The sequence below is a fragment of the Myotis nattereri genome (genome assembly GCF_964212035.1).
Source record: "Myotis nattereri genome assembly, chromosome: 3".
In the NCBI taxonomy this organism is placed as follows: domain Eukaryota; kingdom Metazoa; phylum Chordata; class Mammalia; order Chiroptera; family Vespertilionidae; genus Myotis; species Myotis nattereri.
Genome location: NC_138077.1, coordinates 69,975,107 through 70,263,464, shown reverse-complemented (window position 1 = coordinate 70,263,464; position 288,358 = coordinate 69,975,107). Strand labels below are relative to the sequence as shown.

At 40.6% G+C, this 288,358-nt stretch overlaps 4 protein-coding genes and 1 pseudogene across 5 annotated transcripts; 1 reads left to right on the top strand and 4 right to left on the bottom strand.

Moving 5' to 3' along the window:
* Window positions 1–26,211: 26,211 nt before the first annotated feature.
* Window positions 26,212–64,543, bottom strand: GUCA1C (guanylate cyclase activator 1C; the record flags this gene model as incomplete). The annotated part of the gene is given in 6 exon segments (XM_081085998.1): window positions 26,212–26,273; window positions 26,276–26,419; window positions 37,436–37,469; window positions 37,471–37,524; window positions 44,480–44,629; window positions 64,340–64,543. Coding segments are annotated over 6 exon segments (648 nt in total).
* Window positions 64,544–70,611: 6,068 nt separating this feature from the next.
* MORC1 (MORC family CW-type zinc finger 1) lies at window positions 70,612–220,356 on the bottom strand (the record flags this gene model as incomplete). The annotated part of the gene is made up of 27 exons (XM_081085997.1): window positions 70,612–70,764; window positions 75,212–75,406; window positions 84,367–84,420; window positions 85,912–85,999; window positions 90,487–90,633; window positions 94,359–94,425; window positions 96,469–96,538; window positions 111,385–111,489; window positions 116,100–116,339; window positions 125,073–125,138; window positions 143,144–143,282; window positions 147,135–147,240; window positions 150,477–150,605; window positions 164,312–164,466; window positions 167,030–167,173; window positions 169,363–169,427; window positions 173,264–173,337; window positions 174,014–174,093; window positions 183,880–184,005; window positions 195,025–195,130; window positions 197,726–197,885; window positions 202,974–203,082; window positions 203,721–203,811; window positions 210,680–210,748; window positions 214,382–214,416; window positions 217,821–217,874; window positions 220,292–220,356. 27 exons carry the CDS (start codon window positions 220,354–220,356, stop codon window positions 70,612–70,614), a joined length of 2,892 nt encoding a protein of 963 aa, XP_080942123.1.
* On the bottom strand, window positions 155,915–156,249 carry LOC308516387 (large ribosomal subunit protein eL30-like; annotated as a pseudogene). Its single transcript has one exon. The product of its transcript is annotated as a large ribosomal subunit protein eL30-like (transcript).
* Window positions 220,357–246,373: 26,017 nt separating the features above from the next.
* LOC308515379 (uncharacterized protein C3orf85) lies at window positions 246,374–262,656 on the top strand (the record flags this gene model as incomplete). Its single annotated transcript, XM_081085996.1, has 3 exons — window positions 246,374–246,422; window positions 260,771–260,904; window positions 262,570–262,656. 3 exons carry the CDS (start codon window positions 246,374–246,376, stop codon window positions 262,654–262,656), a joined length of 270 nt encoding a protein of 89 aa, XP_080942122.1.
* Window positions 262,657–274,155: 11,499 nt separating this feature from the next.
* Window positions 274,156–274,830, bottom strand: LOC308517419 (coiled-coil domain-containing protein 43-like; the record flags this gene model as incomplete). Its single annotated transcript, XM_081088568.1, has 1 exon — window positions 274,156–274,830. The coding sequence occupies one exon, from the start codon at window positions 274,828–274,830 to the stop codon at window positions 274,156–274,158; it is 675 nt and encodes a 224-aa protein (XP_080944694.1).
* Window positions 274,831–288,358: the final 13,528 nt, after the last annotated feature.

Sequence of the window (288,358 nt, the reverse complement as noted above, 5' to 3'; positions counted from 1 at the left end):
TTTGTGCAGGAAGTCTGAATCTGCTTGCAATAAATTCTACATGCTTTTGCTTAAATCTTCTGGTCCTCGGAGCTCATACTTTGGGGTCATGAGACACTACCTCAGAAAAAACCTCAGCTCACAATGTTGGTTATCAATACCTCGATGTGAGGATGGGGGCACGAGAAGAGATAAACCAGAGAACATATTTAGTTATATGCATAGCCCATGGACATGGGCATTAGGGTGGTGAAGACCTGGTGGTGGTGGTGGGGAAGTTGAGGCTGGGAGGAGGGAGGTAAAGAGGGGGGCTGTGGGAACCATCCGAAATATTATCAACAATAATATATATATATATATATATATATATATATATATATATATATATATAATTTTTTTCAGTTTAGTCCATTCCTGGACATCTCTGTGTTTGAGACTCAGAAACCTGCAGGAGTGAAGCCCAATTCTCCTGTCCTGCATTAAGTGAAGTGCCTGCAGGGCAAGGATGGGCTGAAGTGCTAGCATCACCCTCCTGGCTCTGCCCATGAGGCTCTGGGATCAGATCACAGTGGTCTGTTTTGAGGAATTTGAGGTGTTTTGTTTTGGGTGGTTGGGATATTTCAAGTAATAAGGGGTATAGGGAATTGATGAAGACCTATTGCATCAGATCTTCTTCTCGTGCCCCCATCCCCACAAAAATATATAACCCATGAAGATTTAGCTCTTTTCTTTCCCCACTTGCCATCAAAACAGCCCCAGGGTCTCTACTTACAAAGAACAAGTTTACACAAGGGAAACCAGAAAATGTATTTGTTATTTCAGATATTTCACTGTAGATTTGCTTTTGCATATGGTGCATAAAATACTGTTTCCCTGGTTGGGCCACTTTCTGTTCTAGAAATAGTTTTTCACAGAATTTTATGTGTGTCAACATTCATGGTAATAGAGTCTTCCTGTATTCTCATTACTGCTAAAGTGAAATGGACAGTATATAGAAAACAGGATGCTAATTTACACCCAATGTTGCAATGCAATTTATAATGTGTGACTTTGGAAATGCATACTAAATAACATGCTAAACATGGTTGAACTTATCATTATCATTGGGATATTTAAATGTGATTGTGACAAAAATAAGCCATCTCAAATTATTTGTGGAATTAAGTGGGGGGAGGTATATTAATTTATAGGTAAATTAATTCCTGAAAAAAATTACACTTACCTGGGATTACATTATCTAAGTCATTGATGTGTCTTCTATATAATACTCATCCTCCTTATAATAAGGAAAAATAATTAATTTTATTAGAATCCACTTTACACATAGTTCTTGACTAATTTCTCAGTTAAATTCTCTATTGGCCAACCAAGATGTGGGGAAGCATGATACTTGGTTGGAAAGATTGTAAGGAGGACATTCTGAGAAAAAGGAAGTGTGTGGAAGGCTGCCTGCTATGTTTATCAGAATTCTGACTTGGGGGAGACTTAGGGGAGTGTTGAAGGCAGCAAGTCTGTACCAAACAAGTCTGTGCACATGCAGACCCCCGGGTGTTTTCTCATGTAATCCTTATACTTAATCTTTTGGGTGTCTTTGCTTTAAGGGCATTACAAACACATGTGTCCTCCCAATATTACTTACTCTGCTGATTGTATCTAAAAGATACAATTGTATCAAACTGCTGCTATAATAAAAGGCTAATGAGGCAGGCATTCAAGGCTGTCTGGCTACTTTAACCAGGCAGTCCCTTAGCCTTCTCTTTCACTGCAAACGTGTCAGAGTAATCCATTCATCCATCGCTCAGAGTCTGCTGGTCAGCCCCAGCACCAAGATAGATATGGTTATGTGAGAGTGAGTGAATGCAAGTGTGCAAGCATGTCTGCCTCTATGTGTGTATAGATTTGAAAAGTTATATTTGGACCTTCTTTCAGGGAATAATGATAGCAAGTATTTATTTAGCACTTACTGTTTGTCAGATTCTACTTGAAGCACATTTTATATATTCATTTATTTATTCCTGACAGCAATTGGACAAAATGGACACTATAGCATCCCTATTTTAGAGGTAAGAAATCTAAGGCACAGAGAGGTCATATATTTGCTGAAGGTCATAAGAAGAATAAGTGGCAGAGCTGAGATTAGAACCTAGCTTATCTGTGTTTTTAACTGTCCATTGTACTACCTGTTTACCTGCCCAGACTTTCACTCTGAAAAATCCCCTAAAACTGTGTTTACTAAGTAAATATTCATTGACAGGGATGCGTAAAAAATAAAAGGCCAAAGAAATATTTGCAGGTGCAATAAAATGATTGATTGCCTATTACATCCAGAAGCTGTTCTATGTGTCACATACATTGTATCAAAGACCCTGGGAAATTCTGCCAAACTACTCTTATCATTCCCCACTTTACAGAGGAGAAGCCTGAGATTCAGAAATACTAATGTATTTTCCCTAACTTTATGTGTAATGTCAGCAATAACTACCAATTATGAAAGCTTTTCTTTATGCCAGTGCTCACTGAACCCTCAGATGCATTTTATTTTGATGCCCACTGTGCATATAAGGAATTTGCAGCTCATAGAGGTAAATTGTCCAAAGATACACAGACAGTAGCTGGCAGTGCTGGCATTGTAATGCAAGTCTGGTCCTAAAGCCCTGAATCCTATTTGCTCTTGATGTTTGATTAAGTTTCCTTACAGCCTCATCTGAGTAATCCTATTAGGAATACAGCAGACATCCACCATTGTCACCAGACAGTAAAGATGGCCCTGGTGACCAGCTTTCACAATAGCAGTCTGGGAACAGAGAACTACCAGGCAGTGAGAGTGACATTTCATAAAATAGTAGCAACTGCTTTAACTTTGAGATTACATATCACGGAGAGCTGGAGGGAGTTGCATTGAAAGAAAAAAGAATTCTTATCTCAAGGCTTAACACCTATATTGCTCACCATGCTTCTGAAAGAAGACAGAATATATGTAAATAGCAGGTAGATGTCCTTAAAAAATTACAGATCAAATGATACCTGGATAAAATGGTTTGAAAAGTCCAGATGCTGGCATGTATTTTGCTTATCTTATAAAAGGAACTCATTCGTAACCTTTCTTTCCATCAGTAATTCAATACAGCATAATATTGGGATATGGAGAAGACACTGCTCATTGATTTTTTTTCTCTGGCTATGCAGAGAATTTAATAGCAAAAGGTGAAGAATTTTTAATAAGACAATCCATCTATTTTCCTAGCCCACACAGATAGCAGATAGAATCTGCAAATGATAAATCATGTCCAGAAAATGAACATCATTTCATTTATTATGAATAAAAATAAGATGTGATTTATAATGCAGTGCCTTGTGTCTATAGGCAGATCTCAAATAATTAATCATCTCAAACAAAATACTATTCAGAAGCAGTTGCTTAACAAATTAAATATATATATAGATAAATAGATAGATAGATAGATAGATAGATATGTATTTTACTTATCAATTCCAAATAGCTTCAGCCTATTGCAAATATCTAATAAATTTCAAGCACAAATGTGTGGCAGTGTTTTATGTGGAAGATTAATTACTATTAAAAATATATTAATAGCCTGACCAGTGTGGCTCAGTGGTTGAGCATCGACCCCATGACCTAAGAGGTCACCAGTTCGATTCCTGGCCAGGGCACATGCCCCAGGTTATAGGCTCAATCCCCAGTAGGGTGTGTGCAGGAGGCAGCCAATGGATGATGTTTCTCTCTCATTGATGTTTCTATCTCTCTATCCTACTCCCTTTCTCTCTCTCTTAAAATGAATAAAAACATATTTTAAAAGTCAATTTAAAATTAATAAATAAGCTTATATCCCAGAGGCCCATGCACCTCTGAGTTTTGGGTCAGATCAGATCCTCCATTGCTCATTTAGTCTTCTAACCAATAAGCACATTTAATGACACTCCAAAATTTAGAATAATATTGTCTTTTACTAGGTTCCAATTTTTTTATTTTCACTAGTTAAATTTTAAATTTGTTATTTATATTTTACTGTCGTGTTATTGTTAAAACCTTTTCAGAAAAATGTCTCAATACTTTATTATCTAAGTAGATTAAATTATTAAATTCAATTTTTAAAAATGCCATTATTTCTGCCTGGGTGACCTTGGGCATAAATTCTGTGAGTTACAATTTCTTTATTTATAAATCAAGGATATTAAACTATTTCCTACTGTTCTTTTCAGTTCCCAAATTCTATTATATAAATGTAAGGTTCTAATATCTGAGTAAAAATGGAAGCTATTTCTACAACACTAAATAAAGCTATTTTAAGGGACTGGAAAGTTATCAGATTGAGGAAGGAGCAAACTTAGGGGTCTATCAGAAGTTGCTTTGGGTAAATGTTAACTTGATTTGCTTAATGGATATTTGAATAGGCAAATATATGTTTGATATGAGTGTATAAATGTTAGTTAAAGCCATGGGTAATTTTGGCTCCCAAAGTGCATGATTAGAAATAAGGTAAGTTGTGAAGTATATTCATAAATGTATGAATTAACATACCAACCAATTTTTATACATAAAATCTGCATTATATAATCAAATTTTGCCTTAATGGAGATTCATTACAATAGATTGATTATTAAGTCCTTGAGGGATTCTGCATCTTTTCATCTTTGTAGGCCTATTGTCTAGTAAAGCTTTTATTTGTTGAATGAATGTTATTAAATGAATGAATGTTATAAATGAACCAGCCTCTTTTCTGCATGTACCCTACAGCGAAGAGCCTGCTTGCTTTGAGATGGGTATTTTAACAATTTTCCCTTCTGATTCTTACCATTTTGATCTCCAAACTCCCAACCCAGTCTTTAGCAAAATGATCTAATTACAAGACTTTCTATCACATTCCATCTTAATTGCCCTTCAAAGGGCAAATATCAAATCAATCATCAGATTAATTTATACATAGTTACGTAGGATTGTCTTTGATACATTGTTGTAAACAAGTCAGCAAGTTACTCTTGATTTGAGCTAATGAGTTGAAAATTATCTCAGGTTATAAAATCCAAGGTTAAGAGTACTACTCATAACAATGAGTGCGTGTGTGTGTGTGTGTGTGTGTGTGTGTGTGTGTGTGAATTTGCCTGCAGCATAAATATTGAATCTGCCAGAGACTTTCCACATGGAGAAGGGGGGAGGGGGGGGAAAGACCTTTAGAGGCCAACAAAAAATTTATAATCTTATCCAACCTACAGAGAAAGCTCTGTGTTTCAGCCTTTTAGTCTACCATATTAGAAAGATCTTGAAGAGTCCTCAAGGAAATTCTCTATATTTAGATTTTTTAATTCCAAAAAATAAATCTCCAATCTAATAACACATTTGGTTCAGGATATACTGTCTAAGAAAATGAAACTTTTTTACTATAACTCAACCAAAACCTTTTATAAAAAAAAAGTATCATACTATGCAACTAGCTCAATAAGTATTAAAAAGAATGTTATAATTGCATATTATTTTAGAGTTGATTGATCACATTTCTCTAGTGATTGGCATTAGCCTTAAAAACAGCATACCTTGAAACATTCTAGTCAATATCTATGTATAAGCATACCTTAAATATTATTAGTATTGCCAGATTTATTTTCACCCTGAATTCTAATTTTATACATAATTAGACTGTATTCTTACAATCTGATCTGAATAATAACTTAGGATATTTCCTATTGAAATTGTTGAAATTCTGTAGATAACAGGTTAGAGTCCCATTCCATTCTTCACCCAGCTCTCTTGTTGACCTGGGATGTGTAAGTAACTAGGGCAGATAATAATGCTATAGTTTTTAATTTTCAGATGAGAGTAAAAGTAATTAAAATTCACTTTTAATTTTATTTTTAACCCAATTACAATATCTCTGAGCCAAACCTATAAGCAATATAGCATTTGTTACTTTCCCTTATTCACTGGGAATCACGATACATAACTCATTTTCTACATACTTGAGAATGTAGTCATCAGAGTACCTGTATATTTTACCTGAAAGATATTCAAAATAGACAAATTAAATACATTTTTGACATGTTAAATCTTCTAGAGAGGGTTATGAGGGGAGCTTAGCCTCAGTGTCAGTTTATACATTTAATCAAACCACTTGGCCACCACTGTTTGACATAGAGATAAAGATTGTCTCTGATTTGGACCACTCATAGTCCATATTCTCTTTTAGTAATTTGGAATAGAAACATGGTGCAACATAAAAATAGAAATAATAAAAATTAGAGCAGAATTGAATGAATAGAGAACAAAAAGACTATATAAAAAATTAATACACGAAGAGCTGGTTCTTTAAAAGATGAATAAAATTGACAAACCCCTGTCTAGACTCACTAAGGAAAAAAAAAGAGAAAATCCTCATATAAACAAAATCAGAAGTGAAAAAGGAGACGTTACCTTAGACATCATAGATACACGAAGAATCATACTAGAGTACTATCAAGGACTCTATGCCACTAAATTCAATAACCTAGAAGAAGTGGGTAAGTTCCTAGAAATATATAATCTTCCTAGACTGAATCATGAAGAATTGGAAAATCTAAATAGAATAATCAATAGTGAGGAAATTGAAACAACCATCAAAAACCTCCCCAAAAATAAAAGTCCAGGACCAGATGACTTCACTAGTGAATTCTACCAAACATTCAAAAAAAATTGCTAACTATCATTCTAACATTTTGAAGAAGAGGAAATATATCCTAACACATTTTATGAGGCCAACATAACCCTGATACAAAAACCTGGCAAGGATAACACTAAAAAAGAAAACTACACAGCAATATCTCTGATGAGTACAGATGCAAAACTCCTAAACAAAAAACTAGCAAATAGAATACAACAGTACATCCAAAAAATAATATATCACAATTAAGTGGGGTTCATTCCAGTTCAACATACACAAGTCAATCAATGTAATACACCACATTAACAAAAGAAAAATCATATGATCTTAACAATAGATGTAGAAAAAGTATTTGATATGATACAACATCCATTTATGATTGAAACACTCAATAAAATGGGTATAGAAGGAAAGTATCTCAATATAATTAGGCCATATATGACAAACCCTCAGCTAAAATCATACTCAATGGTGAAAAACTGAAAGCTTTCCCTCTAAAATCAGAACAAGACAAGGGTGTCACATTCAACATAGTTCTGGAAGTACTAGCCAGAGCAATCAGGGGAAATAAATAAATAATCAACATCCAAATAGGTAAGGAGGAAGTAAAAGTGTCATTTTTTTTTTTCAGATGACACGATTCTGTACATAAAAAATCCTAAAGACTCAATGGAAAAAGTATTAGAAACGATAAACAAGCAAAGTGAAGTTGCAGGGCACAAAGTCAATGTATATAAAAACCTACTACTTTCCTGTATACTAAAAATAAAACTTCAGAAAAAAATATAAAAAAATTAATTTTTGCAATTATAGCAAAAAGAATTAAATAACTAGGAATAAATTTAACAAAGGATGGGAAGGACCTATATGTAGAAAACTATAAAGCATTATTAAAAGAAATTGAGAAATTCACAATGAAGTAGAAAGGAACTCTGTGTTCATGGATTGGAATGGTCAACATACTTACAATGGCCAGCACAATTCACAATAGCTAAGATCTAGAAACAGCCTAAGTGCCCATCAGTAGATGAATGGATTAGAAAACTGTGGTACATCTACACAATGGAATACTATGCTACTGTAAAAAAGAAGGAACTCTTACCATTTGCAACGGCATGGATGAAACTGGAGAGCATTATGCTAAGTGAAATAAGCCAGTCAATGAAGGAAAAATACCACATGATCTCACTCATTCAGGGATAATAAAGACCATTATAAACTTATGAACAATAATATATACAGAGGCAGAGCTGCCTCAAACTGATTGTCAAACTGCAGCGGGAAGGCCAGGGAGGGTTGGGGGGAAGAAGGGAGGGGGGTAAGAGATCAACGGAAGGACTTGTATGCATGCATATAAGCATAACCAATGGACATAAGACACTGGGGGGTAGGGGAGGCCAGGGGATTGTCAAAGGCGGGGGGAAAAAAAGGACACATATGTAATATCCTTTGTAATACCTTAAGCAATAAAACAATAAAAAAAAAAAAGGCGAAAGCAAACCGTGGAACCTTGTTTCTATAACTTAATTCAATCCAGAAGGTAGTTTGAGTAGCAGTTTGTTCGAAAACTACAACATTTTTTCCCATTAGAAATAATGTAAAGAGGAGAACCAAGATGGCGGCATAGGTTAACGCCGGAGTTTGCTGCCTCGAACAACCACTTAAAAAACAACAACTAAAAGACAGAACGGACATCACCCAGAACCACAGGAACGCTGGCTGAGTGGAAGTCCTACAATTAGGAGGAAAGAGAAACACATACCGAGACTCAGAGGAGGTGCAGTGCTGAAGTCAAATACTGAGGTGTGGAGTGCATGCAGAGCAGGCTGGTGGCTGAGGGCGCGGTTGGCATTTTCAGTCGGGAGGGAGTCACAGACTCTGAGCTCCAGGTCCAGGCAAATCTTTAGGGACCCAGACTCAAATGGGAGAAGCGGGACTGTCTGGCTTCGGTCAGAACTCGAAGACAGCTTTCTCTCCAAGGTTTGCAGCAGTTTCTGGGACTCAGAGAGGCAGAGCCCCTGGGGATGGGACTGAGAGCAGCCATAACTGCTCGCTCCAGCCCACCCTGTTGATCCCGTGAGACCCGCCCCGCCCAAGCCCTGCACAGAGGCATTTGACGGATAGCCTCAGGCAAAGGCTAGATTAGCACCTCCCTAGAGGACAGAAGTTCTCTCACTGTAGACACAGCTGATTCTCACAGCCAGTTGGCCTGGAGGTCAAATCCCCACCAGTATTACCTACAACAATCTAGGCTTAACTACAACAAGACTGCGCATAAAGACCACTAGGGGTTGCACCAAGAAAGCATAAAAAATGCAGAGACAAAGAAACAGGACGCAGATGTCAGAAATGGAAGATATAGAGCTCAAAACCACACTTTTAAGGTCTTTCAATAATTTTCTAAAAACTGCCCATAAATGTAGTGAGATCCTCAAGAAATCTAATGAGACCCTCGATGTTGTGATAAAGAACCAACTAGAAATTAAGCATACACTGACTGAAATAAAGAATATTATACAGACTCCCAACAGCAGACCAGAGGAGTGCAAGAATCAAGTCAAAGAATTGAAATGTGAAGAAGCAAAAAACACCCAAACGGAAAAGCAAAATGAAAAAAGAATCCGAAAATACGAAGATAGTGTAAGGAGCCTCTGGGACAGCTTCAAGCGTACCAACATCAGAATTATAAGGGTGCCAGAAGATGAGAGAGAGCAAGATATTGAAAACCTATCTGAAGAAATAATGACAGAAAACTTCCCCCACCTGGTGAAAGAAATAGACTTATAGGTCCAAGAAGCGCAGAGAACCCCAAACAAAAGGAATCCAAAGAGGACCACACCAAGACACATCATAATTAAAATGCCAAGACCAAAAGACAAAGAGAGAATCTTAAAAGCAGCAAGAGAAAGAAACTCAGTTACCTACAAGGGAATACCCATACGACTGTCAGCTGATTTCTCAACAGAAACTTTGCAGGCCAGAAGGGAGTGGCAAGAAATATTCAAAGTGATGAATGCCAAGAACCTACAACCAAGATTACTTTATCCAGCAAAGCTATCATTCAGAATTGAAGGTCAGATAAAGAGCTTCACAGATAAGGAAAAGCTAAAGGAGTTCATCACCACCAAACCAGGATTATATGAAATGCTGAAAGGTATCCTTTAAGAAGAGGAAGAGGAAGAAAAAGGTAAAGATACAAATTATGAACAACAAATATGCATCTATCAACAAGTGAATCTAGGAATCAAGTGAATAAATAATCTCATGAACAGAATGAACTGGTGATTATAATAGAATCAGGGACATAGAAAGGGAATGGACTGACTATTGGGAGGGAAAGGGGTGTGGGAGATGCGGGAAGAGACTGGACAAAAATCGTGCACCTATGGATGAGGACAGTGGGTGGGGAGTGAGGACAGAGGGTGGGGCGGGAACTGGGAGGAGGGGAGTTATGGGGGGAAAAAGAGGAACAAATGTAATAATCTGAACAATAAAGGTTTAATTAAAAAAAAAAAGAAATAATGTAAATTGAATTAATCCGTTCCAGACTGCCAAAAGTAAAAACAGCACAAAAATATTCACAGCAAAATTTCCTGAGATGTTAATAATGCGAGGTTTAGCAGTAAACTGACTCATACTTGTGCATTCTCTCCTTTGTTTGTTGCCTGAGAAATGCATGATTGATCATACAGGTATCAGCATAAAAGAGTTGTCAGGTCAAGAACTGAAGTTTTGTCAACCAAGACATTTTTGCGTGAACAACTTGGCAGGGAACCAAATTGTGAGACATTTCAGAACTGAAGTTTGACTGTATTCAAATTAAATTCAATTCTCATCAAATCCCAATGTCTTTTTTAAAGAAATAGAATGAAAAATCATCAGGTTTGTATGGAACCACAAAAGGCTTCAAATAGCCAAAGCAATCCTGAGAAACAAGAAGCATAAGGTATCACACTCCCTGATTTCAAATTATACTACAGAGCTGTGGTGATAAAAACAACAAGGGATTGGCAGAAAAACAGACACACAGACCAATGGAACAGAATTGAGAGCTCAGAAATAAAAGACATGTATATGGGCAAATAATTTTTTACAAAGGAGCCAAAAATACACAAGGAAGAAAAGAAAGCCTCTTCGATAAATGGTGCTGGGAAAATTGGAAAGCCACATGCAAATGAATGAAACTAGATTACAGTTTGTCCCCATGTACAATAATTAATTCAGATGGAGCAAAGAACTAAATATAAGCTCTGAAACAATAAATTACATAAAAGAAAACATAGGCACTAAACTTATGGACCTTGGCTGCAGAAAACATTTTATGAATTTGACCCCAAAGTCAAGGGAAGTAAAGGCAAAAATAAATGAATGGGACTATATCAAACTAAAAAGCTTCTGCACAGCAAAAGAAACTGACAACAAAACAGAAAGACTTCCAACTAAATAGGAGAGAATATTCGCAAACAATAGCTCTGATATGGGGTTAATATCCAGAATATATATAGAACTCAACACTAAACAATCCAATTAAAAAATGAGCAGAGGACCTGAACAGATACCTCTACCAAGAAGACATGCAAATGGTCAACAGATATATGAAAAGATTTTCAACTTTACTAGCTATTAAGGAAATGCAAATCAAAACTATAATGAAATATCATCTTATACCTGTTAGAATTGCTACTATAACAAGATAGGCAATAACAAGTGTTGAAGAGGTTGTAGAGAAAAAGTAACCCTCATTCACTGTTGGTGGGAATGTAAACTGGTACAGCCACTGTGGAAAATAGTATTGCAGTTCCTCAAAAAGATTAACAGTAAAGTCACCATGTGATCCAGCAATCCCTCTTCTGGGTATCTAACCTAAAAACTTGAAAACATTTATTTACAAAGACATATGCACCCCTATGTTCATTGCAGCATTATTCATGGTTGCCAAGATATGGAGACAAACAAAGTGTCCTCTATAGAGGATTGGATAAAGAGATGTGGTGCATATATACTATGGAATCTATTCAGCAATAAGAAAATATGACATACTGCCATTTGTGACAACATGGGTGGACCTTGAGAATATTATGCTAAGCAAAATAAGTCAGTCAGAAAAAGCTAAGAACATATGATTTTATTCATATGTGGGACACAATACTGAAATTCATAGACACAGACAACAGCATGGTGGGTACAAGAGGAAAGGTGTGTGTGTGTGGGGGGGGGGTAGTAAAGGATAAAGGGGACCAAATATATGGTGATGGAAGATTATTTGACTTTGGGTGGTGGTCATACAATGCAATATATGGATCATGTATCATAGAAACCTACACTTGAAACATATATATTAACCAATGTCATCGCAATAAATTTAATAAATAACAATAGTAACATGGTTTTTAGAAGAAATAGTACACTGGTATACAGTAACACGACTGACTAAAGATCTGATGTAGGATTGTAAAACCATGAAAAAATTATGTGCCAATTCTCAGAAAGTAGCCCTGTTAAGCCTTGAAGATGCTAGCTCAAAGGCAAATAAAAGGGAGTATTTTTACTTAAAAGTAAATATATGTATTTAAAATTATTTTTAGTGAAAGGCATTTATAATGAATTATTGAGAGACATTAAGGCAAATTAAGAATACAGTTTCAATAATTAAGAACAATACAGTGGTATAATGGCCTTGGCTGAATGGTTCACTGGTTGAAGCATCATCCATACACTAAAAGGCTGTGGGTTCAATTCCTGGTCAGGGCATATACCTAGGTTGCAGACTCCATCCCTGGTCGGGCATATACAGAAGGCAACCAATCAATGTTCTCTCTCACATTGATGTCTCTCTCTCTCTCTCTCTCTCCCCCTCTATCTAAAATCAATAAGCATATCCTAAGGTTAGGATTTAAAAAATCAAATTTATGGAGAAGTGTGAATTATCTGTTCATCAATAAATTTTCTTTGATTTTGAAGTAGGTGAAAGTATGTAATATGATATTTATTATATTTTGATTATATATTATTTAACCTGGCACTAAATAAAAGCCAAAATCTTGCAGAAGTTATTTCTATAAAAATGAAGCCCAGTATTATCTAAGTATCTGACAATGACTCAGATAGAATAGTAACCAAATAGTGATCTTTCAGCTTTGACATATAAAAACACTGTGTTGGTAAGGAACTAGCACAAACATTTCTAAATAATTGAATGAAGCACCAAATAACTACAATTATTTTAAGGTAGATTTATGTGTGACAAAGTTAAGTTATTCTCCAGAGAGGTCAATTAACTGTGGACAATGTTGAGCCTTATAGAGCTTCCTGTTAATGACCTGGGGAAAGTTTTTGTTTGTTTGTTTTTATTGTTGACACTATTACAGGTGTCTCCCACCTTCCCCCACTTTCCCCACCTCTACCCATCCCCAGTCCTCCCTCCCTCTGGCCCTCATCACACTATTGTCTGTGTTGGGGATGGTTTTGAATTCCAGTGATCAATGCATAAGATCCTCAAGTATTCTAGCTCTATTACCCATCACAACTTTTCAACATGCCTCTCAAACTGTTATTGTCTATTGGGGAGTAGAGTGTGTTGTGGTTGAGAGGATGTGATTTAGGGTAAAAACAAACAAACAAACAAAAATATATTTAAGTCCTGATTTGGGGGTTTAATTACGTAAGGTCACTTGAAATTAATCTGAGCTTTAATTTCTTGATTGATAAAGAAGGAATTGTTTAATAAAGTCTTCCTCACATAGCTTCAATGAGGATCAAATAGATAACCAGTGTGAAAGTTCTTTGCAAATTGGGACGTCTTGTACAAATGCTATTATTTGTTGTTACTGAATTAAATTTAGTTGAATCAATTCCCTTTCAAGGTTTATTGTTGTTTTTCGCCTTGGTGAAAAAACACTGAGATCCATGTGTGCCTCTTTTTATGGCCCTTGACAATCATGGAAAGTTCTTTCTTTATTTTTTAATTGATTTTTAGAGAGAAAGGAAGGGAAAGGAGGGGAGAGAGAAACACTGATATGAAAGCAAAAAATCAATTAGCTGCCTCCTCCCCGCCCCCTACCAGGAACCAAGCCTGTAATCCAGGCATGTGCCCTGACCCAGAATTGAACAGGCAACCTTTCAGTGCATAAAACAACACCCAACCAACTGAACCACATCAGCCAGGGTGGGAAGTTCTTTATAAATATGTGATTATATCTACATCTACATCTACAAGTATATACACATCAATATCTCTCTTATCTCTATGGACCTAGCATCTCTACTACCTATTCTGACTCAGTTACTGAAGAGAGATTTCTGTCCAGGAGAAAAGATCAGGATAATGAACATGCCTTGCTACTGTGAGGACTTTATCCCAAAGAGGAACCCAATTCTAATGAGTTTTGCATATTATATAGAGAATTCCTTTTGCCAGGTTACAGGGAAGCTTAGCACCTAGAAGTGGCTATAAACTCAAATGCCCAATGCTAGGTAGATCATTTTAGTGATTCTGACTGGGCATATTAATAGATGGTGGTGGAAGCTGTGACAAACTGGGAAGCACATTTTTTGTCTAGAGGGAGCAGCTGCTACTCAATAGCTGCCCAATATTTTCCCCAATCTTCCAACTTTTTAAAAGAAGGAAAAAACCTAGATTTAAATATATATAAAGAACACAGCATGAATTTCTGTGTCATCCTTGTGCGGGGTCTTGGTGTATCATTCCGATTTTAGTATATGTGCTGCTGAAGTGAGCACAATTTTTTTCAAGTTTTGAAACATACCATGGATACCATAAATGACTGTATTTGGCCCACGAACTTCTTGGAATTCATGGCCTACAACCAACACAGGCAGAGTTCCTTCCTTGTCCACTCTCTATAGGGTCTTAATTAAACTTTAGTCCTTTGTGGTTTAACAACACAATGGTGAAGCAAGGTCTGCATAGGATGAGTCAGCAAGCAAACTGCCCATCAGCTGGATCAGTGGTAGCAATCTTGGCTGCACATTGAAATCACTGCACATTGAAACCACTAAAATGCTGATATCTGGGTTCTAATCTGAGAGATTTTGATTCCCCTCATCTGGGTTACCACCTGAGCATAGGGATTTTTAAAAGCTTCCAAGGAAGTGCGGAGGGGAAATTGAGTTTGCCCAATGCCTGGAGCAGTGGTTATTAGTACATTCAGTCAGCAGTGGGAAAGTTCTGAAGTCTGGGGGTTTGCATCAGCAATGGAAACATTTCATCTGAGCACTTACAGATTAAACGCCTAAATAGGCAAAGATTTATACAATATTTTTAGGCCATGTTTAATTCTTTCTTATTTTTAAGATGATTAAAATTTGCATAGACTGCAAGTTTTTGTTTTTACAATTTAGTGATATATGCTATTCTGGTCTATTGAGCTTTCCTTCCCTTCTTCTGGAAACACAACTCCTCTATGCTGTGGGAAACTCATTTTTAAGATTCAGGTGGGGTGCCACAGTCTTGTCACAGCAAGGGTTCAGGAATCTGGAGAAGGGACTGTGACATAAATGAAGAGACTAGACAAGAAATACAAATTTGGAAGGCATTTGGGGGAGCCAGGAAGAGACCTCACCCTCTAGTGAAGCGGGCTCACCAAATCTCCAGACCCAGCTTTTTATTTACACACTAGAGGCCTGATGTACAAAATTCGTGCACGGGGGTGGGGGGTGACCCTCAGCCCAGCCTGCACCCTCTCCAATCTGGGACCCCTCGAGGGATGTCCGACTGCCCGTTTAGGCCCAGTGGGATCGGGCCTAAACAGGCAGTCGGACATCCCTTTCACAATCCAGGACTGCTGGCTCCCAACCACTCGCCTGCCTGCCTGCCTGATTGTCCCTAACTGCTTCTGCCTGCCAGACTGATCACCCCATAACCACTCCCCTGCCAGCCTGATCGATGCTTAACTGCTCCCCTGCCGACCCAATTGCCCCTAACTGCCCTCCCCTGCAGGCCTGGTCCCCCCCAACTGCCCTCCCCTGCAGGCCTGGACTCCCTAACTTCCCTCCCCTAAAGGCCTTGTCCTTCCCAACTGCCCTCCCCTGCAGGACTGATCGCCCCCAATTGCCCTCCTTTTCAGGCCTGGACCCTCCCAATTGCCCTTTCCTGCTGACCTGATTGCCCACAACTTCCCTCACCTGCGGGCCATCTTGTGGTGGCCATCTTTGACCACATGGGGGTGGCCATCTTGTGTGTTGGAGTGATGGTCAATTTGCATATTACCTCTTTATTATACAGGATTTTGCACTTTAGCAAAGCAAACATACATATCAAAGGTAAGGTCTGGTAAACTGTAAAAGGATTATCAGGTTAGGGATTGCTTTTGGCCATTCAGCCAGCAGCAGGTAATAATATGCAGCTTTTCAGCCCTGCTAAATATCAAAGCCCATCAGCCTTCTGGCGAACTCCTTGCATTTATTATGATCTGCTGGTCTTAGCCTCCAGCAGTGAGGCTAACCGACAATAGTTCTTTCCACCACCTGCCCCTCAATATACACCAAGTCAAAGAGGGTGTGTGTGTGTGTGTGTGTGTGTGTGTGTGTGTGTGTTTGTGTGTATGTAAGTTTGTGAAAGCGTGCGCACTCGTGTGTGTGCATGTGCATGCACCAAGCCTGCATTCCCCTGGCCAAAGTGATCAATGCAGGCAATGTCTAAAGAGAGTCTTCCATTTGCTATATGGGTGCTTGAGGTCAAAGGGGGGGGGGCACTCTTTGACATAGAAAATTGTAAAAATAATTTAGGTTGGATTCATTTGTGTTCATCTATCCCAGCCTCAGAAAGGACAAAGAAGAGAATAAAGCCATCTTATAGAGAGAAGCAGACATGAGAGATCCAGAGATCTGATAACATCCTTTGAGCCCTGTATCCATCTGTCCTAATGTTTGTTATGTGAGTAGAACTCACTTTTATACTTAAGCTATTTTGAGCTAGGTTTCTGCTGTTGACTATTATGTTAGAATAGCATCCTCCTGGCATAAGAAGAGTCATCAATGTATTCTAAACCACAACACAGACACCTGCTAAAATGGAACTTAGTTTAGGAGACAGGAAGGCAAGTTTTATTTTCCACACCCAATTAAAATTGTATCAGAAATACTCCAAGTGGAAAAATAGGCTGTACACCCAAAAGACCAAATAACACATCAGGGGAGATAAGCTCTGATCAGGCCCAGCTTTATCCAGTATACAGGGCATGGGAGACGAGCTCAAGGAGCATGAACAGAGGAAAGTACACACAGCATGTTGTTGTTACAGTTCTTACCTCTCACTGTTAATCCTTCCCAAACCAACCTATACATTCAATGTAATCCTAATGGAAAATGCCAGCAGAGATTTTGTGGAAATTGACATGTTGATTTTACATTTTTTTCTATTGAAAGTCAAGGGTCAAGAATAGCTGAAATAATTAATTGAAAAAAAAAAAGCAGATGCCAGATATCAAAATTTATTATAACACTACAGGGATTAAGAGTTCGGAATTGATGCAGGAATAGACAAATAGGTCAATGAACTAATTTTAGAATTACAGAAAAGCTGCGAAAATGGTACAAAGAATTCCCTTATTATCTGTTACTCAATTACCCCTAATGTTACCATCTTATGATTGATTTTTAAAAGAAAATACCGACAAGCCACTGGGCTGTGATTCACGATGCCCATCAGAGTTAGAGCCTGTAATGACCTCTGTTGCTGCCTCCCTGAGTGGGGTGTGAGCTGGGAAACTGAGACCCTCACCTGCACATTTTTAGTACTCTGGAACTCTGCTATAATGAATGCACTTGCAGGCTTTATTCTGCAAAAGTGACAGCAGTGCTTTTAGGAAGGATGTTTAAAAGTATATTCACAAGAATGTTAAGCCAGGCATGTAAGTAAATGTGAATTAAGTCATCATATTCTGGCTAATCTTTAAAGAGAATGTGCCTGCCTTTTGAGCAGCTAAGAAAAATAAAAGAAAGGATTAAGTTAAAAAATAAATAAATAAAAATAAAAGAAACTTTTAACATTACATATGAAATTGTTTCTATTTTGTTTTAATTTGTAATGTGCTTTTTTTTTCTATTAACTATGACCTTGAAAAGTTTCCTTTGTGTCTGCTAATCAATTATCACTTGTTTTTTCTCCTTTGCAAATTTTTTATCCTGATAATTTCCCGATCTTTGGAATCTCAGTGTTTTTCTTATAAATTTTTTGAACTTTTATATTTTGATGTGTTTGTTTGTTGTCACACTTGTACAAATGAAATCAACTTTTTATTTGTCTTTTAATTTTGATCCAATAGTTCATATTTTTACAATTTTTATAGTATTAATTTTTTAAGTATTTAAAAATCATATTTTGAGAACAATTTTGCTCTCAACAGTGGCGTATCATTCTATTCTTTAAGAATATATTTTGGAGGAGAAACTAAGATGGCGGCATAGATAAACACCAGGAAATAGTCGCCTCACACAACAATTGAAAAATATCCCAAAGGACGGAGCAAACATCGTCCAGAACAACAGGAACGCTGGCTGAGTGTAATTTCTACAACTAGAAGAAAAGAAAAGCACGCTGAGAGCCAGAGGAGCTGCGGAGGTGAAGTGCAGAGGTACGGCGGAGGCTCGCGCGCGCGCGCGTGGAAAGGGGGTGGCACCTGAGGACGCGGCTGTCTTTTTGAATCACAAGCTCCCGACTGCTCTGAACTCCGGTTCTGGGAAGTCTCTGGGGACCCAGGACTCATACGGGGAAAGGCTGGTCTGTCAGGCGGCAGCGGGCGAACTTGAGGGTGGCTTTCCCTCAGAGGTGCTTGCAGCCGTTACCGGGACACTGAGACTCGCGACTCCGGGCACGGAGAATCAGCCATAGCTGCTTTCTCCGCCCTTTGACTCCCTGAGACCCCGCCCCACCCAGGCTGCGGCAGAGGCTTTTGCATGTGAATGTACCTAACTACAGCCCAGCCAGGCAGACCCGGAACTTCCAAGAGAAGGCCCAAGGCCCCGCAGCGGCTTGCATTGCTTCACAGCTGAGCCTCTTCCTGGCTCCTGCTGTGTGGCCTCAGGCAGGGGCTGAATTAGCACCTCCTTAGATCCAGGAGCCACTGTACCCAGTGGTCAGAGGGGGACCATTCTCCCACTTCAGACACAGCTGATTCCTACAGCCAATTGGCCTGGAGGTCAATTCCTCCCAGTGATCCTACAACAACCAAGGCACCAAGAGTGCACCAAGAGTGTCCACCCCAGGTAACTGGGGAGACTGAGCCACTGGGCCCTACAGGACACCTGGCGCGCAGGGCCACTCTATCAACACAGGGAAGCAGCCAAAATGCGGAGACAAAGAAACAGGTCACAAATGGCAGAAACGGAGGAAAGCAAACGACCGGATATAGAGTTCAAGGCCACGTTTATAAGGTTTTTCAAGAATTTTATGGAAACTGCCGATAAATTTAATGAATCCCTCAATAAGTATAGTGAGACCATGGAGGACATGAAAAAGGACCAACTAGATATTAAGCATACACTGACTGAAATAAAGAATAATTTACAGAGATTCAACAGCAGACAAGAGGATCCCAAGAATCAAGTCAAAGATTTGAAATACAAAGAAACAAAAATTACCCAACCGAAAAAGAAAAAAGAAAAGAGATTCCAAAAATATGAAGATAGTGTAAGGAACCTCTGGGACAACTTCAAGCGTACCAACATCAGAATTATAGGGGTACCAGAAGGAGAGAGAGGGCAAGATATTGAAAACCTTTTTGAAGAAATAATGACAGAAAACTTCCCCCACCTGGTGAAAGAAATGGACCTACAAGTCCAGGAAGCATGGAGAACCCCAAACAAAAGGAATCCAAAGAGGACCACACCAAGACACATCATAATTAAAATGCCAAGAGCAAAAGATAAAGAGAGAATCTTAAAAGCAGCAAGAGAAAGACAGTCAGTTACCTACAAGGGAGTACCCATTCGACTGTCAGCTGATTTCTCAACAGAAACCATGCAGGCCAGAAGAGAGTGGCAAGAAATATTCAAAGAGATGAATAGCAAGAACCTGCAACCAAGATTACTTTATCCAGCAAAGCTATCATTCAGAATGGAAGGTCAGATAAAGAGCTTCACGGATAAGAAAAAGCTAAAGGAGTTCATCACCACCAAACCAGGATTATATGAAATGCTGAAAGTTATTCTTTAAGAAGAGGAAGAAGAAAAAGGAACTCTTACCATTTGCCACAGCATGGATGGAACTGGAGAGCGGATAAATACCACAGGATCTCACTCATTTGTGGAATATAATGAACAACATAAACTGATGAACAAGGACTGATCCAGAGACGGAGAGGCATTGATTGGACTGTCGGGCCTTGGAGGGAAGGTAGGGGAGGGTGGGGGCAAGGGGGAAAGATCAACCAAAGGACTTATATGCAAGCATATAGGCCTAACCAAATGACACGGACAACGGGGGGGAGAGGGGATGAGCGGGGGGGGGGGGGGGGGGTAGAGGGTACACATATGTAATATCTTAATCAATAAAAAATAAAAAAATAAAAATAAAATTAAAAAAAAGAATATATTTTGAATTATGAAAGAGCCAGAAGTCATTTGTAGTCAAGTCAGGTAACCAGAATACAGATACATATCATTTTGGTAAGAAAGTAAACAAAACAAAAAACAGAACCATGAGCCAGCTGTGATGATAGTATATGATTTTCTTGTGTGATCAAGAAACTGTTTAAAAGCCAGTTTCAAATGCATTTTTGAAATGGCAGCATCAGTTGGAATTTATGAACTCCCATGGAAACTAACTTGAAGGATAATAAAAAAATTATTTCCCCATCGTTACTTTTGTGACAAAAGAAAGGGTATATAAAATAAAAGAAGCAGGAAGATTAGTTAGGAGTTTGCTATAATCCAGGTGACAGATAATGGCAACCAAAAGCAGGCTAGTAATGTGGGAGGTTGTAACTTGGTAAAGAAAGGGGTTGAGTTCTGGATATATTTTTAATTAATAATCTTACATATGTTGATCTAAATAATATATATTAAATTATGATAATAATATTTATATTATCTTAATGGATTGCTATTAGTGTTGACATTACATTTTTTAATGTCCTCATTAAAAGTGTAAAATATTACCAAAACATAAAATTTATAATCAAAAAGAGTGAACATATATGCTGGAGCAGAGACCAAGGGCGCTGAAAATCAGTGAGGACTCATTGCCATTTTAAAAGCATAAAAAAATCTTAAAGGTCTGTATAACTGACAATTTGAGGGCCTGTTTCCTGTTGGCATTTTAAAAGTTTTTCCCATTCAAAGATAATAATTTATAGATGATTGTATTCGCAGACCTCATTAGAAGGGCCAATTAAATGTGGCTTGAGAACCAAGAAATTAGTGTCTGGGACAAGTATGTAGCCTTTGTCTAGGGCAGAATGGGAACTATTGCCTAAGAAGTAACTTTAGCTTCATATATCTGAGGTCTTAAAAATTCTAAAAGTTAGAAGAACGAACATATACTAAGTAAATAATGTGCCGGGCACTACTTTATTCAATCGTATATTGATGGGCACATAGGTTACTTCCATATCTTGGTTATTGTAAACCATGGTGCAATTTACACAGAAATGCATATATCTTTTCGAATTAATGTTTTTTATTTTTTCAGATAATTACCCGGAGTGGAATTGTTGGGTCATATGGTAGTTCTATTTTTAATTTTTTGAGGAATCTCCACACTGTTCTTACTCTATGAAGTAACTGAAATATCATTTCATGGGTGTGGAAATTCAGACTAATTGAGGTAAAATGACTTATCAAGGATAATAGTAAATTTTGAAGGCAGGATTTAAATCAGTATGCATGTATGCAAATCCATGACCTTTTGAAATATCTTACAGATGAAGTATGCAGGACTACATGGCTCTACGGAATTTAAAAGGTCAATGCTATAAGATAGAGTGTGGATGGATTCTGGCCTTCTTCAGGGCAACAATAGGGAAGGATCCATTTGAACAGCTGTGGTTTCTGTGCCTGGCCATAGACCACTTATCACTACCTACCATTCTGTACATGATGAAGAGCAACTCACAATGAGAGGTGGGTATGAAAATAACAATGGAAGACATAGAGCCCATAAATAGCAACCTGAAACCTACTGACCATAAAAGTCTTAAAAAATATGGCCTTCCTGCAATTTTCATCACATACAATTTTTCTTAAATTTTGTTTCTAAGCAAATAACTTTTTTGAGGTACTGAGTTGTCATTCCCTGCATTTGAAGGAACGGGAGTGATTTTTCCTCTCCCTTGAGAGCTGAGGAGACCAAGACTCAGAGGGTAAAGTGGCTTGTCCAAGATCACAAGAATCCAGATGTGGTCATCATTCACCACCAAGCAGTTCTGTATCCCTAAATAATTACCTCAATATTGTCATGCATCTGATATTCTCTGGGTTTAATTTGAATGTCCAATTTTGCATACCTACAGCTGTCTTTAGAAACAAACTTGGAGTACTGAAAAAAAGAAAAAAGCTATTCTTTGTCCACACAATTTTAATGTTAGATTTCTTCAGCAAAACCTTAGCTTAGTTTCAAATGTCAAGATTTTTCTGTATTTCATTTTTATTTTTAAACGTATTTCTAATATAAGCAGGGGGCAGGGTAGTGGGAGCGGAGCAAGCAGGCTGTCTTGAGCACTCATCTTGTTTTTTTAATGGACTAAGTCTTCCTGTAGGCCTCATCATTGCTTCTCAACCATATAGTTAATTTCAAACAAGTCATATTTCTGATTTATTTTCTCATCGTATTATGCCAACACATTTTGGAAAGAAAAATGAGAGAAATATTTTCCCCTCCTAAACCATTTCTCTGCTCCCACAGTCTAGTGTTCCGCTTTAAATAGCAGTTCTATGTCAGTAGACAGAAAGAACCGAGGCTTAACTGAAGGAGCAGCTGAACACCTGCCACTGACTGGAGGAAAAAGATGAAAAATATGGATTAGAACTTGTTCTCACCCTGGACCAGCTGCCATTAGTATCTTTCCTCTTTTTTTTCTTTCTTTATTTTGGACCAAAGAATCAGGCCATCTTCCTAGTATATCTTTAACTCTTACAGAGAGAATCAAGTAATATGATTTTAGTTGTTTTCACTTTTATAAGGTAAAAATTATTAGGCCCTTTAATATTTTCCCTTTCATCTTTCTTTTTTAAAATAGTGTTTTTCCTTCAAAGCATCAAGAATTTGTAGCAGGGGGAGGAGAATATGTAACAGCATCTAGGTTCTCCCTGGATGGTTATAATTCTGGTCAGGCCACTGCCCTTTGGTAAATGAGAATGACAGTCTCAGAAATTAATTTTTTTGGTTGATTTTTCTTTGTTAAATGGCATTTAAATATATAAAATAAATAACAAAAATATACATCTTTGTTTTACTATGGTTGCAAATATCAAAAAATTTCTATATGTGACACGGCACCAGAGTTAAGTTAGGGTTTTTCAAAATGCTGATATGCCGAGCTCAAAAGGTTCGCCATCACTGCACTAGACTCTACTTGTCCTGGAATTCCTTACTTGAAATGTTGCTCTAAAATCATTAAGGCAAAACACATGAAATTCTGATTGAATATAAAAAATGCATTTTTAAAAAATCATTGGGCAGTAGGCTTTACTTAAAGCTTATCATCTAAAGGAAAAATAAATTTCCTTAAATAAATACCATGTTCATTACGAGCATCACTTCATATGCAGACTGTTTCCTCGGACTGGGCTCATGATGCCAAGTTGCAGAGGAAAGCTTGGAGAAGAAACTTGACTTCAGGGCGATATGAACTTAAGAGCTGGAGACTTGAGGGGAACAGTGTGGTTCTGTTTTCCAGCCTCTTTTCTTAACCATTAATTAATCCAAGTTATTTTGAACCTAAATTTCAGGCTCATCTTTTTATCACCACCCTCAGCAAAACTATGGAGTAGATATTTTATTATCAGTTTTCTTATAAAAAACAACTATAGTATCTTTACACTCTTTGCACCCAGCAACCAATTTTCCTAAGAAGTTTACAAGAGTGTGCTTTGTGGGCCCGCCTGCCTTTCTTACAGGTAAGACAAGGCTATCCTTTGGAAAGGGAAGGCCCCATGAACCCTAGGGTCGACATGGAGTGGGTGGGGTACAGTACATGGAACAGAGCTTAGAAATCTAAGAGGCAGCATCCAGAGAAAAACTAAAACCAAACCTAGGTAAACTAAACAAAGCAGTCATGATCCCAAAGCAGGTAATGGGTGGAGGAGGATCCAGGCAAGAGGCAACAGGGCGGCCGGAGCCTGGGGAAGCCAGTTGAGAACTGCAGGGTTCAAAGCATAAGGTAGAAGGTGGGGTCTGGGGTAAAGCAGATCTTCGATGCTGGTACTGTGGGACCTGGGGGTGGTGAGGTGTCCTTAAGGTGTCTATTTCACTCACCTGACCTATCCTAACTGTACTAATAATTAGGCTATAAACTTCCAGCTCTAAACCCATCTCTCCATACTCTGCTTTGTGAAGCTAGGCTTGGGTCATATTGACCCAATGGCTTCTTTGCCAGGTTCAGCCCAAAGAGCATGCTAGAAGGGTATTACCAGGCATTAATTTTGGGAAAACAAAGTTACTGAGTCTCAGCTACCAGACATAAAGTGAGCCAGGTCACTGGGCTATTAGGATTCAGCAAGCCCACTTGGCACAGTTCTAGAGTAAGTACTCAATGCATGTAAGGAAAGGAGGAGGTAAATAGGGTTGACCCTTCAGTCAGTCAGGGTCCAATATTAGCCATGCTCCACTCAGGGAAACAAAACCACACTAGTTATTTTAAAGGAAAAAATAATGGTGCAAGGAATTACTTAAAAGGACAGGGATATGGCAGGAAGCAGTTCCCACCCTAGGCGGGGGGAACAACGGGAAGAGGTTGGAGTTATTAGAACATAGAAGCTTGAAGGGGGAGCTGGGACCCTGTTTTCTATGGAAAGGACACTAGGTGCCTGGAGGAATGGGGCAGGGGAGGAGGGGCCCAAAAAACAAACTATCACTGCCAGAATGGGGTTGTTGCTAGGGCAAGACTGTAATGATGCTTTTCTTTTCACTTTTGGCAAATGAGTAGAACTTTGTGTTATTAGAGTGGCAATGATTTTTCTCACATTACTTTATTTGTGGTCATTTTACTATTTTTTTTTAAATCTTCACCAAGGATATGTTTTTATTGATTTTAGAGGGAGAAGAAGGGAAAGGGAGAGAGAGAGACACACACACATCAATGTGAGAGAGAAACATTCATGGGTTGCCTCCCACATGATCCTCAACCAGGGATGGAACCCACAACCTGGGTATGTGCCCTGACCAGGAATCGAACCTGCGACCCTCGAGTGCATGGGACAATGTTCCAACCAACTGAGCCACACCAGCCAGGGCTGTGATCATTTTATTTGAATATATTTTATATTATATTGTGTACTTCTTTGTGAATCTTCTCAAAATCTCTTGGAAACCCCTAGAATATTTCTACCTCCATCTATACTACTGTCATCTTTATCTTCATCTACACCTCTGTATATGCAGTTCTTTTATCCACATCTGTAACGATGAGGGAGACAGGGACGGTAAACACTGTCTTTATAGTTTCAATTGTGTGTTTTCACCTAAATTTGAATATAAAAGCACAATTAGGAAGCTTTTTACATAAAGACAGCTCAGGACTGCTCTTCAACCTCCACTATGTTTCCAAAAGAAAGCCTTGCATTGAAAGATGTACTAATGGACCTGTGATTTAGAACCCCCAAACTTAAAAAGTTCTAAACCATCAAGAAATCCCATTCATCATTTCTTTTTTTTTTTTTAGAAAGGATATAAAAAAATAAAATGTCAGAACTGTAATGTCAGGACCATTTAAAATGTCAAGTTCTTGTTACATAGCTTGGCTGTCTGCTGTTCTGATCAAACCTGCAACTGGCACAATAATTACAGATGATGCATTGCATTTTCATGCATAACTGGACCCAGATTTATAGCAAATCAGACAGAAACGTTCTCAGTGCCCAGCCTGAAATTTTCTCCTTTTCCTACATAGCTTAAGACTTTGCCATTGGAACAGAACATTATTACTGATTCAGGACAGCATTTGGGGTCAGGAATGAGAAAGAAGGGCAGAAAGAAACTTTCTCAATACATCAGAACATAGCCATTTGTAATATACAGATGCAACAAGAACCAAGAGACAGTAAACACATTTGCCAAATGCATGTTTAATCTAAGAAGAATGCTAAATTGTGGAGACATTGCCCGGATCATCTAGTTCTACTTCAGATGCAGGTTATTTTAGTTGTGCAAGGAAACATACATGTAAGCTCTATTTTAAACTGATAGATATGGATACAGTTTTTCAGTTTAATTGTCATATTCTGATCTGCTCAGAGAATACTAATGTATAAGCAGAAAAGTAGCAATGCTTCTGTCTAGGGTCTTTATGGAAATCTCCATGGGACTTAAGATGAGTGATGTATTCATAACTGACGCCAATTATAATAAAATCCTGAAATCAATAACATGCACATGGAGGGAATTTCATTTCTTCTTAACTGAGATCTAGGGACGGCACTCCATCATGGGTTTTCCATTGACAAGCCTTGTTAGATGGTTTGAAGGAAGCGTCCTCCCGTGTCTGCCTGCTTCCCATTACAGGTAACTTTCAGTACATTGGAGAAGTTGAAGCTCTCAGAAACGACCTCCAGAAGACCCTGATCTTTTTCTGTACCACTGATAAATTCTTCTAAAGCATTGGTTCTCAACCTTCCTAATGCTGCGACCCTTTAATACAGTTCCTCATGTTGTGGTGACCCCCAACCATAAAATTATTTTTGTTGCTACTTCGTAACTGTAATTTTGCTACTGTTATGAATTGTAATGTAAATATCTTATATGCAGGATGTATTTTCATTGTTCTCGAAAGTCAATTCTCCTAGAAAATAATAAATAAACAATAAAAGGCTTTGTCCATACTACTCACTGGCATATACAATATAGTCACTGGTATTATTATTGACATACTCCTTTTGATATATTTTTACCTCAACCAGACTCTAAATTCTTTGAATATGCTCTTTTATTGATTTTTTACAGAAAGGAAGAGCGAGGGATAGAGAGTTAGAAACATCGATCAACTGCCTCCTGGACACCCCCTACTGAGGATGTACCTGCAACCAAGGTATATGCCCTTGACCGGAATCGAACCTGGAACCCTTCAGTCCACAAGCCAGTGATCTATCCACTGAGCCAAACCAGTTAGGGCAGAATATTCTTATATAGAAAAGCATTTGATGGAAGGATTGGTAGTGAAAATAAAGATGATGAAAGCACTCCATTTTTATTTTGGGTTGAGAATAAAAGATAAAGTGCCCATGAACACATATACATTCACATCTTCACACAATATTGATTACTTAGCCATTAATCTTGAAGATATACAAAGTAATAAAAGCATAAAGATTGAAGATTTCTAAGATCTGGAGGAAATAGTTGTTTGCAAGGCTGTTTTCAGTGTTCTTCTCTCTGAGAAAAAATTCTAGATTGTCCAAAGCTGAGAGGAAGGTTAAACATTTATTCATTCCACATATAATTATAGGCCATTAGTTCTCCTCTTCTGTCCTGATTTTTTATTCCTAATTTTATTACCTTGACTTAAGCCTTAGCCTATGCTGGCCAGTCTGATGCTATAAAAACACCATAGACCCTTAAGTACTTGCTGCCATACTTTTCCACTAACCTCATCCCACAAGATAACTTTTCAACCTTTTTGGTGGAGATGGGGTGGGGCCCTCTGTTGCCTTAAATTATTTGTATTATAACTATGAGCAGATTCAAGTGAAGGAGTACAGATGCAATTTATTATTTCAAAGAGATTCTACCCAGTAGAGTTTTGGCTGACTGGAAGGCCAGCCAAAGACAAGTACATTCAGTAACTAGAGGATGTGCACTTGGTGCAGAAAGTCAGCAGAAACTGAAATCAGGTGTTACACTGTACCTGTACTTTTTTAATGATAAGGACAAATATCTAAAATACAACCACAGTGCCCAGTCAGTGTGGCTCAGTTGGTTGAGCATTGTCCCATGCACTAAGAGGTCACTGGTTTGATTCCTGATCAGAGCACATGCCCTCGTTGCAGGCTTGATCCCCATACGGAGCGTGCAGGAGGCAGCCATCCTGATCATTCCCTCTCATCAATGTTTCTATCTCTCTCTCCCTCCCCCTTCGTCTCTTTATAAAATCAATACAAACATTTTAAAAATAAAAATATCATAGTGATTCAAATATAAATAAGCATGAATCATCACATTCTCATAATATACATTTTTCTTTCACTGGTAGAATACTAAAATACATTTTCTAGAGGAAAAGCTAATCTTTGCTCCTTATGTTTTCCTTATGCCAAAGAAGCCTGTGCAAAAACCCATCTAACGGTGGGTAGGAACAGAATTCCCTATGTCTCACAGGGAATGTACAAGTGTGGAATAAACCAACATGAAGTAGAGAAACCTGAAAATAAAAATGTGTAGGGAGTGTGTGGGTGGGGAGTGTCACACGGGTGAAGAGATGATGGGGGAACCACAAGCAACAAAAGAATAACTGTCCTTTGAAAGGGAAATTCACAGCTGCTAAATTCCCAGCCCAAGAGATTTTTCAAATGAGTAAAAGGGAAGTGAGAGTGGAGATAGGAGAGCTGAAGTAGATTTTTTCTCTGTCCCACCGCTGGCCGTGGAAGAGGCTGTGTCTGCAGGGCTGGTGTATAGTCACCATGTTGGTTAAAAAGCAGTGCAGGTTACTGATGTAAAAAAGAGAAAAAGGAATTATTTTTCTTTATATTTTTAGTGTGATATAATTATATTCTTTTTCATCTTTTTAATTTTATTTTTCAATCACAGTTTATATTCAATATTATTTTGTATTAGTTTCAGGTGTACAGCTTAGTGGTTAGACAATAATATACTTTACACAGTGGTCCCCCTGATATTTCCAATGCCCACCTGACACCATACATAGTTGTTGCAATATTATTGACTGGATTCCCTGTGCTGTACTTTACATCCCCGGGACTGTTTTGTAATAGCCAGTTTGTACTTCTTGATCCCTTCAGATCTCTCTCCCCAGCTGGTCCATGTTGCGGGTGCTCTTCCATCACTCAGTGCCAAGTTCAGCACTGGTGATAGGACAGCTACCCATGACTTTTTCTTTAGTCCTATCTTTGCAATCTGGTCATCCTCTTCATCTTCCTGGTTTATGTATTTCTTCCTATTAACATCTTAAATATCTTTTATAACAAATCAAAAAAATCACTGCTCCCCTCCCCACCCTTCCTCCTCCCCCAAAAAGCCAAATGTTATTGTACATGCCCACATTAGCAGATTTGCTCTAAAGAAATCAGTCTGGTTTTAAAAGAAGGTTTTTTAAGCCAGCCTGTGTAAAAAAAGGGTTTTGTCCCCAGTTAATTCTAATTCTTTTACATTAGAATTTCTGTTAGATTTGATCTAGCAATTGAATTGATACCCCTCCCCCGGGAACTGGCTTTTCAGGCCTTTCTACTATGGACATTGCCTTTGCTGAGACTACATTTCACTTGCTGTAGCCACATTCCATGATCTCCCCTCTGGGTATGCATAAAGAAGTCTCCGCCCAGAAAAAGCCCACCAAAAGTCCCTTAAAAGCCGCTGACTCCCATCACTGGGGGCTGGAGCCATCCAGGCTCAGCCACCTGGTGTGTGGATGATCGAATAAATTCATAATCCCTCACCATTCTGGCCTCCTGTGTTCCTCCTTCGGCGACCTAACAATTTCAAGAAAAGAAATGGTGTTGGGACTGGGAAATTAGCAAAGATGAGCATGGGAAGTCTCAGGCAATGAGAATGACCAGATATTCAAGGAAGGATGCTGGAGAAGATTTCCAATGAAACCGGCTTTGGGTTTGTTAGAAAGGTGGCACTAGAGGTAGTTAGCAGCACTTTATAGCAGAGAAGTTTTATTTTGTATTTCAATTGCAGTTCATTAAGTGTTAGTGTCAGGTGTAAAGCATAGTAGAAGGAGGGTGATTACTGAGCAGACATTTAGGGTAAAACAAAACAAAACAAAAAGGGGACAGAGCATAAAGGAAAACATCATTGAGTGACTAACCAGAGTTTTTAAATACAGTCGTAGCAGAGATGTTTTTATAACTTTATTTTTTTAAAATTAAATCTTTATTGTTCAGATTATTACATTTGTTCCTCTTTTCCCCCCCATAACTCCCCTCCTCCCAGTTCCTGCCCCACCCTCCGCCCTCACTCCCCACCCACTGTCCTCATCCATAGGTGCACGATTTTTGTCCAGTCTCTTCCCGCATCTCCCACACCCCTTTCCCCCCCAAGAATAGTCAGTCCATTCCCTTTCTATGTCCCTGATTCTATTATAATCACCAGTTCATTCTGTTCATGAGATTATTTATTCACTTGATTCTTAGATTCACTTGTTGATAGATGCATATTTGTTGTTCATAATTTGTATCTTTACCTTTTTCTTCCTCTTCCTCTTCTTAAAGGATACCTTTCAGCATTTCATATAATCCTGGTTTGGTGGTGATGAACTCCTTTAGCTTTTCCTTATCTGTGAAGCTCTTTATCTGACCTTCAATTCTGAATGATAGCTTTGCTGGATAAAGTAATCTTGGTTGTAGGTTCTTGGTATTCATCACTTTGAATATTTCTTGCCACTCCCTTCTGGCCTGCAAAGTTTCTGTTGAGAAATCAGCTGACAGTCGTATGGGTATTCCCTTGTAGGTAACTGAGTTTCTTTCTCTTGCTGCTTTTAAGATTCTCTCTTTGTCTTTTGGTCTTGGCATTTTAATTATGATGTGTCTTGGTGTGGTCCTCTTTGGATTCCTTTTGTTTGGGGTTCTCTGCACTTCTTGGACCTGTAAGTCCATTTCTTTCACCAGGTGGGGGAAGTTTTCTGTCATTATTTCTTCAAATAGGTTTTCAATATCTTGCTCTCTCTCATCTTCTGGCACCCCTATAATTCTGATGTTGGTACGCTTGAAGCTGTCCCAGAGGCTCCTTACACTATCCTCGCATTTTTGGATTCTTTTTTCATTTTGCTTTTCCGGTTGGGTGTTTTTTGCTTCCTCGCATTTCAAATCATTGACTTGATTCTTGCGCTCCTATAGTCTGCTGTAGGGAGTCTGTATAATATTCGTTATATCAGTCCGTGTATGCTTAATTTCTAGTTGGTTCCCCAATATAAGATCGAGGGTCTCATTAGTTTTCTTGTAGATCTCATTAAGTTTATCGGCGGCTTCTAAACAGTTCTTGAGAGACCTTAAAATTGTGGTTCTGAACTCCATATCTTCCATTGACAATTTTGTCGTTTCTTTGTCTCCGCATTTTGTTATGCTTCCTTGGTGCACCCCCTAGTGGTCTGAACTTCTGTCCTCTAGGGAGGTGCTAATCTAGCCTTTGCCTGAGGCTATCCTGCAAATGCCTCTGTGCAGGGCTTGGGCGGGGCGGGTCGCACAGGATCAACAGGGTGGGCCAGAGAGAGCAGTTATGGCGGCTCTCAGTCCTGTCCCCAGGGGCTCTGCCTCTCTGAGTCCCAGCACCCGCTGCAAACCTCGGAGAGAAAGCTGCACTCGCTCTGACCGAAGCCAGACAGTCCCGCTTCTCCCGTTTGAGTCTAGGTCCCTAAAGACTCGCCTGTATCTGGAGCTCAGAGTCTGTGACTCCCTCCCGATTGAAAACGCCAACCGCGCCCTCCACCGCCAGCCCGCTCTGCGCACTCCGCACCTCAGAATTTGACTTCAGCACTGCGCCTCCTCTGAGTGTCCGTATGCGTTTCTCTTTCCTCCTAGTTGTAGGACTTCCACTCAGCCAGCGTTCCTGTGGTTCTGGGTGATGTCCCTTCCGTCTTTTGGTTTCACTTTTGAAGTAGTTGTTCAAAGCAGCAAACTCCGGCGTTAACCTATGCCGCCATCTTGGTTCTCCGATATATAACTTTATTTTTATTGTTGACACTATTACAGATGTCCTCATCCCCTGCCCCTTTGCCCACCTCCACCCAGTCTCCACACCCTTCCTCTGGACATCACCACACTGTTGTCTGTGTCCATGGGTCACGCATATACATATGTTCTTTGGCTGCACTTAAAACTCAAAATACAATCATAGCAGACTTTTAAGTACAGCAGTTTCTTCCCTTATATGAGGAAACTCAGTTTCCTCTGATCTGGTGGTTCTCAGTTTCCCTCACTGTGACCTTCATAGCTTTCCAGAATATTCCAGTCTAAAACACATCTTTTTAAAAAATATATATTTTTATTGATTTCAGACAGGAAGGGAGAGAGAGATAGAAATATCAATGAAGAGAGAGAATCATTGATTGGCTGCCTCCTGCATGCCCCCTACTGGGGATCAAACCCGCAACCTGGGCATGTGCCCTTGACTGGAATCAAATCAGGGACCCTTCAGTCTGCAAGCTAATTCTCTATCTACTGAGCCAAACCAGCTAGAGCATATCTTTTGTGGCTCCATGTCTTCCTTCATGTCCTGTCCCTGTTTTCTTTTATCCTAAATGTCTGCTCCATAATCACCCTCTTTCATTTCCCCTCTGGCTTCCTTTTGTCTCTTTTGACTTTCACTATTTATTTTTATGAGCCGCTTAAGTCTCCCTTGTCCCTGTGCTATTAGGCACTGTGTTAAACTTTCAGCACTTAATGTTGTGTGAACAGCATCTATAAATCTTCCTCAATCATGTCAGGAATGACTTCTAAGCCGCTCATGGTGGAATGGGGATTGCTCTTCTTCCTGTAGCAAAGGTTATGGAATTCCACGCTTATTTATCCTGACTTGTCTCGCTGTCCTCTCTCCATTCTTCAATAATATTGAATGTTGAACTTCCAATTTTCAGTCTTTGAGGAGAATTCTCATCAAGTTCTCCTTCCTGGATGCTATTGTACATATTATAAAAATAAAACTAACTTACTGAATTATAATACATGCTCATGGTAAAAAAAATTCAAACACTGCTGAAAGGTGTAATGAAATGAAAGAATCTCCCTTTAACCTCTCTCTGGCCCCCTATTTGCACTTTCCATTGATAATTGATTCCTGCTAACCAATCTGTGTTTATATTTTATGAAGTTTGCAATGCATATGCATATATATGTTAATTTCCAAAGTAATTTTCTATTAAAGGGGCTTTTCTTCCCACAGATAGCATTGAATCTTATGCTTGTTTCTTCTTTATTTCTTCCTTTACTTTTCATATGACATCTTATCAGACAGTCATTCTTTTTGCAACTATTTCTAGAGTATCTACTATGTGCCATGAAGTGTGAGAGCACAGAAAATATCAAAGAATATAAAATGAAAATAGTTCTTGCCCTGGCAAGTGTGGCTCAGTTGGTTGGCCTTCATCTGATGATTGTTGGTTGATTCCTTGTCAGGGCACACCCTTGAGGTTGTGGGTTCCATTCTTAGTAGGGGGAGTGCAGGAGGCAGTATATCAATGTTGTGCTCTCACATCACATCAATGTTTCTCTCTTTCCAAAGATTAATAAACTATTCTTAAAAAAAAAAAGAAAGAAAGTAGTTCTTGCCCTCATGAAGCTTATAGCTCTTCATTTTTTATTTTCTTAGCATTATTCCTATACTAGAGGCCCGGTGCATGAAAATTAATGCACTGGAACGGTGGGGGGGTGGGGGGAGAGGGGACGGGGGTCCCTCAGCCCGACCTGCCCCCTCTCAGAGTCCAGGAGCCCTCAGAGGCAGGAGATGACCCAGCGATCAGGGGAAGGCAATGTCCCCATCACACCTCTGCTGCTGCCACTGCTGGAGGCTCAAGCCTGGGCCGGCCCTGGTTACCTGAGCCTCGAGTGGCCCTGGGCGGCTGGGCAGCCACCACCTGAGGCTGGCCTGAACCTTGGGCCGGACCTGGGCAGCTGGAGGACTGAGGGGTCTGGGGGACTCTGAAGGCAGGTGCACTGGTGGGGCTGAGGGGACTGGGCACCATCTCGTGGCTGTGGGCCCCACCATCTTTGAGGGCATGGCAGTCAATTAGCATATTCCCTCCTTATTGGCAGTGAGCACCTCCATCTTTGCTACGGCATGAGGATCAATTAGCATATTCCTTCTTTATTAGATAGAATTTCTCTTTTGATTAATCTTCTAACTTTGATTTGTTAACTACAATGATAATTATGTGTAGAATACTTTGTAGTTATTATGTATTTTTTATATGAACAGATTTGATGTTAATAATTCTTTTGCAAATAATTTGTGGTCTAATTGGGATTTTCATCTACAGTGGGGCCTTGACTTACGAATGTCCCGACTAACGAGTTTTTCGAGATACGAGCCGTCTCTCGGCCGATTTTTTGCTTTGATTTGCTAGCTAAAATTAGGGTTATGAGCCAGCTTCAGATACCCCATCACTAGTTGGCGCAGCGAATGTCACAGTGAATGCCACAACATCAGCCCAGCATCACGTGTCCCACTCATTCACTGTTTGATTTGACATATGAGCAATTTGAGTTACGAGCTCCGTCATGGAATGAATTAAACTCGTAAGTCAAGGCCCCACTGTATAGTATGTTCCTGAAGTTTTTCTGTTTGTATCTTGGTCAGTTGTGATCTTTATCTTTTGTGTCAATATTCATTGGATCATCAGGTACTAATGATGTGCTTATTTTTATACACATACTAGAGGCCCGGTGCACAAATTTGTGCACACGTGGGGTCCTGAATGGGGTGCAGGTGGGGGGGGGGGGCTGGGACATGATCGGCCCTCTGGTCAGGTGGTGGGATGCCTTTGCCGGCCCAGGATCCAGATCTGTCCTGCTAACATACATGCTAATTGTCAGGAGCCACCTGGCAGCCACTTTTGTATTGTTTCTTCCTTGTGAAACATCTAGGGAGCGGAAGTGGCCATGGTGCCCAAGGCTGACTTCCAAGAGGCCAACTGCACTGTTGGGATCGTGCGAGTGGCACTGGTCCATTGGTGCCTGGCCCGTTCTCTGGAGATTAGACCTGCAGGACTACTGAGGGAGGGAGTGGCTGCTGCTGGGCTGGTGGGCTGCCAGGAGGGGTCGATCAGCTTAGCCACACTCCCACTGTGGGAGTGCACTGACCACCACGAGGCAGTTACTGTGTTGATCATCTGCCCTTTGGAGGTCAGTGCACATCATAGTGACCAGTCGTTCTGGTCATTCGGTCATTCAACCGCTTAGGCTTTTCTATGTATGGATACATGGTTATCTTCATATATATATAATGTTGGCATACAGTCAACACTATTCTTATATACTTAATTGAACATTTTTATTTCTACCAACACTGATGTTTTTATAACAATGAAAATAAAAATTAAAAAATCATATTTTATTAGGCTTGTATAAATGTTGAGACATTCTCCTCTGTGGTAGTAACTTCTCTTTTATGTGTGAATGAAGCTCTTCTTTCTCCTCTGTCAAATACTGGCAAAATGCTTTTACACTTCTGCAAATATCAACCTTGTGCATCTTTATTACTTTCTTTTCCTTGTCCTCTGGTGCACTGAGCTGTCTTTATCTAACAGTACAATTTTATCATCTTTTCTTTGGTCCTTCTGGGAAGAGCCTAGTTGTCTCTTAATGAGATGATATAACAACCTCTAATAATTTCCACATAAAAAGCAAATTCTATCAGTTTTAGCTCTCCATATGCATTTGTCAAGACACAGCAGTTCATTGTTATTCCAAAGTACAACTAGTTTATTTGATATCTTCATTTTGTAAAAGCCAGTGATATATTTTTTTCTTAAATACACATTTCTATCAGAGGAAACGATTTATGTGATTAGTTCTATAAGCTATTCCATAAGCCAAAAAGCATTCTCTCTTTTGACATATTCTTCCAGGGCAAAAAGCTCACCTTTCTAACTGCAGCTAACCTCAATTATTTCCTGAGCACAATACCTTTACTCCCCGATTCACAACCTTTTCAACTCAGATTTTTCTTTCTAGACCTCTTCCAGCCCATATTCCCCATTTTAATGGTTCCTTATACTTTGTTCTTGAGAAACTTGCATAGATAGTAAACAAAGAGTCTTCCATCATTGTCTTATTTTCTGGAACATATTTTCTGTTCCTTCAAACTAATAGAATCTGAGCCTCTTCTTAAGGATACTATAATCCTCATATTTCTCCAAGGAAGGTCACCTTTTTTCTATCCCACTTCTCCCCACACTAGAAATAGGATCTATATATATTTTCAAACATTCTTGACCTGACTTTTGAATTCACTGTAAGTCTTAAGTATTTGCGATGTCCTATCTACTTCAATCAATGATTTCAACCCCCAGGGAGAAAAATGGTTTATCCTCTCTAATCTAATCTCTGTCATCCTGAAGGACCTCTAAGATTAAACATTGAAACAAAGCAGAAAAAAAATCTGCAGCATTTCTCCTATTTGGTGATACCATTTTGGGTTGCATATTCCAAACAAGGTTTCATTGACTTCATAAGGTTTCATTGACTTCCAATCTCCATTTCTCTGGTCCTTTTCTAGCTTCACTAAACTTCTTTATCATCTCTCTATAACCTGCATGTGTTCCTTGCAAGCTTTCATATGAACAGACTTATTTTATTTTCAATCTGTAGAGATCCAAGTACAAGTGATTACACCAAATGCTTTGATCTTGGTAAACTAGTAAGTGAGCAATCTGACTTCAGATTAAGCTGAGGCTGATCTAGACGTAGATCCTCCTTAAGAGGGGTATAGACGCTATTGATTATTTCCAAATATTTTTCTGAAAATTGTACTCTTGTCCAGTTGTTTGGCTCATTCCTAATGGCGATTTCATTTGAACTTTCTTTCAGCCTCCTCACCATCCTGTCCTTCCAGAATGAGCTACCACATTTGGCTAATGCAAACTGCCATACTCAACATGGGTCTCTACTGCCCTCTAATGTCCACTATAAGAAGTGACCCAGGTGGACAGGTTGAACCTGTGGAAAAAGTTACTGTGAATCGATGACAACCATGGCTGGAGTCCCAATGCCTCACATCCATACTTCTTAAAAATCTCTTACTAACATTATATTTGATAAAATTTTTACAAACTTTGTTATTTTTTGAGTACCATTCCTAGATATGCTGCCTCAATCTCAAGTTAATATACTCACCTAGCCAATTGTGTAAACACTCTCTCTTGGAATATCTGTCTTCCCTTTTCACTCTGCCTCTGAAGAAGTGAACCTTCTTTGATCCAAAGAGAAATCCATATTTTAGGGTAGAAAGAGCAAATGGAGAAATAAGCAGAAAGAGCAGAAATGGAGGCAAGTTTGGAGAACTCTTTCCAGAAATGTGTAGCCAACGGGAAGAAACAGAAATTAATATTAGAAGAAGATAACATAATTGAAAGAAGGGTTTCTTCAGTAAGGAACATTAAAGTTTCTTTGTAAGTTTATAAGAAACCTCTGGTAGAGTGGAAATAATCACTGGAACATGTCCCAGAGCAAACAGCAGAGGGCCCTTCATCTCATATTATCCTACTTTTCTTTCCTTGTATTCCCCCTTTACTCTCCATACTAAAATATCAAGCACAATGTATTGAATATAAATATGGTTAATAAATATTCCCTCAATTAAACTGTACCAACTGGAAAACATTATACTGGTCAAATTCTGTAGCTCGAATGATATCACAACTAGGGATCTCTTAAAACATTCATGCTTTTGTCTGAATGGCACGTCCCACCACCACCATCTCCTACTTTGGAAGAAAACAGCCTGAGGAGAGTAGCTGCCTTACCATCATGGTTTATATCAATCTTATGAAACACCAAAGTTGGTGAATTCTTCAGGACTCAGAGTTTGCTGACCATTGAGGGCTTGTACAGTCTGCAAAGAGAAATTAAATCAGGGAGTTCAACTTCGTTGGAAATAAATACATTTTATGACATTTCTACCCCAATGTGACAAAGTTTGGGGATGCGTGCATATCAGTTTTGCTATCTGACCTGTTCCTATTGTTAAAAATAAAAGATTGTATTCCAGTTATTAGTTAATGAGGCTTGGAAGTTAAATGAACAGCATAGTCTGAAGTTCAATTTCATACAGCACAGAGGGATCTGTTCAACATGTTAGGTCACAACAGATGCCAAGAGCCCACCAGAGAAAAAACTTGTAGCGGTCACTCTCATAACAATTACAGACCCAGAAAACAGACCATGTTTTCCATTTCAGACCTAATGTCTTTGACCTTATGAGTGAACATGAAAGGATGATCTGTAAGTCTCTAAGGCTTCCTTTCTGGCTTCTGACAGTGGAACCTCTGGTCCTTTCTGCCCTTTTATAGGATGTTGGACTGGGAAGACAGATAGGTATGCCTTGGAAGGACACTGACTTTCTCTCACACGCTGCCAGCTCTTCTTCTTCATAAAAAGTTTCAGGGGACTCAGGGAAAGTGACACTTCCAGCTCCCCCGCCCCCACTCCCTACTCCAAGTGATTAAATGAAATGACCTGTATTTGACATAGAAATTCATAATAAAATGAAAGAGAGAGACACACAGAGAGAATAAATTAGTCATCTGGAATTTGAACATAACTATCTTGACTGAACATCAAGGAATCTCTGGAAGCACTGGTGGCAACACATTTCAGTCAGAGAGCATGGACTTAAACATGACTATCTCTTTTACTGCTTCCCAAGCACTACTAGTATTAAAGCCACGATTAATCATAATTAATAAAGTTATTAATCATAATAAATTAATCATAATGGCAAAGCACCGCTTGTGGCTTTAGCAAGTTGAGGTCTTACCGTCAAATATAGGGTAATACTTAGAGTGATGGTTACATCTATGGAGCATCTTATTAGATGAAGTTTTTAGGGTTTTTCAGTGTCTTAGCCGAGACCCCAACACCTAGAAACTGTGGGTAGGCCTCCATATTCCCACATCCTGAATTGATACTAGACCACATGTAAGATTCATAATAAAAGATTATAAAATTTCTAGGAGTTGTCCACCACTCATCCCCTGGCAATGTCCGTGAGAGTGAAGGCTTAATGGGAAGGTGACAAAGCTTGAGGGGGTAATATTTTTGGAAGGAATTGTCAGTATGCCTGTGTCTTCCCTCTTCTTATAGGAGAAGCGTGTGGGGAGTGAGCAAGGAGGCATGGTTTGTTTCCTTGTTTCCTTATTTAGCACATGCTCTTTCTCCTGCATCTGGCTGAGCTTTTCTCTGGTCTCTCTCTGAGTGGGAGCAGAGGAGGTGTGAGAGAATTGGAAGCAGCAGAGCTCTGACTTGGTACTGTCGTGGTTATCTAGTTTCAGAGCTCTCCGGATGGAAGATGTCTAAAGTTGACCCTTTTTCTGAGGACCCCCGACCTCCTTTTTATTACTGAGACACTCTCTTGTAGTTCTCTAAACATAAAGCATGCGTTTTGATTTCAGCTGATTCTTCCAGGCTCCTCTACAGCCTCCAGGTGTTTCTCAACACCTATACACAATTGGCATTTTGGACTAGACAATTCGCTCTTGTTCAGGGTCATCTCCTGCATTGTACAATGTTTAACAGCAGCCCTGGTCTCTACACAATAAGTGGTGGTAGCACCACACCCTCCCCAGCTTCCCGACAACTGAAATATCCGTGATATTGCCAAACATCTCCTGGAGAGGAGTGGACAATCGCTCCTGGTTGAGAGCCATTCTGTAGATCTATCTCCAGTTTCCTTCTTTTGAGGTTGCCTCATTTTCCAAAGGGCTCAGCTGGACAAGATCCAAGACAACTCTAACACAGCTTCCTCTCCCAATTACCAATATCTGACCCATAGAAAAACCCAGGCATCCTTCATCCCAACAAACTCTAGAAATGCAGGAATTTCCTAAACATCATCCCTCTAACTGCTGCCCTGTGTGCCTCTTCAGATATTTCAGGTATGACTAAAACACTCAACACTGTGCTCCCACATCACAATGGTCTCCTCAAACCTTCATGCTATTGACTTGAGGACTTTTACCCAAGAAATCCGTTCCTATAATCTTTCTCACAAATGCTCCTCTTGTCCATTTAAGATCTAACTACTTCTATAAATTCTGCCTATAATCTAGTTCTTCCTTCATATCTATTAATGCCTGGGCTGAATTCCATTTCCACATCTTGATATCATGTGTCAAGAGAACTCATACTGTACAGTATGCATTATTTTTTACCCTGCTGGGGTTTTTTGCCATAATATAGAAAATATGTTCGTAGACCACTAATCCTATCTAATAATAGACAAACATGGTAATTAACCGTACCTCCGACATGCTTCCCATTGGCTAATCAGGGCGATATGCAAATTAACTGTCAAACAAGATGGCGGCCGGCAGCCAGGCAGCTGAAGCGAACAGGAGGCTTGCTTGCTCCAGTGATGGAGGAAGCCAAGGTTCCCCACCTGCCACTGCCGGCCTCTGAGCTTCACTCTAAGAAACAATGATGCAATTATAGAAGCTAAACAAACCCCAGAAACCTGCTTTCAACCAGCCAGGCCTCAGAGCTGGAGCTGCAACAGTGTTTCAATTATAGAAGCCAAACAAACCCAGATACCTGCTTTCAGCAGCTAAGGTCTCAGAGCTGGAGCCGAGCCTCAGAGCTAAAGCCAGCTCTCAGTTCCAGTGACAGCCATAGAAGGTAAATAAATCCCAGAATAAAAAAAAAAGGAAAAAAGGAGAGGTTGGGAGCTTCAGTCACCCACCAGCCTGAAAATGGCCCTCAGCCTCTCACCCAGACTGGCCAGTCACCCCAGTGGGGACCCCCACCCTGAAGGGGGTGTGACCAGCTGCAAATAGCCATCAGCCCCTTATCCAGGCTGGCCAGGAACCCAAGCGGGACCCCCACCCTGATCCGGGACACCCTTCAGGGCAAACCAGCCGGCCCCCACCCGTGCACCAGACCTCTATCCTATATAGTAAAGGGGTAATATGCAAACTGACCCTAACAGCAGAAAGACTAGGAATGACTAGTCACTATGACACACACTGACCACCAGGGGGAAGACGCTCAATGCAGGAGCTGCCCTCTGGTGGTCAGTGAGCTCTCACATGGGAGGAGCTCTGCTCAGCCACAAGCCAGGCTGATGGCTGCCAGTACAGTGGTGGTAGTAGGAGCCTCTCCTGCCTCCTCAGCAGCACTAAGGTTGTCCAACTGCAGTTTAGGCCTGCTCCCCTCTGGCAAGTGGATATCCCCTGAGGGATGCCGGGCTGCCAGAGGGATTTCTCATTGCCTCTTAGGCCCAATCCCCCAGGGAGCAGGCCTAAGCCAGCAGTTGGTCATCCCCTGAGGGGTCCCAGACTGCCAGAGGGCGCAGGCCAGGCTGAGGGGTCCTCCCCTCCCCCCGAGTGCACAAATTTTTGTGCACCGGGCCTCTAGTTTTTTTATAAGTACATATTCCATTGAATTAATTTATTTAAAAATTTTCCTCTTTCAGGTTGTTTTGCATTTTTACTTATTTAAGTGATTCTATGATGAAGTTATAGAACTTCTATCTTTATGACATTGATGATTATTATTCCTGACCTAAAGTAACTAATGTTGACTTTAAAATAAAAATTTAGCATATTAATGCAAATTACCAAATTTCCAAGAATGTTATAGCCATTTATACTTCCTCCACAATGGCTAAGGGTACTCTTTTTTTTTTTTTAATATATTTTATTGATTTTTCACAGAGAGGAGAGGAGAGGGATAGTTAGAAACATCGATAAGAGAGAAACATCAATCAGCTGCCTCCTGCATACCTCCTATTAGAGATGTGCCCACAACCAAGGTACATGCCCTTGGCTGGAATCGAACCTGGGACCCTTCAGTCTGCAGGCCAATGCTCTATCCACTGAGCCAAACCGGCCAGGACTAAGGGTACTCTTTTTATAGTGTCCTTGCCAGAAATGCATCTTATTGTTTTTATCTTTATTAATTTAACTAGTGGCCCGGTGCATGAAATTCGTGCATGGTGGAGGGGGTGTTCCTCAGCCCAGCCTGCACCCTCTCCAATCTAGGACCCCCCTCGAAGGATGTCCTACTGCTGGTTTACAGGGATCAGGCCTAAACCAGCAATCGGACATCCCTCTCGCAATCTGGGACTTCTGGCTCCTAACCACTCACCTGCCTGCCTGCTTGCCTGATTGCCACTAACCACTCTGCCTGCTGGCCTGCTTGCCCCCAACTGCCCTCCACCACCGGCCTGCTTGCCCCCAAATGCCCCCCCACTGTCCTGTTTACCTCCAACTGACCCCCACTGATGGCCTGCTTGCCCCCAACTGGCCCTACTGCTGGTCTGCTTACCCTCAATGACCCCGTCCCCCACCAGCCTGATCACCCACAACTGCCCTCCCCTCTTGGCCTCTAGCCGCCTCTACCTCGGCCCTGCCACCATGGCTTTGTCCAGAAGAATGTCCGGAAGTTCTCCTGGAAGGTCTCCCAGTCTAATTAGCATATTACCTTTTTATTAGTAAAGATAGAGGCCTGGTGCACAGGTGGGGCCAGCTGGTTTGCCCTGAAGGGTGTCCTGAATCAGGGTGGGGGTTCCCTTGGGGCATAGGGTGGCCCTGGCGAGGGGCCTGTGGTGGTTTTCAGGCTGGCCACGCCACCATGGGGTGAGGGTCCCCACTGAGGTGGTCTAGCCAAGCTTGGGTGAGGGGCTGAGGGCTGTTTTCAAGCTGGCCACACCCCCTTCAGGGTGGGGGTCCCTGCTGGGGTGCCTGGTCAGCCTGAGTGAGGGGCGGCTGAGGGCCATGTTCAGGCTAGCCACACCGCCTTCAGAATGGTGGTTCCGCTGGGGTGCCTGGCCAGCCTGGGTGAGGGGCCAATGGCTGCTTGCAGGCTGGCCAAGTCCCCCAGCGGGGACCTTCACCCCATGGGGGTGTGGCCAGCCTGGGTGAAGGGCTGAGGGTCATTTTCAGGCTGGCCACACCCACTTCAGGGTGGGGGTACCTGCTGGGGGGCGTGGCCAACCTGGGTGAGGGGCTGAGGGCTGTTTGTCTGCTGGTCATGGCCTTGTACAACCCAGGCTCCCAGACCCTCCTTGAGCAGAGGCCACAGCAGCTGGAAGCTGGTATCTGGGATTTATTTATCTTCTATAATTGAAACTTTGTAGCCTTGAGCGGAGCCCACAGCCAGCCAGGACAGGCAGGAAGCTTGGCTTCCTCCATCGCCAGGGGCAACCCAAGCCTCCTGTTTGCTCCAGCTCTGTGGCCACCTCCCTCTTGGTTGAGTTTATTTGCATACTCACTCCTGATTGGCTGGTAGGTGTGGCTTGTGGGTGTAGCAGAGATATGATCAATTTGCATGTTTCTCTTTTATTAAATAAGATTAGAGAAAATAGTATCCGATTACTAAATAAATGTCTGCTCTGAGCTTTTATTATTTTAGTTTTTCTACTTTCTTTTTGTTCTCTTTCTAAATATTTTCAGGAAAAACTGAATTAGCTGCCTAATATTTATCTTTCTTTGACCCACTAAGTTATACATTATAATTAATGAAATCTATGTAATTTTCCCATAAGACTTAGAAAAGATCACTTTTATCCTTTAGTTCCTCCTAATTCTTTTGAGACTCTGATGACCCTTTCTCTCCCCACAAAATTGATAACACACAGGGAAAATTTTTCCCTCAGTGTCAAAGGCCTCGCGATCTCTTATGCACAGATCCTAGGAAAAGAAGCTCTGCTCTGGCTACTGCTTTAGAGGTTTTCCCTAACATTCATATGTTGTATTAGATATTCAGTGTTTTTAAAGTGAGTTTGAGTATATTTATTTAAGAAGATATTTTCAAATTTATATGGGGTTATGCACACTCTACAGAACATTTTAGATTCTTAATTTTGTGTTGCAACATGTAGTGTATATGCAGAATTCTGAATTTAGTGCTTACGAAGTTTGATTACCCAGTGCCCCTTAATACATTTTTGTGAATGATCTATGTGAGATTAAAGTGAAACAATAATAGTATTATCATACTTTTGAATTCTTTCCATATGTTGATTAGCTCTACATTTGCTAAAGTTTTAAATTTTAACAAATTTGTCCACTTGAAGTATTTAATTAAAATTGTAATTCCAGCCTTCTTTTACATTTTTACTAATATTTCTGCTATAAATTATGTTTGTAACTCAACTCCTTCATCTATAAATGAAAGAATTTAGACCAGATTATTTCTAAGACATCTGATTCTAACTCTGATTCTGTTAGAAAGTCAGTGTATTACAGTCATAATGTTTGTTTTACTTTATATCTTCATTTAGGTATAGTCTCCCACTTAATCACCTTTTACTTTGAAAATCATATTTCATACAATGATAATAACTATCCCCACCCCATTGGTAAAAGGGAGCTAGATTTGTAAAAGGACTTACTAGTAATGAATGTTAGAGATGGAAAGGAGTGGGTATTCCTGAGCTATCTGTCAGAAATACTTTAGTCAGCTCCTAGAAAGATTAGTCCTCAAGTATCTTTATTCTTAGTCCATGTCTCTTGTTATCTAAGCCATCTTCCATTTTAGCTGCTATTTGCAAGGCTTTCTGCACCAAGGCAGAGAAAAAAAGATAAGCTGTTTTAGAACATCATGTTTATTTCATTTTTCATCTCAATACTCTGCTAAATTTGTGAACTTCAGAGTGGACTACACACAGAAGGAAATGGTTTGCAGCTGTACACTCAGTAACCAATAAGATAGTGAAACTTACATTGTTTCAGCAGCTCCAAATGCATATCCCAAAATAGCCTATCACATAGCTGTCACCAACTCCATAGGGAGGAAAATTGAATTAACTATATAACATTCTCCAAAGGATATTTTACTATTTCACTTACCATGAAGACGTTCAGCAGTTCCTTTTTGTCAATAGAACCATTTCCATCAGCATCATACAGCTTAAAATACCGCTTTAACTTTTGCCCCATTTTTCCTCGTACAACTAGATTTACAGCAGCAATAAACTCTAAAAAGTCAATAAATCCATCTTATGGAGAGCAAGGTGGAAAGAGAAATAAATATTTTAAAATAACAATTGTTTTTTATTTGAGAAGTTATTGTTTATGAGCAGACCTTTTATTTGAGAAGTTAACCCAAAAAATTTTAGCATAGAACTTTTTCTTGGTGTTTCATTTTAAAAATAACATATAGGGCCCTGGATGATGTGGCTCAGTTGATTGAACATCATCCCATGCACCGAGAAGTCACCAGTTCGATTCCTGATCAGGGCACATGCCTGGGTTCAGGCTCAATCCCCAGTAGTGGGTGGGCAAGAGACAGCCGTTCATGTTTCTTTCTCGTATCAATATTTCATTCTCTCTCCCTTTTTCTCTCTAAAAAGTAAATTAATTCAAAATAATGATAATACATAGGTATGTGTATAGGAAAAATGGGTATAGAAAAAGAAACAAGTAACTTTAAATATGTAGTTAAATACTTTTTTGGAGAAAATCCCTACTTCTTATATCTAAAAAGAAATGGTTCTCAAATGCCATGACAGAAGGTTGAACCCTCACCACTGAGCACCTACAGTGGTTGCCTTCTCCTTGGCATCTTCAGGTGTTGTCGTCCACTCAGGGAGAAGACCAGGTACTCATTTTTAGTGGAAAGGAAGCATCTCAAGTAGCAGATTCTGCTCTCCTTTTAAAGACTCTGGTTGATCATTTTGGACTGTTAAATTCCAGGATTCCTTTTAAGGGACTCATTTTCGGTGTCAGCCAAAATTTCTCAGCCTCTTTATTCTATTGAGATTTTGTAATATTAGTCCATCTTAGAAAAGATTGTTTAAGGCAGCGGTTCTCAACCTGTGGGTCGTGATCCCTTTGGGGGTCGAACAACCCTTTCACAGGGGTTGCCTAAGACCGTCGGAAAACACATATATAATTACATATTGTTTTTGTGATTAATCACTATGCTTTAATTATGTTCAATTTGTAACAATGAAATTGGGGGTCACCACAACATGAGGAACTGTATTAAAGGGTCGAGGCATTAGGAAGGTTGAGAACCACTGGTTTAAGGGTTGCAAATTTAGGTAGTTCTTCTATCCTTTTTAAACTGGTGAAATGTTCTGAGTTGAAAAAGACAAAGTGTGTAATTCATAAGAACCATACACTTCAAACTTTGTTCAGCCAAACATTCAACCATCTTAAGAAAGGTGGTCATCTCTGGGTGTATGACTCACTCTGCTATTTTTCCATGAGTTCAGATGACGGTGATAGCATATCCAGCCCAAAACATGCAGTCAGCTGCATTTTCCTTGGAATATTTGGAATGTCCAGTCTTTTTTATTTTTAATCTTTATTTTTGAAAGTATTACATATGTCCTCTTTTGCCCCCATTGATTTCTTTCAACCTGCACCCATCCCCCAGCCCTGGCCTTCACCACCCTATTGTCTGTGTCCATGGGTTATGCGTTTATGCATACAAGTTCATTGGTTACCATTTGCAGCAACATGGATAGGATGTCATCTTTCTTACAAAACTGGATGTGACATAAAGTACCTATTTCCCTTGGAAATAAAGAGTGTTAGTGTAAAGTGACATGTGCTTGTCTTGAGTCTAATTCCACCAGATCTCTAAGAAAAGCAACTGAGAAATCAGTAGTAGGTCTGGATGTGAAGCAGAGCCTATTTGGTTGGGTAATTGTTTTTTGAAAAAAGGTAACTACAACATCTCTAATATTGGAAGCCAATGTGCTAATCACTATAGTGTTATCTTCACAATGTATTACATTTTTAAATATTCTTCATGCTGTGAATATTTTACCTCTATGTAACAAATATGTAAAAAAGCATAAAATATTTAAAAATCATATCACTACATTTGGGTATTAGAGTTTTACATTTTACAATTTAGTCATCTTTACTCCACTGATAATTTTAATACTTCTGATGAGATAAGACGTGGGCTAACAGATTGGTGTCTGGTTGAATGAATCTCCTAAAGGAAGTTTGCTCAAGTATATAAAACGTAAAGTGATTTTACCTTTTCTCCATCTACCTTTCCTATTGCCTGTTCCCACCACCTTATTAATCCCTAGCAGAGCTGTGGCTGAGACAAGGAAAACATGTTTTATAGAGCTGAAATTTAAGATGACATCAAGATATTGTATCTCCAGATTTGGCAGGATATGACCATAATTTTTCAGAAACAGAACTGACAGGTGCAGTGGATGTAACCTGGGTGGACAGTATCCAACCAGGGGCACATCTGCTCCCAGGTCTCCCTACTGTGTCTTTAGAGCTGACCAAACAACACAGCTGTTTCCTGGGGGGTTATTGTGCATGTTTACCCAAAGGTCACAGAAGCACCCTCCCTGCGAAGACTGAGCTGGCTATTATAAAGTTGATCCTCCAGTGTTCCCATAACAACCTGATATGTTGTGATGGTTTGTTTCATTTTTCAAATCCTGCATCAGTGATCACAGTTTTCAGTGTCACCTGCATGATGAATGGCAACAGGCTAGATTGAGCAATGTTGCCTGTAGAACAGTTGCTATTTTTTATGAGACACAGCAGGTGGATGGCCCTAGCACCTTCCAATTCAGGCTTTGAAAGCTCTGGGCAAACCCGGAGATGAGCATCAATATTTTTATTGTATGGTTTTAAAATGGACAACCTGCTTAATCTACAGCCAAAGTTGATTATGGGAACAAAACCTTTCTACTTAGACAAGTGCAGCCTCTTCAAAAGCTCCTGGAAGAAAAATATTTCCTGTTTGCATTTCAACATTTTGTTATGTAGTCATACAAATTACTCCTTACAGTCTGCAGCCAACCTTCTTTCCAATTACCTTTCTGTTAAGATTTTGTAGAAATTTGCATTAGAGAGATGATCCCAGTGAATGTGATTTAATAGCTTGTGTTAGTGTTGGAAAGGAGTTTAGGTAAATGCTGTTCTATAAAGCAAAAGAAAAAAGTTATTGTCTTCAGTTAATCTACAGATTTCAAGGATGGAAATGGGGGCTGAGTTACAGAGAAGGTGAGGGGTGAGGTGTCCCTGCAAATGTGAATGCAATAGAGAATGCCCCAAAACTTTTCTTTGGGGCAATCCAAAGAAACACTGTTATGGTTATAGTTCTGTATTTGGGCTACAGGAGTCCTCAGGACACACAAAATTGTCTGGAGATGTCAGAGTGGGGTTCTTAAACTCCCTGTATTAGAATTATGTCAGAACAATGAAATATGCAGATTCCTAGACCCCAACTCCAAACAACAGCACCAAAACTCCTTGGGATGGGGTATAAGAGTCTGTATTAAACACTCCCAGGTGAGTCTTAGATATCCCAAGACTAGGAAGCCATGGACCTCAGCTGTTTTTCTTATCCACATCTTTCTTTGTGGGCAATGTAATCATCTAGCTATCTCTCCAAGTGGCTATTGTAAGTGTGACTTATTTTTACATGAATTTACTTAACCTTATAAGACTAACTAGAAAAATTAATACTGACATAGTCACACAAATACAGTCCAGAAATCAAAAATTAATTTCAAAATAACAGCCAGTCTTTACTTTCATTTCTGGAACAAACACGAGTTGCACAAAATGTATGCATTTCTTCACAGCACCCCTTCCTCTCCCATCTGCTCTTTCACGTGCTCCCTGCTGCTCAGTCTCCAACAATCTCCATAGCCCAGTGTCTTCGCTGCCAGCCTAGGGTGAGAACATTTCACTCTCTTACTCCACCAATTTTTCTCATTATTCTGCATCACAAAATCCTAGAAAATCAGTTTGGCAATGGCAGGATCCTCTTTAGAGGATAAGGGAGGTTGCAAATTGGGAACACACAAAGCCATTCCATGAGCCTTAGGAATGAAGAGTTTGGGTGGATGTATACAAAAATAATTTTAATCCAACACGTTTATAGATTTATACATCTGAGGATGGAGTGGTTTACAAAAGAGTCAAAATAGGGGTCAAGATATGGAAGCATGATAGTTTCTCAGGCTCCTGGGGGAGTTTGGCTCCATTAATATAAGTCATTTTATAGAAAGTGTTTAAAACAAGAAAAAGAGGGAGAAAAAAAAATATATATATATATATGGAGACTTTAAATTTAAACTTTCTCATGGTCTCTCCAATGTATGAAAACTATAAGTATGCTTTTTACAACTTTAAAAATGTATTTGTGTGTGTGTGTGTGTGTATGTGTGTGTGTGTTTTCTGTAGCATTTCTATCCAACAGAAAACCCATAAGTAAAATATGTGGCCTCCAGGCAATGTTCATGACCTGCCAAAAATCACAGTTATTTTCAGGATATAATAAATTTGAAATGCAGGTAGAAAGTTGAATTATAAAGCTTATATGCATATGAAAATAATTATTTTATTTATTACTAAGAGTTATGATTTATATTTTAAAAAGGGAATAAAGTCCATGTTCCAAGCACTGTACTAGTCACTTTCCATGCATTATCTTTCATTCTAACAGCAACCTTACAAATAGCCTTATTATTATTATTATTGTTATTATCATTATTATTTTATAGAGGAGAAAAGTGATTGCCAGAAAACTCAAACTAGTTAAAGTAACAGGACTAGGATGTGGGAGAGTCCAAGGTTTAAACCCAGTCAGTCTTACTTTACTCTAAGACTTTGTTCTTTGTACCACCCTATTGTGTCCCCGAAACTCATTACAACTGAGTTCTCTTTCTGGAAGAGGTGTCCATAGGCTTGAAGAGATGGGGCATGCTCCATGCAGCGTGCTGCTCTGGAATCCTATGCGTGAACTCTTCCGTCGCACAGTTGCATAAAGTAAGGGAACTCTGAGTTTCTGAGATGCAGCCCCTTGGGGCTTGTGCTGCTTCATACCTGCTGCTGCCCAAGTAAAGCTGGTCTGTCTGCTCTAAGCTGCTTAGAATCAGGGAGACTTGTGAGCCCAGAGGGTTCTTGGGGCTACCACTTCCAGCCCCTCCCTCATCCTGCCCCTTAGCCATCTGGCCCAGCAGGACAAAAGTTGTTCATTCTCCTCTTGCCCTCTCCTGCTGCCTGGTGTCTTCGATGAAGATTTCCTCTTTCCATTTTTTATCCTTAACCCCTGTCTCCCACCCCATAGACAACAGCCTCTCCCAGGAAATTTACCCAGCTGCCCCTCCAGAACCTGAAGTGTACCTACTGGTCCTGCTTTCGTCGATCCAATTCTTAGTCTTCATCCATACTCTTGGCTAGGAATCTATAGCCTTTCTTTGCTGTGTAGCTGGTTCTTGCTTTGGCTCAGCATTTCTCCCTCTTCAGGGCCTCACACCTGCATCACAGCCCTGAGTAATCCTCCCATTCTCCCCACCCTGTAAAGTCCCTGGGTAAGATCTCACTGTGGATGTCATCCAATATATCTAATATGGTATGGTCCTGCCATCTCTCTCTCTCTCTCTCTCTCTCTCTCTCTCTCTCTCTCTCTCTCTCTCTCTCTCTCTTTGCTTGATTAACCCCAAGAAGCAGAGACATTAGGGTAACTTGTCTTTGTTTACTTGACTCAAATTATAGAATTAAAGTTCTGGAAAAAGTCTTTCGTTTTGCAGATGAGAAATGGACTGGACTATTAATAATAATAATAGTCATGATGACAATGGTAACTATTGGTGTTCACATCATACTTGCTATACGTATCGTGCCAGGTATTGTACTTTACACACATGAGCTCATTTAGCTCTAACAAGACTCTACACAGCACTGACCAAGAAACACATCATCCTGGGTCTAGTGACACTAAGACCATAGAATAGAGATAACTGTTATAATAACAACTAGAGATAAAACCTCATTTGTTCTAGTGGATCCTCTTATTCAGGAAAACAAATAATTCAAATCTAACAGAAATCCACCAAACTATAGACCCAGATTAACCCCATGTCCTCCCACAACATTAACTTTCTGCCACTTTTCACAGAATCACTATCTATGAAAAATGCATGAATTGTCACAGCCCTTAACCTAAAGACATGTAGATGTTTTCTTTTTTCACATGTGACACTTTTCACTGACATTTTACCAGCTGTGGTGGGTCAGTAGCAACATAAGAAGTGAAATGTTTGAAAATGGTTATTAGATGGTCAGAAGGAAGGAAACCCAGAGAGCTGGTGTAAGCACATTACAGGATTGAGCCAACACTTATTAGGGATATTTAATTTGCATTTTAGGAACTGCAAGGAAAGCAGGCAATATAAAGGCCACCTCTATGATGACAAATACCTGTGAATATTTTTTAAATACTTTTGTATATTTTTACAATTTATAAGGGAAATGTTATGTTCAACATATACGACCTTATCCATTTTCACCTCCAGGCAATTATATTAATAAGAAACACAGACTCCCTCTCAGCCATGGAATTGCTGGAACGCCCTGAGGAGCGACTCCCCTCTGTAAGATGAGAAACATACACTGGCTTGGTAAATTGGTTTTCTAATGTGATCTTTATGCAGATCAGACACGGTTGTTCCTGACTCAGCCATGACTATACAAAATCAAGGATCCTAGGACACAGGCTTCTTATAATATTTACTCACCAGGCATTTGATTATGAATAGGTTTCCTGGCTGTATCAGCAAGCCTTGACCATCTGCCCCCAGGAGGCAGCCAGCTCAGCAGCTGTCCGACCCACTGTGAATTAGAAGCCCGTCTCACGTGCGATTGGGGAAGCAAGACAATTGTCCGAGCTTGATCATTTCTGAATGAGCTAATTACAGCAGTGGCAGCCTTTTGCAAGGCATTTCCTCAGGTGGCCAAGGTGGGTTTCCTCTTATAAATAGTCTCCCTAAACTGACATTGCAACAGATACAATAAAATCCAGCCTCACCCTGATTCAGTCAGCCTGTCTCCTAATGGTGTTGCATTTCCTAGGAAAGATCCTGGATCCTTGTTCTTTAATGAATAGGAGAGTAGAAGATGTAGAAATGGTGAAATAGATAGTGGAACATATCTACAAGTAACATATCACGTAATACTTGCTTCAAGGCCATGTTCCTTTACCAAGACTGCAAAAAAAAAAAAAAAAGTTGAGGAACTGCTTCTGGATTAGTAGTTTTGGACCTAGAATCCCCTTTTTGTATGTATCCATGGTACACAGCTCTTTGGTGGCAGGAATGGCCCTAGAACCCAGTTTTTTTCCACTTTGTGGTCTTTCTAGTCTAACAGTGGTGCTCATGTCTGGCTGCACATCCCAACCACATTGCAACTTGAAACGAGCAAAACAAAACGAAACCTTGCTTCTCCATTCAATTGGACTAGAATGGAGATCCAGCCACTGGTATCCTATCTAATAATAGAGAAACATGGTAATTAACCGTAACTTCGCTACCCTTCCCATTGGCTAATCAGCAGGATATGCAAATTAACTGCCAACAAAGATGGCGGCCAGCAGCCACGCAGCTGAAGAGAGCAGGAGGCTTGCTTGCTCCAGTGATGAAGGAAGCCAAGATTCCCCACTTGCCTCAGCCCACCTCTGAGCTCCAGATGCAACAATGTTGCAATTATAGAAGCTAAACAAACTCAGATACCTGCTTTCAACCAGGTGGGCCTCAGAGCTGGAGCCGGCTCTCAGCTCCAGTGACAGCTACAGAAGCTAAATAAATCCCAGAAAGAAAAAAAAAGAGGCTGGGAGCTTCAGTCACCTGCCAGCCTGAAAACAGCCCTCAGCCCCTCACCCAGGCTGGCCAGGCACCCCAGTGGGGAACCCCACCCTGAAGGGGGTGTGACCAGCTGCAAACAGCCATCAGCCCCTCTTCCAGGCTGGCCAGGCACCCAAGCAGGACCCCCACCCTGACCTGGGACACCCTTCAGAGCAAACCAGCCAGCCCCCACCCTTGCACCAGGCCTCTATCCTATATAGTAAAAGGGTAATATGCAAATTGACCCTAACAGCAGAAAGACTGGGAATGACTGGTCACTATGACACACACTGACCACCAGGGGGCAGACACTCAATGCAGGAGCTGCCTTCTGGTGGTCAGTGTGCTCCCACATGGGGGAGCTCTGCTTAGCCACAAGCCAGGCTGATGGCTTCCAGTACAGTGGTGGTGGTGGGAGCCTCTCCTGCCTCCTCAGCAGCATTAAGGATGACCAACTGCAGCTTAGGTCTGCTCCCTGCTGGCAAGTGGGCATCCCCCCAGGGCTGCCGGGCTGCCAGAGGGATGTCTGATTGCCAACTTAGGCCCAATCCCCCAGGGAGCAAGCCTAAGCCAGCAAGTGGTCACCCCCAAGGGGTCCCAGACTGCGAGAGGGCACAGGCCGGGCTGAGGGACCCCCTCCCTCCCGAGTGCACAAATTTTTGTGCACGGGCCTCTAGTCTTATATAATAAAAGCCTAATATGCAAATCGACTGAACAGCAGACTGACTGTTTGCTATGATGCACAATGGCCACCAGGGGCAGACGCTCAACACAGGAGCTGCCCCCAACCAGCAGGCCCCAGGCCAGCCAAGATGGGTGCCAGCAGGGGCCCCTGATCACCCCACCAGTTGCCCCACAGATCAGCCCTGATTGCCAGCCAGGCCTAGAGACCCAACCCATGCATGAATTTCGTGCACCGGGCCTCTAGTTTTTCATAATAACCCCACGTGCTTCTACTATGTAGCCAGAATTGAGAAACACAATTCCAACAGATTTTGTTAAAATATATGAGTTATAACAGCCAAAGTTTAAATGTATATCAGCAGGCACAATTGATATCTTTAATGGATAAAATTTTGTGAAAGGCTCAGCCAAATGTTAATAATGGATGATATATGTGAAAATGTTCTGTAAATTATAATGTGCTAAACAAATATGAGGTGTTTTATTATCACCAGCAAATGTCTCCTGAGATCATCTATGTTGGTGGTTGTGAAGTTAATAGCCTTGGTCTTTACCCTTAAGAGACTGCAGTCTAAGCGATGGTCATTTCTTTCCAGTAAATGTGCCCGAAGGATAGCAGTGGTAATTGTGGTCACCTTGTAGGTCAGACAGTCAGACACTGCCTTACAGACTGCAGGGCAGCCAGGGGGTTAATGAATGGCAGCGATTATGACTCAAGTTAAAAGCCAGGTGGCCTGCTCCAATTTTTTTCCCCAAGAAACTTCTTTTAATTAAACCTTAAGAAATATCAAAGGATGAAAAACAGAATCAGTGTTAGAGCTCTCAAAGGATAACAAGTTTGTTCATCTGAAGGCAACAAAAGAAGTAAAAAAAAAAAGCACATGAAATTCAATGTCATGAATTCCTTTGTAATGAAAAACAAAAGTAAAAAAAAAGAGAACAAACTGGAAATAGTATTCATGACAGACACTGCAGAGGGTTATTACATATATAACATAAAAACTTCACATTAGTTAAGAAAAAAAATTCCAATCCATAAACCAGCAAAAGGCAAACATAAATGGGTTTCTTTTCAAATCACATAAATCTTTCACTTGCTCCAGTTTTTAAGGGCTCTCACACAAAGAGAAGCGAAGGAAGCAGATAACCAAAGGTCACTTCTGAATTTCAAGTAGAGCTGGAACTCCCATGAAGGAGTTGTCCTAGTTAGGTTAAGAAGACAGTCAAAACTCTAAAAATGATTCCCATTTAATTAATTTCATTCTCGGATGGGCAACCATTGCAAGGGACCAATATTGCCTCAAACAGCACAAATGAATGTCTATGGCTCTGGGATCAATAGAAATGAGAAATGGTGGGAAAGCAACTCCTGCCCCTGCAGGCACTCTTTCATTTAGAAATAGAATTTGAAATTGATAAAAAGTATCGTTAATCTTCACTGTTATGAAAACTGCGGGGGTTGAGGTCAGAGTTATCTGCATTTTACAGATAAACATATCATCTCTTTGTGGGCTGTATTTCACGTTTTTGCCAAGTTTCCGCCTATGTTATTTCACAGGAGCTCAGTGAAATGCAGGCAGGATAGGTCTTGCCTGATTTTAGAAGTGATAACTTTAACATAAAGAGATTATGGGCCTCGTCCAAGATTACACACAGCAGTAGGGTCAGAGCTGAGGGGCTGGGCCACCATCCCCATGATGACAAAGAGATTCACCACAGGACTTATCTAAAAATAACAAGGACTTCTGATACATTAAAGCTAGGATTTGATTTGTGAGGATATTTATAGGAAAACTAACATGTACTAAATCCCACAGGTGAGTGCTTATCCTCACTTTTCTTTCACTCACCATTCCCTCACTCTTGCTTCCCAGGAGTTGTCTGAGGCTATTCATTTAAGTAACCTGAAAATTTGCTTTAGCCGTTTTATCCTAGTGTTTAGATGTATTCTAGTTCTGACAACTGTTTTTCCACCTTAAACCATCATTCTATTCCTGGTTTGATTTCCAAACCCACAGATTCAGAGAAACCATTTTACCTCCCTTGTTTATCTCGGAGTCTTAAGAGGCAAATCTTCGAACAAGCGTTCTGGGTCCATTTCCCCTCCAATCCAGCAGCATCTCTACTCCTGCTCCAACAACCAGGCTTTTCTTACCCCACTTCTGCTCATTAGAAAAGGTCTCCTGCATGCACACATCTGGCAAATGGTGATTCCTAGAGCACCTTGGGTCCTATCTAAGGGCTGCCACTGGCACTGTTTGGATAAAATCCAGATGTCTCGGTGTGTCCCTGAGGGACATGCATTTACCTTCTTACCTAATACAGGCGCAAGAACACAAACCAGGAGCCAGAGGGACCATGAACTGACTTTCTAAAGCTCTAGAATAGATTTTCCAAGCAAGTCACCCACTACCAGCATCTCGTACTCTGAGTGTCTTATGCAGCCCCAACTACAGGCTGGTCACCTGTATGGAGCAAAGGATACAGATGAGGTGCCTGGAGTGTGCTCCCTTGGCCTTAGTTAAGTTCCCCATACCCTTCTTTCTTCTATCTCATACTTTAATTTGAGCTTTTCTCTTCATTGAAATTCTCAACTCCTTTGTTAAAGTTGAAATACCATAAGTTAGAGTATAGCCCTTTGGGTCAGACTGCCAGCATTCCAATCCTGCTGTGTAGTTTCAGACAAGTTAGATAACCTGTCTGTACCTCAGTTTCTTCATCTGTAAAATGGAAATGATAAAAATGGTACCTACTCTTATTGTTGTGAGAATTCTGAGATAATAAACATAATGTCCTTAAAACAGTGACTGATACAGAAATAATTGATAATTCGAGTTCTTCACTTCGTTCGCGATCCCCAAATGCCTCAACTTCTCCAGAAAGCCTTTCCTAACTAACTCTACAACTTAGTCTTCATGCATCTCCTGGGCCCAATAAATGTACCTTGAATAGAGTAGTCATGCTAGTATGTCATATTATACAGCCTTGTTTTATTCTTTGAGCATTTAATCTTGGTATAATGTTTATTCTCAAGTAATTTTTCAACTCTTTGGGGGCACAGAAAATCATGTCTTCTACCTACCTACTCACCCTCATCCTCCCACACCTCCACAATTTGAGTGTGATTTTTCTAACTACCCTGATGGGATAAAATTAGAGACTTCCCTGGCCCTTCCATACAGTCTGCTGGTCTAGGAAGAGGCTGGACCACAGGTCACATTACTGGATAGGGTTTAAAGCCCAGGCAGTGTTGCTCAGTGATTGAGCATTGACCCAGGAACAAAGAGGTCTCCAGTTCAATTCCCGGTCAGGGCACATGCCTGGTTGTGGGCTCAATCACCAGTAGGAGGTGTGCCAGAGGCAGCTGATGAACGTCTCTCTCTTATCGATGTTTTTCTCTATCCTTCCCCTTCCTCTCTCTCCAAAAATCAATAAAAACATATTTTAAAAAATAAATAAATAAAAGCATCCCTATAACACCCGAGACCCATCTGGAACCTTGCAACTAGAGCTGGGCTGTGCCCTCTCCATCTTTGATTATTTACCACCTTTTATTTGTGAAGAATGCATTCGTCACCCCTCTGTATTGTAAACTCCTTTGAGGAAAGGAACCAATTTCTATTCATCTTTGTACCTACTTTCCTTCTGCAAGCCTCCAGGTCTTCAATAACTATTTGCAAGTGAAGTGGGATAATAATATGATGTAATCAGGATGTGACTTTGCCCCCTGGAAATCCTCTCTACCATCCAGACCTCCCACGTTCAGTAAAGACATTTATTGCTTGAGCGATAAGTCTTTATAGCAAAAAAAGCAGAAATCAAATGTTCATTCTTAGATCTCGAGTTTCAGGAATTTAAGCCTTCCAGGATTCTGAGAATAAAATTGGTGCCATTAACAAAAAATTTCGAAGAATACATAAATTAGAGCCAGTTTCTCTAGTTTCTCCTGGCTACTCCCAAAGTAGATAAAGATTCCATAGACTGGGGAAGTATGGAATAGGGAAGGAAGAGTTACAAGACACTGGGCTGTGGGGAGGAGGAGGGAGAGGGTACCACTTTGAAAGGCCAAGAATGGTTGGAGGGCTGAGTGACAGATATGCCAGGTGGGGTTGGCAGATGTAAAAGCAGAAGCACCTATGATTCACTGACTGGGTGGAAACTCGCCATGTTTCCCTGAACCTGACATAGTTTTGGAGGAAAGGCTGTAAGGAGTACTGGTCGGACAATTCTGAGCCAATCTACAAGGCTTCTGTGCCTAGGAGTATAAAGTAACCAAGAGAAAACTGGACCCAGCAGGCCCAGCTGAGCAAGATAGCAGTCTTCTTAGTGAAGTAGGAGGTGAGACATGATGCTATCTCAACAAATGCCTATTAATATCTTGAGGTTTAGAAGTGCCCATGAGGTTTATATGTAACCCTGGAAAGTGGAGGGAGACCTCTCCTTGGTAAAATGGGGACTAAAAGTATAAAGTAACTGCATTATAAAAAACGAAAGTTACATTTCTTCAATGCCTGAGTATATGAGCTGAAATTCTTATCTCTACACAAGTTAAAAATATTTAATATTGGTGCAGCTACTGTGGAAAACAGTATGGAGTTTCCTCAAAAAATTAAAAATGGATCTACTATATGACCCAGTGATTCCACTTCTGGGAATATATCTGAAGAAACCTGGAACATTAGTTAGAAGAATATATGCAGCACTATTAAGCCAAGACTTGGAAGCAGCTAAAGTTCCATCAGTGGGTAAATGTTTAAAAAAGCTGTGGTACATTTATACAATGGAATACTACTCAGCTGTAAAAAAAAAAAAAAAGAAGAAGGAAATCTTAGCTTGTACCACAGCATGGATGGACCTGGAGAGTATTATGTTAAGTGAAATAAGTCAGTCAGAGAAAGACAAGTACCATATGATTTTACTTATATGTGGAATCTAATGAAGAAAACAAACAAACAAAATAGAAACAAACTCAGAGAACTGTCTGACAGGTGTTAGAGGGGAGAGGGTTTGGGGAACTGGGTGTAAAAATGTAAAGGGATTAAGTAAAACAAAAACCTCATAGACACAAACAATAGTATGGTGATTACCAGAGGGAAAGAAGGATTGGGGTAGATAGAAGAGGGTAAAGGGGAGATAAATGATGACAAAAAGAGACTAGACTTTGGGTGGTGAATGCACAATACAATATACAAATGATGTATTATAGAATTGTACACATAAAACCTTTATAATTTTATTAACCATCTAGAGGCCCGGTGCACAAAATTCATGCACGGGTTGTGGGGGCCAGGTGTCCCTTAGCCCAGCCTGCACTCTCTCCAATCTGGGACCCCTTGAGGGATGTCTGACTGCCTTCTCACAATACAGGACTGCTGGCTCCCAACCACTCGCCTGCCTGCCAGCCTGATCACCCCCTAACCACTCCCTTGCCAGCCTGATCAATGTCTAACTGCTCCCCTGCCAGCCCGATTTCCCTTAACTACCCTCCCCTGCAGGCCTGGTTCCCCCCAACTGCCCTCCCCTGCAGGGCTGGTCCCCCACAACTGCCCTTCCCTACAGGCCCGGTCACCCCCAACTGCCCTCCCCTGCAGGCCTGGTTCCTCCCAACTACTCTCCCCTGCTGGCCTGATAACCCACAACTGCCCTCCCCTGCTGCTCATCTTGTGGCAGCCAACGTGTGTCCACATGGGGGAGGCCATCTTTGACCACATGGGGTTGGCCATCTTGTGTGTTGGAGTGATGGTCAATTTGCATATTACCTCTTTATTATATAGGACAGTGATGGCAAACCTATGACATGCGTGTCAGAGGTGACACACAAACTCATTTTTTTGGTTGATTTTTCTTTGTTAAATGGCATTTAAATATATAAAATAAATATCAAAAATATAAGTCTTTGTTTTACTATGGTTGCAAATATCAAAAAATTTCTATATGTGACACGCACCAGGGTTAAGTTAGGGTTTTTCAAAATGCTGACACGCCGAGCTCAAAAGATTCACCATCACTGATATAGGATGTCACCCCAATAAATTCAATACAATTTTTTAATGTATATATTTTTTTTCCAGAGAGTATTTAAATTTATTTATCTTTTATTTTTTGTTAATCCTCTCTGGAGGATATTTTTCCATTGATTTTTAGAGAGAGTGGAAGGGAGAGAGAGGTACAGAGAGAAAGAAACATCCATATGAAAGAGACACATCAATTGGTTGCCTCTCACACACGTCCTGACCCAGGCCAGGGGATCAAGCCTGCAACCAAGATATGTGCCCTTGACCAGAATCAAACCTGGGACCCTTCAGTCTACAGGCCAATGTTCTATCCACTGAGCCAAACCAGCAAGGGCAATTAAAAAAAAATTAATGAATAAATTTTAAAAACCTTCCTTGAGATAATCACTCCAATTGGGCTCTAAGTAAGAATTTGAAAAATACAGTGGCCATCCTTGGTATAAATATGAGACAAAAATGGAGAGAAGGAGAGAAAAACAGAAAGGAAGTGTGTGTATAAAAAAGTGAGGATACTAAAATTGTCACTTCCCCTATTATTTTATTTAATTATTTTGAAAATATCTGTTCAACATCTACTTTATGCCATAGGTGCCTGGTCTGGGAAAGCCATGTAACCAACCCATATATCTCTCTCACATCGATGGTTCTCTCCCTCTCCCTTCTGCTCCCTTCCTCTCCCTCCCACTCTCTCTAAAAATCAATGGAAAAAATTTCCTCGAATGAGCATTAACAAAAATAAAAAAATAGAGTCTTTATTGTTATATTGAATAATGAAGTCCTTGTAGGTGAAATCATATAATGTTTGAGTGTTTTTTTAATTATAAAAAATTTTCAGAAAAAAATAAGACTTCGAAGCAAAATTTTGATGTGTTGAAATGGATTATGGGTCAATGGGAGTTAATTATTCTACTTTTGTATGTGTGTAAAATTTTTGTAATAAATTTTTAAGTCGCTTCAGTTTAAATTTTGTGGGTGGGGTTTTTTTTGCAGTTAGTCTTGTGTTTTTTTTCCAAATGCACTATTAAATTGGCTAAATAGCAATTAATAATATTGTCTTGAAATTCTCAAACATAGTAGATAATGCATCAGTGTCATCTTTTCAGGTCTTCCTCCCTGAGTCCCCTTCCTTCTTTTCCATCTGGATTAGCAGCACGTTAGGCTTTCTACATAATATTTGATCTGGACTTTCCTTCTCCATGATCCTGGATGGAACATATTTATTTTCCTATGTTGGATTCACTCTCTCCGTCTTTGTCAATAGATGCCTTCATTTTACTGAAGCATGTGCTCCAGTAGCTTCCTACGGGGCGGGGGGTCGGGGGGGAATAAGTGTGAAATAAAATTTTCAGTCATTGAATGCCTTTATTTTCTCTCACATTTGATTTGGCTTGATGCTTTCCCCCTCAGAATTTTAGAAGCATTTATCCATTTACCTGTACTTCTAGACTCTAATATAGGTCTTAAGAAGCTCAAGGTTATTTTTCTTTTTTGAGAGAGAGAAGAAGAAAGATGAGAGAAAAGAGAAGAGGGAGGGAGGGAGGGAGGGAGAGAGAGAGAGAGAGAGAGAGAGAGAGAGAGAGAGAGAGAGAGAGAGAGAGAGAAACCTGCAACCTAGGTATGTGCCCTAACCAGGAATCAAACCTGCTACCTTCTGGTGTAGAAGATGATGCTCCAACCAACTGAGTCACACTGGCCAAGGAAGGCTATTTTGATTTCCATTTATTTCCCTTTTGGAAGATTTTAGGATCTTCTTTTAACCATGTTTACAAAACTTTTCAGCATATGCTGTAGGTTGATCTTTTTCTGTTTATTGTGCTGGGCCCTTGTGTCTGATAGGTCTAGGAAATTGTTCTAGTTCGTTTTGTTATAATCTTACATTTTCTCTGGGCTCTTTTTCTGTGACTCTTATTCACTGGATATTAGACCTCTTAATTCTATTTAAGACATTTACTTGGAGAAATGCTATATGGAAGGAAATAGGAAGAAAGTCAGGGAAGCTTGGGGGAGATGTCAGATCAAAATGTTAACCTGACCCAGGTGAAGGGATCAAGAAAAGTGTCCTAAATGCTCCTTAAACCTATGGTTGTGGACAAAGCCTCCAGGGAATCCTTGAGTCAAAGGCAGGTGACAATGGAATCCCCTGTCTTTTAGGAATGAATAGGCCTTATTATTTCTGCTGCACTCATTCACTGGTGGTTATCTAAATCCAGGCATGGACTCAACACAAATGCAGTGATGGGTCTCAAAGTGACTCACTGGGGCCAATGGTCAATTAACTAATTGCCTTTCCTTGTGGTCTGAGTTGCCAACATCAGTACGTTTTACAATCATATGACTTTGAATGCGTTTGTCTATGTCCTGTGCCTGGAACTGTGACAGGCACATTATAATAAGCACTCAGAGAGCATTAACTATTGTTACTGAGTGCCAAAGAGAAGCCTGCAAGGGTGTGGGGTTGGGCAAAGGACTTGTTATAAACGCGATACTCTAACCTTCAGACTCTATTTACTTTTATGTCATGCACTATTCAAATAAGTTTGGTTAACTTGAGTACAAGCCAAACCCAGGTTTAAAAAAGGCAGAGTAAAGCCCTAGCTGGTTTGGCTTGGTGGATAGAGCATCGGCCTGTGGACTGAAAGGTCTCAGGTTCGATTTCGGTCAAGGACACGTGCCTGGGTTTCGAGCTAGATCCCCAGTAAGGGGAGTGCAGGAGGCAGCTGAACAGTGATTCTCTCTCATCATTGATGTTTCTATCTCTCTCTCCCTTCCTCTCTGAAATCAATTTAAAAAAATGTAAAAAATGGCAGAGTAAAAAGAGATTGGAATGTTAAAGCTTTAACAAAGACAGGTATTTTCAGGAATTTTAACATTAGGAAGCTTAGCCCCAGCAACTTCAATAGGCATGGGTGCTTCATGGTATTTTATAAATGTAACAACCAATGTTCATAATAATGAGTGATAAGAAGAAAATGTTTTGCCAGCACTTTGAGGAGGAGGAAAGTATGAAATGCATTTTAGAATGACTTCTCCCCAGAACAGGTAAAGCAGCAGAGGAGCTCCACAGAAAGAATAAATCCTCCAGATTATGGACAGCTGATAGTTTTATTGATCTAATTACATCCATGGCTCTTTTGTTTTCCTTTGCATAATTGCATATCATTTTTACTATCACTTGATAATGAACAATCATTAGCCTTCTCATTTTATGACCTGATTTTATGTAGAGATCCCCACACCTTTCATGGCATTTGTCATCACTGCCTGGTGCTCTTGCTTTCTAAGCAAACATAAAATCTCCACAATAAATTACGAATCCTAGCAGAGCTTCCAAGTCATTTACATTCCTGAGATGGGCTTGGCCACCACGTGGCTGTCACTGAGAGGATTCTCACTCCTATGGCACATGCCCTAGGCCATCTGTCTGGACATGGTCTGGCCCTGCTTCCCCGACAGCCGGCTTCCTTTTGTTTCTATTCAGCACTACCTGTCACGTGTTCCTGCTCGTGCCTGGGAACCACAGACATGCACAGTGCTTTCACAAACAGTGGGCTAACAGCAGCGTCGCTGTCCTGGGATATGACATCGACACCTTTGGAGAATAACTACAGAACTTGATGGGAAGTCTTCTTCTAACCTCTTAGGAGTACTGTCTGAGCCAAGAAGCTGCTGTCTAGAACAGGCTTCCACTGTGAAACCGAGAATGACAGTGTGAGAGAGCAAGTGAGCATGCCCTGAGATAGAGGTAGAGACAAAGAGAAACAACACGCAACATGCACATGGTATCCTGCCTTAATCCCCCTGCTATAACAAAATACCATGGACTGGGTAGTTTAAAGCAGTTCTTTAGGCTGGGAAACCCAAGATCAAGGCACAGGCAGATGCCCTGTCTAGTAAGGGCCAGCTTCCTGGTTCGTGGATAACTGTCATCCCATGTGTCTTCACATGGAGGAAAGGGTGAAAAAACTCTCTCTGGGGGTCACTCTATAAGGGCACTAATCCCACTGAGGAAGTCTCTGCCCTCATGACCTGATCACCACCCAGAGACCCCACCTCCAAATCCATCACATTGGGGTTTAGATTTGAACATGAATTTGGGGTGGCTCATTCACTCTATAGCACATCCAGAACATATTTCAGAGTGAAAACACAAGCAGAATCTTTCTCTTTTTCCCACTGACCTGTAAGCTCCATAGGGGCTGAGCCCCATTTGCACTCAACTATGCTAAGTACAATTTATGAGGAAAACACAGTCATGCTACACAGGAGGCGCTTCATTCATGTTTGATAACATTGAACAAAAGACAACTATGTCCTCAAAGAAATTTGTTCCTGACGTTACTATAGGGATTAAAATAGCCCTTAATTTCACACAGTTCTTGGTTATTAACTCCAGTTCTTTGTTATTAACTCCTTTGGTTATCTGCTTTTTGGCTTTGGAAAAGGATTGTGCTGGATTTCACACATCCTAACAGTCAGCCAATCATTTCAATTGTCGTAAATTCATCAGCCATTCTTTCTCTTCTATTGTCTTGTCCGGCCTTCCGATGTCAGCTGTTTATCTATGAGTAGTATTCCCTCTTCCCTTTTATTCTAGATGGCATCAGTACATTTTGAACTTTACTGATCTACAAGTAAAATAACTGAAAAGCACAAGGAAAAACAGGCAGGAACATCTTTAGCCTGGTATTTCAGATTACTTTTTTGGTCTTATTTTTACTATTCCATATCTTCTTTTCTCTTCTTGATATTTTTCCAACCCATGAAATTAAATGTGCGGAGACTCCTCAGGAATGAGTAAATTTAGGACAATAGCTGAGTAACTATCTTTAGAAACTAAAATTTATCTGAATTTAAAACTATAAATAAATTGTTTTGTTTTTCCCCAAAAACTAAATTAGTCAGATACGAGGGAAAGAAAAGTATTATGAAGCATTCCCACTTTTGATTTGGGCATGAACAACACATTGGCTAATTTGTATTGATTTTATCTGCCAATCTAGATTCAATCGCACCTTAGGAAGCAGATTTCTGTAATTTGCTTTTCTATAAAATGTCACCATTGCATTAAACACTTTGAAAATAGTCTTTGTAAATCAATCTGCACTTATTAGATTTGTTTAAACGATAGCATTAGCATTCCATGCAGAGATTTAATTTTGGTTTTAAAATAACTCCCTACATGCAGAACATTTCCAAGGGTGGAGTGGCTAGTTCCCAATTATTTTCATGCCGTCAGTGCTAAACGCATTTAATAACTCACTTACCCACAAGCTGTGGGGTCTCTGAAGACCTCCCTAATTCAGAGGGATGCACATGTTTTACCTCAGGCTACTTTATATTTTAAAAAAGGCAAAATGCAGAACCATAGCCAAATGCAAAGTATAAGTTCTTACCTTGTTCTTGTCAAAGGTATTAGAGACTTGATCAACATGTTGATTGGCCTTTTGATTCAGACCTTGCAAACCCAAGAGTGTCTTAAATTCATGCAGAGTTTGCAGGCCAGAGGGATATTCCATCATACATTTTCTGTACCACACATAGGTCTCTTTGGCAGGAATTGCTGTCAGGCCTTCAGCTATAGATATGCTATGTCCCATTGTGACCCAGTCTGCAGCTTTTCCTTAGGTTGTTTCCAGGTAGGATCTGTCTGTATTAAGTCCCTTACTCTTCATTAAAACTGGAGGCTAACATATGCCCTTAGAAAGCTACTCTAAACCTCTTACAGCTACAAGCTAAAGAAGACTAGAAAGCCAGTGAGATGAACTTATCTGTAGTTTTAAGGTCTTTTACCACTGATGGGGTTGTGCTAACTTGCTGTTCAGAGATACAGCTCTCTGTGTAGGGCAGAAGCAATAAGTTAGAAAGGGTAACTCTTGCCATATTGTTAGCCATTAATTCTGCCTACGTTATAGTGACACAGTGGGGCTAATGAAAGAACTTTGAGTTGCCGTCAGGAAGTCTGGGTTCGAAGCTTTGTTTGTCACTTAATAACTACATCAGAACATTACTTATTTTCTCCAGTCCCAGTTTCCCTATCTGTAAAAAAGTAACAAGACTATTTGCCTTTTCACATCTAAATTTAGATGAAAAACATTTTTTAAAACCATGAGGGAAACTATATATTATGAGTATTGCTAAATTAAAAGAATGTCTATGTATAGGAGAGGGAAATGGGTAAGAGGTAACAATATTAGTAGTAAAAATAAAGTTGTAGATGTAGTAGGCAGAAAAGTGTGGTTTGCAGACAAAGGAACATATTGCATCTCCTGACATTGTTTTTGTCTTTTTCTTTCTTAGCTGTTCTGTCTTTCTGTCTCTCCAGTCTGCATCCACCCGTGCTCTCTGCCTGCTAGAGTGTTCCCAAGCTGAGTGAATTGGTTCCCAAGCTGAGTGAATTGGCCTATGAACTGCATCTATGCTCCAGTAATAGAAATTAATTGCCATGTGGTCCTCAAGTCATCTAGCGCCAGCCATAATGAGGAGTAAGAGAATCACCTTATTTCCACGTAGGGAGTCCTCTGATCCCAAGCATGCTTCTCCTCTCCTAACCTTACTCCATTCCCCTCACCCCCAATTCCTATTATTGACTCAGTTCATAAGTCTGGTCTCTACCTTAGTCCCTACTCCTTCATCCTGATTACATGTTTTAAACCCCAGATTCCTCAAGAACTGGAGCCATTGGGGCCTTAAATGAACTGTCTTGATAGGAAGTGGTAATGGTTAAGGTGAATATGATTAATTTTGTTTCAAAATATCATTATAGATTTTCATTAGAAAATTTTATGTAACAAGTGCTCAATAAGATCATAGAAATTTGAAACTCATTCATTTCATAGTATTATTTAAAACTATTAGAGCTGATGAGATAATAAGGACTCAGCCCTGGGGATTATTCATTTATGAAACATGAAGAATATCCTGTTAGAATCTTCAAAATCTATTCTCTGGAAAGTCCCTCTTCAGATTCTTTCTAAATGTCTGCCAGGAGGATGTTCAGAGGCACTGACTTCTTATCACCATTAGCATTTATTAATCACCAATTTTTAAGTTAAAGGAAGAATGGATACTGATGATGGCAGAGAAAAGCAATGAAAGTTTTCAAGGGACCAAGAAAATCCCTCAAGGAAGAAAAAGTCTGGGTAGGTCAAGAATACAAGGACATGAGATCCAGAAATCACACTTTAAAAATTTACATAATTATTACTTGTTGATAAAGGAAAAAAAACTATTACAAGTTATATGAGAATTCTTATATTGGATGCAATACTGATATCTAAGTACACACCAGGAGTCTTGCTATATACAACATTAATCAGTTAAAATGAGGGAGAAAAATAATGGGAAAAGGCTTCATTTATAATAGGTCAAAGCATAAATCTAATTAATTACAATGAATATTAACTAGAATGTTCTAAATGTATTTGAAGAAATATTTTAAATGCTAATACATGACACCAATGAAGACTTGAACATATAGAAAGACATATTTTGTTTGGTCTTGGGTAGAAAGATGTGATATTTAAAAAAGGCAGTTCTCTCTATCTTAATCCATAATATCACCACAAACCCAACAAAATACAGAAAATTTGAGGGTTGGTGGTGACTAAAAAGCTAAATCTAAGTTTAATGAGAAACATGCAATGACACACAGAAAAATCCTGAAATATAAAGTTACTGCCTAATCCTACCCAAACCACATGGGCCTGACATAAGAAAAGAGGAGACAATCAATGAAAAATGATAGAAATTGTTTTTTAGAACTTTGCCCAAATATAAATAGGAATTTAACATGCAATAAAGGTGGTTTGCAGATCAGTGGGAAAGAAGATTATTTAATTAATTCTGGACAATACTGTGACTATCCAAAAACACACACAAAATTGGATTTTTAACTTACTCCTTACACCAAAATAAATTCTAGATTAATCAAAGATTTAACAATATAATTATTTAAATCATAAGAAAACAAAGTAAATTTTCTTTATACTTTTTTCCATTGGAAAGTCCTCTCTAAATATGGCTGCAAACTCCAGAAGCCATAAACAAAAAAAATTTAAAACATTTAAAAATCCTATATAGCTAAAACCACTATAAAAAATTTTAAGCAAAAAATTATAAAAGTATTTGTAATACATATAAAAAAGATAATTTCCCTAATATGAAAATCGTTCCTATAAATAAGAAAATATCACCCAATAGGAAATGAAAAAAGGCTAAATTTAAAATTCAAATGAACTTTAAACATTAAAAGATTCTCAACCTTATGCTTAAGAAATATACATTAAGCTAGAAAGATATACCATATTTTATCCACTTGATCAGCAAGATTAGAAAGATTGATAATTCACTAGGTAGGTAAAGGTGTGAAGAAACAGGCATTGCCCCAGCTAGTTTGGCTCAGTGGATAGAGCGTCAGCCTTTGGACTGAAGGGTCCTGGGTTCGATTCTGGTCAAAGGTGTTACAGAAAAACCAGAGAAGAACCAAGCAACGCTTAGAGAGATGAAGTTACATTTATTACACGCGTGCCCAGAGGAAAATGTCTCTCAAATTCTGGGTGAAATCACACAGGAATTTTCCTGTATTTATACTATCTTATCCTCTTTGTCTTCCCAAAATGGGGGTTTTCCGGTTCCCTTTGCAAGTTCTTAAAGGGCCCTATGTGCTGGCACTTTGAGACGTCGACCAAAGGCTTGGCCTGATGCCAGCACTGATAACTTTGTCTAGGGAAGGTTTAATGGCCTCTCTGAAATGGGAGTAGTCTTATTTTCCTTATTATTTAAGCCAGCAAGCATTTACAGAAGCCAGAAATAGCAGGGTTAAAATTTCAAACAGCAGTTTTTATATAGATGGATGCTTCAAAGGCACATGCCCAGGTTGCAGGCTCCATCCCCAGTAGGAGGCATACAGGAGGCAGCCAATCCATGATTCTCTCTCATCATGGATGCTTCTCTCTCTCTCTCCCCCTCTCCCTTCCCCTCTGAAATCAATAATAAAAATATATTTAAAAAAACAGGCACTCATATATTGACGTGGGAGTGCATATTAATACATTTGTATGAAGTGCTTTTAGGCAGTATCTATTAATAAGCAAATGTACATACCCTTTTACCTAGCAATTTATCTTTTAGATTTGATATAATTGCACCTATGTGAAATGAACATATTTAAAAGAATATTCAGCCCTAGCCAGTTTGGCTCAGTGGATAGAGCATCGGCCTGCAGACGGAAGGCTCCCAGGTTAAATTCCGGTCTAGGGCACACGCCCAGGTTGCGGGCTCAATCCTCAGTGTGGGGGGTGCAGGAGGCAGCTGATCCATGCATTCTCTCTCTTCATTGGTGTGTCTCTCTCTCTCTCTCCCTCTCTCTCTCTCTCTCTCTCTCTCTCTCTCTCTCTCCCTCTCCCTCCCTCTCTGAAACCAATAAAAATATATATATATATATTTTTAAAAAAGAATAATCACTGTTGTGTGCATGTAAATCCAAAATAATAGATAAAATGTAACTATCCATTGAATAAGAGAATAATCAAGTACATTTTGGTATGTCCATGAATGGAGTAACAAGGAGCAGTTAAAGATGAGAGAGCTCTACATGTATGGATCCTGATATAGAATGATCTTGAAGGTATATAAAGTAGAAAAGCATCAGCATCTTTTGGCTGCTACTCCACATTTATATCTATACTAGAGGCCCAGTGCACAAAAATTTGTGCACTCGGGGGGGAAGGGGGACCCCTCAGCCCAGCCTGTGCCCTCTTGCAGTCTGGGACCCACAGGGGATGACCACCTGCTGGCTTAGGCCCGCTCCCCGGGGGATTGGGCTAAGATGGCAATCAGACATCCCTCTGGCAGCCCTGTAGCCCTCAGGGGGTGTCCACTTGCCAGCGGGGAGCAGGCTTAAACTGCAGTTGGACATCCTTAGCGCTGCTGAAGAGGCAGGAGAGGCTCCCACCACCACCGCTGTACTGGCAGTCATCAGCCTGGCTTGTGGCTGAGCAGAGCTCCTCCCATGTGAGAGCGCCCTGACCACCAGAGGGCAGCTCCTGCATTGAGTGTCTGCCCCCTGGTGGTCAGTGTGTGTCATAGTGACCAGTCATTCTCAGTCCTTCTGCTGGTAGGGTCAGTTTTCATATTACCCTTTTACTGTATAGGATAGAGGCCTGGTGCACGGGTGTGGGCCGGCTAGTTTGCCCTGATGGGTGTCCCGGATCAGGGTCGGGGTCCCACTTGGGTGCCTGGCCAGCCTGGATGAAGGGATGATGGATGTTTGCATCTGGTCACACCCCCTTCAGGTTGGGGGTCCCCACTGGGGTGCCTGGCCAGTCTGGGTGAGGGGCTGAGGGCCATTTTCAGGCTGGCGGGTGACTGAAGCTCCCAACCTCTCCGTTTTTTTGTTGTTTTTTTTTTTTATTCTGGGATTTATTTACCTTCTATGGCTGTCACTGGAACTGAGAGCCGGCTTTAGCTCTGAGGTTTGGCTCCAGCTCTGAGACCTTGGCTGCTGAAAGCACGTATCTGGGCTTTATTTAGCTTCTGTAATTGAAACACTATTGCAACTCCAGCTCTGAGGCCTGGCTGGCTGAAAGCAGATTTCTGGGGATTGTTTAGCTTCTATAGTGGCAACATAGTTGCTTAGAGTGCAGCTCAGAGGCTGGCAGTGGCAGGTGGGAAACCTTTGCTTCCTCCACCACTGGAGTAAGCAAGCCTCCTGTTCACTTCAGCTGCCTGGCTGCCGGCTGCCATCTTGGTTGGCAGTTAGTTTGCATATCGCCCTGATTAGCCAATGGGAAGCATGTTGGAGGTACGGTTAATTACCATGTTTGTCTATTATTAGATAGGATAATGATTTGTATGGTTTCATATGCACTGATTTTACTTGAATGGACTCACAATAACTGGTAAAAACATGCCTCTTGAGAAAACTATTAGACAAGCAGGGGGTGAAGAATTTGCACCATATTCCTACTTCACAAGTTCTGAATTTTACACCTTGCATGCACATAAAATTAAAATATACAACTCCACAAATAAATATTAAATATTTATTGTTTTTGCACAACACAACAGACATTTCTAAACAAACACATAAAAAAGTCAGTTATCAAAGAAAATGTAAAAACACAATGCTTATATATGTTTAATGTGTGTTCAAGTTATACTTAGAAGAGTGTTTCTTTTACAATAACACAATAAGAAAATTATGATCTATACTATAGCTCAAAGTTTTTTGAAGATTTGTATTTTCTGCTGAGTATGGGCTGTAGTGGAGAAAGGGCACAATCCCTGTCTTTTTCAACACAAGTTTCAGAAGGAGGTGATTCTATAGTTCTGTGTATATTGATTTTGAAAACCACTGTTTTCCAGTTTTTACAGTTTTTTAAGTAAAATCAAAATTTAAGCCTAAGTGGCATTTTCATCTTTCTTAGTTGCTCACCTGGGAATTACAGAACTAGAGAAATAGTTCCTGAAAGACCAGAAAGGGTTAGGGAGTAGGATGGGGAAGTATGTAAAATGTTAATCACCCTCCATTTCCAAAGTATAACTAGTACAATTTCTTTAGTGTCAAAAAGAACAAACTTCACAATAACAAGAGGAAATATTTTTTTGAAAATAAGTTTCCTTTTTCTTATTAGCATTTTAAAGAAAGGAATGACTTTTCTGACTTTTAGTTTTGAGAAGTGCTTTCATTGTTCTCGAAAGGGAGACTATGTCCTGCATCTGTACTTCCTTTATTGAAAGCGTTCCCAAAAAGATGATCTTCTTTAAGCAAAGCTTCTAAATAACTGTCAATCTGCTCCACGTCTCCTACTGGACCTCCCTGGAAAAGAAAAGCAACAGTCATAGCAGGGAAACAAGCTAGAACTATAATCTGGGTGGCCTCTGAACAGTCTTCTCTATGATTCATGTAACAACACAACCCACCTTGCATCTGAAAAATGCTTTTAACCTTTCAAAATGTTTTCACATTTAACCCCATTTTATGCCTGTAAGGAGTTAGAAAGTTTGATCATTTTTTCTTCTTTATCGGAGGTTAATTTCACTGTTGTTTTTTCCTTCTATTTAATTACTTGTTTTATTCCTAAAGCCCCATCTCATCTTTCTCTGTCACAGGCTTTTACCTCCCATTTAAAAAATTCATGAATCTTACCGAAACTGGTTTGGCTCAGTGGATAGAGCATCGGCCTGTGGACTGAAGGGTCCCAGGTTCGATTCCGGTCAAGGGCATGTACCTGGGTTGCAGGCACATCCCCAGTAGGAGATGTGCAGGAGGCAGCTGACCAATGTTTCTCTCATCGATGTTTCTAACTATCTCTCTCTTTTCCTCTCTGTAAAAAAATCATAAAATATGTTTAAAAAATTCATGAATCTTTAGCCTTATAAGCAAAACAGATGACTAGGAAAATTTTGACTTCTCTGTTTCTCCTCTTTCCTCTGCAGCATCTTTCCCTGCAACGCTTGGCTTGCTGCCCGCATCTGCTCCCTTTTCTCGCTTTCCCCCCAGATCTCTGAGTTAATGTCATGCTCTCCTGCCCTGGGCTTCTTAATCCATGAACAGCTGAACAAATGCTCCTTCTTTACAGACCTAAATCTCACGCCCCTCAGGCCCAACCATGGGGTCTGCTGGGGTCCAACCCCAGAAGGTTCAGGGGTCCCCAAAGGTGTGGACCGAGTCGGCGAAGAAGGAATGACACGGAGCCAGCGTTCAGTTGATCAGCAGTCTAGCCAGGATCTCTAGCCAGGATCTCCAGCCAAGTTCTGGTCAGGATCTCAAGCCAGGTTCTGTGTCCATGTTCTCTTGCTAGGTTCTCCAGCCAGGTTCTATAGCCATATCCCCTCGCTAGGTTCTCCATCCAGGTTCTCTAGCCATGTTCTAGTCAGGTTCTCTTGCCATGTTCTATCCAGGTTCTGTAGCCAGGTTCTGTCTCTAGGTTCTTCAGCCAGGTTCTCTCGCTAGGTTCTGTCTCTAGGTTCTGTGTCTAGGTTCTGTGTCCTGTTGTCTTGTTACATCTGTATTTATACCAGTTGATTCCAATCCTATCTATCTCTATTCCAAAGGTTAGGGCGTTTCTTATCTCCATTCCAGGGAGTAAAGATTATGTAGCTTAAGCATGATTGTTCGTAGTTAAAGTGATTAATTACCCGCCTGGCACTTAGTTAAGGGGTTTTATTCCCTCCCTAACTTCAGGGGAAAATCCCTACCTGGGGAAACAACCTTTCTCAGAGAGGTGACCTTGGTTAAAACACCTAGTGCCAAGAAGGTGAGCAAACATATTAAGAACAGTATGCCATATATGCCAGGTCCCTTGAAACAGCAAGGATGGACCGGCTCCCGGCAGGGATCAACCTGCTCTTCAACTGAGCTGATGGAAAAGAGAATTTTTAGGAAGGACCTTTCAGAAACAATCCCACTCTTATTATTGTTCCCAACAAGTGTGTAACACCACCATCCTACTTTCTCCATCCCTTATCTGATTCCATGCTTTGCTCCCTCTGCCCTAGATCTGCTCAGTCCTCTAACAAGACTAAATTGTGTTAAGTCCCAGCTTTGTGATGCAACCCTGTTCCTGAAGACAGGTGTCCACAATATTATCACCGACCCTGGGGAATACCCTGTGTGACCCTTTCTGACACTGACCACGCTCGGCCTAGTTGGTCTAGTCTAATCCTCTGAATACTGCTCTCTACCTGGCGGACTAGACCTTCCCAGCTTCTTCATGTGCCTGCCGTGTCTGCTGGTGGGTCTACCTCACCTTGAGTCCCTGCTCTATTCCACTGCAATTGCTCTGGCAATCAGAGAAAGTAAAAATGGAAACTTCAAGTGGGGGGTGAGAGTAAATATATTTGGGCAGAAAACGTTTGAGTCCCTCTCCAATGATAGTAGATAAAGAGTTTCATACTCTGTGGGCTAAAGCATTTTGCCTCCTTATTAAACTTTGAGAAGAAAGCAAATTTAATTAGTATAATTACCCTATTTTGGGGAGACCCCAGGGATTTGGCATAAAGAGCAAATTGGCCCAAGCCGGTTTGGCTCAGTGATTGGAGCATGGTCCTGCAGACTGAAGGGTCCTGGGCTTGATTCTGGTCAAGGGCATGTACCTGAGCTGCAGGCTAGATCCAGGCCCCATTTGGGGCACTTGCAGGAAGCAACCAATTGATGTGTCTCTCTCTTTTTTTAAAAAAACATATATTGTATTAAATTTTTACAGAGAGGAAGGGATAGGGATAGAGAGTTAGAAATATCGATGAGAGAGAAACATTGATCAGCTGCCTCCTGCACACTCCCCACTGGGGATGTGCCCGCAACCAAGGTATGTGCCCTTGACCAGAATCGAACCCGGGACCCTTCAGTCCACAGGCCGATGCTCCATTCACTGAGCCAAACCGGTCAGGGCTTGATGTGTCTCTTTACTATCAATGTTTCTCTCTATGTTTCTCCCTTTCCCTTTCATTCTCTCTAAAAATCAATGGAGAAAATGTCCTTGGATGAGGACTAGCGAGAGAGAGAGAGAGAGAGAGAGAGAGAGAGAGGAGGAGAGAGAGAGAGAGAAATTCTTTTTTTTTTTCTTAGCCAAATACATATTTGCTATTCTGAGAACCAACAATTCTTATGAACTTTTCTGATGAAGAATGATATTCCATTTCTATGATATAGAATTTCTTTGGTCTCTCTCGTTTTCCTTCTTAGTTAAACAATTATTATGACTGAAACTTTACCACATGCCAGGCTTTGTATTAGACCTTTTGCCCATAAAAATATTTCCCACCCTTTACAGCCACACGAACCAAAAGGAGCTCCACTCACATCCCACTCTTACAGAAATAAACCAGCTTCAATAATAGGCTCATTTAGCACAGATGTAATTACCATTATGTGAAGACAGTTAGCATTAATTGTCCTTTATATTTCAATAATGAAACATTTTAACTGTTGCCTAGACCACACAAGGGGGGGAGGAGTCTTCCCTTTTGGCTCTATACTTCAGTTAAGCAAAAATATTTTCTGCGTTTTATTTTGCATTCAATATAAGACAAAAATCCCAGAGAAAACAAAATCCGTTTGTTTTTAAGAAGAAATGGACTATTCGTTTGAAATGTTCACAGCCAGGACCGAAACCCAGGCAGTCTGCCTTCAAAGTCCATGTCCCTCCCCAAACCTCTTCCTGGCAAGACCAGCCTCAGGCCTCCCTGCCAGGGCGCGCTGGGGAGACTCAGCCCCTGCCCTCGTACCCTGCACAGCCCAGGAAGGCCCTGTCCCTGTCCCAGGTTAGGGATCTTTCTGAGGAAAATGCCATGTGCTCACTGTTGATTTCTCAGTTCATGTCTAGCATTTATAGAAAGACTTTTCAACCTTGGCTATATATATTTTACCTAACATTTCTGTGTAATAGAGAAGGTAAAATTTTTAATGTTACCTAATATTTAAAATATTCTAATATGTACTTTCAATCTCGTAGGAGCCCAATTCTTTTTTAAATTTTTTTTTATAGTTTTAATGTTTTTCTACAAAAATCAATGATCTTCACGTAGTTACATTTGCAACAAAGGCCCATGGTGAATTTCAGTTGTTGCCATTACCAGGAAATAAACATGAATGTAAAAAATGTAGACCTTATACTCTTTTATTTACAACTTTAACAATTCACATGGAAGACTGACAAGGTGAAATAGTTTACAGAAGACTTTATGTATGTAACAAAATAAGCATTTAAGTCCGGTGGGTCCTAAGCTGTAGCCTTTCTAGTAACTGAAAGAGTTTTTCCTGTGAGGATGCTAATCATTTGTCCAGCTTCCAGCTGCTTCACTGAGCACCTTTCTTTATGCATTGAAATATACACACAAACAAGATAGACAATAGTCCATATATACATGGTGTTTCCTGACCTCTCCAATCTATCCTCTAAGACTAGAAGAATCTACTTTTATTTATGTATCAGGATAAAAATAAATGAACACAGTTTGCTTTCTGAAAAAATTTCCTACTAGAAACATACTATTGAGGAGACCTGAGGGCAATCAAACTGTACCAACAGCACGAGGCAAGATTCTGATTTTGTTGAGAGAGAGAATAATAGGCCTTCAAAAATGCCCTGGTATGTACTTTCAAAGTTCACTTATCTGTTGTTTCACTATCCTTATAGGTAGAGTAAGGGTGAGGTTAGTGACTTGTCCAAGGTCAATAGATAGAAGACGCTGTTAGGAGAGGAATCTAGCTGAGTGCTCTTTCCACAAAGGATATTCCCACTATTCAAAGTCCCATCACTCACCAGCTGAAGTTTCTGCAGCAATGCTGCCAGTTTTACACGAAGATTGTTCAGTCTATCTTCAGTAACTTTTCTTTTTTGTTCACATTGCACCAGAGATATTTCATTCATCACTCCTCTTCTGTTAGCATCATAGATAATAGACTGTGTTGTTCTCTTCAGTTTTTTTGCATATTGAGCCATGTACACATCCTGGATCTGGGAATGTTTGTTTTTAAGTTTTAGTATATTTTTAAATTTTACTTTTCCCCCTAATATCAGAAAACAATTTTCTGTTTAATTACATGCATATACACTATTTCAATTAAAACTCCATAGATACTAAATGTCAACTCCATAAACTTAAGGAATGTACAATCTGATTAAAAAAAAAAAAGGAAGGAAGATATATAATAGTGCAGTAACTATAATATAGCCCTGGAACTATAATGCTTTGTAATGAAGGAACCCAGTACTGGTTGAATTTGTTCAAGGTACCAACAGGGACAGGTCCCTGTAACTCTCTCCACTGATCCAATATCTCATAGACAATGACAGAAGGGCCAGACACTCAGGGCTTTCATGGCAGATAATAATGTGTTATTTATAACTCAAGTCTGTAGCATCTAAAAAGCACAGCAGCTACAGTAAGAGAATTCCTGTTCTGTCCCTTTCTCTGGGCCCCTTTCCCTGATGTAAAGAGTACATACACTAACATATACGACCCTTGCTCATTCAAGTGTCTTGGTTGTTTTCTAAGAGCTTGAGGCACTCAGAGTAGAGATAGGTAATGCAGAGTCCAAATGCTTCCCATTTCAAAATGACATTAATTTCTGTGTCAACATTTTGAGAGGGCCAGGGGATATTCTGAGAAAAGAGAGCATCACAAGGCAAATCCTGTTTTGATCATCATTTGCAAGTTTTTCTAATGAGATTTCTGTGCACCAACATGACTGGATTGCCGCAAGGTAGCTTTATTTGTCTCCTGGGTCTCCCCTTTCCCTTTCACCCCTGCTCCACGACACTCAGTAATATGTGCAGACCCTTCCCAAACATTGTCCACATGGGCTCCTTGCACTCATTGACCTCATCATGAATTTCTTCTCTTTCTAAAAAATCCTTTAAACAAACAAACAAAAACTCCTAAGTGTATTAAGTTCCGTTAAATAGACACACACCAACCAGTTCCTAAATTTGAGGCATAGAATTTAATTATAGGTAACACAAAGACACATAAGGTTCAGTCTTTGCCCTCAAGCAGCTTCTAGTCCACAGGGTGAGTAATGCAAATATTAAATCTTATGGGAGAAAGTGCAATTGTGCCCCCAAGTAAGGCACAGATATTAGAGATGAGAAAAGGGTGTAGATTCTCCAATAAAATCCTTACTTAAAATACTTGCCTTAAGTTTATGTTGGTAACTAATCCCCCCAATTATTTGTGCTAGTAACTGAGAAGAGTATTTGGGAGCAAGACCCCAAATACCACTCCATAGTGGCAAACATTGGCCCTGTACACACACACACACACACACACACACACACACACACAGACACACATGCACGCACACGCACACGCACAGTAGGTGTTAAAGTGAGACTTGCTTGTGAGGCTTGTAGATTGGCATATTAATAAATTCTAGATTGTTAGTCTGAAACTTCCTGGAAACCTGTGTGAGGCACCAGGAATTAGACTCTGAAAGCCTTGACCTAATTCTGCCTATTTTTAACTTATTTCCTGAGTCCTAGGCGTTATTCCAGGAATACACCAAGATCATTCTTGCCTCAGACCCTTCACCTCTGCTATTTTTCCCCGTTTGAAAGTTTGACTCCAGATTTAGACAAGGCTGCCTCTTTGCCTCGGGTCTGTATTGAAACGCGGCTCAGGTATTCTGTGCTCACTGGGAACAACTTCCCTTTCCCAACATACACCATCACTGTCTATCCCAGGCCCTGCACAGTTATTTTATGGCATACCCATTATATGTTTATTTATTTATGTGTTTAGTATTTATCATTATGTGACCCTGCACTATGTTTTATTTATGTGTTTATCCCATTCTCTAGAATGTTACCTCAATGTAAAAAAAAAAAAAAAAAGGGTTTTGTTCATCTCTGCATTTCCAATGCCTGCCACTCAGTGAGGCCTAAATACTGGGGAGTAAGGAGAGCAGATATGTAGTCTTCACAATAAGGGGATTTCAGACACGTGGGCCAATCTTCCTTTGGAATCCAGGCCACATTCTGAGATCGTGGAGGGGAATCTACTTTCGAACATCCTCAACTCAACCTACACGAAGTTGATGACTTACAACTAAGGCAACAACACCTCCTCCAGAAGTTTCACAGATGCTTCCTACGGAGGCTTCAGTCAAACCAGGGAGTGACATCCCCAGGGTTTGAAGGTGGAGTAAGGTAAATAATTCAATTCGGCTGGAATAGGGACAAGGTCTGATAGGTCAGATGTCACCAGCCATTTATGCTTCTTAGTTTTCAGAGCTCCTTTATCTTACAACTTGTGCCAGGCTGAACAATAGCCACAAAACACTCTTTTATACAACAAAACAAATTAAAACAAATAAAATTGAAAAAATAGATAAAATATTCAAAACAACATTATTTAGAAAAACAGCAGCAACAAAAAGGAACACACTACTGATACACTTAAATGGCTGAGTGATTAAAACCAATCATAATGTAACATATACTGTATGATTCTATTTCTATAAAATGCATGGTAAATCCTGTTTTGGAGATGGAGAACAGATTGGTGGTTGCCAGGAGTCAGGCATATTTGTGCATGGGAGGCAAGACTATAAAGGAGATCTTTGTGGCAATGGGAGTTCTGTATACTGGTTTTAGTGGTTACACAAATCTGCATATATGATAAAATGAGACACATATTTTACCAATTTCATTGTCCTGGTTTTGACATTGTAATATAATTATACTAGGGGCCCGGTGCACGAAATTCGTGCACTGGGTGTGGGGGTGGGGGGTGGGGGGAGAGTGTCCCTCAGCCCAGCCTGCCCCCTCGCACATACTGGGAGCCCTCAGGCGTTGACCCCCATCACCCTCCGATCGCCTGATCGGCCCCTGGCCCAGGCCTGACGCCTCCGCCAGAGGTGTCAGGCTTGGACAGGGGACCTCCATCTCCCCCTGATCACTGGCTCTGGCCCTCTCCCAGGCCTGAGGCCTCTGGCCCAGGAATCATGCCTGGGCAGGGGACCCCCATCTCCCTCTGATCGCTTGCTCCACCCCCCGCCCAAGCCTGACGCCTCTGACCCAGGCTTCAGGCCTGGGCAAGGGGACCATCATATCCCCCCAATCCCCGGCTCCGCCCCCCACCCAGGCCTGATGCCTCAGCCAGAGGAGTTGACCCTCATCACCCTCCGATCGCCAATCACCGGATCGGCCCCTTGACCAGGCCTGAGGCCTCCGGCAGAGGTGTCAGGCCTGGGCAGGGGACCCCCAGCTCCCCGCGGTTGCAGGCTCCGCCCCTGCCCAGGCCTAACGCCTCTGGCCTAGGCATCCGGCCTGGGCAGCGGGGACCTGCAGTGGCAGCGGGGGGCGCCGCGATCGTGGGCTTCGCTTTAGGCCCAGGCAAGGGACCCCTAGCTCCTGGGACTGCCAGCTTCGACCGTGTCCAGCTCCCATCACTGGCTCCACCCCTACTTCCTGCTATCACTGGCCAGGGCGGCAAAGGCGCCTGATTCTCCGATCATGGCTGGGGGGCAGGGCAAAGGCGGCCCCAGGGCCGCCTTTGCCCTGCCCCCCAGCTCTTAGCTCCCCCCTGGGTTTCCGATCACTGTCAGTGGCAGGGGGCTTCTTCCTGCTTTCCCTTTCGCCTCCCTGCATTGTGCCTACATATGCAAATTAGCCGCCATCTTGTTGGCAGTTAACTGCCAATCTTAGTTGGCAGTTAACTGCCAATCTTAGTTGGCAGTTAATTTGCATATAGCCCTGATTAGCCAATGAAAACGGTATCGCCGTACGCCAATTACCATTTTTCTCTTTTATTAGTGTAGATATTTATGTAGGAGGACGTAAGCACTGGGTGAAGGGTACATGGGACCTCTACTATTTTGTAAATTTCTGTGTATCTGTAATTACTTAAATAAAAAGTTCAAAAGACAACATTGTTAATATGGTATGACATTAAGAATGTTTACATTCAAAGTCATATGTAATCTCTCAAAGTTCACTGTCTTATCACCAGCAAACTATGTCTCCTTCAAATACCACCAGCCTGTTGTTTCCTGATTTATTCTCCTGCCTTTCTTAGGCTAACATTTCCAGGAGGTTTCCATAAAAGGTAGCAATTTTGACAACTTTTATAGTTTCATATAACAGGAATTCCAGTTGTATTAATATTTTAAGGCGAGTAGAGAATTGTAACAAGATGAGAGGCTTAGTTCTGCTGGATAAACTTCCTCTTGCAGAGGAACTGTGGCAGATCAAAACTGGAATGCTTCCCAAACTACATTAATTCAGAAGAGAATTAGGATTTGAAAGAAAGGATATTTAACTGAGATTTTAATTCTCTGACTCAAATTTAAAAAGTCAGAGCTCTGAAGTTCTAGAAACCTAATGAGTTTGCATAAAGTAAGACAGGCCTATAAGATCTATAGATTTTGTACCTTACAGGGATATGCATGTGAGTGTTTATGTAGGCAGGCTCTATAGTAGAAGCAATAAACTTAGATTCAATGCACAAATAGTAAGACCCAGATGCATTCAAAGTTACTGATTGAATGCCATCAGTAGACAGGATTTGGTGAGAGAGGATTGCTAATTTTAAAGATTCTATAATCTAGTTCATGAAAAAAATAAAATGCCAGAAACTACTACAATATAAGGCAGAAAATTTAATGCTAAAATCAAAGTTTAAGGCTCTTTCTCAGAGCACAGAAAGTCAAGATTAATTTCCCTTGGAGAGAATGAGCAAGGCTTAATATAGAAGGCAACACTGACCAGGTCCTACATGGGGTGGGCAGGATTTCAAGAGGCTAACTGTGGACTGGCAGAGTACTTAAGAGTATTCTGGGGTACCGCATAGGGAAAGGCTCAGAGGCAGCCTACTCTGGTAGGTTGGAGCAATTTCAATCTGGATGGACCAGATGGCTTGTGAGAGGAAAAAATAAAGGATGGTGGCTCTGTTACAGGGCAGTGAGAAGCTAGGAAAATTTCAGGGCTCAAGGAATAGGGAAACTGAGATAAAGTTAAAACAAGACCAAGTAGTGTGGCAATTTGCAGCCAGCTTGTAAATAACAGGCCCGTATCTTCCCAGAGCCAAGGAGGCTTCAGAGCAAATACTTATATGATTACCTAACTAAAGAATGAAGAAAAGCAGAGAGAAGAGAGGAATCATTCTCAACCACCAAACAAAGAAGTCAGCCCTTTGGAGGAAGGGGAAAGGAAAGAAAGGACAGTTTCATTTTTGTTTTGATTTTTAACTCCCAAAGTAGAGGAGCCAGCAGTCTCGAGGCTTGGCAAGATATAACTGCCATGTGCTTCTCATGAATTCTGAGAAGGCCACAGCAAAATAAAGAGGGACCTTGAAAATGAACCTGGAACAAGGTATTCAACAGAGGAAGTTTGAAACCTATAGACAGGAGGTTATTTAATGCCTCAAACCCCCACCCAACTGGCTCCTCAGATTAGCTGAGTGATGCCCATCCATGATCTGAGCCGAATGAAGGAGACTTGCTTGCCTTTGCTTCTTTAATGAATTTGCTTGCTTTAATAAATTGGCTTTATCACAATGCAATCAGGGTCACTCATTCTTTCGAAACTGACAAGAATCCAAGGTGGGGACAGCCCCTCCCTCCGACTCAGGAGGCTGTCCCATAACATCATTTTGGGATCCCTGGGCTGCCTGTGACAGTTCAGCTCAGGTTGGGGAGGACCGCCAATGCTGTCATGACTCACTGACTGCTCCCACAGTAGTTATGAAGACCACTGATGTCAGGGCGAGGCGACCAAAGAAGTCTGTGGATGACCAAGGGTCCTCCTGGGGTTGGATGTGGCTCTCTTCATTAAAAGTACACACCTTAAAGCAACTTGGATTTGTCTTCTATATGGACTTCAAGAAATAAATGCAGCAGATTTTTATAACTACCACCTAAAGCTAACAATCAGAAACAAAGTCCTTAGGACCAAGCAGTCACATTGGGGAAATCGGGATTCTAACTGTTCTCTGTTTTGCTTGAAACATCTCCGTTTCAAGGGGAACGCATGGTCTCCTGACTACTTATTTTGCTTTGGGTCTTCGAATTCCACCTGCCCTGAACCTTAAGGGGATTCTATTCATCACCTCTGCTAGCACAGTTCACCTTGAATAAACACTTCTCTTACTCAGTCTGGTCTCCAAGATCCAACCACTTGGATCCATTACTAAAAATTTATTTAAAAACAGACATGAATGACATATATAAGCTTGGATAACCTGAGATATATGACAATCTAATTCTTAGCAAATATCTAAATTTTACAGTATAACTATTTAAATAAGAGTTTCCTAACCAGCAGATGAAGATCTGCGGGAAGATCCAGGAGACTTACTGGGTTTTCTTCAAGTGGCTGCCACAGACTTTCATTGGGACATTTCTTGATGGAACACTAGATCTGCCTACACATGCACATACACTCCGCCTCCAACACTTCACTGTCATCTCCCCCATATACATCTCATCATGTGATGTCAAGGAGTCTAGTAAGTAAACGTTTTTTTTTATACCATCAGGCTGAGAAGATGTAGTATATCTATTGTTAGTAATACTGCAAACTCTATCACAAGGCTGAAGTACTACCATCTGGATAAGAATGAGATGGGAGAAAGCATTATAGTAAAGAGAGGTTTGAAGTGGGACAAATCTGGGTTCCAGCCCTAAATCACTTGCATTGTGACATTGGAATTTTATCTTTCTGACTCTCCACTTAACATGGAGATAGTGGCACCCACCTCCCAAAGTTGTTGTGAGAGTTAGATGAAGTAATAATGTATGTACTAGTAAAAGGCCAGGTTCAGTATCTGGCTCTAGTACCTCTTGATCAATCACAGTTTTATATTCACTAGTGATAATAATATAGTGTTAACACAGGGTAAAATATATTAAAAGAAAACAATCTTTTACCCTATTCTAGTTTGGAAATGTTGATAATTAAGTCTTCAAGCAGAAAATGTTCAATTACTGCTTTTTCAACAAGACATTATTTAGAAAATAAACTAATTTTCAGTTGACCGATGATGAGAAACTAAGACCTACAACACACCTTCATTTGTGCCTAGCACAGTCCAGTAGACATTCAATCAGAAACATCAAAGGCAAATATATCAACCAGGATGTGAAATTTAGGCACACCCTAAAATTCAAATACAGCCTTTCTAAAAAGAAATCTGGTTTAGGTTCTAATTTTCATTTCAAGGTTGCCTAGTTATATGTCTTTGGGAACTTACTTCACAATTCCATTTCTTGTATAAAACCAGATTATTCAAATGTACTCTATTTCTTACTAAAGGAATGAGGCAATGCCTTTGCTTATAGTTGTGCTTTGCATAACTTCAGGGAATACCATTCACCTCCTAGTCTTGATAGATTTGCATGTTGTTATGATAGTTTCTCAGAAGATGGCTGTAAGCATTGTTAAAAAAAAACAAAACAAAATTTAACAGTAAATTTGAAGATTTAATTGGCTTTATTAAGCAATTCATTATTTGAGCAGCATCCTCTCTAGTAACAAGAAGGGCTCTCCAAGGGGTTGGACAAAATAGAAGGCTTTTATAGAAAGAAGGGTGGGGCAAGGGAGCTACTAACAAAAGAAAAGATTATTTTTAGACTAAGGTACCTTTTGTGGGGGAAGGGAGCAAGGTTTTTATTATGCAGATTGCCTTTTTTTCCTATGGGGGATGAGGAGAGCCCATAAGACAAATTGCTTCATTGGTATTGACTAGAACATTCCAGGTTGGTTGATTTAGAATACATTTCCAGTGAGACGTTAAAACAGCAATTAGGTCAGATATTAAATCTAGGTTTGGTATCATGGGCTTTAATACACGTGATGCTATTTTGAGCCTGTGATTTCCTCTTTAACAGCATTAGCAGATGGAAGAAGATGCTAGTATATTTGCGGATGTACCTGTTTGAGCAAACCTAATTGTCAGTGAAGAGTAACATCTCAACATTGATCTTGGTGTCATGAAAAGTTCTAGACTGTTGTGGCCTCTGAGGAATCTGTGAACCTCTGGTTGTCTTGGCTCCAACACTCACTCCCTTTTTCCACTTGGGGATTAGGGTTGGAGTTTACATCTTGGAGTCTCTGTTCCCTTGAGTGTTAATTAAGGGAGTTGAGGCATATCATTTTTTTTTAGATATTTCTCTAATAGAACTGAATGACTCTATGGTCTCTTTCCATCCCCCTCCCCTAGGAAATCTGTAAGACCTAGATACACAGTATTATTGGAAACATATACCGAAAGAGAGAGAGAGAGAGAGAGAGAGAGAGAGAGAGAGAGAGAGAGAGAAGTTGTAACGAAATACACCAAAATAGTAATAGATAGTAATAGCAGTGATCTTGGAATGGTGTGGGATTATGAATGATTTTTTTATTTCTTTTACTTCCTTTTAGTAGCACTAATTATTTTTCTATTTTTATAATGAAAAAAATCATAAACTTTAAAAACTGTTGATAAGATACTAAACAAACAAACAAAGCCAGAGAAATATGAACTTGTCCAGAGTACAGCAGGCCCTCAAATATGGTAGTTTCGTTCAACATTGTTTCATTATAACATAGATGAGATCCCACAGGAACTTCACTCTTGTTTATATCAACAGCCTACAGCATTTCACTTAAAGTCAAGAACCTATCTACAAAGTTAAGAGAGGACTTAACTGTAATTAAAACTTTAACCTATGATCAATTTCTGGCTTAATCAGTGACTATCTTTCTTAAAGGCTCAGAATGTCTTGTTTCTAGTACAAATGACAATCCTACTCCAAGCATTTCATAAGCTTTATGCTGTGGAAACATTTGCATTTTAAAATTCAAAATTCTAAGTCTTGATAAGTGAAGGCAAATTTGATTTCCTTCCAAACAGAGCATTTGGAAATGTATATTATTTCTCCTTTGGAATACAGGATCATGTAGAATATAAATGACTACACTGAAAGGAAGCTTACCTGCTGGAAACACATTTTCAGCTTTCTGTTTGTCTGCTCTGTGCACTGCTCCAGCTGTTTTCATAAATTATAATAAAACAGGATATTAACTTTTAGAGAATCAGCTGTCTACAGCAGTTACAACATGCAATATCTAGTATACAAGAAACATCAAAGCCTGGAACTGGCCAACACCAATACAGTGGGTCTTTTAAGCCTGCGTCTAATTAAATTAATTCACTAAGATATACTTTACCTCATTCCAAAAAATGATTAAGGCAGTGCACATAATTAATACAGCATGGTTAAAAAAATTGCAAAGAACATAATCAAGGTAAAGGAAAAGTAAATGATAAACAATAAATATTCAAAGAGCTATCAGTAAGATAAGTGGAGCCTGGATTTCTTAGATGGGAACACCCAGAAATAGACGGGGGGTGGGGGAATCACTGGCATATGGGGTGAGATTTAAAGCCAGAGACTAGTTGAGGTCACCTAGAAACGCATTCCATTGACAGAAGGAAGTGTTCCAGGAATGAGTCCTCAGACAGGCCAACATTTAGAGACCCAATAGAGAAGGAGCTGCCAGCAAACAGAGGGGGAAAGCAAGAAAATGAGAGGAGTGCTGTTACGAAAGCTGCAAAAAGAAAATGCTTCAAGCAGGAGAAAGTGGTCCACTGTATGGAAGACCTGAGCAGTCGGTAAGTAAGTGACCACGACACGTCAGCACAGTGGTCACGGGTGGCCCCGCAGGACAGCCGCAGTGAAGTGTGGAGTCAGAAGCAGGACGGGAGACCATGAGGTGAGAGCACAGGGTGAAGAAGCAAAGACAGTGATTATAGATTAGAGGACTAAGGACTTCACCCAGGATCAAATTAAAGCACCCGGCACTTTGGCCAAATGAATAAACTGGCGCTCTTTTCACTGACAGTCTTTCCACATGTACCCATCCTTCCCAGAAATCACACTGGGCATGAGGGTGGGCAGACACCCCCACCCTCTGCACCACGCTGGCCCTTCTCCACACGGAGCAGCTCTGAGCTGTGGGCCTGCACTCCTCACTGAGCTTCACCATGGCCTGCGGCGACTGGGCAGCGTGAGGACACCCACTGTGAGACAGTGCGAGCCTCTGCCTGTCCACCCAGGTAGCTGAGGAAAGTTTTCCTTTCCTTCACATATGGTCCGTCTCTGAGAATAGATTTGATAAATGCAACTGTCTTCATCTTTCCGGGTGAAGTCTCAGTGATTCTAATACGACACTAAGGTGGCTGACAAAGTGTATCTGAGAGACAGAAATTCTATTCTTGATGCAAGGGGAGGGAAGTCGGACTATGTCTCATTTCCATTTATCTCTGCAACCAACTGTTCTCAGTCAGCATGATCTTACTGAAGCTTATTTAACCCTTGGCCACATTGGTTTTAATTCTGAGCCACCCATTTGGTATAAAGATCCTCATCTTCCTTCACTTAGTTCCTCTTACTGGGAACACTTCACGTTTTTCTTCATTGAAAACCAAATTCAGGCTCTTCTGTCATTTCCTCGGAGTTCCACAAAAGCCGGCTTACCTCCGAGCTTGCCACAAATTCCTCCACAGATGAGTAGCCAATTTCTGATGGTAGCTGGTACTCAGGAAAGAAATGCAGAATAATCTCCCTGGGGAAAAAAGCACAGCAGAGATGGGAATGTGCCAGGAAAAGAGACAGAGCACTCATCTGTCAGACTGGCCCTGACTCCCGGGTGTTAAACATCGTAGCAAAGATGAACATTCATGCCCACCAAACTGCTTTACTACTGGCATTAAAGTGTTCTTCAAAAGCATAAGCTGGGAGAGGAAGGAGTCTGGTTATTAAAAGTCAACAGGAGGAATCCTGTGGTAACAGAATTGTTCTGTTTCTTGAATGTTAATGCCAATGTCCCTATTGTGATTCTGTTCTACTGTTTTCCAAGACGTTACCATGGGGAGAAGCCAGGTAAAGGGTAGAGGGGATCTCTGTGTTATTTCTTACTACTGCATATGAACCTACACTTGTCTTAAAATAAAAAGTTTATGGAAGGAAGGGAAGGAGGGAGGGAGGGATGGAGAAAGGGAAGGAGGGAAGAAAGGAAGGCTGAGAATTCCTGCCTCTAGCCAAGCAGCTTAGGAAAGCCCAGCACCCCCCTGAGTGCTCTGGGAAGAGAACTCAGCATTGCAAAATTCCTGGAGGGAAACAGGCTATGGGCTTACTGACTTTTTTCCTAAGAAAATAAAACTTAACTCTCCAGAGGAAGTCCTTTCATTGGGCCCTCCAGGACACAGAGAAGAGCTGTGTCTGGAGTCCCTGGTTGGTTTGGTCAACCTTATGCGACCATAAACCACTCCTCTCTCTCCATAAATCCAGCTTCCCTTCCTCCAATACGGGGCTGAACTCTCTTCTGAGCATTGGTCCTTTTCATGGTGGATATGAACTCTTTTGGGTTTAGAGATTTTCAGCAACCTTCAGAGGAAGTACTTCTAGAAAAACATGTTAAGATGAGAATGAGAATGCAGCACCACAGGTACTGATAGAAGGAACCCTAACCCATAATTTGGGGAGCCCCAAAGAAGAGGAGTTAGCCAGCTGCAGGGAGCAGGGGCTGGGGGCAGGTGAGGGAAGTATTCTAAGCCAATTGTAATCTATGTTGGGAAACTGAGTATTTTCTGAAGATACTGAACCCCTGGTCAGACTCAACCACTTTTTATAAAGTGGTGAACATGTGCTAAGCATTGCTATCTGCTTTATATATATAATTTTTATGAAAACTCTGATTGAGGAGTTATTCCTATTTTGAACCTCTCTGGTTTCCTGGTATTAAGGACCCCACCCTCACCCTTACCCTCAGGCTCAACCAGGTTGGCTGTGCTCTCCTTTTTGTCTCTGCCTTTTGCTCTCCCCTCCACAGAGCTGCTACTAACAGCTTTTCTTGGGAAATTCTGTCCCACAAGACTAATTAGAAAAGCAGACATTTTTATGGCCTTCTAAAAAGTATCTTTTTTTTGTAGGTTTAGATAGTAAATGTACTGAGGGAAACAGACTGTTAAAAACAAAACAAGACAGGAAAATGCTAAACTGAGCAAAACACTCTAAGATATCAAAAATCACAAATGTAGGAAGTAAACAGAGATGCCGACTCTACTTCGACCGTGTGGAAAAGGGTAAGGATGATGTCATGTCCAAAATGAACCAAGTGGAGGGAAGGAACATTTCACACACCTGAAAGGGCTCTAACTACTCTCTTAACCATGTGACAAGCAAGAACAAATCTGGCCAACAATAGTGAGTCTTACAGAACACGGTGCCCTCTGCATAGCACACAACCAGCCACAATCTTCATGCCTTGAGGCAGGGGTCCTCAAACTTTTTAAAAAGGGGGCCAGTTTACTGTCCCTCAGACCATTGGAGGGCCGGACTATAGTTTATTGTATTTGCATGTGGCCCGCGGGCCATAGTTTGAGGACCCCTGCCTTGAGGGATTTAAAATCTAGTTAACACAAGGAATAATGTTAGACACGATGAAAAACAGAGCAGTACAGGAGGGGAAAAAAGAGAGAGAAGACAAGAAATCTGTTTTCACTGGTGAAATGTAAGAAAACATACTACTGCTGGTTGAGGCAAAAGAGAAGACTGGTAAATGAGGAACTCATTTTGTTCCAATTAAAGCCTCATGTTCTGTACAATTCTCTTTCTACTGAGCATTTTTATAAAACTACAAAAATTCAAGCTAGTGTAGAAAAGATCTGATTTATTAATGCATTTAGCTTTCAGAATGTTCAGTTGATAATAGCATGATCATTTCAAGCACTAAAGATTCTACGTGTTCATTAGGGAGATGGTTTCTGGGAAATTTTAATTTTCTATTGATGGCTAATTATAGAAGTAGATGTACTTTAAAGTCTTAGTATACTCAATCAGATTATCTCCTTTTTTATCAAGTGTAACTCATCAATATGAATAGTAATGATCCACTTAGATGAAGAACAAAAAATAGTACAGTTAAAAAAAAAAAGAAAATGATGATACACAGTGATATATCCAAACTCTGCTGCAACACAACCAGACATGTCTCTTGAGGTCTCATAGTGAGGATGGACACACACACACACACACACACACACACACACACACTTTCATAAGTATACATGTGTCTATATTCCCGTGTGTGTGTGTGTGTATATATATATATATATATACCTATGTATGTGTGTACATGTACAGTGTTGAGGAGCATGAGATTCCAAATCAGGGAGCAGGAGGCTAAACCCAGCCCTGTCCTTAGCTGTACAATTTTCTCTGAGACGTTGAGTGTGTTACTCAGTTTCTCTAAGCTTCAGTTTCCTTATCCATAAAAAAGTTGAAAGTAATACCAATCTTATAAGTTTGTGGAAATAAAAAGCAAACATATACAAAGCACTTGGGTCAATGCCTAAAATATTGTAATGGTTTAAAAATTATAGCTATTAATGATCAAGAAAGCCTGTCACAATCATTGGTCATGTGGTCACATCCATACTTTAATAATATGCACACATTTATTCACATATACAAAGGCTCATACATATGTTATTGCATACTACAATGTCTCAGTGACCAAAGGACATGCATGAATGTTAGAACTAGTAAGAAAGAAACCAGGATTCAAATATATGGCTACCCAATTCAGTGCTGAGAATTTACATATTACTTCTGATCAAATAGGGACAGAAGGTAAGAAACCGGTTGGAGAATCTGTTCTTCAGGGACTGTGCTACAGGCTATTGCCATTTGAGACTGACATCCGTCTGTATCACTGGAGAAGTGGTCTTTTTCAGCCTCTGAATATGTATCCGACACTGAGGTCTGGCCTGCACCTGCCTCTTTCCCAGGCTGGTGTCAGCTTGCCAGCCCAGTCACTATGGTAGATTTGGTGGCCAGAACTTAGTACTCAGAAATGCAGCACACTAGCTTCATTTATAGGTTAACAGCTTGTCTCTGGATCCCTAGTATCATTAATAAAATGTGTCTTGGTGCAAAGTCCAAGGTAGATCCACCTACGTAGAAGCAAGAGTGCTTCCTCCTTTCTCCTACAGCAGGATAGCTGTTGGGAATGTGCTTCTAAAGGACCGTACGTGGGGACTTCATAGCCATATAGGCACAGCTCCACAGCCCTGGATTCTGCCACAGAAGTTTCCATAAATTTGCAGGGCAACTGCAGGACAGAGTCCCTGTCTTTATATACAACCAACCTCTACCTTTCTTTTTCTTCCTATCTGCTATTCTTTGCTAAGTCTCTTCTCCAGGAATATTCTATCAGTCACTCATCAGAAAGTCAAAGTAACTGTCCAAAGGAAAAACAATCTTCCAGCTAGGGCATGCTGTGTGGCCTCCTTGGCTGAAAGCCTCTTACCACACAGTCTCCTCATAGTCTGCAAACCCCAACAAAACCAACCGGCTGCACTAATGTAGTGGTGCTACTGCTCCTGCCCCCCACCCTCTCACATGACACCTATTTAGAGCATTCTTCTGCATACTAACTTGGCTTGATCGTAAAGCCCCCTCCCATCATGGGTCCCTATTTGGAAAAACTGAATCCTGGGCTTTACCCACTCTGTCTCTCCATCCTTTGAGAATTGAGATTCAAATATCTAAGTTCTTCATTAACCATGGGCACAAATTTAACATTCTACACCAAGCCAAAAAGTAAAATTATTTCCCTCAGGAAGTTTAGTATTAAAGCTAAAAAAAAAAGACACTTTTTAGAGGGTCATACAAATATCATGAGGAATATTAATAATAAATATGGAAGGAAGGAAGGAAGGAAGGAAGGAAGGAAGGAAGGAAGGAAGGAAGGAAGGAAATTATTTTAGTAAGGCCAACTCAGTAAGAATTACTCATTGTACCTGAGAGAGGACTGATGTCCACCATATTGCTGGACCATGTAACAACAAGCATTTAGCAACTGTAGTTCTATTTCAAGGGACATTTAACCCATGATCTAGCTAAGTCAGTGTAGTTAGGAGACAAATCTTAAAGTCAATTGGACTAAATTTTCTCATTATAACCACTTAATAAGGAAAAAAATCAGGAGTTGTCACTTCTAAGAAATTTTAACAAAGCATGTGGAAATATGTTAGTAAATATCTTTACCATAAATTAGATGTCAGTTTTCTTACTGTTTCCTTGACAGATGGGCTCTGAGAAGACTTTGTCAGCAAAGAACCAACTTCACAGCCACTACTCACAGCAACTCTGGCTCTGTGTCCAGAACCTGGACCAAAGTCTTGCACTGGAATGCTGGGCAAAAACAGCCGAGATTTATCATTTGAAAGTAGGAATCACATTAGATACTAATAACCTCAGAAACATCAATATATGACAAATAAAATGTGAGTATATACCAAATAAAGTAAGGACATATGTGTGATGCTGAAAACTCATTTATATAGTTATATTAAATCAATTCCCACATAGAAGAATTACTATTTATTCCTGAAAAATCTTGTTCCAAGGTTTGTGGGTGGTCACAATTAAATAAAATCAGTGGTGATTTATTATTAACAACAGTAGTCATATACCATTTGTCTCTTATTTGGTGAAAGAGGCTTTAAACTAAAGTTCTAGGTTAGCCTGTGGGTGGGGGAGGTACATATAGAAAGAAAACAAAGCAGGGGCAAAGTCAATTGAAAAAAAACTTTAGTCAAATCTGGAGGAAGGAGAATGTTCCAGGTGAAGTGTAATGATTCTGGGACAGAAACAAGGTAGGGCTAGTCAAAGGGGAGTGAGGAGGCCAGAGCTGTTGAGGTGGAGTGAGGACAGCACTGGCCATGGAGGGGGAGCTGGAATTATTCCAAGCAGAGCAGGCACTACCATTGAGGGGTTTCTTGCATGGGTGTAAGGTGATCTGATATGTGTTTTAAACACATAACTGGCCGCAGCATGGAGAATACACACAATGAGGATGCATAAAGTAGTGCTGAATGTTAATAAAACCCAAAGCTTTCAGTGTGGTGGAAACAAGAAAAGTCAAAGGCTGTGCAATATAGGAAATAAAGCAGGTTGGGCAGGTGTGGAACAAATCATGCAGGGTTGTGTCTGTCAATTAATGGATTACTGTGATCACTTTCACAATTGAGATGACATAAATTAAAAAGAGTTCTATATCTTTATATTTTCACTAGAGGCCTGGCACACGAAATACATATATGGGTATGGTCCCTAGGCCTGGCCTGTGATCAGGGTCATCTTCCCTGGCTGCATGCAGCTGGCGCCCACCCCCCCCCCTTGGTTCCCCATTTGCCATTGGGCAATTGGAGCCTGATGGCCAGGGGAAGGGATCGAGAAGTCGGCCTTCCTGCCTGCTTGCTGGCCCCGCCCCCACTGTGGGTTGCCCTCTGTGGGGGCCTTGGCCTGGTGCCACCTGCATCCCCTGCCACTCACCCCAGTTCCCTGTTCACCATTGGGCAATCAGAGCCTGCTGACTGGGGGAAGGGACCAAGAGGTGGTCAGTGCACCTCACAGTGACTGGTTGAGCGGTCTTCTATTGTCAACCTTTCTTTGGCATTAAATATATTAACTTCAGCCATATTTCATTTAAGATGAAGAACATTATAATGCTTAATTGTCTGTTAAAAACACTTGTACAATGTCTGAATGCCCATTAACCATAACTTCCTTTATGCTGAAATTTTACTAAAGAGAAATCCTTCAATTTTTTTATTTTTTTTTTATCATTTTTGGCATGCTGCAGATTTATGCTGGTGGTAGGGGTGGAGGGTAAAATGCACTACCCTAGAGCACAGGGATTCCTCTCTGAGCTTTTGTTCCTTCTTTGGCCAAATAACAACAGTCCCTGCCTCACAGAGCTGTGCTGAGGATTAAACAAGAAATACAAAGAATCTGTCTCAATGCCTCCTGTTATGAAACAACACACACACACACACACACACACACACACACACATATACACACACACAATGTATTTTAGTTTTTGGATGGATTTTAAATTTTAACTTAAATCTTAATAAAACTCTAGGTTAAAGCATTATCCATAAAATGGCCTCACAACACTGGGTGTGGGGGGAATAACATCATTTCATCACTCAACAAATATTACAGAGTGCCCACTTTCAGTCAGGAGCTATTCAGGACTCTAAGGACACACAGGTGAACAAGACAGCCTCTGTTCTCCTGCAGTGAGTTAGTGTTGAGTGAAAAATATATAGAAAATAAGCAAGTTAGAATGTAAAACATTAAAAGAGACAGAAACAATGAGATAGATATTTAAAAATAGTAATCAGTAGGGGAGGCCAGGGGATTGTCAAGGGCAGAGGAAAAAAAAGGACACATATGTAATACCATTTGTAATACTTTAAGCAATAAAACAAACAAACGAAAAAAAATAGTAATCAGTGCTCTAGAAAAAATAGAACAGGATGATATGGTTTGACAGTGTGCCTTGTCAGAAGTGGGGTGGCCTATTTTAGATGGAGTCATCAGGGAATGCCTCTCAGAGGCTTGGAGTTATGCAGAAGAAAACACATGGCCCGTCCTTAATAAAGGCCATATGCAATGGAAGACTGACATTCAGACAGACAATTCCACTTGACCGGGAAGCACTGCTCACCACTGTGGGTCAGACCATCCTATATAATAAAAGGCTAATATGCAAATCAACCAAACAGCAGAATGACTGGTCGCTATGACACACAGGGGGCAGACGCTTGATGCAGGAGCTGCCCCCTAGTGGTCTGCTCTCCCACAGGGGGAGCACCGCTCAGCCAAAAGCTGGGCTCACGGCTGGCAAGAGCAGCAAAGGTGGCAGGAGCCTTTCCCTCTTCCACAGCAATGCTAAGGACCCCTCGGGGGATGTCCGCCTGCTGACTTAGGCCTGCTTCCCGCCCCCCAGGGATCCCGGACTGTGAGAGGATGCAGGCCAGACTGAGGAACCCTCCCCTTGCCCCCAGTGCATGAATGTTGGGCACTAGGCCTCTAGGAATAAATAATTATTGAAACTGAATGATGTAATATGATCATTGCAAGAGGCTCTGTGAATACCTTTGTGGTCAGCGGACCCCAAAGGAGAGAACACTCAAACTGAGAGTTGAATGAAATTTGACTGGTGTACATGTTTCAGAGGACATTCAAACAAAGGAAGTAATGTGGACAAAAAAATGGAGGTATGTGATAAAACAGAACTATAAGCAATTCAGAAACCTGGGAAACAAAGTGAGGGCTAAAGAGAGAGGGCCAGGAATGAAGGGTACCTGTGTCAGGCTCAGGACTTGATCATTTATCTTCACAGTGACAGGACTGTGAAAGGCTTTTGAGTAGAAGAGTGAATGATGGGATGTGAGTGTTAGAGCGACTACTGTTTAGTAAGTGTGGAACATAAAAGCTCCTCTGTCTTTTCTTGCACTTTATTCAAGGAGCTCCTATGCAAAAACAGCAGGTGGGGGTAGGAGAGGTGGATTGAGAGACACCCGGTCTGAATGTCTGAAAAGCAGCTTCAATAGGTTTGTAGTAGAGTGAGGATAAGAGTTTTCTTCCTGGAAAACATTCTCTTCATTCTATTAGGTATCCAAAATATTTTACTTGAGAAGTCTCATGTCAAGAAGACTCTAGCATGCAATGATTATAATTGCATACATGCATGACAATTAGATAATAAGCCACACAAAGTATGGGTTCATGATTTCATAGTTATACCTTATATATGCAACATTTTCCATTCTTGGACCACATTACCGTAATTTGAATTAGTTGCCTGCTGTGAGTAGGAAGGTAAGCCTGTTTCATTTTATTATTCCCAGTCCTCACAAAAGAAAATGAAAAGGTTTGGAAGAAAAGTAAGAAATTTAGTGCATTCTATTCTTTCTTGTCTCCTTTGTAAAATTTGGTTCCAATCCTAATTGCTTTTCTTGTTACTATTATTTTCTCTCTTTTTTTGTTGAAACATTGATAATCACTTCTCAATAGTGTAATTTCACTCACTCGGATTTATATAATTGCGGTACACTCACCTTTTCCAGCTAGGTAATGAAGAGTTTCTTGTTATTTCTGCAATGTCACTGCACAGCTCCTGTTTTTCTTCAAAAGGACATAAACAAAATGAAGTCAGTCACTTTTTGATGACCACATAATAAACTGAAAGAAGTACTATCAGTTCATTAACTACCTGTATGCAATTTGGCTTTGTATTCAAACTACCTTTTGTAAAACTGCACCAGTATGTCCTCAAGGCAGTACATAATAACCTTTTTAACAAAGTGTATATAGTATATGTAATACCCAAGGGCCTCTCTAACTTGTTTTTTCATGATTTCTTTGTAGTGATGCTCACTGTCTGCTATTGCTGTGCTTGGGGTAACTTAACTGGGGCTGTTCAGATTCCCTGTTCTCACTAACCTCTGCCGTGACAACCACCTGTCTTCCCTTAGCATCCTTCTCTGTTCCATTTTGGGTTCAGATTCAAAGATGTCCTGACAGATCCCAATCAGAAATGTGTCTCGATAGAGAGTGCAACTTTAAAGCAGGAAGAGACCTAGAGTTACCTAATCAGCCATCTCACTCAGAGAACCTCAGAACTGCAGGTTCAGAGAAGTCAGTGACTTGTTTACAGTCCACAGAGAAGTAGAAATGCTTCAACCCCCTTGGATTGGTGTTAAGAGTTTTGGGGGACAGTACAAGAAATAAATCAACGTGTCCTTCCACCTATCTCTAGAATTCTTTGTGATATCTGTCCAAATAGCTAGTTATCAAATAAACCCTTAGCAAGAAGTTTAGGATCATCAAAGGCCATGAGGAACAGGACAGAACAAGGAAAGTTTAGATGGTGGGTAAATGGCTGAGGCTCTGCTGACTCCCTTAAGGAAACGTGAGAGGATAGAGGTTGTCCAAGCACACTGAAGGTGCTATTGATTTTGCTCACCAACTTGCATGCAAAGTGAAGTTTTTTAATCCAACAGCCAACTAATCCATAATTACAGTCACTTGAAAATATTTCACAATTTGTTTCTTCTAAATCCAGGGTGATTGTTGGAAATTAAATATTAATTTTAGGGTCAAAATTGTATTAACAATTTTTCTGTTACAATTGGGAAACCCAACAGGCACATACTTGAAGGTCTCTTAATAGTTTAAAACTTCTGTAAAAGATTGGCTTTAAAATTTAGAGTTCCTTACAAAACAAATCCTGATTGTAAATATCAAATTATCCTAATTAAGATGGAAAAGAAAAAGTGTGTTTCTTAGGGACCTCACTAATGAGTTCAAATATGAAGATGGGAATGAATGGGTGATTAGGTTACCTAAGCGACAAAGTATGAAGGGAGAGCTTACAACCAAATGCGGACACAAAATGATGGCATGGGTCAACACAAAAATGATTGTGAATAGTGAAGCCAAAATGAGCTGAGACTTGCTAATGAGACAATAATAAGATGACAATGAAAATAATGTACTTACTGCTTAGGTCTAATGGTATAATATTAAAGTAAAAGAGAGAATACATAGTAAAAGAATTAATGGAGACTAAGAAAATAAAATTTCCTGAGTCCAGCTTGTTCCCAGCTTCTCTCCCCAGGGAATTTGTCTTTAAATTGAATAACATAAGATGGCAACTTTATGTTTAAAAGTAAGTTCACGTCTCTCACCTGAGACAAATTAGACCCCAAAGACATGAAGGAACTAATAAATGTGATCACTCTTGCTGATCTCAGAGGAACCATGATAAGCAGGAAAAGGATTAAATGATTGAAAATAGGGGAATGCCATTATAATTTTCAAAACAGATTCTGAAAATTATAGACCTGACATCAATCCTCAGCAAATTATGAAACAGAATTCAATGAGAAGGGTAACGTAAGTCTAGTGTTGGATGTTTCAGTCAGTGTGGCAGTAGTGCTGGGGGCTCGATTCTCAGACAGGAGGTATCTTTCTGCCCCTTCAAAACACATGCAGTTGGTGGCTGTTTACTCTTCCCTCCTCCCGCTTCTGAAATGACAAGCTTAATTTTTTTACATCCAAACTGCTACCAAAGTTGTGACCTATGTCCCACAGAAGTTGTGTCACACAGTCATATTGAAAACAAACATTATAGCTCATATATATAAACTGAATTCTATTTTTTACCTTTTTTCATAAGGGGAACTTCCTTTTTTTCATGTTTCAAGAAAACATTGTCGTCACTTTGATCTAAAATCTGAAAAACAAGCTCTTTATTTAAAGCTGTACAAAAACATAGGACGTAGCATTGGGTGCAAAAACGACCTTGAACATCAGTGCCCGCATCAAAGGAGAGACCACAGCATTGCCCAAAGTACAGTTTTACGTGTATGTTATGAAGGGTGACAATCACACGTGTTGTAGGAAATTATTGTGGCATGCATCACCACGATGAGTGCATTATAAACTGTCATATTTACTTCTATCATTTCTTTAAAGGGATGTTTACATTCTACCCATCTTTGCACAGATATTTTCAAAAATCCATTATCTTGCATAGGTGTAATAATGACTGCAACAAATGAGCCAAGTATTTGATTCACCAGGAGCAACAAAGGATCCTCTGCTATTTGGAAGAGGATCATCACATCTCCCGTTGGTACAGAGCAAGCAGAGTATTAGCTAAACAGCAGTGCAATGAAAACTCTGGGGAGGTTGGAGCCTGGGGTCTGAGGCCCCAAAGCATGATGGGGAATAAGATGGGGATGGGGATGGTGAGGGAAGACACACCTTACCTTTTGACAGAATACAAGAAAATCTGTCTAAAAGGCGCTATAAAGCCTTAATGTGTTAAATGCAAGGGCCAGGTGTGTTGGTGGCACCTGAGTGAGCAGATGTGTATGTGTGATGCTGGGAGTGGGGGGCACAGCGGGGGTGGGAGACCTGGGGGGTGGCATATAGAAGCCAGGTCATCACTTCGGGAATCCTCCATGACCCATTCAGCAAGGCTCACACAAAACAAACTTACATTTTTGGAATGTATTTCTTTGGGAGAGGGTGAGAGAGTTCATGTCTTTTAGAAAAATAGACCTAGAATGCTCCCCACATTATGTATTTTTGTGAATCCGTGAGAAGGGGGGAACAGGCAGTAGAAAAGAAAAATGGCAAAGGCAGAGGTAAAGCAAAGCTCCCATCCGCTGCTTGATCTGAAGACGCCTGAACACACACCAAGACACAACCATGCTCCCTTCCATTGCCTGGTGGAAGGTGGAGCTGTCGGTTTTCTGAGCTCGCCCACTGTGGATGTGTTTCTATCTCACGCCTCTCCACCATGCTGAACAAACGTGGGAGGCGGAGGCTCTCAACCCGCCTTCTCTCCCTTCCCAGGAAACGCATGCGTGTCAGAAAGCAGGTGAAATGGGCACACATGCAGCCTAGCAGCGACAGAACTGAGGCTGTCCAGCATCACCGCTTTCTAGCTTACCCAAATCCAGGGGAAGAAACCCTTGTAGGCAGAGGAAAATAAATAAAACTGACGCTAAGCTACTTTTGTGTGTTTAAAATATTTGTGTACTTATACTGTAAATAAATTCATGCTCCGGGAAGTAAATAAAATACATGTATTTTTAAAAGTTCATTTTGCGAAATGGCCTTAAAATGTATCTTGTTTATTTCTGATATATCATAAAATTTAAAGGTTTCTTTTTTTATTTATTTATTCCTTAAAGTATTACAAAGTAAAGGTTTCTTTTGATGTGCTGATATTTAAGGAAAATCTATATACTTTGTTAAGTGTTTCTCACTTTGAAGTAAATATGTTTTGACCAGTATATAAGCCACATGAACTCTTTCCCACAACGGTCAGCAGCAACCACAAGATAAGCTTACAAGAGGAACTATATAATGCCTTAAGTTATAACCACTTTGTTATCATCTATGATGATCCTGCTTAGGATGTGTTCCATTTTCTTTAATGAAAATCTTTCTTATGATTAAAAACAGATAAGATGGAAGCAGCTAAGATGAATAAAAATGACAGTACTCCCAGCTAGGAACTTCTGTTGCTGGTGCTATTAACACAGTTTCATAAAATTATTTTTGCATTTCATTGTTTAGTCCTCTGCTTTGAGCTCTGCCTCTTGAAGGCTGATTTCATGAAGATCAGATATGTCCCTTTTCCCAAAAAAATGTTACTTATACAAAGATCTGCCATCTTTATCGCAAGAATGAGTTCCTTCTTTTCCTTTCTAGTGTTTTCTTTATTCTTTACCGTAGGAATGTTTAAAAGATTTTGGATGAATAATTCACAGCCTACAGTATTTTCTTTTACATGACACAATGTAAATCTCTGAGTTCCTGGATGCTCCCTTCTATGACAATGTGCTGTGGCTTTGAAGGTCCGAATGTCTTCCAGCTGAGACAAGGAGACAGGCAGGTAGCTGTCTTCATGAATACTATTTGTGTACTTTGCTATTTATAAAGCTCTTTCATATATATTACTCCATTACAGGAATGTCTGCAGCCTGTATGCTTACCTCTGCAGTTTAGGGATATTGTTTTCCTAAAATTTCACTCAGTCATGAAATAGATAACACCTCCCACACAGTAAATGAGATTATAGTTAAGTCTGAACAAGGGGCTTTCAATACCTTAATTAAAATTACATTAACAATGAGCAGAGTGGAATTGTCAGTCCCCAAGGGATGCAATGGACTGGCATCATAGCCAAACCTCAATTTTGTGAAGTATCTGTTTAACAGGATAAATACATCATAAATAAGTTAGGGAAAGAACAAAAGAACACACCACAGTCAGCTGTGTAACCCTTACCTGATTCAACTGATGTTAAGGAAGCTTAAGGACTGATTGGTTTTACTTTGCCTGGTTTCTTTCCTTCTATTTCTTTGTGCCTCAACCCTCTACCCCAAGCATTTATCATCATCGAGGACCCATGGAGGCTCCCAGACCAGTAAATGCCTTTCTGTCAAACGCAAAGACCCTTTCTGTTTTCACTCTTCCATAGTTAACATTGTGTTCTAGGCTCCTCCCTTTCTGTCATTAATTTATTCAATAAAATCGATCCCCAGTCTGGTCAGATACTGTTACAGTGAAGAGACAAAGTACTGCCTTTTTGGAGCTTATTTTCTAGTGAAGGGGGAAAAAAGATATGAACTCAATAAAAAAGATAGATATGTAATACAATATCAGGTAATGTAAATTCTGTGAAGAAAAGCAACGCAGGCTCGAGAAAGGTACGTCATTACGGAGCCCAGCTGCTTCTGGGCCTCTCTGTTCTCATTCCACGCCCTCATTTCTCCTCACTAGACACTTTGCCAAGCATCCAAGGAGCCTCCTCTCGAAAGGTTATTAATGTACTAGGGGCCCGGTGCATGAAATTCGTGCACTGGGTGTGTGTGTGGGGGGGGGGAGAGTGTCCCTCAGCCCAGCCTGCCCCCTCTCACATACTGGGAGCCCTCAGGCGTTGACCCCCATCACCCTCCGATCGCCTGATCGGCCCCTTGCCCAGACCTGACGCCTCCGCCAGAGGTGTCAGGCTTGGACAGGGGACCCCCCTGTCCCCCCGATCACTGGCTCTGGCCCCCGCCCAGGCCTGAGGCCTCTGGCCCAGGAATCATGCCTGGGCAGGGGACCCCCATCTCCCTCTGATCGCTTGCTCCACCCCCCGCCCAAGCCTGATGCCTCTGACTCAGGCTTCAGGCCTGGGCAAGGGGACCATCATATCCCCCCAATCCCCGGCTCCGCCCCCCACTCAGGCCTGATGCCTCAGCCAGAGGAGTTGACCCTCATCACCCTCCGATCACCAATCACCGGATCGGCCCCTTGACCAGGCCTGAGGCCTCCAGCAGAGGTGTCAGGCCTGGGCAGGGGATCCCCAGCTCCCCGCGGTTGCAGGCTCCGCCCCTGCCCAGGCCTAACGCCTCTGGCCTAGGCGTCCGGCCCAGGCAGCGGGGACCAGCAGTGGCAGCGGGGGGCGCCGTGATTGTGGGCTTCGCTTTAGGCCCAGGCAAGGGACCCCTAGCTCCTGGGACTGCCAGCTTCGACCGTGCCCAGCTCCCATCGCTGGCTCCACCCCTACTTCCTGCTATCACTGGCCAGGGCGGCAAAGGCGCCTGATTCTCCGATCATGGCTGGGGGGCAGGGCAAAGGCGGCCCCAGGGCCGCCTTTGCCCTGCCCCCCAGCTCTTAGCTCCCCCCTGGGTTTCTGATCACTGTCAGTGGCAGGGGGCTTCTTCCTGCTTTCCCTTTCGCCTCCCTGCATTGTGCCTACATATGCAAATTAGCCGCCATCTTGTTGGCAGTTAACTGCCAATCTTAGTTGGCAGTTAATTTGCATATAGCCCTGATTAGCCAATGAAAACGGTATCGCCGTACGCCAATTACCATTTTTCTCTTTTATTAGTGTAGATTTGCTGTTATATGTTTGTTCTCCTAATTTCCTTCTAGTCTTTCCTCAAACATCCCCTCTTGATACAAAATTGAACCTCACCGTCACCACTACTGCTGGCACTTCCTATCTGCTGCTTCTGCTTTATTTTGCTCCTTAGTACTTATCATTACCTGCCATGCAACCTATTTTACTTATTTATCTTGTCCATTGTCTGATTGTCCCACTAAGAAGGGAAGCACCATGAGGACAGGGAGAATTGTCCATTTTTTTCATGCTGCATCCCCACCGTCTAGGACAGTACCTGACTCTTAACATACTCATAGAATTAAAAAAAAAAGTTTCTGCTCTTTCTACTACTGCTTCATTATCACATTTCATAACATGAAGAATCAATTCTTTAGACAAAATCTCCATGATTGAATATTCTTTCTCAAAACCTTCCTAGAGCTCCTGATGGCTCACTACCTCAAGTACAAACTCTTTATTTGGCTTTCAAAGCTCTTGTTGCCCTGGCCAGGTAGCTCAGTTTGTTGGAGCATCATCCCATACATCAAAAGGCCATGGGTTTGATTCCAGGTCAGGGACATACCTACCGAGGTTGTGGGTTTGATCCCTGGTAGGGCACATATGGGAGGCAACCAATCAATGTTTCTCTCTCATATCAATTTTTCTTTCTCCCTTCCTCTCTCTCTAAAAAATCAATAAGAACATATCCTTGGGTAGAGATTTAAAAAACAAAACAAAACTCTTCCCAATGAAATTCTAAGTTGTCTAGACATAACTCCCTTCTCTCTCCCTCTTCCTCCCTGCCCCACAGGGTCACTCTCTAGCTCTCCCTTTTCTTTCACAAGCAATTTCACTCTCTCAATTTTAATTCTTTACCCCCATCTTCTGGCCCATCCAATGGACGCTGAATTTGTTCTCTTTAGAATTACAGAAGGGGATTAAAACAATATTTCTCTTAACACATAAAAATTATTTTCATTCTGTCACAAATCATCCCACTCATTCACATAACAACCTTGAGAGTAGGTAATAATTTATTATTCCCATTATATAGATAAGAAAACAGAAGACTGTACCTCATAGGGAATATAATAAGTAATCCTATATAATAAAGAGCTAATATACTAATTAGACCAAATAGCAGAACGACCGTCCAGACATCCTTCCGGATGACCATATGGATGACCTTCTGGATGAAGCCGGGCTGCGAGGGACTATGAGGGCTGGTCGGGGCTGCGAGGGCCGAGCCCCTTGCACGAATTTTGTGCATCGGGCCTCTAGTATTGTAATAACTATGTACAGTGCCAGGTGGGTACTGGAAATATGGGGGGCAGACACTTTATAAAGTATATGACTGTCTAATCACTATGTTGTACACCTGAAACTAACACAATATTGAATATTAGCTGTAGTTAAAAAATAAGTAAAAACTCAATTGCATTAAAGACCTAAAAATGAAAGTCAAAACTATAAAATTATATGCAAAAAGAAAACAGAAGATCCAAAGTTGATACCACTGACAAGTGGCATGTAGGTCTGTACTTGAACCTGGGTTGGTCTCTCAGTGTGTGGAGCCTGACTCATTCCATTAACATATTGCTATCTTGTGGTTTTGTAAAACTGTTTTCCAACTTTCCTTCTCCTTAAGGCGAGGGACTTTTATGTCTTACTTTATTTATTTATTTATTTTTGGTGTCACTCAAAATCTCTCACGTTGTATTGTTGAATAAATTTGTCTTAAGTCCTTGGGGCAACTTTGGTTTGTATCTTGTAAAGAGGCTGGCTCTGCTCGTGAAATCTGATACCGTGAGCAACAACCACAGCATCATACCGGTTCATAGAAAGGAAATGGTAACATCACCAACCATGAAAACTGATTGAGAATTGGCCTGCTTTTAAAATTAAGGCGAAGTCAATAATCTGAAAGCATTTATTGCAATATCAATGTAGCTTCCCATTGAAAATATCTTAGAGGAATCAAAAAAAGCATGTGTAGTTAGGGTGAATGTAGCTGGTTTAGGGACTAGGTCGGCAGGTTGTTTGCTTTTTTTTATCTTCTTCTGAGTTTACTGAGCCATTTTTCACTTTTATTGTCATCTAGCACTGATGCAAAAACAGAGAACTTGGAGTTGTTGTTTTTGGTTTTTGTTGTTATTTGTTTGGCCACAAACCTAGATGCTGAAAACTCATCAGCTCTTCCATTCGTTCCTCTGCTTTTATAAAATACCAAGGAGGTCCTATCAATGACCCTAGGAACCCGGAGGAGGTTGGTTGATGACTTTCTTGAGCCATAATCATTTGAAAAATGCCCAAATAGCTAACCAGGTGTAATTGGTAAAGAACATAGCTCAGTTCTGTGATGGGAAGGTGGTTCCATCCACTCATTTTTTATACATATATCTTTCCTGAGCCCCAGAAAGTGCCACACTTTGGGTTAGACACTGGAGGTTACATCTTTCACAGGACATACCAGACACTCCATCGCCAAACTCTTACAATACATGTCAGTGGTAATCTGGTCATCATTTTTTAAAATGTCTTTAAATTGGGGAAATGAAATACATTTACCTGCCAGTCTGCTCTCAAGGCCAAGTGCAAGCCAAAAAAAAAAAAAAAAAAAAAAGACCTGAGTGACCACAGATGACATAAGGGCTGGCATTATGCGTCCTGCTTATGAAACAGGAAGGTCTGACCTAACCTTAAACAACCACACCAGAGATATTCTCTCACTGTCTTAGCAATCTGAATTTGCCACTGACAGAGCAGTAACTGAAAAAATATTATTTTAAAATATGAGAAAAACACCCAAATACCAATATTTAGGAAAGAGGTAAATGTTGTTTCATATTACAGTCAGACATTCGAATGTCAACTTGGTATATGTGCTCCACCAAGATGAATAAAAATGTGCATAGCAAAAAGTCAGTACTTTTACCACTGTGACCTGAGTCTCAGCAAACTATTCCCACCCAACTTCTCTAACTTACTGATGGTACTGTTCACTTTATTCCTCTGGTGTTCCTCAATTTTGAAGCTTTCTTCAAATTAATCATTTGTTTTCTTGACCATCTGTTGTGGTCTGGCAACCTAATTTTCCCAGTTGCCTTTCAGAACAGATCCCTTAGGACAGCGGTTCTCAACCTGTGGGGGTCGAACGACCCTTTCACAGGGGTCGCCTAACACCATCCTGCATATCAGATATTTACATTACGATTCATAACAGTAGCAAAGTTAGTTATGAAGTAGCAATGAAAATAATTTTATGGTTGGGGTTCACAACATGAGGAACTGAATTTAAAGGGCCAGAAGGTTGAGAACCACTGCCCTAGGAGGTCTCGTCTGTAGAGGCAGTTCTTATATCTCATCTGATGACATAACTTGAGACTGCTTGCCTGCCAGGATGCTTGGTCATCTTGTCCCATTGCTTCATTTTTATTTCTCCTGCTTCTATTAAGCATGCTGCAGTGACAGCTGATGCAGATGCATCACTTGGAGGGGCACTGGGGTGATGTGGAGCTCATATGCCAAATTTTGCCTGGAGTAAAGCTGAACTGCTGATTTATCACATGGCAGTGCGCCGGAGTTTTTCACGGAACTTAGACAAATCATTAATTACAACAGTACCACAGAGCACTGCTCCAGTAAAACAGAGCTGTAGCAACCTGTCCTCAGAGACCAATTCCCCTGACAAAGGCTGGTGCGTCTGTAAGAGGAGCTATGAAAGAATTTATACTCCCTTCCTGTTGGGGGTTAACTGAGACAAGTGTGAACTTTACCTGTGGGTTTGGAAATGCTTAAGACAGAAATAGTTCAGCATATTCAGCATTTGTTAAAAGAGAGAGCAGGATTCATTTTGAGTATGGAGAATGGGAAGAGGATTTTCTGAAGGCCAGAGGTCAGGTGAAACTAGCTCATAAAAGGGGTCAGTGGTAGGTTATGACCACAAAGATGATTAGAATGATTACCATGGGCAAGGGGAAGACTCTCCCTTCCAGGAATCATCCTGGGATGATGGTCCTGATGACTGTCCTGTGACTTAGGCTGACTGGAAAGAGAAAAGCCAGGCCTCGAGCAGAAAAGAACTTCATTGTATAGGTCATATCTAGGGTGGATGGAGTGGGGAGGAGGAATGGGCTAAAGGGAAGTTAGCCTATTCTGAGCAAGGAGTAGATGATGGATTGATTAAAAAATAAATAAATTCAAGAATCCTGGCTGGAGAATGCCCATCTATAAAACCTGGAAAACCTGCCTGAGCCAAAATGTTGACTGTTAACCAACGCAGTATATATTTGTACCTTGGAAGTCCTCACCCCTGAGTAAAGTGTACTCCAGCCTATCTGTGTGGAATGGGCTGGTCGAACCAATGCGGGGGACAGGATATGGATATGGACAACAAAGAGGAAGGTCGTAATAAAAAGTGGCTAAGAAAGTGAGAACTGAAGTCAAACAGATAAGGTTCAAGGTGCCCACTGCTGGCAGTGTGACCCTGAGCAAGTTTATTTTCCTCATCTGTAAACGGGGGATGAAAAAAGAACTTACTCCTCAGATAATCATTAAATTAGATAAATGCATATGAAGTGCAGTACCTGAATTTCATCAGAGCTGCATTAAAAAAAGTAAAGGCTGCCTCCACTAAGACCCACATGTGTGCGCACAAAGAGAGAATTTCAGAAAATACAACTTTACAGGGCCAGAGATCATCAATCTGGGTCACACTAGTTTCCCTGAAATGGGGAAGGGAACTGTAGCTGTGCTAACAAGATTGTGATAAAATAATGAAAGAAGTTTGCTGCCAGGCAGGCTGACAGCCCTACACACATCACCTCCAAAGGCCCGACTAGGAGGCATTTTGATGAGGATTAAGATGTCCTTTGAAAGAACTCTTCATTATTTTCATTACTGGTGGGGTTTTTATCATTTTTTATTTAATTTATTAGGTTGACACTGGTTAATAAAATTATATAGGTTTCATGTGTACCATTCTATAACACGTCATCTGTATATTGTATTGTGTGTTCACGACCGCAAGTCAAGTCTCCTTCCATCACAATTTGTCATCTTTTACCCTCTACTATCACCACCACCCCTTTCCCTCTGGTAATCACCATACTGTTGTCTGTGTCTATGAGTTGTTTTATTTTATTTTGCTTATTTCCTTCACTTTTTTTCACCCAACCTTCCTCCCCTCGGACATTTGTCAGTCCCTTCTATGTATCTATGAGTGTTGCTATTTTGTTAGTTTACTTTGTTCATTAGATTCCACATATAAGTGAAATCATATGGCACTTGTCTTTTTCTGGCTGGCTTATTTCACTTAGCATAATACTCTCCAGGTTGATCCATGCTGTCACAAAAGGTAAGATTTCCTTCTTTTTTTTTTTAACAGCCAAGTAGCATTCCACTGTGTAAATGTACCATAGCTTTTTTTATTTACTTGGACACCTGGGCTGCTTCCAAATCATGGCTATTGTAAATAACACTGCAATGAACATAGGTGTGCATATATTCTTTCAAATTAGTGTTTTGGATTTCTTTGGATAAATTTCCAGAAGTGGAATTGTTGGGTTATAAGGCAGTTCCATTTTTAATTTTTTTAGGTAACTCCATACTTTTTTCCATAGTGGCTGCACCAATCTGCATTCCCACCAACAGTGCACAACAGTTCCTTTTCTCCATATCCTTGCCAAAGTTGGTGTTTGTTGATTTATTGATGGCAGACATTCTGACAGGTGTGAAGTGATATTTCATTGCGGTTAATTTGCATCTCTCTGACAATTAGTGACATTGAGCATTTTTTCATGTGTCTATTGGCCATCTATATGCTCTCTTTGGAAAAGTGTCTATTCAGGTCCTTTGCCCATTTTTTAATCAGGTTGTTTGGTATTTTGGTGTCGAGTTGTGTCAGTTCTTTATAAATTTGGATATTAACCCCTTATCAGATGTATAATTGGTGAATATGCTCTCCCACTCAGTAGGTTATTATGATAACTTTATTAATCTCAAGAAAATGGCTGATGTTTTAACTGCATCCTAGTCAAAGGCTTCCAAAGCTCCAAATCACCTGCAAGGTCTGATCTAGAACACTCAGTACATGGACTTTGAAAATGAATGGCCTGCACTGGCTAAAAGGGCAAGTATAAATTAATATTAAAAAAAAATGTCATGGAAGTGACACCAACAAAGTGTATGATCAGAAGCAACTGGAGGTGAGGAAAACGAAGGGAGAATGGTGAATGTGATACAAAATGTAGAGCAAAGAGACAAAAGTTAAAAATGACTAGAAAGCAAGGATTATCACATTGGGAAAGAAAAAAATTAAAGAATGTGGGTTTTTACAAATAGCTTCAACAGACTGTAGGCCTGGAGAAAAGGAACATGAAGGGCAGTCAATCAAGAATTAGGGCAGTGGTTCTCAACCTTCCTAATGCCGTTGTACTGGGCTGCATATCTGGCACTTCGGCCAGAAGGGGTGCACTGTGCTGTCGGTTCCTAAAACACATAGATAGGAAGGTACTGACATCAGGCCAGGCCTTGAGATATAGTCTCATGGCCCCTTCCCAGCATGCAGGCCTTCTTTCTCAGAAGGCCGGAAGTCTCATTCCAAATTTGGGAGACAAAAGACTGGAAAAAGTATAAATAAAGAGAGTTGTCCTCCATATTGGGGGGCCCAGAATTTGAAAGACACATTTTTCTCTGGGCCACCACAAAATTTAATAAAATGTAACTCTTGCAGTCGGCACTGCAGTTCAGCCTTTGCTTTGGCAGGGTGCTGTAGCTGTAGTCAGCTGGCCAGCTTAATAAAGGCTCTTAACTTTAAATTCTGAGTTGGTGGTCTATCTCGCTGAGTGAACCCATAACACCGTGACCCTTTAATACAGTTCCTCATGTTGTGGTGACCCCCAATTTCATTGTTACAAATTGAACATAATTAAAGCATAGTCATTAATCACAAAAACAATATGTAATTATATATGTGTTTTCCAATGGTCTTAGGCGACCCCTGTGAAAGGGTCGTTCAACCCCCAAAGGGGTCACGACCCACAGGTTGAGAACCGCTGAATTAGGGGAATGGGAAGAGGAAGACATTAGGAAAACAGATGAAACTGCTGTAACCCTAAGCCACAACAGATGAGATGATTTGGGGGAATGAATGATTATAACATGGTGGAAATAATCAGCTATGGTCAGAGTCAACATAAATCTGAGAAGCAAACCATATTCTTATCATTTCACTTGAAACTGTACAACTGTCAGTCAGAAAGCCAGATCAAGGTGTGTCTGAAACTTGGAAGAGAAGGATATGAAATGCACTAACATAGAAAAAAAATCCTTTCAAAAGACAGACATTATTAACACAGCAGAAGAAAGAACATGCTGCTAATCAGAATGGATCATACAACGTGAAAAAATACTCTCATAGGAGCACAGGTAGACACAGTGTGAGGGAGACGGACACACTGGCTGTTTTAACTGGAAGCCTTTTGAGTATTCAGGCATAGTGCTCATCAGCAACAGTCAGATTGCAGCTGGCTGGCCCACGAAGATTGGCGTAAAGGGAAAGAATGCCCAGTATAAGGTCAGCCTGAGATTTCCAATTGCACTGAGGCTATATGCATCTCCGAAATGACTAAAATGCCATTGTGATCTTATACAACAGTCTCACATGTTCAAATCATGGGAAATCATTCCCGTGGGATGAACTTTCTTCCGTGTGCTGAACATATAGTTCTGAGCCTGTTACACCTGAAAATAATAAGACCCTGGGTCCCAGCAAATTCATCAAACTAATAAAAACCACCTGGTTATGGGAGGGGGTGGAGAGTGCCCCATGTAGTAGCTAATTGTTCTTCCTTTAGTAATAACCTCTCGTAGCACTGTTAGCCCTGAGTGCCTTCCTTCTTCAAATGTGACAGATATAGGTCGGAATTAAAATACATGCACGCACACATTCGCACAGGCACCATAAATAGAAGATAACTGGGAAGATGCCCAGGGATTAAGAAGAATTATGTTTGATTTCTGAGTTTAAGAAAGTACAGATAGTCAAACACTCAGAATTATTTCCTACTGGGAAGTACTGCAACTATGGCCAAATGGAGAAATTAGTATGCAACTTTGGATAATCCCTATTTATCCAAATTAATTGGATACCATGAGTTTCAAAACAGACTTCCTACTAGGATCACAGGGATACAAATAAATGATACCACATGCATACACACAAGTAACTTAAGAATTTGAGAAATATTACATAAAAGGACAAAAAAATTAATATAAATGTCATACCTAATCTATGAAAAGCACTAACTAAAAGCTTGGAAAGGTGACAAAGCAATGGCTGCATAAAATACAAGTCAAGATTTTGAAGATCCTGAAAAGCAGGTGGGTACAGCTATACCACATTTTGCTTCAAAGAGGTAAATAAAGTTGTCATTATTTACAATAGAAGTTGCAGTTTTCTCTTCCTTTTGGGCCTCTGATTAAATTTTGTTCTTTTTTCTTTGGAAAATAATTTGGTGGTTCCCTTTCTTCATATCCTGGATTTAGTTGTCCTTATTGGTCAAAAGGAGGTACTTTCCTTTCACAAATCACTCCTAGCTCTTTTGAATATCCTTTCAATGGCTTCTTAAAATAATTCTAATTTATAGATGCAGTGATATGCTGCCTGGGAGTAATGGGGGCTGGGGGAGGTATGAGTGAAACAAGACTGACCATGACTTGATCATTGTTGGAGATGAAAAATGGGCACATAGGAGTTGATTGTATAGTGGGGCCTTGACTTACGAGTGTCCCGACTAACGAGTTTTTTGAGATACCAGCTGTCTCTCAGCAGATTTTCTGCATTGAGTTGATAGAGTAATTTGAGTTAACGAGCTCCTTAACGAACTCGGTCTCAGAATGAATTAAACTCGTAAGTCAAGGCCCCACTGTACTATGTTTTAAATTTTCCATAATGAAAAAATTTAAAAATAAAACCAATTATTATTAAGCCTTGTACTTTATGACAATGATTTTCTGCCAAAGGGATAGAAATTGGGCTAAAGTCAGAAGACTTTATTGGCTCATTTGTAACTGAAATCTAATCTATAATTGCAAATAGCATTCTGCAGTACCTTACCTAAAGACATGAACAATGAACCAAACCCTTTTCTAAATACTCTCATTTTGTTATCATGTCAAAAATAGCAATCATCTAGGTGACTATAGTTATTCTTATTTAAAGTTTAGCTATAAGCTTCTTGGAAATAAAGGTAAAAAGAGAACCATAGTAAGTAATAAAATTCATGTTCTGAAAAAAAATATCAAATAGATTTTTTCCTGGCATTAAATTCTAATATCTGAATGAACTTTGTATTATAATACAAAGGACACTATCCTAAATAATAAAAGCCTAATATGCTAAGTGTCCAGTTGACCAGTTGGCCGTTCAACCACTCAAAGCATAATATGCTATTGACTAGTGGCCCGATGCATGAAATTACTGCAAGAGTAGGCTTTCCTTCCCCTGGCTACCGGCACCAGCTTCCCTATGGCACTGGGAACCCAGGCTTCCCTCCAGTCGCTGGCAGGCACCCGGGACTCCAGTCTAATTAACATATTACTCTTTTATTATTATAGATATGCTAAGGATGTTCAACCACTCGCTATGATATGCACTGACCACCAGGGGGCAGATAGTCAACGGGTCAACCAGTTGCTATGACATGCACTGACCACCAGGTAACAGATGTCCAATCGGTAGGTTAGCTTGCTGCTAGGGTCTGGCTGACCTGGACTGAGCGAGATGGGCCTGGCATGCCCTGGAGCCCTCCTGCAGTCCCTCCCTGGCTGGTCAACCTCCTGTGTCCCTCCCTGGCCCAATCGGGCACCAGAGGGGTACCTCAGCCTGGCCTGTGCCCTCTCATATTCTGGGTCCCCTCGGGGAATGTTGGAGAGCTGGTTTTGGCCTGATCCCACGGGCCAGGCCGAGGGACCCCACTGGGCCTCTAGTATAACATAATGGACAATGTCTTTAACTTGGCTTCAAAGATGAAGTGTTTCTCAAGTGGTCAATCCCTGAGTCAGTTCTTCCTAAACACCAAGGGCTTTTGCACTGGGTTCGGTGAGGCAAAGCAACTCTGTTGGGGTCTACGGTAGAATAGTCCAGACATATAGTTTTTGATATCAACTACCAAGCTAGAGTCAGGGATACTAAATCAAGGGGAATAAATGGAAAGTATGTCTGTATTTTTTAAACAGACTTCTCTTAGCAGGGCTCTTTTTGACAGTAGCCTAGTTTAAGTCAATTTGGAATTACACTTTCTGATAAGAATTCATATTACAAATTACAGAAAGGTTCAGAGGCTTTGGATTTGAGCATATAGGTTTTGGGATGACCTTCAAGCTATTATATATAATGTATATATATGTATATAATGTTAAAGTTTTCAGAGCCTAATAACTAAAATGAAAAGCATCGTGAACTAGCAGTCAGGAGGTATAAGTTAGTTTTATTTTTACTAGTTTGTTTAGCCTTGGGTAAGTAACTAACTTTTCCGAGTCTTGTTTCATCACCTAAAGAACTAGGTCATTAATTAAATGTTTCAGTTACTTTGAGGAACTAATGTGAAATGCTTCTTGGATTCATCTAATCTTTATGAAAGTGAATAAATCTCAAGGTGTCATTTAGTCAGTAAAGTTCATCTCACCAGGATTATATCTTGATCGCTGTTGCTGGTTTCAACTTCAATCAAACCCTGACATTCTTGCACAAGGTTCTGATTCTCCTTCCTTTTCATTTCCCAAGAAGAGGCCTATAGCAAGGTATTAACGAAAATATACAAGGATTAGTGGCAATCAATGATACACATTAAACTACCTTCATTCACCCTCTATTAATTTTTGTATAGAAGCAGATCTCTGTAGGAGAAACAGAGGAAATTAAATTTCTGATCGTTGCTCTCAAGAAGTATATGATTTAGTTATACATTAGTAAAGATTAAATAATAACAGACAACAATTCAAAAGACTATCATAGACAAATTAAGTATGAAATGAGTGGTGTAAATTATTATGCTCAATGGTGAATCAAAAGGCTTGTAGTAATTTATGCAAAGGAGCTGCATAAATTACTGCCCATATATTGGATAAATAATGTCTCATATGGATATACATACTGTTCTTAAAATCTATGGAGGTGCTGCTGAAGAGTAAGATATGTATTCATTTCACAGTATCTACGATGGCTTTCTCTTATTATGTAGTTCTTAACAATGGGTACTAGACATGCCTAGTATTATGTGAGATATCTACAGTCATTCTATTGATATTGAAAGATGTCCTCATACTTGCAAGGTGAGAAAAAGAATGGAAAATTTATGATGCAGGGTAAGGGCTCCTTTGATTAGAATGGCTAGAGGCAGACTCTTAGCTTCTTGAGGGCAAGATTAACTGTGTTAATCCTGGAGACCTCAGCACCTGGTCCAGAGTAAATGATTAATATTTTGTTTGTTCAGTGAAATGAATTAACAAATAACATGGGGAAAACTTAAAAGAATTAAAAGTTGCAGATGTAGGAAACCATAAGAATATTACTTTTAGTGGTAGACCTGTTTTCAGGAAATGAGAGGAAAGTTGTTCGGGATAAAGAAAGTGGAATCTCCTGAGAAACACAAGAGTGTGATAAAAAACAATTCTCTAGAAAGAACAGGTAATTAATTAATTACCTGTATTAACAGAGCAGAACTGTGGTGCAAATGAGCTAAATTATTTGCTAATACCAGAGCCCTTTTTATCAAACTTTTGGAGCAGGTGGTGAGATTTACTCAGAGCACATCTGCCTTCCTAATCCCTTCTACTTAGGCAAATATTAAAATTAATTACACTCCTTGCACCTCCTTTGGCAGTGGTAATGCCTAGTACTGTATTTACCAGACAGAATATTAAAAATTCACTGCAAATAATCCTCAAGTAATTAAAAGTTGTTTCAATTGCAGTTTAAAAGCTGATTAAATTCATTTTTCAACAGCTTATAAAGAATGACACAGTCTCCTGATCTACCCACCTTACTTGTAGATTTTGGTAAGTACAGGATATCTTCTGAAATAAAATTATTTTACCTTTTCAAGAGTTGACATATAACCAGTCTCCCTTTCTTCACACTCCACTTGCTAATCAAACTATCTATTCTTCTCCCCTCTTTACTCCAACAAAAACAGTAAAATGCTTCCTGAGCTCATCCCTATTACCCCTAAGTCATTAAGTCAATGGACTTTTTTAGGGGCCTTTGGCCTCTCAGTAGAATTTTACCTCTCTGACCATCTCCCCTTGGGTTGCCTTTTGTTCCCCCTCCCCTTGGCTTTAATAATAAAACAAATTCCTGATTTCTTCTCCTACTGCTCTGGCTAGTCCCTCACAATCCCTTGTGCACACATCCTCAGACTGCTAGGCAGGTTCCTATGTAGTCTTTCTTTTCTTCTTACCCTTACTCCTCACTTGGCATGTTCTCTAGGGAGTCTCGAAGTATGTAAGCTGAAGTCATGTTCCTCCTCACAAGCCCAGCCATCTTCTAGCATTCCCTATTTCAATGAATGGATTCACCATCCAACCAGGTGCAAGAGCCAGAGGTTCTGTAGTCATTCTTGCCATTTCCCTCTGCTTCACCTTCTATATTCAATATATCACCCAGAGGTGCCAGTGTTCCCTCCTCAAGACAACAGAAGAAACAAATGGATCCACTTCTCTCTACTCCCCCACCATCATCCTAGCCCTCACTACTGGTATTTCTCATGCGAACACTGTAATAGCCTAACTACCCTGCCTGAATTCACTCTGCTCTCTACTAACCCTTCTTCAATACTCAGCAGAAGCAATAGTCTCCCAAGGAAAATCTAGCCATGCCACTTCCGTACCTGAAGCTCTTCAATGGTTTCCCATTGCTTTGAGGATAAATGTGAAACCTCTTGTCTAAGGTTATATATAGGATCTGTACGGTCTGGTCACTCCATCCTCGTCTTACACCAGCCTCTTTCAATCTAGCTGCTCCGTCACAGCTTAGCTGTCTTCCTAAGGCACTCTGTATTCACCACGCTCCCTGTCAGAGCATGCGCTGCTCCTGAGTCCTCTGCTCCAGTGGCCTCAGTTTACTATCCTGCCGACTATGCCACTGTCAGAGCACTCTTTTTAAAAAAATGTATTTTATTGATCTCAGGGAGGAAGAAAGAGAGAGAGAGAGAGAGAGAGAGAGAGAGAGAGAGAGAGAGAGAGAGAGAGAGAGAGAGAGAATAACACTAATGATGGGAGAGAACCACTGATAGACTGTCTCCTGCACACCCCTTACTGGGGACCAGGCCCACAACCCGGGCATGTGCCCTTGACTGGAATTAAATCCGGGACCCTTCAGTCTGCAGGCAGATGCTCTATCTACGAGCCAAACCCTGCATGCTGGTACAAGTGTGGGAGTACAGGTTCTGATCCTGTCCAACTATGCTAACTGTAGGGTCTGAGCCCCTCTGCCAGGGGCTGAACCTTCTTGGATGCTGGGTGGTAGATAGAGAAGCCATGAGAAGTTGTGGGTGTGTAAGAATGAGTCTTTATTACAGGCCAAGTAGCCATTGCTAACAAGGAGAATCAGACAAAACAATTCTTCACAACAGTCCCATATAGGCAGCCGCACACTGGCTGGTTAACAAATACATCTTTCCCACAAAGCAGCAGCAGCCTCTGTACCTATAGCTATTATCTGAGCAGCTGTGTTTCCTCTAGACCAAGCATGCCAAACTCGCAGCAAATAAATGAGGCAAACCCCCAATTTTTAAATTGCACAATTAATGGAAGTCAGGGTTAAAGGATAAAACTAATTTATACACAAGGTATTACTCACATGCAGTATTTTGGACATAGCAAGGGCTGAAGGAATATCTGCTGAATACATGAACTTGTATGTATATGATACACAATTCAAAATAAAATTCTGATGATTATAGACAGATTCAGCTTGGCTTCTATTGTCTCAAAAAAATTTATGACCAAAACTTTAAAGTTATAGGGAACTGGACTTTCAATATTTTAAGAGAACAAGCTACCCAAAAACGGAATGACAAAGGCTGCCTTAGGAGGTAATGAGTCTCCATCACTAAAGATTTTCAAGAAAAGTCTATATACCATTTGCCAAAGATATTACAAAGGTATGTGTGAGATATTTCTGTAATGTAACTATTGTTCAGAATAATTGCTTCTGAAAGAACCATGCCTAAAATACCTTGTCTCCCACAATGCATAATATAGTATCTTACAGAGGGCAGAAGTTCAGTAGATATCTGCTGATTAAAGCAGTTTATTCCTTTCAGAGCCTACAGCAGTTCTTTTTAATATATTTTACGGTAGCCGATATCTACCCTTGAAGGGTGAATTTAATTTTTGGAAATAGGAAAAAGACATTAGAAGTCAAGTTTGATGAATAAGGCAGATAAACTAGGCCATAAATTTTGGCGTGTAAAGGATTTAAAATGGTAGTGAGATAATAATGTCTGTAATAATTTAGCACTGTGTCTGGCACACTGAGTTTTGGGCACTGTCATTATTATAAACTGAATCTGAGGGCTAATTCTCAAAAAGGACTTAAGTAAAGGTAACATTGTAAGAATGAAAGTACAGCGATTCTTTTAAAAGAAAGAAACTCTCACTGGCTGGTGTGACTCAGTGGTTGAGCATCATCCCATGCACCGAGAAGCTGCTGGTTCGATTCCTGGTCAGGGCACATGCCTGGGTTGTGGCCTTGATCCCTAGTAGGGGGTGCCAGCAGGGGGCGCCAGCAGGAAGCAGCAGATCAATGTTTCTCTCTCATTGATGTTTCTCTTTCCCTCTCCCTTCCTCTCTCTCTAAAATCAATAAAAACATATTTAAATAACTTTTAAAAAGAAAAGAAACTAATTTGGATACATAGACATTCTCAGGTAGAACATTTATTAAAATCAGTCTCAACACTTAGTTGTACTATTGAAACTATATCCCATTTTCCCGGAACCATGACTACAGGGGTAACTAACTATTATAGAATTTGGCTAAGCATTTTTGCTGTAAAGCAATGGATGCAAAATCCTCAAGTCTACAGGTTTATCCTATATGAGCATCCTATATGAATATGTCTCTTAAATACAGGCATATCCTTTGGGGGCCTTTCAGTTGGTTGAGCTCTCCATACATTTTGCTGATGTGCTGATATTAGCAATCTGACCTTTCCTCCAAAAGAGAGAACACAGAAGAAAAAATAGAAATTGGAAACTTGTCCAGGAAACTGAGATTATAATGTGTATGCTTTAATTAGAGTGCTTTAAAAATGTGAAAATGAAGCAAAACCTTTACCACCTGCTATTTCCAGAGAAGAATACTACATATTTCGTGACTAAGAAGAGAAAAAACACACCTGGGATCTCTCAGTGAGCCTGACCTTTTCTGGGAGGGCTGCTGGATGTCTCTGCTGTGGCTCTGCTTTCTTCCGTGTAGACTTCATCACTTTAGTCTCTGAAACGAACTCCACATCAGAGTCCGTCCCTTCCGTGCTGCTCTTCCAGCTTCTTTGGGCGGCCGAGAGCTCAAAGGATGCAAGAGACTCATGCTTCAAGTCATAACCTGAAGGCCTGATTTTCCGAGGTTTTGTATTTTCCTTAAACAACAAAGGATATGTTTTTATTTTTTAGTAGTCAGCTTATTTCTCATTAAGCACCATTTTTCTAAAAACCTTATAACACTAGGTGATATTTATTACTAATAAAAACCTTAAAAAGCAGAAGCTTAGAAACAGACTTTAGGATGGCGGCGATATAGGCAGACGCGTCCCAGGTCGTGTCCCGGAGCAAATGGAGTCAGCAGCTGAAACTAGTAACACCCACACCGAATTGGCGAAATTGCTCAGCTGGTGAGACGGTTTGCAGCCGAGAAGAGCAGAACTCCCCAGGAAAGGTAAAAAAAAACCAGGGATTTGGGCAGGAAAGTTTGCCAGACCTCTGAGCCCAGAGAGTCGGAGGGAGACCGCGCGGCAGCCGCGTCCCTTGGGACAGGCACAGCCCCTGACGGGGGAAAGGAGAACCGCGGGATTCCTGGCGCCTCCGGGGGAATTGAGAGCTCAGTGCTGTGATCACAGAGGACTGAGCCTAAAGGGGGCAGCCCGAAGAGCTGACCAGACCATGCAGTCTCGGTAAGAGAAGAAGCTTACAGAAACCAAGCCTTCCCCGTTTCCGCGGCCGGCGTTTGTTTGTTTTCACTGAATCCTGTTCATGGGACATTTCGGATACAGACACTCACCTGTGCTGAAGAGAGGGAGAGTGTGCGGAGGAGTGGAATCTGGGGAGAGACTGAGGAGAGAGGGGGAGCCGGGAGAGGTGGCAGCGAATTGAGTGCTGAGACACCCCTGAGCACAGGACTGGGGCAGCCATTCTCTCCGGAGAGTGAGACTCCTCCCCCCAGCCCCCAGGCAAGGAGCACAGCCACACCCAGATTCCACCCTGTACAAGATCAAGGATTAAAATAACCTGATCAGTCCCTGGGAGTTAACAGGGTCTGGCCTATAGAGGGATTTTCAATCCCAGCAACAACACAGCGCTGGTAACTAACTATTACGCAGCCAGCTCCGGGCAGTGAACTTCCACTGGACAGAAAGGCCCTATAGCCTCAGAGGCCAACCCCAAAACACTGCCACCCAGAGGCTGACCCACAAACTGACTCTTTGCTAAACACAAAATAAGGCAGTCTGGGAAACAAAAGCGGTCTGCTTTAAAATAAGGACTGTGGTTTACAACACAGAGGAACAGTGTAAAGCAGGGAAACTCAACACTCTCCTGAATACCTGGCAGGTCTAAGGCGAGCCACACTGAAGAATAGAAGAACCAAGGGACCTTCACTACTGCAATTTTTTTTTTCCACCTTTTAACTAAGAAACCAATTTTTTTTCTTTTTTTTTTTCTTCTTTTTTTTTTTCTTTTTTTTTTTTTCTTTTCTTCTTTTTCCATCACCTGATTTTACCCTTTTAATTACTACCTTCTTATTTTTAACCAGTATTACTACTGCTACCATTTTACCATTTTTTAAAGTGCCATTTTATTTTCTCTTTATTTTATTTTGGGATTAGTGTTCTCCATTCTATTTTCATCGTTATATTATTGGTTGTTTCTAGTTTGCATTCATCTCCAGGGAGCTGTTGCTGGAATTTGTTGGGATTAATGGCTGTTCTATAGGAGTATTCTCCTCATATAAAAAGTCTCTCCCCCTCTTCCACTTCATTCTCTCTTTTCGCTCTTTTTTTTTTCTTTTCTTTTCTCGCTTTTATTTTCCCCCCTTCTTTTTCCAGATTTCATTTTTGCACTCCTTTTTTTTTGGTCCCTACTTTTCTTTTCTTTTTCTCTTTTATCTTTTTCTCTTTCTTCTTCCTTGTTCCCTAATTCTCTTAATTCGGTTGATCACCTTTATTTGGGGTTATTAATATCGTGAATATATTTGTGTATAGTGCCTGGTACGTGGTGCCTTGTTGTGTTGTATTTTGTGCCTTTAAATCAACGCAGCAGGTCCAAGCAACAGCAACCTCCTGAGCAACACACCCTCTGCCGAGGAACAGCAGCTGTACGTGAAACCTCGCCCCACCAGCCAGAAGAGCCACCACAGCTGTGAACAGAACCCACCAGAGGAGCTGCTGCCAACTGAAGAGCAGCTGCTACCGCAACCGCCCGAAGAGCAACCACAGATCAAGGAGTCACTGCCACCAAGGGAGCAACCACTGAACGACTCAACGTCTAGATATGTCAGTGAGATCAAACATGGGTAGACAAAGAAACCCCCAAAGGAAAGAGAAGGAGGACTCTCCAGAAAAGCAGCTAAGCAATACAGAGGCATGCAACATGACAGACAAAGAATTCAGAATAAGGGTCCTAGAGTGCATAAACCGGATGGAGGAAAAAATCGACAACCTCTGCAAGAAGCAAGACGAAACAGATGAAAAAATCGATAACATATGGAAGAAGCTAGAAGAAACAGATGAAAAAATCAACAACTTAAGTAAGACCCAAGAAGAAATGAAGAGTGATATAGCTGCAATGAAAAACTCCACTGAAAGTATCAACAGTAGACTAGGAGAAGCGGAGGACCGAATTAGTGAATTAGAAGACAAGGAAGCAAAACACACCCAAAATGTACTGCAATTGGAGAAAAAAATTAAAAGACAGGAGGACAGCCTAAGGGAGCTTTGGGACAACATGAAACGAAACAACATACGAATAATAGGAGTACCAGAACAACAAAAGGATGAACAAGGATTAGAAAACCTATTAGAAGAAATAATATCAGAAAACTTCCCTGAGGTGGGGAAGAAAAAAGTCACACATGCCCAGAGAGTCCCAAACAAGGTGAACCCGAAAAGACCCACACCAAGACACATCATAATTACCATGGCAAATGTTCAGGACAAAGAGAAAATCTTACAGGCTGCAAGAGAGAGACGGAAAGTTACATACAAGGGCTCTCCCATTAGATTGTCAAATGATTTCTCAACAGAAACACATCAGGCCAGAAAAGAATGGACTGAAATTTACAAAGTGATGCAAAGCAAAGGACTGAATCCAAGAATACTCTATCCAGCAAGGCTATCATTCAAACTTGAAGGGGAAATAAGAAGCTTCACAGACAAAAAAAGGCTAAGGGAGTTTATCACCACCAAGCCAGCAATGCAAGGAATGCTAAAGGGACTGGTATAAAAATAAGAAATAAAAAGCTCAGAAAGAAAACAGCCACACAAAAACAGAAATGGCTACAAACAAGTACCTTTCAATAATAACTTTAAACGTAAACGGACTAAATGCTCCAAACAAAAGACATCGAATGGCTGAATGGATAAAAAAACATGACCCATACATCTGCTGTCTACAAGAAACCCACCTCATTAGAAGGGACTCACACAGACTGAAAGTGAAAGGATGGAAAAATATCTTTCAGGCAAATGGAAAGGAAAAGAAAGCTGGGGTAGCAATACTTATATCGGACAAAATAGACCTCAAAGTGAAGGCCATAACAAGAGATAAGGAAGGCCACTTCATAATACTAAAGGGATCAATACAACAAGAAGATATAACTCTGGTAAACATATATGCACCCAATGCAGGAGCACCCAAATTCATAAAAAAACTCCTGGAAGATATCAAAGGAGAGATCGACAACAATACAATCATAGTAGGGGACTTTAATACACCACTGACAGCACTGGATAAGCCCTCTAGACAAACAATCAGCAAAGATACAGCAATCCTAAATGACTCACTAGATCAGATGGACTTAATAGACATTTTCAGAACACTCCACCCCAAAGCCAGGGAATATACATTCTACTCAAATGCTCATAAGACATATTCAAAAATAGACCATATATTGGGTCACAAGCAAAGTATCCCCAAATTCAAGAAGATTGAAATCATAAAAAGCATCTTCACAGACCACGATGGCATAATATTAGAAATAAACTACAATAAAAACAACCAAAAATACTCAAACACCTGGAAGCTGAATAGCATGCTATTAAATATTGATTGGGTTACCAATGAGATCAAAGAAGAAATTAAAAACATCCTGGAAACTAATGACAATGAAAACACAACAATCCAAAACCTATGGGACACAATGAAAGCAGTCTTGAGAGGGAAGTTTATAGCTCTACAGGCCTATCTCAAAAAACAAGAAAACATGGTAGTAAATCATCTAACTCTACAACTCAAAGAATTAGAAAGAGAGCAACAAGAAAACCCCAGAGTGAACAGAAGGAAGGAAATAATAAAGATTAGAGCAGAAATAAATGACATAGAGACCAAAAAAACAATACAGAAAATCAATGAAACCAAGAGCTGGTTCTTTGAAAGGATAAACAAGATTGACAAACCTCTAGCCAGACTCACCAAGAAGCAAAGAGAGAGGACCCAAATAAACAAAATCAGAAACGATAGAGGCGAAATAACAACAGACCCCACAGAAATACAAATGATCATTAAAAAATACTATGGACAGCTCTACTCCAACAAACTAGACAACCTGGAGGAAATGGACAAATTCCTAGAAAAATACAACATTCCAAAACTCAATCAGGAAGAATCTAAAAATCTCAACAGGCCAATAACTATGGAAGAAATTGAAGCAGTCATCAAAAAGCTTCCATCAAACAAAAGCCCAGGACCAGACGGCTTCACAGGGGAGTTTTACCAAACATTCAAGGAAGAACTAAAACCTATCCTCCTCAGACTACTACAAAAAATTCAAGAGGAAGGAACACTTCCAAGCTCATTCTATGAAGCCAGCATCACCCTAATACCAAAACCAGGTAAAGACAACACAATGAAAGAGAACTACAGGCCAATATCCCTCATGAACATAGATGCCAAAATCCTCAACAAAATCTTAGCAAATCGGATCCAGCAGTACATCAGAAAGATCATACACCATGACCAAGTAGGATTTATCCCAGGGATGCAAGGATGGTACAATATCCGCAAATCAATAAACGTGATACATCACATAAACAAACTGAAAGAAAAAAACCACATGGTCATATCAATTGATGCAGAAAAAGCATTTGACAAAATTCAACACCCATTTTTGATAAAAACTCTCAGCAAGGTGGGAGTAGAAGGATCATACCTCAACATAATAAAAGCCATATATGACAGGCCCACAGCCAACATCATACTCAATGGGCAAAAACTAACACCATTTCCCCTAAGAACAGGAACAAGACAGGGATGCCCCCTCTCACCACTCCTGTTCAACATAGTACTGGAAGTGTTAGCCATTGCAATTCGGCAAGAAGAAGAAATAAAAGGCATCCAAATTGGAAAAGAGGAAGTAAAACTGTCCTTATTTGCAGACGACATGATATTATACATACAAAACCCCAGAGACTCCATCCAAAAGCTACTAGACTTAATACATGAATTTGGCAATGTAGCAGGATACAAAATTAACCCCAAGAAATCGGAGGCATTTCTATACACCAGTAGTGAACTTTCAGAAAGCGAGATTATAAAAGCAATCCCGTTTACCATTGCACCAAAAAAATTAAGCTACCTAGGAATCAACTTAACTAAAGAGGTAAAAGACCTCTACTCAGAAAACTACAGGACGTTGAAAAAAGATATAGAGGAAGACATAAACAGATGGAAGAACATACCGTGTTCCTGGATTGGTAGAATCAACATCATTAAAATGTCCATACTACCCAAAGCAATCTATAAATTCAACGCACTTCCCATTAAAATACCAACGGCATACTTCAGAGATCTAGAACGAACTCTCCAAAAATTCATCTGGAATAAAAAAAGACCCCGAATAGCTGCAGCAATCCTGAAAAAGACCAAAGTAGGTGGGATCTCAATACCAGATATCAAGTTGTATTACAAAGCCACTGTTCTCAAAACTGCCTGGTACTGGCACAAGAATAGGCATATAGATCAATGGAATAGAATAGAGAGCCCAGAAATCGGCCCGAACCAATATGCTCAATTAATATTTGACAAAGGAGGCAAGAACATACAATGGAGCCAAGATAGTCTCTTCAATAAATGGTGTTGGGAAAATTGGACAGATATATGCAAGAAAATGAAACTAGACCACCAACTTACACCATACACAAAAATAAACTCAAAATGGATAAAGGACTTAAATGTACGACAGGAAACCATAAAAATTCTAGAAGAATCCAAAGGCAACAAAATCTCAGACATATGCCGAAGCAATTTCTTCACTGACACAGCTCCTAGGGCACTTGAAACTAAAGAGAAAATAAACAAATGGGACTTCATCAAAATAAAAAGCTTCTGCACAGCAAAAGAAACCATCAACAAAACAACAAGAAAACCCACTGTGTGGGAAAACATATTTGCCAATGTCATATCTGATAAGGGCCTAATCTCCAAAATTTATAGGGAACTCATACAACTCAACAAAAGGAAGATAAACAATCCAATCAAAAAGTGGGCAAAGGACCTAAATAGACACCTTTCAAAAGAGGACATTCAGAAAGCCAAGAGACATATGAAAACATGCTCAAAGTCACTAATCATCCGAGAGATGCAAATCAAAACAACAATGAGGTATCATCTCACACCTGTCAGACTGGCTATCATCAACAAATCAACAAACGACAAGTGCTGGAGAGGATGTGGAGAAAAAGGATCACTTGTGCACTGCTGGTGGGAATGCAGACTGGTGCAGCCACTATGGAAGACAGTATGGAGTTTCCTTAAAAAACTGAAAATGGAACTCCCATTTGACCCTGTGATCCCACTCCTAGGAATATATCCCAAGAAACCAGAAACACCAATCAGAAAGGATATATGCACCCCTATGTTCATAGCAGCACAATTCACCATAGCTAAGATCTGGAAACAGCCTAAGTGCCCATCAGTAGATGAATGGATTAGAAAACTGTGGTACATCTACACGATGGAATACTATGCTGCTCTAAAAAGGAAGGAACTCTTACCATTTGCAACGTCATGGATGGAACTGGAGAGCATTATGCTAAGTGAAATAAGCCAGTCAATGAAGGAAAAATACCACATGATCTCACTCATTCATGGATAATAGAGAACATTATAAACTTTTGAACAATAATAGATACAGAGGCAGAGCAGCCTCAAACAGATTGTCAAACTGCAGCAGGAAGGCCGGGGAGGGTTGGGGGGCAGGAGGTAGGGGGGTAAGAGATCAACTAAAGGACTTGTATGCATGCATATAAGCATAACCAATGGACATGAGACACTGGGGGATAGGGGAGGCTAGGGGACTGTCTAGGGCGGGGTGATAAAATGGACACATATGTAATACCCGTTGTAATACTTTAAGCAATAAAAAAAAAAAAAAACAAAAACAAAAAACCAAAAAAACAAAAACAAAAACAAAACAAAAAAAAAAAAAAAAAAAAGAAACAGACTTTAGGAAATGTATACCACTATAATGGCTCATTCAGAATCAATAGAGCTGGGCTGAGTCAACAAATCTAATTTTGAGGATACAGAAGACCCCAAATTGAGAACAGTGTGCTTCTTGATTCCTTCCAACAGAGATTTACTTGCCTTTGGCTCCCTGGTGCATATATATATAAATAATCTGCTTATCTAAATGTTGGCTGGGGTTAATCAATCCCATAATCTGCCTGTTAACAAATGTGAACTAAAATTATAATTTTCCATGTTTTCTGTGTGATGGTATAACTGAAAGCTTTATGTAAAGATTTATAAATTTTCCCTCTACATTTTAAATTTTAGATAATAGATATTTGAGAAATATAATACAACTAGAGGCCCAGTGCATGACATTTATGCACTGGGGGGGGGGGGTCCCTCAGCCCAGCCTGCACACTCTCGCAGACTGGGACCCTTTGGGGGATGTCTGCCTGCAGACAACCCCCGAGGGGTCCTTAGTCCTGCCACAGAGGCAGGAGAGGCTCCCACCACTGCTTCTGTGCTCGCCAGCTGTGAGCCTGGCTTCTGGCTGAGCAACACTCCCCCTGTGGGAGCGCACTGACAACCAGGGGGCTCCTGCATTAAGCATCTGCCCCTTGGTGGTCAGTGTGCGACATGGCGACTGGTCGTTCCGTTGTTTGGTCAATTTGCATATTAGGGTTTTATTATATAGGATATGACATTTAGCAAACATAAGAAACAATGTAGAAATTACACATATAACATATTTCTAGGCAAATATATCCAGATAGTCTCTCTCTTCATATTAAATATATAAATATATGTATCATATATATCCATTGAAAATATTGGAAAGAAATACATTAAAATATATTAAATGGTCATCAGCTCTAAGAAGTAAGACAATACATGATTTAAATTTTCTTATTTATATTTTATTTTCTGTGTTTTCCTAATAAACATTTTTTCTTATTAATATCACCCTAATAAGAAAAATGGTGACAGTTTTAAAAGAATTCATTAGTGCTTCACTTTTTTTAAAAAAATATATTTTATTGATTTTATACAGAGAGGAAGGGAGAGGGATAGAGAGCCAGAAACATCGATGAGAGAGAAACATTGATCAGCTGCCTCCTGCACAACTCCCACTGGGGATGTGCCCGCAACCAAGGTACATGCCCCTGACCGGAATCGAACCTGGGACCCTTCAGTCCACAGGCCGACGCTCTATCCACTGAGCCAAACCAGTTAGGGCCACTTTTTTAACATATCTTTTGTTGTTGACAATATTACAGATACTCTCCCATTTACCCCCCTTTATTTCCCTCCTCCCAGAGTGCTTCACTTTTTGAAGCTCATAAACCATGATGACATTTGGCCCTTGATAAGTCTTATCCTTTATATGAAAAACATCACACAAATGGCTCAATCCTACTTTAATCACTCACCTTAGATGCTGAAATTCGGCAGATGGTAGTGGACTCAGCAATCCTGCTTTTTGGTATAAACTGAAGCTATTATGGAAAAAGTCATTAGACAAATGTGAGTAACAAATAACTTGCAATTGGCATATTACAATAATTCAATATTCTTCACTTCTTAGAAGTTTCAAGATTGCATATCCTCACTGATAATTGATCATTACTTAAGGGTTCCCTTCCAGTTTAGATGTTCTGATTAGTGGGGACTGGATGGTAAAAGAGAACCCGATGGCTGTTGAAACATTATAGATCAAATGTCTTATGAGCAAGGTCAGGGTGCCCCTCATCAAACACCATCTCCCCAGGCCTCTCTCCCCTTTCGGAGACCCTGGGTTCCCTACTCTGAGGTCCCAGCATCTGGAATGCATTCTGACCTTCAGCAATAGCTCCGTCTAGGTCAGAGCTCCAGGCCTGAGCTTCAAGGGACTTTTGAGGGTAGAGTGGCTTTATCCCTCCTCGCTGGATGCTGCCTTATTCCTCTCATCTAGCTGCTGCCTTGTACGCAGAGGCAGGGCTGAAAGAAGAGGAAGCATTTGCTCTCCCTGAAAAGGAAGCACCTTTTAAGCTAAATTGGCTGTGATGACCATTACCCTAAAATGATGAGACACTAATGAAATACACAGAGAGAACATAAAGAACAACGCAGGCTCTGCACCCCAGGCCCAGCTTCACTCCCCTCGGGTTGGAACCCTGGGTAGGGGACCACTTGCACCTCCTTTCAGTGCACCCATCATCTCTCATTGTTCCATTGCAGTATCAGCTCGGTCCAGATGCTCTAGGACGGGATATTTACCTTGCTCTTGTACGTACCTATCCCCCAAATTGGTCCTGACTCTGATTAAGGGTGAGATCTGTTCTCTGCGGAAAATTTTTTAGATGTGGATGGAATGCAGAGATTTTTAAATAGTGCCTTTTCCTCTTTGCTCAGATCCAAATGCCCCTTGGTGCATCTTATAAATTCCAGATATCTTCAAGGCAACCCTTGCAAAACTGAATCCACTATTTTGCCTCTACCTACACTCACCCCCAACCAGTACTTCCTAGAGCATTCCCCTTCTTTTTTTAAAATGTATTTTTATTGATTTCAGAAAAGAAGAGAGAGGGAAAGGGAGAGAAACATCAATGATAGAGAATCATTGATCGGCTGCCTCCTGCACACTCCACATTGGGAATCGAGCCTGCAACCCAGGCATATACCCTGATCAGGAATCAAACTGTGACCTTCTGGTTCTTAGGTCAACGCTCAACCACTGAGCCACACCAGCCCAGCAGTGGATTCCTCTTTCGACTAATGACATCACCATACACCCAGCCATCCAAGCTAGGTTAGCTTTGGATGATCATCACTCTCAATCCCTTCCACCTAATCAGTGATCAAGCCTTGTGGATTTCTCCACTTAAATATATTTTAAATTCAAAACTTTACACTGGCCTCAAATAACCATACTTTTTGTTGATGTTGTTAATCCTCACCCAAAAATATTTTTCCATTGATTTTTAGAGAGAGTGGAAGGGAGTGGTAGAGACAGAGAAAGAGAAACATCCATGTGAGAGACACATCAAATCTTGCCTCCTCCTGGTACATGCCCTGACCAGAATCTAACTGCTCTAACCACTTAGCAACTGGATAGGGTAAATAACCATACTTTTTAAAGGCTTTCATCATTTCTGATTGAACTATTTTCTATAATCTCCCATTTTCTTGCTTCTAGTTCAGAGACTTTTCTAGACCTATGTCACAACCACTTTCTATACAATATTATTCTGTTTATTAAAAGATGGTAGAGGAGGAGGAAGGGTGGGGGTAGATGGCATTCTCAAAATTAAATGCATGTAATTAGAATCACCTGGTAAGTGTTTAGAGCAAACTACCGATTCCATGTTCTTAAGCCCTAGAATTCTCAATGAATTGTGTGGAGTGGGGGAGCCTAGCGTCAGCATTTTATGGAACGCTCCACGTGACTCTATATGCAGTCAGGACTGAGAACCACCAGCCTAGCAGACAGAGTCTCATTTCTACAGGACTGGGCATATGGAATGGCCCATACATTCAAGTCCCTTAAATGGAACCAAACAGCACCTACCATAACGTAACAATCAGCTTTCCAATGGCTGTTGCCTAAACTTTTAAATTCCTCTTCTGAGCCATTTTCCACCCCTCTCATGCCCCCTGTTGCCCTCACAGACTCAGTCCCCAATCCCTATTTCCCAGGTTCACTTTTATGTTCTCATGCTTTTGTATAACCCAGTGATGGCGAACCTTTTGAGCTCAGCGTGTCAGCATTTTGAAAAACCCTAACTTAACTCTGGTGCCGTGTCACATACAGAAATTTTTTGATATTTGCAACCATAGTAAAACAAAGATTTATATTTTTGATATTTACTGTATATATTTAAATGCCATTTAACAAAGAAAAATCAACCAAAAAATGAGTTCGCGTGTCACCTCTGACACGCGTGTCATAGGTTCGCCATCACTGGTATAACCTATTTCCTTTGCCTGTAATAACTTCCCAATCTTCTCCATTTTTTAGAGCAGGGGTCCTCAAACTACAGCCCGTGGGCCACATGCAAATACAAGTATTGTATTTGTTCCCGTGTTGTTTTTTTTTACTTCAAAATAAGATATGTGCAGTGTGCATAGGAGTTTGTTCATAGTTTTTTTTAAACTATAGTCCGGCCCTCCAACGGTCTGAGGGACAGTGAACTGGCCCCCCGTTTAAAAAGTTTGAGGGGGGAGAGAGAAGATGGCGGCGATATAGGCAGACGCGTCCCAGGTCCTGTCCCGGAGCAAATGGAGAGAGCAGCTGAAACTAATAGCATCCACCCCGAATTGGCGAAATTGCTCAGCTGGTGAGACAGTTTGCAGCCGGGAAGAGCAGAACTCCCCTGGAAAGGTCCTGGCTACATGCTCATCTCATCTCAATTCATCATCACAACAGTATAAGATCAATATCACCTAGAAATGATATTCTGGAAGTTCCTTATAGAGCAGATCCAAGCAACAGCAACCTCCTGAGCACCAACACCCTCTGCTGAGGAACAGCAGCTGTACGTGAAACCTCGCCCCACCAGCCAGAAGAGCCACCACAGCTGTGAACAGCACCCACCAGAGGAGCTGCTGCCAACTGAAGAGCAGCTGCTACCGCAACTGCCCGAAGAGCAACCACAGACCAAGGAGTCACTGCCACCAAGGGAGCAACCACTGAACGACTCAACGTCTAGATATGTCAGTGAGATCAAACATGGGTAGACAAAGAAACCCCCAAAGGAAAGAGAAGGAGGACTCTCCAGAAAAGCAGCTAAGTAATACAGAGGCATGCAACATGACAGACAAAGAATTCAGAATAAGGGTCCTAGAGTGCATAAACCGGATGGAGGAAAAAATTGACAACCTCTGCAAGAAGCAAGAAGAAACAGATGAAAAAATCGATAACATATGGAAGAAGCTAGAAGAAACAGATGAAAAAATCAACAACTTAAGTAAGACCCAAGAAGAAATGAAGAGTGATATAGCTGCAATGAAAAACTCCATTGAAAGTATCAACAGTAGACTAGGAGAAGCGGAGGACCGAATTAGTGAATTAGAAGACAAGGAAACAAAACACACCCAAAATGTACTGCAATTGGAGAAAAAAATTAAAAGACAGGAGGAGAGCCTAAGGGAGCTTTGGGACAACATGAAACGAAACAACATACGAATAATAGGGGTACCAGAACAACAGAAGGATGAACAAGGATTAGAAAACCTATTAGAAGAAATAATATCAGAAAACTTCCCTGAGGTGGGGAAGAAAAAAGTCACACATGCCCAGAGAGTCCCAAACAAGGTGAACCCGAAAAGACCCACACCAAGACACATCATAATTACCATGGCAAATGTTCAGGACAAAGAGAGAATCTTACAGGCTGCAAGAGAGAGACGGAAAGTTACATACAAGGGATCTCCCATTAGATTGTCAAATGATTTCTCAACAGAAACACATCAGGCCAGAAAAGAATGGACAGAAATTTACAAAGTGATGCAAAGCAAAGGTCTGAATCCAAGAATACTCTATCCAGCAAGGCTATCATTCAAACTTGAAGGGGAAATAAGAAGCTTCACAGACAAAAAAAGGCTAAGGGAGTTTATCACCACCAAGCCAGCAATGCAAGGAATGCTAAAGGGACTGGTGTAAAAAGAAGAAATAAAAATCCCAGAAAGAAAACAGCCACACAAAAACAGAAATGGCTACAAACAAGTACCTTTCAATAATAACTTTAAACGTAAACGGACTAAATGCTCCAAACAAAAGACATCGAGTGGCTGAATGGATAAAAAAACATGGCCCATACATCTGCTGTCTACAAGAAACCCACCTCATTAGAAGGGACTCACACAGACTGAAAGTGAAAGGATGGAAAAATATCTTTCAGGCAAATGGAAAGGAAAAGAAAGCTGGGGTAGCAATACTTATATCGGACAAAATAGACCTCAAAGTGAAGGCCATAACAAGAGATAAGGAAGGCCACTTCATAATACTAAAGGGATCAATACAACAAGAAGATATAACTCTGGTAAACATATATGCACCCAATGCAGGAGCACCCAAATTCATAAAAAAACTCCTGGAAGATATCAAAGGAGAGATCGGCAACAATACAATCATAGTCGGGGACTTTAATACACCACTGACAACACTGGATAAATCCTCTAGACAAACAATCAGCAAAGAAACAGCAATCCTAAATGACTCACTAGATCAGATGGACTTAACAGACATCTTCAGAACACTTCACCCCAAAGCCAGGGAATATACATTCTACTCAAATGCTCATAAGACATATTCAAAAATAGACCATATATTGGGTCACAAGCAAAGTATCCCCAAATTCAAGAAGATTGAAATCATAAAAAGCGTCTTCGCAGACCACGATGGCATAATATTAGAAATAAACTACAATAAAAACAACCCAAAATACTCAAACACCTGGAAGCTGAATAGCATGCTATTAAATATTGATTGGGTTACCAATGAAATCAAAGAAGAAATTCGAAACATCCTGGAAACTAATGACAATGAAAACACAACAATCCAAAACCTATGGGACACAATGAAAGCAGTCCTGAGAGGGAAGTTTATAGCTCTACAGGCCTATCTCAAAAAACAAGAAAAAATGGTAGTAAATCAGCTAACTCTACAACTCAAAGAATTAGAAAGAGAGCAACAAGAAAACCCCAGAGTGAGCAGAAGGAAGGAGATAATAAAGATTAGAGCAGACATAAATGACATAGAGACCAAAAAAACAATACAGAAAATCAATGAAACCAAGAGCTGGTTCTTTGAAAGGATAAACAAGATTGACAAACCTCTAGCCAGACTCACCAAGAAGCAAAGAGAGAGGACCCAAATAAACAAAATCAGAAACGATAGAGGCGAAATAACAACAGACCCCACAGAAATACAAATGATTGTTAAAAAATACTATGGACAGCTCTACTCCAACAAACTAGACAACCTGGAGGAAATGGACAAATTCCTAGAAAAATACAACATTCCAAAACTCAATCAGGAAGAATCTAAAAATCTCAACAGGCCAATAACTATGGAAGAAATTGAAGCAGTCATCAAAAAGCTTCCATCAAACAAAAGCCCAGGACCAGACGGCTTCACAGGGGAGTTTTACCAAACATTCAAGGAAGAACTAAAACCTATCCTCCTCAGACTACTACAAAAAATTCAAGAGGAAGGAACACTTCCAAGCTCATTCTATGAAGCCAGCATCACCCTAATACCAAAACCAGGTAAAGACAACACAATGAAAGAGAATTACAGGCCAATATCCCTCATGAACATAGATGCCAAAATCCTCAACAAAATCTTAGCAAATCGGATCCAGCAGTACATCAGAAAGATCATACACCATGACCAAGTAGGATTTATCCCAGGGATGCAAGGATGGTACAATATCCGCAAATCAATAAATGTGATACATCACATAAACAAATTGAAAGAAAAAAACCACATGGTCATATCCATTGATGCAGAAAAAGCATTTGACAAAATTCAACACCCATTTTTGATAAAAGCTCTCAGCAAGGTGGGAGTAGAAGGATCATACCTCAACATAATAAAAGCCATATATGACAGGCCCACAGCCAACATCATACTCAATGGACAAAAACTAACACCGTTTCCCCTAAGAACAGGAACAAGACAGGGATGCCCCCTCTCACCACTCCTGTTCAACATAGTACTGGAAGTGTTAGCCATTGCAATTCGGCAAGAAGAAGAAATAAAAGGCATTCAAATTGGAAAAGAGGAAGTAAAACTGTCCTTATTTGCAGACGACATGATATTATACATACAGAACCCTAGAGACTCCATCAAAAAGCTACTAGACTTAATACATGAATTTGGCAATGTAGCAGGATACAAAATTAACCCCAAGAAATCTGAGGCATTTCTATACACCAATAGTGAACTTTCAGAAAGAGAGATTATAAAAACAATCCCGTTTACCATCGCACCAAAAAAATTAAGCTACCTAGGAATAAACTTAACTAAAGAGGTAAAAGACCTCTACTCAGAAAACTACAGGACGTTGAAAAAAGATATAGAGGAAGACATAAACAGATGGAAGAACATACCGTGTTCATGGATTGGTAGAATCAACATCATTAAAATGTCCATACTACCCAAAGCAATCTATAAATTCAACGCACTTCCCATTAAAATACCAACGGCATACTTCAGAGATCTAGAACGAACTCTCCAAAAATTCATCTGGAATAAAAAAAGACCTCGAATAGCTACAGCAATCCTGAAAAAGACCAAAGTAGGTGGGATCTCAATACCAGATATTAAGTTGTATTACAAAGCCACTGTTCTCAAAACTGCCTGGTACTGGCACAAGAATAGTCATATAGATCAATGGAATAGAATAGAGAGCCCAGAAATCGGCCCGAACCAATATGCTCAATTAATATTTGACAAAGGAGGCAAGAACATACAATGGAGACAAGATAGTCTCTTCAATAAATGGTGTTGGGAAAATTGGACAGATACATGCAAAAAAAATGAAACTAGACCACCAACTTACACCATACACAAAAATAAACTCAAAATGGATAAAGGACTTAAATGTACGACAGAAAACCATAAAAATTCTAGAAGAATCCAAAGGCAACAAAATCTCAGACATATGCCGAAGCAATTTCTTCACTGATACAGCTCCTAGGACACTTGAAACTAAAGAGAAAATGAACAAATGGGACTACATCAAAATAAAAAGCTTCTGCACAGCAAAAGAAACCATCAACAAAACAACGAGAAAACCCACTGTGTGGGAAAATATATTTGCCAATGTCATATCTGATAAGGGCCTAATCTCCAAAATTTATAGGGAACTCATACAACTCAACAAAAGGAAGATAAACAATCCAATCAAAAAATGGGCAAAGGACCTAAATAGACACCTTTCAAAAGAGGACATTCAGAAAGCCAAGAGACATATGAAAACATGCTCAAAGTCACTAATCATCCGAGAGATGCAAATCAAAACAACAATGAGGTACCATCTCACACCTGTCAGACTGGCTTTCATCAACAAATCAACAAACGACAAGTGCTGGAGAGGATGTGGAGAAAAGGGAACACTTGTGCACTGCTGGTGGGAATGCAGACTGGTGCAGCCACTATGGAAGACAGTATGGAGTTTCCTTAAAAAACTGAAAATGGAACTCCCATTTGACCCTGTGATCCCACTCCTAGGAATATATCCCAAGAAACCAGAAACACCAATCAGAAAGGATATATGCACCCCTATGTTCATAGCAGCACAATTCACCATAGCTAAGATCTGGAAACAGCCTAAGTGCCCATCAGTAGATGAATGGATTAGAAAACTGTGGTACATCTACACGATGGAATACTATGCTGCTCTAAAAAGGAAGGAACTCTTACCATTTGCAACGTCATGGATGGAACTGGAGAGCATTATGCTAAGTGAAATAAGCCAGTCAATGAAGGAAACATACCACATGATCTCACTCATTCATGGATAATAGAGACCATTATAAACTTTTGAACAATAATAGATACAGAGGCAGAGCTGCCTCAAACAGATTGTCAAACTGCAGCGGTAAGGCCGGGGAGGGTTGGGGGGCAGGAGGTAGGGGGGTAAGAGATCAACTAAAGGACTTGTATGCATGCATATAAGCATAACCAGTGGACATAAGACATTGGGGGATAGGGGAGGCTAGGGGACTGTCTAGGGCGGGGGGATAAAATGGACACATATGTAATACCCTTTGTAATACTTTAAGCAATAAATTAAAAAAACAAAACAAAACAAAAAAAAAAAAGTTTGAGGACCCTGTTTTAGAGAGTTCACTCATCCTTCAAGTCTCAGTTCAAATTTTATACATTCTAAATACATCTCCCAATTCCCCAAGGGAAAATTGCTTTATCTTCTATGCCTCTGTAGTATAATTTCTTTTTAGATGTTTATATAGATAATATATTCACATGGAACAACATATATTTTTAAGTCTATTTTTTAAGTTTCCTTACTACTCCATTCTCCATCTGTCCAGTTCACATTCCTCTAACAAATAACCACTGTTGCTCCTTTTTTGTTTATATTTCCAGAGATTTGTTTGCACATTGTATACAAGCATGTATAAATAAATTGTCCCCCCTTTTTTGAGGTAGGGAAAAATGGTAGCATTTATATACATAGTTTGTATCTTGCTTTTTTTACTTAAGGAGATTATAAATATATATATATATATATATATATATATATATATATATATATATCCATCCTTGAGATCTTTCTCTGTTAGTACTTTAAAAGTTTCTTCATCCCTTTCTTCAGCTGCATTGAAGTTTCTTATTACTAGTATTATTGTTTCTTTTTCCATGCATTGTTTGTAGGTTTTGCTTTATGGAACTCAACACTACATTAACTGGAGTGAGAGATTTATAATTGATACATCTTCACTGTGAACTACTGACTTTTGCCTAATTAAGTGCCCTTCCCTGTACTGTTTAAAGTTTTCCCCTTGAATTTCAACTTGTCTGATTTTAGGCTGGACCCCTAATTTATTTTCTTATATTTATTTGAATTCAACCCTTCTGAATTACCATTTTAGATGTATGTCTTGCATACAGTGCAGGCTTGATCTTTGCTATGTGATACAACCTGAAGTTCTTTATCCTTTATTAAGGTAGGCTTAGGCCATTTATATGTATTGATTTATGTGTTTGGTATTAGTTGTCATATGATTTTATTTTATTTTTTTTATAATTTCTCTTAAGTTTTTTGTTATTATTATTATTATTAGTTAAGGTATTACAAATGTGTCCTCATCCCCCCCATTAACCCCCAACCTCCCCCCCACACACACACTCATGATCCCATCCCCCCGTTGTCCATGTCCATTGGTTTGGCTTATATACATGTATACAAGTCCTTCGGTTGATCTCTTCCCCTTACCCCCGCCCTCCCCTACTTTCCTTCTGGGGATTGATAGCCTGATCGCTGTTTCTCAGTCTTTGGGTCTGTCCCTTTTCATCAGTCTATGTTGTTCTCTATAATCCACAAATGAGTGAGATCATGTGGTATTTATCTTTCTCTGACTGGCTTATTTCACTTAGCATAATGCTCTCCAGTTCCATCCATGCTGTTGCAAAAGGCAAGAGTTCCCTTTTTTTTACCGTAGCATAGTATTCCATTGTGTATATGTACCACAGTTTTCTAATCCACTCATCTACTGATGGGCACTTAGGCTGTTTCCAAATCTTAGCTATGGTGAATTGTGCTGCTATGAACATAGGGGTGCATATATCCTTTCTGATTGGCATTTCTGGTTTCTTGGGATATATTCCTAGAAATGGGATCACTGGGTCAATTGGGAGTTCCATTTTTAGTCTTCTGAGGTAGCTCCATACTGTTCTCCACAGTGGCTGCACCAGTTCTCTTAAGTTTTTAATGATATAGTCCATTCTGTGTGTGTGTGTGTGTGTGTGTGTGTAGGTACTTCTGATATGTAGGTTTTTTTCTTTGTGTACCATTATAATGACAACTTTATATAATACCCTTATTGTTAGTTCTATTTTAGATAGTGTCTATAAGTTTCCTATTCTGAATAGTAACAAAATTTATTTTCTCTTCCCTCTTTTCTCACATTCTCTGATATTTATTGATATTATCTTTGTTAGTGTTTATACTAGTACCAAAAAGTATGTTTAAATTGCTTCAATGATAGATCTTATTCCCTAGTATAGGTCATACAACTTACCTTTCACCTTTCATTCTTGACTCCTATTTTTGTTAGCTGGTTCATTGCTACATTTCCAGGATATTTACACTCGGTTTGATACCTAATGTTACATGAGTTTTTGTCTTATTTTTAGAATTAAATGCAGTCAATGCTTATTTCCAGTTCTTTGCTGTAGAATTTTATGATTTCTTGGCTGGTTCAAATTTAACCTCTAGTTGTTTCCTCAAAAGGAATCATGAGAACAAAATTGCTTGAAGTGTATTTTTTTCTATTATCAAAATTCATTTGTAGATTTTTTATTTGAGAATGGTATGGTGAATATAAAGTTATTGGTTTAAAACTTCTTTCCTTAAGGATCTTATAGCTTACTTCACTACCACCTGGAGCTGAGACTTTTGTAGAGAATTTGAAGCCAATCTATTTTTTTTTCTCCCTGTAAGTGATTTGGTCTTTATGTCTATTCACCAAAAGATTACTTTTCTTTACAGTTGAGTAACTATACTAGAATATGTTTTGTTGTTGACTATTCTGAAACAGTTTTCCCTACCATGTTTCAAATACATAGCTTGAAGTTCTATTTTTTTCTTGAAAATTTTTTCTGACTTATACCTTTAAAAATGTGTTCTGCCCTCACTTTTTCTTTGGGTACTCCAATTATGCAAATAGTGACTCTTCTTTTATTAGGTGTATGTGGACACCTTTAACTTCTCTCCCACAAACTTAGAGGGAAAAAATGTCTATCCTCTTACCCTAAATTAAACTCTCTACCTGAGTTCTAGTAATCCTTCTTTCCTGTTTTTGCTGGAATTTTTCTACATCAATCAGGCCTCACCTCTGCTGTGAACTTTCTCCAATTGCACTGGTTCCTTTCTCTTAGTCCAGAAACATTGCCAAATCTCTCCCAACTACAAATTTCTCCCAACCTTAACTGCCCTCTTACCTTCACCCCTATCTTCTCTGATCCTTCAGTAAAAGTTTTCTAAAGTAGCTTATTACTTATCACTCCCATTTCTTTACTTTCCATTGACTCCTCAACCAACCTGGCTTAATGTTTGAAACTTATCTTGCTTATCTGAAAAACAACTTTAAGTTATAAAAACCAACGGATCAAGATAATGAGAAGACAAACCACAAACAGGAAGAAAATGTTTGCAAAAGAAACATCTGGTAAGACATCAAAGTGTTATTCAAAATGTACAAAGAACTCTTTAAACTCAACAACAACAAATAAAAAAACAAGCTACTGATTAAAAATGGGCCAAAATACATATGTAACCTTACGTTCACTGCAGCATTATTTACAAGTAGAGGCCCGGTGCACAGGATTCACGCACTGGTGGGGGGCGTGGCCTGTGGGGATTGACCACTGTGGGACCGCCACTCATCCTGGTCAGCTGAGAGGCACTCCCACTGTGGGGGCGCACTGACCACCATGGGGCAGCTCCTGCATTGAGTGTCTGCCCCGTGGTGGTCAGTGCACATCATAGCGACTGGTTGACTGATCGTTCTGGTCGTTCCGCCATTCAGTCACTGGGCTTTTATTATATAGCATAGCCAAGACATGGAAACAACCCGTCTGTCCTTCAGTGGATAATTGGATAACGAAAATGTGGTACATGTATATAATAGAATACTATTTAGCCATAAAAAAAGATGAAATACTGCCATTTGCTACAACATGGATGGATCTTGAGAGTATCATACTAAGTGAAATAAGTCAGACAAAAAGGATAAGAACTATATGATTTCACTCATATGTGGCATCAAACAAATAAACAAAAAGAACCAAACTTATAAATACAGACAACAGAATGATGGTGACCAGAAGGCAAGGGGGATGGACCAAGAGGGTAAAAGGGGTCAAATAGGTGACAAAAAGAAACTAGGCTTCTGAAGGTGAGCACATAATTGAGAATTCTCTTTACAGGGGAAGGATGATTCTAGACCACTGTGAAGCAAAGGTCATAGACAGACATCAGTTAGTTCTCTGGGACTGATTTAGAACCTCCAGATGTGTCAAGAAACCCTCCTCCCCTCTTACCCTTGTTCAAAATCAGAACAATCGTGAAGTACAGTCCTTAAACTGAATTCAAAATGTAAACCTTGGTCCTGAGTAAGGAGATTAGGTCAAGTGAGTAGCCTGCCTTGGAAGGAAGTTAAACACCTGTAACACCTGTACCCTATTCTGAGCAGACTTAGGACTTGAGGTGCACCCAGGATACCAGGCAGCCTCTGGCTGTCCCTGATTAGCATGCATGCTAATTGAAAAATGGATGAACATACAGTTCAGGTGCTTAAGGAATTTTTGTAGGGCAGAGATAAAAGAGGCATATTGGTAGTGAAACCCAAATTAGTATTCCCTCCATTAAAAATCATTTTAGGCAACACACCTGAACCTCTACTTGAATCTCTGTGGATGGAATAAAAACGACTGACTGGCATGTGGCAAGACTTCCTGTCACTGTCAAAGCTACTCCTGTCCCTTTTGGAGTAAGGATGAGCTCCCTCTGGACTCACACTGCTATGTGCCTCTGTGGCAACATTTGGTCACTTCTGTGAAACCCAGGAGCAAACAGCAATGGATGGTATTCCTTGGTCCCAATCTCCAGGGAAGAATAGGCAGACTTTGAATCCAGGAGCAGGGACTATCCTGGTCTCATCACAGAACACTGCTCTCAAGCCAGATTGTACTGACGACCCTATGACTGCTGGTGCTGTCCTGTTTGTTTTGTAAACTAAGAATGCTGTTCTGTCTGGTAGTGTGACATCAATTCCTCAAGAAGGGATAAAAGAATAATCTGCATAAGCAATTCAAGTTAAGAAGTTGTTTCTAACAGTGAGCCAGGGGTGATGGTGTGAGGTATGCAAGATGTTTGCCTTCAAGAAACTTCTCAACTAGTTCATCATAGGCAATTCGTTTAATGTCTCATTTGCTATGCTGTGAACACAGGGCCCACAAGTGTGAATATGTTATGCATCATCTCTTTTGGAAAAGCAATGCATCACCATAGAGAAATGAGATCTTTGTAGGGAGAGTAATAAAGTAAAATATTTCAGCTACAGTGTGTATAATAGCCTCTTGTTAGACAAAGGACTTTAGGTGTCATAAATTTTAGATTATGGCAGTTTCTGTAAGGAAGCTGAAAAGTACTCTTGATGAATAAATATGTTTCCTAAGACATCTGTCTGCATAATTATACAGATTTGAAATCTCAGCATCCTACACAATAATGACACATTAAACAGATGAAATTGTAAGTGGGAAAAAGTGTTCACATTCTTCATTACAGAGTTATACTTAGATATGCCATTTCCACTGGAAAACATAGCTAAATGTTAAGCATGTCTTCTCTCTCCACATTTATTGCTAAAACAACCAATGTGGGACTTGTCAGCTTAAACTTCATATTGCGTTGTTTGTGTCCACGTGAGCACTACAAAAGAAAAGGATGCTATTGCTGGAGTTCTTTTTCAATAGGCGTGGAGTTTTACAAAGGCTACTCATTGATGCAAAGACTGTGAACACAACAAATAAAATCCAAATACAGTCTCCGCACTCCCATCCAAATACAACACTTTATTTTGAACAAGGACATTTTGGTTTACAATAACATATGCAAAAGGTTTAAGTGCAACCTATGTAGAGTCAACCAATCCACTCAAATGAGAAATATTTCTTTTGTACTTATTTGTAAAGAATTCTGCATAAATCAAATTCCTTTGGCAAATACCTGTTACGTAAAAGATCCAGGCCTAAGTGTTGTTGGGAATGCCAAAGATAAATAAAAATGGTCCCACCTTTCAGAAAGCTTACAGTCTGATATAGGAGACATTATATACACAAGTAACTATAATACCAGGGATAAAGCAAAATTTGCTTGAAAAAAAGACACCCATCAAGGACAAACGGAAATGAGAGAAGACTTCATACAGGAATGACATTAGTTTCAGATCCTGAAGGATGAGGGGAGAGGAAGGGGACAAAATGACAAAACAGCAGGAGGAAGAGCACTCGGAGCAGCATGGAAGTGGAGAACATGGTAAGGAGCACGGAGCAGCTCAGTAGGAGACCCGATAGGAGGGAAGAAACTAATTCAAGAAAAGTAACTGGTCTCAAATAAGAAAGCCTGGACTCACTGTAGGATAAGAAATAAATATTGATTAGAAAATTTAACCCAGAAAGACCTAGAGGGCACATAAGCAATACAGCCCATTTGCACAAACATATTGATTATATAAACGCTAATGCCCCAGTGCACAGATTCGTGCACAATGAAAGGAAATTAATTAGAAGGTGGCCGGCAGGGCTGAACTGGGCGAGATGGGCCTGACATGCCCTGGAGCCAACCTTCCTTGGTCCCTTCCTGGCCAGCCGCACCTGGGCCGGCGCCACGGCCCGAAGGTTGTCTATGGAGTGAGCGGGGTCCCTCTGGCAGATGGGGTCCCTTGGCCTGGCCTGCAGGGATCCAGCTAAAACTGGCTCTCCGACATCCCCCAAGGGGTCCCAGATTGCAAGAGGGTGGTTCTCAGGTGACACACCCTAGAATCGGGTTCCTTTCTCTCTGGTTTCGGGTGTGTCACCTGAGAACTGCAGCTGCCAAGTCACCACAGCTTGGCAGCTCCTGTGTTGAGTGTCTGCCTCCTGGTGGTCAGTGCACATCAAGCTACCAGTTGGACGGTCAGATGGTCGCTTAGCCTTTCACATATATAGATACTACCCATTAGCATCGCTTATGTATAAATGGGTAAATATGAGTAGGCTTCATTCAGGGAATTAATTTATCATCTTGCTTCTAAGGACTGAGAGCATCAAGTGGATTTAAAGTGATGCCAAAAAACCCTGAATGAAATGTATCCCAAACTATATTTCCTGGGCACAATCAAGACACATTCATCCTTGCCATACAACTGAAGGTAGAAGAGAAACTAATTTGTAAGTTAAAGCAAAGAAAGGGAGAAGTGTAGCTCTACTTTATGGTTTTAAATTGTCGTCTGGGTTTAATGAAAAACAGAATAAAAATTATGCAGATAATAGGCCAACTAGTAGCTGAACAATTCGAGAGTCAGGGAAAATGGAAATGCTTCATAGTTTGGCCATCAGGTGGCACTAGTTACTCATCATAGAAAACAGCAGGTACTAAAGGGGTAAGCTAGAAAAGCAGTTAGGAACAGATTACTCCTTCATTTACTCAGAAAGGAGAAAGTGGAGTGGACTGTTTCAGAAGCACAAGGAATAAAGAGGGTCTTGGCTAGCTGACACAGCCTATCCATTATATCTTCAATTTGAGCTCACCTATTAGATTTATTAGGGAAAACGCACACATTTCCCTAACAAATATGATCTGTTTGTTGCCTTTGTAAATGTTCTCAGGTCCTTTTTGTCTGTAATTATCCTGTGAGAGCATGAGATCAGTGCTAGAATGAAGCAAATAGGAAACAAATCCCAACTTCACTATTTAAAGATGTGTGACTTGATTCAAGTTATTTAACTTCTTTGAATTGTACTTCCCTCTGTTGTTATAATTGATGAAATTAGCTGGAATGTGGTGAGGATTTTATAAGACACCATCCGTTGGAATGACAGCTCTGGACCTAGCTACTTCATTTTCTCCCAGAGGAACGGGTCCAATCATTGGAATACCTCTTTTATCGGAATAGTGTTCTAAGTCATTGTGGCTCTTCTCTAACTAGGGCGTCCTGTGGGTGGTGCTCTTAGAAGTTAGACTGAGTCACTCTACACACCAGTGGAGGATTTGAGGGGTGGAGAAGAAGCTGTAGCTGATTTCTCATACTAGTACCATAATGCTACCTTGCCATTATTCGATCCCTCCTGGTTGTCAGTGACAAAAGTCCAGAACCACAGAATCTAAGATCCAGAACGGTATTTGATTTATATAGTCAACTGTCCAATTTTTAGATCAGGATACCTTCTGCGATGAAAGTTGCAGCACAAGAGAGTAAGAAGTGGGGTGTGCAAATTTAGGTCATTTTTATACTTGCTTCATAGGTCTGGTCAATGGATAAGTAGGCATTTGTAATCAGAAGCAGGATGAGAGAGCAGGAGGTGGGCAAACGATAATTACCTGGCATGCCTCTAATTATTTCCTAATATTGAGATGGTAGGCTTATTTTCACAAAATGGGGCAAAGAGAATGGCGAGCAATCTATATCCTTTGAACTGGTGGAAGTAGGTTTCTATTTGAGTGCTGCTAAACATCTTTGTTTATATTTGAAACAGACTGAATCGGCAAACCTGGCTCAACTTTTTATGAAAAAGTCAACTACCGAGAAAGAAAGAATAAACAGAATGGATGGCCCAAATCTGTTACTCCACCAGCGACCATCAATCAAAACCTCTACCTCACTAATGAATAAAACATCCAATCCTAACAAACAGAAAGGCAGTTAAGACTTCATGATGGGCACTGGGACTTGCAAGGGCCAGCTCTGGCCTTTACCTTATAGGGAAAAAACAACAACAAAGATCAAATCAATTCAGGTTGTGCTGACTGCCTCCACAGAGCTACCAGGAGTGGTAAACAAAATAAGAAACCGAACAAATTAAGACATTCCACAGTGGAAAGATATGACTCCACCTAATTATTTATGAAAATAAGCACAGGCTGTGATACCCTTCTTTACTTCTGACCTGTTATAAAACCCAGGACTAGAGGCTCTAAATCTGTAGAAATTTGAGCTGCCTTCAGGGTGATAGGGAATACATAGGAGAATGTATTCCCAAAGTGACTATCAGTATTTTCCCCCAAAGAAACCCTGAGACTCCAGGCTATAAAGGAGGGTCAGATTTCTTTGGCTGTGATATGCAAATCAGGTTTCAGATGGCAGCTGATTTGCATGGCAGATCCCTAGCAAGGGGAGAGCCCAGGAAAGAAAACAGAAACCAGGGTAAAAAGAAGGCTTACCTTCTAAGAGCCCAGGAATACACATAATAATAAGGCATTAAGTCTAGGGGGTCTTACCTCCCTCTCTGCAAAAGACTTTTCGATTTGAATGAGCAGTTTATGTCCTGACACGTAGAGAGGGGTCACACATTTGGACATAGGCGGCTGACCTTCTCAAGTGCTATTTGAAGAAGTTGACATGCTATACTATTAAAAATTATTGAATTTAGGTGCCAAATCCATAAAGGAAACAGAGATCTAATGACTTTATTAGAGCAGAGATTAAAACAATATTTCTGCAAATTTTCCTTCACTTGAAATTGTCATGGTTACCTACATTTACTGATAGTAATGTTTTATTCATTGAATTTTCTTAACAATTAAATATGATTCTGAGTTTCTGTATTAACAGGCTAATATTTCTTTAAAAGAACAACTCTTTACCTAAAAATTCTGCCCTTAAGGAACAAGCTTAATAAATTTAAAAGGGCCTAACCTTTGGAGTCACACAGACTGGTGTCCCAGTCTCAACCACTTGACCTTTGACATTCGGGGTGACCTCTATGAGGCTCTGCGTGCATTCCTAGAATGGAAATAAGCTCCCCATTCCTCACACCACTGCTGTGCAGTTGGACTCAGATAATACATTCCAGTATTTTTTAAGAACTCTCCTCCCTGTCTGGCCCCCGGGAGCCGTTGTGGCTCACCTCTAGAACAGTCCTTAGGTCCAAAATTGGGAGGACGCAACAAAAGAGGATGGAAAAAAGAGGCTGAATGTTTAACCTGGGTAAACCATTAGTCATTTGCACACATGAAACCAACAGCTCAAGCGTCAGGGTGGATTTTGAAAAGAATGAACTGCTTACCTCCAGCTGCTGTTCTGCCAGTTGATCCTGATACCTTCGGACTGACTCCTGAAGTCGCTTCTCTTTCTCATTTTTTGCTAGTGATACTGTGCTCATGGTGCCCAGGGGGATGGGAGGTAAGCGTTCCACCTGATGACAACTTCACAATCAACAAGTACAAGAGATATATAATAACATCAGGAGGAAACATAAAACTATTTGCCGTCTGTAAAGGATTATTTACTTCTACAAGCATAATAAGTCTTTATGTCTTATTTCCAAAATTTGAATATAAGGGAAGAGCATTGTCTTGATGACTTTAGGAAATACAAGACCTTAAATCATGAAAAAAGAGCTTAATGGGGGGGAGGGGGGAAACAGCTAAATGGAAAAAAAGTAAAAGGTAATATATATTTACCAGAATGAGAAAGCTCTTCATTACTCGTATTTATTAATGCTTCATTTATCTCCCATTATCAGGAAATGAGGCCTTTTGCAAAAATGTTTTTAGATAATTAAATCTTATCTTATTATTATTAAACATTCCCCTCCCCTCAAAAAAACATATTAGGGATAGAAATCCATCCATCTGTCTACAATACACCAAACAGTTCTGCTTCTGAAATACATGGACCCTCTGCATGCTGGTCCGGGATCATTGTGAAGGACCTTGATGTGACGCTCTAACTGACAGCCTCGGGGGAGTGGCAGAGTCCTTCACCAAATAACCCCCCAGTAACACCCCCTGCTGCAGCGTCCTTCTCTCCTGCTGCTCTCGGTGTATCTGCTTCTGGTGATCACTTTGCTTCCCAACCTCTAACCACCAGTGTGTCAACACATGCATATCATCAAGCAGAATTGTGTCTAAATGACAATAAACAGGCTGCGAATGAGGGTTTCCCCTGCTATGGCTACAAAAAGTGCTAATGACTTTTGGGACATATGATTTGAAAGGTTTGAGGCCTTTTCCCCTACTTTTGGTTTTGTGGCTCTGTGCTGGGAGCTGAGTTAGCCAAACTGTTGAAAACCTGAGAGATTATATTGTTCACCCTGGAATCGAGGCTTGGCAAGGATAAGAGGTTCAACTCCCACTGGGCATGGCTTTGTTCATGGCTGGGGATGTGCGGTTAAGGTCAAAATGTTAAGGTCAATTCTTAAAGCCTGCTTTACATAGGTAATAGAAAAAGGAGAGGGAAGGAACAAAATACATGTGTATTAGGCTAGGAGAGGGAGGAGGAGGAGGAGGAGGTTGGGAATAGAGAGACCTTCTCTCATCTGAAACAGTGCATAAGCACTTTTGATCTGAAGCCGATCATAACCCACAATTTCTTTGCTTTGTGGAGCTGCAGCTTATATATATCTTATACCTACCAACAGAGAACTACAAGCAAATTCAAGTACTACTGTGAAAGAACTTCACACATTTAATTCCACCCACATGTGGTATTTGTTATTGAAATCAGGGGACACCTACTATATATGTAGCCACCCGTGGTGTTGAGATGAAGATACTTGTGAGGCAGTACCTATAAGGTTCCTATTTCATGGGAGAAAAGAACCTTGTGGCAGCATTAAGTTTTTATTCAAAAAAAGAGAAACCCCAAGTATTTTATGAAAGTGCTATCCATTCAAATGTCTTCAAAAAATTTTTTTTTCTTAAAAAGTTAAATTTTTGGAAAAAAAAGTTAAATTTTAATACACAATTCCATATGTTTAGCGAAGCATGGACTTAAAAAGAAATTATAAGTATAAAAGAACTTTCTGCATTTTAGGCTTGGTCCATCAGTTTTCTGTCAACATGGCTAAATTTATCTTGCCTGTCATCACAAATGGACTATTCTGATGTGCAAAAGAGACAGAATTAGTGCAGCTTTGAGACAGTGCTCTCTGATGGCATCACCACTTTTCAAGGAGAAAAGGGTAAGAGTATAAGTAACGATAATTTGGCAATAAAGAAACTGTAGAGGGTAGTCTCCGAGTTCTATGGGTCTGACCACGACTAAGACTAAGTACCTTGATCTACGAAATCAAGGTACTTGGTTAGTTCTGTGGAGAGGGGCCAAAATTCTCCAGGGACATGGCAGATTGACTTTACAGGGGTTCAGCTAGACCCAGAAAAGATGCAAAAGATACTATTATTACCCCCACTCTAGGTGATGGGAAGCTGAGTTAAAAAGAGATTGGACCCCAGCTGGTGTAGCTCAGCGGACTGAGCTTGGTCCCATGCACCAAGAGGTCACCAGTTCAATTCTTGGTCAGGGTATATGCCCGGGTTGCAGATTCGATCCCCAGGAGAGGGTGTGTAGGAGGCAGTTGATCCATGTTTCCATCTCTCCCTCTCTCTCCCTTCCTCTCTTTCTAAAATCAATTAAAACGAATTAAAAAATGAGAGAGAGAGAGAGAGAGAGAGAGAGAGAGAGAGAGAGAGAGAGAGATATTGGACATTTGTCCAAGGTTTTTCACAGCTAACAGAGCTAGGAGTCAAACCCAGGCAGTCTGGTCCAGGGTCTGAACTCTAAAACACTATCCTATGCTGTACAAAAAGTTCTTAGCTCACAATAAGTGATCAATGTTATTAACTATTCTTTTGGGTTTTTTGTTGTTTGTGGTTTTCTTTTTTGAGGGTTAGGGGCTTAGGTCAATTTTATTTACATTTTCAAGCACAGGTCTTTCAACACAGAAATTTAAAAACAACAGTAGCAACAAACTTCTATGAACACTTTGATAAAAATAATGATACTGGTTATGAAAACACTACATATCAGACTATTAATACTGAAAGTAAGCCAACACTTTATTCCTATTTGGGAGATATTTAAGTTCCAGGTTAGGGCTGAAATCAGGTTAGGAATCAAAAGACCTTGGCTAATGGCTTCATGAACAGGTTTCTGAGGCCCCATTTGGGCTTCACTTTTCACTTCTCTACAATGAAGACGTGAGATAGCTCAGTGTTTCATAAGCGCACGCCCTGGAGCTCTAGGCTCTTTGCCAACAGTAGGGAACAGAAGTGGGAAGTGCATGGGTACCTTTGGCCTCCACATTCCCAACCTTCAATTCAAAGCAGGACAATTCTGCATTTATCTAGTTCATACATTTAGGGTCTAAGCAAATTTTATTTGAGGGAAAACAAAACAAAACAGATTCTGCTGCAAACCAAGAAAGGGAACCTAGAAAGCCCTGGGTCGTGTGAAATCTAAGAGCCCTGTCTGTCATCTGACTTATTTTCATAGTTTCTAAATATGATTAACCTGGGGACTCCAGGTGGGGTTGTAGTAGCAGTTTCTGAATGTTTTCTTCTTTAAAAAATTTTTATTTGTTCTTTATTTTTTCTAGACTGAATAAAAGTAATCCAACATGAGCTATTACACTATTGTCTGTATTAGCAATATTGATTTACTTATCCAGGCCAAAGGACTTACAGCAAACTCCATGGAAAAACAATGCTTGTCTTAGGAGTGACTTTATTAAAGGGGTATACTAACTCTTCTGCCTCCCCCAAGAAAAAGAATATAAGTTTAAAAGGACTTGTAATAACACTGGCATTCATCAATATTTAATTGGTCTTTTTCCTGCCTTTGTCTGAACTTCTTCCTCTAAGAGCACAAAGCAATGAAATCAATATATGACTTAAATAGAAAATGCACGTGGTCTAACGGTTTAGTGCTCCTGGAGACACCACCTGGATAAAACTCCTGTATTTTAAGGTGCTATGTTGTGTGAAAAGGAACTAAAAGGCAGATCTCTTAAATATGAGTGGTAGTCCCCCACCAGTGAAAGCATAGAGCTGCATGACCCAATGTTTACAAAGCATTACATCCAGGTCTCTTTTATCTTGATGGAAAAGCACACTAATCAGCTATCTTTCCAGAACTGGCCAGGTGCTAGAAAGGGTTCTCGGGGATGACGGGGACTGAGCTGAAATGTACCTATAGCTGACATTTTCCAGTTTCATACATATGTATTTCAGGAATTCAAAATTGGATAAAACTTTTAGAAAACCATCAAACACTACCTGTTTTCTGAGAGGTTAGGATTATTAGCACAAATCCAGGCGTCCAAAAGTTCTTTTTCCTGATAATCAGTAGAGGGAGGCAAGACTCTCCATTTAAGGCAAAGATCTGATCATCAAAACAAAATCACACACAAGAAAGACCACAGTCAGAAGTGAATCCTTCATAGTAAGACGTCAGGTTGCATAAACCAAAAGTATGAGGTGTCTTTCCAGCCACAGGCAAGAGAATCCTTGATCATATACTATTACACTTGATGGCACAACTAGTCTAGGATTCTATAAGCTACCCTTGGACACTCCTAATAAATAATAATAATAATTATTATTATTATTAATTATTATTATTATTATTGCTTAAGTTCTTTCCAATTGGTTTTTGCTACTTTCAGCCAAAATTATTTAGGTACTTGATCTCTCTCTCTTCTTAAACCACATGAAAACTTCCAGTGACTTCCCTTTCCCATTTTCGTTGCCTTCCTTGTCCATTTCTCCCTTGCAGTCCCTCCTTGCTTTTAGGACCAAGACACTCCATATTTTCCAGACTATTCTTAACTTTAATATTGAACTCATCCCAGACACACTGCTAATGCCTCTTTGGTAAACACTTCTCTCTGTTCATCTTCGATGGAGGCAGTTTGCACAGTGGGTAAGAACCTGAACTGCTCCACCCGTAATTATGTCTCTATGTTTCAGTATCATCATCTGTAAGAAGAAATTCTATTTTACTTACCTAAAAGGTTTCTGAGGGTTAACATACATAGTAATAATGATAAAAGTCAGCATTGCTAGACATTATCTGTGCTGATTAATTTCATGTCAATTTGACTGGGCCATGAGTTGCTTGGTCAAATAATTGTGAATGTGTCTGTGTGAGGGTGTTTTGAATGAGATTAACATTCGAATTGATAGACTGAGTAAAGAAGATTGTCCTCCCTAATGTGGGGTGGGCCTCATCCAATCAGTTGAAGGCCTCAATAAAACAAAAAATGGCTGACCCCCTGGAGAGTAAAAAGGAACTTCTCTTTCCTGACTGTCTAGAGCTGGGACACAAGCTTTTTCCTGCCTTCAGACTCAAATTAAAACATAAGCTCGTTCTTTCTGGGTATTGAGCCTGTCAACATTTACACTGGAATTATATCATTGGGTATCTTGGTTCTCAGGCCTTCAGACTTCAACTAGAATTAAACCAATGGCTCTCCTGGGTCTCCAGCTTGCTGAATAAAGACCTTAGACTTGTTAGTCTCCATAATCATGTAAGCCAATTCTCAATAATTAATATCTATCTATCTATCTATCTATCTATCTATCTATCTATCTATCTTATATATATATTTTCAGCAGCCAGACAGCAATTCTATTGGTTCTGTTTCTCTGGAGAACCCTGTTACACTATCCTATGCACTTAGTAAACTTTACATATGCTAATACATTTTATTTGCACAGAACTGTCTGATGTAGCTATAAATACTAACCTCATGTTATGAAAAAGGAAGCTGAGGCTTAGAGAAATTAAGGAATTTGCCTCATTTCATAGCTCCATAATACTAGAGATTGGATTCTGGCAGCGCCTTGCACATATTAGACCAGTCAGGTGCTTAACCCAAGGCTCAAGGTTAGGGAGGTGTTCGCTTGGCTCTGTGTAACTAACCACACAGTCTTACAGACTATGGTGTACTTTATTTGTTTGCTTGGCTCCCTCACTGGACAGCAGACTCCTTGAAGATAACAGAGTGTCTTTAATTCTCTAACCCTAGGAATAGTGGCTAGAAGATACACCAGAAGAACACAATAAGTACTCAGTGCTTCAATGATGTTATTCTCCTATCAAATAATGTCCAATGCCTCTCCATTGCTTATCAAAGTAAAAACTCCTTATCTTGGCATTCGAGACCCTCTAACATTTTTATTTAATCTGATATTTTTGTTTTTTATTATTTAGCCATCATTCATGTATTCAGTAGTCCATTATTAAGTACCAACTATATATTTAGCATAGTACTAGGTATTAAAAACAGAAAGATGGCTGTTTCAAAAGGAAGATAAACATCCAATCAAAAGATGGGCAAAGGACCTAAAAAGAAATTTTTTGAAACTGGACATACAGAAGGCCAAGAGACTTATGAAAACATGCTCAAAGTCACTAATCATCAGAGAGATGCTAATCAAAACAACAATGAGGTACCATCTCACACCCGTCAGAATGGCTATCATTAACAAATTAACAACGACAAGTGCTGCAGAGGATGCAGAGAAAAAGGAACCCTCTTACACTGCTGGTGAGAATGCAGACTGGTGCAGCCTCTATGGTAAACAGTATGGAGTTTCCTCAAAAAGTTAAAAATGGAACTCCCATTTGACCCAGTGATCCTACTTCTAGGAGTATGTCCCAAGAAACCAGAAACACCAATCAGAAAGGATATATGCATCCCTATGTTCATAGCAGCACAATTTACCATAGCTAATATTTGGAAACAGTCTAAGTGCCCATCAGCAGATGAATGGATTAGAAGACTGTGGTACATCTATACAATGGGATACTATGCTGCTGTAAAAAATAAAGAACTCTTACCATTCACAATAGCATGGAGAGAAATGGAGAGCATTGTGCTAAGCAAAAAGAAAACTAGTTGGAGAAAGATAAATATCACATGATCTCACTCATTTGTGGAATATAATGAACAACAAAACTGATGAACAAAAATAGATCCAGAGACATAGAAGCATCGAACAAACCGGAAGGAAGGGAAGGGTGGTGGGGTGATGGTGGTGGTAAGAGAGCAACCAAAGGACTTGTATGCATACATATAAGCATAACCCATGGACACAGACAGTAAGGAGGTGAGAGCATGTGCTGGGGTGGGGTGGGGAGGGAATGGCCGGGAAAAGGTCAATGGGGAAAAAGAAGACATATGTAATACTTTTAAGCAATAAAGAATTAAAAAAAAAAGAAAGATAACTGTTTATATCATTCCACCCCTAAATTTTTAGCTGAATGTATATCTGATATTAACACATATCTCCTGCTACATCTCTGCCTATCAAAATTCTATTTTAAAGATCATGGCAAAAGCTACCTCTGTCATGAAGCCTTGTTTCAACTTTCTCCTTTTTTGAACCCTCATAGAACTCTGTGCCTCTTTACATCATCTTTTACATCTGAATTTCATCTCTATAATTTCATGCTTATCTTAACCTTTCTCCTAGACTCTAACCTCACTGCATTTAAAAATCAGGTTTTACCCACCACCTTTGTCTCCTTCAGGCACCATTTACTGGCACAATGACTTGCATATTTAAAAACTCACTAAATGACTGCTAATTTGAATGGAATTCAACACTCACCACACTGAATGATGAATGGGATGGCCATGGCTTGTCTTCTTTGATACTGAATAGACTCTAAAGACCTCTCTGTGTCCTTGTTATTCTGGTATCCAAATTCATTCCAAAACAATGTAAGGTTTCTATTACCTAAAAAAATAAAATAAAAACAGGAAAAAAGTAATAAAAGAAAATCAACAAGATTAAGATGATAAGCAAAGGAAAGTTTAGATATAAACACATGTACGTACAATATGATCTCAGCTATGTAAAAATGAATACACAGAAATAAGATGTTAAAGTATTATTGTTGGTTTTCTCTGAGTATGGATGAAATTTGTTTTCTGATTTATACTTTCTTACATTTTGCAACCTGTATATAATAAATATGTAATATCTTTATAATAAAACCAAATACAATAGCAGTATATACATAAATATATATATACTAGAGTCCCGGTGCACAAAAATTTGTGCACTCAGGGGGAAAGAGGGGGGTCCCTCAGCCCGGCCTGTGCCTTCTCGCAGTCTGGGACCCCTCGGGAGATAACGACCTGCTGGCTTAGGCCTGCTCCCGGGTGGCAGAGGGCAGGCCCAATCCCTAGGTGCAGCCCCTGGTCGGGCTCAGAGCAGGGCCGATTGGGGAGTTGGGGCGCCACCCGTCATGCACAGAGCAGGGCAGATCAGGAGGTTGCGATGCCACCCTCAGTCACGCTCAGGGTAAGGCCGATTGGGGGGTTGGGGCACCGCCCCCTGTCCCACTCAAGGCAGGGTCGATGGGGAGGTTGCAGCGCCACTCCTGTCACGCACAGAGCAGGGCCAATCAGGGTGTTGGGGCGCTGCCCCCAGTCACGCACAGAGCAGGGCCCATCAGGGGGGTGGGGGTTCTGTACCCTGTCACGCACAGAGCAGGGCCAATCAAGGGGTTGGGGTGCTGCCCCTGTCACGCACAGAGCAGGGCAGATCAGGGGTTTGGGCCACCTCCACTGTCACACTCAGGGCAGGGCCGATGGGGAGGTTACGGCTCTACCCCGTCACACACAGAGCAGGGCCTGTGGGGGTAGGGGGGTTGGGGCGCCGCACCCTGTCACACACAGAGCAGGGCCGATCAGGTGGTTGGGGCACCGCACCCTTTCACACACAGAGCCGCAGGGCGATCACGGGGTTGGGGAGCTTCCCCCTGTCACGCACAGAGCAGGGCTGATCAGGGGGTTGGGGCGCCTTCCCCTGTCACGAACAGAGCAAGGCGGATAGGGAGGTTGTGGCCCCGCCCCCTGTCACACACAGAGCCGCAGGGTGATCAGAGGGTTTGGGCGCTGCCCCCTGTCACACTGATCCCGGTGCCGGGAGGCCTCTCAGCTCCACTGATCCCGGTGCTCGGAGGCATATTACCCTTTTACTATGTAGGATAGAGGCCTGGTGCATGGGTGGGTGCCGGCTGGTTTGCCCTGAAGGGTGTCCTGGATCAGGGTGTGGGTCCCCACTGGGGTTCCTGGCCAGCCTGGGTGAGGCGATGATGGCTGCATGCAGCTGGTCACACACCCTCCAGGGTGGGCGCCCCCACTGGGGTGCCTGGCCAGTCTGGGTGAGGGGCTGAGGGCTGTTTTCAGGCTGGCGGGTGACTGAAGCTCCCAACTGCTCCTTTTTTTCTTTTTTTTTTTATTCTGGGCCAGCTTTAGCTCTGGCTCCAGCTCTGAGGCCTCTGTTGCTGAAAGGGGGTATCTGGTTTGTTTGGGTTCTACAATCGAAACACTGTATCAACTCCAGCTCTGAGATCCCGGCGGGCTGAAAGCAGGTTTCTGGGATTTTGTTTAGCTTCTATATTTGTAACAATGTTTCAAACTGCAAGCTCAGAGGCCAGCAGTGGCAGGCGGGGAACGCTGGAGTCCTCCGTCACTAAAGCAAGCAAGCCTCATGTTGACTTCAAGCTGCCTGGCTGCCGGCCGCCATCTTGGCTAGCAGTTAATTTGCATATCTCGCTGATTAGCCAATGGGAAGGGTAGCAGACGTACGCTAATTACCATGTTTCTCTTTTATTAGATAGGATATTTGCAATGAAATACACTGACATTTAAAAATTTTTTCTTAAGTACTCCCAGGAAGGATGGCACTGAATAAACTTGAAGGCAACCCTTAAGACTATTTTTACAGATATTTATGATCTTGTCTCACAGCCAGAGTTTATCTTTATTTTGTCTCTGCCTCCCTTTTCTACCAGTCTTTGTTGTTTATGCCCTACCCTCATGCCAGATTCTCTACTCCTTCCTTGCTTAGAAACAGCACTTGTCATGAAGGACCATCTAGCAATTGCACTGATAGGAATCTTCCCTACAAACACACATAGCAATGGCCGTGTACATATTAGAGCACTATTTAAACAGAAACAACGGGGAGAAAGGAAACAACGTGAAAGGCTGGAATACGGAAGGAGTAAATTCCATTTCCAGCCAAGAAAAGCTTTAAAACAGGGAGTTAAAGCTAAACGTATTACTTCATCGAGGCATCAAAGACAGAGTTTTAATTTTATTTAAAAAATGTAAAACTGCCTACCTAGTATAGTCAATTATTGTGATTTATAAAAAGCATCTTAAGTGATAAAAGACTAATATACAAACTTTGCATGCCCTCAGCACACAGCTCAGCATCCAGTGCCTAAGAAGCCCTCAAAAACTACTGCTGCTGGTCTTGACAAAATGCCTCATTAATGTGTTCTGTGAGGTAAAACGAAGGTGAAATACTGTCTTTCCCTGAAAACATTAACTGAACACAGTTAACACAACACAGCTACATTTGAAAGCGCATATCAACTGTGAACCCTGACACAAACATTTAAGAGTGATAAAACTACTAGGATGTTAGAAACATAAACACACACTCCTCGAGGGTAGAGTGACACATGCTCTGTGATCACACCACTTACAGCGCTGACACACATCACATTTTAGTTTACTTTGTGCCTATTTCCCCCTTTGGATAGGGAAATCCTTGAAGGCAGTGGTGACGTTCAGGATCTTTGTTTTCAGTGGCTGACATACAGAGCTTAATATTTACTTACAGGATTAAATAATACTAAGGAATTGCAGGCTATCAAAGACACAAATAGAACACTCACTATACCAAACACCTACTGACCAGAACTGATGGAAGATATGCTATTCAAGGCAACAATCAGGGCAAAGAAAGCTTTTAAACTCGAAATCAGAAATGGGTTTTTCTAATTGCCAATGAAACCTTGGCTTTTTCTCTTCAGATGGAAGCTAGTCCAACATGCACAACTTATGATGTTATTAACACAAATTTCCATGGAGTGGACCCTGAACACTAGGAAGATGCTTCACCAAGCAGATAAGCCAGTTGTCCAGAGGAAAGGCAGTGGGAGAAAGCATATCATGTCAGTTTCTATTTTCATGTGTTACTCAGACTATAGAGAAAAAAAAAAATCCTCCTTGAGCAAATAAGTTCCTTCCATACAAGGGAACCCATTAGTCAATAATCAGATTTTTTTTTTTTTGCAGATCAGGAAAGAGTTGGATGATATAATTAAAGGGCTGAAAGAGAAAAACATGCCAACCCAGCATACTTAATCTGAAAAAGCTCTCCTTCAGAAATGGTGAAATAAAGAATGTCCCAAACAAACAAGAGTTCAGGGAGTTCATTACCATTTTTTCTGCCTTCCAAGAAATGTTAAAGAGAGTTATCCAAATTGAAATGAAAAGACAATAATTAGTAACCTTAAGACCTAAATATATGAAATTCACTGATAAAGGTAAGTATATAGTCAAAATCAAAATATTCTAATAATCTAATGGTGGTGTATAAATCACTTAACTCTAATGTAAAAGTTAAAAGACACAAGTATTAAAATATGTATAGCTGTTACAAAATTCCAGGGCAGGAGGAATAGGGAAACTGAGACAGTAAAGTTAAAACGAGGACAAATAGTGTGGGTAATCTGCAATCAGCTTGTAACTAACAAACCATTATCTTCCCCAGTCAAGGAGCCAAGGACACAGAATAAGTGGTTAAAAAACCTCCCAAATGAGAGAATACAGAAAGGCACAATTTTACTTCCAGAAAAGCCAGCAGTCTCAAGGCTTGACAAAATCTAGTTGTCAGGTGCTTCTCATGATTTCTGGAAATGCCAGAACAAAGTAAAAAAAAAAAAAAAAAAAAAAAGAGGACCTTGAGAATTAATTTGTATCAAAATATTTGGCAAAGGAATTTTGAGACCTATAGATAGGAGGGTATACAATGCCTCGGACTCCCTCCCAATCCGCTCGTCGATTAGCTAGAGCCTGTCTGTGTTTCATGAGCCAGGTGTTCAGGTTTGCTCGCTTTGCTTTTTTCAATAAAGGTTGCATGCTTCAATCAACTGGCTGTTCACAATGCAGTCAGGGTCTTGTATAGATTCATTTACATGAGAAGACAAGGATCGAGGTTGGGCGACAGCCCTCTCCCACTGACTCAGAGGGCTGGCCTCTACAGTAACACCTTTCATCCAGAAGTCCATTAAGAGCAAAAAAGTGGAATTTCAAAATGTGACTTTTAAAAATATATCTTGAATATTTACACCCACTATGAAGAGCGTTATGTAGATAACCCAAAATTTAATCATTCCAAAACTATATTATTTCAACATCCTCAAGGTATTCTGATTTAAAAATCCATAAAAATAAAAATGCTACAACCATACAAGTAATATTTAAAATTATAAAAGAATACATATCTCGAGACTTTTGTTTGGATAAACAAGCTTGTTAAATTAATGGAATAATCAGGGATTAATGTACACAGAATTAAAGTCCTAATTCTTAGAACAGGTATCTGAGAAAACTGTGAAAATTTAATTTACTGCTAGTTATATATGGAGTATTTAATTCAGAAGACTTCTGTTTAATTTCATCTGATTAATTTTTTAGAAGCCTCTTAAAAACCAGGAAAAAAAAGTAATATAAAAAGCTGCAATAACTTACTGAAAATTTGTCAAAACCCAGTAACTACAAGAGCAGTCTACACAGATTTTGCCTCTGAAAAATAGGAGAAATGTAACACCTTCTGAGATGTCAGTTTCCTATCTGTTCATAGAATGTACAATGACATCCAAGAAAGCAATTACCCAAAGGGAGAAGTAACAAAATTCAGTAATAAACTGCTAAAGCAAAGCTCTGGTGGTTTAAATAAAAATAAGAAATCCCAAATAGTTTATGAAATCAAAGCACCAGGAAAATGATAAGCTAGAGAAGGTATTTACATCGGGTTCCTGCCTTCAGGTAGTTCTGCCTCTAAACACATTATTATCTTCTATTTTTAAAGATCTCCTGAGACAGAAATTGCATACCATTCTCAAGGGACTAAAAATCATGTCTCTGCCTGTGTTGAATATTGTCCTGTCATTACCCTTTTTTTTTTTTTTTAAACCAAGCTCTGGTCAGTTTTATTAAAGAAAAATGTTGCATGATTTACTTTTCACTAGTCTGTTCTGGCATGCTGCTAATGATACCAGAATCACCTGGGCCAATGACAGGTAGTGAGCACACTCTGTAGTATTTTCCAGTTCAATGTCATTGCCACTGTAGAGACGGACACCAGGCTTGGCCAACATGGCATAGCGCTCTATTTCAAATTTCCTCAAGGCTGGACAGTTGCTGGCAAGGATGACCAGTTTTGCTTTGCCTTGTCTGGTCATCTTCAGAGTCTGCTTGTACAACCAGCATGTACCGTCCATTTTTCATAACAAGTTGGAGCCTACAGTTGATCAACTCAGCGCCTTTTTCACCTTCTTTGTGGCCACCATCTTCCTGCCTTAGGTGCAGGATGGCCTCCAAACAGGAGCAGCTGCCAAGATGGCTGGGGGTCGAGAAAGGAAGGACTACTCTCTAATTTTTAGATAAACCAGCCGTTCCACCCTTCCTAAGCTGATCTATGGTGTGATCATTTGTCATCTATTTTCTCCATAGAATATAGGAATGGCAAACTGGTTCCCAGTGAAATGCCAATTCTGATCAGTTGGCTGTGATGCCTGTACACACTCTTGATACGATCAAGAGGCCAATCGATGTCATACTGGCTCAGAGTCTGTGGTGCATGTGAGATGAGAGAGGCCCCACACAATCACTTCCCAAAGGGCTCTATTTGAATTGAAGGAAAGCAAGGCAAGATGTCTTCGGTGGAGAAGCTGCTTATGGCCCCCTGCCCTCTCTTGGCTCCAGCTTGTGGCAGAGTGGAGTGGGCCAGTCTCACTTAGGGGCACAGTCAACGGCAGAAGCAGGCGGCAGCTGCAGTCAGAATGTCTTCACTTCTCCACTCTACTGTGAGCACAGTCGGCTCCACCGCAAAGCCCCAGGAATCTGCTGAGTTGCTCCAACTTGCTCTAGGCAGCAACTTCATTACTTCACCTGGCAACGTAGCATCATTTTCTCTTGTTCCATACCAGTGGTTTCCCATGCGGATCTCCTTAAGCTGCAAAATAATTTCAGAACTACCATCCCTGACCTGAGAAAATCCATGATGAAAAAAAATAAGCTGTAAATTTAATAACATTTTATGAGATTTTACATTTTACTACCCACAACTATATCTGTACATGTCTGAAAAATGGTATCATATTTATGTATAAGGCATAATGTCATTTTAGACAAGAACTGGTAGACTGGATTCAAGAGCTTCTAGCCATACCCTAGGTCCCCTAGGGTTTCCTGACTCCCAGTTCAGAACCACATTCTTCTGTGCACTGAAGACTAGAAGGGAAAGGGTCAGAGGCCTCGTGATAACAAATCTTCAAAAACAAAACTAAGGAGCTCTAACTGGTGTGGCTCAGTTAGTTGGGCATCGTTCTATGCACCAAAAGGTTGCTGGTTCAAGACCGTCAAACTACAGTGGGAAGTCGGGAGGATTGGCGGGGCACGGGGGGCGGGGGGGAGTGGTGGTGGTGGGTGAGTAAGAGATCAACCGAAGGACTTGTATGCATGCATATAAGCATAACCAATGGACATAAGACACTGGGGGGTAGGGGAGGCCAAGGGAAGGTCACGGGGAGAAAAAAAAGGAGACATATGTAATACTCTTTGTAATACTTTAAGCAATAAAAAAAAAAAAGAAAAGAAAAAGAAAAAGGTTGCCGGTTCAGTTCCTGGTCAGGGCACATACCCAGGTTTCAGGGCTCGATCCCCAATAGAGGGTGTGCAGGAGTCGGCTGGTCAGTATTTCCCTCTCACATCGATGTTTCTTTCTCCCTTCTTCTCTCTCTAAAAATCAATAAAAATATTTGGCCCTAGCCAGTTTGGCTCAGTGGATAGAGCATTAGCCTTAGACTGAAGGGTCCTGGGTTGGATTCCAGTCAAGGGCATGTACCAGGGTTCTGGGCATGTACCTCAGTTGCAGGCCTGATCCCTGGCCCGGGTTCCTCTCTCACATAGATGTTTCTCTCACTCTGTCTTGGCCCCTCCCTTCTACTCTCTGTAAAAATCAATTAAAAAAAATAGCCTCAGGTGAGGATTAACAAAAATTAAAAATCAATAAAAATACTTAATAATTTTTTTAAAAAAGGAGAGAGGCTTCTTCTGAGTCTCCCCTCAGGAAGAAATAAATTTTACTTTCTCTCTTTAGGTTGTAATTTTATTTAGTCATTGTCATTGTTGTCCTTTGGATACACTCCAGTTTTTCTAATTCTGTCTACAATGTGGAAATCAAAATTAGATAATTTAATCTAAAGCATCTTCATAGACTGTTCTGTGTTATTGTGGGCAATCGCCTCATCAACCACCTATGTCTGCCCAGTTCCTGGATTAGCACAGTTTATCTTTCTATTAGGACTCTCCTAAATTTACTCAGAACATACATTTACATATACATAGCCCACTGACTGACTCAGTGTTTTTTTTTTTAATTAAATCTTTATTGTTCAGATTATTACAGTTGTTCCTCTTCCCCCCCCCATTGCTCCCCTTCACCTGTTTCCCACCCTCCGCCCTCACCGCCCCCCCACTGTCCTCATCCATAGGTGCACGATTTCTGTTCAGTCTCTTCCTGCATCCCCCAGACTGACGCAGTGTTCTTAAGAGTGAAAGATTTTGTTGCTGTTGTTAATACAATGTATATTTAATTTTGACTGCACTGTTTCAAATTCAATCATTAAATACAACTTATCTTTTTTACTTAAGGTAGACATAAGCAGAATAACAAGAGATTTTTGAGGTCTTGCTTCTCATATGACAGGGAAAAATCAAACTAAGAATAAAAGTGTATTTAACTCAAGACAAAAGAAGGGCACTAGGATTTTTAGCATTTTATTTGCAATATAAATGAGTGAGATCCTCTGAGGTATTTTAGCAAGAAACTTCACTGTAGATATAAAAATGTCATTATCATGATAATAATACAAGTGCAGTCAGAAAGAAAAGGAAGCTTACGTGCTGTCAATAGTGCTAATTTCAATTACCAGGTGAAAGCACTGTAAATGGATAAAATCTAAGACTGTGATTTTTTAAAAGAGAAGTCACTCCAGTGAACTCCTGAACCATCCTGCTGTTTGCAGGGAGCTGGCATAAGTATCAGTTTTAAACACAATACATAGTTATGCCATATAAATGAGTTAGGCAAAATCATTTTTAATATTTTGTTTTTATCTCTAATTCCTCTCATAGCAAGCTTTAATCCAATGCAAATTGTTGAGCATGTAGAGTTCTACTGTTGCTTTTATCAAATAGTAAAATCACCAGTGGATGTGGATAACCAAATGGGAGATGAAAGGAAGTTTATCTTTATAGAAATATTAGAGTTAACAAATGATGAAATAAGATAGAAACAGAATATAAGATTACGAAACTCAAAGGATCTGAGCATTCATCATTAACTGTTTATATAATTATAAGAGAGACGATCAAACAATATATGTCTTCCCATGGAAAAACATGCTACTACCTATGAAGCATCTTGACAAAAAAAACCCACCACAACAACAACAACAACAAAAAACAGCCCTGGTCAGTGTCTCAATGGTTAGAGCATCAGCCTGAACACCCAAGGGCCCCTGTGGGGGCATGCGGAAGGCAACCTCTCAATGGGTCTCTCTCACATCAGTGTTTCTCTCTCCCTCACTCTCTCTCCCCCCTCCCTCCCTTCTTTCCACTCTCTCTAAAAATCAATGGAAAAAATATCCTTGGGTGAGAATTAACAACAACAACAACAACACACACACACACACACACACACACACACACATCTGAATTTGGTCAAGCTGATGTATTCTACAAATGTACAAAATTAAATAGAATGGAAGAATCTGTTAAACTACAACCCATAATGCAGTGAGCAAAATTTAAACTGTAAAAACTACAAGACAACCAACCCAGTTTTTCCTACAAATTGTAAGGAAAAACAAAAAAGAGAAAGGGAAATATGGGGATGGGTAAGACCGCTATAAATTATATTATGACAACAAATAATGAGAAATGTAAACAACAAACTGGCTATTTTATGACATTAAGGAAGTATTAATTTTTAGGTATAATATTTATACCATGGTTATGTTTTTAAAGTGTTCTTTCTTCTACAAATACATGCTAAAATTCATATAGGTATAGTTATATAGTGTCTGGAATTTCCTTAATAATCCAGTTGTGGGGAAATAGGTTGGGAATATGGATGAAAAAAAGTGCCCAGGGCTTGATAATTGTTGCAGTTGGAAGATGATTTTATAGGTTTCATTATAATGTTCTCTTTAATTCTGTCTAATCTTGCAATTTCCCACATATGTGAGTTTGCTAGGGCTGCATAACAAAATACCATAAACTGGGTGGCTTAAACAACAGAAATTTAATTCTTCACAGTCCTGAAGATTGGAAGTCTAAGATCAAGATGTCTGCAGGTTTGCTTTCTTGTGAGGCCTCTCTCCTTGGCTTGTAGGTGGCCACCTTTTTGCTCACATGGTCTCTTCTCTGTGTACCCCACTGCTGGTGTCTCTTTTTGTATCCAAATTTCCTCTTCTTATAAGAACACCAGTCAAGTTGCACTGGGCCCACTCTAATGCTCTCACGTAAACTTGATTACCTCTTTAAAGGTTCTATCTCCAACTTATGTGAATTTAAAACAGGTAAATTCAGGGAAGACACAGTTTAGCCCTTAACACCATAATGAAAAATTTTAAAATAAAACAAAATATAATATTAAATATACAATATTTTAAAAATTTGCCCTAACTGGTTTGGCTCAGTGGATAGAGCGTTGGCCTGCGGACTCAAGGGTCCCAGGTTCGATTCCGGTCAAGGGCATGTGCCTTGGTTGTGGGCACATCCCCGGTGGGGAGTGTGCAGGAGACAGTTGATCGATGTTTCTCTCTCATCGATGTTTCTGGCTCTCTATCCCTCTCCCTTCCTCTCTGTAAAAAATCAATAAAATATATTTTTTAAAAAAATAATAAAAAATAAAATAAAATTAAAATTAAAATACATAATAAAGAAATACGAATTGTTTTTTGGCCTATATCTTCATGTAAACTTGTCTCATAGTCTCTCTCACCTTTTAATATTTTACATAGGCCTTATATCCCAAGCAGAAAGGTATTTTTGTAGTGGCTTTATAAGATCTCGGACACTAAAGTACAATCATAAGGTAAACTAAATTTTGTTGTGAGCAGCTAGCTATATCTAGCTACTAGAGTTTATGAACTGAATGTATGCCCCCGCTCCAGATTTATGTTAGAACCTAGTTTTCAGTGTGATGGTATTTGAAAGTGGGGCCTTTGGGAGGTAATTAGATCAAGAGACTAAAGCCCTCATGAATGGGATCAGTGCCTTATATAGAGACCAGAAAGCTAGCTCACTTTTTCCACAATAAAACAGAGAGCTAGCTCACTCTTTCCACAACAGAAGGATACAACAAGGTATCAGCCATCTGTAAACCAAAGGAGAGTCTCACTAGGACCCACCCGTGCTTGCACCCTGATCTTGAACTTACAGCCTCCAGAACTATAAAAAATAAATTCATGTTGTTCATAAACCACTAGTATTTTATTATAGCAACCCAAGCTAAAACATAAAGTGTTATCTATTTTTTAAAGAAACTATTCATCTAGCTAATATTATATTTCATGTGTATAAAATTATACACAAACTGAGAAATTGATGAGTTAGGTGACAGCATAATTAGGAATATTATTCTGACCCATTTTGGAAAAGTTTAGTAATGAATTTCTATGTAATTGCTTCTGTTCAAACTCAAATCTCAGTTGATGATTCTATCTTTCCCTTCTTGTCTCCATACTCCAAAAAGCTGACAATTAATATTTCTATTTTACTATAAGGATACATAAAACTTCAGAAAACATAGAATCAGACAGTGAGGTGAGGTCAGACTCAGAGATGAGGGAAATATTTGAGACCTTTAGCATCAGCTATGCCAAAAGGAAATGCAGACTGGATAAATGACACAAAGTCATTACCGCTCCATTGCCCTTTCTGTCCATTCCATTTTTTGCAAAGGCCCAATTTTCCATAGAAACAGAGCAGATTTACAGCAAATACAAAGATTGCATCTTTTATTTATAAGGCAAAAACCCTACCCAACCTATTTTTCATTAAAATTGCGTGTCCTATAATACTGGCCTTCAGAGTATTAGGCAAACATTACATAACACTTTGGTTATTCCTGTGGGAACCATTAGGCAAAGACCTTGAAGGTCAATCTCCTCAGCACAGTTCCGAGACTACCAATTCTGACCTTGACTGCTTGACTCAGTGATAATGAGCTTTTGGGATGAAGTTGTGAGACTGTGAACAAATGCACATGCTCGCTGTCCCTTCTCCACTCTGCCTCCCTTCCAGAGGAACGTCTTTTGTGAAAACACCCTGGACAATTATGAGATTAGGAAAATAATATATTACCAAGTAATAATTAAAATACAAATATAATGTTTATTTTGGATCTTATAACATCCATTGAGAAGGTTTGGCAAAAAAAATCAGGTAGATAAGGTAGAGATAGGGAGTTACTTAAGGAGTAGATAAGAGGGGAGAAGACTGGCAAGTGATAGCCTGGAGTAGAGAGTACAATTGTTGGGAGGGCACACATACACCAGGCAAAGGGGCTTCGAGAAAGCTCCTTCCCCCACAGGACTGACATGACTGTCCTGAGTAAATGTGACCTGGATGGAGATAATCCCTGTCACCTTTAAATGTCAATGTCTAACTCTTTCTGAAGACTTAGTTCCTTATTTTAAGGATGAGGAAAACAAGGAAGAGGCTTCAGAGAAAATATACACAATTTTCAAATGCTTAACATTTTTCTTCTGTACTATGTCATGCTGGCACTTAAAGACCAGAAAGTAGGTGCTTGATTTTTACTGCACTCTGTATATTCTTGTTTATTTATTTAAAAATTTATTTATTGGGGTGACATGGGTTCACAAAACCATACAGGTTTCAAGTGTACAACTCAATAAAGCATTATCTGCACAGGCAGTCTCTTTCCTTCCCCATTCCCCCCACCTTTGCCCAACTCCACCTATCCCACCCTCTTTTTCCTCTGGCTGTCACCACACAGTCATCTGTGTCTATATATATACGTTTTTTGGCTAATCCCTTCATCTTATGCGTTCTATAGTTTTCAGCAAACCCTGTCAAATAATGTGGTCATTCCTAGGTTTAGTATAACTTCAAACACGTCTGAGAAAAAAATACACGTGAAAGAAATATGCCTATGCTAAACAACAATTACATGGCGTACTTTTCAGAGCAGTGCTTCCCAAGCTTTAATGTGCATACAGGTCACCTGAGGTCTTGCTAACACGCAGATTTTAACCTAGTAGGTCTAGGGCAGGCCTATGATTCTGCATTTCTATTAAGTGCTCAGGTGATGCTGGTGATGCTGGTCCACAGACCACACTCTTGTGCAGGTTTTAGACCAACACATGCAAATTTGGCTTTGGCAGGAAATCTGTGCCCTCAAGTTCATTCTCATTTTTATTCCCCACCTCCCCCACACCCTAAGTTCCTACATTACTTCTTGTTTCACTGGTATGAGAAACTTTTAGGACCAAGCAGAGTGGGTACAAAAGAAAATAAAATATTCTAAAATAACAACTTCAAGTGGAGCAATAAGATTTTAAATTGTCTCAAAGGTAGAGACATAATTTTTGATATGCATGAATTATACATACTTCATGCAAATCAATGAACAAATACACAGTAGCCTTCTGTTTGTTTCCATAAATGAAGCCCTGTCTGCATAGCTTACAGGAAGTTGATTTAATTAATGCACAGCACACAACCTCATTGTTCAAGTATCTCTAGAGTGAGGCGATCTGAATAATTCAAATTTTCCAGATAACTGAAGCTTATCTTTTTAAGTATCCAAATATATTTATTTTAGTGATTTTTAACCAACATTTTTCTGGAACTAATGTATTCAAGACTTGTTAGATACACAAAACAAAGTTTAGCATATCTACAGCTATCCAGGGCCCACGATGATTATTCCGTGGCACCATGTAGCAATGCTATAGGAACCACGCAGGTCTAGGTGGGCTGCGTGCTCTTACACAGTAGAGCCTGAGACACACTTTGGGCGTCTCTCAGCCTATTGGGAGCAAACTTCTGACTCCTTCCTCCATGGTCAGCTGGCACTTCATACTGCTCTCTGACTGCCCTCCGATGACAATTTTAATCTGCTTGTTATTTTTCGCATAATACTATGGGAAAGATTCTGAGACTGGCTCCCTTCTCATTTCCCTCATGTTTTCAATGCAGCTCTCTTTCAGGGCTTTGGGTTAGTGGTTACCTGAATCAGTATAATCATTTCAGCTTAAAGAAATCACGCAAGTTAATCCCCTTGAAGTAGTTCTTACTATGACTGATACTCACTGATCCCAGTGTCCTTACAGTACTGGACCAAGAACTGTCCCATGACTCTTAGCAGATGATTATATTCTTGGACATTGAGAAATTCCTGCTTATTATGAGATGGTTCCATGACCTCCAAAGGTATATTGACAATTCCAATCACGCCTGCACCAAGCCTAGGGGAATATAGACATACAGAAATTTTGGGAGAAAATTTTAGGAAAAATTTAGCTAAGGGGGAAAAAAGCAAATATACCAAGTATTTTTAAATTTTTTTTTTCCAAAAATAAATGGCTCACTTGGTCTGAACCATGCCAAAGTTTAATAAGTTATTTTACAACTGTATTTGGTTACATATATCTATGGTGATCCCAGGTATATTTGGTCTCATTATACAAATGGCTTTAGTACATCATTACTGAATTAATACGCCTCTTTTGCCAAACCTATCACCTTACATGGGGAGTCAGGGTCGGGGGGGAAAGGAGGTCTCTTAGCATTAACCACCACTACGAATGCTTGGCTGCAAGAAACTGACATGATGATCTTAATGAAATTGGCCATAAGTCACTTTCTTCATCCTCTTTTCATCTGTCAAGTTGGATTTCTCCTCATTGCAAAGGTCCAAAGGACGCTCAATGAATTCTACTAAGAGAACATAATGGCTGGACTATTCCTGAGAGTAACAGGCATCTGCCTGGTAGTCTTACTGGTATGGATAAACTCAGTTTTTCCCCACACTTTTAGCAGCTCATGCTATGTATAACTATCCTACTTAGTGGCGTAACCTGTTCTGGGAAAGAGTATCTGGACTCTAACTCTTTAGGGCCAGCCCAATACCCGTGGAATGGCATACAAACCAAGCTTTCCCAATCTGGGGCTCCTGCCTATCAAGTCTTTCACCACTTTCCCTTTACACTGAGCCCTGCCTTCACTATTCATTCTGTAAGTCTAAACTAGGGCATCCTTTCTCCAAGAAAGCCTGACTGCCCATCCTAAATGGTCTTTTGAACCAGATACTTGCCTCTAGCATGTATTCATTCATTCATTCATTCATTCATTCAAGCTGAGCACCTGAACTAGGAATAGAGTAGAACAGGAAGACAATGTCCCTGTTTATGAAGTTTCTCTGCTGTTGAAGGGGGACAAGGCATGATGCTAGTAAATGTATAAATGTACAAGATCGCTTCCGATGGTGAAAAATGATCTGGGGGGAAAAAAGCAGGTGCTGTAACATGTAAAATGTGATAGGTAGCCCTAGCTGGTTTAGCTCAGTGGATAGAGCATTGGGAAACGAAGGGTCCCAGATTTGATTCCGGTCAGGGACACATGCTTGGGTTACAGGCTCCATCCCCAGTGTGGGGCACGCAAGAAGCAGCCAATCAATGATTCTCTCTCGTCACTGATGTTTCTATCTCTCTCTCCCTCTCCCTTCCTCTCTGAAATCAATACATACACACACACACACACACACACACACACATATACATAAATATATACATATACATACATATATATATATACACATATGTATACATATACACACATATTTAAGTGATAGATATGTGAGGGGGGTAGTGATGGCAGGGGCTAATTCTACTTGGGCAGTCCAGGAAGACCTTCCTGTGGAGGGGACTTTAGGGCTGGTGCCTCAGTGGCATGCTCGGACCAGCAGTAAGATCTAATGACAGAAGGCTCTAGGAGAGGAAATGGCAAGTGCCAAGGACATGAGGCAGGAGCGAGCTTAGGACGTCTGAAGAACAGGAAGCCGGGTGGTGTGAAGGGAATGCAGTGAGAGGGTAGGTATGAGTGGGGCTGGGTGTTACAGGGCCAAGCAGAGACCAGATCACTGGAATACCACAGCAACTACCTCTATTCTACATGCATTGGGGTTTTAAGCAAGACAGTAAATTAATTTATGTTTTAAAAGATTATTCTTGCTGTTTCCATACCATATGAAAAATACATATTTATACACTCGTCCCTTTCATTGGACTATAAGTACGTCAGCAAGTGGTGGTAGGTCTTCACCATCTTGTCTGCAGAGCTTAGTTCAATGCCTGGCCCGCATGATATTGCAATGTAAGTGCTTGTTAAGTGAACGTATGAATGAATTGCTAATTCCTTGAGAGTGAGGAAGCAAGATGAAAACTTTCCCCTGAGCCATTCTACTGGTCACGGTTGTCTTGTCTGTCTCTGTGCTTCCCTATGGTCTCTTCTCAGGACTTTACATAATTCATGAAAGCAGCTTGTGGAGTTTCAGACCACTGGGCAAGCACCAGACTATTACTCTGGAATTCAAATAGGCTGCCGTGTTAAAAACATATGCTCATGTTGGCGAGAACCTATACATGAAGGGGTTACACAATATCTTACAAGTTGCTTTTTAGGACTATGGATTTTTCTTTTCTAAAATTTCTTTAATATGCCTGCATTACTTTTTACTTGGTAAAATACTAAAACCTTAATTTGAGTAAATGGTGCAAAGAAAGGTAAAACATCAAGTTGCTCAGAAAATGCACTGAAAAAATTTCCAGAAGTGAGCTTCTTCTTTGGAGCAGGCATACAGCTCTACTGGTGTAAATTAGGCGGATTAATGGCTGTGCAATGATAGGAAGGGTGAACAGAGGATATGACACCTGCTCCAATTATGTTTAATCACTCATCCAACTCCGCAGACAGAACCGCACTGCAGCCTCCTTCCTCCTGCCTATGCTTCTGAACACAAAACATACTTACAGGGACTTCAGTTTCAACTGTGGGCCCACTTTCTCATGCATCTTGATCAAGCGGTTGTTACTGTAAATGAACATCCCAGCGTGGTTTCGGTTTTCTGTGTTCACTCCAAAGAATAGAGAGAGTGTCCTTGCTGTTTTTAATTCCCTAGCATTATATTTAGGAAAGTTAAAAATATTTTTATTAAGTAAAAATATACAGTTTACAAAAATGTGAATAAACTCAGAAGGGAACTATCAAAGGAGTTATATATAAGATATCCAGGTATTTTGCAAAACCAAGTGGGTACACACTCAGTATCCCTGCATAGCCAAGTATTCGGCAAAAATATAATGGCCAATAACCATGCCAGTCAAACACAAGCACTCCTGGATTCCAAAATAAGTTTGCCAATTTACATTTATAAGAACTAGAAAATGCTAAATAGTTATAAAATGTTAACTGACCTAATTGCAGCACTTTTGAAAACTAATAATTTGACTGTTTTTAAATGCAGGTATTTATGACACTGGATGTGATTTCTAACTTCTAGCATGTTCTCAAGCCTACAAGTATACTGCATAGGTCAGGATATGCCAGAAGAGATTCTTTACCTTTCCTTTTCCAAAATCAAAGATAAATTAAAGTTAATAAAGCAAGTGTAGGAAGATTATGAGCTCCTGTTTGTCTAACTCTGTCCTGCAATACTGTGTTTTACATGACTTTTCTATTAAAAGGGTCAGATGGAAATTGAGACAAAGCAGCATGTGGCAGAAACAACCGGAGTAGCAGGAGGCTGTGTGGAGCTATGAAAAGTGCCTGGATGTAAGAACCAGAAAGATGGACTTAACTACAAAAATACAAGCCTGTCTTTGTAACAACCATGTAACTATGATGCATCACTTCAACTTTCTGTCTCATCTAAACTATGGAAGAAAACACCTCTCTAGCCACATGGAATGCCATGAAGACTAAAGGAGATAATGTCAAATATAAACCTGGAACAGATTAGGTGCTTAGCAAATGTTTTCTTTTCCCAAGAATGATTGCAAATATAATTCTTCCCCTCCGCCCATCCTATAGTTCCTTTCATTCCACAAAAACAGCTTTTTCTTTTCAAATTCATGCCCACTGGCTATTATAACTGACATCAGATGCTGACTGGACTAATTAAATGTATCTATCATTAAAGGACAACAATAAAGTTCTGTCAGTCTTTCCATGGGATATGATGTAAGTACATCAGACTTTCTGAGGAAGTTATTAATATGGGTTTATATTTATGTGTTTTTAAATGCATGTACATGTAGGGTTAAATAGATGTGAATCAAACTTTTCCTCAAAAATGTCTGCTCAATAATGAGAACCCCACTATTTAACAAAAAGGAATACTATGTAAGGAACCCCAAAACAGGGTGTTACAGGATATGACATAGTCACGCGTGATATTAAGTGACATACTGATTGCTTTCAAAGTTTTTTTTTTTAAAGCATTTTACTATCAAAATTTCACACCAACTGGCTTTATAATTAATAAAATATAGGTTGGTTACATTTCCTGCATATCATTGTGACTTCAAACAAGCCATCAAACAGCTTTTTCTTCCTGAAGACTTTAAAGAGGCCTTTGCTTTTCAATGAAGATTTCTCTGACATTCACTTAACATTTATCTTGATAAATGCATAATTAACATTTCAAATTTAAGGTTTGGGGAAAGTGATGATTGTATAGCATTTCATGGTTCACAAAAAATAATTCTGAAAACTAGTAATATTTCCCTAAAAACTGTTTCTCAAAGTTAATGCAGTTCTCAGTCTGACCTTCCTTGAAGAACAGCAACTATTTTCAGTTTAACTTGTGAAACACCTGAGTCAACCTTACAAATGTCAATAATGGTGTTGTAATATAGGCTTGCAATTTTTATCTTAACTACCTATAAGTGATAAATTTACTTGATTTTCCATCATAAATGTTCATCAGTACCAGCAGAGGGAAGAAACGGGGACCAACGCTCCAGAGTTTAAATGGCAAAGGACACAGGGAACATGAAGCTGTCAGCTGATTCCCTGGGAAGTTCACTTCTTCGTCCAATCAGACACTGAACTAATGTTTTACTCTGTATTCAGAAATGTTAACATTATGTAGACATGTGTGTACACGCAGATATATATTTTATAAACACTTTGGCTTGATTATGTTGGTTGGGGGATTTTGATGCTTAATATCTGTCACAAGATGCCACAGGCTGAGAAAGAGAACTTGTCACACAAACCACCAAATCTGCCTACTCAGAAATCAAAATTTGTTTTTAATATAGCAACAAGGATTCTGGCAAACAGAAGATCAAATGTCTTACCTCCGTTTCTCTTTAAGAATCTTATGCTTTGCTTCCACATCTTCCAAAGCTTTCTGTAATACGTCCTGGAGAAGTACATTTGGTTAGGAGAGAACATTATGCCATTAGATTAACGAAAGCTGATCTGATATTTATTATCCTATTATACAAATGTTTCACAAGGGTAACGGTGATAGGTCACATTGCCTAATGCAATATTACCACGGTAGATACTCAATAAATACTTGATAAATGACTAAGTTCTAATAGCTAAGGAGACAAGCTAAATCCCAGCCCGCAGTTCTCATCTTGCACTAATTCCAATGTCCTTCCTGCCTTTCAGAGAAAGGGCCACTGCTCCCTGTAAGCACAGAGGTTTTTCACATAAACTTCCTGACAGCTCGGGGAAGTCATTCAACGACCGAGGCTCTGGCTTTCACCTGTGAGAACAGAAAATGCTGAATCACACCATCACTAAGGCTTCTTTCAGGGGAAAAAATTATTATTCAAAAATTTTGTCATACCTGAAACCTATATAATTTTATTAACCAATGTCAGTCACCACAATAAATTCAATAAAAAAGAAAAAAAATTGTCAGTAGCCAAAAGAAAATGTTTCCTTCATATAAAGTTCCCGATACGCCCTCAACTTTAGGATATCCCATCTAGGATTACTCCCTCTCAGAGTGCCTCAGTACCAGGCCCTTCTGTCTTTCTTCTCTTTTATTTGATACTGGAGGCCCAGTGCACAAAAATTTGTGCACTCGGGGGGGGGGGGGGGGGAGGGGGTCTCTCAGCCCGGCCTGTGCCCTCTCGCAGTCTGGGACCACTCGGGAGATAACGACCTGCTGGCTTAGGCCCTCTCCCGGGTGGCAGAGGGCAGGCCCAATCCCTAGGTGCAGACCGTGGTTGGGCTCAGAGCAGGGCCGACTGGGGAGTTGGGGCGCTGCCCCCTGTCATGCACAGAGCAGGGCGGATTGGGAGGTTGCAATGCCACCCTCAGTCATGCTCAGGGTAGGGCCAATTGGGGGGTTGGGGCACCGCCCCCTGTCACACTCAAGGCAGGGTCGATAGGGAGGTTGCGGCGCCACCCCCTGTATGCACAGAGCAGGGCCCATCAGGGGGGTTGGGACTCCGCACCCTGTCACACACAAAGCAGGGTGAATCAGGGGGTTGGGGCACTGCCCCCTGTCATGCACAGAGCAGGGCCCATCAGGGGGGTTGGGGCTCCGTACCCTGTCACGCACAGAGCAGGGCCCATCAGGGAGTTGAGGAGCTCCCCCCTGTCACGCACAGAGCAGGGCCTGTCAAGGGGTTAGGGAGTTCCCCCCTGTCATGCACAGAGCAGGGCCCATCAGGGGGTTGAGGAGCTCCCCCGTCACTCACAGAGCAGGGATGATAGGGGAGTTGGGGCACAGCCCCCTGTCACACACAGAGCAGGGCGGATCAGGGGGTTGGGGCGCCGCCACTGTCACACTCAGGGCAGGGCCGATGGGGGGGGGGTCGTTTGGGCGCCACACCCTGTCACACACAGAGCCTCAGGGTGTTCAGGGGGTTGGGGAGTTCCCCCCTATCAGGCACAGAGCAGGGCTGATCAGGGGGTTGGGGCGCCTTCCCCTGTCACGAACAGAGCAGGGCGGATAGGGAGGTTGTGGCCCCTCCCCTGTCACACACAGAGCTGCAGGGCGATCAGGGGCAGGGGGTTTGGGCGCTGCCCCCTGTCACACTGATCCCGGTGCCGGGAGGCCTAGCGGCTCCGCTGATCCCAGTGCTGGGAGGCATATTACCCTTTTACTATATAGGATAGAGGCCTGGTGCACATGTGGGGGCCGGCTGGTTTGCCCTGAGGGGTGTTCTGGATCAGGGTGGGGGTCCCCACTGGGGTGCCTGGCCAGTCTGGGTGAGGGGCTGAGGGCTGTTTTCAGGCTGGCGGGTGACTGAAGCTCCCAACCACTCCTTTTTTTCTTTTTTTTTTTATTCTGGGCCAGCTTTAGCTCTGAGGCTCCAGCTCTTAGACCTCCGCTGCTGAAAGCAGGTTTCTCACCTTTGTTTACTTTCTGTATTTGAAACAATGTGGCGATCCTGCTGGCTGAAGCCCAGCAGACTAAAGCAGGTTTCTGGGGTTTTGTTTAGCTTCTATATTTGTTACATAGTTGCTTAGAGTTGCAGCTCAGAGGCCTGCAGCGGTAGGCGGGGAACATTAGAGTCCTCCGTCACTGAAGCAAGCAAGCCTCATGTTAGTTTCAAGCTGCCTGGCTGCCGGCCGCCATCTTGGCTGGCAGTTAATTTGCATATTGTCCTGATTAGCCAATGGGAAGGGTAGCGGTCGTACGCTAATTACCATGTTTCTCTTTTATTAGATAGGATATTTGGCTCATTCACTACCCTATCGCTAATACACTCCCTCTAACCAGACAGAAAAAAATGCATTATTATTTCACAAATAAGAATAGACTTTTAACATGCTCCATCCACCTGATGTGAAAAATGGACATCTCATTTGATGGGTATACTGCTGACTGAACATTATTTTCACTGACTTAAAAGTAAAAAAAAAAAAAAAAAAAAAAAAAAAAAAAAAAGGTAAGTATTTCATTTTACTTCAAATTCAACCACTCAACTGCCGAGAGGAATTTTAGAGGTCAAATGCAGAGGTCATTCTGCTTTGCTCTCTTCTCTGCATTAAAGAAACCAGTGTGCATCAGAGCAACAAAGTGAGCTGGTCAAAGATTACCCTGCTCTTCCTGTCCGTGCTCAGAACACTGGGCGAAGAGGCAGTGAGAGTAACAGGTAAAGGCAACAAGAAAGCAAGGTCCTGACCCATTAGAAAGTCTGTTTCTCTTGTCTCTCAAATACATAAAACCAAGGAAATTTATTTCTTAGAAACAAAATAACAAAAGATTAAACTTCTAAGCTGATAGCAAGATAGGTCTAGCTTTAACTAAAAAAAAAAAAAAAAAAAAGTGGAGGGAAAAAGTAATAGAATTTTGGGAAAACCATGGATAGCTTTAGGGAATTACTAGGTGCCAATCTCTGATTTAATTCCCAATCATGGCCGTTAGACATGAGAACTCTTCATCAGATACAGCCCTGGTCTTTACATGTTTTAGGGCAAATCTCGGAAAGAAATCATACACTGAGTCCATAGAAGAGAAAGAAGGAAAGATGAAGTAAAACCTTTTTCTCCAAAAACCTATTTATCCCTTTGTATGCAAGCAAATATGTAGTGTAATGATTCACCATGCTAGAAAGCGTTGTATATTTTTGGTAAAAGTTGGAAAACTTAAATTCATGTCTTGCAGCAATATTCTTCTTCTCTTAGTTGCCATGCATTATAATTAATAACAATAGTTCTTTATAACCTATCTCACTCATGGGTATTCTGCAAGAATTACAGAGGATGTTTATGAACTGTGTGGAACACCTCATACGAAAAGAGCTCTGTGAGCTGGAAGCATTGTTATTAATATTCATAATTACAGCACATAATTCCCAACTCTAGACAGGATTGTGTATTAGTCTTCTCCCTGTTCTGCCCATTTATTTAGGTCCACAGGGAGCTATGATTTGAAAAGATATTTTCAAGAAGACTTGATAAGCTAGCTTTTGACTGCTTTTCATTATTTTCTCCTATTCCTTTTCTTTTCATTTTAAAGAAATAGGTTGTGACTCTCTTCCCGACTGTCCTGAATTCACCCCACGTTTTGTTCATCTTTGCTCTGTCTCAGCCTTCCCCCACTTACTGAGTTTTGTCTCCTTTCTCTGCATTCATCTATTCTGTTTCCCTGTGTTCCTATTAACTTAGTCACCTGAGGTTACCTGCATTTAAAAATTTAGGGAGTACATGACAAGAGACAACTGTGTACAGGAAAAGGCAAAGGACACTGTTTGCCATTTAAGAAGATTGCTCTGTGTGTCATACCTTGGCGGGAGAAGACAAGGAAGTTCTATCAGGCTGGTTGACTCTAATTCGAGCATCTTTCAACACAAGTTCAGCTAGAAGCAGAAGCAAGGTAATTATACCATGAAATTCTTTCAAGCAATTTTCAGTGAGCATTCTATATACTTACATAGATATATATAACCATGACCAGGGAGAGAAGATTACAAATAATCACCTCAGAAAATCCTATACTCCTTCCACAGCTCTTACACATTCTAAGTGTAGGTCGCATACTTCCTCTTAGACATGGCAATTTAAGGGGAAAAAACACATACATACAAATTCAAAAGTCACAACTGGCTGTTTGGCTAACTGAAAACTATCTAAAATCCATAAAATATGGACGTAAAGTTACTCCTCCCTCAGGCATCACTGGGAAACAATGGTTCCCTCCTCACTGTGAGAGAAGCGAATGTGTAGAACTTTCCTTCCTAAAGTGGATGCAGCACGAATCTCTGAAACGATCTAACTCAGCATCAGTGAAAACAAGAGTTCCTAAAATAGACCAATCCAGTTCCACTTGGATCATACTAAAAATAATAAATAACAATAATTTAACAGAGATGGAAAAAATGTGTATATAATTCCTTAGAGGAAGAAACTAATTTGATTAATTGTGGCTATCCCTACAATGCCTAGAGCAGTATGTGCCCTAGAATATATGCACACTTAATGTTTGTAGAATGAATGAACAATAATAAGGTAAGCCATAGGTAATTAATTACATACCAATCTTTACTGCTTCTTCTGCCTTTTTAACTTCATTTTTAAATGCTCCTTTAAAAGACGATGTGACATACAGATACTTTCTGAAAAATAAAAAAATAAATAAAAGAATCAAGTCAGATTATCATTTTATAGTACAAAATATTCTTTAAGAACACTATCCTAGTATACTCCAGATATACATAATTATTAAGAAAAACTCATAAAGTTGTATCCAGCTGATAAATAAGAAAACTTTATACCTAAAAAAAAAAAAATCCTTACCATTTAATACTTGAAAATTTTGCTTTCTTAATGAATTTATTAGGGTGACTTAGTTAATAAAATTATACAGGTTTTGTTGTATAAGTCAGTAACACATCATCTGTATATTGTATTGTGTGTTCACCACCCCAGGTCAAGTCTCCTTCCATCACCATTTATCCTCCCTAAATCCTCTTCTACCTCCCTCCTCCCCCTTTCCTTATGGTAATCACCATACTGTTGTGTCAATGAGATTTTTTTTTCTTCATCCTTTCACCTTTTTAACCCAGCCCCGCAACCCCCTCACCTCTGACGACTTGTCAGTCTGTTATCTGTGTCTATGAGTCTGTCTCTGTTTGATTTGTTAGTTTATTTTGTTCATTAGATTCCACATATAAGTGAAAATATATAAGCTAGTCAGAGAAAGACAAGTACCATATGATTTCACGCATATGTGGAATTCAATGAACAAACTGGACTAACAAGCAAAATAGAGACAGACTCATAGACATAAAATAAAATAAAATAAAACAAATAAATTAAATTAAATTAATAAATAAATAATAAAAATAAAATAAAATAATAAAAATAAATTAAAATAATAAAAATAAAATAATAAAATAAAGAGAAAAACGGGGGGGAAATTCTTAGACACAGACAACAGTATAGTGATTACCAGAGAAAAAGAGGGGTTGGGGGAGTTTGAAGAGGGTAAAAGGGGGATAAACAATGACAGAAGAATACTTGACTTGGGGTGATGAACACACAATATCATAGAATTGCAAACCTGAAACTAATACAACTTTATTAACCAGTTACCCCAATAAATTCAATAATAATAATAAATTATTAATTTCAATAAATAAATAACTTAAAAATTCTTCCCACACAAATGTTCACTTATACATGTAAAATAGGATAATTTTCTTATAAAGAAAAATGTCTATGCAACTGCTCTATTCTCAAAGTTTCTGGTTAATACATATAACCCTCTCATACAGATCATCACTGACACTGAATTAACTGCTTCTCCAAGTCCCCAGTCATCTTTAACTTAAATGCTGAGAAACACATATTACCATTTTAAGCTACTCAATCATATTTTCTACTTTATTACCACTGCTTTAGTGAGAGCAAAGACACTCTAGAATGATCAAGGAACTGGAAAATACATATACCTATAAACTCCAACTCAAAGGGAGCAAAGTATAGGTGAGAAAAGCACTGTAAAACAGAGGTTCTCTGATTGAGGTTGAAACTGTGTATATCTATTATAGAGGCTTCTTGGAATCCAGGATTTTACATGTTGATTTAAGTCATCATGGAGAGAAAATTCCAGAGTGATATTTGGTTTCATAATGCTCAAACCTCTATATACCTCATTTTATAACTTTTGCCTTATACCTCAGACTTAGTACCTTCATGTTTACAAAGGCATTACATTTTCAGCAAGAGTTAGGTAAAAACCTATAGATCATTTCTGGAAACCAAATTATCTTAAGACATATAAAGAGAGGTATTGGCTCAGGTAGAGGGGAGAGTCTAAACCAGTAGTTCCCAAATTTATTTGGCCTACCGCCCCCTTTCCAGAAAAAATATTACTCAGCGCCCCCTGGAAATTAATTTATTTTTAAATTTTAATAGCAATTAAACAGAAAGATATATGTAGTAATGTTTCTACCTTTTTCATAAAATATAAAGAAAGGTGTAAATTAGAAACATTGAAGTTTGAAATTATGAAACTATTTATTGAACTCAGAATTGAAAGGTAATACAAAAAAAGTTAAAACAAATGCACCTGTGGCCATCACCGCCCCCCTGGATCGCTGCAGCGCCCACCAGGGGGCGGTAGCGCCCACTTTGAGAATCACTGGTCTAAACCTATGTGCTCCAATAAGTTTATGTCAGGTATAGGTAATAGATGGCCCATGTGCCAAATTGGACCAGTTTGTTTGTTTTTGGTACAGCCTAAGTCAGTGATGGTGAACCTTTTGAGCTTGGCGTGTCAGCATTTTGAAAAACTCTAACTTAACTCTGGTGCCGTGTCACATATAGAAATTTTTTGATCTTTGCAACCATAGTAAAACAAAGACTGATATTTTTTATATTTATTTGATATATTTAAATGCCATTTAACAAAAAAAAAAATCAACCAAAAAAATGAGTTCGCATGTCACCTCTGACATGCGTGTCATAGGTTCGCCATCACTGGCCTAAGACCTAAGAATGATTTTTCCATTGAAAAGGATCTAATCTAATAAAAGAGAAATATGCAAATTGACCATACCTCTGCCACACCCACCAGCCAATCAGGAACAAATATGTAAATTAACCCAACTAAGTTGGTGGCGGCCACAGAGCTGGAGAAAGCAGGAGGCTTGGAGGCAATAGAGGAAGCCAAGCTTCCCAGCCAAGCTTCCGGCCTGCCTTGCCGGCCCTGAGCTCCACTCAAGGCTACAAAGTTTCAATTATAGAAGATAAATAAATCCCAGATACCTGCTTCTAGCTGCCATGGCCACGGAGCTGGAGTGAGCAGGAGGCTTGGGTTGCCCCTCGTGATGGAGGAAGCCAAGTTTCCCTCCCGCCCTGGCTGGACCTGGGCTACACTCAAGGCTACAAAGTTTCAATTATAGAAGATAAATAAATCCCAGAACAAAAAAACAAAAAAAAAAGAAAAAAGGAGAGGCTGGGAGCTTTGGTTGCCGTGGGGCTTGGCCAGCCTGAAAACAGCCCTCAGCCTCTCACCCAGGCTGGCCAGGTACCCCAGTGGGACCCCCACCCTGATCCAGGACAACCTTCAGTGCAAACCAGCTGGCCCCCAAGTGTGCAACTGGCCTCTATCCTATATTCTTATATAATAAAAGGGTAATATGCAAATTTACCCTAACAGCAGAACAACTGGGAATGACTGGTCACTATGACACACACTGATCACCAGTGGGCAGACGCTCAATGCAGGAGCTTCCCCTGGTGGTCAGTGTGCTCCCACAGGGGGAGCTCTGCTCAGCCACAAGCCAGGCTGACGGCTGCCAGTACAGCAGTGGTGGTGGGAGTCTCTCCCACCTCCTCAGCAGCGCTAAGGATGTCCGACTGCAGCTTAGGTCTGCTCCCTGCTGGCAAGTGGACATCCCCCGAGGGCTCCCAGGCTGCCAGAGGGATGTCTGACTGCCAGCTTGGCCCAATCCCCCAGGGAGAGGGCCTAAGCCAGCAGGTGGACATCCCCCGAGGGGTCCCAGACTTCATGAGGGCACAGGCCAGGCTGAGGGATCCCTCCTGAGTGCACACATTTTTGTGCACCAGGCCTCTAGTTGATATAGATAGATAGATAGATAGATAGATATAGATAGATATAGATCAATATAGATATAGATAGATATATAGATATAGATAGATAGATAGATAGATATGCAAATGAGGCTAAGTGTAACCAGAGATTTATCAGGCCCTTTACAGAAAAGGTTTGCCAACCGCTGGAAGCTATGCTAATAGCAATGGATTTTAAATGATAGCTTGATCTACAATTGCTTTTGTATATTCTAACTTTATGTACACAGTAATGCAAATTTTTATCAACAGGTCACATGTAATTTAAATATTGTCAGCTGGAGTCTGTTGACTCTCTTCCATTAGCTCAACAGCAGCAGTGCTGATGTACTGAAGACAGAACACCTTCATGGTGGAGCAACTAAGAGCTGGACTGCTTGGAGCCCATCTGCCTGGGTAAAAGGTCTATACCCCTCCTAGTGTGTAAGACTGGGCGAATTACTTCATTTTCTGTGATTTCATTTCCTTATCTGTAAGAAAACGATAGCTGAATGATAACAATGGTACCTATCTCTAAGGCTGACATGAGACCTAAAGGTGTCAAAAGAGCTAAAGAACTTAGAACAATGCTGGTTTGGAATAAGTCAGCAATTTTTAACTGGTGTGCCGTAAGAATTTTTAAAACAAGCGACACCTGGCTATTTAGCCAGGGGCACTGACCTCTTTTCCCTTAGATTGTCAAATTTTTTAAAATGACAACAGCTAACACAATAGCTGTCAGTTTAAATGAATCAAAAGTACACTTTTTTTGTCAGATTGGCAAAAAATATATTTTTTGGTGTGTTGCGGAATTTTAGTAATTAGTTTATGTGTGCCATTAGATGAAAAAGGTTGAAAATCACTGGAGTAAATACCCAATATGTTATTACCTATAATAATAAAAATGTAATACGATAATTAGACTGGGCATCCTTCTGGACAACCTTCCAGACAAAGCTAGGGCTGCGAGAGAAGCCCGGGTCCTGGGTGGCTGCCTGCAGCCAGAGGGAAGCCCAGGTCCCAGGTGCCAGAGGGAAGCCAGTGCCAGCAGCTGGGGGAAGGAAGGCCTCTTATTGCACAAATTTTGTGCATTGGGTCTCTAGTTATCTAATAAAAACACATTTTAAGTACATATTCCCTCCATGTGTGTTTAGAGGGAAAATGCATTGGAATGAGGAAATGAAATGAGTAGCTGGATAAATTTCTCTTAAGAATCTGAAGTATTTGTAGAAGGCTGCCCAGGTACCTACATTAAAAAGCTTGGAACTCTTACCATTTGCAACGGCATGGATGGAAATGGAGAGCATTATGCTAAGTGAAATAAGCCAGTCAATGAAGGAAAAATACCACATGATCTCACTCATTCATGGATAATAGAGACCATTATAAACTTTTGAACAATAATAGATACAGAGGCAGAGCTGCCTCAAACAGATTGTCAAACTGCAGCGGGAAGGCCGGGGAGGGTTGGGGGGCAGGAGGGAGGGGGGTAAGAGATCAACCGAAGGACTTGTATGCATGCATATAAGCATAACCAGTGGACATAAGACATTGGGGGATAGGAGAGGCTAGGGGACTGTCAAGGGCGGGGGGGAAAAAAAGAACACATATGTAATACCCTTTGTAATACTTTAAGCAATAAAAAAAAAAGCTTAATGTTAAAAATAACTAAATATCATCCTATATCCATCCAATTCATTGGTTTCCTGAACAATTCAGTGAGAGGTGGGGAGTGTCCCTAAGACATGAAAAGACTGTCCCAGAAGAACAGTGTTGCAGAGTCTCCATGAGCAGGCTATAACTTGGTGTCCCTAAACCTTAAAAAGGACAGTGCTGCTCCAAAGAAAGCAGGTGACATTGTTGTGCCCAGATTTCAAAGTTCCCAAGACCTCCAGGGAGCCAGTCAGTCCGATGCAAAAGCAAAGAGTCATTTATTTTCAAACCTAGGTTTGGCTCCCCTGCCACACTCACCGATGCAACGGTAAGCTCCAGTGGCCGAGAGAAAGAGACCTGATGGGACAGGGGGTTTTAAAGGGGGGTGGAGTGAGGGCAGGAGAGGGGACTGTGGGTCCCGCCGATTGGCCAGGCGCGAGTCAGTCATAGTGATGGCGTGTACTTCCCTTGATTATTATTGGTCAGTCCAGAGAAATCCTGGGTGTGGCTAGCAGCGGCGTCTTCCGGGAAGAAGCACATGACACCGTCCCAAAATGGAGGACCCAAGGCAAGATGGAGGGCGCACGTGGCTCTGTCCCAAGATGGAGGAGCCAAGGCAAGATGGAGGGCGCAGTCCTTGCCCGGCTTCTGCTGCTGCCGCTCGAACTCGCCACAAGTCAGGATGGCCCTCCCGCATAGCACCTGCAGCTGGCCCGCGGGCAGACTGGGACTCCAGCGCGTCTGGGCGGCACAGGCCCAGCAAACGGGGTGCGGCCGGTGGAGCGGCCCAGCCCCGGAGCAGCGGCATCCGCCCGGAGCAGGCCCGGCCATGGGGCCGGTGCACTGCAGCATGGCGGCCTCCCCGAGCTAGGGCACGCGCCCCACTCCGCTGCCGCCGCTGCCGCTGCACCGGGCCCGGTCCGGGGGGCAGCGGGCGGGTGGCAGCCTGCGCCGGGCTCCCGCCGTGGGCCGGGGAGCCAACGCCCCCCCCCCATGGGGCCCGGTGGCCGGCCCACGCAGGCCCCGGTCCCCCTGACCGGGCCCCGAGGGCCGCATGGACCCTCAGCCCCAGCGCTGGCAAGCGGGGAGCCGACCACGGGGGGAGGGAGGAAAGAGCCAAGCGGTGAGGCCCTCCGCTCCCATGACCTCCCCCGTGGTCGGTCGCCGCCCGGCCCCACCCCTCGGCCCGCCGCCGGCCACCACGCAGCCGGTCCGGACACCCGGATCCGCTCCGGGGAGGCCAGGCCCCATGGCGGGCGCGGAGGGATCCCAGAGCCAGCGGCCAGACTCCTCCTCCCGCGCCGCCCGCCTCTTTCAACATCACTTCCATGTCTTTGGGCTCCTTTCAGTATTAATGGTAAATGGCAAAGCCGTGTTAATGAAAAATGAAGATCTTCCAACAGATAGCTTGGCTCTGTCTCCCTTAAAGAGCTTTCAAAAATGACTATTTTATATCCACTTTGCCCTCATATGCAGAGATTTAATGTCTAAATAATCTGAGAGCTATTTATCTACTAAAGTAAAAGAATTCAAAGCCAAAGAAAATCAGTAATGTCTGTTCCCTAAGATCAAGTACCATAGCCATACATTAACTTGTCTGTATTATATAGATAAACTAGAGGCCCGGTGCATGAAATTCATGCATTCGGGGGGGGGGGGGGATTTCCCCCTCAGCCCAGCCTGCACCCTCTCCAATCTGGGATCCCTCTCACAATCGGGGACCACTGGCTCCTAACTGCTCACCTCCCTGCCTGCCTGATCACCCCTAAATGCCCCCCCCCTGCTGGCCTGGTCACCCCCAACTGCCCCCCTGCAGGCCTAGTTGCCCCCAACTGCCCCCCCCACTGGCCTGGTCGTCCCTCACTGCCCCCCCCACTGGCCTGGCCGCCCCCAACTCCCTCCCCCTGCAGGCCAGGCCTCCCCCTCGCAGCCTGCTGTTTGGTCGTTTGGTCACCCCTGACTAACCACCCTGTGGGTCACCCCACACAGCATGCTGCTCGGTTGTTTGGTCGCCCCTCACTAACCCCACTGCAGGCCTGGTCGCCCCATGCAGCGTGATGCTCGGTCATTTGGTTGCCCCTCAGTGACCAACCAGCCAGTCTAGTCACCCCACGCAGCCTGTTCGGTTGTCTGTTCGGTTGCAATAGTCACTTAGGCTTTTATATAGATAGATAGACAATGTTTAAGACTCTAAGAATTACAACTTATAGAATCTTTAAGTTGAAAGAGACCTTAGAAATCACCTAGCTGAAAATCTTCCCAAAGTAATAATGCTTTCAACAACAATCTAGACCAGCCGTGGGCAAACTACGGCCCGCAGGCTGAATCCGGCCCATTTGAAATGAATAAAACTAAAAAAAAAAAAAAAAAGACCGTACCCTTTTATGTAATGATGTTTACTTTGAATTTATATTAGTTCACACAAACACTCCATCCATGCTTTTGTTCCGGCCCTCTGGTCCAGTTTAAGAACCCATTGTGGCCCTCGAATCAAAAAGTTTGCCCACCCCTGATCTAGACTCTTCCAGGGGCAAAGTTGTCCTCATCTTGGACAGCAGGACTTCCACTACCGAAGAGCATGAACTTCATTAATCTCATGGCATACCATGGCCCCACCTGTGTTGTTATACCTCAACTGTAGTTCCCCAGGCCAAGTGCGTCTGGGGAAACTAAATGTGCCATCCTGGACACACTGGATTTCATATTCTTGACATTACATCTGGAAACTGGACTAGAGATAGACTGGTGTGCAACCACAGGGAAATATGTGAGCAATCAAAACCACATAATGTGTCTTGTCCTCAATTTCTTTCCAATAGAAAATTTTTTAATTAGGGAACAAACAGGTAGGTTTACAGAGAAAGTCTAAGCTTGATATACTTCATTTTTCAAAATATGATCTGCCGATCAAACGTAATTAGAAATCACCAGGCTGGTGTGGCTCAGTGGCTGAACGTCAAACTATGAACCAGGAGGTCACAATTCGATTCCCTGCCAGGGCACATGGTGGGGTTGTGGGCTCAATCCAGGTGTGGGGTGTGCGGGAGGCAGCCTATCAATGATTCTCTCTCATCATTGATGTTTCTGTCTCTCTCTCCCTTTTCTTTCCTCTCTGAAATCAATAAAAGTATATATTTTTTAAAAGTAATTAGAAATCAAAAGTAAAGCTTTTCGAAAATCCTCTGGTGTGTGCCCAGAGCATACAATTAACAGATCTATAATTTTTAATATTAATATGAGTGATTGCAAGGCCCAGGACAGCATCTACTTTTTCATGGAAATAAGACAACATAACAAATGTAGGTCTATTATAAAAACAGAGTTAGTGTGGTATAGGGGAAGGAGCATGGAATTTGAATTGGTAAAGAATCTGAAGCTAGAAGGTTTGAGCTCTTGTCCAGTTGTGATATTTCCTTATCTCTAAAAGGGTGATGATAAAACATAACCCACAGGGACACTGCAAAAATCAGGCAAAATAATACATGTAAACAGGCATATATAGTATAGCCTTGGCTGGTACGTCTCCTTTGGCTGGAGCATTGTCCTGTACACCAAAGGGTGGCAGGTTGATTCCCACTCAGGGCACATACCCAGGGCATGTGTGGGAAGCAACTGATTGATATTTCGCTTTCACATCGATTTTTCTTTCTCTTTCTCTTTCTCTTTCTCTTTCTCTTTCTCTCCCTCCCTTCCTCCTTCCTCCCTCCCAACCTTTCTTTCTCTCTTCCTCTCTGAAATCCATAAAAAAGGCATATATAGGTAGTGTACAAGCATTAATGTTTCTCCCAGTAGATATTAAGCTCCTCAAACTAGAGCTAATCTTATTCTTTTATGCTTTGCAACTAACACAACCTCAAGTTCACAGAGGACTTGGATAAATGTGTGATGAATGAATGAATGCTCACCCAGAAAACCAACACACAAAGCATAACTTTTTTGATTGCATGTATAGCTAGCTGGTCAAGGTAAGTTTGATAATATGCAAATGTCAGCTTTAGAAAAGTTTATGCTGGTACAATCTTCCAGTAATAAAATAAGTCTGGGGATGTAATGTACAGTCTGGTAAATATAGTTAAATTGCATATTTGAAAGTTGCTATGATAGTAGATCTTAAAAGTTCTCATCACAAGAAAAAATTTTTGTAACTGTGTTTGGTGATAGATGTTAACTAGATTTACTGTGGTAATAAGAAAAGGTTTATGCTAAAATATTAAATATAAATGAATTCAATGTATATTTATAAATACATCCATTCTATACATAAAATATATACACATAGAAGTACATGATTCAATCATTCAAATATATTGAGTAAAGAAAAATTATAAATGAACTGTGATTTTTTTAGTGGAAACTATCACAAGCAAAGCACCTAAGATTCATTAAAGTACAAACCAAATTCTTACTTGAGGTGCTTATCTCACTTAGAGAGTTCACTGCAGTGTTTTGTTATTGTGGCCATTTGTTACACATGATTACTCTTTAGCAAACCTTCCAAAATGCAGTTTAAATTTTACTTACAATAGCAAAAATCTTACTGTCAAACTGTAAAATCCTGCTATTGGATTATAGAAATCTTACTACCAAATCACCTTAACAATTTTGGGGAGGATGGCATACTGATTTTATAATAAAAACTGTATGAAGATAATTAAAGGAAGTTGGATTACCTGGGTTTGTAGAGGCAATGACATAGGTGTTTTGTTTTAACTTTTTTGGCCTGAATAAATATTCTCATCCAAGGGTCAAAATACAGAACAGAGGTGTAGGCTCTGAATGACCATCTCTCTGGGAAACTGGAAGAGAAAACAGCAAAGGCTATTAGAGGATGCGATAAGGACACATATTTTCAGAGGGTCACAGAATCAGACTGTCAGGTTATGATGGTTACTACTAGCAGCCTCTGGGACTTTTCTTCTAAACCTAATGACACACTGAACACAAGCAACACTCAGGTACTTCACCAAGCAGGCTTCTTTACAAGTAAGTGGTTGAATCATGAATACTAGGTTTGTTTTTCTTCTCACAAGTAATTAAAAGACAACTGACAGATTTAAGTAAAAGTAGTAACAAAAAAAGCAGGCCTCTAAGGACAAGGGCTTACTTGAATAATCTGCACTTTGATTAGAACTGAACTTTTGTTTGCAAATAACTATTTCCAAGTATACTTACATCAGCAGTAGAAAATATACTTTCCATTAAAGCTATTGGCCCAGAAGGACAAAACCAAGCCAAATACATAAAATAATCCCCCTGCTCTAACATAACAAGAATCTAGGCCTACACGAATAAAAATATTTCCATAAAACTATTTCAGAGGAATACAGTAAAAATGTTTCATTTGCTTTGAAAATTATGAACTAGAAACACAAAACTTTATTCTGCAAGTATAATAAGTATTAAAATAAATGCTTATGTCCAATCCAGGGGAGGAGTTTGATGATGTGGTAAGTGAAAAAGAGGAGAAAAGATAAAAATAAAGGATGGGAAGACAATAAAATGGGGGCAGAAACTATGTAAAATAGCCTATGTTGAGAAATCGCTGTGTTGCTGCATACTAACTGCAGGGAGCTTCTACATTAAAGTCCATTTAGGAACTGTAAATCTCCTCCAATTAGACAAGAACAAGTCCAGCCATGCGTCAGAAGTAGTGTTCTTTATCTACTGGGTCCCAGGAAAGCCTACACTGAAGGGCTTCCAAGGCCAAACAGAAATCAGGGAGCAGTAAACCCATCACTTTTACAATCCTACCTCAGTCCAGCGGGAGACAAAGATGATGGGAAGGAAATATAAAACCTATCGCAGGGAGACCGCTCAATGGGGTCACACTAATGCCAGTTACTCTGTAAGAAAGAGCAGAGCTCTCCAAAGAATTTACAAAAATGAAGATGAGGTCCATAAGAAATCTAAGGATTTCCTAGTTGCTAGTAAGTTCCTTCAGGCAAGATCTAAAGTTCATTAAAAAGCCAGGAATTTCTCTGAATTGTTTAAAAAAAAAAAAAAGAAATTATTTGAAAGTAAGTCTTGAGTAAAAGTTTCCAATATAAATTATAAAAAGGGATCTAGTCCATGGCTACTATTCTATAAATACTATTGCATTTTTATTGTGACGAGAGGCTGTCTGCATTTGGGTATAGCACTATACCCAATGTGATTGACGTTAGTATACCAGGAGCGGCACAATCAACTAAGTCCTCATCTGTTCAATGAAAAAAAAAAAAAAAGTCACCTTGGGACACTATAAACGTTTTGAGGACTTTTGCCATTATTCAAATGCTTTCCGGATCTCCTGATTTCAAATTGCCCTTAGATATAATATAGCTCTTTCTTTTGACTGTCCTTAAAGCAAGCACATCTCTGTCATTTTGGAGGTAAGTCAAAAATAATTCAGAGCCAAGTTTGAGAATTAGAGAAATATAGTGGGAGATCAAGTTGGGTTAGACAAGTTTTGGTTAAAAAAAATGTAAACAAATCCAAACAAGGACACTAATACTTCTAACTCTTGTTAGGTCAATTATTTCACTTAATAAATATTCCTCGTATCTGTATTGGGGATCCTCAAGACCTCCTCTATGTTAGGAGAATTGCTAGAAGGTCTCAGGGGACTTACCATATAATGGTACTCAGGACTAAGATTTATCACAGCGATGAGTAGGATATACAATGGATGATAGGGGGAAGAGAGGTGCAGTCTGGAAGAATCCATGTGCAGCTTTCATTTGGCCTCTCCTTCTCATGACAGGTCACACAAAACATACTCTTCCTCCAGCTATCAAGGTGCAGGAACATGTATGTGATGTTTCTGCCCAACAAATCCCATCGCAGGCTCAGCACCCAATGTTTTCATTGGGAGCTGGTCACGTAGGCACCCTCTGCCTAGCATGTATCAAATTGTAGAGTCCCAGAAAGAAAGTAGGTTTTCAGTATAAACCATATTGTTTGCATAGTCTAGACCAGTGATGGCGAACCTATGACACACGTGTCAGAGGTGACACGTGAACTCATTTTTTTGGTTGATTTTTCTTCGTTAAATGGCATTTAAATATATAAAATAAATATCAAAAAAATAAGTCTTTGTTTTACGATGGTTGCAAATATCAAAAAATTTCTATATGTGACACGGCACCAGAGTTAAGTTAGGGTTTTTCAAAATGCTGACACGCCGAGCTCAAAAGGTTCGCCATCACTGGTCTAGGTGGTTTGCCATCACCCTTCTCTGTTAGGAAAGGTTTATATCAGTGTAGGGAACTGTATATCAGCCAAGTTCCCAGAAGCCCACCAAAGACCAACCTTGCAAACAAGACACAATGAATAGAAGCCTTCCCCATTAACCCTTTTCTACACACATGCGTACTTTCAAAGTTCCTTTTTATCTATGACAAACAGAATAGCAATGCCTCTTATGCTATTATGATATCTATGATTAAAAAAAAAGAGGTGCACTATAAAATCTGTATAGGAAATGGGCCACCCAATGTAACTTTCAAACTCCTTTTTATGATGTAGAAGGTCCTTCATGATCTGGCCCCCACTTAACTCTCCAGCCTTGCCTCTTACCAGCATCTGTCTAGCAATTTAGGAACACTCTGTTGTTCAGATATGGGGGCCGGCTTTCTTGTCCCCAAGCCTAGGCACCTTCAATCTTTTGGCTACTTTCGGTTGGCTTTTCACCCATGAGAATGCAACTTGAAACCTTACTTCCTCTTGAAGCCCTCTCCCGCTCCCCAAGATGGGGTAAATCACTCTCCTCTGGTGCTCCCCTTCTTCTTCGTGCCTCTCCACCACAGCACGTCACTTACTGGTGCCACTGCCTGTTTATCTGTACCCCCATCAGGCTATAAATTCTGTGAGACCAGCATCCTCATAAATAAATGTGTGTTGTCTAAGTGATAATTATTCAGCACTCCCTTGGCTTAATTTAAAATGAACAACATAGGGTTGCCTGTGTAAGAAAGACTTGTAATGATTGATCATCTTCAATGATAATGCTATCATTTTTTATAAATAAAGCCATTTGCTTAGGAAACTGGGATACAACTGTACAAAATAATGAAGAGTATCTTAGGAAGATCTAGGGAAAATATACTCTTACTCTCTACCCATTTGGAACTGCTTTGCATCTTTTCCAAAATGTGTTCTTCTCTTGTTTCCTCCTAAATGTCTCTTTTCTGTCTTAAACTGTGCCAGAAGTGTCCTTATCTTTATCTGTACCTCTTTCTCTCTTACCTTCCATTTAACTGGTTATAATAAACTGAAGAACAAAAGAGAGAGAAAGAGTGAGTAAACCTCCTAACACACACACACACACACACACCACCACCACCACCAAATGCACACAGAGTCACATGACAGACATGGGGAAAGAGCCAAGTATTTTAAGGCAGAAACTGCCTTGATCGTCTGTGGAATATGACAGGAGGAGACAGAGAGGTTTTTTGTCACCTGCTCAGCAATGGGTATTTTCAGAAAGTTTCTACTTCACCTCCAGCTGTGGCTGTGGCCTCTGTGTGGCCTCCTCCTCCCAATCTATCCACGTTGTTCTGCTACTGTTTTAAGTGTTGCTCCACAAGTGAAAGTGTTGTGGTCAGCAACCGTGTTAAAGTCAGGAGAGGAGCCAGAAAGTGGAAGCCTGTAGCCAGTCATTATCTCCTTTATCTACCAACTCAGATTCTCTGTGGCTAGAGTCTGAGAAAGTGAATTTTTAGAGCTACCCAGGTGACTCCTTGAACTATGCCTGTTTTGAGAACCACTGCCCACAGACCTAGTGGACAGGGTGGTATGTACGTCAGGTTGCCTGAAAAGGAGTAGAACAGTCTCTCACAGGTGTTTAGACCTAGGACACCTTCTACATTTATCCACACTGGGTACACAGACAACAGACTTCCATTCAGACCAACTACTGAGGTCCATGGTTGAAAAAATAAATCTAAACTCCAGGCACTAGACCAAATTAGATCCTTTTTGGAATATCTCTGAAGTGCCATATTTTTATTCATAAAAATACTGTATATTATTACAAAAATTATTTTCTAAATTTATTGCTAAAGTCCCTATGAAATCTCTGAAGATTTCTTGAAGCTGAAATTAACAAGTCCTGCATTATCCTGAATATAAAGAAGTGCATAAAGATTTTTAACTAGTTTAAATTCTGAACTATGAACAGGCTAACAAAATTTAATCTTAGGGTAGATTACACCTAAGAGAAATGGCAACTCAAAGAGGTAATTTAAAAGAAAAGTTATAAGCTTTGCAAAGTAATGAAAGTACTGCTGTCACAACCACAGCGTGGCAAGCCACACATTATAACAACTTGAAGCTGTAACTCTTGATGTGTTCCCAGCCAGCTCAGTTAAGACATAAACTAGAGACTTTGTTATGGAATGCTGCCCAATGCTGTCAATTTAGAAACACTCTGCCAACTTGGCACCTAATTTCAAAACATTACTTAGCACAAAATTTAAATCCCATTGCTCTGTATTATGGCTTCACACTCAGGGCTGTCTGGGGGATGGATTTCTTCAGCCACCTCAGATCCTGCAGCGCATGGATTCCAGGAGCACGGCAGGCCCGTTTGATGACAGTCCATTCCACAACGTGCCTTTTTTAAACCAGAATCTCTGCCTTCTTTCATTTCCTCATAAAGTTGAGTATGTATAACTATTTATAACACTAAGAAAATAATAGGTCACTGAAAGCAATATGGACACAAAGAAGTCACACGCACATGAACCAGGGGAAATGGTCATATGGTCTGGAGCCCCACAGAGAAACAGGAAAAATGCTATAGGAGTGATTCAGTTTTCATAGTTTAGAACTCAAATGAGATTTCAGAGATAAGAGAATCACTTACCAAAATGTCTTAAAACTCCTTCTCTCGCCCTAATAAATATCCCCAATAGTCTTCACAATGGAGGACAGTAGAATCCACTACTGAGAGTGCCGGCAGCTTCCAGTGAAAATATCTGCAATATCCTTAGAAAGGTAGCTAGACGTTGCCACTCAAGTCAGTTTACCTGAATTCAATTCATTTGCTGCTTGCTATAAGCCAGTCACTGAGTTAGTTCCCAGAGCATTACATGATTATCAAAAAGAAATGTAAGGGAAAGTAGAATGGAGGGAAATAAAACGCACTGAGAATTTCCATGTGCCAGGTATTGTGACTATTCTATTTCTATAGCATTTATATTAAGTAGATGATATTATATCCTCTTTTTATAGATGAGAAAACTGAAGTTCATAGACAATAGACAACTTATCCCTAGAATGAAAGAGAATCCAAACCACTAGAAACAGAGATGTCTGTTATGTTCCCTGATCTATATCTCCAGCTCCTAAAACAGGGCCTGACTTAATAAATATTCATTGAATGTAAAATTAACTAGTCAGACAACTACTATTGATAGTGGCGAAGGGCACATAAGAATAGAGCAACAGTTGTTTCATAATTATTCACCTTATTAACTATAGATAAGAATTTTTCTTACAAACCCCTGGAAACTGAGGATGAAACCAGGCTATAAAAAGATAAGATGCCTCGAAGGGTCTATTTCTCAGAAAAGAAATACATTTTGAGAACAGACCAAGGACAGGACATGCTTTGATTTGGTTGCTATGCCTGGACCCTGACCCCCTCCAGGAGTTTTTCTTAGGAACACTGACCATTCTCTGGTCCCAGGAATGGGCTGAGCTGTTTGTAACATCATAGGTTAGTCACCTTGTTATCAGACTTCGAGCTCCTGAAGGCCAGATTGTAGACCCTCCCCTCCCCTTTCCATGTTACACTTGCAGCTTGCAGCTGCACGAACCTATCTTCTCCCTCGTGTGTATAATCAGCCAGCTGGTGATGGGGGTCAGCGCAGATTTTCCAGGGTAACCGACTGCTCTCTTCATACTGCCAGCATTATTGGAATAAACGCTCATATATGATTCAACCCTGTCTCTGCTCAATTTGGCTCAAGTAGTGACAGGCGGCCTCAGACCCATTGGGTCTGGTTTCACCATCTACAGCCTAACAGCTACTAAGTGAAAGAGTCAGGATGTGAGACAGTTTCAAGCAACTGCAACGTCCATTCTTTTTATAATGTACCACCCTGCTTGCCTCCAAGGTGGATTGGCTTGAAGTACAATGCTTCAATGTACGGTGGAGGGGTGAAAGTTGTAAGATATCCTCAGGCAGCCTCACCCTACACAGACCCTACCTGTATAAAAGCCTGAGGTTCTGGTCCCTACAGGACACCTACTACACAGGCCACTCTACCAATCCCAGGAGACACAGCAGCTCTACCTAATACATAGGATCAAACACACAGGAAAGCAGGCAAAATGTGGAGACAAAGAAACATGTCAAAATGAAAGAACAGAAGAACTCAACACCAAAAGAACAAACAATCCAATTTAAAAATGGGCAAAGGACTTAAATAGACACTTCTCCAAAGAGGACATACAGATGGCCAATAGACATATGAAAATATGCCCAATATCACTAATCATCAGAGAAATGCAAATTAAAAACCACAATGAGATATCCCCTCACACCTGTCAGAATTGCTATCATCAATAAATCAACAAACAATAAGTGTTGGTGAGGATGTAGAGAAAAGAGAACCTTCATGTATTGTTGGTGGGAATGCAGATTGGTTCAGCTATTGTGTAAAGTATTATGAAGTTTCCTCAAAAAATTAAAAATGTAACTGCTTTTGACTCAGGCTCCACTTCTAGGATATAGCTGAAGAAACCTGAAACACTAATTTGAAAGAATAAATGCACCCATGATCATTGAAGCGTTACTTACAATAGCCAAGCTATGGAAGCAACCCAAGTGGCCATCAATAGATGAGTGGATAAAAAAGAAGGGGTATATATATATACAATGGAATATTACACCAGGGGGGTGAGGGCATGAGTGGAGGGGTGGGGGGCAAAGACGAGATAAGGACACATATGTAATACCTTAATCAATAGAGAAAAAAAAATCCTATCTAATAAAAGAGTAATATGTAAATTAACCATCACTCCGCAACAAAGATGGCGGCGCCCATAGTGGCTGAGGCGGGATGCTGGCGGCATTGCCCCGCAACGCGAGCCCAGCGTCTGCACCCTAGCCACTTGGGGGCGTGGGGCCTTGGACCAGAGGCCGGGGGTTAGGGATGCTGGTGTCGTTGCAGGCTGGGCTGAGGGACCCCCCATGCATGAATTTCGTGCACCGGGCCTCTAGTAATAAAATAAAATGTTATAAGAAAAAAAAAGGAACTTTACCATTTGAGGCAGCATGGATTGACCTAAAGGTTATTATGCTAAATGAAATGTTGGTCAGAGGAAGACAAATACCATATGATTTAACTTTTATGTGGAATCTAAAGAACAATATATACAATCAAACAAATTGAAACCAATTCACAGATACAGAGAACAGACTGATGGCTGCTAGAAAGAAGGGAGTTTGGAAGGCTGGGTGAAAAAGGTGAAGAGATTGAGAAGTATAAATTGGTAGTTACAAACTAGTGCTGGGGATATAAAATACACCATAGGAAATACAGTCAATAATCTATAATAATAAAAGGGTAATATGCTAATTAGACCGGGAGGCTTCTGGATGTCATTCTGGACATCCTTCCTGATGAAACCAGGGCCAGAGGGAAGCCAGCTGGGTCCTGGGTGCCTGCGGGCGGCCTGGGGAAAGCCAGCCCGGTTCCCGGGTGCCAGAGGGAAGCCAGTACCAGCAGTCAAGGGAAGGAAGGCCTACTCTTGCACGAATTTTCATGCATCAAACCTCTGGTACTCTAATAACTATGTATGGTGCCAGTTGGTTACTGGAAATATCAGGGGGAACATTTTGTAAAGTATATGATTGTCTAACCAATATGCTGTTTACCTGAATTTAATACAAAATAATATTGAATGTAGACTGTAATTAAAAAATTCTAAATATAAAAAAAAAACAGAAATAAAAATAAAATGAAAAAAGATTGCATAACAACTGAGAATAAAGCTTATGAAACCAATCATAAGTGAATAAAGAAATATGAGAAATTAAACTTAGAATGAAATAATACAAATTAACACTCGATAATAACATGTAAATTCTCTTCCTAAAATAATTTTAAGATATTATTTCACTTTTGATTTAATAGTAAACAAAATTTGAAGGAAATAAATTATACCAGAAAACCTCTTCTCTGTGGCTGAATAAAAGCCTGAAAGGTTGCATTTCCCTATTCCTGTGTAGAAAATTAAATTATTTTCAGAACCAGCAGGACCACACCATCTAAAATGGAAGGTGAAAATAGCACAGTTCCAATATTTGAAACGTGTTTTGGACAGATGTAGAATCATGCCCTGTGAGCTTAAGAGAATACAATAACCACAAGAAAAAGAAGTGGTAAAGGAATTATTATATTACAAACCACTTGTTCTAAAAACCAAGGTAATGTTAACTGTACTTGATTAGAAGTTTAAATTTCAGAAGTCATAAATGCAAGAAGTCTCAGAAAAAATCCACCTTGGTCCAGAAGTATTCTTTTAGCCCCAAGAGTTCATTTTTCTCCAGTCTCTTAGTGAAGAGGAATGGGGTATCAATGCCAGAACCCACTGACTTTTCAGAGGAGAAAGCAGGTGGCATTACTACCTTCCCTTCAAGGTAACTGCCACCCTTTTTTGGCACCACCATGGTGCTGGTATTAGAAGCCATGAAACGTATAGCATCTTTGGTACAGATCCCATCCTTGTCTTTAAAAGACTTCGTGATTGAACTAAGAAAAATTTTGTTGAAAAACCAAACAAAAAGAAATCTAATATAGTCAATGTTCCAAAGTGAAATTGTACGTGTCTTAGGTGTGATCCATTTTCTTTATTTTATAATTAACTGCCTAAATGGCTTAAGAAGCTGCTGGCTTTGTTAAATAATCTGGAAACAGTAAGAACTTCCCCCAAATAATGAGCTGTCAAATTATTCCTCTAATAATGTCCTGTTTCCCGGTGCTAGTGTTGAAATGCCAAGGCACTCTGACAGAGAACTGAAAATTTATGCACAAGACTTTTAAACAGCGTGACATATTGGTTTCAGAAGCAGCTCTTAAATGGGAGGACAGGGCCAGCGGGAAAAGGAGGAGATAGTAATGGAGGTGCCAGGAACAATTCTGGGCCTCCTTTCTGATATTGGCATATTAATGTTAGCAAAAGGCTTCCCAACATTTGTCCAATAGTAATTAGGTTGGATTTTTTCCCAAAGGAAAAAAAAACACATCAATTTCTGTGTAAATTAAGAATTCCAGATACTGAAAAAAAAATAAGGAAAAAATATAAAACAGAAAAAAGTTAAAAAGAAAATCTAAAAGTTTGTTACCAAACAGTAAATTTTCTAACTGTAGAAGGGACTTTCTAAATTTTACCTCAAAGGCAAAAAATAAAAGTTCTTCTTTAAGTTGGTGTGTTTACTTGAGTGTTAATATCTTAGTCTAAACTGCCCTGTCCAAAATGGCAGCTAGTGGTTACCCATGCTAATTGGGCAAGATTTCAAGTTGATTTGTGCTATTTGTGCTATATGTGCTATACACACTCTGGATTTCAAAAATTTAGTATTAAAAGGAATGTAAAATATATCTTAACTAGTGGTCCAGTGCATGGATTCATGCACATTGAAAGGACATTAATTAGAAGAAAGATTCATGTGGTAATTACATTACTGCAAAAAATTTCACGTCAAAATAGTATATATAATATAGTATTATAAAATTAAGACACATGTGTGATTGGCGCCAGTGAGAGCTTTATATGTATCATACATGTGCGAGTCAATGTTTATTTTTAAATTGCCAGTGTGTGCGTCATATATGTACCGCTAGTCAGTTAGTTGGATGGTTGGACAGACGGATGGTTGATTACTTAGCCTTTTATATGTATAGATATTTGCATATCAAAATTGAAATTATAACATTTCATATATACCAGATTAATTTAAAACATTATTAAAATTAATCTCACCTGTTTTACATTTCTTAATGTGGCTACTAGAAAACGTAAGAGTACATAGGTGGTTCATATTTGTGGCTCTCTCATTATACTTCTATTAAACAATACTGGTATCTGAAATGATTGTAATTGGATTAAATTCCTTTAAATTCCCTCTAGCTCTAAAGTTCTAACATGAAGAAACTACACATTTAAGCTTATACATTTTAAATACAAAGTTATTTTAGAGACACATAGGTTAGTCACTATTTCATTATTTTTTCACCCATATCCCCCAGTGCTTTCTCATGCTGTTTTTATGGATTCCTAATAGCCAAGAAAAATGAATCTGTCTATTTATTTATAAAATACAAGTATGCAGTTCGTGGCCATTGTCAATTGCTATTTGGTCCTATTCCTTTTTGCTTCACATCATGCTCATGCATTTTTAATGCTCTGTATGAATAATGAACTCTGTGTGTGGGCTTTTCCACTTTAATATTCATCAAGCAGGAGGTTTGGAATTAGCGATTATTAGAGATCTTGTATTTCAGTGGTCCCCAGACATGCTGGCACCTCTGAATCACCTGGACAGCATATAGAAAATATTCAATTCTAGGTTTCATGTCTGGAGATGCTGACTCAGCAGGCCTGGGATGACATAGGATCCTATGCGTCTGAAGAACCTGCCCACGTCCCTCAGAAGCTCAGTGAGGCTGGGAACCAGTGGTCTATCCTAACTTCCTTCATCTGTAAGGAGGGTAGAGTGAATTGTCCCCGGAGCCTCAGACCTGGAACCATGATGCGAGGCTCCTCACTACAGCTCTATGCCATTCTGAGAGACCTTCTGTCAAACACACGTTACTCACTCCTCAAGAGCTTCAGCCATCAGTATATCTTCCTTGTCAGTTTTAACATCCAACTCTGGTTCTCCACTGAGCAGAAGCTTCAAGTTATAAATAACCAGCAAAGTACCTAGTGCAAAACAGATGTTTAACTTGTTAATATTTTAACTACAGTAAATATGAGTCATAGTGGTATTATCATATCTATTGACTTAAGCCTGCCCTCAGCCAAAATTCCCTTTGTACTTCAGTAAATATGCTTGGATAAGTTCCAAGATATATGTCTTATAGAAAATTCCACTCTGCCAAAGAGTGTTGAGTTTCCACACTAACAGTGCTTCTTATTACTACTCAATTTATTATGTCTTTCAATGTGGATTCTTAAAGTTGGGCACTTTTCATAATTTGCATTATAAAAATTATTAGGAGCCTTAGCCAAATTTGTACTGCAGGTAAAGCTCTCATTGGTGGAACTACAATCAATGTGCATAAGAACAAATACCAGTTTAAAAAATTTGTACAAATATGAAGTATTGCTTTTAGACCCTACAACAGGTATTGGCAAATTTTTTTGGTAAAGGGCCAGGTAATAAATATTCCAGGCTTTGCAGGCTATATGGTCTCTGTCAAAACTACCCACAATTCAACTCTACCTCTGTAGCATGAAAGCTGCCACTGAGAATACATAAATGTGTGAGTGTGGCCATCCTATATAATAAAGAGGTGATATTCAAATTAACCCTCACACCCTCAAAAGATTGCTGCCTACGACCAGGTCAGCAGGGGGGTTAATGAGGGACGACCAAACAACTGAACAAGCAGGCTGTGTAGGGCAACCAGGCCAGCAGAGGGGGCAGTTGGGGGCAACCAAGCCGGCAGGGGGAGCAGTTAGGGATGACCAGGTTGGCAGAGGGGGACAGTTGGGGGGCGACCAGGCCAGCAGGGGGGGCAGTAAGAGGCGACCAGGCCGGTGGGGGGCAGTTAGGGGCAACCAGGCCAGTGGGGTGGAGGGTGCAGTTGGGGGCGACCAGCCAGCAGGAGTGGGACAGTTGGGGGCAACCAGGCAGGCAGTGGGGGCAGTAAGGGGTGACCAGGCCAGAGGGGGGGCAGTTAGGAGTAAGCAGGCCATTGGGGGGGAGCAGTTAGGGGCGATCAGGCCAGAATGCAGAGGCAGTGAGGGGTGATCAGGCCGGCACGGGGGAGGGGGTGGTAGGCAGTTAGGGGCAACCAGGCAGGCAGGCAGGTGAGCGATTAGGAGCCAGCAGTCCAGGATTGTGAGTGGGATGTCTGTCCGACAGCCGGTTTAGGCCTGGGCAGTCAGACATCTTCCAAGGGGTTCCAGATTGGAGACTGTGCAGGCTGGGCTGAGGGGACCCTCACCCCATGCACAAATTTTGTGCACCAGGCCTCTAGTATTCCAATAAAACTTTATTTACAAGAACAGGGGTGAAGCCAGATTTGACCTGTGGGGGCCATAGTTTGCCGACCCTGCTCTAAAGCATAGTTAACAAAAAACAAATGCTTTATAAAGTTGTTTATAATATGAAGACAAACAGAATTGTTAGGTAAATTAAAAGAACAACCAATTTCACTTTTCTGGTAGAACTTCAGTACAAGGGAGAACAGCACAGTGGCTAAGAATTGGACTTGGGAGCAAAATGCCTGGGTCTAAATCCTGGATCAACCATGTATTGGTGCAATGACCTCAGAGAAGATTCCCAGCATTGCTGAACCTCGTTTTTCTCATCTATTCAGTGGCACTTACAAAGTTCCTAAAGCACATACTCGCTTAAGGGGTTAAATGAATTAATTTTTATAAACCATTTAGAAAAGTATTCAGGAAATAGTACACTCTTCATTACTATTTGTAAGAGAACTTCACAATTAGAAGTCAACTAAGAGATGACATCAACTATCCTCAAAGTGTATCATGTATATGTTAATAAAATGAACACTATAATTGCCCATACTTTTCTCTCTGAGAAAAAGAAAAGGATGAAAAAAATACACCACTATTATACAACATGCCACAGGTTAAAGAAGAAGTTTCAAAAGTAACATAGGCTAACTCAGAAATAAATTTCTTGGAATTTTTCTATAAACATTACATAAATCAAGGAGTTGGAAAAAGCAGAGTGCACATAGCTTTCTCTAAAATAGGATTCTTTTTTCTTCTTGATATAAAGAGTGGTGGAAGCCTAGAGAAAGATTGGCACTTAAAATATTACTAGACATGGTACATTCTTCATATTCATCAGAAAGTTGGTGGAGGTTAAAAGAATACAAAAGAGATCCATTAATTTGGAAAAAAGTATCTACAAAGTTATTGCTAATTGCTGCAGAAACTTGGATTCATTACTTTATAAGTTACTAACTCATAAACCTGGGATCATCTCATCTTAAACGCTGCAATAAGCATCTCCTAACTGTATCTGGTACAGGGACTGTGGAGCCCTGCGGTCATAGCTTATACCATCCTCTTCTCACTGATATTCACCAAGTTCATGCAAGTATACACCTTTCTCCCATTGTCAGGGACCTGAAGTTATATATGTTTGGATTCTCTTAATACAAAAGTTATATGGCTAAAACAAATGACTGCCCCCGTGCAAGATGCCACGTGATATTATAAAGAGAAAAAATATGAACACATGCATATAACGCCTTTCATAAGACAATGAAAACAAGTACTTCCATCTAAATTTCAACGTTTTTATGATCTTACCACATTTCCCATAGATTATATCAAATTGCCGCATTAATTCAGCTTCGGTTTTATATGGAGAGTACTTATAAATTATAGACAATTCCGTTGAGAATTTCTGAGGATCATCTGTGACAGGTTCTCTGTTTTTGGTTAACCACGAAGGCATTGGAACTATAACCTATTAAAAAAACACATCAATTTACTATGAAACACACAAATAAAAATCATCACCTTTTTATCTGTTCATAATTCAGTCTACTCGTCAGCCAAATTACAAAACCAAACATGAAGTTAAAAGTTTACTTCTCTCCTGTATTCTAGCTTTATAAGGAAGAGACGCATTATATATATGGCTTTATTCTAAAACGGTCCATTGTGAAATGTGGGGACAGATAGAACCTACTTCCGCTCTCTTTTAAAATATGGGTATAATGGCAGAAGGAACAATAGTAGCAGCATTTAGAAAGTGGAGAGCAAATGACAGCATATCTAAGAAAAGCAATCCAAAGATCATGCCAGAAAAGAGAAGCAGCCTGATTTATAATTCAGAATCCACTAAAAGACTCCAAAAATGGCCCTAGCCGGTTTGGCTCAGCGGATGGAGCATTGGCCTGCGGACTCAAGGGTCCCAGGTTCGATTCCGGTCAAGGGCATGAACCTTGGTTGCGGGCACATCCCCAGTGGGGAGTGTGTGGGAGGTAGCTGATCGATGTTTCTCTCTCATCGATGTTTCTAACTCTCTGTCCCTCTCCCTTCCTCTCTGTAAAAATTCAATAAAATATATTTAAAAAAATAAAAATAAATAAAAGACTCCGAAAATGATGACATGAATCAACTCTAGGCAAAGGGGAAAGAGAGCCAGATGTGCATCCAGACACCCATCTGGCAATAAGTCCTTCCCTACCTCCACAAAGACTGGATGCTCACTTTCTGGGAAGACTGGAACAAAGTGTTTCTGAATAACATGACATGCCAAGTAGAGCTGTCAGGGGACCTTACTGAGATGAGAGGGATTAAGTGAAAGTGTACACATTGGGTACTAAGAACCTGAGATCTCTTCTCCCATTTAGCTTCCAGAAAGTTTTCAGGTAGGTCTTCAGGTAGAAGACTGTAGAAGTCTTCCCTGAGAAACCTGACAAACCCAGAAGGAAAGGCATAAAGAAAATGATGTTGAGGGTTTCCCAATAAAACAGCCAGCTAGATCTTCCTATCGTGACACTCACAGCTGCCAAGCCCCACCCCCCACACTCTCAGAGTTTTCAATAGGCATTTTTTAGACTAATCTTTAAAGTACAGCAGGCTCTCAAATGCTGTTTTGTTCAATGTTCTTTTATTACAATGTCGATGAGAAAAAACTCTCAGCAGGGGACACTGACTGTGTGGAGTGTGCAGGTTCTCCCCATGTCCATGTGGATTTTCTCCAGGTACTCCAGTTTTCTCCCACCTCCCAAAGACGTGCACATGAGGTGGATTGGTGTGTCTGAACTGTCCCAGTCGGAGTGAGTATGGGTGTCTGTGAGGGGCCCTGTGATAGAAAGGCATCCCCTCCAGGGTGGGGCTCCATAGCCTGGAGGCCACCCATGATCCTTTATGCAATAAATGGGTTGTCAAAGAATTAGCTTGTTTTTGTTAATTTTTCTTGAATGCATGTGTAGCTCATATTTATTTCAATGTTTACTACTGGAAGCATTTTGGGTCTTTCTTTATAAGTTTGGTGATGTTTTGTAACCAAAAATACACTGTAAGAACTTAACTCTTGTTTATATCCATTAGCCTATGGTAAAATTGGTTTCACTTAAAGTCACAGTTTCCAAGAACCTATCTGGGAAGTTAAGTGAGGACATACTATATTTAGGATGAATAACTATCTAAGCAAAGCCTCTAATATAATGAATAGAAGCCAAATAAGCATAAACAAAGCAACTCCGTGGAAACAAAAAAATATAGAACATAAAACTTTTGGAGAAAAAATCCATCATTGTTAATATCTTCAGAGCTCTAAGAGGAAGTACTGTAGCCTCGAAATAAGAACTAGATATCTTTTTAAAAGGAACATTGAGAGAAAAGAAAAGACTTCTTGGAAATTAAGAATATGATTACAGAAAAAACTTTTATATGAAAAGGTTGGAAGAGAAATGTTATAAAATCTTCCAGGAAAAAAAACCACAAAAATATAAAGGACAAAATATAGGAGAGGAAAGAAGAAAATTAAAAAACTGGTCCCAGACATCCAAGAGCTAAGAAACAGAAGCTACAAAAATATATGGGTAAGATAATCATCAAATGTTACAGGAAAATGCCCCCAAATTGAAGAACACGAGATTCCAGATTGAAAATGTCCAACAAGAGCCCAGCACAATGGATGCAAACAGAACCACCCAAAGGCAAAACACTGAAATCAGAATACTGGGGACGAAGAAGATTCTACTGACCTTCAAAAAATAAAGGGCAGGGGGAAACAACGGGTCACATACAAGACTCAGGAATTAAAATGGCTTAGACTCCTTAAAAACAACACTAGAAATTAGAAGATAATGGAGCCATGCCTTCAAAGTTCTGAAGGAAAATTTATTGCAACCTAGCAATAACACCAAACCAGCTATCATTACATTTTCAAGCAAGATAAAAACATTTTCATGAGATCTCAGAAGATTTTACCTTTCATGCACCCTTGCTAAAATGCTACTGGAGAATATGTTACACCAAAAAGACATGAGATTTAGGATCTGAGATTTAACACAGAAGAGAGATGCAGAGACTCGCCTGGACAACGACACCGACAGGTCCCAGGATGGCAGCTGAGTACCATCCATGGAAAGCAGAATTGTGAGCTGCAGCACATGAACAGTGGTAAAGGCACAGAGAACCAAGCAGGTTTTTGGTGGTAGTAATAAGTACATAGAGCACTAAGCATACAATTATTGATTCCAGGGAAAATAAAAACTTGTGCAGGAGAGAGAAAAAATAACAGTTTATGATATGGTATGATTATGGATGGTGTTTATATAGCCTCATAATGTAAGTACTGAACACTGTCATAGCCATAATTACAAACGAGCTATGGAATTGGAAGGATATGTGTGTGATAGGAGTACGGGGGGGAAAATAGATAAATCCTGTTCTTTTATAGCAGGAGGTTAACAGGTAATGCCTAAATCAAATCAAAAGTAGCAATACAATTGCACAAAGGCATGGTTTTTCTTATGATTTCTTAATAATGCCAAATTACATGCTGGAAACACTCATACTATTTTGCAATTTAGTTAAATATTTGTACAGTTTTATTGCAATGTTGATTTTTGTAAATTTATTGATTAAATATCTCCCCTGCAGAAAAAAAAAAGCAATACAAGCCTGTTACACACAGATATCCAGAATATAAAATCAAAAGAATCAGCTAATATTGTTGAAAGAGACTGCCTCTATGGAAATGGAAAGAGGATGTTGGTTTTATTTTTATTTTTTAAATTAGGGTAAGGTGAATGGTCCATTTCAGAAAGCAGTAACCGCAGAGCGTAGGCCCCATTTTGCATGCCTTTTACATACATAAAGTACAACATAAATGCTTAAAGCATTGGTTTTCCTCGTGGCAACATCCCATCGGCTATTCCCTAGTGCCTGCAGACTGTTCCTATACCCAGCCCCACTCTACTGCAGCCAGTGAGCACGCTCTGCTCTTGCTGGGCAATCTCACATTTCCATACTGTCCCTTCAAACCCCATTCTTATCTCCAGGCATGAGACTTTCTGTACACCATTTCTCTCCACAAACCAGCCTTTCTAGTAATAAGGTGTACTCACTCCATAAAACCTCCATATCACTGCTTTTGACAATTTGTAGCAGCAGGAACACATACTTGTTGAACAGCATTCCTTTTAAACAATTCCATTTTATTATTTAGATAATTCATATGTGTCTGCCTTATTTTGTGGCAGCGCTAAAAAAAAGTCTGATGGGTCAGGTGGTCTACTTCTTGTTTCCTACCTTCTACAGGGCCTACCCAGTGCTGGACAGACAGCAGTTCCTCAACATATACTTGTACTGAATTATAACTGATGTTTCTAAAAGTAAAACTCAGACACTTCAAATAAATAAAATTTCTCTGGGTCATCAAATGGAGTTGAAATTATTATGGTCACTGGAGTTACAAGTTTAAGTATATTTCACATTTTGTTTCTTTAGATTTTCTATTTCAAGACTTTGAATCCAATATTCTATTTCTTTTAAGAATGATAATCCATTTATGGCACAAGTGGTACAATTGATTTGCAGGCTTCTTCCAAAAAAAGCTCATTGTGCCAAAAGGAGCCTCTTATTTTGGGAGATTCGGGTACATAGATAATGTAAATAAAGTTCTGAAAACTTCCTAGAAGTTGAAAACCCAAGAGAGAATAAGATAGGCCTCCAATGATCCAGCCACTCTTTCTTCATCTCCCAAACATATTCCTAAATTTCTAAAACTTAACTGCCGGAAGCCGGTCCATCCTTGCTGCTTGACACAGTCGCTGCAGGAAAGAAACATCTGCACAGCATATGTTTCAAGGGACCTGGTGTATATAGCATACTGTTCATAATATGTTTGCTCCCCTTAGCGCTATGTGTTTTAACCAAGGTCACCTCTCTGAGAAAGGTTGTTTCCCCAGGTAGGGATTTTTCCCTGAAGTTAGGGAGGGAATAAAATCCCTTAACTAAGTGCCAGGTGGGTAGTTAATCACTTTAACTACGAACAATCACGATTAAGCTACATAATCTTTACTCCCTGGAATGGAGATAAGAAACGCCCTAACCTTTGGAATAGAGATTGATAGGATTGGAATCAACTGGTATAAATACAGATGTAACAAGACAACAGGACACAGAACCTAAAGACAGAACCTAGCGAGAGAACATGGCAAAAGATCCTGGACAGAACCTGGCTACAGAACTTGGCTGGAGAACCTAGACAGAATCTGGCAACAGAACCTGGCTGAAGAACCTGGCTACAGAATCTGGCGACTGAACCTGGCTGGAGAACCTGGAGAACCTAGTGAGAGAACCGAACCAGAACTTGGCTAGAGATCCTGGCTAGGCTGCTGATCAACTGAATGCTGTCTCCGTGTCATTCCTTCTTCGCCGACTCCGTCCACACCTTTGGGAACCCCTGGACCTGCTGGGGTTGGACCCCAGCACATAACCAGAAAGAACTCATTATAGGTTTTACCTCCTGAGATAGGAAATGAAAACAACACTGATACCACTGGAACCAAAGAAAAATCTCAACTCTTACCTCACTCAGACCTTCTCCTTCACAGAATGTCTGAGAAAAAAAAACACAGGTCATCGTTTCTTCCTTCTTTGTGAAAAGAATAAAGTCTTTTCCAATCCTCATGGACCCACTGTATTAAAAATCAAGAAGATAACAGTTTACATGTCAAACACTAAAAAGGAGCAACAGGCAGGCATGATACTGTGTTCTCTAATGGATTTTCTCTTCACAGAAATAGCTCCACTGTTTTGCTGACCCATCACCAAGAGAGTTCAATATGATTTCCTTTCTCAAAGCAGAACAGATGGATTTGAACTAGTCCAGCCCCACACTCTTGCTTGAGACATAATTCCAGAAACAAAGATGGCCTGGGGTTGAAGAAGAGCACAACCATCTGCCCCTAGCAGTTGCCACACTGGTGATTGTGCTTGCCTTTCATTGAGATATTCTACTAAAATGAACCATGGACACAAGTAACACTTATACTAAACTATGCTTTGAGAAGTAAGAAATCACAAAGATGCAATTAAGCTCAGAAGTACAGCAGTTCCTGGGAGAAGACTCATCACTTATTTGAAAATTAAATTTTAAAATGTTGTAAAGATCAAGTCAGTAATGGGTATGGAGAATAAAAACCAAGGTAGGACTCCCAAGTTTATATTCTTTTTAAAGTTCTATAAATTTGGACCATTCTACATAAGATTGCCTTTAACTAAATATTGTTCCATTATCAATAATATATGCCTTAAAGAAAAAAAAAAATCTCACCTTTTAAGACCATTGCCATATTGCCCAATAAACTTCAAGGCTGATAACCGTTTCTTGGATGTTCCAAAGTAAATAATATCTGAGGCTTCCTCTGTAATCCACAAAAGTGTTTTAGGTGGTTAGGAATTATGTGTAGGTCACAGGGGCCAGACATCCAGTCGTTAACACATCACACATATCACAGAGCACACATATCTCTTGGGTCAGCCCAGAAGCAAGGCTCCTTATCAGGCTCCATAATCTCTGACCAGGATCTTAATAGTATTATACTGAAGGAGGTCAGACAGACCTAGCCATGTGATTTTAGGGTAAATAAGAGTTTAAAACACTGAAGCTTAATTTCTAAACCTCTAAAAAGAGAACTACTTACATTAAAAAGATCATACACCATGACCAAGTGGGATTTATTCCAGGGGTGCGAGGCTGGTACAATATATGCAAATCAATAAATGTGATACACCACATAAACAGGTTGCAAGACAAAAATCACAGGATCATATCAATTGATACAAAAAAAGCATTCAAAAAAATCCAACACCCTTTTTTCATAACAATTATCAGTAAAGTGGGATAGAGGGATCATACCTCAACATAATAAAGGCCATACATGACAAACCTACATCACACTCAATGGGCAAAAATATAAAATAATTTCCCCAAGAACAGAAACAAGACAGGATGTCCACTTTCACTACTCTTATTCAACATAGTACTAGAAGTACTAGCCACAGTGACCAGACAAGAAGAAAAAATAAAAATCATCCAAATTGGAAAGGAGGAAGTAAAATCGTCAATATTTACAGATGACGTAATATTGTACATAGAAAAACCCAAAAGACTCCATCAAAAAACTACCAATTTAATAAATGAATTTGGCAATGTAGCAGGATACAAAATTAACATCTAGAAATGCATGGCATTTTTATATACCAATAATGAACTCTCAGGAAGAGAAATTAAACAATCCTATTACCATTGCAAGAACAAAAAAATTAAGATATTTAGGAAAAAAACTTAACCAAGAAGGTACAAGACTTGTACTTGGAAAACTACAGGACACTGAAAAAAAAAGGGATAGAGGAAAATATAAACAAATGGAAGAATATACCATGTTAATGGATTGGTAGAATCATATCATGAAAATGTCCATACTATCCAAAGCAATCAATAGATTCCGCAATCCCTATTAAAATACCAAAGGCATAACTGAGGGATTTGTATGGGGGAGAATAAACCTCTTTACAAGAAAGTATGAAGAAAGGTATAGTTTAAACGTTTTATTTTGGTAACTCTTATGGACCTCATAGCATCCTCCCCTGCACAGAGGTTTCCAAGTTGACTCCCCACCGCCTTATGTCCCCGGTTTTAAGCTCCATCTCCATCCCCAATAAGGCTCAGCACTGGCAAAGAAAGTAATTGATGGGTGTTCCTCCCTTTACCTCCCCCTGGCTTGAAAAGAACATAAACATATTTATAAGAAAAAGCAGGCACAGCTTTAGGACTTCTGAGATATCCACAGCAGTTTCCAACTATTAAGAAAACAATCTACACCGGCGTTCACAAACTTAGCCTTTCTTTCCAACCAAGTAAAAAAACCGAAAGCCACTCAGAATGCATCCTCTCCCTCTTCTCCCCGTAAAGAGAGAAGAACGATCATCAATGGCTGGCGGCAGCTGCCGAAGCAACACCGAGAGCCGGCTTCCCGCTCAGGAGAGAACGCTGCACCTCCTCCTCGTGGGTTCGGGTGCTCTACACGTTCAGAGAAACTTCTCTAGTAACGGACTATAGAAATGATCCCTGAAAGTATAGTCTTAACGGGGACGCCGCCGCCTCCGCCAGGTCTGCCGCCGCCGCACACTTTGCAGTCATGGTGAGATAGTTTTCCAAGTTCTGATGCCACTGGCAGAGAGAAAAGCTTTCCGGTCTGTATCATCCTTGAGATACGATCACTCAACAGTGATTTTTAACACTTACATGGAAATTAAATGTCCAAAGTTTTTTTAAAAAACGGCCACCTCATTAACATAATACTGAACGACAGCCAATCACAATCTGGGCGGTGTCAGCCCAGGAGGCATCACTCAGTTCCGGTGAGGCGGCCCCGCCCCTGGGAGCTACCGGAGAGGGCGGGCTTTTTCGTTCTTAGAATTGAGCTGCTTCCTGTGATTGGTGAAACGTGCCGCGATGGCCGTCCTGAGTTTGACTTTCAATCGCGGGTGGATTTGAGACCGGTCGCCGGTCGCCGGTCGCCGTGGCTGGGGCTGGGGCGGGGAGGGGAACTGCAGCTGGGACGCATCGCTGGGAGACACAATCTTTTGGTTTGTGTGTCACGTTTGCACTATCTGTTCACACTTTCTGAGTTCTTAAAGGTCGTTGGTGCTTTAACATAAAAAGAAGAAAAAGTAAACATTCATTGGAGATGCATCTCCTAATGAGATGAATAAACTGTGTTTCAGCTGGTTCAAAAAAATAATAATAAAAGAAAATACCAACGGCATATTTCACAGATCTGAAACAAATACTCCAAAAATGTATATAGGACCAAAAAGGATCCCAAATAGTCACAGCAATCTTGAGAAAGAAGAACAAAGTAGGAAGAATCACAATATCAGACATTAAGTTATACCACAAAGCCACCGTAATCAAAACAGCCTGGTACTGGCATAAGAACAGGCGTGTAGATCAATGAAACAGAGCAGACAACCCATAAACTGATCCAAGCCATTATGCTCAATTAATATTTGACAAAGGAGGCAAGAACATACAATGGAATACAGATAGTCTCTTCAATAAATGGTGTTGGAAAAATTGGAAATAAAAAAAAACCTAGACCAGCAACTTACACCATACACAAAAATAAACTCAAAATGGGTGATAGACTTAAATGTAAGTCCTGAAGCCACAAACATTTTAGAAGAAACCATAGGCAGCAAAATCTCAGACATCTCTCGAAGCAATATGTTTGTGGATACCTACTGCTCCTAGGGCAAAGGAAACTAAGGAGAAAATAAACCAATGGAACTACATCAAACTAAAAAGCTTCTGCACTGCAAAAGAAACCATCAACAAAATAACAAAAGAGCCCACTGCATGGGAGAACATATTTTCCAACGATGCATCTGATAAGGGGTTAATCTCCAAAATATATAGGGAACTCATGCAACTTTAACAAAAGGAAGACAAACAACCCAATTATAAAATGGGCAAGGGACCTAAATTTAAAAAAAAAAAGTGCACCTCTATGTCCACTTTTTTCTCCAAAGTGGACATAGAGAAAGTAAGAGACATATTTAAAAAATGCTCAAAGTCACTAATCATCAGAGAGATGCAAATTAAAACAACAATGAGATACCACCTCACACCTGTCAGAATGGCTAACATCAACAAATCAACAAACAAGTGCTGGCGAGGATGTGGAGAAAAGGGGACCCTAGTACACAGCAGGTGAGAATACAGAGTGATGCCGCCACTGTTGAAAACAGTATGAAGGTTCCTAAAAAAATTAAAAATGGAACTCCCCTTCGACCTAGTAATCCCACTTCTAGGAATATATCCTAAGAAACCTGAAACACCAATCAGAAAGAATATATATATCCCTGTGTTCATAGCAGCACAATTTACAGTAGCTAAGATTTGGAAACAGCCCAAGTTTCCATCAGAAGAGGAGTGGATAAAAAAGCTGTGGTACATTTACACAATGGATTACTACTTGGCTGTAAAAAAGAAGTAACTCTTACCATTTGCAACAGCATGGATGGACCTATAGAGTATTATGCTAAGTGGCATAAGCCAGTCAGAGAAAGATAAGCATCACATGATCTCACTCATATGTGAAATATAATGAACGAAATAAACTGATGAACAAAAGTAGATCCAGAGACAGAAAAATATGGAACCGACTGACAAATTTCAGAGGAAAGGTGGGGTAGGACTTGAGGAGGGAGAGATGTATGCGTAGCCCATGGACACAGATAATACTGTGGTGAAGGTCTGGCAGGGGCAGCTGTGGGGTGGAAGGGGTCAATGGAAAGAAAGGAACAAAGGGGACACCTGTAACACTTTCAACAATAAAGATACATTTAAAAATAAAATAAAAGGGAACTATTAATACTTGGAACATAGTTGTTGAAAAATATAAATAAAACAAATTCAATAAGATGATGTATTTTTCAAACCCTGAACACAACACATGGGACTTGATAAATGCTAATAAATTTTAAATATTATGATTACTTTACCACTAGTAATTTTCTACAAAGTTGGCCTTTATCAAGCCCCATGTGAATCTAAGAAGAAGGGAATAGCTTCTGGTCTGATACAACCTGGGGAGGAAGGGCTATTTGTTTCAGACTTTTATTTAGAGTTTGTCTCCTGTTCTCTTAAAGGCATTCTAGAATTCTAGAGAAAAATCTTCTGGATTTCAGAAAATACATACCTCCAGAAATAAAAAGCTCCAAGGGAAACAAGAAAAGATAGAAATGGGTCTCCTAACTGGCCTACTTGAATACATGTTTTAGAATTGTTCTTGAGGACCCTATGTCCGTCTGGGGGCACCTGGTTTGGGGTGTGTAAAAGCTACCAGACACTCTGCTTGTCAGAACCTAATCTGACAGTCAATCTCATGTTCGTATACAGGGTTGGATATTAGGTGAGGGTATCCATAATGATAATGTTAGCTACAATTTATTGAATGTTAAGTGCATTCTAGGTGCTATCAATATACTTTCCATGTACCACTTAATATTGATAAGCTTCCCAAGGTCACACAGCTCATAAATGCTGCCACCAGGATTACAACCCAGACCAGATTTGTCAAAGACCAGATGCCAGGGTTTTCATTACACACCACATAGACTCCCATGTATGGGGCCAGGGATCAGGGCAGAGAGTCAGAACACTAAATACAACAGACATGACCCTTGCCCTCAACAACTTTATGTCATGGTAGGAGAAACAGACTGAAAGAAGTAGCCAAATAAGCAAGACCATTTCTAAGAGAGAGGGGGCAAATGATGCAAGAAATTGAAAGCTCCTGCTGTCACCTGCACCTGCTGACGGTGGTGAACAATTGGGCCAGCGCTGGGTGCCGGCAGTGGGTACGCGCGGCAGCTCCGGCAGCAAGTGAGCACTGGGCGGGACCAGGGTGCATGGAAGCCAAGAATTTTCAGTAACCACCAGAGGCTCGCCCCGATGACAGTGCCCGGCACCCGGCCTTGGTCTGGCACCCCCGCTCACCTGCTCCATCATCCCACCACAGGCGGCCAACGCTCATGTTCCATGCTCTACCGCCTGCTGCAGACGCCTGCCATGTTCCCTGCACGCCCCCTGGTGGTCAGTGCAGGTCTTGGGGACTGGTTGTTCAGTTGTTCCACTGTTCGGTCTATTTGCATATTAGTCTGCTGTTATATAGGATAATATGATATGATTCATGTTAAAAAATCGACTTAGGATTTCTATATGAGGAACGGCCTGTCAGGGGATAAGACTGGGGGTGAAAGAATTTGGAAATTATTGCAGTCATTTTCTGTGGGTCCAGATTGATCTGGCTCAGTGTGGACAACAGATAGATTCTATTTTCAGTCGTCAGACACATTCTTCCTTCTAACTTATTACTCAATTTCTAATCAATGTTAATATAGAATTGCTCTCTCAACACTTGTGGGCTTTAAAAAAAATACTACTTTATATGTCAACTAACATGTGTTCCTTCTGAAGATCTGAATCTTTATCACTTTCCTGTGTTTTGAGCATTTTGTTTATGGAGCCATATAAAATGAGTTGCTTTTTTTTTTTTTTTTTTAAGAATTGCCTTAGAATGTGTCACATGTTCTGTTATTTATTTTAATAAATCAGGAAAATGAATTAGAAATGGGCAATGAAACTGCTTTTTCAGTGTGGTTTTCTCACAAACTCTGCTCTCTTGTTTAGTTAAACTAAAGAAGCAAACAATACTTTTTCATCAAAATGACCTGGAAAAATAAAAATTATTCCAAGTCAGAAGGAGAACGGAGTGGGCTATCTGAGCATTTCTAAGCTTGCTAATAAATTACTCTTTGACTATCCAGACCAAGGCGGAACTTCCAAGACTCAGAAGACGATAACAACTTTAATTTGTATTCTCAGCTACCATCAGCATGAATGAGCGTTCTTTCCTCTGGTGTGAAGCTGACCTATACAGTCCCATGTTACTTGAACTCCCTCACTATTTTTAAATCTTGGCTTGTGGCATATACACAAATGTTGTAAGAATTCAGGGTTAAGCGAGTTCAGGTAAATCAAGCCCTCATCAGAGGAAATAAATAACATTTCAATTCCACAGCAAACAGGCATTATGCACCTACGTGCTGGCTTTGTCCAGCCTTGACGATACAAAGATAGTTGTGTAATGTGTTGGAGTTATTCATTATGATAAGTACATCTAATCAAAGCAACTAAACCTTTGAACATGCAAAGAAAAATCACAAACTGCTAAAAACAAAGAAAGATGACCTCTACCTCAAGGTTAAGCAGAAATTTTTAAATAGCCGACAGGCTTTGGAAACTGCCTTAGAGGTCTTGCAAGCAATACCTGAAGGATGGTCTAAAAACAATCTCAGAGTGCAACCAGTAACCATTTGTATTCCATTCACTCCCAGATGCTTTTTCATACAAGTAATTAGGTACCTTCTGCCTTTCACTTTCCTGGCATTACTTATTTACGCTCACTTCTGTCTTGGTTTTACATGGTTGCAATGAATTTATTCTGTCAGCTGAAACATTTAAACCTAAAAAGTTCAACAGTATGTTAAGACTGGGATTTATTTACCCTAATAGCTCCATACCTGTTTTTGCAAAGACAGCTCAATTTACTTTTATTTATTTTATGAGTTTTATTGTTTAAAGTATTACAAATAGTTATTTTATGAGTTTTAATGCTATTCTCTCTAACAGCCAGTTAGGTATCTAGATAATTAACTTACCAGGGCTCATACCACATCCATCATCCAGGAAGCACAACATGAATCCGCCCTGCAGGTTTTCATTATCCACTGTAAGAGAAAGCCGTTATTACTAATAAATATTGAGCTTAATTTGTTCATCAGAAAGTCATGCTGCTCACAGAATTATCCGTCTTCCTCAAATGCAGCCACTGAGTTATGACAGTTATGGTACAGTGATAGAGCTCAGAAAAGCATTTTGGCTACAATTTCACACAGAAAATTGCAAGAGGGGAACAATCAAGCAAAAAAAAAAAAAAGGTTTTCAATTACTATAAAACACCTGCACATTAATAAATTAATGACACACCCAGCTCTGGAATGTGACTGGCCCATTAGACTCTATGTATTCCCTCCCTAGGGTAGGGGAGAAAGGTAGATGGTGGTAACTGACCAACCTGTATTCCTTTCCTCCAAAGCTCAATTCCAAAGCCAAGCCAGACCATTCTCATTAAGGTCATCAATCTCTCTTCCTACTACTGTAGTTAAATCCCGTAAGAGCCATTTGAGCATGCTTCTTTTGTTATTATTATTTTTGTTGTTGTTATTATTAGTTTAGATTTTTTGAGTTTATAGATTTTGCTTATTTCAATATCACACTAGTCATAGGCCCAAAATTACAAAGAAATGACCAGTCTTAGAAACTTTCAGAGTCTGGACTATTAGTAAACTCAGTTTTTTTCAGTAATGTCTTTAATTATAGATTTATCGAATTTGAATATTTTACTATTTATACCAAACACTAGAAATACGGTATCTACCAATTCTAAATAACACCTTTCTCCCTTCCTAGGAGCTTGTCAAGATGGTAAAGGCAAAGAAAGCTGCTCAAGAGCAACTGCTAAATGCAAGTGGAACCAAGAAATGACTTAAGACCGTCTTTGTTGTGTGTGCATTTTTATAATAAAACTGAAATACTTTACAAATTTTCACTTAAAATTATACTTATGGTGATCATTTGAAAACATGCCATTCCAACACAATTTCTCAGAGATCTACCATTCACTGTGGTAGCCTTATCCTTTGAAAGTTTGATGCCGTATTTCATTCTAATTTCCAAGTACCAAAAAAGGTCTTGGGAGAAGGAGAAGGAGGGGGCGTACAGGAGGCAACCGATCAATGTTTCTCTCTTGCACTGATGTTTCTCTCTCTCTCTTTCTCCCTTTCTCTCTCTCTAAAATCAATAAAAACAAACAAACCAACAAACAAAAAAGAAAAACCATATGGAATGCATACCCATGTTTACTAGAACTAATACACACAAAGAGATAAAACACCCATGGATAAACATACATTTAGTTTGAAATTTATAGCCCTCAGGTTATCTGAAGAAAAATCTAAGACTGGAGAGTAATTCAGGTGCCTCAGTTAACAATTTGAATATCAGCCCAATACCTAGATTAACTATGTATACCCATACAAATCCTATCTATTGGTGCATACCCTGTTTCTGGTTTGTTTATTTGTAAAAATCTATTTGCTAGTTTATAACCATAGTATGGTTTGTTGCAATAAAAAAAACTTTATAGCCTTGGCCAGTGTGGCTCAGTTGGTTTGGTGTCATCTGTGAACCAAAAGGTTGCTGGTTACCGGTTGGACACATGCCCAGGTTTTGGGCTTAATGCCGGTAGGAGGCATCCAGGAGGCAGCAGATCAATGTTGTGCTTTCACATTGATGTTTCTCCGCCCCCCCCCCTTTCCTTCCTCTCTTTCTAAAACAAATCAATAAAAAATATTAAGTAAAAAGAAAACTTTAGCCCAGCAGTTGTGGCTGAGTGATTGTCAACCCATGCACCACGCGGTTGCCGGTTAGATTCCCAGTCAGGGCACATTCCCAGGTTGCGGGCTGGATCAGGAGACGGCCGACTGACTTTTCTCTCTCATCAGTGTTTCTGTTTGCTGGTAAATCATCTATTTAGCTGATTTTCCTCATCACCCCATGAAAAACAGCACAAATTACCCATCACTCTCTGCTCTCTTAACCTACATCATTTTTTTCCCCTTTCACCACTTATCATTGCCTGGTGTTTTATGTATTTGTTCACTTCTTTATTCTCTTTCACCATTAGAAGGCATGTTCCATGAGTTCACAGACTTAATCCAACATTCTGCTCAATGCTTCTCCCCAGCACCCAGAATAATTATTCAGTTCATTCATAATAGGCCCTCAGTAAACTATTATTGAATAAATGAATGAACCTGTGAACTAGTCTACCTCTATTCTTTTTCTCATGGTAATTCCTCAGATAAGAATATTCTTTTCTTCCAACACTACCTGACAAAAATCCCACCCATATTTCAAGTCTCAGCTCTTTTACATGAGGCATTCTTTCTCTGTGTTTCCACCATACTCTGGGCCTCTCCTGGGCAAGAGACACTCATTTAATTTTACTCTATGTAATTCTATATAATAAAAGCCTAATATGTAAATTGACCGAACAGTGGAATGACCAGTCACTATAACACACACTGACCACCAGGGGGCAGACACTCAATGCAGGAGCTGCCCCCAGCCTGCAGGCTGGCAAGGTGGGTGCCAGTGGGGACCCCCCCAATTGCCCCACCAGTCACCCCACATATCGGCCCTGATTGCTGGCCAGGCCTAGGGATCCTACCCATGCATGAATTTCGTGCACTGAGCCTCTAGTTAGATACATAAGGGAAGACAGACTCTTCTCCACAACTTCTGTTTCCTTCTGTGTGGAATGGAGTTCAGCCAGCATTAGTAAAGAGGCCCTTTGCTGTCCCTGGACTCACTTTCCCTGTGGCAGTGAGCTCACTATCTGACTGGTAATTTGGGGAGGCCCTGCTCAGATCCCTCATGTTCCCTCTGGGGGGTGAGCTGCCTGCAGAGAGCAGCGGTCCTCGGCCCTCTCCTCAGGGCATGCCAGCTCCCAGGGGAAGCCTGATGCCACTGGTGTGAAGTGCCTGGTTCTGGGTTTGATCAGTACGTCTGCTGGCTCTCACACCAAGTTCCATACTTCAACCAAGCACTTAATCAGTAATAAGGACTGACTGCTGTTTGATTTCTCACTTTTCAGAACATGGAGGTAAAAGGGAAGAATAATGTCATTTGTAACATTTCAGATCTCTCAAGATGTCCATGTCTCTCCTATGTGAACCATACACACCCACCTGCACAGGATCTAAACACTTTGAACTGAGGGTTGGTTCACAGAGCCTAACCTCATTGGCACCAAATTCTAATGAAATGAACTAGTAAGAGCAATAAATACTTGGTGACTAGAAATGAAGTTAATGAAGAAAATATATTTGGTGTGAATTTTATAGCACTCAAACATTCATGCTGCACGTTCACTTACGCATTTCAAAACTGTGATAAGTTGAGATGATGTATACTTAATTATAAATACTTGCTAAGTTAACACCCTTTTAAAAATAAAACTGTTTTCTCCTGGCAGACAAAGTGCTTGTTCCGAATCAGTCGGAGGCTTTCAGAAAAACCCTGAAAGATCTAATTTTGTAAAAGGTCCTGTCACAAGGGAACAATGTCACCCCAGCAGCGCACTTATCTCAACCGGCTCCATGGGGTCTCTGTAGTCACAAAGCACTTAGATTACATTACACACCTATAGAATGTGGGTGGATTTCAAGGAATAAAATAAAAGCAAAATAACTACAGGCTTTTCCACTGGAAGAAAAAAAGAAAGCAAATCTGCTCACCTGAAAACACATCGAGTCTTGCAGCCCCGGCATCTCTGGAAACAATATAGAAATGTCATTGCTGCAGTGTGAAATTGTTTTAAAAAATTACCTGAGCTCAAGGAGTTCCCCACCTGTGGGGGGGCTGGCCTGGTAGTTGCTGGCCCCCTGCTGGTCGTGAGAGAAACAGCCAGCAGGGCAGAGGGGGTTGGGGTACCCCAGGCCCATGCCCACGCACCAACCCTCCAAGTGCCAACTCCCCACCTTCTGTCTTTGGTGCCCCATCCCAGGTTGCAAAAAAGGCCGCCCTGGCCTCTGCTCCTCTCCTCCTGGGTGCCTCCCGCTGCTCTAGGTGGGGTTTTCCCCCAGATTGCCTAGGGCTGCCTTCACAAACAATGGCAGAGGTAAGTAGTTTAAACAGAGAATACAGGGCACACAAAGGTAAAAATACTTCCTATCTGGCCTTCTACTGAGAAATATGCTGAGCCCCACCTCTATGTGATAAGATTGCTGGATGAGTTTTTCTTTTCTTTTTTCTTACTATTCTACAATTCACAGATATTATTTGAGTGTTTTTTAAATAAAAACTTAAAAAGTGAAGGAGAAAAGGCCAGAAGATCCTAGCTTCAATATCAAGGGTGTGAGAAAAAGGAGAAAGATAATGAGGAGTAAGGTCTGAGATGCAGAAGAGGGTATGTTGAGGGAATGAAGGCTCTAAAAGGAAGCTCTGAATAATAAAAACAATCAGATTCGGATGGGAAAATCTGAGTCTCTTCCCAAATTTTCATCAATCCCAACCCAAAACTATCCCGTAGGAATCTGAATATGTGCACTGTACTTGTTCTACATGCCTAGTTTCAAAGTTAGCCCCTTAGCTCCTTCCTCTAACCAAATTACTTCTTCTAAGCTCCTCCTATATAGAAATTCTCCTATATAGAAACTCCTATATAGAAACACTGCCATTTCTTCAGCATTTTCTGTGTATCAGGTTAAGTACTGAATGAAGTATTTCTGAACTATTTTTATTTTTACTATTAGGAGGATTCACTTCTAATTTTTGCCACAATCGCATGGAATGTAGGTATCATTATTTCCATTATGTAATTATACATCATTCAAAGTACCATGTACACAATAGGTGCTCAATAACTGCCCCTCTACTGAAAATTTTCAAAGAAACTGTTTCCTCACAGAAATTCTAGGCGTATAAAGGCACAGAACAATAATTCACCTTTATAACACATTAAGTCATTTTATAATAGACTGTAATTTCGCCCAGGTCAATTTCTCTCTGAACAGCTCTTGTATTTGGCAGAGGCTCCTAACCACGCCTTCCTATATTGCCACATATTTTCCTTATCCATTTACAGCATTCCTTTAATATCTTCCAGTTCTAAATTTGAAAACTATAGGAAATCATCAAAATCTTGAGTAAAATAATTTTTTAGAATAACACGGGACTATATGAAGATCTTCCTTATGAGACCAACCAAGCATTTTGACTACGTCTATTAAACAGCTCCATTTGATGTCCAATACTAGCATCTAAGCAGCGGTGGCAAAGCCACCACTGAGGACAGAGGAACTGAGGAGTTGGGGCTGGCTGTAGGGCCTTTAGGAATGGCAAAGCTGAAGGCACAGGCTGGTCCAAAGAGATTTTTTATATGGTACCTCCTATTTCTTAAACTTTACAAACAATTCCTTCTTTTCTTCCTTTTCTTTATAAACACTGTGTGCATTTTCACTATAAATCAAACAAACATGAGACAGGCCAGACTTGGTCAGGGGCTGCCAGTTTACAAATGCTGCTCTAAGAATTGCTTTATTGATCACATTTCTCTCACTCCCCTGAATCTGAACTCAGTCTTTCTTTGCCAATCACCCTGTGCTGCATAAACTGCTCCTGTTGTTCTATTTCTTCTACATTCTGATTTTACCTGCCCTCCACTGTTGAATGAATGAGTGAAACAACTTCAGAGGAGAAGACAGTTGGTAAAATAGACCAACGTGTTCTTTGAGAGTAACAAATGTCTTCTTTCAGAGTTACAGAGAGCAAGCTGCTGAAAATGGACACTCAGTGGGATACCAAAGGATCCCTGCTTCAGAGCTGTGGGCAGAAGCAAACAGTAGCAACCCTGAAACCCTATAGAGCAGCGGTTCTCAACCTGTGGGTCGCGACCCCTTGGGGGGTCGAACGACCCTTTCACAGGGGTCGCCTAAGACCATCGGAAAACACATACATAATTACATATTGTTTTTGTGATTAATCACATTAGAGAGACTAACCACGAATGTTCCTGAGTCTTGGTCCCATTCCTGTTTGCTCCTTCTAAGTTGAGTTCAGGGCTCTCCTAACCAATCAACTTTATTATTTTTCTCCTCTCCCCTCCCTTTCTGTGATAACTGTGATTCCACTTCGGTGTAAGAAGGAGTTAGTGACTTTTTCCTTAGTACAGGGCACTGCTGTGCAGAAAGTTCTGGATGGCTAGTGAACTGACTACATCCTGCATTTACACCCAGTCATCTCCCTTCTTAGGCCAAAAATGGGGGACAAATGCAAAAAAGTTGAAATTCATTTGTCAACCCCTGGCAGGGAATTTAGGTCTCTCTACTGAGATCCCTGATCTAACAACTTCCTACTACTTCCTGGGGTAGACTGCTTTCTGTAGAAAAGATAGGTAAAAATCTTCCATTACAAGAAAATACAGATACAAAACAAATGCAGTTCCATATTTGATTAGCTGAAAAACACTCACTCACAAGCCCCCACAAATACACTTAAGTGGCACTTAAACTGTTCATGAGAGTTCTTTAAACACCAGGGCCTTTGTCAGAGACAGTAAAATGGGGTAGGGGAGTTCTAAACAGACTAGACAGACTAAATTTGAATTCTAGTTCTGCCAATATCAACTGTATGACCCTGATTCATTCATTTAACCTCTCTATGCATCAACTTCCACATCTGTAGAATTGAAATAAGTATAGGCACCTCAGAGTGCTGTTGTAAAGATGAATGAGCTAATACCCATCTATAAGATGCTGAGAACAGGGTCTTATGATAGAAGGAGATCAACAACAGCTAGCTATTTTCTCCTTAACTTTGCAATTCGATTTGATACAGACTTCAATAAATCCCCAAACTTAAATCTAAATTCTCAAGACACAGTATATGTTGATATGCAGTAAAACTCAAAAACATCCAAATGACTATCTGCTGTTACATGCTTATTAACACAGAAACAGACACTCACTTTATCTGCACTTCAAGTTTGATCATAGGTACAAACTGAATAATTCCTCCTCTCACCTGTTCTTTTTCCTCTAATATTTTTAATAGCAATTAAATTCACAGAATATTGCAGGTGGGGGGAAATGACATTATAATTTCATCTTTAAGTACAACAAGACTGGAATTGTGTGAGATGCCCCCCAACAATCCTTGTTCACTGGTGAGCCTTACCTTGCATTGTCCAGCAATTCAGCCAGGGCTCCAAACAGGAAACTGTGCGTAGTGCTGGTGAAGAAAGAGAGGGAAAGCCCAAAGTTTAACTCTGGCATCAGTGCAAAAGGTTTCAGAAAGTTGCAGACAAGTATTCTCCAGGTCTAGACAGATAATCCAGTAAGGAGTTATTCTAGAAACAACTTTCTCAGCACCATCAAGATTCTGAAGTTGATGCACTTTATGACAACGCCAGCAGGGCTAAGAACACGACGGCCGAAATAGCCTGTCTACTCCTAATGAAACAAAGACTTCACAGGCCTTCCTGGACTTAGAGCAAATTGTTTTGTAAGCATTTGTTCAAGTTTATTTTGTTGTTGTTGTTGTTTTGTTTGTTTGTTTTTTAGGTTCACACTGACAGCTTTCAGAAAAACAGACCATTTCGGGGGAACAAGAACAGGAAACAGGGAACCCGGTGTAGAGGCTCTGTGGAGGAGTCCGGACGGGAGATGGCAGTGGTTTGGACTAGACCAGGGGTGGGCAGACTTTTTGACTCGAGGGCCACAATGGGTTCTTAAACTGGACCGGAGGGCCGGAACAAAAGCATGGATGGAGTGTTTGTGTGAACTAATATAAATTCAAAGGAAACATCATTCCATAAAAGGGTACGGTCTTTTTTTTTTTTTTTTTTTTTAGTTTTATTCATTTCAAACGGGCCGGATCCGGCCCGCGGGCTGTAGTTTGCCCACGGCTGGACTAGGCAGTGGTAGTGGAGATGGAGTGGAACGGATGAATTTGAGTCTTTGAGTCCTCGTTAGAGACAGCCTGAAGGGGACTGGATGATGGATTGGATGGTGGATTGGACAGGAGAGGTGAAGCAAGGGAGAAATACAAAAATCACTCCTGTATATACTGTGGGAATCTCAAACAAAAACGACCTAGGGGAGTGGAGAAGATACCAATTTGTATCTGATTTTGTTTCTGCTTGTGCTGCTGTCAGTTTTGTTATTCAGTTTCCAGACTAGTAACTGACTATGGGGTGATTTGGGGGAGGAGAGGTCTGGGAAGGATATCTGCAGAAGCTATGCAAAACTGAGGCTGAGGAAACTTCCCCAGGTTAAATTCACAGTCCTTCCAACACGGGGCTTATAATTGTTCTAAATCGCCAACTCAAAACTGCTATTTCTTCATTTGTCTTCCACCTCTGTTAACTTTTAATTAACGTCCCATCTCTTCCAGCTTGCAATTATTCTACATAATAAAGAAATAAAAACTAAATATCTGCTGAATAGTACCTGTTTTACTCATATTTTCTGTAAAAATTGCTCTGTCCCATACAGCAAGGCTGGCTAACCCTGGTTTTCTTTACACCTTTTCTGTGGTTTCAAATCTGGTGCATCCCTTGTATCAGTAATTTTCAACTGGTGTGCCATAAGAGTTTTTAAAACATGCAATACCTGGCTGTTCGGTCAGAGGCACTGACCTCTTTTTCTTTAGATTGTCAAATTTAAAAATGACAACAGCCAACACAACAATAGCTGGCCAGTGTGAGTGCATCAAAATGATACCTACTTTTTTTGGTCAGATCAGCAAAAAATAGAGAACATTTTTTGGTGTTCTGCAAAACTTTAGTAATGAGTTTATGTGTGCATGAGATGAAAAGGGTTGAAAATCGCTGCTTTATATCAATCAGTACTTTCAGAAAATCCAAATTACTAAAAGATCCCCCCAAACAACAACACTGTGAATTATGCGGCACTCACTCCCTGCTGTGCTTTGCTGTGTGGGAAATGACAGATGGAATAGGGAACCTGTCTTCTTCCTCTGCAATCTGAGCATCTGAACTAACACCTAGTCAGTAGCCAAACGCATCTGGGCCTGGCGGAGAAGCCAGAGGGCCCTTGTGATAACCAAAATGTGAGGATTCTAACCTCAGAGAGGTCACGTTTTTGGAAATACTCTGGAGGCCGCAGACGCTGGAATCAATAAATACAAATTACTCTCCGGAGGCAACTTTAATCTTTAAAATGTCAGGATATCGGGCAGGAAAGTCACTAGAGATGGGCAACCTTGGTGGAATGAGGGTTCTCTGGCCTACAATTTTGTTAAAAGATAAATGTAGGGCCTTCCTGCCACTTGGCGTTAGTGGGGAAAAAATAAAAAGGGTTTAGCCTGGCCCAGAATATCAGTTTACTTTGTTTTATTCTTTTTAAAGCATGCCCTTCAAATAAATAGGTTTTTTCTTTTTAAAGCATCAATAACTTTGCTTTTTTCTTTTTAAAGCATAAACAATTGTATTGTTTATTTCTTTTTTTCTTTTTAAAGCATAAACAAAGAACTAAATAAAGAAATAATATTTCCATAAGTCAATGATACCCAGTTCACGTATTTCGCTAGGAGACGGGTCCAAACTTTTGACGGTGAGACCCTCCCCGCTCCCAACCCACCCCTCGCCCCCCCCACGCCCTTTCAGGCTCTACGGCGTCACTCACGAGTTGGCGTGGATGAAATCCAGATGCAGCTGTGCCCGCCGCAGAGTAGCATACTTGTCGCCCATGTCTTCGAAGGCGACCCACGCGCCGCTCAAAAACACGAAGGTCCGGTCCTCCAGCTGTTCGCCCACGCCCACGCCCACGCCCACGCCCACGCCCACGCTCACGCCCGGAAATCGGCTCGGCGAACGCGCGCGCCCCCTGGTGGCCAGAGCGCGAAGCTCACTCTGCGCTGTTGGCTGGTGTCTGGCAAGATAAATCCTTGCTCAAAGGACAGCTTTGGGCCCTGGTTGGTGTGGCTCTTTGGTTAGAGGCCCACCGCACCAAAGGGTAACCTGGTTCGATTCCGGTCACAGAGCGTTCACGTGGATCCTTCTCTCTCCCACCCCCGCCTCACCTTCCCCTTCCACTGTCTAAAAGTCAATGGGGAAAAAATATATGCTCAGGTGAGGCTTTAAAAAAAAAAAAATGCCTTCTGAGCAAAACAGGCATCTGAGCTAGGCTCCTCTTCCTGACTTAAGATTTATGTTGTTACTGTCATTTTCTAACATTTTCCTAGGGAAATGGAGCCCCAGGTTGGGATTAGAATTTGATCAGAAATAATTACATACACACATAAAGAATGTGACAAATCAAGGTTGGGGAGCAGGAAAAAACTCATAGATGCAGAGAACAAATTGATGTTTGACAGTTGGGAGAGGAGGTAGGGAGGATAGGTGAAAAGAGGAAGGGGTTAAAAAGTACAAATTGGCAGTTTTAAAAGTAGGCACGAGGATGTATAATACAGCATAGGGAATATAGTCAATAACATTGTAATAACTATAGGGCAGTGATGGTGAACCTATGACACGCGTGTCAGAGGTAACACGCGAACTCATTTTTTTGGTTGATTTTTCTTTGTTAAATGGCATTTAGATATATAAAATAAACTAGAGGCCCGATGCACAAAAATTTGTGCACTCGGGGGAGGAGAGGGGGTCCCTCAGCCCGGCCTGTGTCCTCTCGCAGTCTGGGACCCCTCAGGAGATAACGCCCTGCTGGCTTAGGCCTGCTCCCGGGTGGCAGAGGGCAGGCCCAATCCCTAGGTGCAGCCCTTGGTCGGGCTCAGAGCAAGGCCGATTGGGGAGTTGGGGCGCCTTCCCCTGTCATGCACAGAGCAGGGCAGATCGGGAGGTTGTGATGCCACTCTCAGTCACGCTCAGGGTAGGGCCAATTGGGGGGTTGGGGCGCTGCCCCCTGTCACACACAGAGCAGGGCACATCAGGGGGGTTGGGGCTCCGTACCCTGTCATGCACAGAGCAGGGTCAATCAGGGGGTTCGGGAGCCCCCCCCCCTGTCATGCACAGAGCAGGGCCAATCAGGGGGTTGAGGAGCTCCCCCCTGTCACTCACAGAGTAGGGCCGATAGGGGAGTTGGGGCACCGCCCCCGTCACACTCAGGGCAGGGCGGATCAGGGGGTTGGGGCACCGCCCTCTATTACCCACAGAGCAGGGCTGATCAGGGGGTTGGGGCGCCGCCACTGTCACACTCAGGGCAGGGCAGATGGGGAGGTTATGACTCTACCCCATCACACACAGAGCAGGGCCCATGGGGGGGGGCGCCCCCTGTCACACACAGAGCTGCAGGGCGATCAGGGGGTTTGGGCGCTGCCCTGTCACGCTGATCCCAGTGCCGGGAGGCATATTACCCTTTTACTATATAGAATAGAGGCCTGGTACATGGGTGGGGCTGGCTGGTTTGCCCTGAAGGGTGTCCTGGATAAGGGTGGGGGTCCCCACTGGGGTGCCTGGCCAGCCTGGATTAGGGGATGATGGCTGTTTGCAGCTGGTCACACACCCTTCAGGGTGGGGGTCCCCACTGGGGTAACTGGCCAGTCTGGCTGAGGGGCTGAGGGCTGTTTTCAGGCTGGGACTAAAGCTCCCAACCACTCCTTTTTTTTTTTTTTTTTTTTTATTCTGGGCCAGCTTTAGCCCTGAGGCCTCGGCTGCTGAAAACAGGTTTCTGGCCTTTGTTTACAGTCTGTATTTGATACAATGTTGCGGTCTGGCTGGCTGAAGCCCCGCTGAGTAAAGCAGGTTTCTGGGGCTTTTTTTAGCTTCTATATTCGCAACATAGTTGCTTAGAGTTGCAGCTGAGAGTCCGGCAAGTCAGGCAGGGAAAGTTGGAGTCCTCCGTCACTGAAGCAAGCAAGCCTCCCTGTTCACATCAGCTGCCTGGCTGCCAGCCGCCATCTTGGCTGCCAGTTAATTTGCATATCTGGGCCCTACTCTGTGAGTGACAGGGGGATTAGCCAATGGGAAGGGTAGCGGTCGTACGCCAATTACCATGTTTCTCTTTTATCAGTGTAGATATCAAAAATATAAGTCTTTGTTTTACTATGGTTGCAAATATCAAAAAATTTCTATATGTGACACGGCACCAGAGTTAAGTTAGGATTTTTCAAAATGCTGACACGCTGAGCTCAAAAGGTTCGCCATCACTGCTATAGGGTGTCAGATGGGCACTAGATCACTACATAAGTTACATAAATGTCCAACCACTATGCTGTACACTTGAAACTAATATAATATTGATGTCACCTATAATTGAAAAATAAAAACCATTTAAAAAGAATCTGTGTGGCGAGGTTGGGGAGTGTGGGGAAGGAAAAAGGTAGTTCCCCTGTACTTGCACAGTGTGTTACACAGCGCCAGATGTAAAGGCGTTTTATGTTCGAAGCCCCACACTTACCTTCCTGTGCCTCTTGGGTTGATCATGTTTTCTCCAGTTGAAGAAGAGAGAACATCCAGAGAGAGAAAGGAAGGAAGAAATAAAGTGAATCTGAACAAAATTTAAACTATGCCTTAATGTGGAGACTTGTGTTCTCTAAGAACCTTTTTCATTCAATTATTTGATGTACTACCCAGCTCAAGGAATAAACATTCCATATATTCCAAAAGAGAGAACTAGGCAAATGGAAGGTTGGGGATGGGGTTAAATATAAGGAAGGGCTTTGTACACCAGCTTTCCAAATGGTGCTACTCACAAAACTCTGATTACCAACCAAGTCACCAAAACCCAGCTGAAACAGGATTTGTCAAACATGCTTTTGAGATGAGAAATTTGTTGACCTGGATGACCTCTCAATTAGGGTTAAATGACTTATAAACTAGGGTAGTTCAATAGAACTCAGCAGAGATTTTACATGACAGTTTTAAAATCGGAAGTGAGTGTCGATTAAATAAAGAACTTGAACTAGATGTGTTTGTGATTTCTGGGAATCATACAATCAATGAAGCTCTCAGGAAAGAAAAAAAATGTCAGTTTGGGGATAGTGATTCTACTTCTAAAGAAAGAAGTTTATCAGCTACTAGATGTATAGGAATCAGGAGAGGAAGAATTTGAATAACAACCCAAAGGAACATGATGCTCTACTTTAATTTGAAAACTGGAAGTAAACATAAACATTTCAAGTAATTTTCCTGATTGCATTTTTGTTTTAACTGTGGCTGATGTGGGAGAGTTTTGCTAGCAAACTTCTCTTCACTAAGCAACTTGAGCTATCTTTTCAATGTTTCCCTCCATAGAACTTCACAAATACGATATTTCATTTTCACTTAATGGGCAAGAAAAACTTGATGAGCCTCTTCTGAATTTACTTTACTATCCTAATTTCCAGCTGCTGTCTCAAAGCAGTTTACTATTGGGAGGGCACTGGAGCCTCTAGCCTGTAATTAGTAAAGGCTGTAAAATCTAATTTCTACCAGAGGGAAGGGTGTGATCTTCACCGAAATACCCCGAATCTGGTTTACCGTGCACTTGCATTTGTGTTCCACACCCTGTACGACAGCAACTTTGCAGAGTGTCCTCTCCCACTCCGGGACCCCTCGGGGGATGTCGGAGAGCAGGTTTCCTCCTGATACCCACAGGCCAGGCCAAGGGACCCCACCTGCCAGAGGGACCCGCTCACCCTGCAGACACCAGGGAGGAATTGAAGAAGGTTGGCTCCAGGGCATGTCCAGCCCATCGGGCCCAGTTCCACCCCACAGGCCACCTTCTAACTAATTTCCTTTCGATGTGCATGAATCTGTGCCCTGGGCCACTAGTTTCATGATAAAAATACTGGAGGAATAGAAGGGAGGAGAAATTTAAAATGAGAACATAATCTGCTCATTGTATGCTTAATCCTGATTTTAAGAATAGTCGATTTGGGATAACAGACTGAACTCTTTCTGATGTTTACATTTCAGCTTTGGAAGAATCACCTACTTGTCATAAATGATGGCTCAAAACTTTCAAACTACATACTCCCCTTTTATTTCTTTTTCTTTTTAATTTCATTTTCTTTAATTTATTGGAGTTACATGTCTAACAAAATTATACAAGTTTCAGGAGCAGAATTTCACAACACGTCTTCTGTGCACTGTACTGTGTGTTCACCACTCTAAGTCAAATCTTATTCCACCGTATCCCCCCAATACTCTCCTCCACTCTCCACTTCCTACCACTAGCCCCACCTCTGGGAAACACGGTTGTGTGTCTCCATGAGTTGTTCTTTTTTTTTTTTTTAGCTCAATCTCTTCATCTACACCCATCCATTCCCTCAACCACACCATTTCTGACAGATCAGCCTGCTCTCTACCAACCTGTCTTTATTCTGCTTGTTAGTCCATTGTGTTCATTAGATTCTACATATGAGTGAAATAATATAGTACTTGTCTTTTTCTGACTGGCTTATTTCACTTAACATAATGCTCTCCAGTTCCATCCATATTATCCCTAAGAGTAAGATTTCCTTCTTTTTCTTTCTTTTTTTAAAAAATATATTTTATTGATTTTTTACAGAGAGGAAGGGAGAGGGATAGAGAATCAGAAACATCGATGAGAGAGAAGCATCGATCAGCTGCCTCCTGCACACCCCCCACCGGGGATGTGCCTGCAACTAAGGTACATGCCCTTGACCGAAATCGAACCTGGGACCCTTCAGTCCCCAGGCCAATGCTCTATCCAGTGATCCAAACCGGTCAGGGCAGATTTCCTTCTTTTTCATAACTGAGTAATATTCCATTGGGTAAATATATTTCAGCTTTTCTTATCTACTAATTTACTGATGGATACTTGAAGTGTTTCCAAATGTTTGCTTTGGTAAATAATGCTGCAATGAAATAGGGGCACATATAGTCCTTCAAAGTAGTGTTTCGGGTTTCTACTAACAAATTCCCAGAAGTGAAATCACTGGGTCATAAGGCAGTTCTTTTTTTTTAACCTGTTGAGGTAACTCCATACTGTTTTCCACAGTAGCTGCACCAGTTTGCATTCCCACCAGCAGTGTATTGGGGTGCCCTTTTCTCCACATCCTCAACAACAGTTATTTGTTGTATTGATGAGAGCCATTTTGACAAATATGAGGCAATATCTCATTGTGGTTTTAATTTGCATTTCTCTGATAATTAGTGATGCTGAGTAACTTTTCATATGTCTATTGGCCATCTTTATGTAGTCTTTGTAGAAACAGGTCATTTGCTCATTTTTTAAATTGGATTGTTTTATTTTATTTGGTGTTCAATTTTGTACCTCTTTATAAATTTTGGATCTTAACCCCTTATCAGATGTTTCATTGATGAATATGTTTTCCCATTCAATGGGCTGTCTTTTCATTTTGCTGATGGTTTCCTTTTTAGTTTGATGTAATCCAATTTGGTTATTTTTTCTTTTGTTTCCTTTGCCTGAGGAGATATATCAGAAAAAAATATTGCTATGAAAAATGGCCAAGGTTTTACTGCCTATGTTTTCTTCTAGGATTTTTGTGGTTTTGAGTGTACCATTTTAGTCTATTATCCATTTTTAGTTTATTCTTATGTATAGTTTAAAAAGATGACCTATTTTCACTTTTCTTTTTTTTTTTTTTGCACATATTGGTCCAATTTTCCCAACACTATTTATTGAAAAGACTATCTTCACCCAATTTTATGTTTTTTCCCCCTCCTTTGTTAAACAGTAATTGACTATAAAGGGGTGGGTTTATTCATGGACTCTCTATTCTGTACCATTGATCTTTTTGTCTTTTTTTTTTTTTCTGCCAACACTAGGCTGGTTTGATTACTATAGCTTTGTAGTATAGTCTTATATCAGGTAGCCTGATTCCTACAACATTGTTCTTCTTTCTCAAGATCCTTGTTGCTATTCTGGGTCTTTTGTGGACCTATATCCATTTTTGGAATATTTTTCTAGTTCTGCGAAATATGCCATTGGTATCTTGATAGGAATTGTGTTGAATCTATAGATTTATTTGAGTAGTATGGACATTTTAATGATATTAGTTCTTCCTATCCATGAACCTGGTATATCCTTCCACTTATTTGTGTCTTCTGCAATTACTTTCTTCAGTGTCTTATAATTTTCTGAGTATAGGTCTTTTACATGCTTGGTTAAATTTATTCCTAAATATTTTTTATTTGTTTTAAAGTAATTGTGAATGGGATTACTTTTTTAGTTTCTTTTTCTGATAGTTCATTATTGTTGTATAAAAATGCAACTGATTTCTGGATATTTAATTTAAATACTGCTACTTTACTGAATTTGTTTATCAGCCCCAGGTTTCTTTGTGGAATTACTAGGGTTCTCTATATACTGTATCAGTATCATATTATCTGAAAATAATGAGTGTTACTTCCTCCTTCCCAGTTTGTGTGCCTTTTATTTCTTCTTCTTGTTTGATTTCCTTGGCTAGAACTTTCAGTACTATGTTGAATAAGAGTGGTGAAAAAGAACACCCCTGTCCATTTACAAGGGTTAAATCCTCTTGTTGGATTGTTCCTTTGATGATAATGTATTGTCCTTCTTCGTTTCTTACTATAGTTTTAAAGTCTGTTTTCTCAGATATAAGTATTGCTACTGTAGTATTTTTCCCCCTATTCATTTGCATGACATCTTTTTTCATCCCTATACTTTTAGTCTGTGTGTATCTTTTATCCTGAGGTGAGTATTTTGAAGACAGCATATACTGAGCCACACTGGCTGGGCTACGTGGATCTTGTTTTCTTATCCATTCAGCTACCTTCCAGGTCTTGTATATCTTTTCCCTTCACCAGATTAAGGAAGTTTTCAGTCATTATTTCTTCAATTAGCGGGGAATGCTCCTCAAAATCTGCCAGGAGGAGACAGAGCTCGGCAGGGTGACCAATCAGACTGATAGAATCTGAGACAGACTAAGATAGATGGCATCTGTAGTATGGGAGAATGACTCAGCACAGTGATCCTGGTGGCTGTCCTTTCAACTCTCTCCCCAGAGCCGCAAATCTCAGACTCTTCTCACATGACACTAGTTCGCTCTGCCCTCTCTATGCTGGAGCCCAGCGTAAGTGGCTGTGAATGAGATTTTGTGTGCTGGCCTTTTAAGAGGGTGCCTGTGTCTCTAGTGGACTCTCCCTGAGGAACAGCAACCTTGCTGCTTTTCACAGCCAGATGTCATGTGGATATCTCTTCCCAGTTTTAGTGCTCTGGGTTGGGGAACCTGACTTGGGGTTTAGACCCCATGCTTTTCAGGAGGAGTCTCCCCACAGCTAAGCTATCCCTCTGGGACATCAGCTGCTGCCTGTGGGAGCAGGGCCAGCCCTTTTCACATCTCTGCTCTTCCTACCAGTCTTGGTATGGCTTCTTTGGTAAATCTTAAGTTATAAGACTTTTGTTCAGCTAGTCTTCAGTTGTTTATTCAGGATGATTGTTCTATAATTTAGTTGTAATTGCAGCTTGGTCCTGGGAGGAGGTGAGAGTAACATTCACCTCCTCCATTGCCATCTTAGATCTCCCTTTCCCTTTCATTTTATTAACATTGTATGAATCAACATTTCATTACTCCTCACAAACATGTTAAACTGAAGACAAAGGTTATACACATAAAAAACAGATGCTTGTTCTGACCAGCCATACAAAATTGTATGCTGCTTTCAAAAAACTATAATTAAGAACTGACAAAGACAATGTTGTGATAACTATGTATGGTGCCAGGTGAGTACTGGAAACATCAGGGGGAGAAATCTGTGAAGTGTATGATTGTCTGAGCACTGTACACCTGAATCTGATACAAAAAAAATATTGAATGTAAAGTGTAATTTAAAAAAATTAACTTAAATACTGACATGGACATCTATATATATAAAAAATCCTAATATGCAAATAGACCAAATGGCAGAACAACCAAACAACTGAACAACTCGCTATGATGTACGCTGAACACCAGGGGGTGTGCACAGAACATGGCAGGTGTCGGCAGCAGGTGGCAGAGTGTGGAACATGGCAGGCATGGGCCACAGCGAGATGGTGGAGCAGGTGAGCAGGGATGCCAGACCCAGAGGGGTGCAGTTACTGTCATCAGGGTGAGCCTCTGGTGGTTACTGAAAATTCTTTGCTCCACGTGCTGCGGTCCCGCCTGGCACTCGCACTTGATGCCCACGCCGGCCCCCCCTTGCACCCACTGCTGGCGCCGGAGCCACCAGTCACACCCGCTGCTGGTGTCTGGTGCCCAGCGCTGGCCCTGATCACTCAGCACCATCAGCAGGTCTGAGAGGCAGCTGCTGGCCCCAGTCGCCCCTCAGGGCTTCTCCACTTCCCCCTGCTCCTGAGGGGCGATTGGGGCTGGCAGCCGCATCTCGCACCCGCTGCTGGAGATGGCCCCGCTCACACCTGGGGCCGGCGCCAGAGCCACCACTTGCACCCACTGTGGGTCCCAATCACTCTGCACCATCAGCAGGTGTGAGCAGCAGTTGCCATCCCCGGTCACCCCTGAGGGTTTCTCCACCTCCCCCTGCTCCTGAGGGGCAATCAGGGCAGCAGCTGCCACTCGTACCCACTAACGGTGCTAGCCCCACTCGCACCCACTGCTGGCGCAGGCCCCAATTCCTCTGTGCCATCAGTGGGTGCGAGTCGGGCCAGCGCTGTGAACGCATGGGAGAGGTGGTGGAGGGAGCAGAGTTGCTGGCAGACAGGAGCCAGGGGCTGTGGTGGGAGCGGCCAGGTGGGGGCGCGGAGATGGGCCGATTCCCACCTCTGTGCCCACCACATCCTCGCAGCCCACAGTTCCTTTCAAGGTGCACGAGTTCATGCACTGTGCCCCTAGTGTTATAATAAACAGAAAACAAATGTTATTAAGGTAATAATGTTGAAAGAGGCCAATGACACTCAATTGACAGTAGTGAAATCTCTCTCGAACTCACACCTTTCTTGTTCAACTTACTGCTTTTGTGCAAAATTGAGCCTGGTTAGTGTGTTTTCATCACTTCCAATCTTTAGACATTGGTGGGGTTTTCATTTGCATTGATTCTCCCTTGTCCATATAACTGCTCATCTTTTACACACCAGTACACATCATGATGGTAGCACCTCTGGAGACGCTGGACAATATGAGGCCTAGCACTTGCCCAAAGGATAGTGATGTCATTGAATGAGTTAGATAATATGAAAGTCACTTTAGTTTGGTTAACCACTAGCTGTTTTCCCAACTTTCCTCTTTCCACTCTCAATATTTAGGAAAAATTTTCTTTCCTAGACTCCCTGTAAGAAAGGGTGGCCATCTGACTCAGTTCTCATAAATAAGATGGAAGCAGATGTGTGCTGAGTGGTTTCTAGGAAGGCTTTTGCTCTCCTGATAAAATACACAGGCAGGGCTGGCTCTATCTCTCTTTTTCTTGTCTCTGCCTTAAATACAGGTCAGGCACAATGCCTGGATTTGGGTCTGTTTTTTTCATCTATGAGAAAAAGATCAAGAGAATGATATGAAGCTGTCCCCATACATTCTTAAAGTACCAAACCAAAGCCAGCAGTCACTCACCTGCAGATTTTTTGTTATAAAACATAAATTAATATTAACCATGTAATTTATTAGTGTAACTGTAATTGGAGTTTCGTTTACTTGTAGCCAAAACTATTCTTAACCAGTAGAAAGAAACAGACCATAATGCCAGAAAGAAGCTGATGCATACTTTCCTTCCACCATTGGGTATCAGCAGATTATTTATTATGGGCTATGATTTATAAGTTTTTTCTTGCCAGAGGTGGTAAATGTGAATTGAGAGGAAGAAAGACACTGCAAATAGGAGCAGCCATTGGAAGAAAGAGAGAGGGAAGGAGCAAGAGATATGTATGTGTACAGATTATTTAACTAGAGTCATTAGACCAAAGCACAGGAAAAGACAAGGTTGGCCAGATAAGGAAGGAGAGCTTAAGGAGGAGTTGGAGTGTCAGAAGGAAGTTTGTATTTAGTGTGATATATACACAGAGTGGCCAGATTATTATGACCACCCCATCAGTACAATGAAGTGAATTAGTTATGCAAATAATAATAATAATGATGATAATAAAACTTTGAGAGTATTTGCTTAGGAAGTTTTCAATATTCAGTATTTTTGGAAGTGTCAATGAAGTACTGATGGGGTGGTCATAATAATTTGGCCGGTTATAATAATCTGGCCACTCAGTGTAATTTGGAGCCATTATTGGCTCATCCAGTGAACCAATCATTTATTTTGTGAGAGTCAGTTCTATGGTAAGTTCCAAGATTCCTATATAATAAAAGGCTAATATGCAAATCAACCAAATGGCAGAACAACCAGTCGCTATGACATGCACTGGCCACCAGAGGGCAGACACTCAATGCAGGAGCTGCCCCCTGGTGGGCAGTGCGCTCCCACAGGGGGAGCGCCGCTCAGCCAGAAGCCAGGCTCATTGTTGGCAAGTGCAGCAGCAGTGGCGAGAGCCTCTCTCACCTCCACTGCAGTGCTAAGGATGTCAGACTGCCAGCTTAGGTCAGCTCCCCTTGGGAAGCAGGCCTAAACCTTTAGCCAGACATCCCCCTAGGGCTCCCAGACTGCGAGAGGGTGCAGGCGGGGCTGAGGGATCACCTCCCCCACCCAAGTGCAGAATTTCTTGCCCAGGGCTTCTAGTATAAAAATAAAATATCTTGTTTCTACCTTCAAGAGGTTACAGTTTAATAAAGACAAATTATGTATATCACGTTTCAAGATAAGAAACAAAAATCATTCCAGGTATATTAGACACAAGGGAATGTGGGTGTCAGATCAGGGTGGGCCCTGAATGCTGTACTGCAGAAATTGGAATGTATCCCAAAGAGAGTGAGAAAGTAGTCATGTCTTAAGCTGTGGAGTGCCCTGAATGAATTTATGCTTCATAAGGATCAATCTGGATACATCTGAATCCTGGAATGGAGGAGTTCAAGACTAGAAGAAGGAAGGCCAGTGTTGCAGTAGAAAGTGAGGAATATATTCTTGAGCTGGAAAGAAACTTTTATTAAGGGAGGGAAAAGATAAACTGGATGCCCTGGTAGCTTCTTTATTTTTCAAATATATATATAATTTCAGAGCAAAAGAGACAGGGAGAAAAAGATAGAAATATCAGCCTGGCCAGTGTAGATCAATGGTTGAGCATCAATCTATGAACCAGGAGGTCCTGGTTTGATTCCCTATCAGGGCACATGCTTGGGTTGCGGGCTTGATCCCCACTGTGGGGTGTGCCAGGAAGCAGCTGATCAATGATTCCCTCTCATTGATGTTTCTATCTCTCTCTCCCTCTCCCTTCCTCTCTGAAATAAAAATAAAATAAAATAAAATAAAATAAATAAAGAGATAGAAACATCAATGAAGAGAGAGAATCTTTGATTGGCTGTCTCCTGCATGCCCCGCACTGGGGATCAAGTCGGCAACCTGGGCATGTGGCCTGACCTGGAATTGAACCTCCTGGTTCATAGGTCGATGCTCAACCACTGAGCTATGCTGGCCAGGCACCCTGATAGCTTCTTTAGCTGGAAAAGTCATCTGTAGAAGACTTGCAATAAAGTGGAAAAGAGACAACAGAGATGAAGACTAGAGTGGTGTCAGTGGAGAGAAAAAGATGAATATGAAAGGTCTTGATTAGGAAAACTCAGAAGCAGGCATTTCTAAATGGGATCAACAGATAATAGCAAACGTAGTTGGAAAATTCAAGTTTGAGTGGCTTAAGTTAGTTCTCCAGGGGTCTGAGAAAAGCAGAAAGGATAGAAGGGGCAAAAGTTGCTCCACAGTTTCCAGCGTGAAGTCCTGAGGAGACTGTGTTGCCATTGACAGTATTGGATAAGTCACAAAAAATTACCAGTTTAAATGATGGAAGAGAATGAGTTCATTGTTGTCGTGTTAAGGTTTAGCATTAAACAGCACATCCAAGTAGAGAAATATCAATGCTCTTCAAAGAAATATATGGTTTTTCTGTCTTCAGTGGAGTCAGCTAACAGGCTGTCATTTTCAATAAAATATAATTTTGCAATGTGGAAAATATTGGTGAATTTGTCACCAGACAAGGTCCAGGCCTGGAGTGGGTCTGCCTTGGGCGCTCTGTAGTGTGTGGATTCTTCACTTTGTGCAGGAAAAATTTCCCAACACATGTCCAGGTGCTCTGGACAGTATGTTTATTACATCTGGGGACAGTGAAACAAAGGAAGGTCTTAGGATAGAGGAAGCAACAAGAGAAAGCCCAGGCAGTGCTCTGCTTTGGCTAGAAATGTTATAGGAAAGAAGCGAGCCACGGTGGGCTGCTTTTAGCTCACTGAAAAGTCAGAAAAAAGGGCGCCTTGGAAACAGGTTCAGGGGGTTAACCCCGGACAAGCTGCACTGCCTGCTGCTACCCTGGTTGCAAGTCTTGTGGGAGCCCTTGGAGTTTAGGAGAGAAAAGTAAAGATGCCCCTGGAGAGGGAAGGAAAGTGGGGCGCGTGTGGTTCCAGAGAGAGCCCACGCTGGCATCCTTTGTCTTTCGTATTTTTATCTCTCTTCTGCTGATGGGAATCCTAAGGGAGGTCCCAGGGAGGGTCTTAACAGAATTTGATTAGTTTCCCAGGTGTATCCTTCAATATGTTGATTCATCAAAGTGAGCATGTAGGGGAGTTTGGGATCATTCTCTGGTCAGCTTCACTGCTTTATTTTTATCATGAGTCTGTCAGGCTCTGGTTGGATTTTTTATTTATTCTCCTTACTTCATCCATCCTTGGGTTTGCTTGGCAGAAGTGGTAGTAATTGGGTCTCTGTTACCTCTCTGCCTGGCCAGGGTAATTTAGCTATTTATTGTTTGGTTAGGGACAAGAAGTATAAACCATTTGCTCTCATGTCCTTGGTTGGGGAAGATAGGGTCTTGCGATTCACTAGCTGGCTGTAAATTGGTCAAATTATTTGACCTTGTTTAATTACCCTGTCTCAGTTTCCCCATTCTACTTGCCAAGAAATGTTCTTAGCTTCTTAGTATCCTGCCTCAAAGCTATTGAGGCTTGTATGCCTGAAATGAGAGGCTGAGAGGATCATTAGACTAAAAGAAGCTAAATATACCAGAAAAGAAAGGCATACACGGGGAAAGGCAAAATTTTGGGACATAAGTTAGTATTTGTCAAGACTGAACAAAAAATAATCTATAAAGAAACTTTTCTGTACAGAACCCCCATTTACAGTGGAGAGAATTAATGTTTAATTTAAATTAATGTTTAATTTCTGAGTTGAGACTATATGTGTGTCACCTCAGTAGATTGCCAAGTGTTAACACCAGCCTTGACCTGAAAAGACAAGGCATCCTTTTCTATAACTGTATTTCCTGGGATTTGTTCATAGAAAATGAAGGGGGAAAACTATATGTTTTCATTACCTTTCAACCAAACCTTTAAAAAAAAAACCATTGCAAATAGCCAAATTTAGTGTCTTTACATTAGAATGTTAATGGATGAAGCAGGTCACATTGATCTTTGGGGCACTCTGTAATAAAAGTATTTTTAAAAGTTCAAAGGTAGGAAAAAACCTCACACATGTAAGGAGGACTTGTACCCTGACCTTTGTGCACAGCGCTTACAGACGTGCAATGAATCACTGGTAATTCAAAGGAAGAGGTAAACACATTTTTCCTGCTGTGGCAAAAAGAACACCTCTTGAAATTTCTTATCTAACTCAAATTGCCGGCCTTTGAAATGAAACAAATTGTCCTGCATGTTCCCCAAGAAGACTTTTTAGTCTGGAATCTTTCTTACCTATAATTATGTTATCGTCCCCTCATATTATACCGCAAAAGCATATAGAAAATGCCTGGTATGTTTTAGACACTCAAATAAACATTTGTTTCTAATGTAAAATTTGCTATCTAATATATCTTTTCACGATCATATTTCTCCGTGTCAAATTGCCAGACTTCTTTTATTTGAGATAAGGGCAAACATATTATAATTAAAAAATAAAATTAGAGCAAGCACAGTTTTTGTTTATAACCAAAGCTTCACAAAAGTGTTTGTATGGTTTGGGTTTAATTTATTTTATTGCTTATTTTAAATTATTTTTGTTTCATCGTAAATATGACAGTAAAGTAACATAAACATCCAACATGTGGAAGAAATGAGCCTGTGACTTGAAGTCAGGGATCTTTTACTATCAGCACAACACTACCATCTTTTTATTTATAGCCTAACATTTTTTCAACGAGGCATAAAGCCTTTCATTTCACACATGGTGCTGGGAGAAATAATAGGGTTGTTGGAGGAGAATTACTGAATGTGGGCTGAATGTAGAAGTAGCTAGTTGCAAGCTGAAATACTGATGTTGTCCTATTATTTGGCTCAGGGGTGTTTGGTGGGTACCCCTGTCTGGGATGGGGACTGGCGTAGTGTCCAGAAGGGGAGACTTGGTCTTAGACTTTTCCTCATGGTGTGGTTCATGATGGAGCTCTATCATTATCTTCCTGGGTCGAGTGACAGACAGCATGTAATGCTATTGGAAAACACCTAATCAACAAAAACAGGGCACCAGGCTTTCATATGAAGTATGCGTATGGGAACTAAGAGACCAAAAGATCTCTCAGGTTTCCAAATTCCACAACTTGTCACCCCGAATTGTTCAGCTTTGGTGTGGCACAAGTAGGTTGAGGGTGGGTATCGAAGCATTTGTTTAGAGCTTGAATCCTTTCCACAGTAGCTTCCAGGCTTTTCTTTTCTTTTCTTTTTTAAATTCCTTTATTGATTAAGTTATTACATATGTGTCTTTATCCCCACATTATCCCCCCCCGGCCCCCCATCAGTCTCTGTGGCATGTTTCTCTCAGTCTCTTTTTCCTTGGGGGGCTATCTCTTCTGCTTTAATTCTTCCTCTTATTGCTCCCCATTGATAGAAGCACTCTCTACCCTCTGATTACCAACCATCAAATTGGTAAGTTGGATTGTCTCTATTTAGATCATCACTTTCTGATGAAGCTAATCACCCTATCATTTAAGGACACCCCCCCACCCCAACACACACACACACTAGGTAGTCTCTCACCAATTAAAAAGCGTATTTGGAATGAATAGCACCACTCCAAAAGTGGTATTTTCTATCTTCTTGTACCTAACCCTTGCAGATAAAATAGCCCCATAAATACCAGAGATGATTGATAATTATCATTACCACCTTCCCACTGGCAAGATTTTCCCACAGAAAGAGGCATGCCACCATATGTCAAGGAGTTCAAGAGGCTGGGCTCCTTAGACTTGCTGGATTTACTTAATTTTTGACCATATTATTTTATTAACTTAGGGTTTAAAATTTTTTCCAAGACAGGTAGGTGCATGATAGGTTTATAGTTGGTCATATATGTATTCTTTCTGTCTTTAATCATCCCCTAGCCCAAACAGATTCCCAATTTCTGTCATGTCTTGACATCTTAGATTGAGTCCTAATGTTGCTTAACTTTTGCCCTTTTTCTTATCCTCCTTTTCAAAATTGTCCCCTCTATTCCTGTTTCAATCTAAAGTTCCCTTCTTTATAGCATCACAATTCTCATCTAGAGTAACTAAAGGATCGTTATTAATCCTGAGCAGAAAGTCTCATGATGACATTAAAGAACATGACATTCCACTAACACAATGAGGAGAAAGGCGTTGCCAGAGGCATCATACCTCTGTTTCTTATGAGAACCCTCTTTATGGGGAAAATCATAACTTCCATAGCTTTGGAACATGTACTAATTTTGTTTTCTAGTTCCAAAGGATAACATTCTCAGATTTGCTTGAGAAATATATTACAACTAGAGGCCTGGTGCATGAAATTTGTGCACAGGGGTTTGTGTGTCCCTCAGCCCAGCCTGCACCCTCTCCAATCTGGGACCCCTCAAGGAATGTCCGACTCCCGGTGGGATTGGGCCCAAATGGGCAGTCGGACATCCCTCTCACAATCCAGGACTGCTGGCTCCCAACTGCTTACCTGCCTGCCTGATTGCCCCTAACCGCTTCTGCCTACCAGCCTGATCACCTGTAACCACTCCCCTGCCAGCCTGATTGACTTCTAACTGCTCCCCTGCCAGCCTAATTGCCCCTAACTACCCTCCCTTGCTGGCCTGGTCACCCCCAACTGCCCTCCCCTGCAGGTCTGGTCTCCCCCAACTGCCCTCCCCTGCAGGCCTGGTCACCCCCAACTACACCCCTTCTCCTGCAGGCCTGGTGACTACTAACTGCCCTCCCCTACAGGCCTGATCGCCCCCACCTGCCCTCCCTTGCAGGCCTGATCCCTCCCAACTGCCTTCCCCTGCTGGCCATCTTGTGTCCACATGGGGGTGGCCATCTTGTGTGTTGGAGTGATGGTCAATTTGCATATTACCTCTTTATTATATAGGATGGATAATAAAGAAAAAGAACTATAATAATGCATATAATGGCTATTTGTTATGAGGAAATAATCAAATAATCTGGTTTTAGGGCTAGTGTGAAATTTATGATTTTATCTGGATAGCCTCCTTAAAATAAAACCAACATTGCCATGGTATAGAAGTCCTCTTGCCAAGCTCCCTAACTCACTGTTGGCCATTTAGTCCTAACCTGATAGATCTTCCTTCCATGAAAATGAAATGAATCCAAAGTCAACCTCAATGGGATGGGAACTAAAATTTTATATTAGCCTCAACACATTGACCCAGAGATACAAATCATTTAACAATCCTTGAATTCCTAGGATTGAAACTGAATCAGGGGAGATGAATAGGGAGGATTGCATGGGAGTATTTCTTGTCTTTCTCAAACCTCTCTCCTCTCTAAGCAAGAGGCAGTCTCACCAAGGAAACGCATCCTCGGCAGACAGGTCCTCACGGGGCTCTTCCTCCCCTCGGATATTCTCTATGCACCTCCCAAACATCCCACTCCTTAAGAGGAACAAGAACTGAGAAAAGCAAACTATCCACATTTAAGGGTTTTCACTTTGCTATTGTTATAGACTAAGCAATGTCCCCTGAAAATTTATAGGTTGAATCCTTAACCTCCAATACCTTAGAATGTGTTTGTATTTAGTGATAAGGCCTTTAAATGGGTAATTAAGTTAAAATGAGGAGGTTAGGGTGTGCTCTAATCCAATCTGCCTAGTGTATTTATGAGAGGAGATTGGGACATAAAGAGAGACACCAGGGATGTGTGCGTGCATGCGGGCACAGAGGGACAGCCCTGTGACAAGGCACCAAGACAGCAGCCAGAAAGAGAGACCTCAGGAAACCAAATGTGTCAACACCTTGGTTTGGGATTTCCAGCCTCTAACTGTGAGAAATAAATTCTACTGTTTAAGCTACCCAGTTGGTGGTATTATTCATTGTGACAGCTCTAGCACATACAGCCATCCAACCACATTTAATGGGAGGCAATTTCTGTCATTGTTATCCAGCCATTTACCATTGTACTATGTTCTCCTTTTGCTCCTTCCAATCCTAAACTCAAAATTTTGTTTGTTTTCCCCAACTCTACTCACCTATAGCATTTTATTTTCATATGCTCTCCTCCATACCCTCTCCTATATCTTATATCTTCAATCTTTTACTCGGGGAACCAGAAATTTTAAGCAAAACTGTAAATCTTTTAAAGCTATGCCTTTCCCTGGAAAATCCAACTGTTGACTATATGCACTAGACTGAAACACATGTACTTACATCTTGATCCTGAGAAAATCACACTGGTGAAGGTCAATTATAGGTTGAAGCAGAAAAAAAGCATCATAAAATGATGGAATAGCTTTTACTTCAAATCTATATTAGATTATCAAGTTTATCTTCTGAGATTACCAGAATCATGGGACCAGATTGCTTCCCCATGGAGCTAATACTAATGCCCACCAAGCTACCTGCAGAGAAAATCTGGCTTTATTCAGCTCCACAGTGAATCCCCAGAGATGCTTTCTTTGGTTTTTAGTTTAGTGAAGCATGGAAGACAGCAAATGATAGGCTGTGTTTTGATAGTGAGCCAGTAGGTCAGGGTCCTTTGATAGTTCTGTGCTTTGTGAATTAGCTAACACATTGCTGATATTCAATAAATGTCAGATATTGTCAATTCTCAATTATTCTGTGTACTAGAGGCACAGTGCATGAATTCATGCAAGGGAGGAGTTCACCCGGCCCACTCCGATTGGGCCAGGTGGGCCGGAGTGGGGGAACAGGGAGGTTGACCTGCTGGCCCGCCCCTGATTGGGGTGTGTGGGGGGTGACCGGGGGCAAGGCCAGCCGGGGGAAGGGGCCACAGAGGGTTGGCTGGGCGCCTCCACCCCCTGGTTGAACTCCCAGTCGAACTCCCGGTTGAGGGGACAATTTGTTTATTAGCCTTTTATTATATAGGATAATGAGAAGCATGCCTTGGCATACATTGTCCCAAACTTAATTAGGAAGCTGTGTGTTTCTGACACTTGTTCTATAATAGATATTTTTACTTGAACTGCCAGACTATATACATTTGTATTAATGACATATCTTTAAACGACTCCAATTTGTGACAACAATAGAAATCACTGAAATCGCTGACTATCAATAACAACAAATTTTTTAAGTAGGCCAGTACATTGTTCACAAATGTTATGGTAACATCCTCAGATGATGGCTGACTAATGTATCCTGTCCATTCAAGCCTCTTTATCTTTATCCATGATCCTGGAACTTTCTCCCTTCCCACACTAGATCTTTCTTCATGGAAAACTCAACTCACCTCACTGGGAAACTTCCTCTAAAAGTATCTTCTCCCACACAAAAAACAATGTCTGATATATCTTTATAATTCTAGTAGTTGGAGTAATGTATTTTGAATGTGTTCAAAATAGATGGATTCTGAAGGTGTCTAGAACATAGGAAATGCACAGTAAATAGTTCTTGAGTGAATAAATAATACCAGAATAATAAATCTATAAATTCCCCATTGTTTGCTTTTTTATGCTGTTCTGTGGTGGATGTGCAAATTAGCAAATCAATGGGAAATAGAGTGGAGAAGGAAACCCTGGGCAATATGGGTGGCCTAGATCTCAAGATGACAATGAGCCCCCATATAATGGGGAGTCACCTCTTCCCAAAATCAGGTAGGATCAGTTCAATCTTTCAAAAATTCTGAACTACCTACATCTGGTAAAAGAGAAGTATATTCCACATGTGTTAAATTACATTTCCAAACCGCATTAAACCTAAGGCTATAGTTTTTACATCTGCAGCAATTACACTAAAAATTAATACAAAAGCAGAATACATTTCTTTAAGATTTTAGCTAATTTCCCCTAATGAATCCAGCTCCTATTTTAATATATAATGGCTGTGTGTTCCCGTTTCCTGGTGAGAACAACATTCAAGGCTTAATAGTCTTTTTTTAAAAACAACAACAACCAAAGAACATATTTTTATTGATTTCAGAGAGGAAGACAGAAGGAGAGAGAGATAGAAACATCAATGAGAGAAAATCATTGATTGGCTGCCTCCTGTACACCCCCTATTGGGTATGGAGCCCATACCTTGTGCATGTGCCCTGAGAATCAAACCCTGACCTCCTGGTTCATAGGTCGATGCTCAACCACTGAGCAATACTGGCTGGTCTAGGTTTAATAGTATTGATGGTAAGAGGGAGTATAGTGTACTTAAAAAGAGGAGAAAAGTTAAAGAGAGACTATACCTTCTGTTTGCATTCAGCAAGGCTGTGTTCCATTCAAAAACTGAGAAAAAAAATTTTTTAATCTCCAGCTTCCAAAGCAAAACAAATTATTACATATAGAAATTCAAAAGTAGTTTTTGCATAATACCACCTAGGTCTGAACCGGACATCATATGCCTCACTGAAGAGCCACTTTCTGCATGTAGCACAAGATTTACTCTTTCTTGGGATGTAGTTGCCATGTCATTCTCTGCCTAAAGGTAAGCCAATAACCAGGCACAATGGAATATTCTAGGAGGGAAGTGGCACCCCTAAGAGGTTTGACCTGATAATGATGGCACATTATACTCTGGTTTATAAGTAATAATTAATCTATCTGTAGTCAAGTCAGTTTAAAATTGATTCCTTTGCCAGGTGCTATAGCAAAACAATTTTTTTTCTTATAGCAACTCTTCAAGAATCTCAAATAACTTCATAAAAATAGGTGCTATGACCAGCTTGTTTTCAATAGGTTGAATGCAGTGGAAAGCTCAGTACAATGTTTTTAAAGGTTACTGTCTTCTTCTCCAACACGTTGGCTGACCCTTCCGCTTTTACTGATGCTGATGACATCATTCAATTATGCCAGGTTGCACCATGCCCTCTATCACTTCTTATCAGAGTTTTATAAATGAGTCTCATTCTCCAAAGCTATATAGTTTATTGAGTTTGATTGCATTAGTAGCATGACTCAGCAAAAACTAATTTCAGTTTGCTCTTTCATAGAAAGCTTTTTCTTTCTTCTTTAAAGTGTTTTAATATGCCAAAAACCGGTTTGGCTCAGTGGATAGAGCGTCGGCCAGCGGACTGAAAGGTCCCAGGTTCTATTCCGGTCAAGGGCATGTACCTGGGTTGCGGGCACATCCCCAGTAGGAGATGTGCTGGAGGCAGCTGATCGATGTTTCTCTCTCATCGATGTTTCTAACTCTCTATCTCTCTCCCTTCCTCTCTGTAAAAAATCAATAAAATATATTTTAAAAAAATGTTTTAATATTTGATCTGATTTCACATATTTTCTTTCTAACATGTATACTTCATTAATATGGAAGAGACAATGGGAGCCTACCAAGGTCTATCAGATCATATTAAATTTTAATTTTTAAGTATAAAGCATCAACATTGCAAACAGTCTCCCTTGATGGGCTTTATTAATCCGTGCCGATAGATATTCCGATTTTATTTCAAAGAGCATTTCTCTGTTTGTATCATTAAGATTGCCAATTTTCATGGATTCAACTTTTTAAATATAGATCATAAGAAGAAACAAACTCTGAGGAACACTATTTAAAACCCAAACCACAACATAAAAACAAAACTGTTATATTATGTTTGCTTTTTGTTCCAATAGAATAAGACTGAATACTGTGCAGGAAAATACTGACTCCATTGAATGCAGTACAATTTCATCTGAATTGGTTGATTTAATTAAGTTCAATTATGTTTATTGAGGGCTATTTTCTGACAGGCACTGTGCTAGGCTCTAAAGGCACACAGATAGCAGTAAGAGGCAGGACCAGCCATTGGGAAGTGTGTAATTTGCTCGGGACACTGAAATGTACACACATGACCATTATACAGGGAGATAGGGCCTGAGTACTAAAGGTATACAGATGGGAGAAAGAGCAGGCAAATCTGGTTTGGGGGGATCAGAGAAGATTTCCTTCACCAGGAAAGACAACATTTTCTAGCCCATAAAGGATCTTGTATTAAATTTATATCTCTCCTGTGAAACTGAGTTGCCCAAGCTACATTTACTCGGGGACCAAATTGGGGTCACATTCACCTAATTTGTTTCCTTTTACTGGCTTGTGCCTCTAAGCACAAGCAGCCCAATCTACTTCTGCTGCAGTTTCACCCTGTACTTGAACACCTTCACCATTGAATTGACATGAGGAATTGATTATATATATATATATATATATATATATATATATATATATATATGCACACTAGAAACCCAGGGCATGAATCCATGCACTGGTGGGGTCCGGCTGGCCCGGCACCAATTGGGGCAGATCGGGGCTGGGCCTGTTGGAAGGAGGAGATGGTGGATGTTGGCCGGCCAGCCCACCCTGATCACCAATTAGGGCTTGGTCAGCTGGAGGGAGGGGCCACAGGTGATTGGCTGGGGGGCCCTGCCCCCGATTGGGGTTGGGGGGGCTGATTGGGGGTGGGGCCAGTAATGGGGAGGGGCAGTGGGCTGGCCGGCCCCAGCCCCAAATGGGTGGGGGATGCTGATTGGGAGCCAGTGGCCTGGGGGAGGGGTCATGGGTGGTTGGCTGGTGGCCCTGACCCTGATCGGGGTGGGGGGGTCAATCTGGGGTGGGGATGATGGGGGGAGGGGCTGCAGGAGGTTGGCTGCCAGCTCCTCCCCCTATTGGAGTGGGAGAGTCTGGTAGTGGGCAGTACTTATTAAAGGATACTTTTGAGAACATTAACTGGGAAGAATGGGAAAAGAGCAGGTTTGAGCAGAGGAATAAGTAAAGCTGCAATGATGGCCAGGAATCAGCCTCAGCTAATCACATAGAGAGCTCTTGGGTCAATGGGGAGAAAAGGAGATATGTACCTGATCTGGTAGTTCCCTGGCCACAGGGGGTGTCATAGTGACTGGTTGTTACAGTCATTACAGTGTTATGGTCGCTGGCTTTATATATATAATATATATATAATAAAGAGGTAATATATAATATTATATATTAGTATATATTAATATCTAATCTAATAAAAGACAAACATGCAAATTGACTGTACCTTCGCTATGCCTTAAGCCACGACCACCAGCCAATCAGAGCAACTATATGCAAATTAACCCAATCAAGATGGTGGCTGGCAGCCATGGAGCTGAAGCGAGCAGGAGGCTTGGTTGCTCCAGTGATGGAGGAAGCCAAGCTTCCTGGCTGGCACTGAGATCCACTGAAGACAACAAAGTTTCAATTATAGGAGATAAATAAACTCCAGATACCTGCTTTCAGCCGGCCATGGCCACAGAGCTGGAGCAAGCAGGAGCCGGCACTTAGCTACACTGAAGGCAACTAAGTTTCAATCATAGAAGGTAAATAAATCCCAGAATTAAAAAAGAAAAGAAAAAAAGGAGAGGCTGGGAGCTTCCATTGCCGGGGGGCTTGACCAGCCTGAAAACTGTCATCAGCCCCTCACCCTGGCTGGCCAGGCACCCCAGTGGGACCCCACCCTGATCCAGGACACCCTTCAGGGCAAACCAGCTGGCCCCACCCATGCACCAGGCCTCTATCCTATATAATAAAAGGGTAATATGCAAACTGACCCTAACAGCAGAAAGACTGGGAATGACTGGTCACTATGACACACACTGACCACCAGGGGGCAGATGCTCAATGCAGGGGCTGCCCCCTGGTGGTCAGTGCACTCCCACAGGGGGAGCTCTGCTCTTCCACAAGCCAGGCTGATGGCTGCCAGTACAGCAGTAGTGGTAGGAGCCTCTCCCACCTCCTCAGCAGCGCTAAGGATGTCCGACTGCAGCTTAGGCCTGCTGCCCGCTGGCAAGTGACCATCCCCTGAGGTCTCCCGGGGTACCAGAGTGATGTCTGACTGCCAGTTTAGGCCCAATTCCCCATGGAGTGGGCCTAAACCAGCAGGTGGTCATCCCCCAAGGGGTCCCAGACTGCGAGAGGGTATAGGCCAGGCTGAGGGACACCTCCCCTCCCCCGAGTGCACAAATTTTTGTGCACCAGGTCTCTAGTATATATAATAAAGAGGTAATATGCAAATTGACCATCATGCCCTCACACAAGATGGCTGCACCCGTGTGGGCACAAGATGGCCATCACAAGATGGTCGGCAGGGGAGGGGAGTTGGGGGGTGGTCAGGCATGCAGGGGAGGGCAGTTAGGGGCAACCAGGTCAGCAGGGGAGGCCAGTTGTGGGGACCAGGCCTGCAGCGGAGGGCAGTTAGGGGTGATCGGGCCTGCAAGGGAGCAGTTAGGAGTCAATCAGGCTGGCAGGGGAGTGGTTAGGGGGTGATCAGGCTGGCAGGCAGAAGTGGTTAGGGGCAATCAGGCAGGCAGGTGAGCATTTGGGAGCCAGCAGTCTCAGATTGTGAGAGGGATGTCCAATCCTAAAGGGGGATGTTGGACATCCCATGAGGGGTCCCATGTTGGAGAGGGTGTAGGCTGGGCTGAGGGACGCCCCCCCCCCCAGTGCACGAATTTCGTGCTCTGGGCCTCTAGTATATATATAATTCATGGAAGAACTATTATTACTTGTATTGCAAATCTCATCCAAAATAATTGACTAATGACTCATTTTGTGAGAGAAGCAAAGTAAAAGAGATAGTATGCAACCTTGCTCCCATCCCTCCTCCAAACAAACCCCATTTTAAATCCATAAGTTGAGGAATGATGGAAGAAAGAGAAGAGAGGGAGATGAATTTCTCCTTTGGCTCTATGCCCTCCAAGTAACAAGGTATTTTGCATCTGTTTTTCTTGAGACTCCTCTAGTCTATTATGCAACTGCATATGTATACCTCTCCACTGAAGAAAAACAAGGGCAATGGCTGTTGCACCAACATCTCATAGATGGACATATGGGATAAGCTGCCAAGATTTTGCTGTGCTTATTTCCAGGTATCTGTATTCCTGAGAATTCCATCAGTAATTAGAGCATAATACCCAGCTAGGTAAATATGGGTTTTGAACACTCTCTATAATTCAAAAATAGACAATAAGAAAGTTGTCCTCTATCACCTGTACCTCTCTATACCTCCTTGTTACAGATTGCATAATCTTGATAAGACTGGCTGACATAACTGATGCATAGTTTGCTGTTTAGAGTAAACTGAATGATGATACATTCATTCGGTTAACTGTTAATCTTGCCACTGAAAATGGTAGTTGTTTGAAAAATGAAAATGAGAAAAGTTCTGGTTTTACTCATTATGTTCTCTTGTTGGAAACAGATGTTACCATGCAGTTAAAAATTCCTTTGCTTTTAATTAAACTTTATATTTTGAGATCTCAAGAGTCACACGCACTCTTGTAATGAAATAATACAGAGAGATCCTGTGTGTTCTTCCCCCACTTCCCCCCATGGTAACATTTTGCAAACTGGAGTGGAGTATAATATCACAACTAGTATACTGATATTGATATTGATATACTTATGAGATAATCTACTAATACTATTCATATTTTCCCAGTCTTACATCTAATTTGTGTGTGTGTGTGTGTGTGTGTGTGTGTGAGAGAGAGAGAGAGAGAGAGAGAGAGAGAGAGAGAGAGAGAGAGAGGTGTGTGTATTTATTTCTATGCAATTTTATCATGTTTATGTTCATATAGCTACCACAGTCAAGGTACAGAACTGCTCCATCCCTACAAGGGTTCCTCATATTGCCCTTTCATAACCAAAACCACCTCCCTAACCTTCATCTTTAATCCCTAACAAATACCAAAATGTTCTTTATTTCTATAATGTTGTCATATCAAGAAGGCTATATATATGGACACATACAGGTAAGTAATTTTGAAATTCATCCAAGTTGGTATGTCTATCAATAATTTTTATTATATTATTGCTGAGTAGTAATCCATAGTATAGGTGTACCTCTATCTACTTAACAGTCAGCTGTTGAAAGACATCTGGGATGTTTCCAGTTTTTGTGAATTATTAATAAAGTTGCTGTTTCCAGTTTTTTTATATTACTAATAAAGCTGCTGTGAACATTCTTACACAGGTTTGTTTGTATGAATATAGGTTTTCATTTCCCTGAGATAGATGCCCAATTGTGCAATTTATGGGTTGTATGGCAATTGCATGCTCAGATTTATAAGAAATTGCCAAACTGTTTTCCAAAGTAACTGTACCATTTTATATTCCCACCAGATATATCAGTTTTCTATCCTTTTTACATCACATTAGTCTGTGTAAGTGACAAAATTAGTAAATAAATACATGACCCATGTAATACAAAACAGCTCGTAAAATGTCAATCCAAAAAAGTCCAAAGGGTAAAAAGGCAGGTGCTATATAAAAAAAAGCTCTCTCGAGCAAGGGCCTCTCTCTGCCTTGCCTCAGCTCCTAACAGGTAAGCTCTATGTTCCTGGAAAGTCCCAATGTGCCCTAAAGCTTTGTTTGGTGTAAATTAAAATAAACAAATCTTTTTTTTACTTTTCAAAACAGGATCATGGCCTATAAAATGCTTCAAGTGGTCCTGTGTTCAACTTTGCTTATAGGTAAGAACCTATTTTTTTTCTACTTACATCTTTTACAATTACTAAGTTGATAGATAACCCCTTTTGACTTTTTAAAGACATGAATAAACAGGCTTTATCTATAGACCAATTCTGAAGCATTGAGGAAAACAAGCTATGTGCCATGCTGTGTTTTTGAACACGTTAGTGTTTTGTGTGTGTGTGTGTGTGTGTGTGTGTGTGTGTGTGTGTGTGACCATTTTATTCCTAATTATTGTTAACATAGTAACAAGCTACTGTTGCTAAGAAATTTATTGAATTGTTGCCACAAAAGAAGTGCTCTGGTGTCCTTGAGCAAAGAAGAATTTAAATGCCTTTTAGAAACTGTAATACTTACATCGTACTATTATGTGGTGACCTCAAGGTACTTTGAGAGTATGAATTTATTAACCTTTAGGGCAAGCAGTAGCTCAGAGAAGTGGTGTCTTAAAGACAGATCAAGGAAGGCACTGGAGGCCAGGTAATTTGCTGGCATATTGGCCTGGTAATTCAGGGGCTTATATCTGACTTGAACTGAGAGATCATTTGTTTTTCTTGTAACCCAAACTGAAGATACTCACAAAGGTATAAATTATTCTCAGTTAAATCTCTGCAATTTATAAATTCTCTGATGTAGATGCTTAAATCAGAATAAATTTCTACTTTTATAATATGCCCCTGAGAACCATGCAAAAATTATGTACTTTGCTTGAGGTATACACGCACACACACACACACACACACACACACACACACAATCTATATCTAAATCATTTTTTATATTTCATTTGTTTTTTTGCATTATTGTTTAATCTTATTTGTCAATTAAAGTTTACACTCAATGTTGTTTTGTTTTAGTTTCATGTGTACAGCATAATGGTTAGGCAATCACATACTTTACAAGTAATCTCCTGATACTTCAAGTACCTACCTGGCACCACACATAGGTATTACAATATTACTGTCTGTTTCCTCTGCTGTACTTACATCTCCATGACTATTTTATAACTAACAATTTGTACCTCTTTTCTTTTAAAGCAAAGTAGGATTTATTGAAGATATACTCCAAACGAGGAGCAGGCCAGTCCAGAGAGAGTGGCCTCGAACTCCTGGGTTATACGGTTTAAAAGAGGGATTTTTCTGGGTGGAGACTTTCATTTACATTCAGGGATGATTGACAGAAAAGGGTTACATAACTATATTTCTTCTGCATATGTCCTTACACACCATAATGCATACTGAAAAAAAACCCCAATTTATACTTCTTAATCCCTTCACTTTTTCACCCAGTCCCCCAACCTCTTTCCCCTGTGGCAACCATCGGTCTGTTCTAAGTACGTATGTGTTTGTTTCTATTGTATTTGTTTACGTTGCTCTTTAGATTTCACATATAAGTGAAATCATAGGGTATTTATTTTTCTCTGGTTTATTTCACTTAGCACAATTTCACTCTAGGTCCATTCATGCTGTTGCAAGTGGTAGATCTCATTCTTTTGTACGGCTAAATAATATTCCACTTTATATCTGTTCCACCATTTTTTTATCCACTTGTCTACTAATGGGCTCTTGGGTTGCTTCCATATCTTGGTTATGGTAAATAACACTGCAAGTAACAAAGGGGTGCATATAGTTTTTGAATCAGTTGGGTTTCTTCAGATATATACCCCAAAGTGAAATTGCTGGGTCATAAGGCAGTTCCATTTTTAACTTTCTGAGGAATCTTTACACCGTTTTTCACAGTCTGTATTCCCACCAACTGTGCACTATATCTAAACTATTAGTCTAGGTATATATGAGAATACATAATTAGCCTTTTATTCCTACGCTTGTGAATAATTTTTGTTAAGGTAAGAAACATTCAAACCTATAAATAATTTTTGTAAGTTTATTTGAGCCAAACTGTTGACAATTGCTGGGAAGCAGAATCTCAATGTATTGACATAATGCTCTGAAGAATGGTGGTTTTTCACCCATTTTCATAAATTACCATCAAAGGTGGGTTACATGAAATCCATTGGTGATAGATTAGGGAGGTGGGAGAAAGCAAAACAGGGAAATGTCTGGGATTGGATAAAAAGTAAAATGATAGACACATGCTTCTTTTACATAGATGGGTATAGGATAGTTAACAGTCAACAATTAACACAATAACAATGAGGGAATTTGTGGCCTGTGCCCTGGCACATTGGTTGTGCCCTGAGGGGTCCAGAAAAGGGGAAGTTACAAGTTACCCTGACATTCCAAAGGTATGTTTCATAGATGCAAAAAGACAATAGGCTCAGTTAAGATCAAAGTTTATCTTTGTCAGGGAAGATACCTGCCTAGGAAATGACTATCCACCATAACTGCTTTTAGTTAAAATTTTCATTTCAGACCATCCTTTGTTGGTACTTTAGGTCTTTGAGTTTGCAAGACCGCATGCAGGCCTTCCCTGAGCTAGTCAGGTTAGCATGTGGCCCCTTTTTGTCCACAATTTTAGTAAAGAGGTCTTTTTCTAATCCTCACCTGAGGATATGCTTTTATTGGCTTTAGAGAGAGAGGAAGAGAGAGAGAGAGAGAGAGAGAGAGAGAGAGAGAGAGAGAGAGAGAGAAACATCCATTGGTTGCCTCCCGTATATGCCTCATCAATGCATCCTGACCTACGTGCCCTGACCTGGGATTGAACACAGGCAGGGCTTCATAAAGAGTTTTAATCATCAATATTGCACTTTATATTTGGGACATGTTTAATTAAATTATTTAGAAATTTTTAACCACATTAATATAAAGCAATTATCATCACACCAAGTTAAGCCTATATCTCCAGTTGAAAAAAAATGAGTTTGGCTCAGTTTAAGGGAGTGAGTGAGGAGCACATTGCAAACTGAAGACATGGGCTGGTTATAATCCATCAGTATAAAGCTTTGCCTTGACTGCTGATCCATGCAATTGACTTTAGAGTTGTTGACAGTGGATGACTGCAAGGCTAAAAGCACTACATCTGGTCCACATTCCCCTGTGAACACTGCAGGGTCAAAAATATCTGGCAAAGGGGAAATGGTTCTGCAAAAGTGATTTTTGTGCACTTAGAAGTTGGAATTAACTTTAACCCCAGCTGAGATACAAATATGTCTACCTATAAAGAAACTGCTTTGACTCACTTCACTTAATAGTGGATAAATAAATGAATGACCGAGTTTATGTCATTGAAGTTCATGCAAGTGCAAGCTGAGATCAGAAACTAAGAACAGAGGATTGTTGACACTGCTGGGTGCCCTTCAGATTTCAGGAAAGAAGACTTTATTGCTTTCGGACTGAAGAGACTGAAGTCTTTAGAACCCAGTTCATTTGTTAAATTAGTAACTAATTTAACCAACATTTTCTAAGTCATACAGCTCTAAAGTAGGAAAATATTATCTTGAATCAACTTTCTTTACTTCTTCTCCCTCCCTTTTACATATAAGAATGAGGGCACATTTGTAATACCTTAACCAATAAGGAAATAAAAAAAAAAAAAAAAGAATGCAGCCTATTCATCTATTCCTCCCTGGAGTCCTTCTGCTTATCATAAAAAAACAACATTTTAAAAAATTGTTTGTTTCTGTTATTTAAAAAAGTTTTCTCTGTTACAGATTAGTTGTCTAACAAATTACTTTTATCTAGAACTTAATTTGAAGTAAATAGGGAAAAGATCTCATTATCTATTTTCCTAATGGGAATGCTGAAGCTAAAAATGATAGTCTTACTCAAGTAATTACATATATGGGCAAAGTCCCCAAATTATTTTATTGATTTTCTCAAAATAGTACCTTACACATTGGAGATGATTCCCTAGTCAGAGAATTAGAAGTCAAGTGTCATCATTTGGTTATAAAACAAAGCAACTCTCTCGTTAGCATTTAGGTCAAGAATTGCTTTCTCCTATAATAAACCAACAAAATTGCTACTACTATTTTAAGTCTTTATTATGTTTCAAGAGCTGTCCATATGTCACCTTAATTCAATTCAATTCTCCAAAACACTCTGCAAATAGGTGCTATGATTCCCATTATACAAAAAGACAACTGAGACTTAGACAAGATAAATGACCAAACTACACGGTTAATCAATAGTGGGTGCCAATTCACATACAAATTCTACATCCAGGTCGTTTGAGAACAAAACCCTTCTTTCTACAAACTGTCCCCTCCGGCACCACAGTGCTAGATATGGGCTACGCAGAAACAGGAGAGGCAGCAGGGCACACAGCAAGATCTCCTCCTGAAAAAGTAATAGGGTCAGTATTGTAGCCATTGGTTCGACAAGTAAAGGTCTGGAGTTAGGGAGCTGGGTGACTTTATCTGAGGAAATAGGGTCAGACCAGGATATAACTGAAGATTGTTCTATGACAGTTCCTAGTTGTACTGAAGGGAAAAAGAAGTCCTGAACTCAACATGTTCCACCTCAGTAGGACACTTAATAAAAACAAATAGCCCCATATCTCAGAAAGAGGAAATGGAGAAAATACACATATTTGGAAAATGTTTCACTAAATAAGTAAACCAATTTTGGGGGTTGACTCATATATGAAACAATTGGGGGGGGGGGATGGGGAGAGGAGGAGTTATGCTCTTATTATTGGCCTGTGATCAGGACTATCTATAAAGTACATGTCTTTTGGTTTTTCACAGAGGAAAACTGACAGTGCCTTTAGCCTGTTTCTCTGGCATAGTTTAAACTCCTGTTTTTCAGTCCACAGTTAGTAACCAAGGCCAATTTATCATGAAGTTTGTTTGGTTTGGTTTGGTTTGGTTTATTTTGTCAAGATCTGTTAAGCTTACACTTTCTTCCCCATGACCCCATTAGCACCTCCAACCCCTCCCTTTTTCCCTCTCTTCATGAAAGGAATAGTCCTTTTCCATCAGGTCTGCAGCCCTCCAATTTCTTGGAGAGTCTTTATTCCTTGATACACTTTTGGTTTCTTTTATAAGATTTTTATTTTAAAAATCTTAATTTTAGCCCTGGCTGGTTTGGCTTGGTGGATAGAGCGTCGGCCTGTGGACTGAAGGGTCCCGGGTTCGATTCTGGTCAAGAGCATGTAACTTGGTTGCGGGCACATCCCCAGTGGAGGGTGTGCAGGAGGCAGCTGATGGATGTTTCTCTCTCATCGATGTTTCTAACTCTCTCTCTCCCTTCCTCTCTGTAAAAAATCAATAAAATATATTTTTAAAAAATCTTAATTTTACCTACTCACTTTAGCTTAAGGTTGATCTTGCTTTGAAGAAAGTGGGTAGTAAGAATAAACTGGTAAGCGGGGGAGGCGCGGCGGGGGGAGGGGAGAAAAAAAAAAAGAATAAACTGGTAAATCACTTGGTTGGACAAAAACCAAAAATGTCATTGCCTATGACTAGATTCATTGAGCTTGTTGAATGTTATAGAAAAACTCTCTTTTCCTACCCACGTGGAATTTTTTGTCATGACACTAGAGTTGGGAATCCCATCAACACACATAGGCAGTGACCCAGAAAGGCTCACTATGGGATCATGCAAAATGTTGCTTTTCATGAGTTACAGATTTCTCTGTCTATGCCAGTGGTTCTCAACCTTCTGGCCCTTTAAATACAGTTCCTCATGTTGTGACCCAACCATAAAATTATTTTCGTTGCTACTTCATAACTGTAATGTTGCTACTGTTATGAATCTTAATGTAAATATCTGATATGAAGGATGTCTTAGGCGAGCCCTGTGAAAGGGTCGTTCAACCGCCAAAGGGGTCGCGACCCACAGGTTGAGAACCGCTGGTATGTGATTAAAGACCAATAAAATATCTGCTGGCTCCAAATTATATCCCAGGGAGGTACGTGGCCGGGAGAGAGAGGGTGAATGTGGCTGTGTACTGAGAGCAGGTTAAAACAGATGGAAGTTGAACTCAAGCCAAACCAGTTTCTGTTTACATTTCAAAGTACTCAACACATCAGCAATTGTGACGTCAATAAAGTTGAAATCTCTGAGTTAAAAGTTCAGTTACAAAGCATTTTAATAACAGATCATTTACTATGATCCTGAGGATTTGAGAACTGGTCCCATAGTCCAGTGCCTCTTTCTTTTTCCCAATGCAGGTCCATCAAACCTCCTTGCTTCTCCCATCTTACTGCCTGTTTGTGTCCTGTTCTCCTCAGGACTTCTTATATTTTACAACCTCCCTTCTTTTTTCTCTTCTTTCTTTAATTTCTTTTCTTGATTTCTCTCTTCTCCTTTCTTTTTCTTTTTCAACCTTTTCCTCTCACAACCCAAATTTCTTAGCTCTCATTTTCTCTCTCACTAATTTTTATTTGAATTTCAGCAAAATGAAAGAATCCATTCTATTAAATATAACTATTTTATCTTCCACTATGAAGTTTTGGTCAGTGACCAAAGTATAGAGTGAAAAGAAAAAATTAACTATTTTATTATTTGTGAAGAAAATTATTTACTTAACACAAAAAAAATATTTAAGTCTAAAAATTATGAACCTAAACATTAGTATTTTAATCTTTCACAAAATTAAAAAAAAAAATCCTACATTTATATAGGTCTTTGAGAATGTTACTGAATTGCCAAGATGTTTGTATATCCTTTTCTCCTGATCCTCTTTAGTACTTAACTAGAGGCCCGATGCATGAAAATTCATGCACTGGAGGTGGGGGGGTCCCTCAGCCCGGCCTGCCCCCTCTCACAGTCTGGGAGCCCTTAGGGGCGGGAGGTAACCCTGCCATCAGGGGAGGGTGACGCTTCCATCACACCTCTGCTGCTGCCACTGCCGGCAGCGCAAGCATCAGCTGGCCTGGTTATTTGAGCCTCGGGCGGCCCAGGGTGGCTGGCAGACGACATCTGAGGCTTGCCTGACCTTGGGCGTTGGTTGGGCAACTGCCATCCAAGGCTTGCTTGTGCCTCAGGCCGGCCCTGGGTGACTGGGGGGCTGAGGGACTCCGAGGCAGGTGCACGGAGTGGGCCCAGCCTTGCCACATAGCTGCCACCCCAGTGAGGCTGAGGGGACTGGGCACTGCCATCTTGTGGCTGTGGGCGCCACCACCTTTGAGAGTGTGGCAGTCAATTAGCATATTCCCTCCTTATTGACTGTGGGTGCCGTCATCTTTACAATGGCATGAGGGTCAATTAGCATATTCTCTCTTTATTAGATAGGATCCCTAGTGACCATTTATACTTTCAGTACTTAACTTATGTGCACACATAATTGTCTGGGTATTTATATTATCTTTTTTTTAAAAGACATCAATAATTTAAGGGCATGGGCTGAGACTATGTCCAATAAAAATAGTAAATAGTAAATGTTATTCTCTCATTGTTTGGACTGAGTGCTAGGTGCTTTACTTTCAGTATCCTATACCTAAGTGTTTTGAACTTGTGACAGGACTATAGTGCTTATTCTCTAGTACAGGTATCAGGTAACACTACACATATCAGTATCACTGGAACCCAGTGGAAAGAGCTACTATAGGCCTATCCTATGAACCTGGCAGATATTTTATGTCTTCTATCCCCACTGAATCCCAACACATTTACTTCACAGAAGCTGAAGGTTACATGAGGGAAGAAATTCACAGTCATCGCTGCCCAGGGATGGAAAACTCCTGCTGGTTGGAGTGCTCTGTCTGTGCTCTATTTTTTTTCCTGTTTCTTAGTGAGGATCTGAGAAAACAGACCTGTTGGGTTCTCTGAGCCACCTTCTGACACATAGCACTCCCCTTCCTTGCCCTGGTTTTGATCAGGTTGAGAAATAAACCAAAAATGATTAGGAAAGGCAATCCATTATCTTTATTACTGAGAAAGGCCAACTGGAAGATGCAATGTGTACTATATATAAGTACATAACAGGCCTGATGACTGGACCCACAACTTGGCAAATTTCATACCCAATTGCAGGTTGCAGAACCAGAACAGGAAGTGTGCCCTCTGAGGGCAGCGCACTCACCAGAGAAAAAAGGAAGAGTGGGCTGGACATGCCTCTTGCACTTACCAATTAAATGAGGCACGTCCCCTCCAGAGGGGCAGAGCATACCAACGGAAAAGGGAGGCCTGAGATTAGTCCAAATTGAAGAAAACAGGAATCTGCCATCAAACGCTGCCCTTTCATTCTGTATCTTAAGGTTCACATTAATTCACATTGATCTTTTTAGTGTATGGGCTCCTACCACAAGTATCATTTTCATGGTCACATGCATAGCATACAGACTAGTCAGTCATTTCTCCACTATCCAGTTTAAAGTGTCTTTTCCAGCCTTCCCTGGAGATGGCAATATAGGGAGTCTTTCCACTTCTAATATAGCTCCCATTACTCCCATACTGCTCACCAGCCTGTGATGGGCACTCATCTTTGTGCATAATGTGAATACATTTTTATTTGTTTTGCTTTAATTATTGGGCAGGTCTATTTTGACTTCTCTTTCACTTATTTCTGCCTGTTTCAGTGCTGAATTTCTCAGCATGTAAATTCCTTGATGGTAGTAGGAGCTGTGCCCACTTAGCATATTCTGTACGCTCCAATGACATAATACCACACAGAGAAAGACATTTTCAGTTAACGACTTATTTGTTATGAATACATCCCGGTTAAAAACATTAGAGCTGGAAGAGACCTTAGAGATGATATGATGCAGCCTCATCTTATAGAACAGATAATGGAGATACAGGGATAAAAAGTGACTTGGTGACTAGTCACTGCCAGGGCCAGGATAAGACTTTGCATCTCTGATCTTTCTTGGCTTGTGTGAAGAGAGGTGTGATCTCGAATAGCTCCATACTCCTGCCTGTTTCTACTGCACAGAACTTTCTGCAAAGGATATTCTAGAATGGTTTCGATAGTAGAATTAAGCTTGACAGGTCTTAGTAAGACTATGATACAGGATGAAAGAAAGGAGGGTGTATAGGAATTTGGAAAGAGAAAAATATATTTTTATAGCTTATGATTATAAAGTTTAAAAAAGGTATTAACCTGACTCACATTTGCCTACATTTAAAAAACCCACTCATTTAATAGCCAACAAGGTAATAAAAGTCAGGGTTCGGTTTTCAAACCCCAGCAGTATTACATAGGCTTGCAAACACAAAACTCTGATTTTGTTCTCACTAACTTTCAAGGATGATCAGGCAGATTGAAAAAGGGAGGAGAGATTTCTCAAGCAGAGAGGATAATAGCATGCCCTTCTATATAACTTACATTTTATTTCCAGTCTTGCCATTGACTTACTATGTGACCTTGAGTGAGTCATTTCATCTCCACGTGACAATTTTCTCATTTGTAAAATGGGATAATAAATACTACTTTCTGTCTCTCTCCTGGGTGATGTTATTATCACCATCAATTAATATTTATTGGATGCCTGTTGGTCTCATAATGCTGAGGTAAGCGCTTTGTTCTGGAAGGGGGAGGGTGGTGTGGAGAGGGGTGCCGGAGGAGATTATATGAGTGAAATATTTTTCATGAACAAAAAAAAGGAAAAAAAAAGGATTTACAAAAGACAGAATCATTAGAGCTTAAAATAGCTTGGGCTTATATTTTAAAGCATGCTTCTCGGCCAAGATTGATGTAATAGCAATGTTTTTTCTTAGCAATTGTACAATGCACCAGGATAATGATGCAGAATACTGGTTTTACTTTTGGATGTTTCTAAATAAAACTATCTTAAGAATTATTGTGATTTCTTTTTCAGCTGTAAATTATATCCTAAGCATAATTTTTTTAGAAATATTTACTTGGTATTGAGGTTATCAGATTTACTTTACCTAGACATTCCCTTTGTTTTAAAAGGCAACTTTTTAAAAACAGAGTAAGTGCACATTAAACATGTACCATTGTAGAACACTTTTGATTCAAATGTAATAAAGAGAAGTTTGAAAGTCACCTATTAATACATTTCAGCTGAAACCAAAAATGCAATACTGGTCAGTCCATACTAGTCAACCTAAATGAATGGGAGTTCCCAGTTCCCTCCCAGTCCATCCTGTCTTCCCATCCCTCTATCACCTACTTACCTCTCATCTGGACTATTCGAAGAGCCTCTGACCTTGTTTCTTTCACTCTACTCTCTTCCTTTTACCAGCGGCTCTCCATACCATTGACAAAGGAGTTTCAAAAGTAAATCTATGAATGGATAAACAAAATGTTGGCATATACATAAAAAAATATTTAGCCTTAAAAAAGAATGAAAGGCTGACATATGCCACATCATGGATAAAACTTGAGGATATTATACTATGTGAAATAAGTCAGACACAGAAAGACAAATATTACAGGATTCCCTTTATCTAAGGTCCCTAGAATAAACCAACTCCTAGAGACACAGAATAAAAAGGTATTTACCAGGGACTGGGGGAGAAGACCATGGGAATTATTGTTTAAAGGGTACAGAGTTTCTATCTTTGACACTGAAAAAGTTCTGGAGATAGTGGTGATGGTTGCACGACATTGTGAATGTATATGATACCACTGAAGTGTATACTTAAAAATGTTTAAAATGGTATGTTTTATTTATGTATATTTTATCACAATAAAATTTTTTTTTTTTAGTAAAACTGGTCCTGATCATTTTCTGGAACATAAGTGATCATTATTTACAGACTAAAGCCCAAAGTCCTTGGTATGACAGTATAATCTTTCAGAATCAAGCTCCAGATCATCTTTCCAACATTATCTTTAACACATCCATACCACAAAGTTACCTTTGATCACACTGGCAAAGTGAGGGTCATTGAACCTGAAACTCACCTTGCTCCTCTGCTCTGAGCTTTTTATCTTCTTCAGCCTGGAATACATGCCCTTTGCTGCCACTCCCTCCTCCTAGCTGTGAAACCTTACATAGTCTTTGATGCTCAACTCAAAACTAATTTCTCTGTGCAGCCTCCATGCAATATTCGAATTACTCACTCCCCCCTTAGAAGGTCTAGTCACAATATGTGTTCCTATAATTATTTGTGAACTCTGAATATAATGTGAGTTCCCTAGAGGCAAGGGGTTTTTACTTGCTTTTGATTTGTTTGTTTGTTTGTCTTTCCATGCAGTGGGGATTATCAGAGAGGCTGTCATTTTCAATAGACACTCATTTGGAAACAGAGTTTACTGGATTGGCAAGTTAAACTAGAAACAATAGGGCTAATAATTTGAACCCTTCTTAGTGCAGTGTTTTGCATCCAGTTGAGGCTGGGGTGAGGCAAGTGGCAAGCTTATGGTACACATTTGCATAACCCTGAGAGTGAGTCCCTTCTTATATTTTACTAGAGGCCCAGTGCACAAAATTCATGCATGGGGGGGGCGTGTCCTTCAGCCCAGCCTACACTCTCTCCAATCTGGGACTCCTTGAGGGATGTCTGATTGCCGGTTTAAACTGGCAGTCGGACATCCCCCTCACAATCTGGGAGTGCTGGCTCCCAACCGCTTGCCTGCCTGCCTGCATGATTGCCCCTAACTGCTTCTGCCTGCCAGCCTGATCACCCCCTAACCACTCCCCTGCCAATCTGATCAATGCCTAACTGCTCCCCTGCTGGCCTGATCCCCCCCAACTGCCCTCCCCTGCCTGCCATCTAGTGGTGGCCATCTTGTGACCACATGGGGGTGGCCATCTTGTGTGATGGTGTGATGGTCAATTTGCATATCACCTCTTTATTATATAGGATGCTTTAGTGACCTCACTTGCCTCATCCTAGTCTCAAATCTGTTGATTAGCAGTTTCCTTGATATTGGTAAGTGCTTATAATGCATTGCATTAGTTATCTACTATGGCATAACTCAGTTCCCCAAACCTTAGCAGCTTAAAACAATCCACATTTATTATTTCACAGTTTCTGAGGGTCAGGAATTTAGGAGTGGCATAGGTTGATGATTCTAACTTAGGATCTCTCACGAGGTTATAGTTAAAGATGCTAGTGGGGGCTGTAGTCATCTGAAGGCTTGACTGGAGCAAAAGCATCAGATTCCAAGTGCTTGCTTACATGGTTGTTGGTAGAGGACTGACTTCCCTTAGGGCAAGGGATCCAAGAGAGGGCAAGCCAGAAGCTCTGATAGCTTTTATGTCCTAGCCCCAGAAATCACACACTGTGATATCACACACTATGAATACACTGGTCAGCCCTGCTAAGTGAAAGAGGTGACTACCCAGAAGATGAATAACAGGAGGCAGTGATCTTTGGGGACAATCTTAGAGAATGGCTTCCACCACCATCTGGTTTGACTGTATTGAACTAGATTACGTAGCAACAGGCAAGAATTATTTCTGACATCTGTTACTAATATCTTCTGAGGTTGACTTTTGTCTTCTATTTTTAAATCATTGAATAAATAAAGTTGCTAACATTTTATAAATGAAGAATATGTCTGAATCATTTTTCAATCCTGCATTAGTAGTAGTGCAGTGTTTGGCATCCAGAGACAACCTGATTGATGTATAGTATCCAGAGAGGCTGTCATTTTCCATAGACACTCATTTGCAACCAGAGGTTGCTGGATTGGCAAGTTAAACTAGAAATAATAGGGCTAATAATTAAAACCCTTCTTATAGCTCAAGACCAAGCTTGGAAAAGCATGCATTCATAGAGAATGTGTAAATAACTGTTGTTTCTTTTTGTCTAAAATGCCTAAGACTATTATTATTATTATTATTATTATTATTATCACTATTGTTATCTGGCCCCAAGTATTCCTGTCTCACAGTCATAATGTAGTGCAGTAGCTCTGAAGGAAGAATTTCATCTCTGCCTCCCACTGGTTGTGTGGCCTTCAACGTATTTTTTTAAATTTTCTGTGACTTAGTTTCTGTGTCTGAAAAATGAAATGATTGACAGTGCTACTTCTTAGGTTTGTTGTGAGTATTAAATAAGGTATGTCAGCTAAAGAATTTAGCACCATGCTCAATAAGTGCTAGCTAATATTATTAATATTTGTGTATATACTTGTTTTCAGAGATTAGTCTTGTAGATTCACAATGACTTTTGCTCTTATTATTCCAACAGTTTAAAATTAAAAGTCTTGCCCTTTTACTCTGTGAAGCTAATTTAATATTTCCTTCAAGGAATAGGTTAAGCAATTTCCTGACCATGAAAATGTCTGCTTGTGTCCCGAAACCCTAGTGTTCAGTAATATAAGCTTCTCCAAATCTCTCTTAGCACAATCAAATCTTATGTTCCCTTATTTTGTATCTTAAGCCTTTTCTTCCTCTTTTCTATAGAGAAATTTCATACCTGATAGCTCACTTACCCTGATCCATACAGAGTATTTGTCAATAGATATCTGTTTAATGATGAATCTATGCCTAACATAACATGCTTACAATTAGATTTGTAATAAATGCTTCTTTATCACAAGCAATAAACAGACTGCATTGTTACACATAGGTGAAGATTGTGTGTTTTCCTTTATATTTTTCAATTTACAACTCTGAACCTGATTGTGTTTTATTTAAGAATAAAAACACGCCCTAACAGGTTTGGCTCAGTGGATAGAGCATCGGCCTGCGGACTGAAGGGTTCCAGGTTCGATTCCGGTCAAGGGCATGTACCTTGGTTGCAGGCATATCCCCAGTAAAGGGTGGGCAGGAGGCAGCTGATTGATGTTTCTCTCTCATCGATGTTTCTAACTCTCTATCCCTCTCCCTTCCTCTCTGTAAAAAAACAATAAAATATATATTTTTAAAAAGAATAAAAACACAATATAGACTATTAAAATTTCAAGATCTTAAGGAAGTTTGAATTTTTAAAATTATCATCTTTTTTTCTTTTTTGATCCTGAAGTTTGAAGGAGTTAGAAAATACAGGTCTGTTTGATTTAATGATGGCTGTATTGATACTAACAAATCTTAACTACGATGCCAGACTTGGGAGCAATCTACTTTAAACTGAAAGATATGTTCTATTTTAGAAGGCTTGGAAAGCAAGAATAACATTGTTGACTGCCAGGCTTGAGCCAGGTAGTTTATATTCATTAACTTTTCCAATTCTTATGGTAATCCAATGTTATTTTGTTACTGCATTGTTATTATTTTTATTATACCGTTTTACATATAAGAAAACTAGAGCTCAGAGAAATTAAACAACTTGCCTAAAATAGAGATGGGGCTGGAATTTGATTCTGTGGGCTCCCATGCATGTACAGAAGCTCGGAAAATCTCCATCCACCACACAGCACTAGCTTTCATGCTGTACCATATACAGCTCACATAGGGTGGTGTCAGTACAATGGTGGCAAAGGACTAAGGAGCAGCCATTTCCCTCAAGGTAAAACTTTTCCAAGGTTCCTTCTCAGGTGCCCATTTACCCAGAACCACAGTTGTGTTTCTTTAAGAGGAAACATTGAGATGTAAACTGTTGCCCTAAAAGATGCTGTGCTCTTGTACTCTTAATTACAGGAGCATTGGGAGCGCCATTTTTGTTGGAAGACCCAGCAAACCAGTTCCTACATCTCAAAAGACACGTATATTTTCAGGATTACTGGGACCCAGATCACAGTCCGAATATGTGGGAAAACACACTGGCTGATCAGGTATTTGCATTTAAATAGGCATCTCATCAGCTGGCTTTAACACACCACCAACCTAGTCCTGATTTTTCCTGTCCATCTGCCGTGAGCTATCCCTGCCCTTTCCTCTCCATAAAGTGCCTTTGGTCTGGTGAACTCCACATCTACTTTCAAAACCAAGATCAAATGTCTCCTTTCTGATGCCTTTCCCGGCTCTCCAAGGGGGCATTTGTCCTTCCTTCGTCTCTCCCCTTCGCATGCTGTTCACTGTGAACAGCTCACAAAATGTCACACTGAAATTGTTTGCTTCATGCACCCCACCTTTCTACTTAGGCTACAAAGGTAAAGTGCAAGTCTTCTACATCAAAATAATTATTCTCAGGAGCTACTAAAATGACTGTTATGTAGTCGTCTCAATAAATGATTACATGTTTGGGTAGGTGGATGGATGGATTGCGGTCACATTTTAGTTCTCTCTCAGTTGTTCAGCTGCTAACTTCCCTCTGTTATAATTACCCAAGCCTTTAATGTCATTTCATTTGCTTGTCTTTTTTACATTTTCCTATTCATTTGTATACTCATTCCAAGAGAAATAAAAAAGAAACTTGAATTCACCGGTTTTATTTCCTCTTTTTGATGGAAGAACACTTTGAAACTCCAGGCCAAATGAAATTGCTAAATTATCTGAGGATTTCAATCAGTCATGATTTCCCTCTTACAACTCAGCAATTTAGAAAATGAGGATGTATAGCAATTAATTCCTTCACTGATTTGTTCTTTCTTTCTTTCCACATGTATTAGATTTTCACCATCACCAAGTGTAAAAGTTGTATAATATCATTATAGTCCTAGCCAATTTGGCTCAGTGGATAGAGCATTGGCCTGTGGACCAAAGTGTCCCAGGTTCGATTCCAGTCAAGAGCATGTATCTTGGTTGTGGGCTCCTACCTGACCCGGGCCCTGTTAGGGGCTTGTAAGGAGGCAACTAATCAATGTGTTTCTCTCACATTGATGTTTCTCTCTGTCTTTTCCTCTCTCTTCCACTCTCCCTAAAAATCAACCGAAAAATATCCTTGGGAGAGGATTAACAACAAAAATAATAAATAAATAAATAAAATCATTGTAAAAGTTGAATTTCTGTGTTTTCCTGGGGCTTGGATCCTCTCCTTACTCCACATAGCTGGGTTTTAACTGGTCTAGCAGGATCAGCTTGGTTCTGCCTAGCATTTGCTGATCCCCAGTAAGAGTGGTGCCGCAGTAGCTTGAATCTAGTTTTATGCCTGTTTTACTCCAACATGCATAATTTAGAGGTATTAAAAGAAGACTTTATTTCTTTGGCAAATTAAATAATTACATAGACTGGAAGGCTGTGTCTTCCTCATGGAATATTCAAACTTTCAAGTATACTCCTAACTGCAATTGTAAACCTGTGCTGTGATCAACTGACAGATACTGTAATATTCCAAGACTCTACCACATGGGTCACACCGTGGCCCTGCGAAAACTACAAAACATTTCATCAGTGAAGTAAACAGATTACTAAAAGTGTGAAAACCAAACCTTGCTTAGAATCATTCTTCCATTGTATTTCTCTCAGTCTTTTAGAAAATATCTGTATGATAATCAGAATAATTGATGCCTGTGTTCTACACACTCAGAGATCATGACTTGAGTTTCCTTTTATTGCAGGCTCATGAAAAATGGACTGCTTTGAAGACAACAGCACAGTATTATCTGAATGTGAATTCCTTCACTTCTGACATATCTACTACCTGATAAATATGCTTTGCTGGTTAAACCAGGACAGCAAAAACAGTGGGAGTCAGCACGGCAATGTACCAAAACCACAGCTTTGGTGTGCTGAAAGCAAATGCTTGTCACTTACTAGATTATTTATTATGTCTGTCTCACAGAGACGTTGAACAAAGTAAATATGGAAATTTATGTAGTGACCTAGAATTCAAAGTTCTCTGTAAATGGTAGATAAAATGAGCACTAAAGTTAAAAAGACTGTAGTAATAACATTTATCAGAAAGGTCTTTTATTGAAAAAGAAAAAAAAATTTAAAGCAGTATCATTAAAATTCTCTGTTCATAGCTATTGCTTTCTATTGCCTCTTCTTTGTTAGTTTACTTTTTAACTCAAGGAAGAGAGATTTCTTAAATGGGGCTGGTTCTCTCCTCTTCTCTTCAATATTTGTCACTGTCTAAAGCCAAGCTATTTTAAGACCACACTCCTGAAACGTTTTTCATCAAAGGTGTATTACTGAGAGCAGTAGAAAATAAAATCTTAACTCATATTAGGGAGTAGATGGTGACTAGGACCCCACTGAAAGCCACTCATTTACATAAATGTCAACTTGCTCAGAAGTTTTGCCACATGTATGTAAATTTGTATTCTGCTCCATAATATACTGTTAATGTTTATTTTATTATGAAATAACAGATTTGGGTTACTGGCCAGGAATATTTATTGATCTTTTATTTTTTATTTTTTTATTGATCTTTTAAAATAAAACTGGAAAAAAATGATTCTAAAGAAGAGTGTACTACACTTATCCTACAGTTTTCCATATACCCATGAAATACTACCTCAGAACTCTAATTTGAGAACTAATAAGGAGATGATACAACCAAATCACCAAGGTCCCGCCTCCCCCTCAATTCACAGATAAGTGAACGTTTTTGTCTCCAAAAGTGTATTTCTATATACCATGATATACCTAGGTCAATTGTTCTCTTAGCAGCAGGGAGGGTGACAGGTGGAAGGATTCATTTGGGAAATAGAAGCATCCTCCCAAGACCATACTTGTTCGTATGTGCTCTTACAATAGTTTTAAGCACTTTTCAGCAGAGGGTATATTGGTGAAGTCAGATGTCAAGAAGCTGCACAGTAAAGACATTGGCCAAGCACTTTTGTCTTGAAGAGGACACTGGCAGCTACTAAGGATTCTCCATTTTCTATCCTAGTCCCTAGAAATGTTTTCAGTGAAAAATTGAAAGCTAATGCATAATTTATTATGTTAACCGTATCCATTTTCAATACATATAAACAGATATTTTTTAAAAATATATTTTTATTGACTTCAGAGAGGAAAGAAGATGGGGGCAAGAGAGATAGAAACATCAGTGATGGCAGAAAATCATCTATCAGCTGCCTGCGGCACTACTCCTACTGGGGATCAAGCCCAAAACCTTGGCATGTGCCCTGACCTGGAATCGAACTGTGACCTCCTGGTTCATAGGTCAATGCTCAAACACTGAGCCACATCAGCCGGGCCAAAGATTTTTTTTTTTTCCTAATAAAACACAACTAAATGGACAAAACAAAGATGATGAGTCATTTGGTTTTACATTAAGAAATAAGTTTGAGATTATACATAAGCACATCTTCAGAGTTTCAAAAATAATATACATTTTGTACTACAAAGTTCTATTCTTTGATTATTTAATACAAAATTAGAGAATACTGGGTATTGGTCAGGGTTCTCCAAAGAATCAGTCAGAATCAATAGGGTTTTATTGGGGTTTTTTAAAATTAGTTAATGCAGTTAAGGAGGCTGGCAAGTCCAAAATTTGCAGGGTAAATTGGCAGGCTGAAGACCAGAGAAGAACCAATGCTGCAGTTCAAGTCCAAAGGCCAGCAGGCTAAACATTTAGAAAAGAGCCAATCTTGCAGTTAAATTCAGTTTCTGAGATCACCGGCTGGCAAAATCCCTCTTGCTCAGGAGGGAAGTGGGGCCTGTTCTCTCCTGGCCTTCAGCTGATTGGATGAAGCCCACCCACATCATGGAGGGCAATTTGCTTTTCTCAAAGCCCACCAATATAAATATTATTCTAATCCAAAGCATTCTTACTGAACCATCCAAAATAATCTTTGGCCACAGATCTGGGCACAGTTGACACACAAATTAACTATTACAACCTATTTTAAGTTATTTAGATTGTCAACACATACATACACACACACATACACATATACATGCACACACACTCATACAGCTGTGATTGGACAACATACAGTGGAAAAAAGGAAAAATACTTTAATTCATGTGTTTTGTTCAGTATAATACAAGAAAGAAGCTTAGTGGATTGTGAGCCCCTAATGAAGTAAAATTGTAAGTTAGCTCTCAAGTTGATTTTCATTTAGGTAACACTGAGATTAGGTAGTTATCTGATCAAGCAAGCATGGAAAGGAGGTTTCTTATCTAAACATAGTTACATGAGAAATTTTTGGAAACTTACATGATATCATAAAAGTAATAAACAAACAAAATAAAACAAAAAATAAAACAACCTAGGTCTACATAAAATAATTTATCTGGAAATTTAGTTAACTTCCATATGGCTGAGCAGGAAGTGGTGACGATTCATTTTTTTAGATAGAATTTAAGAAAACCCAGGGACCACATATTTGGTGTCTATATGCAAAATCAGCTTAGACCAGAACAACTCTTAATTCAGTGTTTAACAAAATTGATTGCATTGAGGTACCAATTATCTGGCTGACTCTTTTTTTTTTTTCTTTTTTCTTTTTTTTATTATTAGATAAGGTATTACAAATGTGTCCTCATCCCCCCCTTTAACCCCCAACCTCCCCCCCCACACACAAACTCATGCTCCCATCCCCCCGTTGTCCATGTCCATTGGTTTGGCTTATATACATGTATACAAGTCCTTCTGTTGATCTCTTCCCCTTACCCCCGCCCTCCCCTACTTTCCTTCTGGGGATTGATAGCCTGATCGCTGTTTCTCAGTCTTTGGGTCTGTCCTTTTTCATCAGTCTATGTTGTTCCCTATAATCCACAAATGAGTGAGATCATGTGGTATTTATCTTTCTCTGACTGGCTTATTTCACTTAGCATAATGCTCTCCAGTTCCATCCATGCTGTTGCAAAAGGCAAGAGTTCCTTTTTTTTTACCGCAGCATAGTATTCCATTGTGTATATGTACCACAGTTTTCTAATCCACTCATCTGCTGATGGGCACTTAGGCTGTTTCCAAATCTTAGCTATGGTGAATTGTGCTGCTATGAACATAGGGGTGCATATATCCTTTCTAATTGGCGTTTCTGGTTTCTTGGGATATATTCCTAGGAGTGGGATCACAGGGTCAAATGGGAGTTCCATTTTTAGTCTTCTGAGGTAGCTCCATACTGTTCTCCACAATGGCTGCACCAGTCTGCATTCCCACCAGCAGTGCAGAAGGGTTCCTTTTTCTCCACATCCTCTCCAACACTTGTTGTTTGTTGATTTGTTGATGATAGCCATTCTGACAGGTGTGAGATGATAATGCATTGTCGTTTTGATTTGCATCTCTCGTATAATTAGTGACTTTGAGCAGGTTTTCATATGTCTTTCTGCCTTCTGTATGTCCTCTTTCGAAAAGTGTCTATCTAGGTCCGTTGCCCATTTTTTTATTGGATTGTTTATCTTCCTTTTGTTAAGTTTCATGAGATCCCTGTATATGTTGGAAATTAAACCCTTATCGGTGGTATCATTGGTAAATATGTTCTCCCATGTAGTGGGTCTTCTTGTTGTTTTTTTGATGGTTTCCTTTGCTGTGCAAAAGGCTGACTCTTTTTAATGGATTGTTTTCAAATTGGTATGTAAGTCGACATAACTAATTTTTTGGCGGGGGTGGGGAGCTCCCATATGGTTTAAGTCTGTATCTAGTGTATAAACCCTAGGTAAAAGTCTTTCTATTTGAAGACTAAAGACTTTTTAACATTTTTAAGAGCTGTAAACAAACTTAAGTAACCTGGACAACAACAGGAAACAGAGAGGGTCAGAGACTACACTTTCCCCAACTTACTTCCTGAGATTCCACATGACCCCTGTAGCTGGGGTGCTCACGTGTTCTACTGTAGCATCAGAACATACAGACTGTGGTGACTCTGAATTCTTCTGAAGTAGAAGGTTTCTGTTCTAAAATCTAAAGGAAAGCATGTTGATTTGCTTTCTTAGTCTGATTGATTAAACAGTCCCACTACTTAGTGAAAGTGACGGGGAATAATATTCCCACCACATTCAGACTTCCCTGAGACTTTGCTGAAAATTTGAGACTCACCAGTGTACTCTTTTTATTACATAAACTAGAGGCCTGATGCATGAAAATTTGTGCAAGAGTAGGCCTTCCTTCCCCCAGCTGCTGGCACTGGCTTCCCTCTGGCCGTGGCTTCATCAGGAAGGACGTCCGGAATGACGTCTGGAAGATGTCCGGTCTAATTAGCATATTACCTTTTTATTATTATAGATAGGATTCTGCTAAGTTTTCCTGCATTTTTATAGACCCAGTCAACAAATATGCCAATAACCAGGCTGACCTTTTATTTATGCTTTTATTAATTTTTTAGAGAGGAAGGGAGAGAGATAGAGAGATGGAAACATTGATGAGAGAGTAACATAGCTTGGCTTCCTTCTGCATGTCCCCTACTGGGGATTGAGCCCAGAACCTGGGCATGTGCCTTGACCAGGAATTGAATTGGTGACCCTTGGTTCATGGGTTGACACTCAAACACTGAGCCACACCACCAGGGTGAGGCTAACCTTTTCTATGGTCTCTTGGACACTCTACCTTTTAGAATTGCTGCAGTGCTGATTTACATGGCTCCCAAGTGAATGATCTAATGCTAAATTAGTCCAAAGAAACAATTATGTCTTTCTTCAATGAGATTAATGAGAAGCATGGTTCTAATCTTATATATTCTACTCAAAAACCTGATTTTTTTTTTTTTTAAAATTAACTGATGAAGGCGGGGGAAAATAATATTTATTGGGACATAACAGATGGGCTTTGCTGTGCATGATACTAGATAGTTTATATATTTTATCTTATTGAATATCATACTAAAATATATCATACTAAAATATTTTCTGTTTCACCTTCCCCTGTAGGTTCAATTTCTGCATGGTAATTGATGATGGTAGAATTGGCTGTTCAGAATATAGAGGCAGCTGGTTGTTCATGTACCATAATTACCCAGCCAGGCAATGCTTGCAGTCCACTAGATTGACAAGCTTCTTTCACATCATGTGCTTTGCAAATACTATTCTTTCAGTTTGAAAATTGTTTGTAACCAAACTCCTATTGTCATCCCCATGACCTCTCACCCACAACCTTCTATCCACCTGGAAATTCCTTTCTTTCTGGTGGCAATTCAAGCATCATCTCTTCTAGGAAGCCTTTTCAACTCTGCCTTAGTCTGCTTTAGCCTCAATTTTTGCACCTCTTCAGATTTACTGGGACAAACACTGTCATAAAAATCAGAATCTGGGCCAATCACATTGTGTTAACATGTTATTGAGCATCCAGAAGAGAAAAAGGGAAAACAAAAGTAATACATTCATAATAAAACACAGTTGATGTCTTGGACTCCTCTATTTGGCAGACCTCAGTCACTTGCCCTTCCTCAGTAGAGAGCCTTTCTTCTATTGCCACAACTTCTAACCCTGCCATCTTTTCCCATCTTGCCCAGCTGAGGGCTGGGCTCTGGCATGCCTCTGGCACACCTACCTGTAAAGACCCTGGTGCCCAGGCCTGACCCACCCGGCCCATGAATTTCAGCTGCCCTGACCACTCTCAGAGTCAGGTAAAGCACCATACAGTGAGGTCTGGGTTCTAACACCCAAATCTTGGGGCCAGGTCATATAATCTAGAAATTTAAGAGGATTTCTTTTATTATTTATTTAAATTTATTTATAGTATATTTTTTTAAAAAAATATTTTTTTAAAAATTAAAGCATTTCGCCGAAACCGGTTTGGCTCAGTGGATAGAGCGTCGGCCTGCGGACTGAAAGGTCCCAGGTTCGATTCCAGTCAAGGACATGTGCCTTGGTTGCGGGCACATCCCCAGTAGGAGATGTGCAGGAGGCAGCTGATCGGTGTTTCTCTCTCATCGGTGTTTCTAACTCTCTATCTCTCTCCCTTCCACTCTGTGAAAAAATCAATAAAATATATTTTTTTAAAAAATTAAAGCATTTTAAAATTTTATTTTTATTTTAATATATTTTTATTGATTTTGAGAGAGAGAGAGGAAGGGAGAAAGAGAGAGAGAGAGAAACATTGATATGAGAGAGAAACATCAATCAGTTGCCTCCCACACTGGGGATCGAACTCACAACCTGGGCATTTGACATGACTAGGAAACGAACTGGTGACCTTTCAATGCACAGGATGATGCTCAACCAACTGAGCCACACCAGCCAGTTCATACTCCTTTTACAATATGAACTTTGACCAGTGACAGACAGGAAGACTTCCACCTCTTCCTCCTGGTGCCCCAACCTCATTTAGACTGTTCTAAAGCACAGAGCAGGCTTCCATACAGCTATCTGTAGATGTCTAGCATGACCAAGACACCAACTGTGTTTTATTATGAATGTATTACTTTTGTTTTCCCTTTTTCTCTTCTGGATGCTCAATAACATGTTAACACAATGTGATTGGCCCAGGTTCTGATTTTTACGACAGTGTCTGTCCTCCAAAGTCTCACAGCAAACGAGGCATATCCTAAATTTCAATAACCTGCGTTGTGATGGTGGTTTACTTTTAGAGAAATTCTTCAGGGCATAGACTTTCTTTCCATAAATAGTCTCATTACCTGGCACCATGTTTGGAATATGGTAGGTGATTTAGTAAATAATTATTAATTAATTAATGGCTTTAATATCAAACTAAGCATAACATTAAAAAGAAGAAATTTCCTTAGACATTTTTGTTTTAACTCCTTACTATAGGGAGGAACAAACCTGAGGCCAAGAGAAATCAAGGGACTTTTTCAAGGTCGTGCAGTTGAGTAGCATGATTAGAGCCAGCACATTGGTTTCCTGATCGTGCAGCATTGTTCTCTTCTTTGAAATTGATTACTTTCATTTATGTGAGAGCAAAACTATACCAGGACCAATCTGAGAATCCTATGTTTCTCCAAACCATTTCAAGCTCCTGGATTAAAATATTAAATTGGTTAACACTCACAATCATTGCTTCTGTTCCCCACTCTCCTATAAAGTTCCTGTTGCATTTTTTCCCTGGATGTTTCCAGATGGCATCTCACATGTATTTGCAAACTCAGTCCCACCAGCTCCCATGTGGCACCTGTCATTGCATTCCTTTTCTTTTTCAGTTTTAGCGTGATGTCCACAGCCAGGCTTAGCATACCTGCAGAGAGCTTCAAGTGGCTCCTCCTGCTCGTGCATATGCCACCAGCACTGACAGCTAATGCCTACCGAGGGCCCTGATTTCTTCCTCAGGATACCTGTACTTCAGTCAACTCACTTCTCAAGAACCAATGTGTGGAGTCATGCTCCTTGTAGTAACTTGATTTAGGAAGAGTCTCCTGCACCTCCTCAACTGTATCACCATGTTCTGGATGTTGGAGAACAGAGCATTGCTGTATTGGAGTGAAGCAAAATCACCTGTTTATTCATTCTTTTAAAAAATATGCATATTTTTATTGATGCCAGAGAGGAAGGGAGTAGGAGGGAGAGATAGAAACATCAATGATGAAAGAATTATGGATTGGCTGCCTCCTGCATGGCCCCTACTGGGGATCGAGCCCACAACCTGGGCATGCGCCCTGACCAGGAATTGAACCTCCTATTTCATAGGTGGATGCTCAAACTCTGAACAACACTGGTAAGGATATTTATTCATTCTTAATCACAGCTTGAAGTCTTGGATATGAGTTTCCAGCATTGGTTCAAGGCAACCAGACAATCTGACCAAGAGTCATAATTGTGAACTGGGGAGGAGGTAAGGTGGAAGGGAAGCATACCAAACCCCTAACCCCACCACACGCGTCTCCTAAATACCCAATGTCCTAGTGCAGTGATGGCGAACCTATGACACGTGTCAGAGGTGACACGCGAACTCATTTTTTTGGTTGATTTTGGTTAAATGGCATTTAAATATATAAAATAAATATCAAAAATATAAGTCTTTGTTTTACTATGGTTGCAAATATCAAAAAAAAATCTATATGTGACAGGGCACCAGAGTTAATTGAGGGTTTTTCAAAATGCTGACACGCCAAGCTCAAAAGTTTCGCCATCACTGTCCTAGTGCAAGGGTCAGCCCTGGCCTGTTTTTCTTTGACCAGTGAGCTAAGAATGATTTTTACACTTTTAAAAGGTTGGAAACACACACACACACACACACACACACACACACACACACACACACACAACTCAAAGAAGAGTATGCTACAGAGACCCATGTGACCCAAAACCTAAATTATTTATTCTTTGTCCCTTTCCAGAAAGAGTGTGCACGCCTGTCCTAGAGGGAAAACAAAATGCAAAATTAGAAATGGGAAATACAGCAACGCACAATATGAACTACTATGTAATTGTAAACTATACATCAGTCCCATTTGTTCTGCAACTATATTAAAATCTTGCATTTTTCATCATGATGGGAACCAAAAGCATAGACAAATGAGTCTCATCTGATGATGGTTTGTCCCTGGCCCACCAGATGATGGCTCTGCCTCCAGGTGTTGTGACCTCGTGCAGCCTGGGCTCTTAGTGCCTGACCTGGCATTTGAGGGAGACTCCATCCTCTCTCATTCTGTCCTATTTTTCTTGAACCAAAGCTGGCACTTTATGTAGGTCTTCCCTTAGGATGAGGAACACCCTCCTCCCAGAAGAGAGGTCCTCAAGCTTTTCTGCAGATATAATTTGGGGGATCTTGAGCCACAGGTTCTTCAACTCTGCCAAGAGAGGAATGAATCTGAAGTCAAAAACAGTTAAAACTTAAACTGCATTCCCTGCTCTTGATTTGGTTTAGAACAGACCCAAAGTATAAATATTTGCTTCCACTTCGCTATAAATTTCCTTCCAGGTCTGACCTAAATGAAAAATTGAATAAAAATTTCTTGGAAATAGAGGATGGTTATATTTCGTTTATATTTTCTTTGCCTTTGAAATTTAAATTTTTTGCCCTTTTTGGCTGATTGTTTGCTAGCTCATCATTGATAGATAAAGGTTCCATATTCCAAGAAATAGTCTAGGGTGCCAGAAACAAGGAAAATAAAAACCTGACAATATGTTATTGGTTTATTTGCTCATTTGAGCTTACCACTCCATGTCTGTTTTCCAAGTGTCAATTAAAAACAGCAACAAAGTAATATCTTGGTTTTGGCTTAGGAGAAGAAATGGTTTCAACATTAATACAATGAACACCTCTTAGCTTATTAATGTTAGACGAGAACAATAAGAAGTGTGACACTAATGCCACAAGTGGGCTTAACTTTAGCCATGTGTTTATTTTTTCCTTTTGCTTTTTATAAGTGGATGGAGTTTCCATAAAAAGTGGCACCAGACTGTTGCTAGTAAACTCCTGTCCCCTCTTTGGTGTGGTATTTAATTAGCCAATTTCCTCTTTGACCCTCAGTTTCTTTTCTTGCAAAACACAGCACCAGTTTGTCACTTTATCCCTTTTGGAAGACAATTGAGTAGAACATGAGATCATGTCTACACTTTTGTGTTTCTTGGAAGAGAGGTTCTTTGTAGCATTTTTAGAACTTTTTTTTTTTTCTGGAAGAACAGGTGGATTCACATGAGATGGTGAATAGGTGGATTCACTGGAGCTGTCACTGAGAATGCAGACTAGGAGGTGGGCCTGCCTGGGTGGTTGGTTGATGATCATACACAACCCAAAGCTGTGGATTCTTTGCTTCTAGGCTCAGAAATCTCTTTAGTTGTTCTTTAACCATGGTCCCATCTTAAAGACTAGGTGAAAGAGGAGGTTGGGTTTGATAGAACTTTAATACTGTATATTTGGAATAAATACATCTCACAACAGTACCTGTAACTTTCTTTCAACTTTCTGGAGACCTACTTTTTACTCTTCTCCATCTTGTCTTGTTGTGGAGCTATTCTTTTTTTTTCTGATTTAAATAAAGTTTATTTTTTTAAAGGTTATTTAATTTTGCGAATGCCATGGTTATAGGAGTGTATAGTGGTAACACATCTTTTTCTTAACCATGCTTTTTACCTTCTGCACAAAGGTAAAAACTTTTGTTAATCTCAATGGTATAAAACAGAGGTCAGCAAACTTTTTCTCCAAAGGTTCAGATAGCAAATATTTTAGGCTTTACAAGCCACATAAGGTCTCGGTCATATATTCTTTATCACCCCTTTAAAACCGTAAAATCCATTGTTAGCTTGCCCCATACAAAAACAGATGAGGCCAAATTTGTCTTGCAGTCAGTAATTTGCTGACCCCTGGTATTAAATATCTACTTTGTTTTGTTGGAGAAATTGCTCTCTTCAGACTTCTTGACAGTCTTGCCTGAAGGAGAAAGGCCTGATTTCAAATTGAGTGTAATTTGTGACAAAAGTAGAAATGGAGAGTTCCTGCTCACTTTTGACTCTCCCAAGCAATGTTCCCAACTCACTCACTCAATTAATTTGCTGAGCACCTACTATGCACACTCTTAAATATCTTTGTGTTAACAGAGGTTTCCAGTGTTTCTTCCTGAAAAGGCAGTTCCTCTAAACCTATAATGATCAGGTCTTTATACTCGTGTTTTAGGGCAAATCAGGACTAAAATCTCTACTAGCAATCAAGAGGAATCTAGCTAACAATGATATCCATGCACACAATACTGACACACCCTTCTTAAAATCACATCCTAGAGGAAAATGATAACTATTATTACTTTAAAAAGATACTTCCTTTCCTCCCATAGGGTACTTTTTTTTTTTTTTAATTCTCAAATCTAGAACATCCATCAAATAATTTCTTCTCACTTTCCTAGTTTGTTGCCATGCAACATAAAGTCTGACTCTTCATTAGCTTTCTATTTGAGTCTTAAAACAATACATTTAGGAGTGAATAGTACTTCTGAAGCAACTTACACTCCCACATTTCATCTCAGGGAAGGAGTGGTCATGATTCTGCTCCTTCAGGATAAAAACTGTGACTGTCAACTTTCTGAATATTCCTGCTAGTTTATCCAAGGTGAGGGAAGACTTTTGAAAGTGGCCAAAAGGAGCACAGCACTTCGGTGTTAAAATAGAAAGGTTGCCCCCACTCCAGATCTTTGGTACTGATAACTACAACAATCGGAATACCCACCACAGAAACATGGCACATTCTGTAATTAGAAGTGTTTGTGATTTTCCTTTTGACCATGTCAACAAAAGGGGAAATGCCTTGAGAAACCACTCTGCAATGTTCTCTCATTTCAATTAAATTACTCATGTGCTTGTGCAACAACCAGTTCTCCCTTTGATCAGTTCACGAGGAGAAAGAAGAGAGCTGACCAAGGTTATCGCTTTCGTTCCCGTTTTTCTGTCCTTTTCTTTTCCTTTTCCTTGCGCTCCTGCTTGGCTAATTTGTCCTTTTCCCTCTGCAGCTTGTCCTGTTCCTTCTTCCTTTGGGACTCATCTCGAAGCGAGTCTCGCTCCAGTTTTCGGGCATTGAGGACATCTTCCACATTGGTATTTCGGAACAGAAATTTGTCAGAACCAATGTTCATTGTGGTGGCACCTGAATCATCCTTCTCATCTGCTTCATCTTCTTCACCTGTCACATCAGCATACTGGGCCAGGAGGGCAGCTTTTCTCTGCTTCTCCTCTTCTGACACCATCCTGGGCTTCACCACAATCTGTGCCTGTTTCTCAATTAGGGTAGCAATGGCCTGTACCTCGTCTTCTTTTTTCACTTTGGTGACAACATTCTGAGTTTCTGACCATCGTTCCACAATCTCCTTGCATAGGGTAAGAAGGGAATCTTCTTCCAGGAAAGCAGAGAGAATGCCCTGCAGAGCATCCAGCTCCTCTTCCTCCTCCTCCTCCTGCAGGACACCCAGGATGTAGGCGCCGTAAACAGCTCGGTCCACTCCCAGTGCCTCCAACCGTCCATCCAGCCAGGATCCGAAACAGCTGCCCTCGCCACTGCCTTCGCCGGAGGCAGGTGCATCCACTTCACTGGGCGCCGCCATCTTGGGATGAAGCTATTCTTATTTAAGTACAATAGGACATAAATAAACCAAACAAAAAATTATCAAAAAGTATCTTTAGAAAATATGCTGTAGAATGAAAAAAGAAATTGAATAAAAATTATAATATCATATGTATAGGTTTGAATTCATATGTATAATTTATATATATATATATATCAAAAATACACATTTATAAGAATTCAAAAATATATGCATTGAGCATACAAGGTATCACTACCTTTGGAGAAGGAAAGAGATAGGAATGGGAAAAGGAAGAAGAGAATATACATATAAAAATAAACACAAGAGAACTCTTATATTGGAAAATATTGTTGGTGTTTATGAACTGAGGAGTATGATTAATTCATTCCTCTTTTTTAAAAAATCCTCACCCAAGGATATTTTTTCATTGATTTTTAGAGAGAGTGGAAGAGAGAGGGAAAGACAGAGAGACATATTGATATGAGAGAAACACATCATGCATCCCTAACAGGGTCCCAGCTGGGGAGGAGCCTGCAACCGAGGTATATGCCCTTGACTGGAATTGAACTGGAATCAACTGGACCCTTCAGTCCGCAGGCCAATGCTCTATCCACTGAGCCAAACAAGCTAGGGCTAATTCATCCCTCTTTAACAGATGTTCCTCGCCCTCAAACCATGAAAACCAAGAAAACAGGAGAGGCTATGATAGCATTCAAGGGAGGACAACAGAATTTTACCATTGGGAAAGCAGAAGGATCAGGTGGTAATTATTTTAACAGATCAGAGAAATTTGAAACATCAGTGCCTTTAATGGGGGAAACTTAAAAGAAACAAGCTGATTCGCTCTATAGAAGGTCAGCAGACTCAGCATGGGGATACCAGGTATGTCTGGAGGCAGGAATGCAGGTACAATTAGAAATGGGATTGACTGCAATTCTATTCAAGAAACAGTGAAACCTTAGGTTCCTTCCTCCAAAGACCAAACTATGTAGTCAGGCAGCTTCCCCCCTCACTGTCAGGGAAGCTGAGACTTACTTTCTTGGATGGAGGACCAGATCACAGTTGGTAGGAGTGGGGAAAAGGCCATCTGAAAACTGGTAAGTACTGGTAAAGAAAACTAGTCTCTATTGAATAGTGCATCTCTTCAGCTCCTCTTTCCCTGTTGCATCCCAGAACCCTATCAATTAGTTAGGACATTGGAGAACCTGACAAGAGAAAAGACTTCTGGATAGTGACAACTGGGGATATCTCAATGAAAATGGCCACAGGCCTGCCCTATCACCTAAGGTGGGCAAGCCAGCTTGTTTCAAAAACACAGAGCTTTCAATCCGCTTCTGGTAATGCACTCTTACCTGTTCATGGGCAGTAAGGGATCGCCAGAAACCAGAAATCAGTCTTAACTAGCAATTTTGCACTGTAAATATAGATTCTGGATTATTTGCTGTTCTGAATATACATTCCTTTGTCCTTTTTTCCTTGTCTAAGATTTTGCCTATGACCCTTAGATGAACAGGGCCTATGTAAATATTTACCCCCTTTCCTAATATTAAGTTCCGACATCTAGTTAGCCAAAAAAATATCACAAGCGTTTCCTCCAGGAAAGCAACTGGAATGTAAATATGGAGAAAAAAATGGATTTTTTGACTTCAGTTCTGTAGTAGGCAGCCTGCCTTCATCACATTGCCATCAACTGGGGACTTCCTGTAACGATGTGAGGCTTCCAGTAGAACTAATACAGGAACAATTGCATTTGGTTCAGGTGCGTCCTGACTGGCTCTCCGAGGATTGCTATCATCTGCCATATTGAATGTGCATGCATGTGTGCATCTGTGCACATATGTGTATGTGTGCATACATATGTAACTAGATGTATGCAGACATAACACACGTTCAACAGCAAAACAGTGAGTGCTTGTCATGATTTTTGAAAGAAATGCATCAACCCTGGCCAGTACGGCTCAGTTGATGGATTGTCATCCTGTGCACCAAAAGGTCACCAGTTTGATTCCTGGACAGGGCACATACCCAAGTTGTGGGTTAGATCCCAAGTTGAGGCAACTGATTGATGTTTCTCTCTCACACTGATGTTTCTCTCTCTAAAATCAATGAAAACATATTAAAAGTTTAAAAATAAAGAAATTCATCCTAACCAGTTTGGCTCAGTGGATAGAACTTCAATCTGCAGACTCAAGGGTCCCAGGTTTGATTCCATGTACTTTGGTTGCGGGCACATCCCCAGTAGGGAGTGTGCAGGAGGCAGCTGATCAATGTTTCTCTCTCATCAATATTTCTAACTCGATATCCCTCTCTCTTCCTCCCTGTAAAAAATCAATAAGAGAGAAACCAAGATGGTGGCATAGGTAAACACCTGAAATTGCTGCCTCGCACAACCCCTTCAAAAATACAACTAAAAGACAAAACGGACATCATCCAGAACCACAGGAAGGCTGGCTGAGTGGAAATTCTACAACTAGAAGGAAAGAGAAAAGCAAACAGAGACTCAGAGGAGCTACGGAAGTAAAGTGCAGAGGTACGGAGGTGCATGCAGAAAAAGCAGGCAACTGAGGACACGGTTGTCTTTTTCAATCAGGAGGGAGACACAAGCTCCTGACTGCTCTGAACTCCAGTTCGGGGCGAGTCTCTGGGGACCTAGACTCATACAAGGAGAAACTGGACTGTCTGGCAATGGGCTGAACTCAAGGGCAGCTTTCTCTCAGAGGTGCTTGCAGCGATAACCACGGGACACTGAGAAGCGGGGTCTTTTAGAGCAGGGCTGAGGATCAGCCATAGCTGTTTTCTCTGCCCTGTTGATTCCCTGAGACTCTGCCCTACCCAAGTTGTGTGCAGAGGCTTTTGCATATGAATGGCGTGGCCCTTTGCAATCTACAATTACCTAACAAACTGCAGCCGGGTCAGAGAGACCCAGAACATCCAAAAGAAGGCCCAAGGCCCCACAGCAGCTTGCATTGCCCCCCAGCTGGGCCTCATCTGGGCACCTCCAAACCCCAAACAAGGAAGAGGAATCTGCAGATCTCTCTGTAGCTCCTGCTGGGTAGCCTCAGGAAGGGGCTAAATTAGCACCTCTTTAAAGATCCAAGAGCCAGTGTACCCAGTAGTCAGAGTGGGACCATCCAGATTACAACTCCTCAGATCCATAAGGGACACTCAGGGGGCAGACTCAGTGAGCACCAAAGCCCCACTGAAGCAAGTCTTGTCCCAGAAGGGTGTCTTCAGCACAGAAGTTCTCCCACCTTAGACACAGCTGATTCTCACAGCCAATTGGCCTGGAGGTAAATTCCTCCCAGTGATACCAACAACAATCAAGGCTTAAATACAACAATACTGTGCACACAGCCCACAAAGGGGTGCACCAAGAGTATCCACCTCAGGCAATTGGGGAGGCTGAGCCACTGGGCCCTATAGGACACCTAGCACACAAAGCCACTCTATCAACACAGGGAAGCAGCCAAAATGCAGAGAAAAAGAAACAGATCACAAATGACAGAAATGGAGGAAAGCAAACTACTGGATATAGAGTTCAAAACCACAGTTATAAGGTTTTTCAAAAATTTTCTAGAAACCACCAATAAATTTAGTGAGAACCTCAAGGATATGAAAAATGACCAACTAGAAATTAAGCATACACTGACTGAAATAAAGAATAATATACAGAGATCCAACAGCAGACTAGAGGATCGCAAGAATTAAGTCAAAGATTTGAAATATGAAGAAGCAAAAAACACCCAACCAGAAAAACAAAATGAAAAAAGAATCCAAGAATATCAAGATAGTGTAAGGAGCCTCTGGGACAGCTTCAAGCGTACCAACATCTGAATTATAGGGATGCCAGAAGAAGAGAGAGAGCAAGATATTGAAAACCTATTTGAAGAAATAATGACAGAAAACTTCCCCTACCTGGTGAAAGAAATAGACTTACAAGACCAGGAAGCGCAGAGAACCCCACACAAGAGGAATCTAAACAGAACCACACCAAGACACATCATAATTAGAATGCCAAGAGCAAAAGACAAAGAGGGAATCTTAAAAGCAGCAAGAGAAAGAAACTCAGTTACCTACAAGGGAGTACTCATAGGATTATCAGCTGATTTCTCAACAGAAACTATGCAGGACAGAAGGGAGTGGCAAGAAATATTCAAAGTAATGAATAGCAAGAACCTACAACCAAGATTACTTTACCCAGCAAAGCTATCATTCAGAATTGGTCAGATAAAGAGCTTCACAAGTAAGAAAAAGCAAAAGGAGTTCATCATCACCAAACCAGTATTATTTGAAATGCTGAAAGGTATTCTTTATGAAGAGGAAGAAGAAGAAAAAGGTAAAGATAAAAATTATGCACAACAAATACATATCTATCAACAAGTGAATCTAAAAATCAAGTGAATAAAAAATCTGATGAACAGAGTAAACTGGTGAATATAATAGAATCAGGGGCATAGAAAGGGAGTGGACTGACAATTCTTGGGGGGAAAGGGATGTGGGGTTGCGGGAAGAGACTGGAAAAAATCGTACACCTATGGATGAGGACCGTGGGGGGAGGGTAAGGGCAGAGAGTGGGGTGGGAACTGGGTGGAGGGGAGATATGTGGGGAAAAAATGAGGAACAACTGTAATAATCTGAACAATAAAGATTTATTTTAAAAAAGGGGGGGTCGAATGGGGTATATCTGTAATACTGTCAACAAGAAAGTAAAATTTAAAAAAATAAAAATTAAAAATATAATAAAATAAAAAATAAAAAGATGATGGAAGTATTATCATTTTACCAATCGGCACATTTTCATTTTCAGATCTAGATTTGAGATAATCCATCAAATCACTATATTTTTCAACTCTCAACTTAGATTTGTTTGCTTTGATTAAATGTATCCGATTGGCCTCCATTTTTTAATAGGAATCCATGATAAACTGTTGAGTTAATTTTCCTGCATTTAAAATAGGATTGAACATGTCCCACACAGAGAGATGAAATCCATAACACTGCAGTTGTGTGCCTTGTGTCCTTACATTTTGTCTAGTATTATTGTTGATTACAGCGTTGTCTCCGAGTCTTAATGCAATAGCTGTTCCCCAGCCTTTTTCACCATGTGGAAAAAGAATAGGATATGTCATTGCATCTAATGTAGGAAACAGGATATTGATTTGTTTCATTTTAGTGGCATTTGGATTGTTGCGATCTGGTTTACAATGAATGAGCAAGTCCCTTTCAAAAGGAGGTTATCCATCTTCATTTCTGAATATGACAGCAACCTTGGTTACACAGGGAGAATTATATCTACCTGGATCACTGTTACGATTGTATTTAATTACCATTGTTACTCCAGTGGGAGCAATATCTTTTGCTGCTGCTTCAGATTGGGCTTCCTTTTCTACCACATGTAGCATCTTGTACGATTTTGTTAATTCATTTATTTCATGCATGAGGTTGTTGATGTTGATCATGAGTCTTTCTGAGCAGCCCTGGTTTTCTGGCATTGCTAATCTTTTACTTGTAGCTTCGACTATATCCAAAATATAGAGTTGAGCAAACTTCTGAGAAACACCATCTGAAGGATGGAAAGTTCCAGTAAAGTGATAAATTTGTCCATGTATTCTAAAACAGTATGGCCCATATCCTGATGGAGATGAAATATTTGCACGCACGGAAGCAAAAGCAAAAGAAGTATTTATGGAATGAATATTTTCCATGAAATTTTTACTGTCAGAATCTCCGTTTGTCATTAATCTTTTAAAATATGCTGGGTAGCCCTGGCTGGTTTGGCTCAGTGGATGGAGTGTTGGCCTGCACACTCAAGGGTCCCAGGTTGATTCCGGTCAAGGGCATGTACCTTGGTTGAAGGCACATACCCAGTGGGGAGTGTGCAGGAGGCAGCTGATCAATGTTTCTCTCTCATTGATGTTTCTAACTCTCTATCCCTCTCCCTTCCTCTCTGTAAAAAATCAATAAAATAAAATATTTTAAAAATAAATAAATATGCTGGGTAATCTGCAAAATGTATATCATTTGGACAGACTTTCCTTTTGCTACAACATCGAGTAAATTTTCCATTGGATGGTTTTTCATCAGAGAAATTTAGTGATAGGCAAAATTCACATCTAACAGTCATTCCACCACAACTATGTTCGAGAATTGCATTCTCATGAACTCCTTTTTAGCTGAAAAGGCAGTTCCTACCAGTATTGGTAGTACTTGTTGGTGACTGTTCTCTAGACACATTCTGTCGTCACCACTGGCTTCTTTCAACTTCAAAGGCACATTGGTCTTTAGACATTTTCTGTCAATGATGCCAGTGTTTTTTGGCATCAGAGCGACGTCTTTCCAATAGCTGGTTTTCAGACACATTCTGTTGCAGGCGTTGCCTTATTTCAAGATCAGACACACGTTGCTCTTCAGACATTTTTTGTCAATAACACTGACATCTTTTGGCTACAGAGCTACATTGTATCCATAGTTGTTCTTTAGACATAGTCCCACCTCTCTACTGTCACGGTCTGAGATGCAGGTGAATGAGAGTCCTGGCTGTCAGGCCTCTGAGAGCTGTCTGACCAACAGCTGATTCTGGCTGGGGTGGGACTTCCTCCTCCCTGCTGTCAGTTTCCACAGCTGTGATGAATAAGCTGGGGTGACAGAGGAAGCCACATCTTCCAAGCCACCCTCTCTCTCGCTCTGCTCTATGTCCAGCGGCCCCCTGCTCTGCGAAGTCTTCCAAACCTCCCACTCTCCACCCACTCTCCCACTCTGCTCTCCGCCGGTGAATGTCCCAGGAGCCCACAGGCATGGCTTGGCACAGCTGGCTTCTCCTCCCAGGGCAGGTGAAGGTCCCGGGAGCCCACAGGCGTGGCTTGGCGCAGCCAGCCTTGCCTCCCGGGGCCGGTGATGGTCCCAGGAGCCCACGGCCACTGTTGCCTCCCGGGGCACTTGACACCTGCATATGCAAATTAACCCACCATCTTTGTCAGGTTAATTTGCATATGCACTCCTGATTGGCTGGTGAGTGTAGTGAAGGGATGGTCAATTTACACGTTTCTCTTTTATTATATAGGCTATTACCTAGAGGAAAAATGGATTTTCTATGAACAATTTTCTTTTAACACTTTGACATTTATTAGTTTACCCAGATCAATCAGCTAAAACCTTGGAAGACAGGACAAAACTCACTTCCCAGCCTGTCATTTGTTCTTCCTCCAAATAATCTTGAACAATGACACCAGTGGCTTTGTGTCACTCTATGTAAAGCTAATCATTACTCCTCCATAGCAAATCCTTCAATGGCCCTCGCTACACACAAAATGAAGTCTAAAAAGGTTTTAGTAATTTCCCTCTGATTTATTTATTTTTTTAGCCTCCCATTCTTGGTCATTCCTCCAAGAGCTATATTAAGGACAAATGATCTTCAGTGACATTGAATTAAAAAGAGAAATTCAGATGATAAAATACAATTGTTGACTGGGATTTCTGGTGGACATCTACACTAATAAAAGAGAAACATGGTAATTGGCGTAGGACCGCTACCCTTTTCATTGGCTAATCAGCGAGATATGCAAATTAACTGTCAGCCAAGATGGCGGCCGGCAGCCAGGCAGCTTGAAACTAACATGAGGCTTGGTTGCCTCAGTGACGGAGGATCGTTGGAGGAAACCAACGTTCCCCGCCTGCGGCTGCAAGCCTCTGAGCGGGCAGTTTAAGAAACATTGTAACAAATACAGCCGGACTTCAGCCAGCAGATTCGCAACATTGTAAGCAAAGGCCAGAAACCTACTTTCAGCCGCGCAGAGGCCTAAGAGGTGGAGCCAAGCCTCAAGGTAAAGCAGGCCCAGAATAAAAAAAAGAAAAAAAAAAAGAAAAAAAGGAGCGGTTGGGAACTTCAGTCACTTCCAGCCTGAAAACAGTCCTCAGCCCCTCACCCAGACTGGCCAGGCACCCCAGTGGGGACCCCCACCCTGATCCAGGACACCCTTCAGGGCAAACCAGCCGGCCCCACCCATGCACCAGGCCTCTACCCTATATAGTAAAAGGGTAATATGCCTCCCAGCACCGGGATCAGCGGAGCCGAGAGTCCTCCCGGCACCGGGATCAGCGTGTCAGGGGGCAGCGCCCAAACCCCCTTATCGCCCTGCAGCTCTGTGTGTGACAGGGGGCGGGACCCCAACCCCCTGAGCAGCCCTGCTCTGTGCCTGATAAGGGGGAGCTCCCCAACCCCCCCCCCCCCACAGGCCCTGCTCTGTGTGTGATGGGGTAGAGCCATAACCTCCCCATCGGCCCTGCCCTGAGTGTGAGAGTGGCGGCGCCCCAACCCCCTGATGGGCCCTGCTCTGTGTGTGAGGGGGGCAGCGCCCCAACCCCCTGATTGGCCCTGCTCTGTGCGTGACAGGGGGTGGCACCACAACCTCCCCATCCACCCTGCCTTGAGTGTGACAGGGGACGGTGCCCCAACCCCCAATCGGCCCTACCCTGAGCGTGACTGAGGGTGGCATCACAACCTCCCAATCTGCCCTGCTCTGTGCATGACAGGGGGCGGCGCCCCAACTCCCCAATCGGCCCTGCTCTGAGCCTGACCAGGGGCTGCACCTAGGGATTGGGCCTGCCCTCTGCCACCCGGGAGCAGGCCTAAACCAGCAGGTCGTTATCTCCCGAGGGGTCCCAGACTGCGAGAGGGCACAGGCCGGGCTGAGGGATCCCCCTCCCCCCTGAGTGCACAAATTTTTGTGCACCGGGCCTCTAGTTTTTTCATAATCAGGTACTTTCTAAGTTCAAAATAAAAACCAGTAGCCCTTGTGTGTTTATAAGATGAAGCATTCTCCTGATAGTTAAATTGATTTTTGAAACCAAAGTGGAGATATGTACATTCCATTACTGCAAAAAAATATTTGTAGAGGGCCTATCCTGTGCGAGAAGCTCATCTCTTGTAAACTTCATTTTACCCCATGAGGCCAAGGTCAGTGTCTTTGTCATCTCTATTTCAGAGGTAAGAAACTCAGTCACCACACGGCTAAGTGACATGTCCAAGCAGACAATGCTAGCCAGTGAACTAAGGTTACAAAAAAAAGTATTAATTTTGAGAGAGAAAGGAGAGAGAGAGAGAGAGAGAGAGAGAGAGAGAGAGAGAGAGAAGAAGAAGAAGAAGAAGAAGAAGAAGAAGAAGAAGAAGAAGAAGAAGAAGAGAGAGAGATTTGTTGCTCCACTTACTAGTATTTATGCATTCATTGTTTGCTTCTTGGATGTGCCCTGACAGGAGATCAAACCCTCAGCCTTGACCTATTGGGATGATGCTCTAACAAATTGATCTACCTGGCCAGGGCCTAAGGCTACATTTTAAATACCAGACTATATTCCTCCTTTCCAACTAGGAAGGGGCAGAACCAGGAGTTAGACATTAAGCATCTCAGAAAAAAATGTCTGGGAGTCAGAGTATGGTATTTAAAGGTATTAAATACTTCAACTGTACTACAAGTTAATTTTTTCTATATATAGTTACTGCCTAGATTAAAAATAATCAATGAAAATCTTTAAATTTACTTTTGATGGAGTAAAAAGGAGTCAGGCTAAGAAGGCATAACTCTCCTGAAATTGTCTATTAAAATAATTAGCTTCTTTTCTAACATTATGATCAGATGGCGAAAATGTAGCTGCTTTTGCCACTGTGAAGAATGGAATAAAATGCCTTGAATTTAAATAATTTATTTTATTTTTACATATGAGTTGCCTACCAAGACAGTTCCAATTTGTGATGCAATCTCCAAACATTTATTTTTTGTCTCTAAGTTGAAGGAGTGTGGCAATGTCTCTGCTTCAGATGCATAGTTTGTATATTTAACCAGTCAATGCTAAATTACTTTCAATAAAATTCATTCAGGCTGTCACTATCATTGGAGATAACAGTGTGAGAGATATATATCCTCTGTCTGGTTCAGTTGCCTGAGATGTTTTATATCTATCCAAGGAAAATGAGTAGAATAAGTGGAATCAACACATGAAAAGAAATACCTTTACTTTTAATTTGTTCTATCTGTGCTGTATTCCCAGCCATTAGCTATTCTAGTTAAATTATAATGAATTGGCACAGGAGGATGGATGTCTTTTGAGATTGGGTCTGCTGTGTGGATGAAACTAAAGACCAGAAGTGAAATATATTTTTAAATTCTCATTCAATTCTCTTATTGATTTACTGGACAACATGTGGATAAATTATATTGTTTGTCCTGTCACTGATATAAGGTGTCACTGCTATGAAAGAACACCACCAGCTTGGTGGCTTATAAACAACAGATATTTATTTCTGACAGTTCTGGAGGCTGGGAAGTCTAAAATCAAGGTGCCGGCAGATTCAGTGTGTGGTGAGAGGAGCTTCCTGGTTCACAGACAGACGTCTTCTTGCTGTGTCCTCACAAGGCAGAAGGGGTTACGGAACTCTGTGGGGTCTCATTTGTAAGGGCACTAATCTCATTCATGAGGCCTCCACTCTCATGACCTAACCACCTCCCAGAGGTCCCACCTTCAAATACCATTCCATTGGAGATTAGGACATTGGGTTAGAACATATGAATTTGGGGGGTGGAGAGGTGGGCGGAGGAGACACAAACATTCCATCTATAGCAAAGGGTAAGAGGAAAATCTTGGGAATACCACCTACAGGCACTCTCCTGAACAGTATCCATTTATTCATCAAATTCTTGCTGCTTATCAAGCACTGTTCTGGGTATTGTTGGAGTTGCAAATATAAATCTCATATAAAACCTACCCTTAAAAAGTTTGTACTGTAATAATAAAAATATATAATAATAATAGCATAAAATATACAATATGTATAAAATATACTATAATATAAAAGCTATAATTATAGAGATTGCATATATTACTCTTATGCATCCTTTGAAACCTAAATCTAAAGCCACCTCCTCCATGGAGACTTGCCTGACTCCTCTGAGTCCCTCAGACTGAATAAGTTGTCTATCCACTGTGTACACATGATTTAGAATTTAAGTCTCTGTAATTTATCTGGATATATACAGTGGGTACTTATCTTTCTTACTGAATTTAAAGCTCTATGATGAAGGGACTGTGTCTCAATGTTCTTTGTATTTCCACCTTGACAAGGGAAAGAAAGTTGGCAACGGTGTTTGTTAAATAAGTGAATAAATGAGCCAATAAGTGATGCAAGGTATCAAGAATATTTGAGGAGAGTAGATGAAATAATAGGAAGGGGGCCAGATCATGGGGAGCTTTGAGTTCTGAATAAAGAATTCTGGAGTTACATTGTGATAGTAAAAAGGAGCATGTGCCCTAGGTGGTTTGGCTCAGCGGACAGAGCATTGGCCTGCGGATTGGAGGGTCTTGGGTTTGATTCCAGTCAAAAGCTTGATCCCCAGTAGAGGGCATGCAAGAGGCAGCCGATTCTCTTCATTGATCTCTCTCTCTCTCTCTCTCTCTCCCTCCCTCCCTCTTTTTCTCTCTCTCTCTCTCTTCTTCTCTCCCTCTCCCTTCCTCTCTGAAATCAATAAAAATATATTTTTTAAAAAGAAAAGCATGCATTTTATGTAACCTTAGGCAAGCTAATAATTATAGATAATTTTATTATTTACTTACATATCAGGCACGATTCTAAGTGCTCTATGTGTATTGTCTTATGTATTTCTCTCGTTGAGTAGATCCAATTGTTCCCATAATACAGGAGAGGAAATTGAGACACGAAGAGGTAAGTGGCATGCACAGTTAGCATTGGTGAAGCCAGGATTTAGGTTTAGACTTTCTAATTGCTGTTTTAGGTCTACCTCAGTTAGCTGTATCTATGTAATCTAGTTAAGCTTTAATTTTTACCTGTACAATGGGTCGTGCAGGATCTTCCTTATTAGAATATTATGATATTCAATAATAGGGAGTGGGCCTAAGCTGGCAGTCAGACATCCTTAGCACTGCCACAGAGATGGGAGAGACTCCTGCCACTACCACTGTGCTCGCCAGCTGTGAGCCCGGCTTCTGACTGAGCGGCGCTCCCCCTGTGGGAGCACACTGACCACCAGGGGGCACTCCTGTGTTGAGCATCTGCCCCCTGGTGGTCAGTGCACGTCATAGCAACAGGCCGTTTCACTGCTGGGCCAAAACCAGCTCTCTGACATCCCCCAAGGTATCCCAGATTGCGAGAGGGCACAGGCCAGGCCGAGGGACTACTCTGGTGCACGATCGGGGCCCGGAAGGGACATGGAAGGTTGGCCAGCCAGGGAGGCACTGAGGTAGGGCTCCAGGGCATGTCTGGCCCATCTTGCTCAGTCCCAATTGGCAGGATCCCAGCAGCAAGCTAACCTACCAGTCAGAGCATCTGCCCCCTAGTGGTCATTGCATGTCTAGCGAGCCGTTGAGCAGCCTTAGCATACCATTAGGCATATTAGGTTTTTATTATCTAGGATAGTGAAAAGATGGAAACAAACCAAGTGTCAGTAAGGATCGCAGGTATGCAGACCTCACTAAAGATCAGCTACCCTTCTGTGAGAGTCTGAAGGACACTATTGCCAGAGCTCTGCCCTTTTGGAATGAAGAAATAGTGCCCCAGATCAAGAAGGGGAAACGAAATGGGTACTGATTGCAGCCCATGGCAACAGCCTTTGGGGCATTGTCAAACATCTGGAGTGTCTTTCTGAAGAGGCTCTCATGGAGCTAAACCTGCCGACTGGTATTCCCATTGTCTATGAATTGCACAAGAAATTGAAACCCATCAAGCCCATGCAGTCCCTGGGGGATGAAGAGACCACACTAAAGCCGTGAAGGCTGTGGCTGCCCAGGGCAAGGCCAAGAAGTGAAGGCAAGCAGGCAAATGACTTTCCCAAGGACACCCTTTCTCCCATCCCATTCTTCTGAATCTCTCTTATGCACAGGTCACACCGACCACATCTGTAGGCATCTTAGGTTGTAGCTGCAGATGTAGACTGGTGGCTCCCAATTTTCTTTTAGCCATTTTGTCTCCTACACCCACTCCCTTCATGCAATCTAGTCAGAATGGCACCTCTGGGGCATGGGTCCTCAGTCCAAGCTGAGGGAGACTCTTATCTTAAAAAACTCTCTTTTTGCAAGTGATTTGCTTACTGCTAAGGACCTGCTTGAGAGTAGGGGGATAGGGAGGAGCCATGTTAAGGCATGACCAATGAGGAGAGGCAAGAGAGCCTATTTGTGTTCCCCCAGCAGTCCTGTGCTATTCTGTAGTCAGGTGAACTGACTGGGGGGCTCTACTCATTCCAGTGGAAGATGAATGCACGGTGATTCAAACAAACATTTCCTCCTTGATGCCAGAAAAGCTGGCTCCAGAAGATTGAGATCAATCCTAAATGTTTATGTGTTGCATTTACTTTTACAAAAAAAAAAAAAGTATCCTAATAAAAGAGAAACATGGTAATTGGTGTGCAACTGCTACCCTTCCCATTGGCTAATCAGGGCGATATGCAAATTAACTGCCAGCCAAGATGGTGGCAGGCAGCCAGGCAGCTGGGAACAGGAGGCTTGGTTGCCCCAGTGATGGAGGAAGCCAAGGTTCCCTGTCTGC